The sequence below is a fragment of the Phacochoerus africanus genome, chromosome 14 (assembly GCF_016906955.1).
Source record: "Phacochoerus africanus isolate WHEZ1 chromosome 14, ROS_Pafr_v1, whole genome shotgun sequence".
Taxonomy (NCBI): Eukaryota; Metazoa; Chordata; class Mammalia; order Artiodactyla; family Suidae; genus Phacochoerus; species Phacochoerus africanus.
The window spans coordinates 26947279-27226735 of NC_062557.1; the positions used below are offsets into that span (position 1 = coordinate 26947279).

At 52.2% G+C, this 279457-nt stretch overlaps 7 protein-coding genes and 1 long non-coding RNA gene across 23 annotated transcripts; 6 read left to right on the forward strand and 2 right to left on the reverse strand.

The window, feature by feature from the left end:
* Window positions 1-2421: 2421 nt before the first annotated feature.
* Window positions 2422-12260, forward strand: SPATA20 (spermatogenesis associated 20). 2 transcript variants are annotated; one of them, XM_047758324.1, is made up of 17 exons: window positions 2422-2543; window positions 3195-3313; window positions 3445-3624; window positions 3757-3821; window positions 4022-4176; window positions 4254-4397; window positions 4501-4702; window positions 5092-5222; window positions 5317-5421; window positions 5665-5739; window positions 5840-6049; window positions 6133-6325; window positions 6941-7109; window positions 7768-7979; window positions 10425-10624; window positions 11626-11706; window positions 11899-12260. In XM_047758324.1, the coding sequence occupies exons 2-17, from the start codon at window positions 3237-3239 to the stop codon at window positions 12067-12069; spliced, it is 2370 nt and encodes a 789-aa protein (XP_047614280.1). In that variant the 5' UTR covers window positions 2422-2543; window positions 3195-3236; the 3' UTR covers window positions 12070-12260. The 2 variants fall into 2 exon arrangements, with proteins under 2 accessions (XP_047614280.1, XP_047614279.1); XM_047758323.1 differs by lacking the exon at window positions 3195-3313 and having other exon boundaries at window positions 2431-2543.
* A 5523-nt stretch (window positions 12261-17783) lies between these two features.
* CACNA1G (calcium voltage-gated channel subunit alpha1 G) lies at window positions 17784-85755 on the forward strand. Of its 7 annotated transcripts, XM_047757873.1 has the most exons (38): window positions 17784-18362; window positions 25636-25747; window positions 25953-26086; window positions 26506-26603; window positions 28876-29035; window positions 29529-29829; window positions 29998-30090; window positions 32617-33400; window positions 36046-36422; window positions 50314-50465; window positions 51233-51418; window positions 51520-51634; window positions 51730-51885; window positions 54764-54832; window positions 56375-56459; window positions 56544-56737; window positions 58407-58838; window positions 59710-59810; window positions 60019-60142; window positions 61939-62007; window positions 62152-62336; window positions 63125-63251; window positions 64900-65025; window positions 65883-65972; window positions 66552-66744; window positions 68550-68603; window positions 73891-74042; window positions 74775-74884; window positions 76143-76276; window positions 76581-76651; window positions 76785-76863; window positions 76957-77078; window positions 77428-77781; window positions 78461-78604; window positions 80794-80928; window positions 82904-83081; window positions 83379-83548; window positions 84706-85755. In XM_047757873.1, the coding sequence occupies exons 1-38, from the start codon at window positions 18121-18123 to the stop codon at window positions 85441-85443; spliced, it is 7146 nt and encodes a 2381-aa protein (XP_047613829.1). In that variant the 5' UTR covers window positions 17784-18120; the 3' UTR covers window positions 85444-85755. The 7 variants fall into 7 exon arrangements, with proteins under 7 accessions (XP_047613829.1, XP_047613830.1, XP_047613831.1 ...); XM_047757874.1 differs by lacking the exon at window positions 80794-80928 and having other exon boundaries at window positions 17785-18362; XM_047757875.1 differs by lacking the exons at window positions 68550-68603; window positions 80794-80928 and having other exon boundaries at window positions 17785-18362.
* An 8688-nt stretch (window positions 85756-94443) lies between these two features.
* Window positions 94444-150619, forward strand: ABCC3 (ATP binding cassette subfamily C member 3). Its single transcript, XM_047759273.1, has 31 exons — window positions 94444-94591; window positions 108913-109089; window positions 109712-109837; window positions 110057-110194; window positions 112415-112540; window positions 112746-112807; window positions 113435-113566; window positions 114810-115001; window positions 118647-118824; window positions 118923-119084; window positions 119597-119689; window positions 120881-121084; window positions 121191-121337; window positions 121897-121984; window positions 122630-122696; window positions 122928-123054; window positions 123136-123312; window positions 129823-129990; window positions 130287-130479; window positions 131705-131819; window positions 131984-132131; window positions 132230-132437; window positions 132702-133012; window positions 135256-135455; window positions 135587-135713; window positions 137538-137639; window positions 142614-142760; window positions 142915-143073; window positions 143632-143798; window positions 146488-146682; window positions 149454-150619. The coding sequence occupies exons 1-31, from the start codon at window positions 94547-94549 to the stop codon at window positions 149560-149562; spliced, it is 4590 nt and encodes a 1529-aa protein (XP_047615229.1). The 5' UTR covers window positions 94444-94546; the 3' UTR covers window positions 149563-150619.
* A 953-nt stretch (window positions 150620-151572) lies between these two features.
* Window positions 151573-167416, reverse strand: ANKRD40 (ankyrin repeat domain 40). Of its 2 annotated transcripts, XR_007132014.1 has the most exons (6): window positions 167003-167173; window positions 160872-161020; window positions 159363-159848; window positions 154931-155112; window positions 153756-154044; window positions 151573-153606 (listed from the first exon to the last, which is right to left on the reverse strand). XR_007132014.1 is itself a non-coding variant. In XM_047759274.1 (5 exons), the coding sequence occupies exons 1-5, from the start codon at window positions 167134-167136 to the stop codon at window positions 153898-153900; spliced, it is 1098 nt and encodes a 365-aa protein (XP_047615230.1). In that variant the 5' UTR covers window positions 167137-167416; the 3' UTR covers window positions 151573-153897. The 2 variants fall into 2 exon arrangements, 1 of the variants encoding a protein (XP_047615230.1); XM_047759274.1 differs by having other exon boundaries at window positions 151573-154044; window positions 167003-167416.
* A 10685-nt stretch (window positions 167417-178101) lies between these two features.
* Window positions 178102-205556, forward strand: LUC7L3 (LUC7 like 3 pre-mRNA splicing factor). 7 transcript variants are annotated; one of them, XM_047756925.1, is made up of 12 exons: window positions 178102-178364; window positions 190072-190138; window positions 193053-193092; window positions 194867-195011; window positions 195369-195443; window positions 197115-197219; window positions 198177-198338; window positions 198730-199013; window positions 199543-199703; window positions 203350-203490; window positions 203596-203701; window positions 205061-205556. In XM_047756925.1, the coding sequence occupies exons 1-12, from the start codon at window positions 178266-178268 to the stop codon at window positions 205092-205094; spliced, it is 1419 nt and encodes a 472-aa protein (XP_047612881.1). In that variant the 5' UTR covers window positions 178102-178265; the 3' UTR covers window positions 205095-205556. The 7 variants fall into 7 exon arrangements, with proteins under 7 accessions (XP_047612881.1, XP_047612880.1, XP_047612886.1 ...); XM_047756924.1 differs by having other exon boundaries at window positions 203596-205556; XM_047756927.1 differs by lacking the exon at window positions 203596-203701 and having other exon boundaries at window positions 178103-178364; window positions 203350-203543.
* A 6604-nt stretch (window positions 205557-212160) lies between these two features.
* ANKRD40CL (ANKRD40 C-terminal like) lies at window positions 212161-215586 on the reverse strand. Its single transcript, XM_047756796.1, has 5 exons — window positions 215547-215586; window positions 214811-214907; window positions 214458-214591; window positions 213745-213920; window positions 212161-212330 (listed from the first exon to the last, which is right to left on the reverse strand). The coding sequence occupies exons 1-5, from the start codon at window positions 215584-215586 to the stop codon at window positions 212187-212189; spliced, it is 591 nt and encodes a 196-aa protein (XP_047612752.1). The 3' UTR covers window positions 212161-212186.
* A 49598-nt stretch (window positions 215587-265184) lies between these two features.
* On the forward strand, window positions 265185-272477 carry WFIKKN2 (WAP, follistatin/kazal, immunoglobulin, kunitz and netrin domain containing 2). 2 transcript variants are annotated; one of them, XM_047758436.1, is made up of 2 exons: window positions 265185-265421; window positions 269570-272477. In XM_047758436.1, the coding sequence occupies exon 2, from the start codon at window positions 269639-269641 to the stop codon at window positions 271088-271090; it is 1452 nt and encodes a 483-aa protein (XP_047614392.1). In that variant the 5' UTR covers window positions 265185-265421; window positions 269570-269638; the 3' UTR covers window positions 271091-272477. The 2 variants fall into 2 exon arrangements, with proteins under 2 accessions (XP_047614392.1, XP_047614391.1); XM_047758435.1 differs by lacking the exon at window positions 265185-265421 and adding an exon at window positions 265443-266503.
* Window positions 272478-277247: 4770 nt separating this feature from the next.
* LOC125113940 (uncharacterized) lies at window positions 277248-278772 on the forward strand. Its single transcript, XR_007131637.1, has 3 exons — window positions 277248-277280; window positions 278465-278557; window positions 278702-278772. It is a non-coding gene; the product is annotated as an uncharacterized LOC125113940 (long non-coding RNA).
* The last annotated feature ends 685 nt before the right edge of the window (window positions 278773-279457 follow it).

Below are 279457 nucleotides of genomic sequence, written 5' to 3' on the forward strand. Positions count from 1 at the left end.
CAAAATCAATGTCATCCATTTGAAAGGGTCTTTCCATCCTTCCCCTCACACTTAAGCGCCCACCCTCTCTCTCTGTGTCCCCTCCTTCCCCCGCCCTCCTCGACCCATCCACTCAGCTCCTGCTGTCAGCCTCACCACCTGGAGCACATCTGCCACGTCCACCAATGGCCTTCACGTTTCTGAAGCCACTGGACCTTTTTCGGTCATCTCCCCGTTGGTTTCTCTGGAGTCGGACCCTCCCTCTTGGCAACTGTCCCTCTGCCTCTGGGATGACACCCCCCCTCCCCCGCCTCCTGGTTTTCCCTTGACCCTCTGTCTTTTAGGGTGCACTCCTGACTTCCTCGAGCCCAGGCTTCTTGCTGCAGGTCACCCTGGGCGATCCCTCCTGTGTCCTCACTGTCTCTGCGCTGAATAGTCCTCCCCTCCCCCACCACCCTTCCTCTGCATTCCAGAGCCTTGTCTTCTCCGTGTGTACATCTCAAGGACATCTCAAACCACCATGTCCAAAAAGGACCTCAGGAACCCCCTATCTGAGCCTCTCCCCACACCCCCTCCTCGGCAAATGCCCACCCCCCCATCCAGCACTAGCCCTATTCTGCAAATCACTCTTTTTTTTTTTCTTTTTGTCTTTTACGGCCGCATCTGCAGCATAGGGAGCTTCCCAGGCTAGGGTTGAATCGGAGCTGTAGTCCCCATCCTACGCCAGAGCCACAGCAACGCGGGATCCGAACTGCGTCTGCGACCTACACCACAGCTCACAGCAACGCCAGATCCTTAACCCACTGAGCAAGGCCAGGGATCGAACCTGCAACCTCATGGTTCCTAGTCAAATTTGTTAACCACTGAGCCACGACGAGAACTCCTGCAAATCACTCTTGAAACCCCCTTCCTTACAACGAGTCCTGATGATGTTTCCTCCTCTACAGGTTCACCCCGTCTCTCCATCTCCACCTCTGCCTGGTGCAGAGCCCCCACAGCTCTCCCCTGGCCTCCAAACCCTTCTGCTTCCACTCTTGCTTCTCTCCAGTCTGTTTCTCACCGGCAAGCCGGAGGGACCTTTTCAAAATGCAGGGTCACTCCCCTGCCTATAGCCCTTTTCCACAGCTTCCTGCTCTTAATCAGTAACCAAACTCCTGCTCACAGTCAAGACCTGGCCCCTGCCCTCCTCCTCAACACCCCAACTTCATCTGCTACTCTCTTCTCTGCACTCTCTGTCCTGCCACCAGGCTGGCTTCTGCTGTTCCTCAGCCCTGACTCACTGTGCTGCCACCGGGCCTTTGCACGTCTGTTCCTCCTGCTTCCCCAGCATTTCCCTCAAGCCCTCCCCAGATTCCATCCTCTGGTTCTTCAAAGGCTGCCACACAAATGTGACTTCCTCAGGGAGGCCTTCTTCCCCTGTCTCTCCCGCCAGACCAGGTTCCTTGTGACACCGAGTCATGGCACTTCTCGAAGTAGGTGGTTGTAGCATTCATGAGTATGACTGTCGGATTCACTTCTTCCTCCCTCATCCGACTCTGAGGAACACAAGGGCAGGGGCCTGGCTTTCTCTGTTGACCGCTGTACCTTACAGAGGGCCTGGTAGGTGGTGGGTACTTGGTCAATATTGACTGAATGCAACACGTGAGTTATGCCAAGTATCTAATAGGATGTAAAGTTGGCTCGTCATTATGATTCAGGGAAGGCTTCCTGGAGGAGGTGGGATTTGAGCAGGACGTTGAGGTGGAGAGGCAGAACAAGGGGAAGCTGACTGGACTGGAGCACCTGGACAAGCCACAGCTTTGCCTCTTGCTTCATTTCTCATTTATAAAACAGGCAAGGGAAAAAAAAAAAGTGAACTTGTAGTTTGGAGTTCCCGTTGTGGCTCAGTGGTTAATGAATCCGACTAGGAACCATGAGGTTGTGGGTTCAATCCCTGGCCTTGTTCAGTGGGTTAAGGATGTGGCGTTGCTGTGAGCTGTGGTGTAGGGTGCAGACACGGCTCGGATCCCGTGTTGTTGTGGCTGTGGCGTAGGCTGGCAGCTACGGCTCCAATTAGACCCCTAGCCTGGGAACCTCCATATGCCGTGGGAGCAGCCCAAGAAATGGCAAAAAGACAAAACAAACAAAAACCAAAAAACAAAAAAACAGGCAAGGTTAGACAAAATGACCAGAGGCTCTGGTGTTCCACAGCCCTGGCATCCTCACAGCCCTCCATTTCTCCTCAGGAGGGTTATCCCAGCGCAGGCTGCTGTTTGAGGTCCAGTCCAGGGCGCCCCGTTCTGGGCACAGACCTCCTCCCAAGCCCGGGCTATCCGGCCTGCAGTCCCGTGATCGGCCACCTGGCGGCGCTCGGAGACCAGCCGCGCGGCCCGCTGTTTTGGCGAAGACGCGCCGGCGGCTGAGTCCGTGCCCGGGCCCGCCCCTCGCAGCCTCCATCCCGCTCGCCTTTCCTGTCCGCGGCGTCCCGGCCCACGGCCGTCAGCAGCCATGCTGGGCGCGCGGGCCTGGCGGTGCCGCGGCCTCCTGCTGCCCCGTGCCGGGCCGGGCCTCGTCGCGAGCCTCAGGTACGGGCGGGCGAGGGGTGCCCTTGGGCCAGTGGTCCCACTTTGGTCCCCAGCGCCTGCCCGGCCAACCCCTTCATGCCTGCATTCTCCCCACCCTCAAGCCCTGTCCTGCCACCTGGCCCAGGGCATTAACGCCCTCCTTTCCTCCCCGCCAGCTGCGGGGACTCTGTTCTGACACCACCTCCAGGAAGCCTTCCTTGAACCCTGATGCTGGGCCAAAGGTCTTTGCCCAACAACACCCTGGGCTGGCCTGTCACAGTCCTCATTGCTGCGGGGCTCTGTCATTATTTCGGTCTGCCCCACAGTGCCACCTGCCCAGGCTGAGCCCCCTGAAATCAATTTCTGAGTCTTTGGGGGTCGTGAGGGTCTGGCACAGGACCTGGCCCCCTGGAAGTGCCCCGTTGGTGGATGTTGAGTGAGGAAGTCCTGGGTGTCAATTTTCTTCTGCTTGCCCCTCACCCGGTGCAGTCCCAGACCCAGCAGTGGGCAGCCTTCCTGCCCAGACACACACACCCGGGCATTCCAGAGAGACATGTCCAGCCCGGCCACCTGGGGCGGGGCCCACTTAGGGGGAGAGAATGGAGCCAGAAGGACCGTTCTGCCCATTGTGACCCGCCCTGACCTCACAGCCATCACCCTTCCCACCACCAGGTCTGAGAGTTTGGGGGAGACGAATCTGGCAGGGAGCCCCCAATGAGCCACCTTTCTTCACCCCCCCCAAAACACAAGGGGGAGCACAAAGGCCACGGTCTCCCCCGTGGTTCAGAAAGGTGGGTTGGGCTGGGAGCTGGAGCTTCCAGGAGGGATGCCAGAGGGCAAGGTGGGGTGGGACGGGGCTCTGGGGTAGGTGTAGGGGGAGGTGGGGGGGAACCTCTGAGCCTGACCCACCTGCTCCTGCCAGGGGTAGCTCCCCCCGGGACAAGGACCGCAGCGTGACAGTCAGCAGTTCAGTGCCCATGCCTGCCGGAGGGAAAGGGAGCAGGACCAACTGCTCCCAGTCCACGCCCCAGAAGACCCCCAACCGCCTGATCAATGAGAAGTCACCGTATCTCTTGCAGCATGCCTACAACCCTGTGGACTGGTGAGTCCCTCTCCTGAGGCCTCCCGGGGCAGCTGGACCCTCAGCCCCTCCTATTCCGTGCCCGCCCCTCCCTCCCCCCGCCCCCCACCCCGGCCCAGGCTAGTGAGTGATGTCCCACCCTGTCGGGCCCAGGTACCCCTGGGGACAGGAAGCCTTTGACAAGGCCAGGAAAGAAAACAAGCCAATTTTCCTTTCAGGTACTGTACCCCCCTTCCCTGCGATGGGCGGTGGGAAGTAGTGATGGATGGGGGGTAGGGGAAGGGTCTTCTGGGCCTGGGGGCCTCCCAGGAAACTAGAGGTCAGGGTGTCTTCAGCCCAGCCGGGGGGGGGGCCCTTGGCTGGCCCCCCTGTGCCCATCACTGGCCCCCCTCCCCCGCCCCCCATGGCCCCATTCCAGTGGGATACTCCACCTGCCACTGGTGCCACATGATGGAGGAGGAGTCCTTCCAGAATGAGGAGATTGGCCGCCTGCTCAGTGAGGACTTTGTCAGCGTGAAGGTGGACCGGGAGGAGCGGCCAGATGTGGACAAGGTGTACATGACCTTCGTGCAGGTGCGTGGTCTTCCCCTGGAGGGGGGTGGCCCGGGCCCACGGTGCCGCCCCCCTCACTCTTGCCCTCTCTCTGCCAGGCCACCAGCAGTGGTGGGGGCTGGCCCATGAGTGTGTGGTTGACTCCCAACCTACAGCCCTTTGTGGGGGGCACCTATTTCCCCCCTGAGGATGGCTTGACCCGAGTCGGCTTCCGCACCGTGTTGTTGAGGATTCGGGAGCAGGTGGGCACGGCGGAGTGGGGGTGGGGGTGATGATCGGGGGGGGAGGGAGCCAGGGGTCCCCACCTGGTGCTGACCTCCAGGTGTGCCTTCCACCCTCCCGCAGTGGAAACAGAACAAGAAAACCCTGCTGGAAAACAGCCAGCGTGTCACCACAGCTCTGCTGGCCCGGTCGGAGATCAGCATGGGTGACCGCCAGCTGCCACCCTCCGCTGCCACCATGAACAGCCGCTGCTTTCAACAGCTGGACGAGGGCTATGATGAGGAGTATGGCGGCTTCGCCGAGGCCCCCAAGTTCCCCACGCCGGGTCAGTGCCCCTCGCCCTGCGCCCAACGCCAGCCCCGGCCTGGGCTTTCGAGGCCCACCCAAGTCCGTGCTCTCCCGACCCCTGTCTTGGTTGTTAACCTCACATTCTCCTGCCTGGCCTGGGACCTCCTGAGCCCCAGCCTGGGTGTCGGTAGCTATCGGAGTGAAGACCTGACTTTGGTCTTAGCAGGGATCCTCTGATGCTGACATAGATAACAGTCCTCTGTCCTCTGGGTGGACTGGTCAGGGACCTGCGGACCCTCCGCCTGTCCAGAAAGACTGCCTGTTGAGCAAACCCCTAGCGGCAGCCCGGCCACAGGCCCCATCGCCCTGCTCGCTGCCCCAGGCTCTCCATGCTCTCACCCGCGTGCTCTCTCTGGGCGTCCGCAGTGATCCTGAGCTTCCTGTTCTCCTACTGGCTCAGCCATCGGCTCACGCAGGATGGCTCTCGGGCCCAGCAGATGGCTTTGCACACCCTGAAGATGATGGCCAACGGGGGCATCCGAGACCACGTGGGACAGGTGATGGCATGAGGCATTTCCTGGAGAAGGGCAGCTGGGGGCGGGGGGGACGCGGTGGGGATGGGCCTCCAGCCTCACGTCCCTCCTGGCACAGGGCTTCCACCGCTACTCCACGGACCGCCAGTGGCACGTCCCCCACTTTGAGAAGATGCTGTATGACCAGGCACAGCTCACGGTGGCCTATTCACAGGCCTTCCAGGTGACCCCCTGACCGCAGCCCAGAGCAGAGACCCCTAGCTGGTCCCCTCACTCCTGACTGCTGCTTCCAGGGCCTTCCTGGTGACATGTGGGCCCCCCGCCCCCGCTTTAGGTCCCCCCTGGCCTTCGTTCTCATGTCAAGTACCCAGGCGCCCTCCCCACCCCCTTGGAGAATGCTGACTGCCCCCTGTACCTAGGCCACCCCCAGGGACCTCTGTTTACAACCTCCTTCCTCCCCCCTCAGATCTCTGGTGACGAGTTCTACTCCGATGTCGCCAAAGGCATTCTGCAGTATGTGGCCCGGAACCTGAGTCACCGGGTGTGTGTCCACTGAGGCAGGCGGGCCTGCCTGGCTGCGGGAGGGTTTGGGGCCTCCCCTCCTCCAAAGGCTGGGGCAGCCAACTCTCGCCTCCCCACAGTCTGGAGGCTTCTACAGTGCCGAGGACGCGGACTCGCCTCCGGAGCGGGGCATGCGGCCCAAAGAGGGGGCCTTCTACTTGTGGACGGTCAAAGAGGTCCAGCAGCTCCTCCCGGAGCACGTGCCAGGTGCCACTGAGCCCCTGACCTCAGGTCAGCTCCTCATGAAGCACTATGGGCTCACGGAGGCTGGCAACATCAGCCCAAGCCAGGTGAGGCCTGCTGGTGGCCGTGGGAGGGCTCCTGAAGCCCGAGGGCCGCTGGGACGCTCTCAGACAAGGGCTGTTTTCTTCAGGACCCCAAGGGGGAGCTGCAGGGCCAGAATGTGCTGACTGTTCGCTATTCGCTGGAGCTGACTGCCGCCCGCTTTGGCCTGGACGTGGAGGCTGTACAGACCCTACTCAATACGGGCCTCGAAAAGCTCTTCCAGGCCCGGAAACATCGGCCGAAGCCGCACCTGGACAGCAAGATGCTGGCCGCCTGGAACGGTGAGGTGGCTGTGTCCGAAACCTGAGAGAATCACCCTTCACAAGGGCCCCTCTGTATAACAAGCACCTGCTAAATCGGTGTTTTGTGGGTGTGTGTCTTTTTAGGGCTGCACCTGCAGCATATGGAGGTTCCCAGGTTAGGGGTAAAATTGGAGCTGCAGCTGCCGGCCTGCGCCACAGCCACAGCAACGTGGGATCTGAGCCAAGACTGCAATCCACACCACAGCTCACGGCCATGAAATGCCGGATCCTTAACCCCACTGAGCAAGGCCAGGGATCGAACCCGTGTTCTCATGGATACTAGTTGGGTTTGTTCCCGCCGCGCCACAGCAGGAACTCTGCCCTTGCTAAATCTTAACTCTTTCTTTGTCAGGTTTATTGTCCATTCATTTACAAATGAGCAAACTGGAGCTTAGAGAGTTAAAGTGGTCCACCCAAGGTCAAGCACAAGGGCAGGAGCCCAGCCCCGCCTGGTGCTGGGGCTCAAACTTTTGCCCAGTCACCCTGTTGCTCCAGAGAGGTGTCAGGGCTTGTGAGCTTGGGGTGGATCCCCCAAGGGAGGGGGATCTAGAGGGCCTGGGCTGGCCTCTCACCGTGGGTGTCTCCTCTCTCAAGGACTGATGGTGTCTGGCTTTGCCGTGACTGGGGCTGTCCTGGGCCAGGAGAGGCTGATCAACTATGCCATCAATGGTGCCAAGTTCCTGAAGCGACACATGTTTGATGTGGCCAGCGGCCGCCTGATGCGGACCTGCTATGCAGGCTCTGGGGGGACAGTGGAGCACAGGTGGGGGTTGCTGGTGGAGCACAGATCGGGGTGGGAGGGAATGGGACACTGGTAGGGGGCCAGTGGAGCTCTTATGGGGGATGGTTGGAACATAGGTGGGAGGCTGGTGGAGCATCGGTGGGGAGACTGGTGGAGCACAGGTGGGGAGATGGTTGGAGCACAGATAAGGTGGAGTACAGAGAGGGGGACAGTGGGACACAGATGGGGGATGGTTGGAGCACAGGTGGGGGGATGGTGGTGCACAGATGGGGGGCCAGTGGAGCACAGGTGGGGGGACTGGTGGAACACAGGTGGGGGGCTGATGGAGCACAGGTGGGGGGATGGTGGAGCTCAGGTGGGGGGATGGTTGAAGCACAGTTCGGGGGCTGGTGGAGCATAGGTGGGAGGCCGGGCTGCCCAGGCAGGCTTGCCTCCTTGGGCATCCCAGGTCTTGCTCTGCCCTTCTCCTCCCCTCGGGGTAGGCACTAGTCCTGGCTGTGCTTCCCCCCCCACCCCCCACCGCTGGGAGCCCTTAACCTCCCTGGGACCATTGCTCATCCTGGAAATGGGCTAACAGGACCTCACCCCAATTCTAAACAAAAGCATGTGCAAAGGGGGCCTCCTCTGGGGAAACCCCCCTCTCCCTGGCCTGTCCCCTCCCCAACGCCTGTCCCCTCAGCAACCCGCCCTGCTGGGGCTTCTTGGAGGATTACACCTTCGTGGTGCGGGGCCTGCTGGACTTGTACGAAGCCTCACAGGAGAGCGCGTGGCTCGAGTGGGCTCTGCGGCTGCAGGACACGCAGGACAGGCTCTTCTGGGACTCCCGGGGCGGCGGCTACTTCTGCAGTGAGGCTGAGCTGGGGGCTGGCCTGCCCCTGCGTCTGAAGGACGGTCAGTGAGGGTGTGGAGCTGGCCGGGGCTCCTGGACCCCAACTGGGGCTTGGTTTTCCCTGGGGGAGGCGTTAAGCACAGTGTGATGGGTGGGGACCAACCCCTCCTGGGCTCGCATCTCCACCACTCATTAACTGGGTGGCTTTGGGCCGGTCTCATATTTCACAGACCACTTTGTTAATATGCAAAATGGAGCCAATGTTGGCATGTCCTTACATGGATGACTTAAAGAATAATGTAGCTATTCTCCGAATGTGCTTAGTGGCAGTAACTAGCATGCCTGGGTACACTGAACAGGGCCGATTTCATGCCGACCCTCATAAAACTTACCCTGTGGTAGGGGAGACAACTTAGAGGCAGTAACATTTAAAGCAAAAATGCACACATAAACGCATAGTTAAAATTGTGGGTGCCATGGTGATGTAGAAGCTGCCACCGTGTGCTCCGTGTCTGACTTTTCTTTTCTTTTCTTTTTTTTTTTTTTGCCTTTTCTAGGGCTGCACCCGCGGCACATGGAGGCTCCCAGGATAGGGGTCTAATCCGAGCTATAGCTACCAACCTCCACCAGAGCCACAGCAACACGGGATCCGAGCCGTGTCTGTAACCTACACCACAGCTCACGGCAACGCCTGATCCTTAACCCACTGAGCAAGGCCAGGGATCGAACTCACAACCTCATGGTTCCTAGTTGGATTCTTTAACCTCTGAGCTGCGACAGGAACTCCTGTGTCTACTTTTCTTAGTGGCATTTAGCATCACCTAATGCCTCTGGTCTGTTTAATGGCCTCTGCCCTCATTCGAATGTAAGCACCTTTTTTTTTTTTTTGTCTTTTTGCCATTTCTTGGGCCGCTCCCACGGCACATGGAGGTTCCCAGGCTAGGGGTCGAATCGGAGCTGTAGCTGCCAGCCTACACCACAGCCACAGCAACGCAGGATCGTTAACCCACTGAGCAAGGTCAGGGATCGAACCCGAAACCTCACGGTTCCTAGTCGGATTCTTAACCACTGTGCCACGATGGGAACTCCGAGTGTAAGCACCTTTGGGGCAGGACTTTGTCACTGCTGTATCTCCAGGATCTTAGCATGGGCCTCGTACATAATTAGATGCTCGATGACAGGTTAGCTGACCAACTGAGGGCCCTGATTGAGCAAGGGTGTGGCCCAGCTCAGCAGGAGAATCGGATTAAACTGTGCAGGTGTCATTTAACCAAGGGCTGGAGGGCAAAATGGGGCTGTGCGGTCAAGGAGGAGCAGGAGAGGGATTTCACGTGGCAGGAATAGCCCGTGAGGGGCTCCGAGGGGGCAGCCTGTGCCCTGGAGGATGGTCTCGGGGGTGGTGATGGTGGGGGGGACAGAGACCAGTGTATCGGGGAAGGTGCCCAGTTGGCACTGGATCCCTGCAGTCTTCTAGGTGTGGCAAGTCTGGCGACGGCTTTTAAATAGATTGTGATCCGTTCTGGTTTTGGTTCAAGAATGTCACTCTGACTGATGGTGGAGAAGGGGTGGGGGCGGGGGAAACAGGGTGGACAGTTAGGAGGCTGTTAGCGGCATTCTGGCAGGTGGTGGCGAAGGCCCAGACTAGTGCGAGATGGGAGAGGTGGTCAGGTTGGATCTGTTCTGGCCTCAGACCCTGTAGGTTTGTGGATAGATTAGAAGTGGGAGGTGAGGGAGTTCCCTGGTGGCATGGGGGTTAAGGACCTGGCGTTGTCACTGCTGTGGCTCAGGTTGCTGCTGTGGCATGTGTTCAGTCCCTGGCCCTGGAACATCTTCATGCCTTGGGTGCAGCAAAACAAAAACAAAAACAAAAACAAAAACAAAAACAAACAAACAAAAAAACCAAACCTGGCAAAGCATTTAAAAAAAAAAAGAAGAAGAAGAAGAAATTCTTGTCATGGTACAGTGGAAAATAATCCAACTAGGAACCATGAGGTTGTGGGTTTGGTCCCTGGTCTTGTTCAGTGGGTTAAGGATCCAGCATTGCCGTGAGCTGTGGTGTAGGTTGCAGACATGGCTCGGATCTGGCATTGCTGTGGCTGTGGCGTAGGCTGGCTTCTACAGCTCTGATTAGACCCCTAGCCTGGGAACCTCCATATGCCGTGGGTGCGGCCCTAAAAAAGCAAAAAAAAAAAAAAAAGTGGGAGGTGAGAGAGAAGGGAGGGAGGGACAGCTGAGTGGCTGGATGGAGTTGCCAGCAGGGAGGGGGAGGGGGAGCCTGAGGACCAAGAGCTCAGCCTGGGGCAAGGGGAGTTAAGAACGCAAGTGGTAGTGAAAAGGGTCGGTAACTGCCAGAGCTGGCATCACCCTCCAAGACCTGGGGCCAGAGCCGGTGGGTCTGCCAGCTCTTCTCCACCCCATCCTCCAGCTGCCCTGGCCACAGTCCTGGAGCAGGGTCCTGGGACCCAGGGACCCTCCCTCTCAGCCTTTGCCCTCCCCACCCCCTGCAGACCAGGACGGTGCAGAGCCCAGCGCCAACTCCGTGTCAGCCCACAACCTGCTTCGGCTGCACGGTTTCACGGGTCACAAGGACTGGATGGACAAGTGCGTGTGCCTGTTGACCGCCTTCTCGGAGCGCATGCGTCGGGTCCCAGTGGCATTGCCGGAGATGGTCCGCGCCCTCTCAGCCCACCAGCAGACCCTCAAGCAGGTGGGAGGCAGGGAGGGCCCTCGGGCTGGGACCCCGGGTGGGAGGAGAGCTGGGGCCGCCCCAGGGAATGGAGAGCATGGAGTGGGACTCCTGGGGCTGTTCCTGGAGCTCCGCTCTGTGAGTGTGTGCACAGGTGTCTCGGTGGGAATGTCTGGAAGGCTGCTTTTGTGCAGGTGGAGGAGTCTGTGAGTGTGTGTGTGTGAGATAGGCTTGGGGCACGGGCAGGTGCCTGTGCAGGTGCCTAGGCCTGGGGCTCTCAGAGTAGGGGGCGCTACTTTATGGGTCCCTGTGGTTTGTGAAGTGCTTCTCTGTGTGTCTCTGTGGATCACTGTAGTTGGGTTGGCAGTGTCGTGTGTGCAAGAATATACTGGACTGCAGGTGTGTCCCTCCGAATGTTATTGCTGTGCGTGTGCATCTGGATGTGTACAATCCTGGATGTGTATGACTCTGTGCCTGCCCTTCTGAGTGTGTGCTGGTGTGAGTGCTCACCAGTATGTGATTGCCTCTCTGCAATGGTATGTCCCCTGTTCTGGTCTCTGTTTGCGTGTGTGTGTGTGTGTGTGTGTATCTGCCTCTCTGTGGGCATCTGCTATGTGCATCTGTGACAACTCTGTCTGTATGTACAGCTCTGTCTCCCTATATATGGGTCTCCAGATATTTGTGTGTCTTGCAGTGTACCAAGTCCTGCGTGTGTGCGTGCTGGCGTTGCTTGTTGCCCACGTGTGCATGTCCTGGTGTTTGTATGGCTACCACTATGTGTGATACTTCCACTTTGTATATTCTCAGGCATGCGTGTGTGTGTGTATGGTGTGTGTACATGTTTTCACCTGCTGAGCAGTGAATCTGATGCAGCCTCTTGGCAGCTGGTCTGGGGGATGCTGAGCTGAGTCCCTATTTCTTCTTTAGGCATATAGAGTGGGTGGCAGGATGGGGAAGCCCTGGTAGGTCCAGGTCCAGCCCCTCTGCGCCTGTCACTGGAGTGGCCTTTCTGTTCTGGGCAGATTGTCATCTGTGGAGACCCCCAGGCCAAGGACACCAAGGCTCTGCTGCAGTGTGTCCACTCCATCTACATCCCTAACAAGGTTTGGTCTGTGAACCCGGCCCCACCCTCTGCCTGCCCTGCCCAGGCCCCCTCCCCTCCTTGGCTCCCCAATATCTCCAGCTCCTCCGAAGGTCTGGGGAGATGGAACCTGCCAGTGGCCCCTGGCGGTGTCCAAGCGCCGCCCCCCACCCCTCCCTGCCCCGTGACCCGCTCTACTCTGCCGCTCTCCCAGGTGCTGATTCTGGCAGATGGGGACCCCTCGAGCTTCTTGTCCCGCCAGCTGCCCTTCCTGGGTACCCTGAGGCGGCTAGAAGACCGGGCCACCGCCTACGTGTGCGAGAATCAAGCCTGCTCCATGCCCATCACGGAGCCCTGTGAACTGCGGAAACTGCTGCATCAGTGACTGCCTCCCCCACCTCAGGCTGGGGCAGAAGGCGGAGCTTCCCAATCGACCAGAGACTCAGGCCCTGCAGGGTCCTGCAGAGCCTGCGGCCATCCCAGGGCACCCTGTCACCAGGTGACCTCGGCTATCCTTGATGCCCCCCCATGGGCACCCACTCACCCTGGAATAAACCTAACAGCGTCCCGCGGTAATCTTGAGGCCCCGGCCTTGCTTGTGAGAGAGGGGCCTCGGGCTCCAGCACGGGAATCAGCAGCCCAGGGCCCCTTTTTCTCAGAGCCCCTGGCCGACCTCTCTGCCTTCAAAGGTCACCAGGCTGACTCTGACCCCGTTCATGGTCCTAGCAACCTGGGTGAAGCTGAGGTCAGGGGACCAGTAATGACCCCTGGGGGTGGAGGGATCAGAGTGTGGACCTGAGCAGGAGGGGAAAGGCCAATCCTTGCCCTCAGGCAGAGTTAGGAAAGGGGCCTGCCCTCCCTTCCCCTTGTCTTCTCCAATTTTAAGCTGGGAAAGAGGCTGGGGGATCTTCATGTGAGCTTTTATTTTTCATGAAAGGGTGACATTTGTATATGCTCTGGTTCATTATGAGAGCTGCTGTTTATCAGGACCAAGGATATTTCTATCCAGCTCCAAGCTTCCCTGCGGGAGGTCATTCTGTCCATCCCCCTGCTTTCACAGAAGCCAGTCCAGGGAGAGCGTTCTTTCTCAGTTGGAGCATCTGTTGGGTTGGAAATCCTTCTCCAAACCTGAATCCTTCCTGCTTCAGGGAAAGCCTCTGCCTTCCTGTGACCTCTTCCTGTTCCCTCAAAATTGGCAGGTGCTCAACAAGCCCCGTCCTTGGTACCTGCATCTTCATGGGCCCTGGAACCCCCATCTAGCTTCTGCTGGGTGAGGGAACAGGGAAGCTTGCTTTGGGAAGGACACGTGTAGGGGAATGGGGCTGCCCCCTAACTGTGGGCCCTTCAGGGGTCTGCTGAGCCTAAGTACCCTTGTAGCCTTCCAGCCAAGCAGTGCCGAGAACCAGAGGAGGCTGCTAGAGATGAGATCTGAATGGGGCCACTGCTTGTGGAGATGTCAGCCCTGGGGAGGGATGGGGCTGGAAGGAGCTAGGAGACTGGACTGAGTCACTCCAAGCTCTGTTTGGGACCACGGCCACCCTCTGCACACTGTCACCTACAGCCACACATGGTCCCTGGGACCCAGGTCAGCTTTGTCTGGGCAGCTCGGCCCATGGTGCAAGCCACCAGCCCATCTGGAGAGGGTTAGGGCTCCAGACAACAAGGTCAGCTGGCCCCTTCTGGCCTTGCCAGGAAGTTTGAGGCGTGGGCAAGCAGCACCCTGTCTGGGGGACAGTGAGGAGAGAGGGTGGAGCATGGTAAAGCACAGGAGGCCTTTTTGGCAACCCCAGCCCTGGCCTTGGGAAGGTCTAGGCAGTTAGCAAAGCCCTCTTCCCTCTGTCGTCCCATGGAGCCTCATGAATGAGGTTGCAAGGTGGGTACTTTGGCCCCATACGGATAGATGTTCAAGGCCCAGAGAGGGTAAGAGCCTGGCCTGAAACCACTCAGCACATCTCATTCTTTCTGGGGTCTTTGGCACACACTAAAGACCCTTAAGGCTTCCTCTTCCCCCAGGAGATCCAGGCACTGCTGTGAAGGACAGTGCCTTTGGTGTTTTGTGCCCCTCCACCCAGGCTTCTGCTCTGTGCCTCCTCTTTCCCTTCCCTTGCTCTCAGACATGCACTTGACAATGATATTTGTTAAACGGATTCAGAGGAACTTGTTAGGGCCTTAAAGCATCAGTTCTCCTGGGAGCGCTTTCATTTTCTAAAGAGGGCAAGGCTGAGCACAAGTCTTGTTCACATGGGGGGTTTTAAGGCCTCAGCCTCTCTTCCCCTTTGCTGGTCCCTCTTGGGTATGCTCCTTGCTCTGCTGGCAGGACTGTGCTGGAGGAGCTGTGGGCCAAGACCATTAGAAACAGAGCATCTAGTTTGGGCAGTCACTTAAATAATTTCACCTCTTGGAGCCTCTGTTGCCTTACCTAAAAAATCCTACCCACAGAGTTCCCGTCGTGGTGCAGTGGTTAACGAATCCGGCTAGGAACCATGAGGTTTCGGGTTCGGTCCCTACCCTTGCTCAGTGGGTTAACGATCCGGTGTTGCCGTGAGCTGTGGTGTAGTTTGCAGACGCGGCTCGGATCCCGCGTTGCTGTGGCTCTGGCGTAGGCTGGTGGCTACAGCTCCGATTCAACCCCTAGCCTGGGAACCTCCATATGCCACGGGAGCGGCCCAAGAAATAGCAACAACAACAGCAATAACAACAACAACAAAAAGACAAAAAAAAAAAAATCCCACCCAGCCACCCAGATCCCACCCAGCCACCAACTCCCAGGGCTGCAAAGTGACTAAATGGGACAATGTAGCATTGCTGAGCAGAGAGCATCACCTATGAAAAGATTCTCTTGGTTCCTGAGGGAGCCATCCAGGCTATAAAAGGAAGATGGCTGGAGGGGGCTGGAGGGGCTGGTTGAACAGGGCCTTGGAAGGAGATCCCAAACCAGAGCAGATCTTAGACAACAGTTAGGCAACTGCGACCCCGAGAAAGGAATTTCTTTTCCCTCTCATTCCCCCTCTCTGCTTAGGGTATTCATTCATCTAACAAAGATTTTTTAAGCACCTGCTGTGTGCCAAACTGGTGAGCAAGATGGACATAGCCCCTGCTACCAGAGAACTTAGAGCCTAGAGGGGGAGACAGCCACTTCATTACTACAAATACAGACTTATCCCAGACTGGGCCAAGTGCTCGGAGGTTATGGACACTGGCCTGACCCAGTACTGTGTCCTCAGCACCTTGGCATTAGTTGGCACTGTAATACTTGCTAAAAGAAGGCCACCTAGTGGAGGTGATGTGAGAGCTGAGGCTTAGAGGGTGGGAGTTAGGGTTAGGGTTAGGGCCTCCTGGCTTCCTGGCTTCCTTTGCCTTCTTCACGGGTCCCGCCTTCCTCCTCACCTCCCCCACTCAGCCCAACAGTCAGCATCTCCAGCAGGGATGTCAGAGTCCTCTGGTGTCCCACACAGGGGTCGGGAGGCCTCAGGTGGGCCCAAGCCCAGGAATGGTTTGTCCAGCTGGTGCATGCATCTGCGCCCCTTTCTAGGTAAATTCTAGGACTGCGTTCAGCTCGGGGTGGCCTGGAAAATGGATGAAGGTGTGGGGCCTGCTGACCGACCATCAGGAAACCTGACCCGGCTGGTTAAGCTCCTCTGTCCTCATTTCCCCCTCTGCTAAGAGGGGATGATTATAGCGTCAGTACCTCGGGTGATAGCCCTGGTGCTGCTTGATCCTGTCTGGGAAGGGCCGGCAGACTAGGCAGACTGCGTAGCAGCTAGAGGGAAGGTGTCAGACACGGGGAGCCAACCACAAATAGGTCCTTCTCCCAGAGGACCACTGAGAGTTCAAGACTCTGGTGCGGGCACACGTAGAATGAGAGCAGAGACTCCCTCCAGGAGGGAAAGACACTTAAGGGATAGGCTTATTAGCATGAAATGCAAATAAGCCTGGCCTCATTTGCACAACTCAGTGCCTTGTGCAGGGATTCGGCGAAAGGGCAACCTGGGAGGCGTCTGCGCAGCAGCAAACTCTGCCCTCTCCAACTGCACTCCCCGCAACCCTCCCGGGACGGAGCTGAGACAGCCCCTCCCCGCTACCACCAACCTCACTCAGCGGGAGGCTTGGGTGATGCAGCCTTGGGAGAGTGCAAAACGCCGGGGAGTCTTGGTAGGGGGGCGGGTGCAGGAGGTCATCGGGTCCATCCGTTTGCCTCTCCGCAGTAGCGGTAAGCGAGCGGAGAGGGAATAGACTGACCTGCTTGGCTCCGTCGTGTCTGTCTCCCGAATAGGTGGGGAAATGCTTCCAGACGGCTTAATCCTTGAGGCCCTCCCGACCCTGCTTCACCCCAGCGCCCAGAACCCGGTTCCCGGGTATCTACATCCTTTAGGGGAAGCGCTGGCTGTGAGAGGGAGCTGGAGCCGACTGAGCTCCGCGACTTTAAGGAGAGGCTGGGCGAGGGCCGGGGTCTGCACCTGGGTGTGCGCGCGCGCGTAGCTGCAGACCCTCGTGGACCTGCTCCCGGGAGCGTGGAGGTCTGCGAGGAGAGTAGCCCAGCGAAGCTCCTGTCCTGCAGAAGTCCCGGCAGGCGTGAGTCCAGCTTACCCAGGGCGTCTGGAGACCACCCCTGCCCTGTGCCCTGGCCAGCCGCTGGCTCCCTCTGACTTGGTTCCGGTTTCTTCGCTTCAGTAGCCATATCGGAACTCGAGAGGGAGAAACTGAGGCACGGAATGGGGTCTTGGCAAAACTGTGCAGGTTCAGAGTCGGCAAAGCCCAGCTCTATGCTTCTACCGATTCCCACACACTGGAGGCCCCCACAGGTCCCTTCGCGGGAGCCTCTCTCTGCTCCGCAGCTGTTCTTGGAGATCCCAGCTCTTGGTCCGACGTGACCTGCCTGGGGCTACGTGTTCAAGCACGAAGGTCCCTAGTGAAGTTCTGGAATTTCAACGTGAGGTCAGCGGGTTAGGGTTAGAAGATTAGGATCAAAGTTGCAGAAGGAACCTGGGAGGAGCACCAACAAACCCAAAATGTTGGTGGAGGCCACGCCCAGACCTTGCCTGTCCCAGCCTTTCCTTGGCTCCTCCCGTTTCCCTAGGACGAGCCCCCTCCCTCCAGGCTGAAGTCCTAGGCCCGGGACTTCACGCTCCGCTCTCCCCTTCCTCAGTCCCGCTCCCAGGCTCAACCCCTGGGTGGGCGATTAATCAGTGGAGACCCAGGATTTCGCTCAAGGACCCTGGTCACATCCCTCATCGGGCCGAGTGCCTCCCTTCAGCTCTAGGCCCTCCCAGAGCTGGGCCCGCCCTCCGGCTGCCGTCCAGTTCGGGGTGGGGGACAAAGGATGCCCGGGGGCCGGCGACGCTATCCCAGGACCCCAAGCCAAATACTCTTGATTCCCTGGGGCTCCCTCCAGAGGAGTCCCGGAGCCCCCAGCGGCCAATAGGAAAGTGGGTTCGGTCTTGGTAGCCGTCTAATTGGCTCCTGCCTTCAGGGGCAAGGGGAGGGGAGAGGGGCGGGTACCGGGCTTTGGGGTGGGAACCGGATTCCAGCTGTGGCTCTCTCCCTCTGCGCCCCCGCCCGCACTGCCACTGCGACCGGCCAATGAGAGTGCAGCTCGGGGCCGGCGGCGCGCGGCGATTGGCTACGAGGTTGGCTGGGGAGAGGCGGGGCCGAGGCTTGAAGTTGGAGTGAGGGATCCAGCTGTGGTGTGCGCCGGGCTCCTCGCCGCCGCTTTCGCTTGCTCGCTCCGCGTCTCGGCCGGAGGAGGAGGCAGTGGCGCCGGCGACAGCAACGGCAGCGGCAGCCACCGCGGCGGCTGCGGCGGCGGCATCTCCGCCTCCACCCCCGCCCGGGACGGCCCCACCACCACCTCCCCGCCCCTCCTGGACCCGGAGCCAGCAGCCGAGCGGAGGAAGGAGCCGCCCCCCACCCCCTCCAAACCCACCCCCAAAGAGATTCCTCCTCCCCTCCCCCGCCGCCGTTGGCGCGGAGCCGGGACGATGCTGACCCCTTAGATCCTGCTCCAGCTGCGCCGCGGGAAGAGGGGGCGCCCCTCCCCGGAGGCCCCCCCCCCGCCCTCCGCCCCGCTTCTCTCTCCCCTTCTTGGGGCCGCTTCGCGGAAGGTGGCGCCGAATCTGGCGACCGGAGCCTGGGCGCGAAGCGAAGAAGCCGGAACAAAGTGAGGGGGAGCCGGCCGGCTGGCCCGGGGGGCCCCGGAGGCCCTGGGGAAGCGGGACTCGCGCCGGGCGGGGCTTCCCTGCGACCCGGCGCCCCGCGGGCAGCATGCCCCTGCGGGCAGGGGGAGCTGGGCTGAATTGGCCCTCTCGGGGGCTCAGCCTACGCCCTAGAGCCCCCCAGATGTGCCCCCTCCGGGGCCCCCCGGTTGCGTGAGGACACCTCCTCTGAGGGGCGCCGCTCGCCCCTCTCAAGACCTCCCGGGGCCCCGGCTGGCCAGAGGATGGACGAGGAGGAGGATGGAGCGGGCACCGAGGAGTCAGGACAGCCCCGGAGCTTCATGCGGCTCAACGACCTGTCGAGAGCCGGGGGCCGGCCGGGGCCAGGGTCGGCGGAAAAGGACCCGGGCAGCGCGGACTCCGAGGCGGAGGGGCTGCCATACCCTGCACTGGCCCCGGTGGTTTTCTTCTACTTGAGCCAGGACAGCCGCCCGCGGAGCTGGTGTCTCCGCACGGTCTGTAACCCATATCCTCTGGGGCACCATGGCCGGGCTGGGGGGTCCGCAGGGGGGCGGGCCGGGTGAGTCGGAGAAGTGAGCCTGGAAGGTGGGCAGATGAGATGGGGGCTGCTAGGGAGGGGAGGGGGTGTCAGAGTGGGAGCACAGACGCGAGCAGGTTTGGCTGATCCCCCAGGCGAGCCCCACCTCGGCACACACACCTCAGTCTTCCTTGGGTGGGGGGGGATCCAGGCCAGGAAAAGAGAGGAGACGTGCCCCGCTGGTTTGCAGCTGGATGCTCTCCAGATGTGGGCAGGGGAGGGTCTTCATCCTCCAGATGTGGGAAGCTTCGGGAGCCTGGGAGCTCTACTCCACCCGCCGCTGGTTAGCGAGCTGGGTTTGGTTTCCGAGTTTGGGGGGTGGGGTGGGAGGAAGCTGCGGGGACGGGGACGGGGGAGGGGGGACCGCAATCTCCTGGGTTTCCCTCCTGCCCCCGCTCCAAAGTTTGCGGTGGATTCTAGGGTCTGATCCCCGCCCCCACCTGGTCCTTGAGGCTGACGTTTTTACTGACCCAGAGGGAGATGTCGGGGGGCGGAGACCAGGTCCTAACCCCCACCCCCCCCACCCCGCGGGTTGGAGGCACAACAAGGAGATTCCGGCGGCGGCTGATGTCAGGGGTGCAGAATGAGAACAAGATGTGGTGGAGGGAAGCTGTCTGCCCCCAGAGCCAGAGTCGAGACCCTTTCAGTGGGAGCCCAGTGCTCAGAGTGCTTCCCTTCTCCCCAATTCTTTATTCAATGTGAGGTGCTTAATGTTGGGTTAGGGAGTTTCGTGCTAATTTTTTTCTTGTGGAGGGAAAGACGGTGGCAAGAGCTTTGGCACACCGGGGATGGGATTAAGCCAGTCCACCTTACCTGTCCCCTTTCGATAGGCGTGCTCCCGCCTGATCACGCAGCAGGTATGGGAGACCGCAGCCCTTCCAAGAAAGTACTTGGGTACCGGGAGTCTGTGAGCGGGTTCACTAAGGAAGGCTCCAGTCCACCATCCCATGTCTACTCCTTGGATTGGGTTTGTGGACTGCAAGCCCCACATTCCAGGGAGATAGATTTAATACTCCCCCCCCCCCCTCCTCTGCCCAGTCTGGAATGGTGTGAGAGACCCCAGCCCCCTCATCCCAACAGCCTTTCCCCCTTAGTCCCTAGCACAAAGCACCGCCTGACTGATGCTGGGCTCCCGGGCGGGTCCCGCCACTGCCACCGCTGGAAGGAAAGGAGTGGCAGTGCGGTGCCATCCTAGGTCTTGACAGCTTCCTCTGACTCTTTCTCAGAGGCTCTTTTGGACCCAGGGTGGGAAATGTCAGGTCTCCCACATAACCCCTGAGAGCCCAATCTGGACTCTGCTTTGGGGAAGGGGGGGAAGCTTGATGCCGCCCTCATTCTGCAGCTCTGCTGCCTCTAGTGCGCAAAGCAGGGATGTGAGCTTGGGTCCCCCCCAACCCCCATCCTCCTCACCCGGTGGGTCTTTAGGAAGCTCCCCTCATCACACCCTCTCCCCATCCTCTGCCCCATTCTTTTTCTCTGAGCTGCAGTAAGGGGGGGGGGCTGCCTCAGAGGTCTGTGGACCTGCTGAACAGGCATATCTTGGGTCTCCCATCCTGGTAGAAATGGGGAGCAAATGTCTCTGAAAAGAAGAGGCTCAGGGCATCCCCTCTCTCCACGCCTAATCACCTACCCTCTCCATGAGTGGGAAAAAGCACCAGCTCCATCCTCTTCTTTTCAGGAGGCTGGTGGGGGAGGGGTGTAGAGAAATCTTCTCTCCTCTTTCCCTCCAAAAAAACCCCCCAATCTCTTGACTAGGACTTGTCCACCTGCCCTGTCTTCAGGTGCTTCAGTGGATAGTCTGGGGTCAGTGTCCTTCCTTGAGGGGTTCTGGGAGGGGGCAAGTGGAGAGCAAGGGAAGGAGGGGAGCGAGATGGAGGCCCAGCCGCTCATCTTGGGGGTGGGGGAGCAGGCCTCCTTCTAGGGTGGTGGGAGGCTGGGGTGTGGAGCCTCAGCTTGCCTAGGTCTGGAGAAGCCGCTAAGCCTGGATTGGCTGGGGGTGGGTGGGGACCAATTTCTTGGTGAAGGGGCTGCCTAAGTAAGATGTGCTCCCACCACTCCCAGCAGACCCACGTATCAAGGGCAACCTGGGTTTTCACTGCCAGAGGGGCTCCAGACAGACTCTTGGGCCTCAGTCTCTCCCTTCCTTTCTCTCTTTTTGGTATCCAAGGCTTCCCTTGGCTCCACAAGATTCCTCTAGACACCGCTGGGCCTGCGGCACCTCCCCTTGACTAACTGAAGCTAATAAGGCTCTTGACAGTCTTCTCAGCCCCATTTCTTAGCCTCTTTAAGAGACTGTGTTTCCTAGAGAGGGGCTCTAGACCCAGGTAGGAAGTGGTGTGTGTGTGTGTGTGTGTGTGTGTGTGTGTGTTTTGGGGAGGGAAGGAGAGCTGCAAAAGAAGGGAGAGACTCAGAAGTGCATATGCTTTGGTCCTGGGGAGACCAGGGGCTCCCAGAAAGGCTCCCCCACCTCGCAGGTTCTAGGGGAGGGAGTGTGTTGGCCTCTCCAGTGTGTGTTTCCTCAAGTGGGAGGGAGTGCATCCCCCCCCCCCCCCCCCCCCCCGGGAAGGAGATCCTAAGCATTCCCTCTCCGGCTGTTGTGTCACATCTGGAAGTTTGTGTAGGAGTTTCTCCAAGCTCAGAGCCCAGCACAGCTTTTTCTCATTTGGAAATCACAGGCTGGCATTTGGGATGCCGAGAGGGGGAGTGGGAAGGGGGCCAGAGGGGGAGAAGGGAGCCTGCCAGGAGGGGGGGGGGGTGGGAGGAGAAGGGAGGCCTGAGCAGCAGGAGCCCTAATGGCTTCCAGAAGTAAGTGCGAGCGCCGGCGTCCTTGTCGTCGTCGTGCGTCTGGAGGGGAGGGGGCGCCAAGGATTTCTGGAGTTTTCCTTGCCACTGGCCCGTGTCCCGAGTTTCCCTGCTTCTCTTACCTAGGGATAAGTCTCCATTTTGGTCCTTAGAGGAAGTGGAGGGCGGGGAGGTGTTCTTCCTGTCTCTTTACCAATTCCCTCCTCTCATTTTCAAACCCCAGGCTCTCCAGAGGGGGTTCTGGGGGGTAAGAGCCCAGCTGAAGAGGGCCGGAGCCCCCCCCCCCAAACCCCAGGCAGTCTTTCCGTCCCAGGCCCATCTTCTTTCTGGGTCACACACACACACACAGTCTGCTCCACTGAACTGTTGGGGGACTCCCTGTCACCCACAGTGCCAGTTGGAGCCATTCCTGGGATTACCCCAGTGCACAGCCCCCCTTCACCCCACACTTGCTCCCGCCCCAGCGCTCACCCCGCCCTGCCTGCCTCAGCCAGGATGGCGACAGACACAACTGCTCACACACGCAGACACACACACACACACACACACACACAGGGTCACAGACGTTTGAATCAGATTTCTGGCCTATTTCCCCTCCCAAAGATTCCAGCAGGCCGGCTCTCTTGTGTCTCTGTGTCTCACGTCTCTGTCTCTGGGTGGGGCTGGCTGCCTTCCTTTGGGTTGCAGTGTTCAGTTCAGCTGGAAACCTCTCTCCCCACACACCCACATGCTGGAGCAGGCGGAGGGCAGGCCACCGGGAAATAGGTTTGTGGGAGTCAGGGGCTCACTGGGGGAATCCCCCTTTCAGCCTCCTTAGCAGGAGCCCTGCTCCCGAGGCCCTAGAGCTCAGCCCCCCTCCCCCGCCCCCACGCCGGGGGGGATGCTGGATCCCAGAGACACCCATCTCTCATCTCTCCGAGAGTCTGGTGAATGAGACACCCCACCTTCCCAAAGAAGACTAGGAGCCCAGGATTCCTGGGTCCAGGCCCGTGTCCTCTCCAGCGCTTCTTGGCCTCAGATTTGTAGGCTCCTAGTAGGGAAGGGGGCAGCTGGGGCCTGCTTCTCTTCGCAGTCATGCCCCTGAGCCCCTGAAGGTGGTACAGCCTCCTCCCTCCTCTTTCTACCTTCCTCTCCCTTGTAGCCGCTCGACTAAGCAAGGGCTCTAGATAAAGCCCCACGGAGAGGATTCAGTTGTGCAGATAACATGCTCTAGTTCTCTCTCCTGGAGGGAGGTGAGGAGGAGGGATGGAAGTGGGGCTCCTCACCCTGGCGTTTTCTTTTTCTCTGCTTTTGATGGTGGGATGCGGGGAGAAGAAAGATCCTCTCCCCTCTCCTACCCACCTCCCGCTTTGGGATCCACTCCAGCCCTGACAGTCACCATAGCAACAGTAGACATGTGACCGCACAGGTCTCTCATAGTCACTATGGCAACCAGTGTCCCCCATTCCCTGGGTTGCCATGGGGATTTGTCACATGGTTCCCCCCCCAACCTGATAACCTGTGGGTCTCCCCGCTTCCCCTTCCCTGCATGAGGACGAGAAAGACAGCAGCCTGGATAAGGGAAGTTCGTGTGTGTGTGTGTTGGGGGGGGGGCCTTTAATTACCATGGCAACAAATCCACACCACCTGGTGACACATCCTCCTGTTGTTATGGCAACAGAAGAACATCACACGGTGACATACGGCCATATTCCCAAGGAAGTGAGCCCTACCCCAAGAGAGGTGAAAGACCTCCCTGCTTCCATTAATTATTCCTCGATTCAGATTGTCTCACATTTTCCTGTGCCTTGATGTTTTTCCCTGTCCACTTCTGTTTACCTGTAAGGAAAGCGGAGGAGTGAGAGCAGGCAGGATGTACCTGGGAGTAAAGTGAATTGCCAAGGGGGCTCTTGAGAAGGTGCTTCTGTGGTTAAGAACTGGAGGGAGGGTTATTTGGAGGCAGCTTCTGACTGCAAGGGGCTCCAGTGTGAGCATGTATAAGGTGGGGACAGAAGGCGGGACGGCTTCTTTACAGTGTCACTTCTCCCCCTCCCCGCCCCCCCCTCCCCCGTTATCATCAATTCATTACTATTGAAGCAAACAAAGTAGAGAAGCACGAATGGGGAGATTGATCGGGCTTCTAGGGAGGGAGATCAATGGATGGATTGATTAAGTCATTCATTCATTCATCCTTCCCATATACCGATCATCGGCTACCTGCTAGGCACTACCTTAGCTCTGTAGGGGTTTCGATGTATAATGTCCCCGCCTCAGGGAGGGGGGATGAGACGAGGGCACAGACGACATGGTGGAATCACTGCCATTAGAAGTGTCCCCAGACATGTGTCCTGGGAGCCCCTCGTCCCAGGAGAACTACCCATCTCCCCTCATGTAGAGACATCTGTTCACATGGGCCCCTTCCAGAACCCTCTTCCCAGTGGAGGAGAGGTGGGGAGTAGCTGGGGGAAAGCAGTTCCCGAGGGTATTTGTGTCCTTCCCTTTCTGGAAGACGGTCCCAAGGGAGCTCCTTCCCTGCCCCCTTTTCCCAGGGTGACCCCTGGCTGACCCCCATTCTGGGGTGATCCACTGGGCTCCAGCTCCACTCAGGAAAACAGCTCCATGGAAACAGGGCACTCTTCTTTTTTTTTCCCCCTCTCTTTTTAGGGCCTCACCTGCAGCATATGGAGGTTCCCAGGCTAGGGGTTGAATGAGAGCTGCAGCTGCCAGCCTACACCACAGCCACAGCCACACCAGGTCCGAGCCGCATCTGTGTCCTACACTGCAGCTCACAGCAACGCCGGATCCTTAACCCACTGAGCGAGGCCAGGGATCGAACCTGCATCCTCATGGATATCAGTCTGATGCGTTACTGCTGAGCCATGACGGGAACTCCAGGGCACTCTTTTTATTTCCCGCTTCCACCTACCTACCCCCCAAAAGCTAGAATCTTCTTATTCCTGTGAAGATGTGGGGTTAGGGACATTGCAGTGTCTTGGGAAGTTTGGGTACCTGTCCGTGGCAGGGGTGTGAGTCTGAGGGAAAAGGGCCTGGGTGGCCGGAGTGGGTGGAGGGGATCGAGTGTGGGCTCCCAGGAAGGGGATGTGTTCTGAGGTTCAGGACAGAGATGGGGTGTGGCTGAGACCAGCCTCCAAGAAAGTCCTTGGGTCCCTGGCCAAAGCCTTCTCCTCCAGAAGTGAAGTTAGGACAGGAAGCCTCCATCTCCAGGCCCTTGCACCGAGTCTGGCTCATGCTGGCATGACATCCTCCCCCACTTTGTCCCCAAGGCTCCTGTTTCTAGCCTCTTTGCTCTTCCCCACCTCTTCATGTTCTTGAGAAACAAGGATGCTTGGGCACTTATCTGTGAGTCTGGTGCCCAGAACCTTCTAATGTCCGGAGGCCATTGTGCACGTTCTCCTGTTGGTGGGCCAGAAGTGAACCCCTTAAAATGAAATACACTATGTAGAGAAAGACTCAGGGTTTTGAAAGACCCCCTCTCTCTCCTTTGCTGCAAAACAAGAGTCTGTTTGAGTGGTCTGGGGCTTTGCGGGAAGCCGTAAGAAGGTGTGAAGGTGACACGCTCCTGCCAGCTCTGCACAGGCTGAGAGCTTTCATCCAGAACCGGGCCTGGTGTGTCCTCATTATTGAAACGTGTGCATGTATTGGAGGCCGTCTGAGGGCTTCGAGAGGCCGGGGGCTGGTGGTGAAGAAGCAGCCTGAGGCTCCAGATCTGTGGTGCTCATCTGCCTCGGCCTGTCTGTCTGCTGCCAGTGTGGTCGTGACAGTCCCTTCCCTGCGGCCTGAGCAGCGATGGAAGCTGCTCTCAGAAGCTCAGAAACCTCAGTCTTATCCGGGCCTCTGCTGTGACCTTCAGCACATGATGTTGGCTGTCTGGGCCTCAGTTTCCTTGGGTTCTGGGCAAGAAGATCCAGCCCATGATGCTTCACGAGGCTGTTGTGCGCATCAAGTGTGGCGTGCCAGGCAAGTGCTTGGTAAACTGTAAGGCAGGCGGAATCCGCCTTTAGGTTTGTGTCACACATTCACATACATTTTCTCATTTGCTTCTCACATCTTCCCTGTGAGGTAGGGAGACGAGGATTCAGAGGCAGCAGCAAACTCTTGGTGCCTGGCATTTCCACAGGCACGATCGATTTTCTCCCCCAAATGGCTTGTGCAAACAGTCAGGGTATTTGTGGCTTTTCCTCGTTTACTGAGGAGGAAGCTGGGGCCAGGGAGGTGAGATGATGGAGGTGGGGCTGAGCCTGTGGGCCAGGGTGATATGCATGCGGGGGACCAGGGCCCTCTCGGCGCCCCTGGCTGCCCCTCAGATGGAGTGGGGAGGTCAAGCGGTGGGAGGCGCAGGGCGTGGGGGCCCCCAGCGCAGCTCCAGCCTGGCCCAGCTGTGTCCTTGACCGCCTGGTACCTGGTTTGAGCGCATCAGCATGTTGGTCATCCTTCTCAACTGTGTGACCCTGGGCATGTTCCGGCCGTGTGAAGACATTGCCTGTGACTCCCAGCGCTGCCGGATCCTGCAGGTGAGCGTGCGTGCGTGCGTGCGTGTGTGCGTGCATGTGTGTGTGTGTGTGTGTGTGTTGGGGGAAGGGGGAAGCTCCGGATCTTTATAACCCAGCCTCCTCCACAAGACGCCCTGAGCCCATGGTGGCGGTGGTGGGGGAGTGAGGGGTGCCCCCCCCCAGCCCACCATTTCTCAGTTTCAGCATCCTCCCTTCCCTTCCGCAGGCCTTCGATGACTTCATCTTTGCCTTCTTCGCCGTGGAGATGGTGGTAAAGATGGTGGCCTTGGGCATCTTTGGGAAGAAGTGTTACCTGGGAGACACTTGGAATCGGCTGGACTTTTTCATCGTCATTGCAGGGTGAGGGCCTGGGCTTGGAGAGGGAACGCGATGGGGGAGATCCGTCCCTTCCCCGGGGCCGGAGTCCGTGGCCCCAGCCCCCACCCCCAGCCCACTTAGAGAGCTGCTTTCTTCCTGCCTGTCCACTAAGGGTCTGGGGCTGTCCCGTCAGTAGTGCTCCAGCCTGTACTTCTCTGAATTCACGGCCCCTCCAGCCACACCTCCCGCTGTTTGTTCTCCGATAAGGCGGCTGTCCTTGGTTTGGGGGTGGCCTTGCCCCCAGATAGAGAGCTGGCTTTTCAGGGTCCCTTGGTAGAGGGGGAGGAGCTGGGCCTTGTGCTGCCCCACTGCAGCAGGATTCCTTATGGACCTCTCTTGACCCCCCCCCCCCCACGGCGGCCTCAGACTCAAAGGGCCTCCCTTTGGGCCCCTCCCTGCAGGATGCTGGAGTATTCGCTGGACCTGCAGAACGTCAGCTTCTCAGCTGTCAGGACAGTCCGTGTGCTGCGACCGCTCAGGGCCATTAACCGGGTGCCCAGTGAGTGATCCCTCGGCCCTTGGCCCCTGGATGGAGAGCCCCAAGAGGACATATGGAAATCTCAGACCCCACCCCTACCTCCTGGCCACTCTCAGGCCTCATCAAGGCCTGGCATACGGAGGCAGACCCCATCAGAGGAGGGCTCAGTGGGGAACTGGGTCCCTGGAGCCAAATGGACCCCCACACCCTCACCACTCCTTTTAGCCTGATTTTCGGTCAGAGTCTCAGACGACCCCTTTCCTGCAGCTAGACTACTGCCCCCTCCAGTGAGGTGGGAGGGAGCAAGGGTGGAGAGGCTGGCAGGCCAGGAGGAGAGGGTGCCAAGCGGGATGGCCTTTTCTAGCCAGAACCGCCTCTCACGCAGTCTGATTCTCCTCGGTGAGCCCACACTGGCCACACCGAGCATGACTTCTCTCAAGACAAAGAACACGCCATGCCTCATCCTCCCGCCTGTGCCTCCTTCCTCTTCCCACTGCCTTCTAAGCCGCTGCAGCAACCGACGCCCGGGACCATTATCTAAATTAAACCGCTTTGGTTTCCAAGCCAGCCAGGCTTTGGCAGCTCCAGCTCCCCCTACATCCTTGCCTCCCCCCCGCCCTGCCGCCACCTTGCTCAGGACCCCTTGAAACTCCCCAACCTACACAAGCTGCTGATGGTCTCTGCTGAGGTCCCAGGAGTGGAGTTGGGGGCGTTGTGATTTTGAGGCTCTGTGTCTGATGTAGCAGTAGCTCCCTTGGCTGTATATGCTGTGTGTGTGTGTGTGTGTGTGTGTGTGTGTGTGTGCGCGCGCAGAGCTGCTCAGTGTGTCGTTGGGGTATGTTGGTGTTAACGGGAGCTCCAGATGAGGGGCGTGCCTCCCCCCCTCTCCCGCCCCAGGTGATGGCTGGCAGATTTATAAGCCTCCAACTACCGCTGTAATTCCCTTAATGCAAACCCTGAGGAACTGATCTCAGTTGGAGCACGGAGGAGCTGAAGGGGGCTGGGGCTGGGGGAGGGAAAGGGACTGAGTGAGAAGACGGGGCTGGCAGGGCTGCTGCAGTCACCAAGGAGGATTAATTAGCAGCTGCTTAGAAGCCTTTTTCCCTGGAGAAGGGCAGGGGGCCATGAGTGGCACTTTGGGGTGGAAACTAGTCACCAGGGGTCTTGACAGGGGCTTGGTGGCCTGGGGGCTGGTTTAGATGTCCTAGATCTGGAGTGGAGCAGGAGGGCAGCATCTCTTTTTTTTTTTTTTGTCTTTTTGCTATTTCTTGGGCCACTCCTGCGGCATATGGAGGTTCCCAGGCTAGGAGCCCAATCGGAGCTGTAGCTGCCAGCCTACGCCAGAGCCACAGCAATGTGGGATCCGAGCCGTGTCTGCAACCTACACCACAGCTCCCGGCAACGCTGGATCGTCAACCCACTGAGCAAGGGCAGGGACCGAACCCGCAACCTCATGGTTCCTAGTCGGATTCGTTAACCACTGCGCCACGACGGGAACTCCCAGCATCTCTAAGTGTATCTTAGGGGCAGGGTTGTGGTGGCTTTCCCCGTGGAAGGGGTTTTTCACTGAAAGCCACCTGAAAAAAACAGCCTGTATCTCCTCAGGTCCTGATGGGAGGATCTGGACCAAGCAGAGACTAGACTCAGGGAGGGGGCTCCGAACCCCAGTGAAACACAGGGCATAGGGCTTGGCTCTCAAAGGGAAATTCCTGCCCACTAATGGCTCTGCTGGAGTTCTCTGCCTCCGTTTCCCCAATGACTTTGGCGGCTCTAACTTAGAAAGGTCAGATGACCACGTCTGGTGGGAAAAGGGAGTAGGAGGGGAGTGTGTGTGTGGTGTGTGTGTGCACGCACATGGAATGGGATTCAGCAGCAGAGAGCCCGGTTTAAGTCCTGGCACCCACGCTTAGCAGCTCTGCGATGCTGGACCAGTCAGGGCAGTTCTCTGAGCCTCCATCCTCATCTGTAACTTGGGGGTGATGTCCACACCAGGATGATGATGGGAGAGTGCGGTGGGATGCGGTGCTGAAGGGTGCTTTGGGAACCGTGGCGTGTCTACCCATCCTTGGCTGTGTGGGCAGGCCAAGGGGGATAGCAGGCAGGGGTTAGGGACTGTGAGGGCTGCCTGCAGAGTTCGAGGTGTCTGTTGGTTTCCCTCTCGCTTGAGTCGGGCTGTCTCAGCCTCAGAAGCCCCAGCGGGCCCCCTCTGGGAGTGCTGCCAGGCCCGTGGCAGCCAGCCTAGCCCGGCCAGCCTGGCGGCCCCAGCGTGGCTTCTGCACCCCCCCCCCCACAGGCATGCGCATCCTCGTCACGCTGCTGCTGGACACTCTCCCCATGCTGGGCAACGTCCTACTGCTGTGCTTCTTCGTCTTCTTCATCTTCGGCATCGTTGGCGTCCAGCTGTGGGCAGGGCTGCTTCGTAACCGATGCTTCCTGCCCGAGAATTTCAGCCTGTGAGTGGTGCATGGGCCCAGAGATGACCTGGAAGTGGTCGTGAGGCTGGGACCTGTCTCAGTCCCTGTCGCTAGTGACATTATCTGTCCTCAGATTGGTGACAGGTCTGGTACTCACACTTGGCGACACACTGGGGGGTCACCTGGGGCGTTTAAAGAATTCCTGGAACCTGGGTCCCCACCCCCCTACAGATTCTGATTTCATTGGTGTGGGCTTCAGCCTGGGTGGGGGGACTTTGCAAAGCTCCTCAGGGAGCCTCAAGTGCAACCATGTTGGGAACCACTGCTCTAGGATGTAGCCCTCCCACATCCCGACTCTGGAGTCTCTCCCTCAGTCCGAATGCTCCCGGCACCCCCATCTGCACCCCCAAATCCCTGTCCCTGCCTAGCACTGATCCTGCCCCTCAGTGCATTCACGCGGCTCTCCCTTCCTGGGGCCCAATCCCCAAGAACCCTGATCCCAGCCTCATCCCTGTCCGTCCCCCTGCCACAGCCCCCTGAGTGTGGACCTGGAGCGCTACTACCAGACAGAGAACGAGGACGAAAACCCCTTCATCTGCTCCCAGCCGCGTGAGAACGGCATGCGCTCCTGCAGGAGTGTGCCCACGCTGCGCGGGGACGGGGGTGGTGGCCCGCCCTGCGGCCTGGACTACGAGGCCTACAACAGCTCCAGCAACACCACCTGCGTCAACTGGAACCAGTACTACACCAACTGCTCTGCGGGGGAGCACAACCCTTTCAAGGGCGCCATCAACTTCGACAACATCGGCTATGCCTGGATCGCCATCTTCCAGGTGGGGTGGCGTGCGCACCGGGAGAGTCCCCAGAATGCAAGCGCCAGGACACGGTCCAGGCTTGGAGCTGTTGTTCTCAGGGTTGGGATGGGGTCAGGGGCCTCTGGACGAGATGGTAGGAGGCTTTAGGGAGCCCAGAGACAGCCTGCCCCTCTGTACCCTCCCCAGGTCATCACGCTGGAGGGCTGGGTCGACATCATGTACTTTGTGATGGATGCTCACTCCTTCTACAACTTCATCTACTTCATCCTCCTCATCATCGTGAGTGACGCCTCCGGCCCCTGTGGGGATGAGGGATCCTGGGAAAACGGGTGGAGGGAGTCCAGAGACGGGGAGGCTTGCCCCGTCTGAAGTGTGAGCTCTCGGGGCAAGTGCTATAGAGACACAGGCAGAGGACACCTGTCATGAGATGTCAGGAAGACAGCCAAGGCCAAGGCCTATCATTTGCTGCCACTTATAACTGTGGGCAATGCATTCCCCAAGAGGCCCTCCGCCCCATCCTGGGCATCTGCTGCTTCATCAGGAAAACGGGCGCTCCTCAACCCAGGGTGATGTTGCCTTTCCCAGAAGGCATTCAGAAATGGCAAAAGGTGGTCCTGTTATTGGCTTTTGGCTGAGGGGCAGGGGGAAGGTAATAGACACCCCCAAATGACAGTCCTACAAAGAATCGTGGCACCCCAAATTCCTACCATTCAGTGTTGAGAAGCACGGCGTGATCGCTTGTTCCTTTCAGTTCAGAAGTTTCAAGACTTTATAAGGACAGAAGACGGGGGCGAAGGTAGCAACATGCCCTAGTTTGAATTACTACCATTCATGATGAAGAGTTTAATTGCTACTACTTGTGGCTAATATTTATTGAGCACTTACTATGTGCCAGTCCTTTCTCATAAGCAGCCATCCTCTCTCTGAGCACTCTATGTGCTGGGGCATTTAATCCTCACCCAGATCCTGTCATCATCTCCATTTTACAGATGAGCAAACTGACATTTCCTCATTTGTCTGACCCCCACCCCTGTGCTTTGCCTGTGCTGTGGATTAATCTCGCTGGGCTGAGTGTCGCCGGCTGAAGTGTGCCTTAACATCCGCTGCCTGCTTAATCCTTAGAACCCCCTGCGAGGTGGCGGGTGTAGGGACAGTGGCCTCTTCTCCTAAACAAGAACCCTGAGGTTTAGAGGCTTGGTCGCTGGGCTAAGTAAGCGACTGGAGCCGAGAATTCAATCCCAGGCTATGGACTCCAAATCCGGCTCCTTTCCATGTCACCAAGAGGACAGTGACAGAGCCAAACAGGATATTGAGAGAAAGAGATTAAGATCTACTCAAGACTTAGGACATATTCGGGGGTTCCTGTTGGGGCTCAGTGGAAACGAATCCGACTAGGAACCATGAGGTTGTGGGTTCAATCCCTGACCTCGCTCAGTGGGTTAAGGATCCGGCAATGCCGTGAGCTGTCGTGTAGGTCACAGACGCTGCTCCGATCTGGCGTTGCTGTGGCTCTGGCATAGGCTGGAGGCTATAGCTCTGATTCGACCCCTAGCCTGGGAACCTCCATATGCTGTGGGTGTGGCCCTAAAAAGACAAAAAAGACACATACACACAAAAAAGACTTAGGACAGGCTCCAGCGTGAGGTGGAGACAGAATAAAAACCTCTTTGTGAGTGAGAGGGGTCTTGGAGAGAAAACAGCCCCCTGCCCCCCTTGCTCCTGCACCACTCCCCTCCCCCACCCCGTAACCTTCCTGTCTGCCCACCCCCCAACACCCCCATCACTTGGGTGGCAAGGCCAGCACAGCAGGAGGAGTGGAAGCAGAAGCTTGATCTTTTCACCATTCGGCTCTCCTTGGGCTTAGGGGGTGGGAAGGAAGCAGACAGCGAGGTAAGGGCCCTAGTTTCTATCCTCCCACACGCCACGAAAAATCTTTCCAAACAGCCCTTTGGAGTCACACTAGTGAAGCTAATTATCATAATTACTAGGACACAATCTAGAAAAAAAAAATCTGCTTTGTCACCATAAATATTCATTACCTTTCATTCTGGATTGTTGTCCAAGCCGTTGCCCTCCCAGAGTCTTGGGGAAACTGAGGCACGGAGGTGGAGGTGGGGGGAGTGGGGCCACGTCAGAGTGACAGCCTGGCCGGTCCTGAGGGTTCAGGGGTCAGCCTATCATCCAGCTGGGGGAGGGGAGAGGTGTGGGGGGGAAAGGGATACAGGCAAGGCCACTGGTCATGAGGATACTGAAGCCCCAGTGTTAAGCGGCTCGCTCAAGGTCACATAGCTAGGCTTAGGACTGGAAGCAAGAGTTTTGTGAACAATGTTTCTGCCAGGATTTTAGAAGAAGCTCAATCCCATGTGAAAACCCCACGTCCCCAAGAGAGCATTCCTTTCCACAGCCTTCCCTACTCCTGATGGGAATTGCGGAGGGATGCTCAGAATCCAGGAGGATGGGTGTGTTTAGGGGCAGGCAGTTTGGGAGAGAGCCTTGCAGGATAGCCTCACGATCAAGAGCCATGCTTTGGAACTCCATAGAGGCTGGTTCCGAGTCTTAGCTTCATCTATGGATTAGCTGAATGATCGCGGGAAATTTCCTCCACCTCTTGAGCCCCTCCTCCCTTGTCGATGGAGACAGTAAAAGCGTCACCTCTTCAGGCTTCATGAATATAAAACAGGATGACGCTTGGGCAGTTATTGAAGCCCGGCACCTGGCACATGGGAACTGCTTGGTCCTCGGCCCCTGGCACTGAGATTCCCTTTCCTTCAGGCTGTCTCCTCTTTCTGTCCCCACCCCCCACAGGTGGGCTCCTTCTTCATGATCAACCTGTGCCTGGTGGTGATCGCCACGCAGTTTTCAGAGACGAAGCAGCGGGAAAGCCAGCTGATGCGAGAGCAGCGTGTGCGATTCCTTTCCAATGCCAGCACCCTGGCCAGCTTCTCCGAGCCAGGCAGCTGCTACGAGGAGCTGCTTAAGTACCTCGTGTACATCCTCCGTAAAGCAGCCCGAAGGCTGGCCCAGGTCTCCCGGGCAGTGGGCGTGCGGGCCGGGCTGCTGAGCAGCCCAGCACCCCGAGGGGGCCAGGAGCCCCAGCCTAGCAGCAGCTGCTCCCGCTCCCACCGCCGTCCATCTGTCCACCACCTGGTGCACCATCACCACCACCATCACCACCACTACCACCTGGGCAACGGGACGCTGCGGGCCCCCCGGGCCAACCCGCAGATCCAGGACAGGGATGCTAATGGGTCCCGCCGGCTCATGCTGCCGCCACCCTCAACCCCCGCCCTCTCCAGGGGCTCACCAGGGGGGGCAGAGTCTGTGCACAGCTTCTACCATGCTGACTGCCACTTGGAGCCAGTCTGCCGCCAGGCGCCCCCTCCCAGGTCACCATCTGAGGCATCGGGCAGGACTGCGGGCAGTGGGAAGGTGTACCCCACCGTGCACACCAGCCCTCCACCGGAGATGCTGAAAGAGAAGGCACTAATGGAGGTGGCCCCCACCTCTGGACCCCCCACCCTCACCAGCTTCAACATCCCGCCTGGGCCCTACAGCTCTATGCACAAGCTGCTGGAGACACAGAGCACAGGTGAGAAAACAGGGTCACCTGGGACCTGGGTAATGTCCCGTCCCGGGAGGGACTAGGGGCTCTGGAGTCAGAAGGACAGGGCTTGGATTCCCATCCTGTCACTCTCGGCCTTAGGACCGTCCACCAGTCATGTTGCTTCTTAGAGTCCTAATTCTCTCATCTGTGAAACTGGGAATCAGAATTCCCACACTGGAATAATAACAATGGCCATCGTGTAATGAGTACTTATTGTGTGCTCTGCTCTGTGCTCTCTGTAGTAATATAGCCGTGTTGATGGATTGCTGTGCGCCTGTCACAGGCTTTGCAGGCAAAACCCCATTGGATCCTCTCATCAGTTTAAGTGCTCATCTTTCTTATTGTCCCCACTTTACTGATGAGAAAAAGGAGGCTTGGAGAGGTTTTGTGACTTGTCCATGGCCGTGCCACTAGTGATGGGTGGAGTCAGGGCCCTTTGACTCTGAGGCCCACGCTCCTTGGTCCTTGTTGCAAGGTTCAGAAGGAAAACGGTCTATGACTCTGTGCAGCATTGTGTCCCACGCTAAGGGGGCTCTTTTTTTTTTTTTCAAGTTTTTTTTAGTCTTTCGCCTTTTCTAGGGCTTCACCTGCAGCATATGGAGGTTTCCAGGCTAGCGGTTGAATCGGAGTTGTAGCCACCGGCCTACGCCAGAGACACAGCAATGCAGGATCTTAGCTGCATACAGCAATGCAGGATCTGAGCTGCATCTGCAACCTACACCACAGCTCACGGCAATGCCAGATCCTTAACCCACTGAGCAAGGCCAGGGATGGAACCCACAACCTCATGGTTCCTAGTTGGATTCGTTAACCACGGAGCCATGAGGGGAACTCCAAGTTTTTCTTTTTTTTTCTTTCTTTTTTTTTAGGGCCACACCTGAGGCATATGGAGGTTCCCAGGCTAGGAATCAAATCAGAGCTACGGCTGCTGGCCTGTGCCATAGCCACAGCCACAGCCACAGCAATGCAGGATCTGAGCCGAGTTTGCGACCATGCATACATCACAGCTCACGGCAACGCAAGATCCCCAACCCAGTCGCAACCTCATGTTTCCTAGTTGGATTGGGTTCCACTGTGCCACGTCAGGAACTCCTAAGGGGACTCTTGTAAACATGAGTTTCACTCTGTCCCCATAGGGAGAATGGGGCTTGGCGCAGCAAGTCCTCGGGGGCTACGAGGCTGATGGGTGGAAGACACTCGCACCTGTGGGCTCCCCCAGTCGGGCAGGGGTGGTGCACCCTCCTCCACACACAGACTCACTGTCGCTGATGCCCTGGGCCTGTGTTTCAGGAAGGATGTGGCACGTGGGAGAAGTGGGATATCTGTGGGATATTGTGTGGGAATGTGGGCTGGGACAGGAAGTTGCCGTCACAGGACGGACGGTGGGAGGGGTTCTCGTGCCAGCTCTTCCACCACCTTGCCATGGGGCGCCAGCCAACTGCATGCACGCATGGTTCCGTTTCCTTCTGTGTAACAGGCAGGGCTGGGACCATCTTAGAAGATGTCAGTGCTGCTCACTGACACCCTCCTGTGTGCATCCGGAAGGAAAGCCTTGGATGCCTCCAAGGGGCCGGGCCCAGAGCAGGGTGTCTTCACATCCATGCTTTCCTTGGGTGGGATCTGAGGTTCCTTTCAGCTCTCACAGTCTATGGACAAAGCTGGATTTTTTTTTTTGTCTTTTTGCCATTTCTTGGGCCGCTCCCGCGGCATATGGAGGTCCCCAGGCTAGGGGTCGAATCGGAGCTGTAGCCACTGGCCTATGCCAGAGCCACAGCAACGTGGGATCCGAGCCGCGTCTGCAACCTACACCACAGCTCACAGCAACGCCGGATCGTTAAGCCACTGAGCAAGGCCAGGGATTGAACCCGCAACCTCATGGTTCCTAGTCGGATTCGTTAACCACTGAGCCATGATGGGAGCTCCTCAAAGCTGGATTTAAATGGGCTTTGATGTCTCGGAATAGGTCACTGTGTGTGTGCTCATGCGCAGTTGGATGTGTGTGTGCCTGTCTGCATGTATGTGTCTGGTGTTCACTGTGCCTGTGTACACACGTGTCTCAGCTGTGTAGGTACATGCCCATGCACATGAGGTAGTGCTCGTGTCCTGCACCCACGTGTGCATGTGCCTGGCATGGGTCTGCCATGTATGTGTGACTCACAAATAGTAGGTATATAAATACAGTACACTTGTGTATGTGAGTATGTGTCTAGTGCACTGGGCGTGTGTCTGGTATGAGAATGTACACGGCTACACGTTTGTGGGTGTGTGTCTTAAGGATCCTTTGGAAGATGCTACTCAGAGCAGTGTTGATGCAGGGCTGGTTTCCCTGGGAAGGAAAGATGGCCCTTCTAGGACATAGGAGCTGCCCGGGACCTCAGAGGACCTCAAGGCCACCTGTCTGGACCCCAAAACCAGCAATGACTGTTAGTGGGATGCTACTGGCACTTGGGGATATTCTGTTGCTCAGGATGGTCCATCTTGCAGGTCATTCAGCACCCTGCCCACCAAATGCCCAGCACTCCATCACTGAAAGCACCCCAAACTTCCCCCTCATTTTATACCCACTCCGAGGGACGGGCTGCCCCCAATAGGAAACTTTGGAGCCTCTAACCTCTACCTTCCTGTCCCAGGCACCTGCCAAAGCTCTTGCAAGATCTCCAGCCCTTGCTTGAAGGCAGACAGTGGAGCCTGTGGCCCAGACAGCTGTCCCTACTGTGCCCGGGCTGGGGCAGGGGAGGCAGAGCTCGCCGGCCACGATATGCCTGACTCAGACAGCGAGGCGGTTTATGAGTTCACACAGGATGCCCAGCATGGCGACCTCCGGGACCCCCACAGTCGGCGTCGGCAGAGCCTGGGGCTGGACGGGGAGCCCAACTCTGTGCTGGCCTTCTGGAGGCTGATCTGTGACACCTTCCGAAAGATTGTGGACAGCAAGTACTTTGGTAGGGGAATCATGATCGCCATCCTGGTCAACACGCTCAGCATGGGCATCGAGTACCACGAGCAGGTAAGGTCACGGGCAAGGACCTGGTCCCTGGGGCCGGGACCCTCTGCCTTCCTCCCCTCCCGCCCCACGTTCTGTTCAGCCCCCTGCCCCTAGCCTGCACCGCGCCACGGGGAGGAGGACCAGAGGGTGATGCGCCAACACGTGGGGGCTCTTTGGAGAGTGAAATGTCACTCTGTCTCTCTGAGTGTGGAGGTTGCTCAGGGCAGGGGCGGGGTCTGAACTGGATGCTGTGTTATCTGGGAAGGCTTCTGAGAGGAGGCGGGCTTTAAAAGAAGTACACGAGTGGCAGGCATCAGATGGGGGCAAGGCCTCTGCGGAGGGACAATCGCAAGTCACAAACGGAGGATGGGCTGCCCCCCCCCCCCATTCACCGGACTCAGTAATTAGGGGTGTGATTGACTGGAGGCAGGAGGGGGCTGGGCAGGTAGGGATGCGGAGTGGAGGGCTGGAGCCTGCACCTGGGTAGGGGAGGGAGGAAGGCCATCTGCTCGTGGCCTCTGTTCTGGGAGCCGTGCTGCTGCTGCTGCGAGCCGAGCGAGCGGGGAGGGCTGTGCTGGTGGAGAAGAGCTCCCAGCATGGTGAGGGGACTTGAAACCATTGCGTTTGAGGAATCGTTCTAAGAACCGGGCTGTTTAGTCAGGAGAAGAGGAGGCTCAGCAGGGACAGGCGAGCTGTCTTCAAATATTTGAAGGGCTGTCATGTGGAAGAGGGAGCAGGCTTGTTTTATGGGCCGGTGGCTGCGAGCAATGGGATCCGGGATGCGGGGGAGGAGGCGGTTTCCTCTCTCAGAGCCGCGCAAGGACAGAAGGGGCGGCCTGGGGAATCCCACTGCCCCCCCCCCCATAGTGACTGGAGATGGGAGCAGGCACCATGGGGGCCTCACAACTGGCGATGGCTTCACCCCCATAGGGCTCCTTCCAGAAGGCAGTCTTTCCCCCCAGTGGAGCCTTCCAGGTCACCCCCTTGGCGGGGTTCTTTGGGAAAGAACGGAGGCCAGCAGGCAGGTGTTGCCGTTCAGAGGCCCTTCTGTGCTCTTCCTTCTTTTTTTTTTCTGGTTTTTTTTTGTTTTTTTTGGTCTTTTTGCTTTTTCTAGGGCCGCTTCCGCGGCATATGGAGGTTCCCAGGCTAGGGGTCGAATCGGAGCCGTAGCCACCGGCCTACGCCAGGGCCACAGCAACGCGGGATCCGAGCCGCATCTGCAACCTACACCACAGCTCACGGCAACACCGGATCCTTAACCCACTGAGCAAGTGCAGGGGTCGAACCCGCAACCTCATGGTTCCTAGTCGGATTCGTTAACCACTGCGCCATGACGGGAACTCCTGTGCTCTTCTTTCCTGAGTTTAGTCGCTGCCCTGGGGCTCGGGGAGGGGTCAGGGCTGTCAGAATCCGACCTTCCCTGGTGTGGACCGAGGCTGCGCACTGTGACAACCCGTTCCCAACCCGCCCCCAACCCGCCCCTGCCCCGCCCACGCCCCTGTTAGCCCCGCCCCCCACCCCCGCCCCCATCAGTCTACGCCTGTGTAAGAGCCAGAGGTGTGAAGGGGGCGCATGCTCACGTGATGTGGAAAGGGGCGGGGCCTGAGCTCCAATGGGCGAGCCCACCGGGGTGGGGGGTGCCGGCGTTGGGGGAAGGAGGAAGAAGGGGATCTGGATCGAGGCTGGCGATACTAGGTTCAAGCTGTGGCTGGAGCAAACATGAGATGTCCACTTTTCAGGGGGCTCCGAAGCCCCTTACTGTCCACCCCACTCAGCACTCAGCTCCTGCCCCCACTACCCTGTCCGGCCAAGTGCACCCCAGGCCCAGCCCCTCCCTCCCCACCATCACACCATGTTGATGCCCCTTGCTCCTGCCTCAGTGACCTGCATCCAGCTGGCTACACCCTGTTCCCTTCCTTTGGAGGTGAGGTGGAGGCAGAGCGGCAGTGTCAGCAGGTGGGGCGAATGGCACTTTGGTGGGTGTGTTGTGTCTGGGCGCGTAGTAGGCCGTAGGTGTGTCTGCTCAGTCACCCTCCTGGGGAGAGGTGCTACACTCTGCCTGGCTGGCGGCGGAAGCATTTCCTGTCGCAGGGACCCAGGTGGTAGCATCTCCTAATCTGCCATTCCCCGGCTCCCAAGCCTGAACCTGAACCTTCTCCCCCTTATCCCAGTTCCGGCTTTCATCATGTGCCCCTCTGCCAGGGGGGCAGCTCTTCAGCTGCTGGTGGAGACTTTGCACCAGAAAGAAGCTGAGTCACAGAGAGGGAGGGCAGATGAAGCTGCAGTGAGAGGGCTTTCAGTTAGCCATCAAACAGGACAACCCCTTGGGGAAAAGTAAAAACAGTTCAGTCAGGGGTGCCTGCAGCATCTTATCCAAGAGTCTGAGGAAAGCAGGGGTCAGCGCCCCAAGCCCTCAGCACTAGGGGGTCCCCACTCAGTGGCGGCACGGGGTCTGCTCCAGGGAGGAGTTTGTTCCAATACTTGGCCACTGAGGGCCCCACAGGGGTGAGTGGGAGTCCTCAGCAGGCTAGGCAGCTAGATGACTGACTGCTGCTGCCTGGCAGGCTCAGGGACTGGGGTGGTAGGAAATCCCAGAGGCAGCCATGGCCCTGTGCTTGCAGGCACTGCGGCATGAACGTCCTGCCATCTGGGTCCTGGAACCTGAGCAGGCTGCGGGAGGGCCGGGAAGGGAGTGAGGAGATCTGGAAAGTCAGAGACGGAGGGGGGGGTATGGAGACACAGAGGGAGACAGAGAAAAGGAGAGACAGAGACAGCGATAAAGGGAGATACGGGCACAGAGAGCAAGGTGGAGACCCAGAGGGAGAGAGAGAAAAGGAAGGCAGAGACACAAAGATAAGAGGGTCAGAGATGCAGACACAAGAGATGGAGACTCCTGGGGAGGAGATGCAGAGGTTTAGGGCTGACAGAGACCCATGCAGGGAAAGAGCCCCAAACAGACAAAGACCCAGATGCAAACAAGGACAGACGGAGCAGGGATGAGGAGACAGAGGCTCAGAGGGAGCCTCAGATGAAGGAGAGAGGAGGAGCCGGTTGAGCCAGGGAGCCCAGAGAGACAGCGAGGAAGTGTGTCCGCAGATCCTGACAGAGGCTCATGGTTTCCCTCCAGTGCCCGTGATGAGGGGCCATTGATCCTAGTATTAATCAGAGAGGGGAACACTGGAGAGGGTGTTGCTGTGCTTCCCTAGAGGAGAAGCCCAGCTCTCTTTCCAGCCCAGTTTGCTGCTGCCCTTTCCAGCCCTGTGCTCTGCCACTGTCACTGACCCTCCCCATCATTTGGCTTTCCTGCCAGGGACAGTGGTACCCCTTCTGCCCCTCTCCACCAGCCTCTTGACAGAGGAAGCATCCATTTTGTCATATCCTAACCCACCCAAGGTGGGCCCCATGCTATCCACACTCTCTCCCTTTCCCCACCCTTAACCCACCAGCTGGCAGAGAAGTGACAGGGTTGGTTTGTTCAGAGAGACTGGTGAGGTAGACAAGGATGCAGGACTCTGTGGAGGGAGCAAGAATGACACGATGAGTTCCCGTCATGACTCAGAGGGTTAAGAACCTGACTAGTATCCATGAGGATGCAGGTTCGATCCCTGGCCTTGCTTGGTGAGTTAAGGATCTGGTGCTGCATCAGACTGTGGCGTAGGTCACAGATGTGGCTTGGATCGGGCGTTGCTCTGCTTCTACCCTAGCCTGGGAACTTCCATATGCTGCTGGTGCAGCCCTAAAAAGAAAAAAAGAAAAAAGAATGTGACATGAGGTCGAAGGTGTGATCTGATGGAGGGCGGGCAACTGTGTCCCATCCACTAGGGGGCGGTATGGGGAACAAGGAACCTGTGAACTATCCATCCATCCATCCATCCATCCATTCATTTCACACACATTTTCTCTGCATCAGAATTGGGCCTAAGCAGAGGCATGCTGATAAATGTTTAACAACCAGCCCTTTACAAAGAAAAGATGTCCTCGAGTTCCCTGGTGGCACAGCTGGTTAAGGATCTTGCATTGTCACTGCTGTGGCTTGGTTTTGATCCCTGGCCTGGGAACTTCTGCATGCCACTGGAAAGTGTTTTTTACAGCCAAAAAGAAAAAAGAAAAAAAGTCCTGATTTGTGGTGTTTGTAGTGTCTGCCAATTTCCATGGTGTAAATGCTCCCACTATGGCTATTTGCAAGCTACCAATATGACGTCACTGCACATGGAGTTGGGAAGACAAGGGCACAACAAGATGCTCTGGCACACTTTGGGGCTGGGGCACTTTGTCCTTCCTCTCAACACCTCACCAAGTAAACAGTCACACATTCTTTTTTTTTTTTTTGCCATTTCTTGGGCCGCTCCCGTGGCATATGGAGGTTCCCAGGCTAGGAGTTGAATCGGAGCTGTAGCCACCAGTCTATGCCAGAGCCACAGCAACACGGGATCTGAACCGCGTCTGCAACCTATACTGCAGCTCACGGCAACGCCGGATCCTTAACCCACTGAGCAAGGCCAGGGATCGAACCCGCAACCTCATGGTTCCTAGTCGGATTCGTTAACCACTGCGCCACGACGGGAACTCCCAGACATTCTTGATGTAGTACACGCTTGGAAAGGATGCACACAGGAGCCCGTGACCCAGACTCTGTTAAGGATTCAGGGAGGACTTCCGTAGGACATGACTTCAGAGCTGAGTTTGAAAAAAAGAGTAAGATATGGCCAGTGAAGGGTGGAGGGAAAGGCACAGCATGGGGAGGGCCAGAGGCACCAGATACCAAAATGGGGAGATTTCTAAGATGTTCAGAAGGAATGGGGCGCTGGTTGGAGGCTGGGATGGGCAAGTAACAAGAGGTGAGTGGAAAAAAACTCAGAGCCAGGCCCTGAGAGATCTAAGAAGGAGTTTGGATTTTATCCTGAAGGTGGTATGTTCCCAACAAAGGTTTTAAGCAAGTCTATGATATGTGTAGTTTTGTGCTCTATCAAAAAAGTCATCGAGGAGTTCCCATCGTGGCACAGTGGAAACAAATCTGACTAGGAACCATGAGGTTGTAGGTTCCACCCCTGGCCTCACTCAGTGGGTTAAGGATCCGGTGTTGCCATGAACTGTGGTGTAGGTCACAGACGTGGCTCGGATCTCGAGTGACTGTGGCTGTGGCTGTGGTGTAGGCTGGCAGGTGTAGCTCCGATTGTACCCCTAGCCTGGGAACCTCCATATGCTGTGGGTGCGGCCCTAAAATGCCAAAAAAAAAAAAGAGGAGGGGAATCAATCAGGAGGCAGAGAGTCAAGCAGAGGGCTACTGCAGTAGTTCGGGCCATTTATACATCTCTCCCTGGAGATGGACACAAGAGGGCTGGAGAGAACTAGCAGGTGGCTGAATCTGTAGAACTCAAACACCATTTGGATATTTTCAGGGAGGAGACCACAAGCATGACACCCACGTTTCTGCCTGGGGTGGGAGCACTGGGGCTCGTGCAGATTTGGGCCGGAGGGTGTTGGCAGACACGGTGCCTGTGGGACATCCAGCGTCTTGTAGGAACTCGGAAGAGAGGCTGTCTCCTGGAACCTGTCCCTGCCTGGGCATGTGTGGGGGCAAGGCCCCTCTGGGGGAGGGGAGGGTACGGGGTGGGGTGGGGAGGGCGTCTTAATCACAGGAGCTTCCTAATCATTCCCTTCTTGGTTCTGGGTTGCTGAGGGCAGGGGCCAACCTCATATTCTAGAGGCGGGACAAGAGCGTGTATACGGTGGTGGGGAGTGGTCTCCCGGGCTGCAGAAAAGAGACAGGGAGGGTCCAGAATAGACCACCTTTCTGGCCAGGAAAGGACAGGGCAGGTGATGAGTCTGCTCGTTTCTCAGACTCCGGGCCCATCCTGTCACTCTAGATACATGTCCAGGGAGGGTTTCTATTTATAAGCGAGTGAGGTCAGCTGTTCAAGGCAGGGAAAGCTGGGGGTGGGGTGGGGTGGGGGAGAGTCCAGATGTGGTTAGTCTTAACTTTGAGGGCATTCATTGGCTCCTTTTGGATTTTGCTGAAAGCTGGGACCCTCTCCCCAGAAAACGGATACTTGCATGGATACCCCACGTGGTCTTCCAAGACAGGGGTTTACAGAACCTATCCGGTTCCTTGATCTCCAGGCAGACGGGCCCTGGCTGAGGAGCTGGGGCTGGGGGCTGAGCAAGATTTGGGGGAACCATCTTTTTACAGGTGCACTGGCCCCAGACTTTTAAAGCTTCTCTAGATGTGTGTGTGGGGGGTGCTGTTTTGGAGACAGCTAGTTAAATGGGTGCTCCCCTTCCTGCAGACATTCTCTGGCTCTGGCTCCCCGAGTTCAGCAAATGGGGAACACCCGCTCTGCACAGCACCTGAGGGTAGAATAATAGGACAGGGGTGGGGGCAGTGCCAGGAGCACCCAAGAAACTTCAGTTCCAGCAGAAAAGTCATCCTGCTTCATGGGTGATTATGCCAAATGCCCTCAAGGAGATTTCTGAGGACAGAGGAGAGATGCTCACGCCCAGATGAGGGCCTTTGGAGGACTTCTTGAAGGAGGTGGCTTTTAAGAGTGGCCTTGAAAAATAAGTGGGGATTGGCTCCTGGGGCCAAGAGCAGAGAGGCCTGCTGGACGGATTGGGGTGACTTCCAGCAGCCTGGCCTGGGAATGCACAGGGAGACATGGGCTACTCCGGAGGACAGCGGTGCTGCGCCCCCCACCCCACCCCTGCTCAGAGTTGTCTGAGAAGGATTGATATGGGTCCAGCAGCACCGTTGAAGCCGGAGCTTCCAGGAGGTAGGGGCTGTGTTGGGGGAGGGACCCGGAGGCTATTTCTGTCGTCAGATCAGAGGTGATAAGGGCCCCAATTATGGTGGGAGGGTAGAATGGGTGGGTGGGGGCACAGCAATTCCGTTGCCAGGGTTTGTGGGCTGCTGGAGGGATGAAGGGCAAGCATGGATCCTAGGTAACTCCTAGGTTCCAAGACAGCATCCTGCAGAGGGATGGAGCCTGAAGGTCGGGAAAGGCGCAGGTTTGGAGAGGAGGGGAGAGGCTTTGTCTTGGACGTGCCACATTTGAGCTGGCCGTGGGCCACCCTGGGAAGGCTATCAGGCAGGTTGGCTCTCTGGGTGAGGCGCCAAGGCTTGGAGGGAGATTGATTTGTGTCGTCTACACCCCAGTGACAGCTGGGGAGGTGGGAGTGCGGGAGATGGAGGAGCAGGGAGCCAAGGGGAGGAAGGGCTCCGACTGACCTCTGAGGAGTGTTGGCCTGAGAGGAGGAAGGCAGCCGGAGGGACGCCCTAGGAGGGCAGGAGGTGGCCACCACAGGGTCAGGGAAGTGAAGGGAGGTGGCCATCTGGCAGGAGAGGCTGGCGGCAGGCTCAGGTACTGCCCTGGCGTCCACTCAGAGGAGAGCCAGGAAGAGGGTCCTTGGAGAGAGCTGGAGTGATGGGGTCCAGGGGTGAACAGACCTGGATTCATGTGAAAGTTTCTGCTTTTAGGCAGGGAAGGGATATTGGAGAAGCGAGGAAAACCAGGATGACTGATGGAATGAAATGGAGCCCAACGGCACCTGGGGGCTGGTGACGAAACGGAAGTGCAGGTGGAGGAGGGGCTGGCATCCTTGCAGGAGGGGAGAGAGATGAGAGGTTGCAGGACGCAGAGCTGTTTGGGGTGTGGAAGCCAAGCCCCATGAAGCAGGCGGGAGTGGGGATGGCGACCAAGGCGAGGGAGAGGTTTGAGGCAGCTCCTGGGGGTGAGAAATGGAGACCCAGCCGTGGGGGGCAATGCATACAGGCACAGAGCAGCCCTGGGCCCCAGCAGGGTATTCCCATGTCCAGTCAGCACAGGTTTGTGACTCTGGCGATGCTCAGCAATTCAACAGCCGCAGCAGAGATGCAGAGGGGGCGGGGACTTACCTGGGCTGGAGTTGGACCTTTAAATGGTCCACCTGCTGAGCGAAGAGTTTATGCAAGCGGGTCATGGGCAGGGGCCGATGCTCTGAAATGTTAAGTCCCAGAAGCTTTGGGGTGACTGTCTCCAAGCCGAGTGAGCACTGTGGTTGCCCTGCGCCTACTTAGTTCTGTGTTCCTCGGGGTGGTTCTGGGGAGCTGGCAGGAGGCTATGGGGATGGGCTGAAGCCACCCCTCATTAAGAGGCACTGGTGGGCAGGAGGGGCTAGAAAAACGTCTGCTGAGAGAGGCCAAGTTCCAAGCTGGAGTGATTCCGGGGGGGTGAGAAGAGCAAGGTCGTGATCTCTATGAGCCTGTGGGGTCTCCTGGAAACCTCCTGCTGCTCAGGTGTCCCCTGACCTCCCACACCTCCTTGGAGGAGGAGGTGGAGGCGGAGGGAGGTCCCCACTGACCCAGTGACCCTCATCTCATCACTGTGGCCCATCTGGACAATCTGTCTCTCTTTTTTTTGGCCATGTGCATGGCATGTGGAAGTTCCTGGGCTAGGGGTCCAACCCGAGCCACATCAGGGACACTAAATCCTTAACCACTAGGCCTCCAGGGAATTCTCTGAACCACCTCTTTTGCATGTGTGGGAACACCTGGCAGGACTGTCAAAAGCAGATGTGAGGTGAGCTGAGGAGTCCGAATTGGGGAGCCGAGATTTTAGGGTCAGTGGAACGGGCGGCAGCTGAGGAGGTGGAGGTTAAGAGTGGCCCGTGGCAGGGCCGCGGTGACTCAACGCAGGGCTCCCCTCAGCTCTGGCCTGGTTTATTCCTGCCTCGCGCCTTCCCTGCAAAAGGCACATCCCCATCCGCCAGAGCCGGCTCACAGGCCTCCTGCCTGGACCGCTGCAGTATCCCCTAATTGGTCTCTGTCTCTTCGTCTCTCCAGGCCATCCACACGCTGCCACCACTGCAGCGGATTAATCTTCTTAATACCCCACTTTGCACATCTCTCCCCTCCCCCCAGAAGCCTCAATGGCAGCATCGTGGGCAGAGGCAAGTCCAGCCTGAGCCGCGGAGGCGGAGTCAAAGCCCATCTGCCTGGGCCCCGCCCACCCGGCAGCCTTGCTCCCCGGCGGCCCCTCCCACCCTCTGACCAGGCAGACACTTGATTCCTGGTCCTGGCGTATGCCCTGCACATTCCTCCCTCTGCTCCTTTGCTCACACTGCCCCAGCCCGGGGTGCCTCCCGCCACCTCCTCCCCACTGGCCCACTGACCTCAGCTGGTTCGAGCTCCTGGGCCCCTCCTGGTGTCTGCCCCCACGTGGTGTTCAGCCGCGGCTCTGCAGGCACTCTGCCCTGCCACGTGTGATGACTGTTGCCACTGTCAGTGCCCACGGGGCCACCTGAGCAGGAAGCTGCCCTGGGCGTTTTCACAGGCTTTAACTCTTGGGTTCTGTAGAGCAGCCTGGCCACAGGGTGATGTTACCCTGTGTAATAGAAGAGGCCCCTGGGACTCAGCAAGGTTCAGAGACTTGCCTGAGGTCACCCAGGCAGAAGGTCTCCCAGTGGGCACGCCTCCTTCCTTCAGATTCAGCCTCACCTCTTAGCAGTGTTGGGTGCACTGTGGGTACTTTAAGGGTCAGTGGATGGAGGTACCCAGTCCTAGGGCTGGCAGTCGGGAGCAGCTTACCTGGAGCCCCATCACGCCAAGGTGACAGGCTGAGAGGGCAGGGGAGGCATTGGGAAATGGGACCTGGGAGATTTACAGTTGGCATCAGCGCAAAGAAGAGCCGGGGCCTCTGGGGGGGTGATGCTCAGGCTGCCTGGCCTCCACTCACAGAAGCCCCCACTGGGCCTTGCCATCTGTGAACAGGAGGGAGGTTGCAACCTAGACTTGAGAAGGGACTTCCTGGCCGCCAAGGGGAGGCCGGTACCTGACCAACAGGCTTGTGTGCGTCTGCTGTCTGCGTGTGTGGCAGGGGCGGCAGTGTGGCGAGACGTGGAGGAAAGTGCAGATGGACCTTGCTCTGCACTTTGCGAAGCCAGCGGGGTGGCCCCATCAAGTCACCACACCTCGGAGCCTCCGTTTCCTTGGCCATCAAGGAGGCTCATCTCCCTCTCTTGTTTGGTTGTGAGCAGGGAGGCAGTGAAACCCTGGGAGGAAGGTATTAGCAGTGCAGTGCCCATGGAGGGCACTAGCAGAAGTTGGCTCCCTCCCTGTCCCTTTGTGGCCGCTGAGGCCGTGATCACAGCTCTGGTCCCTGGGGCAACCGTGTTGCTAAGATTGTGTCTCTGTGTCCTTGTCCTGCGTTTGCAGAACATTCCCAGCCTCCGATTTAGTAACTTGGACAGACCTGGCTGTCTGGAGGAAGAGAGCTTTTTTCCCATGGATCATGGGGGACACTGGGGCCCTGGAAGGGACTAGGCACTGGCCCTAAGTGTGTGCAGTGAGGAGAAAGAGGGCAGGCTCGGGGGAGAGTGCCAGGCCCTTCTTTCTACCGGCTCCTCTGAGTGTGTGTGTCTGTGTGTGTCTGTGAGCGCTCAGGTACAAAGTGTTCCAAGCCCCTTATTGGTAACATCAGGAAATGGTGAGAACACCCCTCCTCCACCCGGTATCGTTGTACTGTAAGGATTCACTGATTAAGAAAACACAATACTGGAGTTCCCGTCATGGCTCAGTGGTCTTGCACCCCAATGGGAACTCCTCAACCTCACTCTTTATTTGTGCATGTACGGTCATGTGAAATATACTTTTCTACACCTTAGAAGGCCCATTACGTATTCAGTCCATCTGCATGCGTGTTTGCATTCACAGGCCTCTAGCTGTCACTCGGGTTGGGTTCAGATCTTGACTGCCTAGCATTATCGGAGTCAGAGTAAGATGGGATTGGGGAGTTCCCGTCGTGGTGCAGCGGAAACAAATCCGCCTAGGAAGCATGAGGTTGCGGGTTCAATCCCTGGCCTTGCTCAGTAGGTTAAGGATCTGGCATTGCTTTGAGCTGTGGTGTGGGTCGCAGATGCGTCTCGGATCTTGCGTTGCTGTGGCTGGAGACCCCTAGCCTGGGAACCTCCACATGCTGTAGTGAGGCCCTAAAAAGACAAAAAGACCAAAAAAAAAAAAAAAGATGGGATTGGGTCCCACTTCCTGGCTCTCCCTTGAGATGCACAGTGACCCTGGGAACCCACAGAGCATCACACCAGTGTAGTCTGTGCTCACCATCTTTATCCAGTCCGAGGATGGACAACTGGACAGATGGCAGTGTGACAGGGAGGAAGGTTCGTTGACCATGACTTTCTGGCAGACTGGACTTGGAAGCAGAGGGTGGGAGATCCACTTAGCCAGGAGGGGTCTGAGCCTGGAGTTTATCTGTCCTGACCGTGGCCCTTTCCCCACCACTTGTGCTGAGCTCCCGCTGGAGGGACGAGAGGTCCTATCTCTCTGTGACCCCACTTGCTAGGTCTGGTGGCAGTGCCCCCACTGACCGTCTGGGGAGCAGAGTCTTAACTGCTGGAGCAATGGGCTTCTTGCCACACAGGCCCCCACCACAGTCCCCCGCTCTTTGGGCAGCTGGCTCTTGGCCCTGCCTGCTGACCCTGGCTCTGCTCCTCAGACCTGCCTTTGGAAAGAATCCACGCATGGGCTGAGAGTGTCTTGCCTTCTAAGTAGCCGTTGACCCCCAAATACCCCTCACCTGCCAGTCAGAAGGCCCTTCCTTCCAAATCTCCCCCCTCCCCACCTGGGTTGGCCGCACAGATTGGGGCCATTAGGATGCATTTGGCAGTGCCCAGGGCCTGGCTCCATGCTTGGGTGACCTACCTGGGCAGCCGGCCAGAGGAGGCAGCTGGGTAAACAGGGGGAGGTGTCTGGTGGACCGAGGGCTTCATCTGGTGTTTTAATTCCAACGTCTTGAGTAGCTACTCTGGCCCTCGGGCTCCTCGGGGGTCAAGAGACCTCATCAGGTGGGCAGTGGGCTCCACCGAACCTGTCCAACCTCACTCCGCAGCTGTAGCCCGCAGCCTGGGGGGCCCCTCCCTTTCCCCCAGACACAGCTCCCTCCCTGTGCTCCACCCTGCGATGCCGTCCCCTCCTCTGCCTGGAAAGATCCCGCTCAGAGAGCAAGGGCTGCCTTCCCGCTAAGGCTTTCCCAGTGTGTTCCTCCTGTACCTTCTCTCCCCGGAACTCCTGCATTGACTGTGTGCATAATTTATTTTGGCACCAAAGTGTGAGGCCTCTTGTGGTTCTTCAGCTGGTGTGTGTGTAACTTGTTTCCAGATAGACTCTGAGGTCCCAGGAGGCAGGGAGCATAGCTGGCCTGTGTTTGCGTGTCTGATGAGTTGCACAGTACCTGCCAGGGTGTACAGTACCTGGGAGATTGTACAGTAGCTCGTGGGTTATATAATACCTGGGAGACTGTACAGTAGCTTGTGAGTTGTACAGTAGCTTGTGGGTTGTACAGTACCTGGGTTGTACAGTAGATGCTTAATATTGAAAGAGGGAGGATGGTGGGAGCTGCGACTGCCCTGGAATAGCAGATGAGGTGAGTTTGTCATTGGTTCTGATGACCTCTCTTGGATGTCTTTGGTCTCAATCTCAGACCCTGGGCAGGAGCATAAAAGAAATTACCTCCAGGGTTTCACTTTTTTTTTTTGTCTTTTTAGGCCCACATCCAAGGCATATGGAAGTTCCCAGGCTAAGGGTCGAACTGGAGCTGCAGGTGCTGCCTACACCACAGCCACAGCAACATAGGATCCGAGTCGTGTCTGCGACCCACACCACAGCTCATGGCAACGCTGGATCTTGAACCCACTGAGCAAGGCCAGGGGTCGAACCCTCATCCTCATGGATACTAGTCGGGTTTGTTAACCACTGAGCCATGACAGGAACTCCTCCAGTGTTTTACATTTGACCAGAGAGGTTGAGGATCTTGCCGAAGGTGGCACAGTGAGTTGACAGGCTAGGCTGAGAATTAAACCAGGTATCCTGGTCCCAGGTAGCAGCTTCAAGTGCCACCTCATCTGTGACAACCCTTCTTGGGGTCTCCCTTCTGTTCATCAGTGTGCTTGTGTGTGCATGCATGCATGTGTGTTCTTGTGTTTGGGTACCCATGTGAGTTGTGTGTGTGTATATGCAGCATGTGCTTGTCTGGAAGGAAGCAACGTAGCCAACAGTTGTCCAAGAGAATTTTGCCAAGTCCACAGAGTAATTGTAGAGCACGTGTGACTTTGCATGTGGCTGTATGACCGGGTATGCGTGTGAGGCCTTAGCAATCACCCTCTTGTGTCAGCCAACATAAGTGTGCTGCTGACCTGGGCCTGCCAAGCTGACATAGCAGCATGGGACAGGATGGGTCTCGGAGCACCCGCTAGGGGATGGATAGAACCCAAGTACAGGCCTCCATGGAGCCTGTGACGCCAGGATCTGAGATTCAGAGCTGGAAATGGCCAGAGGTGGCGGGCTCTGTGCAGTGGCGTATGGTGGCCACCCCCTGGGTGCATTTTCTCATGGACCTTTTGGGGGAGGGTGCTCTGCCTTAGCCCGAGCATTTGGCTCCACTCCTACCCTCTCCCCAGCACCTCTCCATCCCTGACTCCCCTCTCCTGATCCTGAGCTCCACCCCCTACTCCCCTCAGCTCGGATCCTGCGTTGCTGTGGCTGTGCTGTAGGCCAGCAGCTATAGCTCCAATTTGACCCCTAGCCCGGGAACCTCCAATATGCCTTGGATGTGGCCCTAAAAAGACAAAAATAAAATAAGATAAAATAAAACACTGGAGGTAATTTCTTTTATGCTCCTGCCCAGGGTCTGAGATTGAGACCAAAGACACATCCGAGAGAGGTCATCAGAACCAATGACAAACTCACCTCATCTGCTATTCCAGGGCAGTCGGCACCTCCCACCGCTCCACCCCCGACTCCCCTCCTCCCCCGCCCCCAGCTAGCTGTTCCTGCTCCTCCTCTCCCTGTGGCCTGGGTGTGCGGGAGACCTGGGGTGAGGGGCTCAGGGACAAGCCTCGGCCGCTTCATGCCCCGCCTGTCCTCCAGCCCGAGGAGCTCACCAACGCCCTGGAAATCAGCAACATCGTCTTTACCAGCCTCTTTGCCCTGGAGATGCTGCTGAAGCTGCTCGTGTACGGTCCCTTCGGCTACATCAAGAACCCCTACAACATCTTTGACGGCGTCATCGTTGTCATCAGGTGTGACTGCCCCTCCACTGTCTCTTGCCTGAGGCGCCACACAGCCTGTTCCTCTGGGGGTGGAGGGATCTGGAGTCTGGCCCCACTGACCCACAGGACCCCCCACTCCCTGAGCTTGGGTCTCCCCGTAGGCCCCCCTCCGGCTCTTCTCCCTCTGCCTAGGCCCTACCTTGCTCATGCAGAACATGGCTTCACTTATGCTTTGGCTGAGCGCCTCTGAAATCTCCACTCCCATTTCCACTCCTCCTTGCTGACCCCACACAGGCCTGGGGAGCTGGCTTTTGGAGAGGAGCGGGAGGAGGCGTAAGGCCCAGCCAGCTGTCCCCTGCTTGCAAAGATTGCTTGGAGATGGTCGTGAACGGCTGGCAACTTGCTTTAGGGTTTCCAAGACCTGGGGTAAGGGCTCCCACGCCCCCACCCAACCCCCCAGGCCCTGGGCCAGGAGAACTGCTTTATTGCTCTTTGCAATTGGCTTTTGATTTCATTCAAGGAGAACAAAGCAAACATTCCACAACTTGATTCTGTTGCATTGGCCGATTTGAGGGGGACGACTGGCCTGGAGGAGGGCTGGGGTTGACATCTCTCAAAACAAACCCTCGCTTCTTGAGCTCCTGCTTGGAGGCCTAAGGGTCCCTCAGGGCCCCACCTTCTCTGGGCTGCCAGACCAGACCCTCAGGAGCTGCTGGGCCGTCCCAGAGGGCGGGCTGGGAGAAGGCTGAGCCTGCAGCCGGCTCAGGCTCCCGTTCGGGTCCCCTTGCCCCTTGCAGTGTGTGGGAGATCGTGGGCCAGCAGGGGGGCGGCCTGTCGGTGCTACGGACCTTCCGCCTGATGCGGGTGCTGAAGCTGGTGCGCTTCCTGCCGGCGCTGCAGCGGCAGCTCGTGGTGCTCATGAAAACCATGGACAACGTGGCTACCTTCTGCATGCTGCTCATGCTCTTCATCTTCATCTTCAGGTGAGGGCAGGTGCGGCCTCCGTGCCAGCGGGGCGTGGGCTCGAGGGGCGGGCTGGCCGGGGCCTTGACCCCGCCCCCTCGGGTGGCTCCTGTGTCCTCAGCATCCTGGGTATGCATCTCTTCGGCTGCAAGTTTGCATCCGAGCGGGACGGGGACACGCTGCCGGACCGGAAGAATTTTGACTCCCTGCTCTGGGCCATCGTCACTGTCTTTCAGGTGCCAGGGTCGCAGGGCAGTGTGGGCGGGGCGGGGGGGTGGTGGTAGGCGGTGTGTTCCAGCTGGAGGCCCTGGCTCCCATCCTCTGCCAGCAGATCCTGACCCAGGAGGACTGGAACAAGGTGCTCTACAATGGAATGGCCTCCACGTCGTCCTGGGCTGCCCTCTATTTCATTGCCCTCATGACCTTTGGCAACTACGTGCTCTTCAACCTGCTCGTCGCCATTCTGGTGGAGGGCTTCCAGGCGGAGGTAACCCCCTGCCCGCAGCAGTCTGCTCCTGGGAGAAATCGGCCTCCTGGCTGGAGCTGGGATATCCTGGAAGGTTCTGTAGGATGCTCCCTTCAGACAATGTGGGGTGGGGGCAGGGGTGGGGGACTAGAGGCGGGAGGTTCTGGGTCTCAGGCAGCCCCTCAGTGCTGAGGAGACACAGTCGGTGATTGTGGAGAGGTCCCTGGATCCTGAGTGAGCTGCTGAATGGGTCTCCCCCTCAAAGTCGGCTAGACTCTTCCCCAGAGAGCCGGACGAGATGGGTGTCACAGGGTGCCCTTGGACCCCTGAGCCTAGGTGCGCCTGGGGACATCTGGAGGGGACCCATCTGAGCCGGGGGTGGGGAAGCTTGCATGCAAGTTATCTGAGCTTTGGCTGAGCTGGCGAGGATGCCACCGGCGCCTGGGCAGGGCTGAGCTGCCCGGGGTTGAGAAATGAGCCCAATTAGCTGCGGGCATGGCAGGGCTGAGCGTCCTATTTCCAGCCCAGGCTCCATCATCTCCATCACAGGCAGCGTCATCAATTAATATTGATTTACACTGATCCTGCCCTTGCCCTGCCAGGACACAGCCTCTGCCTGAAGGGCTGCACCCCGCTCTGCTCTCTCAGCTCTGCCTCTCTTCCAACCTGAGCCCCGGGCCCAGCCCAACGTCCCAGCACCTAGCGCAGGGCAGGTCGACTCAACCTAGAAATGCTCCAGGTTAGGCATGGAGAAGCTCTTGGTCCAGTTCTCTCCGGGTGACCCGGATGGAAACTCCCGCTGCGGCCTGGTCTATAAATACCCAGCACACGGTGGAAAAACAAAAATCTATTTTCCGACTCTTTCCCAGCCTTGCTAGGGAGGGCTGTTCCCCGTGGGCCGGGCTGGGCTGGTGGGTGCGGGTGCATCTGTCCCACACCTGCCTCCCCCCATTGTAAACTCTGTAGCTACCCATCATCGCATCTCCTCCCAGCTGGGTGGCGGCGAAGGCAGCTGGTCAGGGAGGCAGGCCCTGCCTTTGATGCTGGCTAGGCCTCTTGATGGAAGGGAGGGACATGTTACCCTCCCAGGGATGGGACATTTATGTGGGGCTTCCCTGGGGTCTGAAGGGTTAAGGGGTGCCACCACGCTCCCACAAGATCCAAGATCTCTAGGGAGCCCCCCCCCCCCATTTGGCCGCTGCTCATGGCCCGTGGGAGGAAGAGCTGAGTGGGACCAGGGGTCCTTCAGCCCTTTCCAGACCACAGCCTATTCTGACAGCTAAGAGTCCCTCAAAATTCCCATGGAATTCAGTGGCAATGGAAAACACCCCAAGCCTATTCCCCTCCCCACCAGCCGGCTCGGCAGTCTGGGAGGGGCCCATTGCACAGCCCCCTCCCCATCAATGGTCCTTCTGGCTGTTAAACTGAGAGCCGCTGAGCCAGCCTGGTTGCTAGGCAGCGGCAAAGTCTGCGTGTGGGAATGGAGAGCAGCCTGGCCCCTGGACCTGGCCTGGTCACTCTGTCCCCGCTAGAGGCTCGTGGCTGCCCCAACACGAGGGGTTGGCCATTACCTGGGACCATACCCTCCTTTCCCTTCAGAGTATAAGGGCCTCGAAGAGGGTCTCACTCAGGGCGTGATGCTTTGGGTCCAGGAGGGGGTGGGGAAAGAATTTGAGAATCTGCCCCTCTCTGTGGGGCTGGGCAGTGGCATGGTCCTGCCATGCCCGTGTGAGGAGCTGGACCAGCTGCTCACTGTCCTGCCAACGCCTGGGACAATGCGGAGGTTGGTCACTCAATGCCAGTGACCTGAACACCCCCAGAGGCCTCTGCCCTCAACTGTAAAGAGTTCCAGGGGGTACATGTGTAGCTCTGAGGGAACCCTGCAATCTGGCCCACATGGGGAACGGGCAGGCTGGCTTTTGCTGTTGTGATGACCTGTTTTGCTCCAAACCAAGCAACCTACCTCCGTAGACGCAGTGGCCGCTCCTCTTTTGTTGAGCGTCACCAGCAGGAGGCCTCAAAGGTGGCCCCCCGCGGGCCTTGCCATCCTTCCAGGAGTCCCAGGGGACTGGGCCAGCTCAGCTGTTGATGTCCTTACTCGCGGGGGGTGAGGGGGGGCAGCGCCCTGAATCCCTGTATATTTATCATCTGCACACTTAATTAAATGAACAGGCAGCCGGCCCTGTGTGAGGCCATTAATTGATATCAAACAACATCGTCGCCGTCATCCCAGTGTTACTTGTCACATCCCATCCCGGTAGGGAGCATTCTGATTCGGCGGGCATGGGTAGGAGTTAGGAGGCTGTGCTTGCTCCTGGCCTTTTGTCTCCTCTAACTTCCACCCACTCCTCCTTCCCACTCTCCCTGCCCGTTCCCCAAGCCCGCTGCTTCAGAGCCAGTGGGAGGTGAGCTGGAGACTCAGGTCCAAGGCCCAGAGGCACCTCTTCTTCTCTTTATGATTTGGGGCGGTTTTCATAACTCTCTGAGCCTCAGGTGCTTCCTCTAAGCACTAGCGGTCCCTCCTTCCCACCCGGGGAGGAGGTGTGCCAGTGTTAATGAAGCAGTTTAGGGATGCCTGGCCTGCCCCCCAGTGAATGGTAGCTGTTATTAGAATCACTGGGGTGGGGGTGGGGGGCGGGGGCTCCATCACCTGCCCTGCCCTCGATCCCCATGTCCGTGGCCTCTGCCCTCACCCTTCGGATTCATTCTGGCCCCGGGGCCTGTGGTTGAATTTTGGAAGGCCGTTCCATCCCCTTTCTTGCCCTCTCCCACCCCGTGTCTCATGTCCCCCACCTTGGGTTTGCACCCCTCCTTTTCTTCCTCCTCTCTCGACATTGCTGATGTTTGAAAGCCTGGCGCCTGTGACAGTGCCCGTCCCCGCCTCCCCCTCTCCCTGTAGGAAATCAGCAAACGGGAAGATGCGAGTGGACAGTTAAGCTGTATTCAGCTGCCTGTCGACTCCCAGGGGGTAGGTATGCGCTCCTGAGTCGGCATGCCCCCCACCCCCGCCCCATCCCCGCGACCCCCCCGACTCCGCCTCCGTGTCTGTGCTTGTGTTCCCGCTCAGCTGCTGTGCAACCTGTGGTGGCCGTGGTGGTTCTTGGTGTCGTGAGGTTTGCTTGGATTTTAAGTCCCTTCCCCCCTGAGGATATCGAAGGGAGGGCCCCCTTGCCTCTGCCCTGTTCTCCTGCAAAGGGCGCCAATCCGTCCCGCCAGACCGGTGGATGGGCCGGAGAAGGAAGGGACTTAGAATCCTCTGTGTGCACGTGTGTGGCACGCCGCGTGTGCGTGCCTACGCCGTGGTCCCCGAGGACCTGAGTCATCGGGCCTCAGTGAAGTCGGGATCTGTGGCCGCAGACCGTGCTCCCCCGTTTCTCTCCCCTCCTCCTTGCCTTGAGCCCCCGATGGAGACCCCACAAAGCTGCCTCAGCTCAGAACAAGTCTGGGGTGCGGGTGCCTCTTGCCAGAATGGACCAGAATTCATTTATTTATTTTTTTCATTTTTAAAAGTCCATGGATGTAGAGTATTGTGTAGGATGTACCAGAATGTTAAATCAACTTTCTGAGTCTCTGGCCCCTTGACCACCTAGGAGGCCTGGCAGGTCTTCTGGGGCGCGTTCCTCCTCTGGCCCCCGGCCCCCGGCCCCGAGCCTGTGCCCTGCTGTTTCCTGTACTGGCACCAGAATTGGGGGCAAAGCCAGGATTCTCCTGGGACCCCACGGTGCTGCGCATCCCCAGCAGCCCCCTGGAGATCCCACTTGATAATTAAAGGCCTCGTTAGGGAAGTAAACTGAGTTAATGAAAACGATCCCCCGAGATGCCAATTACGCAATATTTATGTCCTTATCAAAAGTAGCAATCAAGTATTTCTTAATAACTTCTTAAGGAGAAGTGTGTCATTACTGGGAAACCTACTGACCTGCTCAGGAGGAAGGAAAAAACTGTCCCAGAGATGGAGAGAGGGACAAATGGGGCCGGGGAGGAGGCGGGGGCCTGGGGAAGACGGAGGGAAGAAGAAAAGGGTCGGAAGTGGCTTCCTTGGGCTCAGCTGCTCTGTCTGCGGTCCTTCCATTTCGCTCTGGAGATCTCAGGTCTGAGGCTCAGGGCAGGGCCGCCTTGGAGGGAAAGCAGAGGGCACAAGTGGCCTTTGGAACGGAGGCCCTAGTGACCACTTCACTCAGGTCCCCAGCTCCCCCTGGCCTGTGCCACCCACCCTGCCCGCCCAGCTGTCCCCTTTCCCCTCAGCCCTTCTTGGAACCCGTCCCAGCCAGGCTGGTTGGGCTGTGGGTTCTGGGGATAGCCGTGGCCTTCTCTGAGGTGGCAGAGACCCTGGGGAGCCCTGGGCCCAAGCCTGGGTGGTCTGGCCTGCGCCAGTGCATGCCTCGTGCCGTGGTTGCTGGTTCCTGTGGCCTCTATGTGGTGTGTGCGTGTGAAGTCAGGGAGACCTCCACCCCCTCCTCCTACCCCTGCCCGGCCAGGACCCTAACGGCCTGCTGCTCCCCCACCTCAGGGAGACGCCACCAAGTCCGAGTCGGAGCCTGATTTCTTCTCGCCCAGCCTGGATGGCAATGGGGACAGGAAGAAGCGTTTGGCCTGTGAGTATCTCTCCTGGGGGTGTGGCCCCTGGCTCCAGGCCAACCTCGAGTGGACTCAGCGTGCCTCCCTCTGTCCCCCTGTAGTGGTGTCTCTGGGAGAGCACCCAGAGCTACGGAGGAGCCTGTTGCCACCTCTCATCATCCACACGGCCGCCACGCCCATGTCGCTGCCCAAGAGCTCCAGCACTGGCCTGGCAGAGGTGCTGGGCCCTGCCTCCCGCCGCACCAGCAGCAGCGGGTCGGCCGAGCCAGGGGCGCCCCACGAGATGAAGTCACCGGTAGGGGGTGCATGTGGGTGCTGGACAGTGGGAGATGTACAGACGTCAGGAGGGAAGAGAGGTGGAAAGGGGGGGCCCAAGGGGACAGTCCCTGAGTCATGGGTTGGACAAGGCCTGGGGGGCAGTGGCAGCAGTGGGGGGGGGAGGTTCCGTAGGGCTGGTGATGCAGGCAGTGTAGGAGGGCAGAAGTGTAAGGTTTGGGAGTTCCCATTGTGCCTCAGCAGGTTATGAACTCGACTAGTACCCATGAGGTTGTGGGTTCAATCCCTGGCTTCGCTCAGTGAGTTAAGGATCCAGCGTTGCTGTGAGCTGTGGTGTAGGTCGCAGACACAGCTCAGATCCCACACTGCTGTGGGTGTGGCATAGGCTGGCAGCTGCAGCTCTGATTCAACCCCTAGCCTGGAAATTTCCATATGCTGCAGGTGTGGCCCTAAAAAGCAAAAAAAAAAAAAAAAAAAAAAAAAACGAAAAGAAAAGAAAAAGAAGAAGAGGTGCAGGGTTCTAATCCTGCTTCTTTTGTTCCCTAATTGATCTTGGGTGCCACTCAATCTCAGAGTGTCCTCTGTAAAATGAGAGGTCCCTACCTCCTTACTGCCTCATCATAATAATGTTGAGGAATTCCTGTCGTGGTGCAGTGGTTAACGAATCTGACTAGGAACCATGAGGTTGTGGGTTCGATCCCTGGCCTTGCTCAGTGGGTTAAGGATCTGGCATTGCCGTGAGCCGTGGTGTAGGTCGCTGATGTGGTTTGGATCCCATGTTGCTGTGACTGTGGTGTAGGCCGGTGGCTACAGCTCCAATTGGACCCCTAGTCTGGGAACCTCCATATGCTGCAGGAAGCGGCCCTAGAAAAGGCAAAAAGACAAAAAATAAAATAAAATAAAATAATATGGAACCCCATCTATTTACTGATTCTGTGCTAGACACTCTTCTAGACATTGATTATCAGTAGTCTAAATGCATGTGATCTTGGAACTCCTGTTGTGGCTCAGCAGGTTAAGAACCCAACATTGTCTCTGTGAGGATGCTGGTTCAATCCCTAGTTCAATCCCGGGCCTCGCTCAGTGGGTTCAGGATCCAGTGGTGTGACAAGCTGTAGCATAGATTGCAGATGCGGGGCTTGGATCCCATGTTGCTGTGGCTGTGGCGTAGGCTGGCAGGTGCAACTCTGATTCAGCCTCTAGCCCGGAAACTTCCATAGGCTGCAGGTGCCGCTATGGAAAAAAAAAAAAATCAAAAACAAAAAGCCAACAAAATGCATGTGATCCTCACAGCAACCCTCTGGTAGGTACCAGTGTTCTCCTCGTTTTACAGATGGGGACCTGTGTCTCAGATTGCCAGAGCCATCTGTGGGAAGCTCTGTGGGTGACAGAGTCAGTATTTTAGTCCAGGAGGTTGGTGTCGGCCCATGTTCTCACTGTCATTTTATACTGCTTCTCAACTCAATGCGGAGTCATAATCTCTTTTACAGATGAGGCGCTGAGGCACAGAGAGGTTTAGTGACTTGCCCCAGGTCACACAGTTGATGTGAATCCATGCATCCAGGTCCAAGGCTCCTGCTCTTACCCCCATATCTGATGTGATGCCAGGGAGGCTCCGAGGAGCCGGGATGCAGGTGAGGGCCATGAGGTCATGGCTGAGACCACTCTCTCCTCTGTTCACCCCTCAGCCGAGCACCCGAAGCTCCCCGCACAGTCCCTGGAGTGCAGCGAGCAGCTGGACTAGCAGGCGCTCCAGCCGGAACAGCCTGGGCCGCGCCCCCAGCCTGAAGCGGAGGAGCCCGAGTGGGGAGCGGAGGTCCCTGTTGTCAGGCGAGGGCCAGGAGAGCCAGGATGAGGAGGAGAGCTCGGAGGAGGAGCGCACCAGCCCAGCGGGCAGTGACCGTCGCCATGGGGGCTCCCTGGAGCGGGAAGCTAAGAGCTCCTTTGACCTACCGGACACACTGCAGGTGCCGGGGCTGCACCGCACAGCCAGTGGCCGCAGCTCAGCCTCTGAGCACCAGGACTGCAATGGCAAGTCAGCCCCGGGACGCCTGATCCGGGCCCTGCACCCTGACGACCCCCCGCTGGATGGGGATGATGGCGATGACGAGGGCAACTTGGTGAGGCCCCTGGGGGCAAGTGACGTCGCACCCCTGACGTTGAGGCGAGGGAGCCATGCCTGAGCTGGTGCAGGGCTGGACGACCCCCTCCCAGTTCTGTGGCATTCAAGGAGTTACCATCGCACCCAAGGGATCCCTGAAGCCAAGCTCCCAACAGGCCCTTTACTCCCTCCGCCCACCCTGCTGAGCCCCAGATCCTTGTCACGCCTGGGGCTGCGGCTCTGTGTCCTTGGTGGATAAGAATGGCTTCGGGCAGATGTGTATGAATCTTTCATGGCCCTCCCCCTGTGACTCAGAAAGACCCATCACTCATCTCTCCAAACTGATGCCCTCCTCTGTCCCCCTCTCTCAGCTCGACCTCATCCCAAGCCTTGAGTTTACACCTGTTTTCACCCCTTCACCTCCCCCCCGCCCAGCCCCCTCAGCACCACCTTTAACCCTGGGGATGAGGCTCAGGGACCCAGGACCTCAGGGTTCTCAGCACATGCGAAGGGGCCAGTGTCCCCTCATCCCAGGTGTATCTTTGAACAGGCAGCTGTGATGGGGACAATGTTTGATAACTGATGTGGTTTCCAAGCCCAGAGGGACGGGGAGGAGGGAAGGCAAGCAGGGGGGCTGGAGGCAGAGATGGGAAGAGAGAAGAGGGGGGGGCAGGTGGAGAAGGGAAGGCTGTGAGAGGGGCTGAGGGGAGTTTCAGGGAGATGGGGAGGTGGTTTGGGGAATACAAGAAGGGAAGCCGGGCAGAGGGCTGGACCAGAGTGGAGAGAGTGGACTAGGCGTGAGCGCCGTGGAGATGCTGAGAGGGAGAGAGGGGTCAATCAGGAACATGGTGGCCTGGCCCCTGCTCACACCCTGGGCCATCCTCCTACAGAGCAGAGGGGAACGGATGAGAGCATGGGTCCGAGCCCGTCTCCCTGCCTGCTGCCTAGAGCGAGACTCTTGGTCTGCCTACATCTTCCCTCCTCAGTCAAGGTCAGCAGGGGTCCCTGACCTGCACCCCGACCTCTCCTTCTCACGGGAAATTTTCCTGGGACTCCATCCCAGGGATGCTAGACATGTCCCCTGACGTGGGGGTGGGCGACAGCGGGGCCTCGGGCCCAGGACGGGTAGGGGCTGGGCAGTGCCTCTAACGCCACCCGGCCTTACCTCCCACTCAGCCTTTGCCTCTGCCCTGCAACAGGTTCCGCCTCCTGTGTCACCGAATCATCACCCACAAGATGTTCGACCATGTGGTCCTTGTCATCATCTTCCTTAACTGCATCACCATCGCCATGGAGCGCCCCAAGATCGACCCCCACAGTGCTGTGAGTCACCAGGGCTGACACAGGGGCTGCCGAGCGCCTGCTTGGTGCCCAGCCCCCACCTCGGGTTAGCGGGTCAGCACCCATGGAGCAAGCCAGGCGAGCAAGGAGGCCCAGAGAGACACAGAGGCAGGGAGTCCGAATCTCCTTGACTCTGACCCTTGCAGCTGGCGCCCCAGGGTGCCTCCTGTGTCCCTCTCCTGCCTCTGTTTCCCTTCTGCGACACAGCAGCCCAGTTGGGGTGTCGCTTCTCTCCTGGAAACGTGAGCTCTGTCACACCCGGCTGTTTGCAGCTGGCCCGTGTGCTTGAGGCCTGGGCGTGAGTCAGCGAGTGACACGGTGATGGGAACAGTGGGACTGGCTCTTGGCCGGGCTGAGTAGCAAAGGGTCTCTGTCTTACTGGGACCTGTGCATTGATGGGGAGGCATCCTACCCCAGCTTGTCCCATGGGTGATGCTGAGTGGAGGAGGGAAGCTGCCCTTTGCTCCTCTTGGTCCTGCCAGGGCACAGACAAGTAGGATTTCAGGGGCATTCAGAAGAGTGTTGGGCACTTCTGCTTGGCTGTGAACCTGCCTGTCCTCAGAAGGAGAGGAGGGGCCATGGGCCTTAGTATCTGGACATCCTCCCCCCGGGGCCCGACCTCTTCAGGGTGGGCCCAGCTGGTCCTGGGAGCTGTCTCTCCCCAGCCTGGCATCACAGTCCCTCTCCCCGACAGTGATCCGGGTCCTAGAAGGGTGGGTGGGGGCTCTGTTGCCCCTCGTGGCATCTTGCACCCCTTGCGTGGAGCTGTCCCTGCCCTCTCACACCGTTGCTCAGATTTCAACGTTGCTGGCACTTCTGCTTTCCATTAGGGTGGGCTCCAGCCAGGCCAGTGGGGTGGGGGTGAGGGTGGGGGGTTGGGGGAGCCCAGGGAATGGAGGGACCAGCTTGGGACTAGGTGAGAACACAGCACTGGGGACCCCCACCCCCAGGGGCCTGTGTCACCCTGGTCCCCTCCTCTGCCTCCTGCCCAGGTCCCTGCCTCTGAGCTCACTGTGGCCCCGGTCTCTCCCTCATCTTCCCACTCTGCCCCTCCATCTCTGGCTCTGTCACGTGTGTGCCTCTCCCTCTCCCCTCTCTCTGCCTCTCACTCCCTCTGACACTCACGCTTTGCCTGCTGCCTCTCCAGCTCTCTCCACCCCTCTCTTGGCCACCCAGCGATGGCATCAGCCCACAGATTATCAGGGGATCGGGTCGCCTTCTTTCCTGGCCCGCCTCACCCTCTGCCTGGCATAAATACGGTGCCCAGGGACGCACAGCCTGTACTCAGGCCCCCAGCTTGGCCTGCGGCTCCGTTTCTGGGGCACACAGCAGGAAAGCCCGTGCGTGGAGCAGAGAGGAGAGCAGGATGGGGGCATCAAGGGATGGAGCTAACTCCTGCTCCAGTTTCAAGAAAGGCATCGGCGAATAGGGCCTGAGAGGTGGAGCTCAGAGGGCAGCACTGTAGTGGGGATCTCTTTTCCCTCCAGGCCCCTCTGGGAGGTGGGGGCAGTTCTGTTCAGTAGGTCTGTTCACAGAGCTGCAAGTGAGTCAGGAGCGGACACCAGCCATGTGCGCGTGTGTGTGCGTGTGCGCATGCGTGTGTGTGCCTGGGAGAGAAGCAGGGCGTGCAGAGCGGAGAGGAGATTGTCTGTTGGGGAAAGGGGGGGGGGGTCGTGCTGAGTCAAATGTCAGAGGCAGTTCCTGGCTTCTGTGTGCAGAGCAGACCTGGCCCAAGAAGAGGGTCCCCGTGGGCAACACCCGTCTGCTCTCACTTACAGGAACGCATCTTCCTGACCCTCTCCAATTACGTCTTCACCGCCGTCTTTCTGGCCGAGATGACAGTGAAGGTGATGGCTGGGGGGGGGTGGCGTTGGTTTGGAGCCATCGGGCTTCCAGTGCGGGGATGGAGGGGAGAAGATGGGCCGCAAAGGGAAGGTAGGGCTGGGGACTGCAGGAAGCCGACAGTGCTGGTGACACGCGGGCATCCCCAGGTAGTGGCGCTGGGCTGGTGCTTCGGGGAGCAGGCCTACCTGCGCAGCAGCTGGAACGTGCTGGACGGGCTACTCGTGCTCATTTCCATCATCGACATCCTGGTGTCCATGGTCTCGGACAGCGGCACCAAGATCCTGGGCATGCTGCGGGTGCTGCGACTCCTGCGGACCCTGCGCCCGCTCAGGTGCCCCCAGTAGCCAGCACCCCACCTGCCCCTGCTTCCTGCCTGGGACGCCCACAGGGAACCCTGTCTCCGGCTCCAGGAGTTACTTCTCATTTAGTTTAACTATAGCCCCCAGTAGTCTCCCTCCACCAGCACCCCTGCTTGGTGACCACCCCCTCATCACGTGACATACTCCTGCAGAGCACAAGACAAGGGCCCTCATAGCCTTCAGCCGCAGCTCTCCCTTGGGTGGTACCCTCAGGGGGAACTCTTGATCCCCCGTGGGAAGGGACAGAGTCTTGTTTCCCCCTTCCCCCCTCTTTACCAGCCCCGTCCCCCGGGGACGACCCCCCAAGTAACACCTCTAGCAGGGGATCTGCCCTTTGAGGAAACCCTCCCCCGTAAGGCAATCAGCCTGCCCCCTGCCCTAGAGTCAGAAATTCCCTTGAGCCTGGGACGTGGGTGGGACTGACACTGACTAGTGAAGTTTCCCTGGCTGTGAGAACCCGCCTCCCCACCCCTTCCCTCCCTGCCTGCCCTCACAACACACTGCATCCCTGGGTTGAGTCACCATTCCGACCCCATCACTTAATACTCTGACATCCTGGAAGTGGCGATGGAGGTGTGAGGGCGGGGGCGGTGGGGGGGTGTCTGCCTGATGCGCCCAGACTGTCAACCTCCTCCCTCCACTAGAGCCCAGGATGGGGACCAGGGAGCCAAGGTGGGAGGGGGTGGCAAGCAGGGCGAGGGGCAAGGGAGTGTCTGCACCGGGAACCCCTCTTACCCCGGCGCCCTCCCTCCCTTCCCAGGGTGATCAGCCGGGCACAGGGACTGAAGCTGGTGGTGGAAACGTTGATGTCCTCGCTGAAGCCCATTGGCAACATTGTGGTCATCTGTTGTGCCTTCTTCATCATTTTTGGCATCCTGGGGGTGCAGGTTTGTGGGGGTCTGGGAACAGCTGTCAGCAGAAGCCTGAGGAGTGGCTTTTCTCTTGGCCCCTGGATGCTGCCATCTTTTTCCCAGAAAGGAATGCATAGGAGTGCTTCTCTGGAAACCCAGGGCCTCAAGCCTCTTTGCCTCCTGGGCGTTTTGCAGAAAACTGGGAGTCTAGAAGAGGCCCCAAAAGGGAGAGGGCCTCTGAGGGGCTTCTGCTGGTGCTGTTCTGCCCCTTTGCGCACCGTGCACTGCGCTCCAAGCCCAGACCCTGGCCCTGGCCCACGGTCTGCTCGGGGATCCCCTCCCTCCCTTCCCTGCTGGAGCCCGTGGGCTGCAGGCCAGACCTGGGAATCCAGGACCCAGACAGCTGGGCCAGGTTAGCAGCGAGCTGGCAGGCAAGCAGGCAGGCAGGCGGGTGCAGACCCCAGACGAGGCAGGAAGTGGGGGCTGCTGGGGAAACTTGGCCTCTGGCCCAGGGAGGGAACTTGGCTTTGGAGGAAAAAGAAAGGGAGCTGCCTGCAGGATTCAGCAGGCGCCTCCAGGAGCCAGGGGAGCCCCTCTACCCTGGGCTTCCAGAGCACCCCCGGCCCGTGCTCCAGATGTCTCAGACTGCTGGCTGTGGGGCCGGCAGGGTGGCCAGCCCCACCCTCTCCCTTCTTTTGGCTTCCTGGGGGTATCCACTCTGCCCTGGGGAGGGAGCTATTCTTGGGTTTCCTCGAATTCTCTCCAGAGGCCAGGCTAGCTGTCCAAGGCTGTGCGGTGCCTCTTAGCACACCCAGGGCCCCTGCCCTTCTCTTACTTCCCGGCCTCCTTAGGCCTCCTGCCCCTCAAATCCCTTCCCCACAGTCATTGCCTGGTCTGCTCTAAAATGAGGGTGAGCTTTCTGATCAGAAAGACCTGGGTTCCAGCCCCTTTTCTGCCCGCTTCTGGTTGTATGACCTTAGTGAGTAAGTCTACCTCTCTGAGTCTCAGTTTTCCTCATCTGTTAAGTGGGGTCCATAATACCAAGTCTCCCCCCCCCATTAAACCAGATCCCTCGGACCTCCCCAGAGTGTCTGAGTCAGCGGGTCTGGGGTGGCCCTGAGAATTTATATTTCTAGCACATTCCCAGCTGATGCCAATGCTGCTGGTCCAGGGACACTATTGGAGAAACTCTGGCCTCCCCCTTGGTAGAAAATGAATGACGGGAGCTCCTATCGTGAGAAGGATGAGGATGAGGATGCGAGTTCGATCCCTGGCCTCGCTCAGTGGGTTAAGGATCCAGTGTTGCTGTGAGCTGTGTTGTAGGTCGAAGACATGGCTCGGATCCTGAATCGCTGTGGCTGTAGTGTAGGCCGGCCGCTACAGCTCCGATTGGCCCCCTAGCCTGGGAACCTCCATATGCCATGAGTGTGGCCCTAAAAAAAAGGACAAAAAACCAAAATGAATGACTGTTTCCCCTCCCACCCTCTCCCAGTGCTCTGCTCCAAGGAGCTCAGAGGAAGGGGTGCCTGTAGGGGAGGTGCCCCCCATCAGCGTTTCCCTCACTTGACCGAGCACCTGGTCCTCACCCAGGGTGTGCTGGGATCGCTTAGGCCCCCGGGGGCTGGGCTGGGCTCCCTGTGCTTACAGCTCACTCCTCTCTGTCTCCGGGTCTGTGTGTGTTCAGCTCTTCAAAGGGAAGTTCTTCGTGTGCCAGGGCGAGGACACCAGAAACATCACTAACAAGTCCGACTGTGCTGAGGCCAGTTACCGGTGGGTCCGGCACAAGTACAACTTTGACAACCTTGGCCAGGTGAGCCCCCGGCTCCGAGGTGGAGGTGGGCGTGGTGGCCGGAGTCTGGAGAAGATGCAAGTCCAGGCTGAATGATGCGTGCGGGGCAACTGGCTTGCGGGTCTAGTGAATGGGTCCTAAGGGTACCTACTTGGCAGGGGGCAGCGAGGATGCAGTGAGATGACGTGTCTCTTTGCTTCGCCTGGTACCAGGAAACAGCCGTATTGTCAAGACGGTTCTTTTTCTCACTCCACATTCACAGAAACGGAGATGGAGGGAGTTCCCGTCATGGCGCAGTGGTTAACGAATCCGACTAGGAACCATGAGGTTGCGGGTTCGGTCCCTGCCCTTGCTCAGTGGGTTAACGATCCGGTGTTGCCGTGAGCTGTGGTGTAGGTTGCAGACGCGGCTCGGATCCCACGTTGCTGTGGCTCTGGTGTAGGCTGGCGGCTACAGCTCCGATTCGACCCCTAGCCTGGGAACCTCCATATGCCGTGGCAGCGGCCCAAGAGATAGCAAAAAAGACAAAAAAAAAAAAAAGAAAAGAAATAGAGATGATGGAGGAAAATGAAAGATACCACTCAGTTTTGCTGCCTTGTTTCCCTGCCCCACCCAGGTTTGGGTTTCTGGATTTCCAAGACCCCGGGGTCCCTTGCTCTACCTGCTGGCGGTCACCTCCCACAGCTCCTCTGGCCTCATCGCGGCTGTGGAGCCTTAGGACAGAGCGCCCTCCTGGGGCCTGGCGTGTGACGCCAGCCTCGCCTCTGAAGGCCTAGGTCCCTGAGCCACTGCCAGGGGACGCTCTGGGAGGGGAGGTGGTAAGTGGCTTGGCCACACATCCTGAGTTTCAAATGGCCCTTTGGTCCCCTTGTCCCCAGGCCCTAATGTCCCTGTTCGTGCTAGCCTCTAAGGATGGCTGGGTGGATATCATGTATGACGGACTGGATGCTGTCGGCGTGGACCAGCAGGTAGGGCTGAAGCGGGCAGGATCCATCTGTGGGCTCAGGTCACTCACCGTGGGCCACCTCTAGCGGTGACAGGGACAGGCACTGGACAGAAAGGCAGCAGGGCAGGTTCCAAGACGGCATCCGAGAGGCATCACCTCCTAAGGGCCGAGGCTGTCACGGGGTGGCCTGAGGGCCCATCTGGGCATGTTTCATTGGCTTGCAACATATTGCAATTCTTTTGAATTAGTGGTACACAATAAAAACTTGACACATTTCACATGCACATCCAGACTGGGGCCTGTTCGGGAGAAGACCAAAGATCTGGGAACCCTGGGCTCACGTTTCCTGAGGGGCAGCGGTCCGCTAAAGCCAAGATGCAGACGCTCCTTTTGGCGAGAACGTCCACTCTCTGCTTTGCCACAGTCCTCGCCCCTCCCTACTGCCTAACACCACGCCCGCATCATTCGCTCTATACCATCTGCTGGGTCTGTGCCACTGAGTGTGTGGGCCCTGTCTTAAGGAACCCCGGGCGGTGGGGCAGTCCCTGTGACAGGTACCCTCGGGCTGATGTCTCCCCCTGTCCTTCCTACTCCCCGCCAGCCCATCATGAACCACAACCCCTGGATGCTGCTGTACTTCATCTCGTTCCTGCTCATTGTGGCCTTCTTTGTCCTGAACATGTTTGTGGGCGTGGTGGTGGAGAATTTCCACAAGTGTCGGCAGCACCAGGAAGAGGAGGAGGCCCGGCGGCGGGAGGAGAAGCGTCTCCGGAGATTGGAGAAAAAGAGAAGGAGTAAGGAGAAGCAGATGGCTGGTCGGTAGTCTTTCCACATCTCTCTGAGTCGTGCTTGACCTTGGCCTTGAGACCATAGTGGGCCAGGGGCTGGGGCGGGGGGCTGGGAGAAGAGGCTCCCACCCCCTTCCCCACCTCCTCCCCCCTGGAGAGCATGTCAGCCTTTAGAGCCTGCATGAAGCAGCCCCGTCCAGCCCTCGGGGCGGGGGGCAGGGGAGCTACCCCCGCCCCCCGTGGGGCTCCCGGTCTCAGCATCGTGCTCCCCAGATGATGCCACGTGGTAGCTGATGCACGGCCCCTCCCAGCTCAACTCAGAGAGGGGCCTCTTGAGATGAAAATCCTGCTGCTTTGCCCCCCTGCCAGTGTCCAGGGACCCTGGGCTTAGCCCAGGTGCCAGCCTGGCCTGCCCCAGGGCTGGCCAGCAAGCATCTTCAACCTGTGGCTGCCCAGCGTCTGTAGCTGCTGGGCAAGGCCTCTGCAGAACCTACAGATGGACCGTGGCCTGAGCAAATCTCAGACCCCCTTTCCTCCCTTTCTCCAGCAGAACTCTCTGGCTTCGAGACTGTTATGTTTTTTTGGCCAAGCAGTTACAACACAAAAACCAAAAACCTCTCCCAGCTCAGGGAAGGTCTGAGGTCACAAGAACCCTAAGCTCATGACACTCCGGCCTTAGACCTTTCAGCCCCTTACCGGCGATCAACATCTTTTGTCATTGCACCCCACCCCCCCACCCCCCGTCCCCATCCCTCCTCATGCTCTGACACCAGGGGTGGGCTGAGACTAAGCAAAAGACACCCAGATTCCAGGGAGGACACCCACCCGGGCTGATAGGCGTGCGGGTCCCGTTGTTTCCCTGTGCGTCTCCAGGTGTGTCTGCCCTTGGCTCCCATCCCCGTCTTCTGGGCTCCTGCCTGTCTGTCTGGTGCTCGACAGTCTGTGTGACTCTCTCTCAGTCACTGCCCACGTCTCTCTAAGTGACTTATGTGTGGGTTTCTCTGAGCCTTTGTGTGTCTGTCTCTGTTTGGTCTGCGGGTTTCCCCTCCTCTCTCCACCCTTTCATAAACCGCCTTCCTTACGCCGATGATAAGAGGTGCACGGTGCTCTGAGTTTTCCCTTTGGGTTGTTGAAATGTGAGTACTCCCCAGCGGGTCGGGGGCTGCCATGTGCCCCGCAGCCCTGGCTCTATCTCCTGTTCCCTGTGAGGGCACCTGGAGCAAGGGGAGGGGTGTGGGGGCATGTGGGGTGGCTGAGGGCGGGACAGAGCTCCTGCTCCTGTGAGAGGGGGTGCTGCTCCAAGCCAGTGGTGCGGGATCCCTGGCCCCTGGGCAGCCGCTCTGGGGTGGGGGTCCCGTCTTGGCTCCCAGTGGATGGCTGAGGCTGAGCAGGTGCACTGCCCCCAGCAACCATACTCCCACCCCTGCTCCGCCTGCCCCTCCTTGCAGTCTGCCTTCCCGGCAGGACACCTGCAGATGGAACTCTTTGTTGGCAGGAGGCCCTTGTGGCCCTGCCTGACCAGCTGGCTCCCCTTCTGGGGTCTGCAGCCATCTCGGGTGCTGCTGAGGCCGCAGTGCCGGTAGGAGTGGCCCTCTGTTCTGATCACAGGCTTCCTGCCCCTCCCCAAGCCTCCGACTCCCTGCCCCCCTGTGACCCTGACAAGCCCCACTGCTCAGCTTCCTCAAGGACCCCCCCGCCACCCTATTATAGGCAGAGTGAGGGGCGGAGCCCAGGAGGAGCCAGCTGCTGAGGGGGCCCTGCCCAGCCCACCTGGTCTGGCCAGTGACCAATGTCATGTTTCGTTCTTTTAGATCTAATGCTGGACGATGTAATTGCTTCCGGCAGCTCCGCCAGCGCGGCGCCAGGTACTGCGTCTGGGGTTATGGGTTCCAGAGTGTGGGCCTGGGTGGGTCAGGCCTCACCTGCCTCCAGGCCCCCCTCATGCGTGCGGGCCGTCCTCTTTGCTCCCTCTCCATGGCTCACTGGTTCTGTCCCCTCAGGGTGAGGGTCCCTGGATGCCGGGCTCCTTGGCATCCTCTAGGCCTGTGCTAGTTGGACAGGAGGTGAGGGCCTTAGCCCCCCTGCTCCATCCGACTACCCTGGATGGACCCTCCTTGTCTGGCCAGGCTTCCAGGGCCCAAGCCCCCAGCACCCCCTGCCCCTGCCTCTTCCCACTCCTGCCCTCTTCCCGGGTCACACCCTTCGGTGATTAGAGCTGCAAATCTCTCCTGTCTCCTTGTGTCTGAAGGGGAGACTTTGATCCAGGCGAGCAGGATGAGACGAGCAGAGAGGGAAAGGATTTGTTTTAAAAATGTAACAGTGAATAATTGAACAGACTCATTAATAGTCAAGTAATCGCGGTGGCCACGTCATCGCGACAAACAGCAGGAATTGGGAATCAAAGGCCTGAGTTGGCCACAAGCTTCTCCCCCCAAAAGATTTGGAGGTGACTTGGGTCATTCTTTTCAAGAGCCATGTCACTGGGATGGCTGTCCTGGTTCTGCCTGCCCTCCCCTGGTCCTCCGGCCCCTGCTCTCCCAACACGGCCCCCAGACAGAGGTTCAGAGGTTTGGAGAATCTGTGACCCGATGATGGGGCCATGTTACACCCTCTGATGTCTCCACCCGGTGGTTCCCAACCCATTAATCCCGAAGGGCTCCCCTCATCTTCTCCTCCAACAGACCCCACATTTTTAAAAGACTGTCTTTGAAGTCGAGAGCACTTCAATTGAGACTTTGTGTCACCGTTTTTACTAATCAAAGGCACATCTAATTGCTAATCAGAGCTTCTGAGCGGCAGAAGGTTTCACACTGAATGACAGCAAAGAAAGACCATTTTGCCATTAAATTAGTCTGTGGGGTCTTAGCACAGGCATATGTATGATTTCTTTTAAGCTTTTAGAAATATTGAGGCGTTCCTGTCTTGGCGCAACGGAAATGAAGCTGACTAGGAACCATGAGGTTGTGGGTTTGACCCCTGGCCTTGCTCAGTGGGTTAAGGATCCGGCATTGCCGTGAGCTGTGGTGTAGGTTTGCAGACGCGGCTCAGATCTGGCCTTGCTGTGGCTGTGGTGTAGGCCGGTGGCTATAGCTCCGATTCAACCCCGAGCCTGGGAACCTCCATGTGCTGCGGGTGCGGCCCTAAAAAAGACAAAAAGAAAAGAAAAGAAAAAAACAGAAATATTGAAAAGAACGGAAGGACCCCCACGTGGCTGCCTTCTCGGGCTGCTGAGGACATGGGACTCCAGGCTGGGAACCACAGGCCGTATTCTTCTCTGCTCTTCCACATCCCCCAGGAGCCAGACCCCAGCAGATGCTACCTGTGGGTCCTGGGCTACCTGGGCTGCTATTTATTTGACAGGTCATCCCTGAGGCCCTGGGTGGGTCGATGTCTCCCATCCCCATGGTGCTGAGCTATGATGTTTGGCCTTGATGGGGAGCGCTGGAGGCTCCACCTGCTTTGTGTCAGGGTGGTCCCAGTCCCGCGTCTCATGTAGGCTGTACTGTGCATTCCTGATGTGTTAGGGAATGGGGGGGGGGGGGCCGCGCTTTTCCCTTATGGGTTCGCCTGCTTTTTAGGCTGTGAAAGTCCACATACACACTCACACCAACATACCACCCTGGCATGGGGCCGGCCCACAGAGCCTTCCCTGCAAGGATCCACACATGCCGATTCTCACGGCCCCCAGACCATCTCCTGACACACCCACTTAATGCCAAACACTCTCAGGACTCTCACTCTGCCCCCCCACCCCACCCCCAGGGACATTCTGCCATGTTCCTGTTGGCACAGGCAGCAATGTTCACTGGTTATAATAGTGTCTTACTTTCCGAGTAAGTGATGAAGACTCAGAGACCCCAAACTAGGGCTCAGATCACCCCTATCCCTCTTTCCCAAACCCCATGTGCTGTGCAGCCAATACCAGAGCTTTTCAAACTTCACTGCGCCTAAGAACCACTCAGAGGACATATCAAATTTCCCGGAGTTCCCTGGTGACCTAGCAGTTAAGGATCCGGCGTTGTCACTGCTGTGGCTCAGGTCACTGCGGTCGTGCAGATTCAGTCCCTGGCCTGGGAATTTCTACCTGCCATGGGTACAGCCAAAAAAAAAAATCAACACGCAAATTCCTGAGTCCCACCTTAGAAATTCTCACGGAGTGGTCCAGGGTGGGATCTGAGCATCTGCATCTCCAATCAGCTCACAGGGGTGGTGAGGCTGGCACAGTGGTCTACCCAGCAGTGCGATGGGGATGTAGTCACATCCACTCGTCCGAGCTGCTGGAATCCGGGGCTGCACATGCACCATACTGCCCCTTAGCACCACTCCCACCCTGTGCTGCCCCCCGCAGGAGTGGAGCAACCAGACCAGGGAAAGGCAGAAGGGAAGAGTCCTTGATCATCAGGGGAATGGGCCTGACCAGACACCTGGTCCGGCCCAGTTTCCAGGTGGAGGGAGAGTTGGGGCTGCCGGGGAACAGCTCAGCCCCAAGTGATCACTCAGCCTCCAGCACCAGCTTCCCTCCCCTCGGCCACCGGTGGCCTCTGTCTCCACTTATCTGCTCTCCTTCCACTGAGACCCACTGATCAGCCCTGGCTACAGCAGCTGAAGGTGTGGCCTCTGTCGTGGGGGCCTGTGTCCCTGGGAGTGACCCCTGCCTTCCTCCTACTCCCGCCATTCCTGTGCAAACCCTCTGCCTTGGGCTCCCAGCCATCCCCACTAACTGCCTGTAGCTCTCACCCACAGCCTCGCACCCCCCCCTGCACCTCTGCTCTGCTCCTGCCCCATCTGGGGGCTGGGCAGTCCTGGGGGTGCCCTTCTCCCCACTGTCTGACTCTGGGATTTTCTCTGCCCAAGGCAGCTCATACTGGTGGGAGGCAAAGTGGTGGGGGCTAGGGCTGCCAACGTGCCCGTGACTGCTGGTCGTAGCCCCTCCTGGGTCATAGCTGGAGCTCTCAGAGTAGCAGATTCACCCAGGCTCCTCCCAGGGGGTCTCACTTTCTTCTCTGAGCTCAGATGTTTGCCGGTAGAACTGAGGTCCCAGGAGCAACAAGGGGGTGGCATCACCCAGAGCCCAACATCGAAAGCCTTTGGGCAAACGCTAAACCCACCCGGCAGCTGGTGAGGGACTCGGGCGGGGAGTTCAGGCAGTCTTGGCACCTGCTGGTCTGGGATCGGGGCGAGGGTAGAGGGACATTTGTTCAGACCTCAAGGGCCTGGGACCGGTCGCTATGAACGGATGCCCTGCCTGAGTCGTCCCACCCTCTGGGCCTCTTGGAGGAGGGTCGCTGGCTGAATCCCCGGCCACCGGCTCCTCTGACTCCTAGAGCAAGGCTGGGAGGTGGCGGCGGTGGCAGCTCCCTGTGGCCTGGGGCTGCCTACACAGTCAGACTGGGGTGACGGGGGAGGTGGGGGAGACTCATCCCAACCTCTCCTCTGCATTGTCTCAGCTAATAATGGGGCTAATAAGGAGCCGCTTCTTCTAACCGAATTGTATTCAAACATTTTAGTTAATTCTCCATTCATATTTTAGCATAATGGGATCGGGTGCGCTCGGCACTTATGGAGATTAATGCAGAGAAAGAGTTCCGGCTGCTAAGGCAACGCTGGGCGACTAGCGCCCTCTGGTTCTTGCGGGTACTCAAGGAAGGAAGCAAGAGGCCAGCTCACCCGGTCCACCCTCCAAGATCGCATCGCCGTGTGGATGACCCGTGGCGTCACGTTGTCCCCGGTCCCTGGCCTCTCCACCCCTGTCCTCCTGGGGGCCGGGAGGGCCGCCACAGAGTCACGGTTGGCTGGCCCGTCTCTGGAAACAAAAATATGGCCTAAGGCACCCTTTGGTGCCCCAGAACCCCGGGGACTTTGTGTCACTTGGTTATCCAGACCTCAGGGCTGATGCTGGAGCGTGGCATCTGGTGAGGCTGAACGTAGAGCTTCTTGGGTACTCTTCTTCCTTCGGCCTTTGGTGGGGGCCCACCCCAGGCCGCTCCCTGCCTCAGTTTACCTCTCTGTTAAACGATCCTGCATGGGAGAGGAGAGTTAGAGCCGAGCTGGCCTGAGCCCAAAGCTTCCTGCCGCCCCTGGCATGGGCCTCAGAGGCTGCAGCCCTGGCTGGCTGGCTTCCGCCCTAGACTTCCTGAGGGGGAAGAGCTGTCTGGGACCTGAGGCTACCCCAAGCCTCCCCGTGGGGAGCCTCTTCTTTCTTTGTGGCTGCTGGGGGCCCAATCTGTCAAGCACCTCGGATGACATGTATCCCCAACTTGGCCTGGCCTTTCCTCACACCCGGAGGAGGGGCCCCCTGAAATCGTCTGCTCCCAGATTCGTTCTGCCTGCATAGTAGGTCAACCTTCTGTCACTGTGATTTTCATAACAAAGTGGTTCACTAATTACAAGAGAAATATGCCTCTGACAGATCTCAGACAGTGCTTCCAGCCCAGACTGCAGGTGAAGCTGCCCTGGCCCCGGAGCAGGCTGGGCACTGCCTCATTAGAAACTGGGTGAGTCCTCCTGGCGGGGCTGGTGCAGAGCCCTGCGGCCTCCCCTCTGCCCTCCCCCACACGAGGGTTCAGGAGGCCCAGGCCCTGCCCACCCCCCGGAGGCCCTCTGAGCCGGTCAGTGCAGCCAGCCAAGAAGATGTCCAATTTCCAATCTCCGGTTTTATCTCCAAATCCCAGCTCTGTGTAATCTTTGCTCCCCGCCAGAGGCTGAGCTCGGTGAGGGAGCAAGAACCTTCCCCTCTCCATTGATGGAGCTTCCGCTGAGCCCAATGAGACCTGTTGTTTTCATCTATTGATCTGGCCTCGCTGCAGAGCACCGGGTCGAGGGTGTCACCGAGGGGCTGGTGGATTTGGGAGGCTGCCTCGGGGAGGGCACTCACCTGGCGTCTAATGTGGGTGGGGAGCTCTGCATGTCCTGACCCCCTCTGCAACCAACTGCAGCCAGTAGAACAAATGCTTGGAGGGGAGACACCAAGAGAGCTGCCCCCCTCCCCGAAAGGGCGGCGTGCGGAGGGCGAGGATGCTGATGACGCTGGAATGTTTCAGCTCTGGCAGTAGAGGCTGGCGGCTGGGGGGTGGGGGTGGGGGGAATGTGGGTGGAGGAGCACAGGGGCAGGGCCCAATGGCTGCTGTGTTCCCCCACTGCCCGCCCCCCCAGAAGCCCAGTGCAAACCCTACTACTCGGACTACCCCCGCTTCCGGCTCCTCGTCCACCACCTGTGTACCAGCCACTACCTGGATCTCTTCATCACCGGTGTCATTGGGCTGAACGTGGTCACCATGGCCATGGAGCACTACCAGCAGCCCCAGGTAGGAGCAGGTGACCGGCCATCTGGTCCCACCTCCAGCCACGAGGCGAACCCGACCTGAGCCGGGACCCCTCAGGAGAGCGCTGGGCAACCCTACAGGGCGTCCACCTCTGGAGGTGGGTCTTCTCTTGGTTTTACAGGTGAGAACACTGAGGCTCAGAGAGGTTAGCTGACTTGACCAAGGTCACACAGCTAGGAAGTGGAGGACCTGGTTTCTTCACCCAGCAGATATTCATGGAGTGCCTACTCTGTGTTGGGCTCTGGACCTTTGAGGGTAAAAGAGGGCAGACTGTCGCCTGCCCTTCTGGAGTTTAGATTCTAGTGAACGTCCAGTTGCAAACCTCAACCTGTGATCTTGCCACTCACCAAGTCAGCCTCCGTCGGCTGCTCTTCAAGCCTCAGTTTTTCCATCTGTAAAATGGGGACATTGAATTGGTAATGTGAAAGGCCCCTTCCAGTTCTAGCATTCTGTGCCTTCTAGCACATTGTCTCGTGATCTCACCATCTCCAAAAGAGAGAGATCCTTTAACACGAAGTCTGGATCCTGCATGTAAATGAGAACCCAACAGTATCCTAGAGTGGTGGCCACGTGTCACCCATCACGGCGGGCGCAGGGAGGAAAAGTCCCCATAGACTCTCCCTGTGTCTCCCAAATCTGGGAGGTGTCGCGAGGGGTCAGGGCAGGCATCGGCCCTAGGGCTTAAGGACTGCATCTTGCCCCCGTCCCTGCCAGATCCTGGATGAGGCTCTGAAGATCTGCAACTACATCTTCACTGTCATCTTTGTCTTGGAGTCAGTTTTCAAACTGGTGGCCTTTGGCTTCCGACGGTTCTTCCAAGACAGGTAACAGAGAGGGGAAGGGGAGCCAAGGAGCGGGAGAAACGGCATGTCTCCTGGGAGTTCCCGGAATGATCTAGGGCCTGAAGATCTTTCTTGAGTCCCAAGGTTCAGCTTCTGAGACCCACCCAGGGCTGATGGTGGGGTGGGGGCTGGGGGCGTATCCAGGACCTGGGAAATGGGAGGGGAGGAAGGGATCTTGGCCAGACAGGGCCTGGGGACACTGACAGCTGGAAAGCAGTAAGGCCTAGCCTGGAGCCAGACTGCCTGGACCAGATTTGAATCCTAGCTCCACCACTTAGAAGCTGACAATCCTGGGTAAGTTACTTAATCTCTCTGTGCCTCAGTTTCCTCATCCATAAAATGGGAAATAGGCGTTCTCATTGTGGCGCAGCGGAAACAGATCTGACTAGGAACCATGATGATGCAAGTTCTATCCCTGGCCTCGCTCAGTGGGTTAAGGATCTGGTGTTGCCGTGAGCTGTGTAGGTCACAGATGCGGCTCGAATGCTGCATTGCTGTGGTTCTAGCATAGGCCAGCAGCTATGGCTCCGATGAGACCTCTAGCCTGGGAACCTCCATGTGCCGCGGGTGTGACCCTAAAAAAAAAAAAAAAAAAAAAGAGGGAAATAACTGTATTTACATCATAGAGTTGTGAAGACTGTGAGTTCCTACCTGAAAAGTCTTTCAAATAGTGCTGGGCACAGAGAAAATACCACGTGAGTGCCCGATTGAAAAGCAAATAAATAAAAACAAAAAGCCGAGGCCCTTGAGCTAAAGTCCTAGCCCCACGTGTGCTCCCCCGCTGGTTGTGTGAACATAGATAAGCCACACCTTCTCTGGAGGATGGGAAGGCTGGACTGGCTGACCTCCACCGTCTTTTCTTTTTTCTTTTTCTTTCTTTTTTTTTTTTTGTCTTTTTGCCATTTCTTGGGCTGCTCCCATGGCATATGGAGGTTCCCAGGCTAGGGGTCGAATCAGAGCCGTAGCCGCTGGCCTACGCCACAGCCACAGCAACATGGGATCCGAGCCGCGTCTGCGACCTACACCACAGCTCACGGCCACGCCGGATCCTTAACCCACTGAGCAAGGCCAGGGATCGAACCCGCAACCTCATGGTTCCTAGGCGGATTCGTTAACCACTGCGCCACGACGGGAACTCCTCCACCCTCTTTTCTGTGGCTGAGGACGTGCCACTTGTGTTGTCACAGCTGCCCCCTCCTCTGCCGTGCCCCCCTCAGGGAGCTGTGTCCTGGGCTTTCAGGTGGAACCAGCTGGACCTGGCCATTGTGCTGCTGTCCATCATGGGCATCACGCTGGAGGAGATCGAGGTCAACGCCTCCCTGCCCATCAACCCCACCATCATCCGCATCATGAGGGTGCTGCGTATTGCCCGAGGTCAGTGCCTGGCTGCCTGCCTACCCCAGCCACCCTCCGAGGGGGACCTGCCCCCGGGGAGAGAGCAGGGGTCAGCTCTGCCTGGCTAGGGACCAGGTGGGTGTGGATTCCCGTGGGCCTTTCTTCCAGCCTCTGCCAAAGGGGAAGGCTGGGGGCTGGGCCTGGGGAGGGGGTGAAGCCACTGCAGCCTGGCTGGCTGGGGCTGGCCATCCCACCAGCCCCAGCCCCGGCTCTGGCCCCGCTCCACCTGCTGTGTGACCCGGGACCCAGAGGGGCCAGCTCACGACATTGTCCTGTTCTGCAGTGCTAAAGCTGCTGAAGATGGCTGTGGGCATGCGGGCGCTGCTGGACACAGTGATGCAGGCCCTGCCCCAGGTAGCTGGGAGGCGAGGGTGGGTGGGAAGGGTCCTCTCGGGGAGGAGAGGGTGCTCTCCCCAGGGGCGGGGGCTCAGGGAAGCTGGCCAGGAGATCCAGTGGCACCTTTTCCATTTCTTTTCCTCTTTTCCAGGTGGGGAACCTGGGACTTCTCTTCATGTTGTTGTTTTTCATCTTTGCAGCTCTGGGCGTGGAGCTCTTTGGAGACCTGGGTGAGTTGGGGTAGGGAGGGCGGAGGAGCCAGGGCTGCAGACCCAGGGGCCCTGGACTAACTCGGGCCCCTCTCCCCTTCCCTCCTCCTCCAGAGTGTGACGAGACACACCCCTGCGAGGGCCTGGGCCGGCATGCCACCTTCCGGAACTTTGGCATGGCTTTCTTAACCCTCTTCCGAGTATCCACAGGTGACAACTGGAATGGCATCATGAAGGTGAGAGCCCACGGTGGCGGCGGCAAGGTCCCTCCCAGGGCTGGCTCGGTCCCAAAGGAGACAGCCCCCCCCACCGCCCGACCCCCGTCTTGGCTCAGGACAAGTTGCATGTGAATCAAAGCATGTGACCGTCCCTCCCCCATACTGGAACACTCTGGAACTCCTCCCCCCCCCCCCCCGCCCCCGACATGCTCTTCTGCCCCCAGGACACTGTAACGCCCTCCTCTTGCCATTCCTTCTCCCGCTGCCAAGCCCCATGGCCCCGGTTGGCCCGATTTCCCGATTTCCCCGGGCCGGCTCTGTCTGTCCCCTGCCCTCCCGGCCTCACCCCTCTAACCCGCCTCCCCAGGACACCCTCCGGGACTGCGACCAGGAGTCCACCTGCTACAACACTGTCATCTCCCCGATCTACTTCGTGTCCTTCGTGCTGACAGCCCAGTTTGTGCTGGTCAACGTGGTGATTGCTGTGCTGATGAAGCACCTGGAGGAGAGCAACAAGGAGGCCAAGGAGGAGGCCGAGCTGGAGGCTGAGCTGGAGCTGGAGATGAAGACCCTCAGCCCCCAGCCCCCCTCACCGCTGGGCAGCCCCTTCCTCTGGCCTGGGGTCGACGGTCCCGACAGCCCCGGCAGCCCCAAGCCTGGGGCCCCGGAGGCCGCGGCCCGTGCTGGAGCAGCCTCCCACTTCTCCCTGGAGCACCCCATGGTAAGCAACCCTCCCCACACACACCCCCTCGAGAGGGTGTGGGATGGAGACGGGTGGCATGGGTGCTCAGTGGTGGGTCACATACAGGGAGCGGGCAGCAAGCAGGCCTCAGGTCTCCTGAATCGTTCTGACCCTCCTGCCTGGATGCAGAGGAGCGAGCAGGCCCCTGCCTGTCCCCAGAGACGGCTGCCCACACTCGAGGCATGGGGCCAACAAGCCGCTGGCACGTCCGTCCCAGTGCCTCCAGCCTGGCCTGGACGCGCCTTTCCTGGCTCTTAGGTTCAAGGCTGTTTTCTGTTTCCTTCCTGTTTCTTTCTTACCCTTGCCCGATGTTGCCAAACCCCTTTCCTTCCCTGCCCTTCCACCTGCCTAATTCCATCTCTTGGTCCTTGGCCCCGATCTTCTTTTTCCTCCTCCCTCTCCCCCTGTGGGCTCTTCTCATCTTCCGTCTCCCACGTTTCCTTCCTCTGCCCACACCTCCCTTCCCCATCTTCCCCATCCGCTCTCGTTCTCTGTGTCTTTGTTGTTCTGTGGGTGTGGGGGGGGGCACACACGCGTGTGACCTCTTTCTCTCTCTGTGCCTCTTCTCGATCCCCTGCCACGGCACGTCCCCGTCACTGCTCCCCTGACCCCTGCTCCCCTGACTCTCTGGCTCCCCTTATGGGCGCGTCCTCCCCAGGACGGACAGCTGTTTGACACCATATCCCTGATGATCCAGGGCTCCCTGGACGGGGAGCTGAAGCTGATGGACGAGCTGGCAGGCCCAGGGGGCCAGCCCTCTGCCTTCCCTCCCGCCCGCAGCCCGGGCGGCTCCGACCCACAGGTTACTGTGTCCCCGTGCTGTGCCCCTTCTCCTGACTGTGCTGGGCTGTGCCATGCTGTGCCATGCTTCTGGGGAAGCGGGGGTGTTTCCTGCCCACTGGGTATCTGGGGAAAGAACAGCCTCGGGGCCTCAGTGGTGCTTTGGGCTTGGCAGGAGGCAGCCGGGGGTTCTTCTGACTGAGATCAACCTCAGGAACTCGGAGCTGGAAGATAAGGATGCTGAAGTTGCCCTTCCGAGGGAGGCTAGATGGAGGGGGGGGGGGTTGGAGAGGGCAACTGCGAGCAAGAACCTGGAAGGTAAAAGGAGGATGGAGCTGAAGATGGTTGTCAGTGGACCTTAGGGGTTCAGGACGTGAGATGCCAGATCCAGGGGAGAGGGGCTTTGGGGGAGAGTGCAGGTGGCCAGGACACCCACTGAGGGACACATCTTAGGCCACGGGCTGCTTCTTCTCCATGTCCAAGGCCCTCTCCCCAGTCCTCTGTTTGGTGGCTTTTTTAAGCTATGGAACCCACTGGGCATTGACAAGTGCTGTCAGTAGCCGGTGGCTTCTGACCTGGTCCTGAGAGGGGATGCGAGGCTTCCAGCTGGGAGGGGCTTCTGAGGACTTGGATCTGCAGTAGGACTTGGCTCCTCCCCAAGCTCTGCCCCTTCCACAGCATCTCAGCTAGGTCCTCTGCTTTCTGGCATCCTCTTCCTTCTACCCTTGGCACCTGTCTGGCTGCCTTTGATGCCCTCCACCTGGAGGTGCACCCCACCAACATGTCCCCTAGGTCAGGGACTGCAAGAAAGCCCAGGGTTGGAGTTCCTGTCGTGGCATAGCGGAAACGAATCTGACTAGGAACCACAGGGTTGCAAGTTCAATCCCTGGCCTTGCTCAGTGGGTTAAGGATCCGGCGTTGCCATGAGCTGTGCTGTAGGTTGCAGACTTGGCTCGGATCTGTCATTGCTGTGGCTGAGGTGTAGGCCAGCAGCTACAGCTCCGATTACACCCCTAGCGTGAGAACCTCCACAGGTGCTGCCCTAAAAAGACAACAACAACAACAAAGCCCAGGGTGGAAGCACAGAGACAGGTGTCAGCTGGAGGTAGAAAGCCTAGCATTCTGTGGGCCCTGATGGCTGCTGGGGCAGGCAAGCAGGCTCCCGGCCCCTGGGACACCTGTAGCCTGATGCAAAGAAATGGACAGTGATCCTCAAATCGGAAGGAACCTTGCCTCTGTGGTTCCTGACCCCTTGTCGGGATTCAGTCTCAGATAGGCTATGAGGATCTGAACCCGGCAATGACCTTAGAATGGTCAGTGCAGAGCGCGTCCCTTCCCGAGGCCTCCCATCCTGAAGGAAGCTCATGGGGAAAGGTGCTGGGGGAGGAGAGCATGTGTTCAGAAGGTGACCTGGCAGCCAGCTCATCTGGGAGGCGTGGCCCCACTCTCCCCCAGGGTCCTGCAGGCATAGAAGCCTGCCTGCCGATCCCAGGTGAGCCAGCCAGATGGTGCGGTGGCCCACCAGAATGTAGCCAATTCAGGCCAGCGGGAGGAGAGCCTCTCCCAGAACCTCAGCAGGAGAGGACAGGCGGGGGAGGACCTGGGAGGGGAGACGCCTGAATCTGGGGGCAGGCCAAGTCCTGCCAGGCTTTTTTGCAAGCAGAAAGAATAGGCAGAAAGCACTTGTCAGGTTGGCAGCTTTGTCCCCAGCGCCCCCCACGCTGCTCTGTCTGTGCTGGGAGCAGAGAGGCGCTTTGCTGGCCTTTCTTCATTTTTTTTTTTTTTTCCTGGTATCTTCTTTCTGAGAGTCAGAAACCCTGTCCGCTCCCTGCTCCCTCCCTGGGTGGTGGTAGTGTGGGAGGGGCTGTAAGATTCCTGGGGCATCTTTAGAATGTGTTTCTGTGTCTCCTCGCTTTGTCACTGTTTGCTCTGGCTCTTTGGTGCCTGCGCAGCCTCCCTGATCAGAGCAGGGGTTTGGAGTGGGGGGGAGGGGAGGCGCTCTCAGTTTTCTTGGCAAAGGGGTGGGGAGAGAGAAGGGGGGCCTTTTTTCCTTATGCTTGGTAAACGGGGAAGAGGAGCTCTGTGTGATGTGTGCGCGTGTGCGTGTCTGTGTGTGTGCGTGCACGTGTGCGTGTGTGTGTGTGTGCACGCACACTCGAGAGTGTGCCCTGTCCTGGTTTCTTATGCCTGATCATCTCTCTCCCTGTCTAGATCCCTCTAGCTGAGATGGAGGCTCTGTCTCTGACGTCAGAGGTTGTGTCTGAACCGCCCTGCTCTCTAGCTCTGACGGATGACTCTTTGCCTGATGACACTCACACACTCTTACTTAGTGCCCTGGAGAGCAATGTACATACACACAGCCCCTCACTGCTCCGCCAGCCTCTCCAGGGGCTGGGCTGGCTGCAGGGCTCCAGATCCCTCTCCTCCTCTCGCTCTGCCACCGGGTCCCACCCAGAGGCGCCTTAGTGCCCCAGGCTTTGCTCGGTCTTTCGGGTCCCCCCACGGGGGACAATGAAATTCGATCAGATGAAATGGGGGCCTTGCCCAGAAGAGCCCAGGGGCGGCAGTTGTGAAAGGGTTAATCCAGACACCCAGGAGTGACAGAGCTCAAAAACAGAGGTGTCATGGGAGTTCCCATCGTGGCTCAGTGGTGAATGAATCCGACCAGGAACCATGAGGTTGCGGGTTTGATTCCTGGCCTCGCTCAGTGGGTCAAGGATCCGGCGTGGCCGTGAGCTGTGGTGTGTAGGTCACAGATGTGGCTTGGATCCCACATTGCTGTGGCTGTGGTGTAGGCCGGCGGCTACAGCTCCAATTAGACCCCTAATCTGGGAACCTCCATATGCCGTGGGCGTGGCCCTGGAAAAGACCGAAAAAACAAAACAAAACAAAAAGAAACAAAACCCACAGAGGTGTCATCCGATTGCAGCACAGCTGACCAAAGGGCCTGTCTGGATGCAGAGTCAGTCTCTGTATTTGGAGCCCTGTGCAAGCCAGCCCTCCCCCTCTCAGCAACCCCCCCCAACATGAGCCATTCACCACCACATACTGGGTGAGAGCCACATCTCTGCTGCCACTACCATGCCCTTCTCCACCTGGGGGCCGTCCCTGTCTCCCTTGTCACTGTCCCTATGTGTCCCCACATCCTGGGGGGCTTCTTTGTGTTCTGAAAGCTTCTCCCCCCCTTGCCCAGCTCCCTGTCCCCATCTGACTGTGAGCAGCCCCTTCCTCCCTGCCTTCCTCCTCCTTTGGGGACATAAGAAGGGACAGGGCTCTGCTAGGGCAGGGCCTTGACCATAGGCTAGGGGTTCCTGGGGCGCTTGGAGTGGCTGGCAGAAGTGGAGCCTGGGACTGAGCCAGGAAGCGTAAGGATCCAGACCATTTTCCGACACAGCCACACTCAGGCTTGCTGGGGCTACTTAACTGGCTGGATCTTTGTGGAGGCAGGACCCCACAGCCTCTTTGAGAACCAGGAACAGACTGAGTGATGGAGAAATCTCTCAGGAACAAACCTTGTCTCCCTCCAGCTGGGGTCAATGGCTGTGTTACTGCCTTCCTTTGAAATACATTCAAAGAACATACTCCCATCCCCAGTCTGTCCACTAAAGGAGGACCCCCCCCCACCCCACCTGCCAGAATCACTGTGTAATTAATTAAAGGGGGGCAGGGAGGAGACAGGTAGGTGAGCCAGCTATGACATCCCCTCAGTGTTCCTCTGTCATTCAACTCCTATCAACCCAGCCCTTGTCTAGGGCTGGGTGCTGGGGCCACCTTAAGGAACTAGATGGCGACACAGCCTCTGTTCTGCAGGCAGTTTGGGGCTGCCTCTTCTGACCCTGATCTTTGGGAAGGTCCTCCCCCACTTCCCAATCCCCCCTCAGCCCCAGCACAGCAATTGGGATGGGGGAGCTGCTTTTAGCTTTCACCTCTCCACTGGACAGCTTCCGAGCCTCGCCAGGGGCCCTTGACAATGAGCTCTTGGGCCGCCTGCAGGGCTGGGGGCTGGGGGCTGGGGGCTGCTCTCCTCCTTTGGACACCCCCTCGCTCCTCTGCCATCCCCCCTGGGACATGCCAAGGTCATGCCGTATGAATGGTTTTCTAGGGGGCGGGGTATCCTCCCACCCCCTTCCTCCCTCTGTATGGAGGGCTCATCCGTGTGTCTGTCCCTTCTCCCTGACCACACTCATCCCATCGCCACCTGGTCCAGGGAGGGGCTGGGGGGCCGGGGCGGGGGGAGGCGCTTCTGGTTTCTGTGGCCAGACTCGGCCTCAGTTACCCAATCGGGGTGCTCCCTCTCCCTCCCACCTCCCTCCTGTTGCAGATGGAGTCCCACCCTGAGGAGGTGCCCATCCTTTTGGGACCAGATCTGCTGACTGTGCGAAAGGCTGGGGTCAGCCGGACACACTCTCTGCCCAACGACAGCTACATGTGCCGGGATGGGAGCACTGCCGAGGGGTCCCTGGGACACAGGGGCTGGGGGCTCCCCAAAGCTCAGTCAGGTACCAAGGCTGGAGGCAGGTCGGCTCGGCTTAAGCTGGGAGATCCCATCCTTGCCTAAGCTCCGCCCTGCCCTTGGGAAGTGGGGATGCCGAGGGGGCCAAGGGAGTCTCTCCTACCTCTGGGGAGCCCCCAGCCTGAGAGGGGTGGCTTTTGATCCAGAGTGGGGGTGGGGTGTGAGGCTAGAGGCCCCGACAGGGGTGGGGCTCGTGGAGAGAGTGGACGAGAGGGACTCGGGGGGACTCGGGACTCGGCACACTGACCCGCCAGTTCTCTCACCCCTCCCTCTCTCCTCGCAGGCTCCATCCTGTCCGTTCACTCCCAGCCAGCAGACACCAGCTACATCCTGCAGCTTCCCAAAGATGCCCCCCTTCTGCTCCAGCCCCATGGTGCCCCCACCTGGGTCACCATCCCCAAACTGCCCCCGCCCGGCCGTTCCCCTTTGGCTCAGAGGCCCCTCAGGCGCCAGGTGAGCAGGGGTAGAGGGTGGGTGTGGGCCGGGGCTGGGAACCCTAGGCTCTTGGTGATGGGTTTTGCATTCTCTCGTCAAATGTTTGTGTGCCAGTGATGTGCCAGACTGAGTTCTAGGTACCAAGGACACAGTTCTGGGCAAAGCAGAAGTGGCCTGTGCCCTTTGAGAATCTGCACCCCCTTGCTTATTTCACAGAGGAGGCCCAGAGACCTGAGGGGGCCATGCTTGCCCAGGGATGCATGTCAAGTTGGAGGTAGAACCCAGGTGGCTGGACTCGCTGTCCAAGGCCCAAAGCTGCCTCCCGAGCCTCTGTACTTCTAGACCTAGCTGAGAGGCATGAGGCACATTTTAGGTGGTCTCCCCTTTTGGCCAGGCCCAGGGCCCCCCTTCCAGAGTCCACACTTGGGGGGCACAGAGCAGAGGCTCCTGTAGCCAGGTGAGGCTCGTCTGCACCCCCCCCCCCCCAACCTCCGCCACTGTGCCCAGGCCACTGCCCGTGCTGTGTGTGCCTCCGGTGCCGGGATGGCCACATCAGAAACTGCTCCATCCAGCACATCTGGGGAGCCGGCACAGCCCTCATCCATTCAGAAAATATTCACGGAGCCGCCCCTATGTGTCAGTCACTGGGGACATGAACAAATGAGACAGCCCCTGCCGTCTGGAGCTCATGGTGTAATAGTGGAGACCTACACCCATCGGGCCATTGTGGCGACAGTGTGCAGGGTGCACGTGTGTGTGTGCAGCAGGGTGCCCAGGAGGAAAGAGTCAGGCCCTAAATCACGGAGCCCATAAAGTCAAGGGGTGCCTGCCATTCAGAGAGGGTATTTAAGGACACAGAAATAGCCTGGGTCGAGGCTGGGAGGCGGGCAGAAGCCAGCTGGGGAGCAGAGCTGGCCCAGTGCCTTCTTGGATGGCAGGGGTTGGGAGCTGTACGGAGCGGTTCCTGCCGGCCTGGGGGTGGGCGTAGGGGCACCGTGGATGATAGCGGTCAGACGGCATGTGGTTCCCCATCTCCCAACAAGAGCAGAACCTGCTACCTCTGCTTAGGGTGGTCCTACAGCTCCATGGAGGGGGAGGAGGGGCTGCCAAGTGGGACAGTTCACTGGGGAGAGGAAGCCCCGCTGAGCCCTCCCCCGCTTCCCCGACCCATCCAGGCAGCAATAAGGACGGATTCCCTGGACGTGCAGGGCCTGGGCAGCAGGGAAGACCTGCTGTCGGAGGTGAAAGGGCCCGCCCCGCCGCCGCTGGCCCGGGCCTCCTCCTTCTGGGGCCGCCCCAGCCCCCAGGCGCCACCGCACTCCCGCAGCCAGAGCAAGATCTTGAAGCACATGCCCCCGGCAGCACCCTGCCCAGGCCCAGAACCTGCCCGGGATGAGGGCCCACCAGACACCAGAAGCAGCTTAGAGCTGGACACGGAGCTGAGCTGGATTTCAGGAGACCTCCTGCCGGTGGGCGGCCAGGAAGAAGCCCCATCCCCGAGGGACCTGAAGAAATGTTACAGCGTGGAGGCCCAGAGCTGCCCCCGACGGCCTCCATCCTGGCTGGATGAACAGAGGAGGCATTCCATCGCTGTCAGCTGCCTGGACAGTGGCTCCCAACCCCGCCTGGGTCCCGGCCCCTCTAGCCTCGGGGGTCAGCCTCTTGGGGGACCTGGGAGCCGGCCCAAGAAGAAACTCAGCCCGCCCAGTATCTCCATAGACCCCCCAGAGAGCCAGGGCCCTCGGCCCCCACCCAGCCCTGGCGTCTGCCTCCGGCGGAGGGCTCCATCCAGCGACTCCAAGGATCCCTCGGCCTCCGGCCCTCCCGACAGCATGGCTGCCTCGCCCTCCCCAAAGAAAGACGTGCTGAGTCTCTCTGGTTTATCCTCTGACCCAGCAGACCTGGACCCCTGAGTCCTGCCCCCGCCCCCCCACTCACCTTCTCCACTGGGTGCCAAATCCTAGCTCCTCCTCCTGGGCTCTATTCCTGAAAAACGTTCCATATGGACACCAAGGAGGCCCTCCCCCTGCCTCAGTGGCGCTGGGCACCTGCAAGCAGAATTTCTGGAGCGTTAGAAGCAGCAGCCCTGGCCACCCTGGCTCCAGGCAGAGGGAGAGAGGCCCAGGGAAGCTGAGGTTCCCGACACCAGGAGCTGTTGGGAGAAAGCAATACGTTTGTGCAGAATCTCTATGTATATTCTATTTTATTAAATTAATTGAATCTAGTATTTGCGGGATGTACAGCATTTTGTGACTGAAGAGACTTGTTTCCTTCTGCTTTTATGTGTCTCAGAATATTTTTGAGGCGAAGGCGTCTGTCTCTTGGCTATTTTAACCTAACTAGTCTAGTTATATTCCCTCTTCTTGCAAAGCACAAGCTGGGACCGGAGAGTGCATTACAGCCCTGGCGGGGGCCTGTCTTCAGTGGAGAGCAAGAACCATTTTGGAAACTGCAATGTAACTTATTTTCTCCTTTAACCTCGTCATCCTTTTCTGTAGGAAAAAAAAAAAAAGAGAGAGAGAAAGAGAGAAAAAGAAAAAAAAGATTTTACAAATGAAATGGAACCTTTTTATATATACATACATACATATCTATATCTATAATAAAGTAATTTTCCAAAATAAAAAGTTAATCCCGGTCCAGAGTAAAAGCAAAAAGGGACAGAGTTAGGTGTTTCCAGATGGCACTGGAGAGAGATTCCTGGAGATGGGGAGTGGGTGGTGGGGAGGGGAGGGGTGGGAGCTGCCTCTGTGCATGTGTATGCGTGTTTACACGTGCCCATGGTGGGAGGAAGCGGGGAAATGCTACACCCCTCCCTCCCAGGGGCAAGAGAAGCCCCTCTGCTGGGTGGGCAGCCTGGACCAGTGGGGTTTACTCCTGCTTCTCTCTAAGCTTTATCGCTTCCTTTCCGCCAGGCAGCTCTGTGAATGTGCGTAATTCCAGATTAACTCTTATTTCTGCTGACAGCTATCAGCCGCCCATTGAAAGCTGGAAATTGGCATAATGAAGCTGTTTTGGATAATGGGGCTGACTGAGGCTGGGGGAGGGACCTCAGCTGCCGCAATGAGGATGCTTGGGGTGTGGGGGGGAGCCCGTGTAACTGGGTTTTCCTTTGTCAGGCTGCAGCCCCATAACCTGAGCGGTCAGGGCTTCAGCCTGCCTCCTTGGGGGAGGACCCCTGGGACATGGTGGGGTGCTGCTCCATCGGGGCCGGCAATGAGATTAAGCTGTGCGCACCGAGTGAGCGGCTCCCTCCTGAGATGGAGGGGGGCCGGGCTGGGACCTCCCGGTGGAGTTGGCAGGGTCGGGTGGCCAGGCTGCTGAGTGGGGAGCTGGCCCCCTAGGGGGTGATGAATGAGCGCTGTCAAGGTGTTTACAAAGTCGGCTGCTGCCTGCCCAGTGGGAGCCTGCAGAAGAGGGAGGGGGCGAAGACAGCCAAGGAGGCAGCGGGAAGGAGGGGAGAGGAGGAGGGGCGGGTGCCTTGGCCCAGAGCCTCCTTTCTGGTGCTACCACTTTTGTCTGAAACTCCATTGCCAAGACACGATGCCATGGTCATTAACCGCAGGCTCTGTGGGTCTGTCCCTGCCAGCCACCCCAATCCCACTCCCTTGACATTCCTGCCCCCTTACCCCCAGTACCTTCAAACCCCAGCACTCTTTTCTTTTTTTTTTTTTTTTTTTCGTCTTTTGTCCTTTTAGGGCGGCGCCGAGGCATATGGAGGTTCCCAGGCTAGGGGTCGAATCGGAGCTGTAGCCGCTGGCCTACGCCAAAGCCACGGCAACACCAGATCCAAGCCCTGTCTGCGACCTACACCGCAGCTCACAGCAACGCTGATCCTTATCCCACTGAGCAAGGCCAGGGATTGAACCCGCAACCTCACAGTTCCTAGTCGGATTCGTTTCTGCTGCGCCACAACGGGAACTCCCAAACCCCAGGACTCTTGAAACCTCAGTGACAGTTGGGGCTCAGCAGTCCTCACTGAGAGCCTCTGTCTGATCCTGGGTTTCTGGAGAGGTGGTGGGGTAGCTGCTCGATGGTTGAACCTGGAGGCTTTGTCCAATTCAGTATTTTCTAAGCTGATGAAAGTTTTTCTAATTGCTCTTTTGGACAGAAATGATACCACTCCTTGAAGCAAACATCTAGTTTTATCCTCTTAGGGTGTGCATTAGCGTGAAGCTTTTTTCTTCTGGCCTCCTTGGGTGGGAAGAAGGGAGTGCATGTAGGAACTGCCTTTTTATTAAAAAAAAAAAAAAAAGCAAAGCTGCACAAAATTCATAGAGTTTTGTCCCCTGGGTCTGCAGATTAAGCTTTTATATTTTGGTAGCACTTCATAGCTATCTATTCCCTAAGGAGGGTAGATTTGCAGAAGATGCTCTGGGGTCTTTTCTTCCTCTAGTGGTTAGAAAATTCTGGGTCAAGGTGAATCCAGAGGCCGGGCAGCTACCCCCTCCCCTCCATCCCAGGTTTCCTACCCACCCCCTGCCCCCAGGACCCCCTCAGAGTGAGAGTGGATATATGTGGGTAGAGGATTGTGGCCTCGCCCCCAACAATGTAAAATCTGGTGGGTTTTTTTTGTTTTTGTTTGTTTGTTTGTTTGTTTGCTTGCTTTGTAGGGCCCAACCCATGGCACACGAGCGTTCCCACACTAGGGGTTGAATGGGAGCTGCAGCTGACAGCCTATACCCCAGCCACAGCAACGCGGGGGGCACGGGATCCGAGCCATGTCTGGAACCCACATCACAACTCACGGCCAGGCTGGATCCCTGACCCACTGAGCGAGGCCAGGGATCGAACCCTCATCCTTATAGATACCAGTAGGATTCATTTCCGCTACGCCACAATGGGAATCCAAAATCTTTATCAGTGACGGAAACTCTCTGTCTCATTAAAAGGGTTTTGAAGTGGAAATCATGACGCTGCTGAATCTTATTAACCGTAGTAATAATAACAGGATGAGAACCTCATGATGTTTGATTAGATGGTTATTTGATACATTGGGGTGGGGAGCGGAGGAGTCTGGAGGAGTCTGGAGGGAAGAGGGGCTGGTGGAGGCAGCCGGTCTGCCATTAGGACCCCAGACTGGGTTGGAACTGGCCGGGAGCTTCAGGGATGGGGGAGCTTTTGGAGGTAAGAATGTTTACCCTGGTGCTTCTGCTCTCAGCTGTCTCCTTACAGGTTCAGAGGAAATCATGTTAACAGCTGCAGGCCCCCACCTCGGGCTTGGCTGCTTTGGCTTCCTCTACCTTAAGACTCCAAGAAAAGGTCTCTCTGGGGGCGGGGAGGACTAGGAAGAGGAGCAAGCATAGCTGGTGCTAAAAACAAATCTGAGGCTCATCTGCAGTCTCTCGCTGACTTCTCACAACACCCTAGCACAGGAGGTACTATTGCCCTCGTTGTCCCATGAGGCAATGTGTTCAGAAAGGTTAAGTGACCTGCCCGAGATCACACAGCCAGGAAAGGGCAGAATCAGAATTTCACCTTTGGTCAGGACAACATCCAGACAATTGGCTTCACATCATCCAAGCCTCTTTCCCGTTGTGGAAGGAAAGGGACACGGCGTGAGGCGTCCTGATCACAAAATGACTTGCCAGGGAGGACTTTTCCAAAGCCATCACATTTGCGTTCATGGAAATGTACCCATGAGCTCCCAGTTTGGTGCACTCAGAGGCTTAGAGGAGCCCACAGCCCCCCACCTGGTGTGGAGAGAGGCTCGGCCACAAGAGAAGCTGTCCCTCAGCTTCAGGTGCTTGGCCAAGGGCTGACTAAGGCTGACGCTGTAATTACCCAGTTTCCCAGGCACCACCTCTCGGTAACGCAACGCCGCCCTTGAACCTCAAAGCACCTGCTCTCCTCCTCCTTCCATCCCCTGCCTTGTCACTTCCTGCCCTTTCCTCTGCCCCACCCAGACCTCTCCCACTCTGCAAACACTTTTACCTCCATCCCCACCCCTAATCCTCAGCCATCACAGCTCTGTGACCTCCTCTCACCTTTCCTATGGGGGGTTGGGGGGGAAGGGCTGGCCACACAGTGCAGTGGGGGCATCAGACACCAGGTGGCAGCACAAGACACCTTCACTTGGTACCACCCAGGTGCCCCTTCTGTAGGGGTACCTAGCCAGGGAGAGGATACCGACACTGTTGGATACCTATCGATGGATGCTCTGTGTCGCCCCCAAAGGAGGAAAGTGTCTTGCAGAGCCCAGTAAAGGACTTCTCTGGAATCCCAGCCATCAGAGGGCTGAGTCCATGGTGCCCAGTCCACCGTCAGTGGACCCAGGAAAATCTAGGACAGTGGTTTCCAGAAGGGAAATTAACCCTCAAAAGAGATTTTAGGAAGTTCCTGTGGCACAGAGGGTGAAGGATCTGGCATGGGTGCAACGGTGGCCCAGGCTACAACTTTGTCTCTGGTTGGATCGCTGGCCCAGAAACTTCATGGTTGCGGCCAAAAATTAAGAGAGACTTTAGCTGTGGCCTGGCACCCTGCTCTGAGGACACAGCAAGGCTGGTCAAGGAGGTGGTGGCTCCAGCGAATGCCCATGAGGGAATTCTGCTAAGAACTGTGACTTAGCCTTGGTTCAGGGGCGGAAGCCGCTGACCGTGGCTCGTGGAGCTAATTAATTCTTCTTGCTTTGAAAACTCCTGAAGCGGGCACAGCAGCCAGTGCTCGCATGCCTGCCAAATCAGATCTAAGTGCAGATTAGGGGTGGAGGGGCAGACGTGTAAAAGCCAGTGGGGCCAGTGCAGATCCCCCATTGCATGGGGGTCCGGAGGAAAGGTATCATGCTCCACTGCATGGGAATAGAGAGCTGGAGCTTGAGATCTGGAAGCGGGTCTGGGGGGGGCTCCAGGCCTTCAAAGAGCCACAAGGGCTAAAAGGAACCAGGCAGTGAGTGGAAGGGAGAACTCACAGCCTTTGCTGTTCCTTGCCCTTCCCCCGTCTTATCCGTTTCCACCTGACTCCCTTCCTTTGCAGGGTTTCCCGTCCCTGGGCCTCCCCGACCCCCACTTGCTCTGCTTTCTTCTCCCTGCTGTCTTTCTGCTTGAAGCTGTACCTTGAAATTATCTTATCTCTGCATCTTTCTGCCAGGGTTCCCCTGGGATGCTCACTGGCAGGCTTGGAGGCGGGGAGAGGGATGGAGCACACACTGTCCATCCTGCCTGGGGCTGCAGTCTGTTGCAGAGAGAGGATGGGATTAGGGCCATTAAAGCTGGGAGAGGTCCGGACCCTCTCCCTGCAGCCCAACACACAGGTCTTTATGGCTCCTCTCAGGAGCCTCCAGCTGAAAACATCTTGGTTCTGAAAACTCAAAAGCAGAGTGGGGGAGTTCCCGTCGTGGTGCAGCGGTTAACGAATCCGCCTAGGAACCATGAGGTTCGATCCCTGCCCTTGCTCAGTGGGTTAACGATCCGGCGTTGCCATGAGCTGTGGTGTAGGTTGCAGACGCGGCTCGGATCCCGCGTTGCTGTGGCTCTGGGGTAGGCAGGTGGCTACAGCTCTGATTCGACCCCTAGCCTGGGAACCTCCATATGCCGCAGGAGCGGCCCAAGAAATAAAAAAAAGATTAAAAAAAAAAAGCAGAGTGGACAGTATCCACTGCTGGGACTGTACCTAATGCTACAGTGGCCTTGCTACATATGATCTCTTCTAAGGACACTGGATGCTGGTTTAGTCAGTCAACAAACATTTCCTAAAGACCAGGAGTTCCCATGGTGGCGCAGCAGAAACAAATCTGACTAGGAACCATGAGGTTTCGGTTTCGATCCCTGGCCTTGCTCAGTGGACTAAAGATCTGGCATCGCCAGGAGCTGTGGTGTAGTTCGCAGATGCAGCTCGGATCTGATATTGCTGTGGCTGTAGTGTAGGCTGGCAGCTGTAGCTCTGATTCAACCCCTAGCCTGGGAAACTCCATATACCATGGATGCAGCCCTGAAAAACAAAAAACAAACAAACAAAATTTCTGAAAACCAACTTTGCCAGGCACTGTCTTGGGTGCTGAGGGTACAGGGATAAACAAGACTACCCTTAAGATGGTCCTGAGTTCTGCTGCAGTGCAGTGGGTTACGAATCCAACTTCGGCAGCTTGGGTTGCTGGCAGCGTCATGGGTTCGATCCCCAAACTGGGATCCCCGGCAGTGGGTTAAAGGATCCAGTGTTGCTGCAGCTGCGGCTCAGATTCAGTCCCTGACCCAGGAAAGTCCACATGTTGTAGGTGCAGCCAAGATGGTCCCTGTCCTTAAGATGTGCACATTTTGGGGGGATGCTATGCAAGACAACGAATGATACAGTACAAGGAGAGCGGGCTGCGAAAAGAAGGGTCCTTAGCCCAGGATTGGGATGGGAGGGGTTCGGTGAAGTCTTGCTTGGCGGGGAGGTGCTTGAGTGAAATCTTTAAGGAGGACTAGAGTTAGCCAGGTGCAGAAAGGGAGATGAGTCACAGGGGGAAGGCACGACAAGCAATCTTGATGGTGGGGGTGGGGCATGAGTGCAACAACTAAGGATGCAGGAAATGCTCCCCCACCCCCACCCCGCAGAGGATGCATGGAAGTAGCCCAGTATTCAGAAGACATGGAGCACATCCTGCCTCTGCCAGAAGTCGCCCTGGGGCTTCATTTTCCTTGGTCTTGCAAGAACAACCAAAACCCTAATATCCTAGGAATACTGTAGTTATTATTCAAGGCTGGTGGGAAAGGGGCCACATTCCATGAGGGGCCAGGAAGAGTGCTCCCAGTGCATGCTTCCGGGGACAGTGGAGGAGGTGAAGATTGCCAGGGGTCCCATCATGATCTCCAACTCGGAGGCTCCCACCCAGTGCTGCAGGCCCAATGCTGAACAAGGCTGGGGCCAAAGGGGATGGTGCTGCAGCCCCAGGGCTGAAGACAGAACCCAAGAGTCCTGGCCCCAAACTTAGAGAAAAGCTGGGTGGAGGAGTCCCAGCGGCTCACCATCGAAGCCTAGATCATCAGAACAGGAAGAGAGCTTAGATGGTGCCGTGCCAAAATGCTCAAGAAACAGTCCCAGACACATCCAGGGGTGTGTCGCACAGTATACGAAAGGCTCTGCTGGAGGCGTGAGGGGGGATTGGAAGGGACTCAGTCGATCCCTGCCCTGGGGGACCCTTCAGACTGGCAGGGAAGACAGAACTTTCACAACTAAATATAACCCAATGCACACTGTGACAAGGCTGTGAAAGCTCTGTAGAGCCTGTCTCAGAGACAGAGGGGGGCTGGAAAGTGGGGCTGGGGAAGGGGGGCAGACAAAGGGCTGAGAGCACTTGCCCAGGGATGGGGGAGAGGCCCCCAGTCCTACTGCCTGGGGAGGGGGAGCCTTGACCACCTGGCTCCCATCCCAGACCTCATGCTGGCTCAGATCTGTATTCTGATAGCCCTTGGCAGAAGAGATTTCCTGCCTGCCCAGAGGTGGCTGCTGCTGCTGTGCTTTTTTTTTTTTCTTTTTTAGGGCCTCACCTGCAGCATATGGAGGTTCCCAGGCTAGGGGTCAAATCGAAGCTACAGCTTCCAGCCTACGCCACAGCCACAGCAACCAGATCCGAGCTGCGTCTGTGACCTACACCACAGCTCACGGCAACGCCAGATCCTCAACCTACTAAGCGAGGCCAGGGATCGAACCCGCAACCTCATGGTTCCTAGTCAGATTCATTTCTGCTGTGCCACGATGGCATCTCCTGCTGTGCTATCTTGCTGGCAGCCACCTACATCTGCTGCTGAGCCGCCAAGGAAAAAACACCTTCTCTTGGGGATCGGTGCCCCGGAAAGCATCACCTGGGCAGACCCTACAGACAGGGACAAAGTTGGATGGCATGGGCAGGGGAGAGATGGGCTGGAGGAAGAGCTGCTGGGGGAATGGAAGATTCTTTCTCAACCCCAAGAGGGGTAGCGAACTGGCTTCTGGGATCCCATTAGGGAAGAGAGGATGACAGAAAGAGTGAGAGATGGAGGCGGGGAGGGATCCCAGCATGGCCAAGCCGGGGCCAAAGCAGGGGAAGGAGGCCATTGACCCCAAACCCATTTCACAGATTGGAAATGTGGAGACTCAGGCTTAGGAGGAGTGTGTTGATGTGGGGCTTTTCTTGGGGCCTCACCTGCCCCTCCGCCACCCTAACCAGGCAGAAGCAGAGGAAGCTACTACGTGTTGGGTGCCTACCAAGTGTGCCAGAGATATGCTTGACGCTTAGCATAGCTTTCCCGTTTCATCCTCAGAGTAACCCTGTGATATAGGTACTGTGATTATCCTTGTTTTGCAGAAGTGAAAGTGGAAGCACCGAGGCTGCTGAAGCAGCAGGCTCAAGACCAGGGAGGGACGGAAATGTGGCCAGGCGGCAATTTAAGAGGATCATGGGAAGCCACTGTTTGGATAGTGCTGGGATCCCCTCCCACCCCTCTCTCCTTTGGCAAGCGCGCGCACACACAGACACACACACACACACACAGACACACACACACACACACACACATTGTGTGTTGGTGTCTGTCATTTCCTGGACAACCTGTGGGGAAGAGATAGCCTCTGGGTTGTCAGGGCACACAAGCTCTTCCCATTTCACAGATGAGGAGACTGACCTCCAGAGATGAACGTAAGCTTATCAAGCGTTTATTCACGGAAGGAAGGAGTCTCGCGCTGTCCCTCTTCATGTCCCCTGACTCCTGGGAGGGGGGCCCTCCCTCCCCACCGCAGACGTCTTCCCTGGGAGAGCCGCGTGTGCCCCTTGGGCAGACCCTGCTCCCGCTCGATCTGCCTCCGTATCTGGAGGGGTACCTCTCCCGCGAGGCCCAGCGGTCCCCGGAAGGGGTGGTCCTTGTGTCCAGGGCCCCCACCGAGCTGCAGTTTTAGGGAGGTGCTACCGCAATTCGACCCAAAGAGCCTGGAGGTGGGGCTGGGAAGGGCGGGCCCGGGGGCGGAGCGCGGGGCAGAGGCGGCTCTGGGCGGCTGCTGGGTCTGTCCCGGGTTGGAAGGCCACCGTTTTCATTCTCGCCGTCCTCGTCGCCGAGCCCCGGCGCCATGGACGCTCTTTGCGGCTCCGGGGAGTTCAGCTCCAAGTTCTGGGTAAGGAGGTGTCCCGGGACCAAGAGGGAGCACCAGCGAACCCTTAGCCCGGGGAGTGGCAATGCGATGCCGGGAGCGGGTCTCGAGGCGTCGCCCAGTGCCGGTTCCCTCGTGGTCGGGGAAATCTGCATCGGGTTTCCCCAGCCACATGGGCGAGCCTGGGAAAGCCAGGTGCTAGGCTTCTTGTTGGCACGGTGGGTGGCAGCTCGGAATCAGAAGGTGCCCACACTTGCCACCTCACCCATATCCCTCTCTGGGACTGACTGCAGGCTGCAGAAGGGGCATTTCCCGGTTACTAGATCCTGTTGATCCTTCAGCACTGGCCCCCTGGACCAGTGGATGCCCATCCCCACACCTGTTCAACCAGGTGCTTTGGGAGGCGGGGCCTACTGGGCTTCCCCCTTCTTCAAGGGTTCCTGCCTTCTTGGAAAGGGTTCCTGCTCCGGGCAGAGCCACCAGAGACTGGCTGATCCTCACCGCCCCAGCCTCAGGAGGGAGAGGCAGACCTCACTCTGGAGGCAGGCCCTTACAGGTGCAAGATATCAGGATTTCCTGGTCCAACCCTCCCCTTTTATAGATGGAGAAAGGCCCAGAGAGAGGAAGAGACTTGCTCAAAGCCAGTTAGAGGAAAACAGGGCTGGGATAGCAAAGTGGGCCTTCTGCTCATATGCCGGACCCTTTTCTAAGACATCAGGCTGCTTTTCAGGCTGCTGACTCCAGACCCTCAGCATAGTTCAGGTGCTCTCTGTGTAGAAAGCCCAAGAGCTTCCTTACAGCTTTCAAAACCTCTTCACAGGCAGCTCCCTTGATCATCATCGCAGCTCTGGGAGGCAAGTAGTGGTGTGTCTCTGTTTCACGGATGCGTTTAGACTCGAGGGGCTTGTCAGTGGTCCTATGGGAGCTGCCCAGCATAGGCTGCTCTCAAATCCAGGGCCTCTGAATCCCAATCCCTAAATCATTTCCCCATTTCAGGTATTTGTATGTATGTGCCTGGGGAGGGGGAGGTTGCGTGCATGCGTGTGTGAGTGTGTGTGTGCACGCGCATGCGCACACCCACTGAGTGTTATTCATGAGTGAGTGCTTGTGTAGATGTGTGTGTGCATGTGTGTATGTAAGTGTGAGCGTATAGTCAGACACCCCGCTCTCAGGTTGTGTTTGGGCTGGACTGAAGGGCTTAAATGGATGTCTGAAATTTTGGGCAATAGAATACCATTTAACTAAATGGTTAGAGTAAAATTAACCTCTTAGTAACCCAGAAAGAGAGCCATGGAGATCACTACATGGTTGATCAGAGATGATGCAACTTCTCTGCTGCTGCCCTTATTGCCACAGGAACCCCATCTGTCATCCAGCCTGGCCTGGTCACTTGTTTCCAGAGTCCAAAGGTTGCCCCGTTGGCTCATGAGTAGACTTTTTCTCATTGTCACTTGAGCCTGGCTGTTGCGGCCGGGGCAACGTTGGGGTGTCCGAGGTGGCCAGGGAGAAGACTTGTAAATCAAGGGGGCAGATGTGACCATGCCTCAAGTTCAAGGATTCCCTGTTCCTGAGTGTGTAGTTAACCTTGAGAACTTAGGATTGCCCAGAAACAGGCTTTGAGGGACCAGAAGTCTGGGAACTCAAGGCTCCTTTCTTGATCCCATGATAGGGTTTCTCTACCCTTCCATGATACTGTGGAATCCAAGAATGTCAGAGCTTGGGGGCTTGGGGTAGCTGGCCCAGCCCCTCATTAAAGAGCTGGGAAAACTGAAAAAATGAACTTGTCAAGGTCACGCAACAATCAGCTACAGAGTGCTCGACTTGGAATCTGAGATATGGTTTCAACTTTGTCATTCCCTGACTGTGTACTTTTGGGCTTCTGGGACTCTCTTATGCCTGAATTTCTTGTTCCTGAGACACGTGTATCTTCTCTGAGAACCTCGGAGTCCATGGGAGTCAGGTCATCTATATGTGAGGTTCAAGGGGATGCATCAAGTGACAAGGACACTAACCTCTCCTCTTCCTGACCCCCGTGTCTTAGCACTTTCCATCTTCTTCCTCTTTTTTTTTTTTTTTTTTTTTTTAGGGCCGCACCTGTGGCATGTGGAGGTTCCCAGGCTAGGGGTCGAATCGGAGCTGTAGCCACAGCCACAGCCACAGTAATGCCAGATCCAAACCACGTCTGTGACCTACACCACAGCTCATGGCAACGCCGGATCCTTCACCTACTGAACAAGGCCAGGGATCGAACCCGCAACCTCATAGTTCCTAGTCGGATTTGTTAACCACTGAGCCACGATGGGAACTCCAACAATTTCCGTCTTCTGCATTAACTTCTTGGCTCCTGAAAGCTATCCCAGGCTGTACCCCCAAGTAGCTGGTGACTGGGGGTGGTACAGGACAAGGCAGGAAGTTCCCTAGCTCATCCTCTGAGGGTTTGTAGAGCTGAGAAAAGGGGGGAACGGGGTCTGAGGCCCAGAGGCTGCTGCTATTACCTCAGCCCTAGCTCAGTTACCCAGAAGGCCTGAAGTTCAGGGTTATTCACGGATGCTGAACTAGTTTGCTTCTCATTTTCTTTTCTTTTCTTTTTTTTTTTCTTTTTTGCCATTTCTTGGGCCGCTCTCGCAGCATATGGAGGTTCCCAGGCTAGGGGTCGAATCGGAGCTGTAGCCACCGGCCTACGCCAGAGCCACAGCAGCGCGGGATCCGAGCCGCATCTGCAACCTATACCACAGCTCACGGCAACGCCGGATCCTTAACCCACTGAGCAAGGCCAGGGATCGAACCTGCAACCTCATGGTTCCTAGTCGGATTCGTTAACTATTGCGCCACGACGGCAACTCCTGCTTCTCATTTTCATTGTATGTTTTTCAGGTATACTTGTCCCTGAATCTTTTATCTTAGGAGCCTGTGGGTGACCCACAATGTTGGAAGTAGTGCAGGGCAGCCAGGAAGTACCTAAGCCAGGAGTGAACAGGTGGGGGCGGGAGGCGGGGAGACATGGTTCAGGCCTCTCGGGGCCGCTTGATCATTCTATCCAGCCTTTTCACTAGCTTATCCTCACAGCCTCAGTTTTTCTACCTATGAAATGGGGAAGTCACCCACCTCCTAACCACCTCACAAAGCTGTTGTGGAAGTCAAATAAAGTAGGGAATGTAAAAAAAAAAAAAAGGAATGTGAATCAATTTGTGAACTTAAGTTGATTTAATTTTTTTGTATGGAAGTTCCCGGGCTAGGGGTTGAATTGGAGCTCTCGCTTCTGGCCTACATACAGCATAGCAACGCGGGATCTGAGCCGCATCTTTGACCTACACCACAGCTCACAGCAACGCCGGATCCTTAACCCACTGAGCGAGGCCAGGATTGGACCTGCATTCTCATGGATACTAGTTGGGTTCTTAACCCACTGAGCCACAAGGGGAACTCCATTAAACCAATTTAAATTTAAAATGCTCTGTTGGTGACAAGTCAAAATATTCCTGGGAAGAGTAATAAAGAGAGAGATGAGGTTAGAAGGAGGTATTAGATTTGGAAAGACCTGCAAGAAAGGGGCTCAGGGCCATTGGTCAAGGGCTCCCATCTCACCTGTTTGCTGGGGAATTTGTGGCTAAATCCATCCACCTCAGCCCCAGATAAATGTGAGGGTAGGAGCCTCGAGGGAACCCATGACCTCCTGGACATGTGTACACACACTTTGCACTCACACACACTGTGCATTTACACACACTGTGCACTTACGCACACCATGCACTCACACGCACCATGTACTGACACACACACACTGTGCATTTACACACACCATGCACTTAGATACACTGTGCACTCATACACACTGTGCACTCACATACTGTGCACTCACACACACCGTGCACTTGCACACACTGCGCACTCACACACACCATGCATTTACACACACCGTGCACTCACACACACCATGCACTTACACACACCATGCATTTACACATACTCTGCCACTCACACACATTGTGCGCTGGGTGAGTGATCCATCCTTTCTTTGATGTCTCTCTTAGCTCTACCCATTTTGGAGGGATTACCAACATCTCTGATCATGCGCAGAAGTTTCACGGAAATAAATTCCAAGAGAATGGCCTGTGACTAAACGGCCCAGAGATCACAGAGCTAAAAACAAAGGAGGTGGAGGTGTCCCTTTGCTGCCCCAGGTTGCCCCCTACCTGGATGATGACTCTGTTCTGAGCAGCAGAGACAGGGGCATATCCAGGTGGTGAAGGGAGTGCACAGAGAAAGAGCCTGGGGACTGTTGGCCCTCAGGAGGTCCTGACCTGTTTGCAGAATTGACTTTGATCTAATGGCTCCAGGGAGTTCCTGGGAGGCTGGTGTGGACTTAGAAGTCCAAAGGTCCTGACCAAGAGAGCTGTCCAAAGATGGCACTGATGGCCTGGGAAACAGTGAGCTCCTCATTGCTGACGGGTTCAGGCACAGGGGGTAGTGGCCGCTTGGTGGAGATGTTGGAGAGAGGAAGGAGATGGGGTCCTGCCCTGAAATTCTGTGACCAACTTGGAAGAGGGAAGGTGTGGCCAATGGGAGATTCACCAGCTCTTTCTCTGAGATTTCTAGACCTCTCTTTGCTGGTTCTGTCCCCACTTTTATTTTATTTTATTTTTTGTCTTTTTGCTTTTTCTAGGGCCACTCATGCGGCATATGGAGGTTCCCAGGTTAGGGGTCGAATCGGAGCTGTAGCCACCGGCCTACACCAGAGCCACAGCAGCGTGGGATCCGAGCCGCGTCTGCAACCTACACCACAGCTCACGGCAACGGCGGATCCTTAACCCGCTGAGCAAGGCCAGGGATCGAACCCGCAACCTCATGGTTCCTAGGCGGATTCGTTAACCACTGAGCCACGACGGGAACTCCTCTGTCCCTATTTTAGACATGGCGTTTACCGAGTAGCAGCCCTTGGGGGAGCGCTATGGGTCTCCCACTAGCCAGGCACCAGCACTTTCACTGTCCCCTGGCTCTTTACCCACCTGGGTCTCTCTGTTTACTCCCTGGGTCTCTTGCTCTGTTCCAGCTAGTGCCATTCTGTTACTTGCTGTGTGACTTTGGGCGAATTAATCACCCTCTCTGGGTTTCAGCTGGGCCTAAGTCGCCTCTGGGGCCGCCTTCAGGTCTAGTTGCTCAGTGCTGATTCTGAGGGGCTGAGCCTTGGACTCGGGGTGAAGCTATGACTAAGGCCCTAGGGACTTTAGGGCTCCTGGGTATCAGGGTCTCCTCCATCGCGCCCTGCCACCAGGTCACTGCACAGCCTGAATTGGTGGCCACCATCACATGAGGAACAAGTGAGGCTCTGATTTCAGTGTACTTTGACTCTCAAATAAAGATGGTGACCCCCAAATCTCTGGGGAAACTGGTAGAGGTGGGGCCTCTGCCATTAGGCAGGTGGGTAGGTGGCAGATACCCTCTCAGTCTGCTGAACACCAATCCCCCCTCCCCCCACCCCACCAGGAACACAGTCCTCCCTGCCAGGGCTTTGCCCCCTGAATTCCTTTTCTCCATCCCATCTGGGGCAGCTAAAGCTAGACCACTTTGAGCCTCCGAGCCGCTGGCTTCTCTTAGAAAGATTTGTTTCCTTGTGACCCCAGGCTGACTTCTCAGCTGCGCTGCTCCCCCACTGCCCTGGACCCGGTCTGGAGGGCCGGAGACTTAGGGAAGGAAATGAGTCAAGGAAGTGGCATTTGGGAGGGAACTTTGCCAAGCCCGCCTTCTGGTCCCCTGACCCGGAAATGGTCTTGGAGCCTGGAGCCTGGGTCAGAGTTCCTAGCGGGAGGCAGAATCAGAGTACCTGGGGTTGTGTCCACCCCTTCCTGGTGTGGGTGTCCCAGGGCAACAGGTGGAACAGGATTCCTGAGGGGGGGGGTGAGCTTGGATGTGCTTCCCCTCCCCCACCTGCAGCGGCTCCTCCTTCAGGAGGGGGTGCTGGGCTGGGAGAGTGAGGGGGGCTAACAGGGGCTAATCCTTGGATTGGATTTCTCCTTCCAACTGGATATTCAGGTTTCTAGTCCAGTGGCTCCCAGAATGCCAGCTAGTCTGTTACCCTGTCACGGCAGCCCCTTCCCCCATCAGCTCTGTGACATTAACCATAGCAAGGAGGTGATTTCAGAGTAGGCTGCAGGGCTGAAAGGAGATTTTTTTTTTTTTTTTGGTCTTTTTGCTTTTTCTGGGGCTGCTCCTGTGGCATATGGGGGTTCCCAGGCTAGGGGTCTAATCAGAGCTGTAGCTGCCGGCCTGCTCCAGAGCCACAGCAACTCGGGATCCGAGCTGTGTCTGCAGCCTACACCACAGCTCACAGAAACGCCAGATCCTTAACCCACTGAGCGAGGCCAGGGATCAAACCCGCAACCTCATGGTTCCTAGTCGGATTCGTTAACCACTGAATCACGATGGGAACTCCCTGAAAGGAGATTTTTAACGTTTTGGGGGTTCTGTCCTCAAGGTGGGTTGTCCTGTTGGAGCCCTACAAGGTGTAGAGGAAGTGCAGTAGAACCGAGTCTGGAACTCAGAAGTGGCACGGCCAGGGTTCGAGTCCCAGCGTCGGCCGCTGTGCCCTGGGGTTGGTCACTTTCCGGCCACGGGTCTCCACTGTTTCGAGCATTCAGTGATAATCTTGGAACACCGTGGTGCTCAAATAACCAAAGCTGTGGCTGGCTGGCCGAAGGCCCCTTTTGGAAGCGGACGATGGGCCGGCCAGGCTGTGAGCCCTCGTTTCGGGCTCCCACCCCGAGGCCCTTCTGAAGGCTGCCGTCTCAGCCACAGTGGGTCAGCAGTGTGAGTGGGCCCTTTGCCGTTTCTGCACCTCCATGTCTGCTGAGATAAATGAATTCGTCAGTTGATCCCTGCAGGGTTAAGGAAGTCATTAATCTTCTCATGTCAGAGGCTATCAGCAAGCCTGGGGCCCCTGGGACCTGGGAAGTCCCTGACAGAACTGGGGCCGAGGGCTCTGGGAATCCTTATTCCCCCCTGCCCCCTGCTGGGGTCTGCCGAGATTTCGGCCTTGGTGCCCATGAAGGGGCCCCCTCGGTGGCGTCTGGGTGCCAGACCGTCTCGCCCCATTGAACTGTTTAATTGTGTGGTTAACGTCGTTGCTGCTGCTGTGGAAACTTTGTGAGTGACAGTCCGGGGGGCGGGGGGTGGGCCCAGCTCCCAGGTGGTGCTCTTCAGAATGGGAACTGGGGGCTGGTGGTTTGAGAAGGGGTCACCCATCCTGCCCCTGTGGGATTGAAGAGTGCCAGGGGGTCCAGGAAATGACCTTCACCAACCCTGTCCTCGATGCTTAGCTTGGTCTGCGTCTGCGATCCCCTCTGGTGCCTTGGTGCCCAGGGGAACTCATACTGAGCTGCTGGGCACATGGCCGCAGAAGTGGGCTTTCGCGGGCACTTTTCATTTATTTGTTCATATTCTTTCTTCTGTTCGACAAATGCACGGGAGGGCCTTCGCTCTGCCAGGCCCTGTTCTAGGCCGTGGGAAATACACTGGTCAGCAGAGCTAACAAACCGGGGGAGCTCCCATCGTGGCTCAGTGGTTAACGAACCTGACCAGGATCCATGAGGACGTGGGTTCAATCCCTGGCCGTGCTCATTGGGTTAAGGATCTGGCGTTGCCGTGAGCTGTGGTGTAGGTTGCAGACGAGGCTCAGATCTGGCATTGCTGTGGCTGTGGTGTAGGCCAGCAGCTGTAGCTCTGATTTGATCCCTAGCCTGGGAACTTACATATACCTTGGGGATGGCCCCCAAAAGAAAGAAAGAAAGCAAGAAAAAGTGAGCCGAGCACAAGTTTGCAGGTGAGGAGGGTGTTGGGCACAGCACCACTGCCTTGAGGCAGGTGCAGATCTGATATACGGGGACCACACAGAGGCCAGGAGGCAAGTGGAGTGAGAGGACGGAGTGGGGGACCTGAGGTCAGAGTGCAGGGAAGCAGATAAGGAGGGTCCTGAGGGCCCCTTGGAGACTTGGGCTTTTTTTTTTTATTATTACTCAAATGAATTTATCACGTCTGTAGTTGTATAATGATCATAACAATCTGATTTCACAGGATCTCCATCCCACAACCCAAGCACATCCCCCCACCCCCGAAACTGTCTCCTCCGGAGACCATAGGTTTTTCAATGTCTGTGAGTCAGCATCTGTTCTGCAAAGAAGTTCAGTCTGTCCTTTTTTCAGGTTCCACATGTCCGTGAAAGCATTTGATGTCTCATTGTATGGCTGACTTCACTTAGCATAATAATTCCTAGGTCCATCCATGTTGCTAAAAATGCCGGTATTTCGTTCCTTTTAATGGCTGAGTAATAGTCCATTGTGTATATGTACCACATCTTGATCCACTCCTCTGTTGATGGACATTTAGGTTGTTTCCTTGTTTTGGCTATTGCAAATAGTACTGAAATGACCATTGGAGTACATGTGTCTTTGCGAGTTTTCTCTGGATATATGCCCAAGTCTTGGGCTTTTACTCTGTGTGAAATGGGGAGCCCTTGGCAGGTTTTAACCAGAGGAGTGACATGGGGTCAGCATGACTTAGGTTTCTCCCAGACTTGCCCCTGGCTACTGGGCTGGAAAAGACAGCTCGGCAAGTGGCCAGAGTACAAGCAGAGAGACCGGGGGGGGGGGGGGGGGGCAATAGCCACAGTCCAGGTGAAAGAGAAGCCATCAGATTCTGGCTCTATCAGGGACATCCAGACAAAGATGCCTTTTTATAGATAAAAACAGTCAAATATAGCACTTACCTGTAGTTCAGCCTCATAATCTCAAAGGAGAGTGAACAGGATTTGCTGAAAGGTTGGGTGTGGGGTGTGAGAGAAAGAGTCAAAGATGATGGCAAAGATTCTGGCCTTCGAGAAGGAAAGAGCTGCCAGCCGTCCAGTGGGCAGGCTTGGGAGAGGGACTGGGCAGGAGTTCCGTTCTGGACATGTTGTGTAGGACATGTTGTGTAGGACATGTTGTGTAGGACATGTCCCATCAGTGTCCTAGCAAGTAGGCTGAGATAAACAGTCTAGGAACACAGGCTTGGATGGGTACCCGTGACTTCTGGGTGGAACTCTGCCCAGCTGAGATACGCATATCGGAAGGAAAGGAGCCCAGGCCGGATCTCCCTGTGGGTCAAAGCTGTCTCTGGTCCTCACCTCCCCAAGATCTCTTGATTGTTGCCACAGTGCAAGTTGTTTGTGAAACCCAAACAAGGTCCCAGCAGCCTCTGCTGGGTCACCTGCTTTGAGGGTTGCCTTGTGTTTTTGTCTTTTTTGGTTTTTTAGGGCGGCCCCTACAGCATATGGAGGTTCCCAGGCTAGGGGTCAAATTGGAGCTGTAGCCGCCGGCCTACGCCACAGCCACAGCAACACCAGATCTGAACTACATCTGCCACCTACGCCACAGCTCATGGTAACACCGGATCCTTAACCCACTGCATAAGACCAGGGATCGAACCCACGTCCTCATGGATGCTAGTCAGATTCGTTTCCACTGAGCTATGACTGGAACTCCTAGTGTTGCCTTGTTTGAGCCAAGGTGCTTTGCTGTTCATCCTGCTCCTGCGGCGAGCTGGCTGGGTTGCTGTCATTACTCCGACGACTCACGTGCGGAAATGGGGGTTCAGAGAGATGAAGACAGTCACCCTTAGTTCCATGGCTCCGAAGTGGCAGCCCACCTTGAGTCCCCTGCATAAGGGTTTGGTTCTCCTCGTGGCCACTCCCTGGCTGCCTCCAAGAGCCACGCCAGTGCAAGTGCAGATTCCGTGTTGTGCCTTTGAACTCAGGCTCCCGTCCCCCAGCACACACGCTCCCTTGTCTGGCAGATATGTCTAGACCATATCTGCACTGCTCCTCATGCCTGGCTGTGTGCTGGGAGTTAGAGGGTGTGGGGCAGAGAGGAGATGAGTAAGATTAGGGGCCAACGTCTATCCTGAAGGCGCAGTTGCTATAAGAGAGAAGACGTGGTCACATGTGCAGGTCCAAGCAGCGCGGGGTCGGAGAAACCCCAGGTTGGAGTTAACGAGGCCTGGTGGCCCTCCCAGCTCCTGACAGCCAGGTGTCCTTGGACTTGTTGCTGGAACAGATGGAGCCTGATTTTTCTTTTGCAAACCGTGCCTCAAACTGTTCCTCTTCTCTTCTTTTGGAAATTGTTCTGAAAAAATAACAGATAATGACCAGTGCTGTAATAACATACTACTGAAACCTAAGTGGCCTTTAGTCATTTACCTGGCTGCCAAGACCATACAGGATAAAGCAAGGAAAAGCCCCACTGGAGGCTGGGGTGCCTCAGAAATGCTTTCTGTAGGAGCTGAGACTCAGGTGAGGCCCAGAAAGCTGAGCAGTTCACTCCAGGCTCAAAGACCAGATGGTCTGAGTTGGGGGAGGCCTTGGGCCAGCTAAGTGGTTGGGATTAACAGGTTGCAAAGCTTTTTTTTTTTTTTTTTTGGTCTTTTTAGGGCCACACCTGCAGCATATGGAAGTCCCCAGGCTCGGGGTCGAATCGGAGCCACACCAGAGCAATACGGGATCCAAGCCATGTCTGCGACCTACACCACAGCTCCTCACAACGCCAGATCCTTAACCCACTGGGTGCGGCCAGGGATCGAACCTGCGTCCTCATGGATGCTAGTCGGGTTCTTTAACCACTGAGCCACAACGGGAACTCCAGGTTGCAAAGCTTAAAGCAACCAGTGGAGTTAACCAACCTTGCCAGTGGAATGGATAAGTACCTGTGTTTGTTCACACAATGGACCACAAGCAGAAGTTCAGAGGGGAAACCGCCACTCACATTCAATACCAAGGGTGACACTCCAGATGCAGTGTTAAGTGAAGAAGCCAGATGTGAAAGGTCCAGGCTGTGTGATTTCCTTTACAGGAAGGTCCCACACAGGTAAAACCGCTTGTTGTCAGAAGTTAGGACAGTGTTCCCCTGGGATGAGGAGTGGCTTGGTGGGGGCGCAAGATGCACTTTGGGGGCCAGCGATGTCCTGTGTCTTGATTTGGGTTCTAGTCACACAGGCGTGGTCAGCGTGTGACAATTCACGGAGGTGTACACTTAAGCTGTGTGCCCTTTCTGTAAGTACATGAGGCTTGGAGAAGAAAAAAACTTTTTTGGCCAGGCCTCTGGCATGCAGAAGTACCCAGGCCAGAGATTAAGCCCATGCCATAGCAGTAACCCGAGCCACAGCAGTGACAAGGCCAGGTCCTTAACCCACTGAGCCACCAGGGAACTCCAGACATGTTTTAAAGAAGAAAACAATGCGGGCTAGGGCATCTGCCTCCCCTCCCCCTGGAGAGCCCGAGTAGGCCTATGGTATCACCCCACTCTGTGATCCTTGACCCAGTACCCAACCTGGGTTGGCGTGCCAGGTGCTTAGCAAGAGTTTGCATGTCCTTAGCTGACATTCTTGAGCAACTCCTGGATACAGGGTTCTAAAATACAGATGTGCGTGGCACAGCCTATACCCCCAGGGTTTGAGTGAAATGCCCCAACACAGCATGTACCCGGACTTCCTGCTGCCGGGGGCAGGGATAGGGCTTGCCCAGGTGTGCCTCGCCTTCTTCCCAGCTCACAGCAGGCCCTGGCCAGGGCGTCATCAAGTGGAAGACTGATGCTCCGGAAGGTGGCTCTCGCATTAGGTGTTGACTTCCAAATGGGAAGGGAGAGGTGGATCCTGAGCCAGGTCCCCCACACTTCCTTGGAGTTATTGGGATTTTTTTGACAAGAAGATGAACGAGGGACCAGGCTGAGCAAAGACCTAAGAGTGAGACTTTCACATCAGATTTAGGGTGAAATGAGTTTTGGCAGTAGGGGAAGGGCGCAGTGGAGGGAGATGGTACACTTGGCCTTGGCCGTAGGAGCAGCAGGAGCCGCTGCAGGTTTGCGGGCAGAAGACAAGGCAGGCAACGCTGTATTTCGGGAATCTTTTGGCCATGGGCAGGCACATTGGAGGCAGAGGGCCGACCCGGATGGCATTAAAGTGTGAGGGTAGGCGTAGGCTGAGGAAGAGGAGGCAGGGTGTGCAGACCACTCCATGAAAGATTTTATAAAAAAAGAAGTCAGGCAATAGATACTTTAATAGTTTAGATAGATGACAGAAAGGTAATGCAAGGCCAGCTGTAGGATTTGAATGCCATGCTTGGATTTTGTCTTCTAGGCAGTAGGAAGCCACCGAAGGTTTAGAGGACGGGTCTAAATTATTCTTTTTTTTTTTTTTTTGTCTTTTTGCTATTTCTTGGGCCACTCCTGTGGCATATGGAGGTTCCCAGGCTAGGGGTCACATCGGAGCTGTAGCCACCGGCCTACGCCAGAGTCACAGCAACGCGGGATCCGAGCCGCGTCTGCAACCTACACCACAGCTCACGGCAACACCAGGTCATTAACCCACTGAGCAAGCGCAGGGACCGAACCCACAACCTCATGATTCCTAGTCGGATTCGTTAACCACTGTGCCATGACGGGAACTCCTAAATTATTCTTTTATTTATTCGTTTACTCAACAAACAATTTACTTAAGCAAGTTTTGTTTGTTTGTTTGGTTTGGTTTTTTTGTCTTTTTAGAGCCCCACCCCTGGCATATGGAAGTTCCCAGGCTAGGAGTCAAGTTGGAGCTGCAGCTGCCGGCCTACACCACAGCTGCAGCAACTACAGCCACAGCCATGCTAGATCCAAGCTGAACCTCTGACCTATGCTGAACCTTGTGCCAACACTGGATCCTTAACCCACTGGGTGAGACCAGGGATCGAACTTGCATCCTCAGAGGCGTTATGTCACGTTCTTAACCACTGAGCCACAACGGGAACTCTGCCTCCATTTTATGTTATTGTTTTTGGTCTTTTTTTTTTTTTTAAGGACCGCACCCATGGCATATGGAAGTTCCCAGGCTAGGGTTGGAATTGGCGCTATAGCTGCTGGCTTACACCACAGCCACAGCAACGCCAGATCCAAGCTACATCTGCGACCTACACCACAGCTCATGGCAATGCTGGATCCTTAACCCACTGAGCGAGGCCAGGGATCAAACCCGAATCCTCATGGATAGTAGTTGGGCTCATTACCAATGAGCCACAATAGGAACTCCTATCCATCTCCATTTTATTTTTATTGTATTTTATTTTATTTTTTTGTCTTTTTGCCTTTTCTAGGGCCGCTCCCTCGGCATATAGAGACTCTCAGGCTAGGGGTCCAATCAGAACTGTAGCCGCCAGCCTACACCAGAGCCACAGCAACTTGGGATCCGAGCCGCGTCTGCAACCTACACCACAGCTCACGGCAACGTCGGATCCTTAACCCACTGAGCAAGTGCAGGGATCGAACCCGCAACCTCATGGTTCCCAGTTGGATTCGTTAACCACTGCACCACGACGGGAACTCCTCTGTCTCCATTTTAAAGGAGAGGCAACAAAAGCTCAGAGAACTCCCTATCCCTTCCCTGGGAGGGGCTTAGAAAGAAAGTGAGCTCTTCAACCATGTGCATATATGCTTTGATAAAATAAAAAATTATAGGAGTTCTCTTTATGGCACAGCGGAAATGACTCCAACTAGGTACCACGAGGTTGTGGGTTCGATCCCTGGCCTCGCCCAGTGGGTTAAGGATCTGGCGTGGCTGTGAGCTGTGGTGTAGGTTGCAGACGTGGCTCGGATCCTGTGTTGCTGTGGCTGTGGCGTAGGCCGGCAGCTGTAGCTCTGAGTTGACCCCTAGCCTGGGAATCTCCATGTGCTTCGAATGCGGCCCTAAAAAGCAAATAATAATAATAATAATTTTTTTAAAAATTAGGGAGTTCTCTCGAGGTCTAGTGGGTAGGACGGAGTTCTTTCACGGCTGCGGGCCCAGGTTCGATCCCCTCGTCCAGGAACTGAGATCCCACATCACGCCTCTGCATGGAGAGGCCGAATAAATATGTATAATTAATTTAGGAAAAAAGAGTGGAAATCTGGAATGACAGAAATGACATCCGTGGTGCCGGGGAAGGATGGGCTGCAGAGGGGCACAAAGGAACTCGTGAAATGATGGAATCCTCCATATCTTTTTTGTGGCAGCAGTTTTACAGGTGTGGACAACCGATACTCATTGGACTGTGTACTTTAAATGGCTGCAGCTTATTGTACTCAAATTATACCTCAATTAGAGAGACAGAGAAAATGCGAGGAAACGGGGCGCCCGCGGCCTCCTGGGAACGCTCACACTCAGAACCACACCTGCTGGTTTGCACACTTCGCCTCTCGTGGTCACACACATTCCGACCCCCCAGGGAGCCTGGAGCTGCTCTCTGGCCCAGCCGCCTCCTGGGATCATGAGCCCAGTTCTTCAGGAAGCTGTCACTGAATTGTCCCCTCTGTCCTCAGGACTCCAACCTGTCCTTGCACACAGACAACCCGGATTTGACTCCCTGCTTCCAGAACTCCCTGCTGGCCTGGGCCCCCTGCGTGTACCTGTGGGCCGCCCTGCCCTGCTACCTCTTCTACCTGCGGCGCCACCAGCAAGGCTACATCGTCCTCTCCCACCTCTCCAGGCTCAAAACGGTCAGGGGCTCAGGGCTGTTCTGCGGGTGGGACCAGGACATGGAGGGTCTTCTATTTTTTTTTTTTTTTTTTTTTTAGTGCCGTACCTGAGGCATATGGAAGTTCCTGGGCTAGGGGTCGAATCATAGTTACAGCTGCCAGCCTCCACCACAGCCACAGCAACGCCAGATCCAAGCTGCATCTGCAACCTACACCACAGCTCACGGCAATGCTGGATCCTTAACCCACTGAGTGAGGCCAGGGATCGAACCTGCGTCCTCATGGATACCAGTTGGGTTTGTTACTGCTGAGCCACAAAGGGAACTCCGGAGGTTCTCCTTTCAATGAGTCACTCCTCCCCCCGCCCCCCTCAGTGGCTGGACTGAGTTTCCCAGCCTCACCCGCCATGTGATCGGGGCCATGGCAGCCTGCCAGCCCTGTGAAATAGTCTCTGCCTGGGGAAGTTTCATCAGGTTCTCCAGCAATGCTCCCCCTACCCTGGCGAAGTTTCCAGCCAGCACCCAGCCTGGCTCCTGGGGACAAGCCTGGGCAGGCCTAGTGGTTTCAGGAGCAAAAGTCCCTCCCCAGGGGGGCACATCCCCATCGTAGGGGATAGAGACTCCAACATGTGCCCCGTCTACAGGCCTTGGGCGTCCTGCTGTGGTGCGTCTCCTGGACTGATCTCTTCTACTCCTTCCATGGCCTGCTGCACGGCTGGGCCCCTGCCCCCATCTTCTTTGTCACCCCCTTGGTGGTGGGGGTCACCATGGTTGGTGTGAGACCGGGGAATCTGGGTGGGGGAGGATCTCCAAAGGGTTGTGGGACGGGGATGGGGGAACCATGGGCTCTGGGGAGAAGGCTGGGCTCCTTAGGGGTGGGAGGAGGCTGGGGGTAACCCCCAAACCCTCTGGCCTCGTGGGATGGGGAGAAACAGGGGCAGGTCCAGATGTGCGTGCTCCAGACCAGCCTCTCTGCCCTCCCTGCACAGCTGCTGGCCACCCTGTTGATCCAATACGAGCGGCTACGGGGGGTGCGGTCCTCGGGAATCCTCATCATCTTCTGGTTCCTGTGCGTGATCTGTGGAATCATCCCCTTCCGTTCCAAGATCCTTTCAGCTGTGGCCCAGGTGAGTGCCGGCGAGGAAACAGCCAGGTCCAGCGCTGTCTAGGGATTGACCCCAGGACTCGAGTCACTCCTGGGGCCCAGGCTCCTCCTCGCCCCCCTTCTCTGGCTCCCAGGACCTCCTTTGCCGTTCAGTCCTTTGTGTGTCGTCCCCTACTTGTTGCATCTCTGCTGGGAAGCAGACGGGGGAGCAGCGTGAGGAGCCGTGTAACCCGGGAGATGCTGCAAGATGCAGCCATTGTCGGATGCTCGTGGGAACGCTGCCACCGCCACCAAGTGCAGGGTCTGTGCAACGAGTGCGAGTGTGCAGACCCGAACAGTTCTGGCTTCCCTGGAATCCCGTTAGTCTGTTCTCCCCTTTTCCCCCACCTCCCTCAGTTCCTGGCCTTCCTCTTCATTTGCAATGGTGGGCAGGGGGTGATGAGGTGGCGGTAGGAACGCTGGCCGTCAGTCTAGTGTTTTTCCATTTCTCTGTCTCAAGAGGAGGCAGGCAAGTGTATTCATAAGCACGCGCAGGCTCAGGCTGGAGACAATCCACTTAATATTTCTGTGATCTTGGGTGAAACCTTTAGCCATTTGGAGCCTTATTTCTCAACTGCAAACTGGGCATCAAGATTTCCTAGAGACAAAAAAAAAAAAAAAAGGAGTTCCCGTCGTGGTGCAGTGGTTAACGAATCCGACTAGGAACCATGAGGTTGCAGTTTCGGTCCCTGCGCTTGCTCAGTGAGTCAACGATCGGCGTTGCCGTGAGCTGTGGTGTAGGTCGCAGACGCGGCTCGGATCCCGCGTTGCTGTGGCTCTGGCGTAGGCCGGAGACTACAGCTCCAATTGGACCCCTAGCCTGGGAACCTCCATATGCCGCGGGAGCAGCCCAAGAAATAGCAAAAAGACAAAAAAAAAAAAATTTCCTAGGAGGATTTCCCATCGTGGCCCTGCAGTAATGAACCTGACTAGTATCCATGAAGATGCAGGTTCAATCCCTGGTCTCACTCAATGGGTTAAGGATCCCGTGTTGTCATGAGCTGTGGTATAGGTCACAGGTGCGGCTCAGAGCTGGCATTGCTATGGCTGTGACTGTGGTGAAGGCCAGTGGCTACAGCTCCAATTTAACCTCTAGCCTAGGAACCTCCAGATGCCTTGGGAGCAGCCCTGGAAAAAAAAAAAAAAAAGATTTCCTAGGAGTTCCTGCTGTGTTGCAGTGGGTTAAGAATGTGACTGCAGGGAGTTCCCATTGTGGCACAGCGGAAACGAATCCAACTAGGAACCATGAGGTTGCAGATTCAGTCCTTGGCCTCACTCAGTGGGTTAAGGATCCAGTGTTGCTGTGAGCTGTGGTGTAGGTTGCAGACTCGGCTCGGATCCGGAGTTGTGGCTGTGGTGTAGGCTGGCAGCTGAGGCTCCAATTAGACCCCTAGCCTGGAAACATTCATACATTCATATGCCTCCTCCTCCCCCTTCCCCTCCCCCTACTGAAGCCCTAGAAAGACAAAAAGGCCAAAAAAAAAAAGAATCTGACTGCAGCTGCTCCTGCAATGGCTTGGATCACTTCAGAGGCTGGGGTTCGATCCCCAGTTCAGTGCAGTGAGTGAAAGGATCTGGTGTTTGCTGAAGCTGTGGCTCCAAGTGAATCCCTCGCCAGAGAACTTCCATATGCTGTGGATGGAGCCATTAAGAAACAGGAAGGTGGAGTTCCCGTCATGGCTCAGTGGTTAAAGAATCCGACTGGGAACGTTGCTGTTGCAGGTTCAATCCCTGGCCTCACTCAGTGGGTTAAGATCCAGCGTTGCCATGAGCCTCGGTGTAGGTTACAGACGCGGCTCAGATCCTGCGTTGCTGTGGCTGTGGTGTAGACTGGTGGCGACAGCTCTGATGAGAGCCCTCGCCTGGGAACCTCCATATGCTGCGGGTGTAGCCCCGAAAAAGACAAAAAAAAAAAAAGGAAGGAAGGGAGAAAGGTAGTTTTCCTACCTGACGGGGAGTGTTAGAACAGGTGACGTGGGTGAGGTGCTTGGCACAATGCCTGGAGCAGGGCAAGCCCCATAGGGCAGGGGCCCCCTTACCACCCTTCCCCTCTCTCAGAACCCTCTGGGCAGGAGACCCAGGGGCCCCTCAGGTGCTGACTCCTCCCAAGAGGGGCCGGATGCCCCAAAGGACTCCTCGGAGCAGGGACTGCGGGCCTGGGGCTCCCCAAGCCCTGATTCCGCTCCCCATTCCTCCCCCCCAGGGCAGGATCTCAGACCCCTTCCGCTTCTCCACCTTCTACATCTATTTTGCCCTGGTGCTCTCCGCCCTCATCCTCTCCTGCTTCAGGGAGAAGCCACCGTTTTTCTCCCCCAAGAATGTCGACCCGGTGAGTTTGAATGGAGATGGGGGGCGGGGGTGGTTCCACAGCCCACGCTCAGCCCCGCCCTTACCAGCGGCCCCCATCCCTTCCAGTCCCTTCCATCTTCATGTCGTCGGCACAGTGTGCAGACGGGGGCTTGGAGCGGGAAGGGATGAGGCGCCCTCCTTCTGCTCTGCCTTAATGTCCCCTGTCCCGTTCTTGCACCTTCTAGAACCCCTGCCCAGAGGCCGGAGCTGGCTTCCTCTCCCGCCTAACTTTCTGGTGGTTTACAAAGTGAGTTGGCTCTTCCACGAGCCTGGGCCTGGGGGATGGGGGAGGGGTGGATGGTTGGGGGATGAGAGGGAGGAAGGGGAGCCGTCCAGAAGTTCAGGGGCCTGGGGAGCTGTGAACCCCTGCGGGCATGGCCCAGTTCTAATCCCAGGCCACAGACCAGACCTGCGTCTGGCAGGCTGTGGGGACAGGCTCTGGGTCCTCGAGGGAGACCACGACTAATTCCTAGCTCTTAGGTCAGTGATAAGCTTGCAGCTGTCATTTCCTTGGCATCTGCTAGAGCAGCTAGAGCAGGAGAATTGTGTCTGTGACCCGGGGGGACAGCTCATTAACTGCACTGCACTGAAGAGGCTCCTGGGGCTGGGGCTCCATCCAGTGGCACTTGGCACTGCCCAGGGCCCCAGCCACCATCCTGAAGGCCCAGGGGTCAGTGGGGCATCTGGGAAGGAGAGCGAAGGGGCCAAAAAGTAGGAACTAAGGTGAGAGGAAGTGCCCTCCATCCTGCTTACTGTGGGAATAAAGAAGACCCTTCCCTTGACCACAGCTCCCTAGGGATACCCTCCTCTCTGGGGCCCCTGGTCCCCAGGCTGCCAAGCTCTGACCCTGTGTGGTGCTGTCTGCCCGCTCCAGATTAGCCATCCTCGGCTACAGGCGGCCCCTGGAGGAGCGCGACCTCTGGGCCCTGAACAAGGAGGACTGCTCCCAGATGGTGGTGCAGAGGCTGCTGGAGGAGTGGAAGAAGCAGCAGGAGCAGGCAGCGCAGTGAGCGCCCCCTCCCCTGGTCCCCGCGCCCCTCCACTCCAGCCCCTTCACACAGCCCAGGTCTCCTGCAGGGGAGCCTGGGAGACCTGGGAGCTCGCATGGATGGGGGTGGGGAGAAGAGCAGGTGCAGGGGGTCCTGGGGTGGGAAGCTCAGGCCTGGGTGGCACCAGCTCTTCCAGCTCTACCGATGCGGGAGAATGGCTGACACTGTTGCCGTCCCTGTCCCCGTCCCCGTCCCCGAGCATGTAGGTTAACTCAGTCCATCTCCCGCAGCCCTACGGTGCAGGTTCCATTGTCTTCATATTACAGATAAGGACACTGAGGCACAGAGGTTTGATGATGTGCCCAAGGTCCCCGAGTAGGTGGTGGCAAAGCCAGAATCCATGCCCAGCTGTCTGGCCCCACCACACTCACCCTGGCACCGCCCTGCCTGACTTTGAAGGGTAGATTCCAGGGACTTCTCTCAAGAGGGAAAGGGGCCACGTGATGAAGATTGAAGCCAGCCCTCCCTCTCAATCCTGTCTCCTCTTGCCTGGAGGTAGAGGCTAGAGGAGAGGACCCTCTGGCTGAGGGGCCTTCCCGCTGGCAGCCTCCTGCCCAGGACCCAGGAGCCTGTCTCTGGAGGGCTACCCAGCCAGAAGAGCTGGGTGCCGAGTTCTCCTTCCCCACCCACTGCCCTTCCAGGACCGAGCCCCCTTCCCTTCCACCCACATCCGGAGGTCCAGAAATCTGGTGCTGGTTCAGCCCGAGCCCCTGATTGCCGACTGACTGTGGCGGAGTCAAAGACTTGGGCTTGGTCAGCAAGCAGTGTCTTGGAGTCTCTGGAAGGCCTAATGCCCCCCCCATCTTCCTGCTGCACCCCTGCCCTGTCCCTCCATGCCACCTCCACCCCCTCCCTGCTCAGGTCCCAGTGACTAGACCACTAGCCAGCCCTGCCTGTGACTCCCATCCCATCAGCATCCTCCCCGGAGCCAGCCCTGGGTTGGGGGGATGGGACAAGGAGAGCCCCAGAGGCTGGGAACTGCTGGGTGTATAGGCCTTGGGGAGCAGTTAAGGCGCTTCTTCCTATGCTCCCTAGGACCTGAAGACAGAGTTGCTTGGGGATTCTCAGTTGGAAGGTCACGTGGTCCATCCCCCCCCAACTTGCTCCTGCTCCTACCTGCTCCTCGCTACCCCCCATGGCCCTTGATTCATGGGACTCACGTGCTCATTTCTACCCACTGCTCCTTCCTCCCCGGACCAGACACCAGGCTGCAGAGGCTTCTGGGAAAAGACCGTCCAGTGAGGGTGAGGTGCTGCTGGGGAAGCGGCCCCGGACCCGGGAGCCCTCCTTCCTGCGGGCCCTGATGGCCACCTTCGCCTCCAGCTTCCTTCTCAGCATGTGCCTCAAGCTGATCCAGGACCTGCTGTCCTTTGTCAACCCACAGCTGCTCAGGTCTCTGCACGCTGCCTGTCGCACAGCCTTCCTCAAGGCAGGGGGCCGGCCAGCTGGCCTCAGCACACCATGTAGGGAGACCAGGACCCAAGGGGCTATCCCCACTTTTCTCTGTGACCTTTAGCAAGGGGCAGAGCCTCTGCACCTCAGTGTCCCCATGCATATCCAACTTGTATTTATTGGGTGTGCATGCCAGGCACCTTGGTATATGTGTTGGCAAACATTCTGTCTTTAAATCCTCTCAACGAGCCTACAGAGAGGTGCCCCTCTTCCCATTTTGCAAATGAACAGGGAGTTCCTGTCGTGGCTCAGTGGTAGCAAACCCGACTAGTATCTTATGAGGATTCAGGTTCAATCCCTGGCCTCGCTCTGTGGGTTAAGAATCTGGTGTTGCTGTGAGCTGCGGTGTAGGTTGTAGATGTGGCTCGGATCCCACGATGCTGTGGCTGCGGTGTAGGCCGACAGCTGCAGCTCCGATTTGACCCCTAGCCTGGGAGCTTCTGTGTGCCACAGGTGTGGACCTAAAAAGCCAAAAAAAAAAAAAAAGGCAAATACAAATGAATAAGCAGAAAACACAACAAAAATGAGAAAGTAGGAACTCACAGAAGTGAAGTGACTTGGCCAAGGGCACAGAGCTAGTAAGGATGGGTTGGAATGCAGGGCTCTCCAGATAATAGGATCTGTCATCTGTCACACGAATGGCTTGGACAAAAAGGAGCTCTCAAACGGGGCGGGGGGGGGTGGGAGGAGAGAAGAGCTGCCTGGCTTCTGCGCCCTCTGTCCTTTGCCCCTCCGTTCATGCATTTGTTCATTCAACAGACATGGATATGATACTGGGGATACAGATACATAGAGAAAAATAAGGTGTGGTCTTAAAGTCTTATGGGAAAAACAAGCATGTCAACCTGTTAGCGCACAGCACAGGTGGAGGTGAACATAGGTGTCTGGAAAATTCCCAGAGGGACAAGGCAGCCAGCCCGGGAAAGGGCAGGGTACATTTGCCAGCCAGGAAGTGTATCAAGTGAGGAAGGACTGGCAATTAGCTAATTAGCTGAGTGAAGAAGGAGGGGAAAGTGCATTCCAGGCAAAATCAAGAAGGCTTGAAACAGCATGACTCAGGTATTCCAGGTACTTCTGAATGTTAGCGGGAGGGTGATCAGAGGGAGGGACAGAAGCACAAAAGGAAAGAGGGAGAGCCAAAGAGATCCTTGAAGAGACCTGAAGCGAGGGAGGGGTTTCCGGTTTGCATTTGGGAAGGATCCCCTGCCAATAGTGTGGGGATGTAAGGCAGGGTGGCAGGGTGAAAGTGGGCCAACCAGGTCCAAGGAAAATCCAGGCCAGCAATGAGATAAGATTCAGTAGCTATGAGTGTTTATGCCAGGGAGAGGGCAGGGCCAAAGGTGAGCAGGGCAGAGGATGACGGAGTGTTTGCTGAGATGGTGACCTCACTGGGAAGAGAGACCTGGGCCCTGGGCAAAGTGGTGGGTTGCATCTGGGCCATGTCGGGCTGAGGGATTGGTGGCCCTCAAGGGGACATTCCCAGCAGCCAGAGATCGCATTTTCAGAGCTGTTGTGTGGATGCCCGAAGTCCCCTCTCTGTGGCTGACTCTCCCAGAGAGCCCGTGCTGAGGCCCCAGACAGAGCCCTAGGGAATTCTGAAAGGTAAAAGTGAGCAGAAGACAAGCTCAGAGGGGCCAGAGTTGGAAAAGAACCCAGATCGTGGAGCAGGGAATCAGAGAAACTTCCAGGGGAACGCATGGCCTCCAATGAAGCCAGGTGACCAGCCAAGTAGAGCCTGATAAAGGCAGCATGATACTTGTTGGTACTTTGCCAAGAACAGAGCTGGATGGAGGAGAAGGGCCTGAGAACAGGGTGTCTGCAGTGGAGAAGGGGCCAGTGAAGGTCTAGAAATTTCCTATAGAGGGTTTTAGTTGCCTAGGGTAACAGAGTACCACAAACAGGGTGGCTGAAAATAGCAAAAATGTATTCTTTCACTGTTCTGGAAGTCAAGGTTCTGAAATCAAGGTGTCCGTGGGTCAGTTCCTTCTAGAGGTTCTGAGAATCTGCTCCTGCCACCCAGCTTCTGGTGGTGCTGGAAGTTGTTGGCATTCCTAGGCTTGGAAACACCTCACTCCAATCTCTGCTTCCATCTTTGCATGTGTGTGTGTCTGTGTGGTGTCTGTGTGTGTGTTTGCATCTGCATGTCTCTGTGTGTTAATCTCCCTCTCTTTTCTCTTATAAAGACATCAATCACTGGCATTCCCTGGTGGTCTAGTGGTTAAGGATCTGGCATTGTCTCCGCTGAGGCTCGGTTCACTGCTCTGGCGCTCTTGCAATCTTTGGTCCAGGAATTTCTGCATGCCACAGGTGTGACCAAAAATAAAAGGGTGGAACTGAGTTCGCACTGTGGCTCAGCGGGTTAGGAGTCTGACTAGTATCCATGAGGATGTGGATTCTATCCCTGACCCTGCTCATTGCGTTAAAGGATCCAGCGTTACCGTGAGCCGTGGTGTAGGTTGCAGACGAGGCGGATCTGGCATTGCTATAGCTGTGGTGTAGGCCAGCAGCTGCAGCTCCAATTTGACCCCTAGCCCAGGAACTTCCGTAGGCCATAGGTGTGCCCCTAAATTAAAAAAAAAAAAAAAAAGGCATCAGTCATGGGATTATGGTCCGCCCTACTCCAATATGACCTTGTCTTAACTTGATTATATCTGCAATGACCCTGTTTCCAAATAGATCACATTCACAGGTACCAGGGGTTAGGACTTGAGCATAGCTTTGGAGCGTTACACCCAAGCCATGGCAGAAGACACCTGGTCATAACTATGGGGGTAGCTCCATGGGACCTTAGGGGAGTTTGGCCCAATGCAGAAGAGACTTAGTCATGTCGCTAAGCCAAGGTAGAGAGCAGCCAGTGGAGAGGTAGATGCTGCAGATTAGGAGAAAGGGGGCCGATGATGGAGTGTGTGGGTGATCCAGGGCTCAGGTTCTGGCAGTGAAAATAGGAGGGACGCCTCATCTCCTGCAGCAGGACAGAAGGAAGAGGGCCGGTGTTTGCAGGGAAGTCTGTACTTGACAGGGAGTTCTCAGTGGAAGACTTACGTGGGCAACTGCTGAGGGAGGTGAAGCGTGAAGACAGGTCAGAAGGGAAGAGGGGAGGAAGACGGGAAGAGCAGGTGGATTAGGGCACCAGAGAAGGTCACTGGGCAGCCCTGGGGGCAGCTGATATTGAAGAGGACGGATTTGGGGGGCAAGCATCTGTGTGGTCATGCGGTGGAATTCAGAGCCCTCAGCAGCCCAGGAAAAGGTGCAGGAAAGTCCAAAAAATGGGCATGTGGCATTTCTTCCTGCCACATGGTCCAAGGAGGCAAGAAAGGCAGGCTGGTGAAGCTGGTGGCAAGAGAGTGATAAAGGGGCGGGGGCAGGGGGGGCATGGAAGATAGGAAAGGAGGTGGCGGCGGAGGGAAGCAAGGATGGCGGGTTAGGGTCTTGAGGCAGCTCTGGGCTCAGTCCCCTTCGTCTGAGTGGGGGGTGTGGAGGGCCAGAAGCCCCCACCCAAGAGGTTTCAGAGGCAGGGCGGAGTGGAGGCTGCAGAGAAAGGGGAGGCAGCCTCCCCACCTTCATGCCTCTCTCTTCCCCTTGCAGCATCCTGATCAGATTCATTTCGAACCCCGCGGCCCCCACCTGGTGGGGCTTCCTGGTGGCCGGGCTGATGTTCGTGTGCTCCGTGATGCAGACGCTGATCTTACACCAGTATTACCACTGCATTTTTGTGATGGGGTTGAGGTTCCGCACGGGGATCATAGGTGTCATCTACAGGAAGGTCAGCTGGAGCGGGGCTTGGGGGACTGGGAGGCCAGCCCCCAGGGAGCTTTGGAGAGACTTCTGGGCCCGGTTCATCACCCTGCTGTCCACCTGCAGGCTCTGGTCATCACCAATTCCGTCAAACGTGAGTCCACCGTGGGAGAAATTGTCAACCTCATGTCAGTGGATGCCCAGCGCTTCATGGACGTTGTCCCCTTCCTCAACCTGCTGTGGTCAGCACCCATGCAGATCATCCTGGCAATGTACTTCCTCTGGCAGGTGACTCCTGAACTCTGACCTCTGCCCTCTTCCTCTGATCTTGACCTCTCTTCAGATGGGACAAGAGAGGGTTGTTCTGGTCAGCAGAGGAATAGGAGCCAGGGCTGCGAGGATGCTGGTGTCTGCAGTTAAATCTCTCCAGCTTGTGTGATTGTCCTTCTTGCGGAACCCAGGGACCCAGGGGAGGGACGAGGGGACTTGGAGGCGAAGTGGGTGTGACTCTGGCTGTCATTGTCTGCCTGTGTGTATTTGCCTTCCTTTGCATCCGGACATCCTTGTCTGGTTGCCTGTTTGTCCCCATCTGTTGTCTCATCTGACGCCTGGCTGTTCTTGCAAATGTTTTTGTCATTTTGGCTTTAACCGTATGCCTGCCTTTTGCTGTCTGTCTGTTTGGCTGACACCATCTTTTGCTCCGCGCCCATCCGCACATTGCAGTTCAACAAGCCTCTGTCTGTTGGGTTCTGTCTGTACACTCTGGTTATCTGGCTAATCCACTCACCATGCCTCTTCAGAACCTGGGTCCCTCCGTCCTGGCAGGAGTCGCTCTCATGATCTTGCTGATCCCGCTCAATGGAGTGGTGGCCATGAAGATGCGTATGTTCCAGGTGGGTGCTGGTGGACTGTGCTGCTCCTGCCTGGAGCCCTGGCCAGGCGCCTGGGGGAGGGTAGTCCCCAGCCTGGGGCTTCTCAACTACTTGCTTCTCGCACCCAGAGGTTCTCAACTACTTGCTTCCTGCAACCAGCCACTTTCACACACCTTAGCTCGCTCTAGCCTCACACCCCTGAGAGGGTTTTAGAAACACTCTTGTTTTGCCGCTGAGGATCCAAGACCCAGAGAGACGATAGCAAATCCAGAATCGGACAGAGCTGGGGTTGAAATTATATGTCTTCTGGTCTAACGAGAGTTACTCCACCACACTGTGCTGGAGTGTAAACAGCCAGTCATTCGCTTCCATAAATGAAATTTGCAAAACATTGATGGAAGTGTACCTGGAATAAATGACAAATTCCCATCAGGCCCCTGCTCACCTCTCAAGCCCTCACCCCCAGGGACATGGTCAAGTTTCAGCCAGTAGGTCCTTTCTTTGCAGATCACCAGGTTCCGCATGCCTCTGGGCTACCGCACAGACTGTTCCCCAGAATGCGCCTCACCCTTCTTTGCTTGCCCCGTTCACCTCCCAGCATGAACTCTGAGTTCCCAGTCGTCCCAACCCCATCATTCTCCCATAGAATCCTGTTACTCCCATCAGAGGACACATGATAAAATTTATTAAGCATTTATTCAGGTAATTGTCTCCTCCTTATCCGCCTCCCCCATCAGACTGTCATCTTCATGGCTGCCCTGCATCTAACACGTGGCCTGGCACACAGCAGGCACTTGATAAATCGGGGCTGAATGAATGTATTGATTGGCATGCCACACCCTGGGGTAGGGACTGGGGAACAAAGAGAAATAAGGGGTCTGTACGGTCAGGCTCCCAGCTGAGCATACATGCACAGGGTCCCCCTATGAGGAGGTGCTTTAGAAACCCAGGGAAGGGGCAGGGGATGTTGCCTGGGAAGGTCAGTGATGGGACCCTGAAGATGGAGCTGGCTTTTCCCCATCAGAGAAGAGGAGGGGGGCGCTGGGCATTCCAGCTGGGGAGTAGCTCAGGCCAGGACGGGGGATGGAGAAGAAATGGTGAGCATTGGAAACGGAACTGCTGTGCTCTGTGTGCGTGCGGGGAAGATGGGAGCCCCCGTGGGTAGAGGTCTGAGCAAGGGCACGGGGTGTGCCCTTTCCACACGCTTCATAGGTCGAGCAAATGAAGTTCAAGGACTCCCGCATCAAGCTGATGAGCGAGATCCTGGGTGGCATCAAGGTGCTGAAGTTGTATGCCTGGGAGCCCAGCTTCCTGAAGCAGGTGGAGGGCATCCGGCAGAATGAGCTCAAGCTGATGCGCCAGGTCGCCTACCTCCACGCCATATCCACCTTCATCTGGGTCTGCACCCCCTTCCTGGTGAGGCTCCCCTGCCTGGGCTGGCATCCTGCCTCCCACCTGGCCAGCCCGGGGCCTCTGGGACCCGGCAGACTCCACCCTGACCCCGGACGCCACCCCTTCCCAGGTTACCCTGATCACCCTCGGGGTGTATGTGTCTGTGGACGAGAACAACGTGCTGGATGCCGAGAAGGCCTTCGTGTCCGTGTCCCTGTTCAATATCTTAAAGATTCCGCTCAACATGCTGCCCCAGTTAATCAGCAACCTGGCCCAGGTAACCCTGCTGGGACTAAGGCTTCTTCTGTAGTCCGGGCAGGTGGATGGGGTCACATAGGGCCAGGGGGTCAACATGGAGAGTTCCTGGAATCAGGGGAGGGCCATTTGGAATTATCAAGAATTGTCCTGGAGTTCCCTGGGGACTCAGCTGGGTAAGGATCCAACATTGTCGCTGCTGTGGCTCACGTTGCTGCTGTGGCGTGGGTTTGATCTCTGGCCCAGAAACGTCTGCATGCTGTGAGTGTAGCCCCCCCCCAAAAAAAAGGATTATTCCAAGTTGAAGGAGGTCATTAGAGTCAAGGGTCATGTAGAGTCAGAGAAAGTCAGGTAGAGTCCCTGGGAACCCAAGTTCTGGAGACAGCCTCCTCTTACCAGCCGGGACCCTATCTTTGGCAGCGGGAACCAGCCAAGACTCAGTCATGGGAGGGACCCCAGCCCCAGCCTTTGGACTCTGAGGGGGCCCAGCCTCACCCAGAAAGTTGGGGACCAGCAAGGGTAGGAGGATGCAGGTGTAGGCGAAGCACACCCAGGGCTGACTCGCACCCTCCTGCATGCAGACCAGTGTGTCTCTGAAGCGGATCCAGCATTTCCTGAGTCAAGATGAACTTGACCCCCAATGTGTGGAAAGAAAGACCATCACCCCAGGTCTAGACAGCCTGTCCCTGGGCTGCCCTTGCCCTGGCCCCTGCTCCAGAAAATCCTCTATTCCAGGCTTTCCACTTCTTTCTTTTCCTTTTTTTTTTTTTGTCTTTTTTGTCTTTTCTGGGGCTGCACTCATGGCATATGGAGGTTCCCAGGCTAGGGGTCTCATCAGAGCCGTAGCCGCCAGCCTACACCACAGCCACAGCAACGCCAGCAGATCTGGTGTCTGCGACCTACACCACAGCTCATGGCAACACCAGATCCTTAACCCACTGAGCAAGGCCAGCGATGGAACCTACAACCTCATGGTTCCTAGGCGGATTCGTTAACCACTGCGCCACGACGGGAACACCTCCACTTTTTTCATGTGACCCCCTTTTCTTCATCCTCTTTCCCCATCTGCTCTTCCTCTGTGCCCATCTTCTTCCTCATCTGGCTCTCTGTGCTCCTCTCCACATCCCTCCCCCTGGCCTCCCCCTGCTCCTCCCCCAGGACTTCCTGCCCCTTCCCACTCTCAGTCCCCCAAGCTTCCCTGCTCTCCCCCTGGGGGGCCCCTTCCCCTAGGGCTCCCCTCAATTCTCCCCCACCCGAGGATCCTCTCCCCCTTGCCCCAGGCCCCCCTAGCCCTATACTCCTTGGTCCTTGCAGGCTATGCCATCACCGTAAACAATGGCACCTTCACCTGGGCCCAGGACATGCCACCTGCCCTGCACAGGTATCATTTTCTCCTTCCCTTCTCAGCTGCCTAAAGTGGGCTGAAGGTCAGATGCAAAGCAGAACCCAGCCCCACTCTCACCCTCCAGTCTTTGGCCTGGGAAGCAGGAAGAGCCTCGGCTTGGCCAGGGTAGTGTCTGAAAGGGAGGAGGGCTTGGGTCTCCAGATGGAAAACCGGGGACCAAAACTCTGATTCCTACTCTGACTGGGCTCCTGGTCTCCTTGCCCTCAGCCTAGATATTCAAGTGCCAAAAGGGGCCCTAGTGGCTGTGGTGGGGCCTGTGGGCTGTGGGAAGTCCTCCTTGGTGTCTGCCTTGCTGGGAGAGATGGAGAAGCTGGAAGGCAAGGTGTATATGAAGGTGAGAGGGGCAGGGACTCCCGGGAAGGGAAGCTTGGCCAGGCCTTGGGCAAACCCCGAAGTAACCTTCTCCTTCATTCAGGGCTCTGTAGCCTACGTGCCCCAGCAGGCGTGGATCCAGAACTGCACTCTTCAGGAAAACGTGCTGTTTGGCAAAGCCCTAGATCCCAAGCGGTACCAGCAGGCTCTGGAAGCCTGTGCCCTGCTAGCTGACCTGGAGGTGCTGCCTGGCGGGGACCAGACAGAGATTGGAGAGAAGGTACAGGCGCCTCTCTTATCTCCTGGGGCGTTAGCACATACAACTGCCCACCTCAGCCCAGCCCAGGTCCATATATATGTACAGTCAGTCAGTCAGTCAGTCAGTCAAGTAATATCATGTCCAGCTCTGCTCTCGGCACTGGCAAAATTCATTCACGATTCATTACTGGGGGAGACTAACTTGGGAACAAGCAGGGGCTGTAGAATGCCCTGGGGGCCAAGTTGAAGACCTGTACAGGATACAGGGAGGGCAGCGATGCTGGGGAGTCTGCATAAGGAAAAGCACTGCTTTTGAGCTGAATCATAACAGCGCAGAAGCCCTCATCATTCATCCATTCATTCATCAGGTTTTATGACATACCTTTTATATGCCAGGCAATATTACACAATAGTAAAAACATGCAGGAGTTCCCGTCGTGGCTCAGGGGTTAATGAACCTGACTAGCATCCATGAGGACAAAGCTTTGATCCCTGGCCTCGCTCAGTGAGTTAAGGATCTGGCATTGCTGTGAGCTGTGGTGTAGGTGGCAGACTTGGCTCGGATCCCATGTTGCTGTGTCTGTGGTGTAGGCTGGCAGCTGTAGCTCCGATTCGACCCCTAGCCTGGAAACCTCCATAGGTCACCGGTGTGGCCCTAAAATACAAAACAAACAAACAAACTAACAAAATCCAACAAAAATCTCTGCCTTCATATGGCTACATTCTTGTAAGGGAAAAATATATTAGAAAAAATATATTAGATAAATACTCGGGAAAGAATGAAACAGGGAAGGGATTTAAGAATATGTGCAGGGAGTTCCCTTCATGGCTCAGCAGTTCATGAATCTGACTAGGATCCATGAGTATGCGGGTTCGATCTCCGGCCTTGCTCCGTGGGTTAAAGATCCGTGTTGCCGTGAGCTGTGGTGTAGGTCACAGATGAGGCTTGGAAATCCTAGTTGCTGTGTCTGTGCCATAGGCCTGTAGCTGTAGCTCTGATTCAACTTCTAGCCTGGCTCAGTGGTTAATGAACTTCCTCCTTCCATGTGCCACAGGTGCAGCCCTAAAAAAAAAAAAAAAAAAAAGATTACATTCAGGCAGACCCTCCTTGCCTGTCCGCTTGCATCTCTCACAAGAGTCCTATCCTAATAAATCTATTTTTTAGGAGTTCCTGTCATGGCTCAATGGTTAACGAATCTGACTAAGAACCATGAGGTTGTGGGTTCGATCCCTGGCCTTGCTCAGTGGGTTAAGGATCCGGCGTTGCCATGCGCTGTGGTGTAGTTTGCAGACATGGCTTGGATCCCGAGTTGCTATGACTCTGGCATAGCTGTAGGCCAGCAGCTACACCTCTGATTCAACCCCTAGCCTGGGAACCTCCATATGGCATGGAAGCAGCCCAAGAAATGGCAAAAAGACAAAAAAAAATCTATTTTTTGGAAGAAAAAAAAGAATATGTGCAGGGTTGTATTATTAGGATGCTTTAGAAAGGCCTCACAGAGAACCAGGGACCTGAACAAAATGCGAGAGTGGTGCATATCTGGGGACATGAAAGCAGAGAGAGCTGTAAGTGCAAAGGCCCTGAGGCAGGCGTGTGATTGGGGTGCTCACCGACCAGCAGGAACAGAGTGGCTGAAGCAGAATGAACAGGGGTGAGGAGGAGGAGTAGACAAGGTCACTGAGGTGGGCGGGCAGCCAGGCCAGGTAGGGTTTTGCAGGCAACTGTGATGGCTGTGGCTTTTACCAAGAGTGATGGAAAAGCTTTGAAGTTGTGAGCTGAGGGATGGTGGGTGGATGGCATTCCTTGCAAGTTGGCATGACTGGAGGTTAGCAAAGGATGGGGAAGATACAGGGTAAGGCAGAGCCTTGAAGATTTCAATTTTGACCTTTACCCTAAAAACCATGAGACAGGAGTTCCCGTCGTGGTACAGCGCTTAACGAACCCGACTAGTATCCATGAGGACATGGGTTCGATCCCTGCCTCACTCAGTGGGTTAAGGATCCAGCGTTGCCATGAGCTGTGGTATAGGTCGCAGACAGGGCTTGGATCTGGCGTTGCTGTGGCTGTGGTGTAGGCCGGCAGTTGTAGGTCTAATTTGATGCCTAGCCTGGGAAACTTTATATGCTGTGAGTGCAGCCCTAAAAAGAGAAAAAAAGAGAGAGAGAGAGACGTAAGTGAAAGTTTTTGTTTTTTATTAATTTATTAATTTTTTTGGTCTTTGTAGGGCCACACCTATGGCATGTGTGATCCCCAGGCTAGGGGCCGAATTGGAGCTGCAGCTGCCGGCCTACACCACAGCCACAGCAATGCCAGATCTGAGCCCCATTTGCAACCTACACCATGGATCCCTAACCCACTGAGCAAGGCCAGGGATGGAACCCATGTCCTCATGGATGCTGGTCCGATTCATTTCTGCTGAGTCACGGAGGGAACTCCTAATTTATTAATTTTTCATTGTTGAAATTTATACATAACATAAAACTTAATCGTTTTAAGTATATAGATAAGTAGTGTTTGTACATTCACATTGTTGTAAAAACCAGTCTCCAAGAACTCTAAATACTGTACCCACTAAACATCAGTCAGATCCCCCATCCCTGTTCCACCCTAGGTTCTGGCAACTACCATTCCACTTCTTAGCCCTATGAATCTGACCACCTAAGTACTTCATATAAATGAAATCATATAGTATCTGGGGAGTTTTTTTGGGTGTGACTGTCTTTTCACTTAGCACAAGAGCCTCAAGGCTTGTCCCCTTTGCAGCCGATGTCAGAATTTCTTTCCTTTTTTATGGCTGAATAATGCTGCATTATATGTATATACCATATTTTGTTTCTCCACTCACCTGTCAATGGATATTTGGTTTGCTTCCACATTTTAGCTATCGTGAATATACTGCTCCAAACATAGGTGTACAAAGATCTTTTCAAGACTTTATCTTCAGAGTTCCCTGGTGGCTTAAGAGGTTGAGAACCAGACTAGTGGAGTTCCCGTTGTGGCTCAGTGGTTAACGAATCCGACTAGGAACTATGAGGTTTCGGGTTTGATCCCTGGCCTTGATCAGTGGGTTAAGGATCTGGCGTTGCCATGAGCTGTGGTGTAGGTTGCAGATGCAGCTCAGATCCCACGTTGCTGTGGGTCTGGTGTAGGCCTGGTGGCTACAGCTCCGATTAGACCCCTAGCCTGGGAACCTCCACATGCTGCAGGAGCAGCCCAAGAAATGGCAAAAAGACGGAAAAAAATGAGGATGTAGGTTCAACCCGTGGCCTTGCTCAGTGGCTTAGGAATCTGGTGTTGCTGTGAGCTGTGGTGTAGGTTGAAGATGCAGCTCAGATCTGGCATTGCTGTGGCTGTGGTGAAGGCTGGAAGCTGAAGCTCTGATTCAGCCCCTAGCCTGGGAACTTCCATATGCCTCAGGTGCAAAGGTAAAAAGAAAAAAAAGAAAAAAAAAGAGTTTTATAGTTTCAGCTTTTTTTTTTTTTTTTTTTTTTTTTTTGAGGGGAGGAGGTAGGGAGGCACATACTTGCAGCATATGGAAGTTCCCAGGCTAGGAGTAGAATCAGAGCTGCAGCTGCTGGCCACAGCCCAGGCACAGCAATGCCAGATCTAAGCCACATCTGTGACCTATACCACAACTCAGAGCAATGCTGGATCCTTAGCCCACTGAGCAGGACCAGGGATCAAACCCACATCCTCATGGATACCAGTAGGGTTTGTAACCCACTGAGCTACCATAGGAATTCCAGTTTCAGCTCTTTTTTTACTATTAAAGATTTCAGTGTGTATTCCTCAAAACAGACATCTTCTTACATAACTATAGTTGAGTTTTCAAAATTAAAAAATTTACCATTGGCATTCCCATCCAGTGGGTTAAGGATCCGGCATTGCTGTGGCTGTGGTGTAGGCCAGCAGCTACAGCTTCTACTCGACCCCCAGCCTAGGAACTTCCATATGCCACAGATGTGGCCCCAAAAAGACCAAAAAAAAAAAAATCTGCCATTAATACTGTATTATTATCTAATTCACGTATTCAAATGTCATCATTTGTCCCAGTAATTTTTTTTTTTTTGTCTTTTTGCCTTTTCTAGGGCCACTTCCCATGGCATATGGAGGTTCCCAGGCTAGGGGTCTAATCGGAGCTGTAGCCACCGGCCTACACCAGAGCCACAGCAACGCGACATCCGAGCCGCGTCTGCATCCTACAGAACAGCTCACAACAATGCCGGATCCTTAACCCACTGAGCAAGGCCAGGGATCAAACCCACAACCTTATGGTTCCTAGTCGGATTCGTTAACCACTGCGCCACAACGGGAACTCCTGTCCCAGTAATGTATTTTTTAGCTATTTTTTTTCCTGGTCTAGGATTCATTCCAAGATCATGAGTTGCATCTAGTTGTCGTATCTCTCTCTCTCTTTTTTTTTTTTTTTTGGTATTTTCTAGGGCCGCACCCGTGGCATATGGAGGTTCCCAGGCTAGGGGTCTAATCAGAGCTGTAGCTGCCAACCTACGCCAGAGCCACAGCAACTCGGGATCCGAGCCATGTCTGCAACCTACGCCACAGCTCACGGCAATGCCAGATCCTTAACCCACTGAGCAAGGCCAGGGATCAAACCTGCAACCTCATGGTTCCTAGGCGGATTTGTTAACCACTGAGCCACGACGGGAACTCCTAGTTGTCACATCTCTTTATTCTCTATCAATCTGAATAATTCCTCCACCTTGTCCTTTAGAACAAAAGAGTGCAGGCTAGTTATTTTGTGGAATGTTTCCCAACTTGACTATGATCAGATTCAGAATCTATTTGGAGCAATACCAAAGAAGTCATATTGTGTCCTTCTTGGTACGTCATATCAGAAGGCACATGGTATCAGTTCATGCCTTATTGACATTAACCTTGATCCTCTTGGCTGAGGTGTTGTCTTTCATTGATGATTTCTTTCCTGAGTCATTGTTTACTCAGGTGCTTGCCAAATTGTGATTTTGTAACTCCGTGCCATCTGTGGTTATTGGTTGGAATTCTCCTCTAAGAACGGGCTTTCCCCTCCTCCCCCCTTTTTACTTAATTTCTTTAGATCATTATGGGCCCATGGCTTCCGATTTGATTCAATGGGTCGTAATCTATTACCATCATTTTTTCACCCTGATGTTCAACTTGTCAATGAAGAATTTTAAGAAGGGACAGGAATTGCATTTGGAAAAGCGGCCCTGGCTGCAGTGTGGAGGGGCCCAAAGGCACAGGAACCAGCAAAAAGGCTCTTGTGGTGGTCTGGGAAAGTGATGCGGCCCTGAGCCTGGCAGTGGGGATGGGAAATTTTTATTTTATTTTATTTTATTTTAGTTATTTATTTATTGCTTTTTAGGGCTGCACCTGCAGCATATGGAGGTTCCCGGGCTAGGGGTCCAATCAGAGCTCCAGCGGCCAGCCTACACCACAGCCACAGCAACGCGGGATCGAGCCGCATCAGCAACCTACACCGCAGCTCACGGCAACACTAGATCCATGGAGTGAGGCCAGAGATCGAACCCGCAACCTCCTGGTTCCTATTCTGATTCGTTTCTGCTGAGCCACGACGGGGAACCCTGAAAATTTCAAATAGGAGTCCTAGCTTATAGGAAACTAGAGCAGACCTATGATGCTTCTCCTCCCCTCTCTCCTGCACCCACACTGACCTTGCACACACAAACCTAATTTAGTGCCCAGCGCATAGTGGCACTGAAGAAAGACTGGTTGGTTGAATGTAGGCATATTCATATGCCCCAGTCACTACAGCTGCCATGTCCTGCTTCTTGCCACTCAGCAGTTCCAGCTGCACCCCACACTTATTCCCCCCACCGGGGGTCAGTTTCTCAGGGTACCCCCCCCCCAAAGACCTGGGTCTGTTCCAGAGGGAATGAGGAAAGCTGATGGTAGGAAGGCAGGCTACCCCTCTGGCGTCTGCCCTCTGGGCCCAGCCCGGCTGCCCTGTGCCTCAGTTTCTCCGTAACAGGTTTAAGGAGCCATCTTACATCCCCTGTGGCATCTGAATGATGTCGGGATTGGTGAATTCTGGAGATGATGCTGGATGTCCATCCTTGCTTCTGCCCATAATAGTTTCAGGAGCTTGGACCATGTCATTAACATCTTGGGCTCAAATTTCTTCACCTAGAAGGTAGAGCTAATGACACCTCCTTGGAACAACGGACATGAGGACCAAGTGGGCTAATTACTGTGAATATCATCTGTGAACCATGGGCAATGGGAGACCAAAAGGTCTCATCTCCTGCGGCTTTCCAGCCTCCCAGAGTTTGAAGGTGGCAGGCCGGGAAAGCGGCTGGGCAGGGAGCAGAGACTCCCACCCCGGCAGGTCTCGAAGAGCCACCACCCCTTTGTCCGTGGCCTGAGAGCTTCCCACAGACAGGACCAGGCATATTGAATGTGAATTTAGAGGTCTGCCTTGTCGAATGACAACAGACAGGGCCCTTGTCCAACCCTTACGATGGCCTGATTCCCTTCCGTATACACACCTCTCAACCTCCCTCCTCCATCCAGGGGATTAATCTGTCCGGGGGCCAGCGCCAGCGGGTCAGTCTGGCCCGAGCCGTCTACAGCGATGCTGACATTTTTTTGCTGGATGATCCACTGTCAGCCGTGGACGCCCACGTGGCCAAGCACATCTTTGACCAGGTCATCGGGCCGGAAGGTGTGCTGGCGGGAAAGGTGAGGCCTCCCAGAGGCTAAGGGGGCTGGGGAAGGTCTGAAGCCCTGGGAGGCCAAGGGGTTTGGGCGAGGCCTGGCAGTACGGCGGGCCTGAGGAGCGGGAGCACGGGCTGGGCAGTGAGGGAAGCCAGGGGTGGGTACTGAGCCGATGGCAGTGGGTGTGGGGCGAGTCCCTGATGTGCCTGCCCCTGCCCCCTGGCACCCAGGCATCTCCTACTTGCTCCACGGCCCTGTGCTGTGCTGTGGGATGGGGTGCTGAAGGCAGGGAGAATGATAGCTTGCTGCCTGCTCCCCAGACCCGGGTGCTGGTGACGCATGGTATCAGCTTCCTGCCCCAGACAGACTTCATCATAGTGCTAGCGGACGGACAGGTGTCTGAGGTGGGCACCTACACAGCTCTGCTGCAGCGCGATGGCTCTTTTGCCAACTTCCTCCGAAACTATGCACCTGATGACACCAAAGATCATCAAGAGGCCGACAGCAGGACAGGTATCCACCTGCCCCCGGCCTCCGTAGCCCCACGCCCTCCCAGCATGTCCCCTGTCCTGGGGTCTCTGAGCTTCTCTGGACGGGCCCAGCGTTGCACAAGGAGGTTCTAGGGAACTGGGACCGTCTGTGTGACCATCAGACATCTCTAGGCGGGAAAGTGACCTGGATGGAGGCAAGGCCCCTCCTGCTCCTCTTCCCTCAGTCTTCTTCCTGTGTCAACAGGGCCTAAGGGCCCCGGCTCAGCTTGGACGGCAAGGCTCTTTCACAGATGAATGGTTTCGTAAACAAATGCTTGGAAAAGTCATGTATCGACAAATATTTATGGAGCACTCACTATGTCTAGGCACTACTCCAGGCACCGAGACAGCAATAAACAAACAGAAAAATCCCTGGCCTCATGGAGCCTGTCGAAACCCCATGGCTCCCCAACCCCACACTCCCAGGTCGGTGCACAGCCCTTCTGCAAGGCTTTCTTGCCCCTTTGCTGTATATGCCGCTAACATGTCTGCAGCATTGTCTTAGGACTACGCCCCTTGCAAGCCCTTGACACACATCCATTCCTTTAATCCTCACAATGACATGATGAAGTCGGTCCTATTATTATCCCCATTTTACATGCCTGCCTAAAGTCATGCAGTGAGGAAGTGGGATTTAAGTTCAGCCAGTCTGACTCTGGAGCCCAGGCTCCTACCCTTGTATTCGAATCCCCGTCTACACAGTCCCTGATGGAAAGCTTTTCTTCCTCTCTGGCCTAAGTCTTTCTTGCCGCCCCTTTTTTTTTTTCCAACACAAAATTATTTATTTATTTATTTGGTCTTTTTGCCATTTTCTTGGGCCGCTCCTATGGCATATGGAGGTTCCCAGGCTAGGGGTCGAATCGGAGCTGTAGCCACCAGCCTACGCCAGAGCCACAGCAACGCAGGATCCGAGCCTCGTCTGTGACCTACACCACAGCTCATGGCAACGCCGGATCCTTAACCCACTGAGCAAGGCCAGGGATCGCACCTGCAACCTCATGGTTCCTAGTCGGATTCGTTAACCACTGAGCCACAACGGGAACTCCAAAATTAGTCATTTATTTTTATGTCGTTGTTCTGTTTGCCCTCTCGGTGCCTCTCATCTCCCTTGCCTGTCCACTCAGGCGCCTTCATTGGAGTAGGACTGGGAGACACCAGGGCCTTGCAGGGGGCATGAGCCAACCTCTCCTTTTGCCTCCCTGCTGCAGCCCTGGAGGGCAAAGAGGATGAGGAGGTGCTGCTGATTGAAGACACACTCAGCAATCACACAGACCTGACGGATAATGAGCCGATTACCTACGAGGTCCAGAAGCAGTTTATGAGGTGAGCTCCCGAAAGCGTCCAGCCCCCCGGGACACGGAGTCAGGGCTCCCAAGCCTCTGATACACCCCGGGGCCTCTGGCTGCAGCCTGAACCTCCTCCTAGGGCTCTGTCCTGTGGGTGGGCTGGAGGCCTCCTCTTCTGAGCCTGACCAGCTGCCTCCACAGACAGCTGAGTGTCATGTCCTCGGAAGGAGAGGGTCAGGGTCGGCCCGTGCCCCGGAGGCGCGTGGGTGCAGCAGAAAAGGTGGTCCAGGAAGCAGAGGCCAAGCCGAGCCGGGTGCTGACCCAGGAGGAGAAGGCAGAGACAGGCACTGTGAGTAGGGTGGATGAGGAGGGCCGGAGAGGGTAGGCAGGCCCCTGGCATTCCTGGGGCTCACGGGAGTCCTCTGTCCCGCCACGGTGGCCACACAGGTGAAGATGAGTGTGTACTGGGATTACGCCAAGGCCGTGGGGCTCTGTACCACCCTGTTCATCTGTCTGCTGTATGGGGGTCAAAGTGCGGCTGCCATCGGGGCCAATGTGTGGCTCAGCGCCTGGACCGATGAGGCTGCGATGAACGGCCAGCAAAACAACACCTCCCACAGGCTGGGTGTCTACGCTGCCTTGGGACTTCTGCAAGGTGAGCCCGCGGAGATGCCTAGAAGGGGCTCCTGCTGCCCCTTCCTTACCTCTGGGTTGCTGGGTCTCCCAAACCATACCCTTGCCTCTGAATCTTCCTCCACCTCACAGCCCCCATGTCTCCCTTCTGCACCCTCGCCGTCTACCTGCCTCTGAGCCTGCCTGGTTCCTGGGGGCTCTCCTCCATCTTGGAACCTGCCCCCCCACCCCGGCTCGCCTGCTGCCTGGCCCAGGTGGACGAGCGCCCCTCTGCCTCCTCCATCAGGGCTCCTGGTGATGCTATCAGCCATCACGATGGCCGTGGGCGGTGTCCAGGCTGCGCGCTTGCTTCACCAGGCGCTGCTGCACAACAAGATGCACTCCCCGCAGTCCTTCTTCGATACGACGCCCTCGGGTCGCATCCTCAACCGCTTCTCCAAGGACATCTACGTCATCGATGAGGTTCTGGCTCCCACCATCCTCATGCTGCTGAATTCCTTCTTCAACTCCATCTCCACCCTCGTGGTCATCGTGGCCAGCACGCCGGTCTTTGCTGTGGTCGTCGTGCCCCTGGCTGTCCTCTACCTCTTTGTGCAGGTGTGCCTTGAACGGGTGGGCGTGGCTTTGGGAGCGTGGATGTCATCTGGGGCAGGCTCTTGTGGGCGACCAGGGGCAGGACGTAGGGAAGTCAGACCCACAGCGTCACTTCTGGATTTGGCTCAGTAATCAGTTACGTTACCGCTTTGAAACGCATTTTCACCACCTTCGAAATAGAATCATAGAATCTACTTCACTGGGCTGTCGCTGGGATGAAATGAAATCCTTGTAAATTGTGACTGGCCCTGGAATTCCTTCCTGCTGGCTATTTTTAATTTTAATTTTAATTTATTTTACTTCTTTATTTTGGCTGCACCCATTGTGTGTGGGAATTGGCATCACAACTATAACCAGTGACAATGCCCGCTGGCTATTTTGTCATAAAATATTGTCAACAGTTTGAGATACATTATCCTCCCCTTCCCTTTAGACATATCTAAACGTAGGTGTGTATATGTTTTTAACAGAGAAGCGTCAATAACATTCAGATACAGCTAGCTAGAAAAGGCACTTGTGGGAGTTCCCGTTGTGGCTCAGTGGGTTGAAAATCTGACTAGTATCCATGAGAATGCAGGTTTGATCCCTGGCCTTGCTCAGTGGGTTTAGGATCCAGCATTGCTGTGAGCTGTGGTGTAGGTCGCAGATGCGGCTTGGATCTGGCATTGCTGTGGCTGTGGCGTAGGCTGGCAGCTCTAGCTCCGATTTGACCCTTAGCCTGGGAATTTCCATACGCTGTGGGTGCAGCCCTTAAAAAAAAATAGTCTTTTGTATTGCCGAGCCCCTATCCTGCCCTTAATTAATCAGTTGATGAAGGTAATGCACAGGTACCGGAGGCTCAGATCCTGTGTGTAAGGACCGTGGACTAGGCTGCACTTGATGCTGGGACAGGGGACTCTCAGATGCACATCATTCATAGCCCTGGCCATCCTGAGGCCCTCAGGGTAGAGAATGGAAACTGGAGGCAGAACTGTGTTTTTGCGGGGCTGCAGTTTAAACAACCAGGGGGTGGGATGAGAAGAGGCTCTTTAAGGAGACGAATACGAATATGTGGAGACCTGTTGGTTGTCACAAATGGATAGGACTCGTGGATAGAGAACTCTCAGGCCCCCAGTGGCCCCGTGCCAGGGCTGAGGAACTCTGATCTCCACGCTCCAAGTTTCTAGCGGGTGAGGATCCACTAACCAGGTCTTGAGGTTAAAGCAGAAACAGGCTGAAGGAAAGCTCTCCATAAATGATGAACGCAACCTTGTTCCTGGCTCTTCTTTCTGCTTCTTGACCTGCTCACCTTCTGTCCTCTGAATCCAGTGCAGGCGCTTTAGGTCCCCCGCCATCTTGGCTCAGTGGTTAACGAATCTGACTAGGACCCATGCGTTTGTGGATTTGATCCCTTGGCTCACTTAGTGGGTTAAGGATTCGGCGCTGCCGTGAGCTATGGTATGGGTCACAGACGTGGCTCGGATCCCACGTTGCTGTGGCTGTGGTGTAGGCCAGAGGCTACAGCTCCGATTGGATCCCTAGCCTTGGAATCTCCATATGCCGCGGAAGTGGCCCTAGAGAAGACAAAAAAAAAGAAGAATAGGAAATTATCCTATTTTTGCAAATTTTGCAAAATTTTTTTTGTCTCTTGTCTTTTTAGGGCCACACTCATGGCATATGGAGGTTCCCAGGCTAGGGGTCACATCGGAGCTGTAGCCACCAGCCTATGCCACAGCCACAACAACACCAGATCTGAGCCACGTCTGTGACCTACACCACAGCTCACGGCAACACCGGATCCTTAACCCACTGAGTGAGGCCAGGGATCGAACCCGCCAGCTCTTTTTTCCTAGTCAGATTCGTTTCTGCTGTGCCACGACAGGAATTCCCAAATTTTGCAAAATTTTGTCTGCGTGAATACATTTGATAGCGCCCCGAATTGGAGATAAGCATAGTCACTGACTTAGGAGGCAAAGCAAAATCAAGGCCATAATCCAAGCCCAGAGATGAGGGGGTCAGGAGCTGGGAGAGAATCAGGAAAGGCTTCATGGATGAAGGGGCCTGGAAGAGTGAGCAGAGCTGACCAGAGAGAAAGGGTGGGATGAGGTCATGCAACCACATCGGGACCCCAAGTCTGAGGTTCTTTGGGTGTGGGGAGGGAGCAAGGGACTGAGACTGACTGGGAGGTGACTTCGATGGGTCCAGAGGGCATACAGGACTGGGGCTCCGCAGTCCTGACCCCGAGCTCTTCCTCCATCCTCTGTCAGCGCTTCTATGTGGCCACGTCACGGCAACTGAAGAGGCTGGAATCTGTCAGCCGCTCGCCCATTTACTCCCACTTTTCGGAGACGGTGACTGGCTCTAGCGTCATCCGGGCGTATGGCCGCAGCCAGGACTTTGAGGCCATCAATAACATTAAGGTAGACACCAACCAGAGGAGCTGCTACCCCTACATCGCCTCCAACAGGTCAGAAGCCCCTCCCGCAGCCCCTGCTCCTCCAATTCTCACCAGCATCTCTAGGGAGAGATGCTCTTCCTTCTCCCTAAACAGCCCGCCTCTTGCATCTGCCCCACTTCTGCCTTGCCCCATCCCCATAGGTGGCTGGGGATCCGAGTGGAGTTCGTGGGCAACTGCGTTGTGCTCTTTGCTGCTGTCTTCGCTGTGACTGGGAGAAACAGCTTGAGCCCGGGGCTGGTGGGCCTGTCTGTGTCCTATGCCCTACAGGTATGCAGAGGTCCAGGCCCCGGGACAGGGCTACCACCAGGGCAGAGGCCACACAGGTGTCACAAGCATCTCCTGAGCACCTCGCTTTGCCCAGTATGGGGAGCTGCCACAGGTTCTGCTCCCTGGGGTTGTGAGCTCCCGGTAAAACATGGAGAATAGCTCCCACCAGCCAGGGATAACACTGCAGGGTGCACGGATCTCAGCGGAGGAAGGAGCAAAATGTTACAAGAGCACAGAGGAGGTCTCTACCTCCAAGTGTGAGAGAAACTGTCATGGAGCTTGGCCCCCAAAGACAAATAGAATTGCCCTGCCCGGACACCTGATCTAGAGGTCAACCCTGTCAGGGGTCCTGAGGTAGGGAATCCTGGGTCCCCAGGGATCCTGGGTCCTGGGGAACTGAGACAAATACACCTCGTATCACCTGCCTGTGGAGAAAGTACATGAGGGTGACCGGAGCCTGGGCTGCAGCCAGGTCACCCTGATATCAGCCCGTATTGTCAAAGAATTAAATAACTGCAAATGGAGTTTGTGCGAAGCAGGTCATATTTGCAGGGCCTCAGGTGACTCAAGTCTTAAATATTTTGGTAAACAAAGAACAATCCAAACAGATCAATTTTCTCAAACTTTAATGTGCGTATGAATCACCTGGAGATCTTCATTTTTTTTTTTTTTTTGTATTCTTAGAGCCGCACCGGTGGCATATGGAGGTTCCCAGGCTAGGGGTCGAATCTGAGCTATAGCTTCCAGCCTACACCACAGCAGTGTGGGATCTGAGCCACGTCCGAGACCTATATCACCACTCACGGCAATGCCAGATCCTTAACCCACTGAGCAAGGCCAGAGATCAAACCCGCATCCTCATTGGGTACTAGTCGGGTTCGTTAACCTGTAGCCACGAAGAGAACTCAGAATGTGGATTCTGATCTTAACATGTGGATTTTGATACAGTAGGTCTGGGATGGGGCTCTGGCTTCTGCGTGACTATTAAGACTCCTTGATCTTGAATTGTGGTCCAGGGACCAACATCATCTATGAGCTTGTTAGAAATGCGGAATCTGGAGTTCCTGCTGTGGCACTGAATCTGACTGCCCCAGCCTGGCTCCTTACAGAGGTGCACGTTCAATCCCCAGCCTGGTGCACTGGGTTAAAGGATAGAGCCTTGCAGCCGCTGTGACTTGGATTCAATTCCTGGGCTGGGAACTTTCATATTGCCACAGGTGAAGTCATAAAAAAAAGAAAGAAAGAGGAGTTCCCGTTGTGACTCAGCAGAAATGAACCTGAGTAGTATTCATGAGGGTTCAGGCTCAGTCCTTGGCCTTGCTTTGTGAGTCAGGGATCTGGCATTGCAGTGAACTGTGGTGTAGGTCGCAGACGCTGATAGGATCCCGCATTGCTTGGCTGTGGCAAAGGCCAGCAGCTATAGCTCTGTTTTGACCCCGAGGCTGGGAAATGCCATGTGCCATGGTGAGGCCCGAAAAAGCAAAAAAGAAAGAGAAAAAGAAAGAAAGAGAAAATGCAGATCTCACTTTGCACCACAGACCTACTGAATCAAAAGCTTCATTTTCACAAGTTTCCCTGGAACATTTTTCTTGCGCATATTAGAGTCGGAGAACCACTGGGCTGAGCGGCCCTTTGTTAAGTCTGCATTGTCCCCGCCTGAGGTACAGGTGTGATTTGCGCTTTGGTGGCACACCTCTGGCTTTGCCCAAGCCCACCTGGGTCACGGATGGGAGAGGAACATAATCAAGGAGGCTGAACTCCTCCCAAAGCCATTTCAGGGGGAGGGGCCCCCACCCCACTTATGACCCAGGCCCTTTTGGCTAGGTGACTTTGGCTCTCAACTGGATGATCCGAACGATATCAGACTTGGAATCTAACATTGTGGCCGTGGAAAGAGTCAAGGAGTACTCTAAGACAGAGACCGAGGTGAGTCATGGGTGAGCCTGGAGCACGGCAGTCGAGAATAGCTGGGAGGGATGCTTGGGGGCCCTGCCATGCGTGTGCCCCCAGACCAGCTGTTCAGGTGGCTCTTCGTTCATTCATTCAACAAGAAGCCCATGTGAGGAGCTGCAGAGGATCCAGACTGAGCATGACAGGGTCTGCCCTCCATGCGGTGCCATCTAGAGCTCCTTCTTGGTCACTGCACTTTCTTGTCCCTGGGACCCTGAATCCCATGACCTGCCTCTGTCCCTCTGTCCATGAGTTCATCTAGCCTGGATGCCATGCTCCACCAGTGCCAGTGCTCTCTCTCAGTCATCCTCACCCCAGTTGAGCCCGCCTGTCTACCTTCCATCACCTAAAACGTTGCTGGAAAAAAATCATTGATTTTACTCCAAGTTAATTTTTTTATTTATTCTTTTTAGGGCCACACCAATGGCATATGGAGGTTTGCAGGCTAGGGGTCAAATCAGAGCTACAGCTGCCGGCCTATGCCATAGCCACAGCAATGCCAGATCCAAGCCACGTCTTCAACCTACACCACAGCTCGAGGCAATGCCAGATCCTCAACCCACTGAGCAAGGCCAGGGATCGAACCTACAACCTCATGGTTCCTAGTCGGATTCGTTTCCGCTGAGCCATGATGGGAATTCCTGATTTTACTCCAAGTTTATGACCACACGCCACTGCTGGGTATTCCTACTTTGCTTCTCCAAGAAGCATATGTTCCACTTTCAGAAAATTCTGTTTTGGAGTTCCTGTTGTGGCTCAGTTGGTTAAGAATCCGACTAGTATCCGTAAGGATGCGGATTTGATCCCTGGCCTCACTCAGTGGGTTAAGGATTGCTGTGGCTATGGGCATAGGCTGGCACCCCTAGCCTGGGAACTTCCATGTGCCATGAGTGTAGACCCCACCCCCCCCAAAAAAAGAAATTTCTGTTTTGAACATTCTCTTTTATTAAACCTCAGCATCCCCTTCTCCCTGTGCTCAGCCACAGACCTTGCCTAACCCTTCAATGAGAAAATAGGTTATAGGAGTTTCCCATTGTGGCGCAGTGGAAATGAATCTGACTAGGAACCATGAGGTTGCGGGTTCGATCCCTGGCCTCGATCAGTGGGTTAGGGATCTGGTGTTGCCATGAGCTGTGGTGTAGTTCGCAGGCAAGGCTGGTATCTGGTGTTGCTGTGGCTGTGGTGTGGGCTGGCAGCTGTAGCTCCAATTTGACCCCTAGCCTGGGAACCTCCATATGCCATTGATGTGGCCCTAAAAAGCACAAAAAAAAAAAGAAGAAGAAGAAAAAAGAAAGTAGGTTATAAAATGTGAACTTCCCTTGACTTTCTTGCTTCCAGACTCTCAAACCTGTGTCCCTTTCACCTTCTTCCTTTTTCTTTTAACAGGTAGTGTCCCTCCCTGTTTCAAAGTCCACTCCCTCCACCTCTACGAGTGGCTGCCCAAGGGCTTCACTTCCTGCATTACACCTTCCACCTGCTACCTCATCCATCTTGCTCCCTCCATATGCAAGAATATGCTTCCATTCTAGACACACAAACCAACCCTCCCTTTCCCCTGCATCCTGTGTCGCCTTTCTCTGCTCTCATTTGTCATGAAACTGGCTTTGAAATATAGCCTCCACAGGCTCTCCTCCAGCAGCAGGCATATGGCAGCTGTGGCATGGGTTCCGTCCCCACCCCTGCCTCATCACCCTTTAGCTTGTCTGCCGCCTGCAGTCTGGTTTCTGGCCCCATCACTCCACTGAATCCACTCACCAGTGACCTGCCTGGTTCCAGACCAAGGGTCACTTTATTTTATTTATTTGTCTTTTTTATCTTTTCTAGGGCCGCACCCGCGGCATACAGAGATTCTCAGGCTAGGGGTCCAATCAGAACTATAGCCGCCAGCCTACACCAGAGCCACAGCAACGCGGGATCCGAACCGCATCTGTGACCTACACCACAGCTCACGGCCATGCCGGATCCTTAACCCACTGTGCGAGGCCAGGCATCGAACCTGCAACCTCATGGTTCCTAGTCAGATTCATTCACCACTGAGCCACGATGGGAACTCCCCAAGGGGCACTTTAATTCATCGAATTCAACCTCTCAGCAACATTCAGACAAAACAACCCCTTGCTCCTTTTTGGAGGGCACTCCTTCACGGCTTCTGTGCTCCAAGCTCTTGCCCTGTCTGTCCCCACTGAGCCCCAACTCCACCTGTTCTTCCCAGCCTGGCCTCTCCTGCCCCAGGAGATCCCCTGTCATCCCCTCCCCTCCATCCTCTGGGATCTTCAAATTCTTCCTCTTAATGCCTAGTGTTCCCATTGCCCCCTCTATACCCATGATCCGGTCTCCACACCTCAAAAATTCTGCCCCCAACCTTGTTGTCCATTCTTTGCACACTCAAGAGAGTGGTCTCTATTGGCTGCTTTGCTTTTTGACTGCTGACAGTCTGACTCCCCCATCTCAAAACAAGGGTATGTCGGAGCTCTCTTGGGGTGCACCAGGTTAAGGATCTGGTGTTGTCACTGCAAGGGGCTTGGGTGGCTGCCATGGCATGGGTTCCCTCCCTGGCACAGGAACTTCCACATGCTGAGGGTGAGGCCCAAACAAAAACAAAAACAAAACAAGGGTGTGTGACCTGGGTGTGATCACACACGTCCCCATTCTTAGAAGGCTTAGAAGGGCCTCACACTGGTTTGATGCTCTGTGGTCACCACCTGGATATTTCTAAATTACTTTTTTTTTGTCTTTTTTTGGGCCGCACCCATGGCATATGGAGGTTCCCAGGCTAGGGGTCACATCGGAGCTGTAGCCACCAGCCACAGCCACAGCCACAGCCACAGCAACACAGGATCCGAGCCAAATCTTTGACCTACACCACAGCTCACGGCAACGCCGGATCCTTAACCCACTGAGTGGACCAGGGATCGAACCTGCGTCCACATGGATCCTAGTCAGATTCATTTCAGCTGAGCCACAATGGGAATTCCCTAAATAACTTTTGAATAACGTGTTCATTTTGCGCTGGGACTCCCAAACTATGTAGTCAGTCCGGTCTCAAAGCCACCATCATCTTATGTCCAATTTAGTTTCACAGCCTCGTAACTTGTCTCCTTAGTTCATCCTCCACTCTTCCTCCCCCACATAGCAGCCAGAGAGATCCTTTAAAAACACACCAAGTCACGCTATTCTTCTGTGCATGGCCCTACGTCTCACTCAGGGTAAAAATATAACGTCCTTAAAATGGCCTGCAAAGTCCTACACGATGGGGCCATCCACTCCGTGTCTCCTACCTCTTGCCTTTGTCATGTGCTCCAGAACACACGTGCAGTTATTGGTTCTTGCTCTTCCCTCTGCCTGGCATGCCCTTCCCCCAGATATCTGCTTGGCTTGTTCCCTCGCTTCTTTCAGGTATTTATTTTATTTTATTTTTGCCTTTTCTAGGGCCGCTCCTGTGACCTATGGAGGTTCCCAGGCTAGGGGTTGAATCAGAGCTGTAGCCGTCGGTCTATACCACAGCCACAGCAATGCGGGATCCGAGCCGCATCTGCGACCTACACCACAGCTCATGGCAATGCTGGATCCTTAACCCACTGAGCAAGGGCAGGGACCGAACCCGCAACCTCATGGTTCCTAGTCGGATTCGTTAACCACTGAACCACAACGGGAACTCCATCACTTCCTTCAGGTCTTTCTTTAAATATCACCTCCTCCAGGAAGCCTGCTCTGACCACCCTGTTCAGAACAGCAACACCAGGCACTTCTCCACCCTCATCACCATCTGACATCATGGAGATTCGCTTATTTGTCAATTATATGCCGCCCTAGACTAAAATGGAAGCCTCATGTAGATGAGGGCTTTGTCTGGTTCACCATCGTGGCCCCATAACCTGTCACGGAATCATAAAGAATGGTGAAAGGGGGGAGTTCCTGTCGTGGCGCAGTGGTTAACGAATCCGACTAGGAACCATGAGGGTGTGAGTTCGATCCCTGGCCTTGCTCAGTGGGTTAAGGATCTGGCGTTGCTGTGAGTTGTGGTGTAGGTCACAGACATGGCTCGGATCCCGCGTTGCTGTGGTTCTGGCGTAGGCCGGCAGCTACAGCTCCGATTCGACCCCTAGCTTGGGAACCTCCATATGCCGAGGAAGCGGCCCTAGAAAAGGCAAAAAGACGAAAAAAAAAAAAAAGAATGGTGAAAGGGGGAGCAAGACCAGGCAGGTGGAGTGCGGGGGTTCAAGGGGAATGGGGAGGGCACAGCTCTTTGAGGGATAACGTCAGAAGGATAAAGATAAATAAATAAATACAAACAAACCTGGGCTTTCCCATTGTGGTTCAGCGGTTAACAAATCTAACTAGCATCCATGAGGATGCAGGTTCGATCCCTGGCCTCGCCCAGTGGGTTAAGGATCTGGCGTTGTGCTGTGAGCTGTCGTGTAGGTCGCAGTCGTGGCTGGGATCCTGGTGTTGCTGTGGCTGTGGCGTAGGTCAACAGCTACAGCTCTGATTGGACCCCTAGCCTGGGAACCTCGACATGCCGAGGGTGCAGTCCTAAAAAGCCAAAAAAGAAAAAGAAAAAAGAAGGATAAAGAGTCCTTGAGGGAGTTTCCGTTGTGACTCAGCGGGTTAGGGACCTGATGTCTCTGTTAGGATGCGGGTTGGATCCCTGACCTCACTCAGTGGGTTACAGATCCAGGGTTGCCGTGGCCGTGGTGTAGGCCGGCAGCTATAGCTCTGATCTGACCCCTGGCCTGGGGACTTCCATATGCCATGGTGTGGCCATGAAGAGGAAAAAAAAATAGTCATTGAGCCACAAGGTTGGGCCATAGGAACACCAGGGGCGCCCCCACCCCACACCCTGACCTTGGTAGGTGAGGACCTAGTGCAAGAGGGACACTGAAAGTGGGGATGGGGGTGCTGGGGAAAAGGTACCCTCTGATGCAGAAGCTGTCTTCCTCTGGCGGCCAGGCCCCCTGGGTGGTGGAGGGCAGCCGCCCACCAGCAGGCTGGCCCCCGCGTGGCGAGGTGGAGTTCCGGAATTACTCTGTGCGCTACCGGCCGGGCCTGGAGCTGGTGCTGAAGAACCTGAGTCTTCAAGTGCACGGCGGTGAGAAGGTGCGTGGGGTTGGGTTTGTGCCTGGGGAGCATGAGCCTGTGAGCACCCAGCCTGGACATCGGTCGGCTCGGCCTCCCAGGGGAGTCCTGGAGACGACCGGCCCTGCTGACCACCCCCCAGCCTCCCCCCTGATGGCACCCCCACCCCCTCCAGGTGGGCATCGTGGGCCGCACTGGGGCTGGCAAATCGTCCATGACCCTCTGCCTGTTCCGCATCCTGGAAGCTGCGGAGGGTGAAATCCGCATCGACGGCCTCAACGTGGCTGACATCGGGCTCCACGACCTGCGTTCCCAGCTGACCATCATCCCCCAGGTGCAAGCCCAGTGTGGACTACCCCTGTCCTGTAGCTTGAGGTTCAAGACTGGGACCTCTACCTGGGAGGCTGGAGAGCAGGACAGCAGGAGCAGAGCCACAGAGCGTCCGCCTGTTGTGGGTCTGAAAGAGTCACATGTCCCCGACCTGATGAGACCTTGCCCTCTGACCCCCTGGGCCGGCAGAACCACAGGCCCCTCCAAGCGCCCTGTCCCCCGAGGCGCTCTATGCTGGCCTCCTTGTTCCATAGCTCTGACTTACGTTTCACTTTTTCCAGCTCCTCTAGGGTATTTTTTTTTTTTTTTTCTGCCAACTGGGCACTTTGGAGTCAGATTAGCGGCTCAGGTTTCTACCTTCATGGAGGACTTTGCGATTGGCAAAGTGGAGGTTTATCACTTCCCTGCAGGCGTTTTTCTCTCTCCCTGGCCATTGCCTCCCTCCTGGAGGGCTGAGGACCGTAGGAATGCCATCCATCCCTTTCTTGTTTCCTGGCCTCGGGGCTCATGGCTCCTTGTGGGGCCTGAGCTGCCTCCCCCTGAGGCCTTGCTTTGTCCCCAGGAACCCATCCTGTTCTCGGGGACCCTGCGTATGAACCTGGACCCCTTTGGCACCTACTCGGAGGAAGACATGTGGCGGGCCTTGGAGCTGTCCCACCTGCACTCCTTTGTGAGCTCCCAACCGGCAGGCCTGGAATTCCAGTGCTCCGAGGGTGGGGAGAATCTCAGGTAACTACCGGGTGAGGGTGGCTCAAGAATAGCACTCTGCTGGGCTAGAGGATGTAGCATCAAAGGACACAGAATCCTGCCCTCCCGACTCCAGCCCCTCCTTGCCCTCCCGCTTCCATCTCAGCTGGCATGAACTCAAGGGATTTTTTTTTTGTGGGGGGGTGTCTTTTTTAGGGCCACACCCACAGCATATGGAGGTTCCCAGGCTAGGGGTCCAATCAGAGCTACAGCTGCTGTCCTGTATGCCACAGCCACAGCAACACCAGATCTGAGCCGCGTCTGTGACCTACACCACAGCTCACGGCAACACCAGACCCTTAACCAACTGAGCAAGGCCAGGGATCGAACCCACAACCTCATGGTTCCTAGTCGGATTTGTTTCCGCTGCGCCACGACAGGAACTCCTCAGGGGGATTTTTTTTATATTGAGTGTATTCTGTGTGCCCAGTACTGTGCACACTAACTCTTTCTTTACACAAGCCCCAGAGATAGTCCACGGTCCCACTTCACAGATGCAGATACTGAGGCAGGACCAAAGTCACATAGATGGGAGATTTCAACCAGGTCTGGGAGATTCCAAAACTCTCTTCGGTCCTCTCTTGTGAGGTGGTCAGTACTGTGCTTGGCCTGAGGAGGGGGGTGTGGACTGAACCTGTGGAAAAGATAAGCAGAAACCTACTGTGCTTTGGAGAAATCTTATATATTTCCTGAGGTGGATGCAATCTTGTCTGTGGTTTAGAACTGAGCAAAGTAAGCACTTTAGGCCTTTCTTTGCTTCATTACGGCCCCAGATTTTATGTCCCCAGTCCCTGGGCCATGTATCAGGGAGGGCCAGAGTCACTTCTTCCTGAGTCTAAAGGCTTGAGATACTTATACCTGTATTAGCTGTGTGATTTGGGGCAAGTTGCTTAACCTCTCTGTGCCTTCTCTTCCTTCACTCTCAAATGGTGATAATAACATTCCCATAACTTTTAGGACCATGTTGCCCAATAGGGACATAATGTGAGTCACGTGTGTAATTAAAATTTTCCTAATAGCCACGTTAACAAAAGAAACAGATGAAATAAAATTTAATCGTTTCTTTTATTTAGCTCCATATATCTAAAATATTATCTTTTCCACATATCATTGATATAAAATTTTACGAATATCTTACTTTTTTCCTATTAAGTTTGAAATTGCGTGTGTATTTTCACACTTACAGCACACCTCAATTCAGACTCGCCACCTTTCAAGTGGTCAGCAGCCACTTGTGGCCAGTGGCTATCATTTGGACAGAGCAGTCTCAGGGTCACTGTGATAAAGTGGAAAGCCCTTAGCCTGGATACACTCCTGAGAAATTCAGCCCTTCTTATTATTCCGCTCAGTCCCTACCCGTGGACTCTCTCCAGACCTCAAAAACAAAAACAAAAACCTGTACATTTGCTCAGCCCTTAATAATGTTCAAGGCACACTGGCCTCCACTATCGCCTTTCATCTTTACTGCAGTCCGAAATGAGGCTCCAAAGGATAAAGTTATTTGCCCAAAGCTTCTCAGCTAGCAAGGGGTGGGGCAAGGACTCAGGGAAGTGGGGGGTTTTGCCCCGAACCTTTCCTTGCTGCATCATAGACACTGGCGGGACGCCCCTGCCTCCCCAGGCAGCCCTGTAAGACGGAATGTGCACTTACGCAGCCCCGTTGTGGTGGCTGATGGACACGCCTAGGCTTCCGGACCCTGTGCCCCATAGCTGGGTTTTGGTCCCTTCTCCTATCCCTGTTTGCCGTCAGCGGTTCCCCCAGAGCAACCCCTCCATCCCCGCAGATACCAGGACCCGAGACAGGGATCCACCCCCCTCCTCCCTCACTGTGCTTGTAGCCACTTTAAATCTAACCTGTGTCCTGTGCCAGTCCCACCATAAATCAGCCCTGAGTTCTATCTGGCGGCTCGTTCTGCTGCCAAAACCTTTATTAGTTGCGGGAATGGGCCAGGGAGAGAGAGCCTGGCCTTCGCTGGCTGCAGTGACTCACCCCTTAGGGAAGGGCCAAGGTATTTGTCCTTGGGTGTGGGGGTGCTGCCGCCTCTGTGGTTGGGAACACAGCCTCACTTTGTTCTCAAGCTCTGGCTTCCAAGGCAGGAAGTTAAAGGTATGCAGCCCGCCCCTCCTCCACCTGCCTAGTGACCAGACACTGAAGACTCCCTCAGGTCCTCCTCTGCCCTGTCCCTTCCTTGTTCCCACAACAGAGCCCTGGCCTATATTCCCCATGGGGGTGGGAGATGACTGCATTGTGTGATATTAGGCTCAGCAAGATAGCAGGAGGCACGGAAATATCCAGGAAGAGTCATTTACGTGCGTTCTTACTAAGGTGTAAATGACTAATTGAAGCAGAGAAACATAGTGACACTAGTTGAGGAGCGATGACGGGGAAGAAGGCACAGAAGGAGGAGGCCAGGGGTGCCAGAGACAGACTGGGGATTTCACAATGTTGTTACGTACTGGCTCTGCCCCCAAGGCCCCTCATTATCCCTGTGATGTCCAGACCTCAACTCTGGGTTCCAGGAGTCCTGGGCTAAGGCAGAAATGGGAGAAGTCAGACCGAGAGCCAGCCCTGGGCCACTGGGAAGGAGTGGAGACAGAAACAATCGGGGAGTGAGGCCTGGGGGCAGGTTGGGGGCACCTAGCTGGAGATGCCTTACCTTCCCCATTCCCAGCGTGGGCCAGCGGCAGCTCGTGTGCCTGGCCAGAGCCCTGCTTCGTAAGAGCCGCATCCTGGTTTTAGATGAGGCCACAGCCGCCATCGACCTGGAGACGGACGACCTCATCCAGGCCACCATCCGCACCCAGTTCGAGGCCTGCACGGTGCTGACCATTGCGCATCGGCTCAACACCATCATGGACTACACCAGGTGGGGCATGGGAACCACCCGGGGGGGACCTGGTGGGGTGGCCCGGGCCATAGAGAGGTGGCAGGCAGATGAAGGACATCTGGTTGGGTGGATATGGGACCATTTGTGGGATGGTCTAGGGTATGGGGGGAGTGCAGAACAGAAGGGGTTAGCTGGGCACCGGGGGCACAGTGATGTTTTCTGAAACCCAAGGGACACTTTGGTGTTACCAACATGTGGGGGGCCATGCTGGGGCTCCCTAGACAGTCCACTTTCTCCCAGCCTCTTATTAATGCTATGAGGTGAGGGGATCCAGATCCATTGGGCCGAATCCCATCCCCACCCTGTGAGGTGGGTGTACAGACTACAAAGCCACTGAGGAAAGGAAAGGTCCCTGCCGTGATGGGACCCTGATGGCACCATGTGGAGCAGATGTTTTGTGGTGGAAAAACTGAGGAGTCTCAGGCCCAGCTCTGCTGCTGACTGGTTTGTGACCTTGGGCCGTTTGCAGAACCTTCATGAACTTCTCTCTCTCTCTGTTGGGGTTGTTGAAAGGAGTCAATGAAATCAAGCGTTTAAAGTGCAGGTGGGGGAGTTCCCATCGTGGTGACAAGGAAACAAATCCGACTAGTATCCATGAGGATGCGGGTTTGATCCCTGGCCTTGCTCAGTGGGTTAAAGATCTGGGTGTTGCCATGAGCTGTGGTGTAGATTGCAGATGCGGCTCAGATCCCGCAGGGCTGTAGGCTGTAGGCTGTAGGCCAGCAGCTGTAGCTCCGGTTGAACCCCTAGCCTGGGAACCAACATATGCTGGAGGTGCAGCCCTAAAAAGCAAACAAACAAACAAAAAAACCACAGAGAAATTAAAAAAAAAAAATAAAGTACAGGCAGTCCTAGGAAATATTCATTTCCTCCCTAGCCGCTCACTGTGATTCTCCCTAGAACCAGCTTCTGAAAGGATTAGGGGAGGAGCCTTGCTCTTGGAATCTTATGACTTCCTTGGGGAGGCAGCCCATTCAGCCAAAAGGAAAGAACGTGACCTCTTCCTTCATCGCGCTCAATGTCAAGGTGTGGGGCAGGAGGACAAGAGGAGGGGCTGGGTGACTCCAAAGCCTGACGGAAGTAAGCTGGTGCTGGCCTGCCAGGCTGGCCCCCTTAGAGACATGAGAGCTCAGAGTGAGGAGGAGGCAGGAGGCCAAAACAAATTTATGGCGGAATATGCAGTATAAACAAGCCCTCATTGACAAAACACCTGCAGGGCGTGGGGAGGTGGGGAGGTGGGGAGGATACATGGACAAGGCAATGAATGGGCCAGACCTTATCCCGCTGACAGAGGTGTCCCCACACAGCTCCCAGGGGCTTGGGAACCAAGCTGACAATGCCTGATGCTATTGCCTGTCTGTCCCATCCCTGCCACCCCCCAGCTCTCCACTCTCATCCAAGACCACACCCCCCGCCCCAGGGCTGGGAGAATGGGGGGCAGGACAGGCAGAAGGGCTAGGCCCCGGGTCCAGACAAGGGAAAGGGGGAGACTGAGAGGATCTCTCCCCAGGCCTAACAGGAAATGGTTTTCACCAGCAGCCCTGAAGACTGAAAACTCAAATGGCCCTTGGGGGCTGGGAATTCATTCATTCTAGCAGGGCAGGCAGAAATGAATCAAATGATCATGCTGCTGAATGTGTAATTAGAGCCTGTAGGACCGAAGCAGGGATCCATGTGTGGAGGCCAGAGGAAGCCAACCCACACAGGGCAGCCAGGACACTTTCTCTCTGAAGGACTGGGAAGCACCAGCCAGACTCAAAAGGATGAGTAAAAGCTGGGGAGCAGGAGAGGAGAAAGAGTAGGAAGGGAACTGAAAATTTCAGGAAAAGGCTATAGCACATGCAAAGGCCCTGAGGTAGGAGGGCACGTGAGGCTGGTGTAGAAAGGGCGAAGGGGCAGTAGAACCAAGAGGAGGGGGAGAAAGACACAGGCCTCACTCTGCTGCTCTTTGAGGACCACGGGAAAGCATCTAGTTCTCACCCTAAGGGCATGAGAAGCACTGAAAGGAGAGGAGCAGTCTCCTGGGCTGCAATGGGCAGTGCCCAGGCAGTGATCTGCACAGACACACCTCTTCCCGGGAGATGTTTCCAGGAGCCCCGTGGGTAGGGAAACAGTGCGTGCAGTCCAGCCCCTCCCAGCATCTCCCAGGGTTGGGGCAGCCCTTTCTGGGCACACCCTGGGAGGCAGCCTTTCAGCCCTGTACCAGGTGTACCCTGTGTTTAGTTGGCAAGCGATTCTAATCCCAGCCCCAGGTTTGGCTTGGGGGGTGGGGGAGGGGGGCGGGAGTGGGGGGTAGATACACCCACCAGCAGCAGGCGGATTTGCAGCCAAAGTCCCAGATTCGAGCATCAGGCCTCACTGCAGCCCAGTTTCCCGCCGAGTGCCTTTGTACGTTGGCACAAAGCAGATGGAAGCACACAGGCCCGTGGCTCCCTGTGCACAGTCCTGTAACCCTGGTGAGGGGAAGGGCTCATTAGGGAAGGTTTTTGGAGCCCCAACCAGCAGAGATGAATAGGACCTTGTGTTTGATCCCAGAAACCGCCTCATCTGCCAGGACGGCAAACAGAGTGGCTAAAATAACCAGCCTTGCAAGCGTGCACATGTGGCGTAGCACTGTGTTGGGTGGATTGACTGAAGTGGGAGGGTTGGCGTGTCGCTGAGGGGCCTGAGTAGTACCCAGAAGGGCAGGGTTGGACCAGGAAGCCAGATCCGGGCCGATGGAGACCTGATCGCTTCTTTCTTTTGGCTAGGGTCCTCGTCCTGGACAAAGGGACTATAGCTGAGTTTGATTCTCCAGCCAACCTCATTGCAGCCAGAGGCATCTTCTACGGGATGGCCAGAGATGCTGGACTTGCCTAAAATATACTCCTTGGATTTCTTCTTGGACATTCCCGGTTTTCATCAGGAAAGGACACCAAATCTATCCATAAAATGGACTTGATGGCAAATGTTGTGGGGCGGTTGTTAGGTTTTTGCCCCTGTAAAGTGCCTTACAGGATAATCAGGCTACATGCTTCAGATGAGGAAGTGCAGGCCAAGAGGTGAATGACATGCCCCAAGGTCATAGCTAATTTGAGGCAGAGCCCAGACTAGTCCCTGGGTCTCCTGACTCCTAATCTGAGGTTATTTCCACACTGTACTGTTTTCAGTGGTTTCATGGGATGACCTCCCTATCCCCAAGCTTTTTTATATTTTCAACTCTGAGGATTTTTTTTTTTTTTTAATAAAGCTTCTTCCTCCTGCAACAGAGGCTGCCAGGTCAGGCTGTCCCTAGGAACTGAGTCCAGTACTCTGGGGTGCTGGCCTGGATCTATTAAAAATGGAGCACTGATGAAATAAAGCTATGTGTCAACAATACACATGCCCCAACACAGCTTTTTTCTGTTCACAAGGTCTGGGGTTAGGACCTTTAGAGGAGGCAGGGAGGAAGGAGGGAGAGGCAGAGATAGACTTCATACACATTTACATGGCTGGAATTATCTGAAAACCTCAGACCTGAGAGTTTTGGCTGGAAATATTGTCTTCACAGCCAAAATCCACTGGATAATTGCCAGTAGTTCCTGCTCTGCTGTGCAGATACTGTAAAAAGGTGAGAAGTAAAGCCTCTGCAATCTGACCTGAGGCCTCTTGAGAAAGCTGCTGTGAACACCTCCACATTTATGTCAACCCTCAATTGCTCCACCCGCTTCTTTAGGGGATGAGAAGGGCAAGGAGCTTATTTCCTTGCTCCTTTAGGGGTCTATTCCAGACAGGTCCCCATAACCCGCGAGGTCTCCAAATCCTTCATCCTCCTCACTCTGGCTGAAGCTGAATATGGGAGCCCAGAGGAGCCCAGAGGCTGCCCCCTGACCTGACAGTTCCAGGCTGGTAAATGAGAGGAGGGGATGAATTAAATTTGCTTTTTTGAGCAAGCCAATGACGTGTTTATTCTTCCGCAGGTGAGAATATATCTGGCACAAGGCCTTCTATTTGGAAAGGATCTCTTTGTTAATCTTTACCAAGTTTTCTGGTCATCTCTGACTCTCATTTCTTGGCCCTTTATTCTTGGTATGATGTGATTGGTTGTGGGTGATGGTTTGTTTTTTTGCCTCCACCCTAAATAGTTTAAAGTAGATGTGGAGATGGCTCCTTTGATCTGGTTTTGCCATATGTCCTGGGCCAGCCTGTGCTGCAGGACTATTTGTTAAAGGTTAATCACATTTTTTTTGGCAGGTTGTTTCTGCCCAGGATGTTTATGAGTGTATGGAAGACTTCCATCCTTGTGATAAAGCAAGTATGAAAGCACAAATGCCCAAATTATTCTGCCTCTCCTTGGTGCTAAGAAAAGGTCTCGGCTATGATCCCTGATTTATTACACCAATTTGGCATGACGTCTGCTTTGTGAGGCTCTAGCTGCCCTAAACCAACAGAAATGCAGATTCATTCGGCATCATTCTCAGCTGAAGATCTGAAGCTGGGAGGCTGTATTTCCTCTCCTGTCTTGGGAGTTTGCCTCTGAGCTCCTGGAGGCCCTGACAGGTGCCGACAGCCCAAAGGAGAGGCTCAGTTGTGTGAAGTAAATAGGATAATCAAGAAAGGTGGTTAATAGAGGATGACCTCCATCTAGCTGGCTCAGCTACTACGGGAAAATAAAGCTGACTGCTGGGAACTGAGACGAAAGACACTGCACAAAATATCTGTCTCCAGGTGCCACTGACAGGCGTGAGCACCACCACAGCAGCAGGATGCAGGAGGCTCGGGTGGGGACTGGTCCCTTCGAGTCCTCCTCCAGCGGGTTTTGTCCCTGGAACTGTCCAACAATTTGAACCCCGTATGATTAGAAGTACAGTGTGCTGTTTAGGAGGCCAGTGTGAAAGAATATGGGCTTGGTCGGTTAATATTTAATTTTAATAATACTTATTATCCTTCAACCGTCAGCGATGCACAAAGAGAAAAATCTTCAGTTAATGTTTACACACAGTGTGAACACATGCTTTAAATATGCAGTGGAGGAGGAGGGGTGAATTCACAGTTAACAAAGCTAAAAAAAAAAAATCCTTGTTATAAATTACACAAACCATATAAAAATATTTCTCTGAATGCATAGATTAAGACCTTAAGCTCACCTACCAGCAACTGTGCAGTCTAATTCCACTGCCTTACTCAAGAGTCAGCTGACCACAGAGGACCTTAAAAGGGAGGAGAGAGGGCAGGGCAGGCCCATCTCTCACTTGTGACTCCTCCTCGGCCCAGGTTCCAGGCCTGGGAAATGCCCTGGAGCTGCTCCTCTGTTAGGCCACCTCCCAGCCAGGGGCCTCCACAGCTTCTGAGAATCCCTAATTGATCTGGATGGCTGGAAGTGTACTAACCCCAGGGGTTGAGACAGAAATTAATACTGAATTCATGTATTCCAGGATAAAACTAGCCTTAATTGTATCAGTAAATTGCAACTTTTTTTTTTCTTTTTCCAAAGATAAGGGAAAAAAGGTTAGCATGTCTAGACAAACCAGCTCCTGACTGGTTGAAACACAAGGGAAGTTTCTTCTTCAAAGCACTTCAGAGAAAGGGAGTAATAAGTAACCTTTACGCTGCCAGGCCAAGGCTGCACGAGGGTGAGTAACTCACCATCAGTAATTGGTGTAATACAATTAAGTCACCGAGCTGAGTGACTCCACGCGGTGAAGCTGGCCTTGAAAACACCTCAACCTCAGCTCACCATTTAGGCAGCAGCAGGAGGCCATTATCTTAGCACAGTATTCTCTTGCACTGACAACTGCTGCATGCCCTCGCTCAATTGCAGTGTTCCAATAAAATTAACACAGTTAGGAAGTTAAGTTTCTTTGGAAACTATAGGCACTATGGGGAGAAAACTTCTTAAGACAGCAGGGACGCCCTTCAGCAGCTGGCTTCAAACCCCTGCTCTCCTGTTGGTCTGAGTGTGCTCGGTCTTATTTCTAAAGTTAAGCTGTTTATTTTCAACAAGACAGTGGCTCTTCTTCTCCACATTAATGACACTGAAGGAAAGGAAAAGAATCCTTAAATGCGTTCTTTTAAAAAATTCTCATGCCATGCTCAAGAGTTGGATCAGGTGTTTGTTTCCAGAACAAAGCCTGGCAGACGCTCAACTGACTTTGTCAAGTGGGTTGGTGGTGGTCGTGGGGGATCCCTAAGATCAAACAACCTGTTTACAAAAGCAACAGATTTCAGAGTTGTGTAAAAATCCTAATAATCTCAAAATAAGCTTTATCTTTGATACAAAAATAAAGATGCTACCTCCTTTAGTGCAGTTTCCCACAGTCACCTTTAAAATAGCCACAGATTCAGTCTGGAAAATTGCTTTTCCTTTCTAGTGGAAAATGAAAGTGGAGAACATGGACTGGCAATGTTTGTGCTCGTCTCTTTCGGTGCAATTAAACACAGACGCAGAGAAGACAGGAACCGCTTCGATTAGGGAAAAAAAAAAAAAAACAAACAAACCAGAAAAACGTTGCTCTTTTAGAAAGCATCAGAGAGCCCTCTAGTGACCACGAAAGGGAGGTGATGCAGAGATGACGGCAATGGCAGGCTAGAGACAGAAGCAGTCGTGAGTGTGGACAAAGGAAAGGTGGGGGGGGGAGGGGAAGCTCTTTTGGTTAACAGCATATTTACAAGTAGGTAACTGTTATTCTTAAATACTTTTAACCTGAGTAACATTTATAAATATGTTATGTGAAACCTCACAGCCACAAGTCACACCACAATACCCGAGCCCAGGACCTCGCCGACCCCAGGTTTCCTCTCTAGACAGTTCACGTTTCAGGAGAGTCGGGAACATGCAGCACTTCGAGAAGCGCGTCCTGGCCCTTCAGGTGCACTGTCAACAGGCCCGGCTGGAAGGAGGCTCTGCTCTCTCTCCGCGTCTGCTCAGACAGCTCTCTCAACATTCTGCGCATAAAACACACTGGATAGAGAACCAACGGTTTCTGCCTCTCCAGGCCACTTCTCAGCTGTTCACAGCTTCAAGCGATAGGTTTATTGTGCACCAAGAGACTTGGAAGAGTGGCACCGCTGCTTGGGGGTCAGGGGCTTCCTACCTTGGCAGAACGATGTTAGTGTATACTATGCCGTGGCACCAGGGGCCCTCCCGGGCATCCAAGGCATGTAGATCAATGGCTTGTCCTTGGCCCAGAGGTGATGCACACTCACAATACTCAGTGATTAAAAGTCCCTGCTGCATTAGTAAGTCAGTTTGGAAGCTCTCCTGTTATAGCAAGGCCTGTCAGTCAGTGTGGATGCAGCATTTCTGAACAGAAAGTTATTTTCACTTATCATGAGAACCAGTTCCAGCTCTTGGAAATCTTGGAGTCGAGCAACATCTTTGTCCTAAAATGAAAACAGGGTAAACAGATTAAGAGAAGCCACCTGTCTCTCTAGGGCTGCTGGGCTGTGTCGATACCAGGGATAGTGCGGGCAAGTCTCCAGGAGCGGGAAATGGGTTGGAATGGGAGATGCCCTTAAGAGCAGTTGCTGCAAGACGAGCACACCTCGGAGGCAGAGACAGTGCAGGGATGTTTTCCTCAGGTGCCCCGAGCAGCCAGAAGCCCGATGTTCAGGGAACCCAGAGATGCTGGGAGGACCACACTTGTACATACGTAGATTTGCCCTCTGATTCAGCCTGGTTCTCACATTATAAAACACAAGACACATTGGCTCTTACACTAAAGTAATCCTTACAGATCACTAGAGAAACAACCAAAAATAGGTACATGTGAATGGTAATTTGGGGGAGTTCCTGCTGTGGCTCAGCGGAAACGAATCCAACTAGGAACCATGAGGTTGCAGGTTTGATCCCTGGCCTTGCTCACTGGGTTAAGGATCCGGCGTTGCTGTGGGCTGTGGTGTAGGTCACAGACGAGGTTCGGTCTGGCATTGCTGTGGCTGTGGTGTAGGCTGGCAGCTATAGTTCCAATTAGGAACCTCCATAGGCCGAGGGTGCGGCTCTAAAAAGCAGGAAAAAAACAAAAAACAAACAAACAAAAAAAAAGAATGGCAATTTGGAACATTCTCTCTGGAATCCTATAACTTTCAGAAATGCCAATGTCTCTGTCGGCGCAAGAGAGGAGAGAAAGCTCAGTGATTACATTTGGAAAGCCACCCCTTGCTTCATTTCTCTTTTCTTCCTATTTCTTCAACTGTGACTCATATAACCAAGGAAGAAGCTGGGTATTTTCCAAATGGAAAAAGCAGCCACCTAACAGACTTCTCTTACCTTTCTTACCAGAGTGTTGGGTAACTTCCTGATCTTCTCAACTTGGTCGGGATTAACACCCAGCTCACAGCAACTCACTCTGAGCAATTCCTGGTAGGTGAGCTCCTGTCGGTCCAGTTCAATTTCAATGAAATCATTTTCTCGAAGAGATGGGTTCTGAATCCTCACCTTGAGCACCAGCTCTAGAAAAAAAGGGGGAGAAACGCTAATGAGTGATTCTGACACAGTCGGCTGGTGTAATTTTAGATCTTTTTCCAGAGGATAGTTACCCTTAATCACACCCTGTCCTGAAGGCCTGTGGCACCCAATAAGAAAACCAAGTAGAGGGTTCCTGTCGTGGCTCAGTGGTAACAAACCTCACTAGTATCCGTGAGGGCACAGGTTCAATCCCTGGCCTCGATCAGTGGGTTAAGGATCTGTCGTTGCTGTGAGCTATGGTGTCGGTTGTAGACAGGTTCGGATCCTGGTGTGGCTGTGGCTGTGGGGTAAGCCAGCAACGACAGCTACAGTTTGACCCCTAGCCTGGGGACGTCCATATACCATGGGAGTGGCCCTAAAAAGACAAAAAGAAAAAGAAGAACCATCAGGAAGGTTTGCTCAGGCCCAGTTCTGGCTCTGCTGATGCAGTTGCCTCCACTGTCCTCCCTATATCTGAGTGTGGTTCACAGAGTGAAAGCGGGGGAGGGGGTGGATGGACAGACAACCATTCCAGCTGTACCAAAGGATAATTTACTTCTGCTGCTGGCGCTAAGCAGGTGAAGGCTTGAGAATGGGTTTGAGTATGAGTAGAAGAAGGGAAAGAGAAGAGAAAAAAAGGTACGGGCAAAATAGGGTACAAGATACTCTATAAGTATTAACTCTACGAAGATTTAACAATTGTGGATCTAAAGCTATTTATGACATATGAAAATCCTTGCAATAAATACAGTAAAAGAGCAAAAAGATAAACTACTCATAAATATCAAAGTCTTAGGGGGTAGGGCCTTTTTTTTTTTTTTTGTCTTTTTGATATTTCTTTGGGCTACTCCCGTGGCATATGGAGATTCCCAGGCTAGGGGTCGAATTGGAGCTGTAGCTGCCGGCCTACACCACAGCCACAGCAACTCGGGATCCAACCCGCATCTGCAACCTACACCACAGCTCACAGCAATGCCAGATCCTTAACCCACTGAACAGGGGCAGGGATCGAACCCGAAACCTCATGGTTCCTAGTCGGATTCGTTAACCGCTGCGCCACGACAGGAACTCCTGCATTCGGCCTTTTTTCATGTTCTCCAGCTATGCTATATTCTTTATCATAGTAAATTTTGTCCTAATCTCTGAGATTTTTATCATCTGTCAGCAGGTTTTGCCCACTGAAAATCCATGTGGTGAGAGTGTGCTCAGCATACTTTGGTACTAGCTGTAGTCTTCCTCCTAGAATCCAGAATTGCTCTTCACTAGTCAATTCTCTCACCATGCCTATCAATTAAGAAATGTTTCCTGGAGTTCCCGTCGTGGTGCAGTGGTTAACGAATCCGACTAGGAACCATGAGGTTGCGGGTTCGATCCCTGCCCTTGCTCAGTGGGTTAAGGATCCGGCGTTGCCATGCGCTGTGGTGTAGGTCACAGACGTGGCTCGGATCCCACGTTGCTGTGGCTCTGGTGTAGGCCGGAAGCTACAGCTCCGATTCGACCCCTAGCCTGGGAACCTCCATGTGCCCCAGGGGCGGCCCAAGAAATGGCAAGAAGACAAAAAAAAAAAAAAATACTAAAAAAGAAATGTTTCCTATGACCCACAGTCAGTCATCATTGCCACGGCCTTCGCAGTGGTAATGATGGTGGTTCCCATTAATCTTTTAAAAAAATAAGTATACTTTCAAAAATCAAACTTCAATAATAGTTTCATTTGAGTATAATTCATATATCATAAAACCCACCCTCTAACATATACCAGTGGTTTAGGACATTATGACAATCCAACTGTAGGACACTTTCATCACCCCCAAAAGAAACCCCAGTAGCAGTCTCCATTGGTCTTTGAGGCTTTCTTTTTTGTCCCTCAACAAACTGTACCCAATAAATCTTGTACCTATCAGGCCCAAGACCTTAAATCAGCCATGGCATTCCTTCAGTGATCCCTAGACATGGAGATGGCATGCATGCATGGATGTATGTATGCATGTATATATTTTTGCCTTTTTAGGGCCACAGCCACAGCCACAGCATATGGAGGTTCCCAGGCTAGGGGTCGAATCGGAGCTGTAGCCGCTGGCCTACCTACACCAGCTCAACAGCAACACAAGATCTGAGCCGTGTCTGTGACCTACACCACAGCTCATGGCAATGCTGGATCCTTAACCCACCGAGCGACGTCAGGGATCGAACCTGTGTCCTCATGGATGCTAGTCAGATTTGGTAACCACTGAGCCACAACAGGAACCGGAGATGGTATTTAGAAACCACAATTAGGGCACTGGTGCTGCCCACATCTTTTTTTTAAACTTCACTAATCCTCTCAAGTGAGCCTGCAACACAATATCCAGGAAGCATACGTTCATTTTCTACTTTTCATCTATAATATCAATGGAGAGTTTGTTGCTTTTGTCATAAATTGAGGGAGCTGCTTTCAATTCTATTTTTTGTAATCTTTGAAGCCTGAATTGGCTGCAGTACGAATGGGTATATCCCAGCTCTATCATGTACTAAATGTGTGATTCTCTAAGTTTCTCCATTTCTAAAATGTATATGTATAAATGTACACTAATAATAGCCAGCTTATAAGTTTGTTGTGACAAATGAGAACTCAGAATGCATTGAAGTTATGTTTCTAGGCACATATATATTTAGTTTATATCTTCCTAGTGAATCTTTCCTTTATCATTCAATTGCTCTTTGTTTCCTTGCTTTTTTCTTTCTTTCCTAACTCTGTCCTCTGAGGGAGCCTAGGAGAAATGATACATGAGCAGCAATGAGCACACCTAGTATTTACATTCTGGTTTCTGAATACCATTCTCTACCCAAAAGAACCAGGGCTCCTGGAAGAAATGGTGGATTCCAAGGCTGGGGCAGAGAAAGGAGCCTGAAACATCTTCCTGTACCACAAAGTAAGGAAGTACTCTGAGAATGATGGACATGTCCGAGAGACACAGAACTAGGTTCAAGGGACTCCATCTGGATAAATCTGGCCTAATTTGAACATCAAAATAATGATATTAATGGATTATAACCCAATGAATAAAATAAGGATCTATAAGTTCATATTTATACAATGGAGAAAGGAAAGCCCTTCTTTATAGTAGAATAAATAATAATAAACAGAGAGTTTGGCGGGTGGGAGGATGTGCTTGGGCTGTGGGATGGAAATCCTGTGAAATCTTCGATTGTTACGATCATTATACAACTACAGACATGATAAATTCATTTTAGTAATAAAAAAATAAAAATTAAAAAACAAAAACAAAAACAAAATAATAATAATAAACAGAGAAAAATGATAGGAAATCGTTTTCTACAAAATAACTGGACTAGACTTTTTTTTTTTCTCTTTCCTTTTTAGGGCCACACCTTTGGCTTACGGAAGTTCCCAGGCCAGGGGTTGAATTGGAGCTGTGGCCAGCCTACACCACAGCCACAGCAATGCCAGATCCAACTGTAGGCCTGCTACCTACACTGCAGCTCATGGCAATGCTGGATCCCTTAACCCACTGAGCAAGGCCAGGGAAAACCTGCATCCTCATGGTTCATGACTGTTGAGCCATAATGGGAACCCCTGGCCTGGACTCTTTAGAAATCTGAGGTCCAGGAGTTCCTGCCAAGAAGCAGTAGGTTAAGAATCTGAATGCAGTGGCTTGAGCCAATGCAGAGGTGTGAGTTTGATCCCCAGTCCAATGATGAAGCCGTGGCTCTGATTCAATCCCTGGTCCAGGAGCTTCCATGTGCCGTGGATGTGGCCATTTAATAAATAAATAAATGGATCTGAGGTCCAAAATAAGAGCTAAAGGCTGAAAAAATGCTCCAGATCAAAAGAGACCCTAACAACATGATAAGCAAATGCAGTGGGTGATCCTGGGCAGCGGGCAGGAGTGGAGGGAGTGAAGACAGCTACGAAGGGCACTGCTGAGACAGATGACGAAATATGGACTACAGGATTGGAAAATAGTGTTATATCAAGGTTATCGTTCCTAAATGTAATCATTGTACTGTGATTATGTGAGAGACTATTCCTGTTCTTAGGAAATACGTACTTAAGTACTCCAGGGCAAAAGGGCGAATGGTAACTTATGAATCTGAATTGAGAGTTCCTTATACTAGTCTTGCAACTTTTCTGTAAGTTTGTAATTATACTTAAAATAAATAAATCCCACCCCTACTCCTGAGAAACCCAGGAAGTCAAGCCCTAGACCTCTGGACACCATCTGCCCTGTTGCAGAGGCTGCTGAGGAAAGGTTACCTTGCATATTAAATGGAAATGCTCCAGTGAAGAAAAATGGCTGGAATGCTGGCGCTGGTCCTGCATATGCCCCATTTTGAGGCTCCAGAGACACCGGTGGCTTGGACGGGACAGAAGAGAACAAGGAACGACTCTGACTCACTGGTGGCTGACAGACAGGACCTGGCTTTGTGCTTTCTGGTGTTCTGAGTATGGCAGAGGGGGCAGACACATCCCCATTCTGAACCAGTGCCAGTGAGGTGTGGTCCCGTGGAAAGGCCCCAAGCAGGGGAGGTTCCCCAGTGGGCAGCAATGGAGGTGAGCCATCCACAGGGGGTGATGCAGGAGGTGTGGAGGGGCCCCCATTCTGCAGCTGAGCTGAATCCTCTGCCGCAGGGGTGTAGATAAAAGGGAAGGCTGGGTTGGCCAAATAGTTGGGAACAAAGGGCAGTTCTGACTCCTTCTTCAGCTGGGGGAGGTTGTCGCTATCATCATCATCTTCTTCCACTTAAAAAGAAGAAAAGAGAACATTTATATAGCTTTTTAAAAATTACCAAGTAGGAGTTCCCTTCGTGACTCAGGGATAACGAGCCCGACTAGTGCCCATGAGGCCACGAGTTCAATCTCTGGCCTTGCTCAGTGGGTTAAGGATCCAGCATTGCCATGAGCTGTGGTATAGCTTGCAGACTCGGCTCGGACCCTGCATTGCTATGGCTGTGGTGTAGGCCGGCAGCTGTAGCTCTGATTTGACCCCTAGCCTGGGAACTTCCATATGCCGAGGGTGTAGCCCTAAAAAGATAAATAAATAAACAAGTAAATAAATAAAAATTATCAAGTAAAGGGTAACTTGTGAAAGCTAGTGTCCTTTTGTGTATGATAAATATTTTGGTCAGTGCTTACTGCAGGTTCATCATTATCATTTTTATCACCTTAAAGTGTACAGATTAAAAAAACAAAATTTGGGAGTTCCTTTGTCATGCAGCAGGTTAAGGACCTGGCATTGTCACTACAGTGGCTCAGATCACTGCCATGGCTCATGCTCCATCCCCAGCTCTAGAACTTCCACATGCCAAGGAAAAAAACAAAAAAACAAAAAACAAAACCACGAAAAACTTTAGAATGCCTACCTTCCCAGAAACAACAAGGAACTATTATCTTGGCACAGTAAGTACTATCTTGCTTTTAGAAATTGACTGGTTGGAGTTCCCATTGTGGCTCAGTGGAAATGAACCTGACTAGAATCCATGAGGACACAGGTTCAGTCCCTGGCCTTGCTCAGTGGGTTAAGGATCAGGCATTGCCATCAGCTGTGGTGTAGGTCGCAGATGAGGTGGATCTGGCGTTGCTGTGGCTGTGGTTGTGGTGTAGGCCAGCAGCTCCAGCTCCAGTTCGACCCTAGCCTCGGAAACTCCATATGCCACGGGTGCAGCCCTAAAAGTACAAAAAAAAAAAAAAAAAGGAGTGTAGCCAATAATGCCATGTCTTAAATTAGTTTGACAGAATCAAAGTTGCCTCAAAACACAGACTCACCTCCCATAATCTTCCTGATTTCCCTCCTCGATGTTAATTGGACTGGCATTTCTCCCTTTGTGGTAAGAATCTCTTTGTCAGCTCCTGATTTTAACAAGTAAGAGACCACTTGACCATGATTGCGTTTACATGCCCAGTGTAAACAGGTCCTGTCCCAAAGGAAAAAAAAAGTGATTGTTAAAAGAGCACAGGTTATTTGGGATTTCAAATTCTACACGCTGATAAACAAATATATACAAGCCTGTTAAGAATCCAACTAGAACCAGAAAATCAGACCAGTAATCTTAACTTCTCTTTTCAAAAGCAGATGATCAAAATATTTAATATGCTTAAAAGCTACTTTTAAATTTCATTTCTGGCCCTTGGGAAAAGATAATTTATCCTAGGAGCTTTAATTTCAATGGCTTCCACAAGGCTGGCTGCCTGGCTGGTTGGCTGGATAACTCTAATGACATTGCTGGGTATCAACTCTGTCAATGTCGCTCATTAGATTATCCCAGTTCTCTTTATTTATTTATTTATTTATTTATTTGCTTTTTAGGGCTGCACTTGCGGCATATGGAGGTTCCCGGGCTAGGGGGTCTAATCGGAGCTACAGCTGACAACCTACACCACAGTCACAACAACGCCAGATCCAAGCCACATCTATGACCTACACCACAGCTCACGGCAATGCTGGATCCTTAACCCACTAAGCAAGGTCAGGAATTGAACCTGCAGCCTCGTGGTGCCTAGTGGGATTTGTTTCCACTGAGCCACGACAGGAACTCCAACCAGTTCTCTTTAGAATGTATTTTCACCAACAGTTCCTGTTGTGGCTCAGTGGAAATGAACCCGGCTGGTATCCATGAGGATGCAGATTTGATCCCTGACCCTGCTCAGTGGGTTAAGGATCCAGCGTTGCCGTGAGCTGTGGTGTAGGTCACAGATGAGGCTTGGATCCTGAGTTGCTGTGGCTGTGCTGCAGGCAGGCAGCTGCAGCTCTGACTTGACCCCTAGCTTGCAAACTTCCATATGCTGCAGGTGAGACCCTAAAAAGACAAATAAAATAACCATCTCTCATCTGCAGCTTACTCTGCCACTAAAATTACTACAGCAGATTCCTGACTCTCAGTTACTCTTTCCCTATTCACTTTTCTTTCCTTCACATGCATACACAAAGGATTTCCAGGAGTTCCTGCTATGGTGCAGTGGGTTAAGGATCCAGTGTTGTCTCTGAGGCAGTGCAGGTTCCATTCCTGGCCTGAGAACCTCTATATGCTGCTGGTTGGGCCAAAAAAGGAAAAAAAAAATCACTTCTCTAGTTCTCTCCGGAAGCCTACAAACCTATCCTCATCTGCTTAAACACAAGGCATTGCACACATATTTTAATTTCTAAAGCACTTAATAAATGTATAGCAACAGCAAAATTTCTGAGAACTCTTCTAAAGTATTCAACTCATTTAAGTAGAATTACTTAATATTATACATATAGGAAGAGATTTTGCACGGTCTGCAGGGCCATTATTTTTATACTGCATAGAAATATAATTAGCACGCTGGCCAAAACTCCATCTTAATAGAAATAAAAGGATTCAGAACTACTAAATTCATCCCCAGTTGCCAAAATGGAATGACGTTATGGAAGGAAAATACCTTTTCCCCTCTGGTTTGGATTTTCCACATTCACCAACTCTCTAATTGAACTGTGATAAATATCTTCAGAGCTTATAGACAAAAATAAATAGGTAAGGATAGAATGTATGTTCAATAGTGAGGGTTAGGTAGCTAGCCTGAGAAATATAACTATCTAGAAAGTTCATCTGGTTCCAGGGAAAAGCTGATTTGTCCAGGGTACTTTAATATTTATGACTTACAGAAAGCCAGCTTGCCTGGCTGTCTGGAAGCAACTCCACTGATGTTCCAGAGTGACATTCCACACTGTTATTTATTAGAATTAGATTATCCAGGTGCCTTTAAAGAGTACTCTATGATGAAAAGAATGCCAATTTGGGGAAAATAAGGCAACAGTCTTGAGATGGACTTCCACACTATAGGCTCCATGAAGATAAGAAGGTATCCGCTTGGACGTACAAGTACTTAAATCATCCTTGTTGAGTGAGTGAACCAAGGACTCGGTGGACATTGCTTGGAGTGGAAGGATCCCACACATCCTTGATTCTGGGCAAACTGCAGCTGAGAGTGTGTTTGTGTGTGGATGGCTCTATAAGTTTGAAAAATGAATAATTATAATGACGAGCGGGCACTCAAAAATGAATGGAGCATGATGAGAAAAATATGTTCCCTTTTGGAAATCAAGCGCTTACTTGCTAGTAGTAAATCACTTGTTCATGACAAGCTTGAGAGTGAAGGAAGTAATATACTGCCAGTGGATCTGAGACTCTTTGGGACAAACCAACTAGCTAAAGCATTGCCATGTAAAGTCGGGTTAAGTTAACACAGCACATCCCCCACAGCCAACCCTGAGTGATCATCATTTACAGTCCAGACTTGTGGCTCTGGTCAGCCATAACTCACAGGCATTATAGCCAGGCCGTATTTCAGCTTCTTCATGAGCTATTACACTTGTTGCTTAAAGCCAAGGGTACGCATGACACTTGAATTACAACTGATGTGGGAGCTGTAGCTTTGAACATCAACTCTTTAAGTTTTAAATTTGTAGTCAGAATATCCTATCAGTACTAGGAAGTATTTCAGACCAGAGGCAATGGGCATCATTCATTTGTGCAGAAAGGGTGGTTACAGAGCAACTAAGAATTGAAAGCAGTAACCATTCTGCTTTTCTATGCTACGGACTAAGGTTTTTGAAGGTAACCTTTATATTCCATTACCCAGCACACTGCTTAATAAAAAAAATAATAGTTAACACAGATATAATGCTTTATACACTCGACATTGTTCTGAAAGCTTTAGATATACTAATTTATTTAATTCTCTAAACAACCCATGAGTTAAACAACCCCATTTTACTGATGAGGAAACCCAGGTAACCAGCAAATAAGAAAAACAAACAGTATGATACCTGGCAATTAAGTGTTGTTAGGACAACAAAGCAAGGAAAGGGATCCGGGAATGCCAGTTAGGGGAGGGCATGGTATGCATTGAGGGCCAAGGAAAGACTCACCAACAGGGACATTTAAGCTAAGACCTGAAGGAGGTGAGGGAGCAAAAGCATTTTAAATGAAGGGAAGAGAAAATATAAAGGCCTTGAACCAACCTGATGCCTGGTGTTTTCAGGAAAAGCAAGGAGACCAGAGAAGCAGAATGAAGGGAGCAAGAGGGTAAATCCAGAGATGAGGCATAGAGGTAAAGGAGGATGGGGGGCAAGGAGTAGAAACTGTAGCACCCTGTGGGCTTTTAGTCAGAGTGAGATGGGAGCCATTAAAGAGTTCTGAGCAGAGTAAAAGGATCTGATTTTTTTTTTTTTTTTTGCCATTTCTTGGGCCGCTCCCGAAGCATATGGAGGTTCCCAGGCTAGGGGGTCTAATCAGAGCTGTAGACGCCAGCCTATCCCAGAGCCACAGCAAAGCGGGATCCAAGCCGCGTCTGCAACCTACACCACAGCTCACGGCAACACTGGATCCTTAACCCACTGAGCAAGGCCAGGGATCGAACCCGCAACCTTATGGTTTCTAGTCGGATTTGTTAACCACTGAGGAACTCCCTGAGTTATGTTTTAAGTCAGGATCCTCCTGGCTGCTGTGTTAAGAAAAGATATAGGGTAGAAGGGTAGAAGCAAGGAGTCTAGTTAGGAGGCTACTGCCTTAATCCAAGTGACAGAACCATGGTGGCTTTGCACCAGAGGTGTAGTGGTGGAGTTAGTGAGAAGCGGTCAGATTCCAACTATATCCTGAAGGTGGAGCTGGTGGTATTAGCAGCTTGATTGAATGTGGGATGTGAGGGAAAGACAGGAGGCACTAAAAGTTCTGGCCTGTGCACTCAGATGCTGAGAGGAGAACTCAGGAGCAGGCTGGGGCAGTTAGGGGTATGAGAGAGACCAGGAACTGAACCTTGGACATGTCGAATTTGAAGTCCTATTAGACATCTTCCTCAATTAAATCTATGAAAGCCAGGGAGTTCCTGCTGTGGCGAAGCGGAAATGAATCCGACTAGGAACCATGAGGTTGCGGATTTGATCCCTGGCCTCGCTCAGTGGGTTAAGGATCCGGCGTTGCCGGGAGCTGTGGTGTAGGTCACAGACACTGCTCGGATCTGGCATTACTGTGGCTGTGGCGTAGGCTAGCCGCTACAGCTCTGATTTGACCCCTAGCCTGGGAACCTCCATAGGCCGCAGGTTTCGGCCCTAAAAAAACAAACAAAAAAAAAACAAACGAAAGCAGGGTTTGTTGTTCCCTGGTGGCTCAGCAGGTTAAATATCTGGCGTTGTCACTGCTGTGGCTCTGGTTACAGCTGTGGTGCACGTTCAACCCCTGGCTCAGGAAATTCCACCTACCGTGGCAGGTGCAGTCAAATAAAGGAGGGTGGTTGGAGTCAGATTCTGGATTTGTTTCCCAGCTCCATTAGTTACTATAAATTCTGTGACCTTGGGGAAATGACTTAATCGTTCTGAGCCTTAGTTTCCTCATTTGCAAATTGGAGAGAATAACAATAGCTATATCCTTGAGTAGATGTGAATGAAATAAAGCACGTGGAATCTGTGCTACAGAGCAAGCCGAATAAATGTTAGCTAGGTATATCTTGCCTCATCTTCTTAAATGTTGACAATACTCTTCTGAAGTAACTGGAAAATGAAGTGATGTGAGCAAGATTGTATTGTTAAGCAGGAATGGAGAAGATCCTGCAGGAAAGCAGGCTGGTTCTTCTACACAACACTGCCTCCCAGTGCCAAAACAATGAAGACAGCTCATGAACCACAGAGCAATGCTAGAAATGGCACACACAGAAAAGCAAGCTAGTTTGCAAACACTTTTAAACAAAACAAAAAGGCAGTTTCTACTGTCTCCTGGCTTTCCGGACAGACACCCAGGCTATTTTCTTTAGGGTAGGGAGGGAGGTTAGGTAGGCTTTGTGAGGAAGTTAGGAAATGGTGATTCTGGTCCTGGCTATTTTGTTAAAATTGTTGTGTGACCTAGGGCAAGTTATTCTCTGGGGTTGAACCCATCTCCCACGTACCTTTTGGTCTTAAAATGTATGATTCCCCTTTAAAAAATAAAACATTTGTGGAGTTCCCTGGTGGTTCATCAGGTTAAGGACCTGATGTTGTCACTGCTCTGGTTACTGCTGTGGCGCAGTTCCATCTCTGCCCTGGGAACTTCCGAATGCTGCAGGGGCAGCCAGAAATAAATAGATAGATAGATAGGTAGATAACATTTGCAAACTCACTTTAACTCTCAGCTAGCAAAATAGGCTGGTTAAGCATTACCTGGACCAAGTAAAAAAATTAAAATTTAGATGTTAAGAGAGCAGAATAATACCACATTCTGTAACTTAATACTAAACATTTCACCACCAGCACATCTTAAACTGAGACTTCTTATTAGTTGGGAAGAACTCCATGGCAGGCAGGCATCTAAAGTCTTGGATAAAGTCTCATATTTGAAACTGTTGTTAAGAAAACAAAACAAAAACACTCTATAGAATAAATGAATGAGTCTTCCTGCAACAGGCAGCTGGAGGTAGCAGCAAATCACTGCTGTAGTGAGAGGGGAAGCACACGAAGAATACAAGTGATTTTTTTTCCCTAGTCTTGGGAAAAGAAATTATGTTAGTTTATAAGATTCATATTTGCTCAGTTGTTTTATGCTTTTTGCTCTGCACAGATGTGTTCTTCAGGAAAACTGAGGATTCAAACTGGGGTGAGCTCCATCTTAGGGTGAGAATTCGCAGCCTGCGCCGTTCCAGCCACGTTTTGGGGCAGGGGGTGGGGGGGAACGGCGGGGCGCCAGGGTTCGGGTGGGCGCTGCCGGGGCAGGACCACGTGGGCCGGGACTTGGGCACGACGCGCCGAAGACTACCCGAAGCAGGGGGACCAGGGCTGGCCTCCAGGGCGCACAGCCTCGGAGGCCCGGAGCGCCCGGCCACGCCTAAGCGGGCGTCTGGGGCAGCGCTAGGCCGAGGTCGCGTCCCGGGCTGTCAGCGCTGACCCTAGGCCTCCCCCGCTCCCCACTTACCAGCCGTTGACCTCATTTTGGGAGTTCACATCCACCCCGCTCTCCACCAGTTTCTGCACCTCCCGAATGTCCCCCAAGGCCGCGGCCTCCCGCAGCCTCTCCTGCTGTTCCTTCTGCTCTAGCAGAGCGCTCATCTTCCCTCGGCCCCAGGCCCCCGCCCCGCCCCGGCCGGTCAGCGTCGCCGCCGCGGCGGCCCGCTCCCCGCCATGGGGAGACCGCGCGGAGTTCGCCCGCCCCGCTCGCGCCGCCTCCCGCGCCCGACCCGGGCCTCGGCTCCCTCCCGCGGGCCGCCCGCCGTTGCCCTGCTGTTCCCGGCCCGCGGGCCCAAGCCTCCTCCCGGCCGCGCCTCCCGCAGGCCGGCTCCGGGGGAACTTATTCAGAGTGACAACCGTGACCCAGATATTTTCCGTTCCTACCCTCGGCCCCGGCTCCCGCGCGGGCCGGCGCTTTATGTAACCGCTGCACGGTATTATCTGCGGTGATTCACCGACTATTTTTAGAACTCCCCACCAAGCAGCTCGGAGGGAGGAGGACAGACACAAGTAAAGCGAAGAACTCTTATTTGAGAGCCAGAAAGCCTTCTCCTCTGGCGCAGGCTGTTTACCGGGCATCAGAAATAACTGGTGTGTTTGGCTCTTTTTCCTTATCTGAGCCAACTCTTGCCCAGCAGGATGGGAAAATGAGGTGAAATCGATCCTACTATTATACACCCATTATTGCGGAAATAGACTACACGGTTTTTTCTTCCTTTGACAGTGCTTGGGACCTTTTATTTCGATTTTTTCTTTCTTTTTTTTTTTTTTTTTTGTCTTTTCTAGGGCCACTCCCACGGCATATGGAGGTTCTCAGACTAGGGGTCGAATCAGAGCTTTAGCCACCGGCCTACGCCAGAGCCACAGCAACTTGGGATCCGAGCCGCGTCTGCAGCCTACACCACAGCTCACGACAACGCCGGATCATCGACCCACTAAGCAAGGCCAGGGATCGAACCCGCAACCTCATGATTCCTAGTCGGATTCGCTAACCACTGAGCCACGACGGGAACTCCTATTTCGATTATTTCAATTGCTGTTGTTTTACATCTCATTTTAGACAGATTTCTTCTAACGTGGCTTTCAGGAAAAAAAATAGATTGTGCGCAAGGCCTATACATTGTAATTTATTACTGCGTATAATCACAATTAATTACCCTTCGCAAAAGCCATGTAAGGAAAAAAAGAAAAGAAGAACACCAAAGAGGCTTTGGAGTTATCCTCCTCCCTGATAATCCGGAGCTGGCCAGAGCCACGGTGCAAGTATAGACAGCATTTTACCTGACTCTTTGCCTAATCAATTTAATGAGGCTCAGAGCCTGGGCTGGCACTGCTTTACTACCCAGCAGGAGAAAAAAAAAGGACGGCTTTGCTGAGCCCAGGTGCCTGGGAGAGATCTTCCAATGTGGCACAGGATGGAAGCTTGCAGATGGGGTCTGGAGGATTAAGGAAATAAACCTGGGGTGGAAAGGAGGAAGGACTGAAAACAGAGAGGAGACGAAATAGGAAGTGACACATTTAGGCATGGAGTTTTCAATTCCCTCCCTTGGGGGCAGCCCAGGGTTTGCACAGCAGGCATTTTTCTTGCTACTGTTTAAGAAAAACCATTATTATTTGTTTATTATGATAGTCGTTCACACAGTACATAGTGCACCCCAGGTAGTGCTGAATATAAACCGCCTGAGCCCTGAAATCGACCGTATGGTAAATTGGAACTCTGCTTGAGCTGACATTTTTTATTTGCTCCCAATTTAAATTTTAATTCTCAATTCCAGCATCATATTCCATCGGAAGCTGACGTGCATAGTGCTGGAACTGGGTCTTTTAGCACAATTTGAGTGACATGGGAGTAGATAGTGGCCTCTTTGTGAAAAAGCAGTTCAAAAACACGGGTAGTTGGAGTTCCCGTCCTGGCTCAGTGGTTAACAAATCCGACTAGGAACTGAGGTTGCAGGTTCGATCCCTGGCCTTGCTCAGTGGGTTAAGGATCCGGCGTTGCCGTGAGCTGTGGTGTAGGTCACAGACGTGGCTCAGATCCCGCGTTGCTGTGGCTCTGGCGTAGGCCTGACCACTACAGCTCTGATTCCACCCCTAGCCTGGGAACCTCCATATGCCGCGGAAGCGGCCCTAGAAAAGGCAAAAAGACAAAAAATAAAATAAAAAATAAAAAAATAAAATGAAACCCTACTGCCTCTTGTATAGTCTCAGATGAGTTACTTAACACTTCTTTTCCTCAAATTCTGCATCTGCAAAATACGGATGATAATAATAGCACCTACAGTGCAGGATTGTTCTGTGGATTGAATGACTATGTATAAAGTTTGGATGTTGCAAACACTCTGTGGTATATAACAACAAGGTTAAGTTCAGGAAGAGCACCTGATAGAACGGGAGGCTAAGTCGTGTCCAGGAAACAAAGACAACACCTGAGTTTCTGGCTGGGTAGATAATGATGTCATTTCCTGAGATTTTGGGTCAAAGAATAAAGAGCTTTGGGATCTATTGAATCAGTTGAATTAAGTTTTCTGAGAACCTTTAATTATTATTAATATCAACATTTACCTATTGCCAGGCTCTACGCTAAGTGCTGTACATCAATTGTCTCATTTAATTCTCACAACAACCCTGTTAGAACCACCATTGTTATCTGAGGCACAGAGAGGTCAGTAACTTGCCCAGCACCATGCAGTTTAGTGATGGAGCAAGGCTTTGAACTCAAGAAGTTTGACTCCAAAGCCCGTGCTTTCTTTCCAGATTTTCATTTCAGCGGAGATGCCCAGTAAACAGGTGTGCATATGGGGAGTTCCCTGGTGGCCTAGTGGTTAAGGACTCAGCATTGTCCCTGTTGTCACATACGGGTATGACGTTTAAAAAGGAGTTCTGGGGAGTTCCCTTCATGGCTCAGTAGTGAACAAACCCGACCTGGAACCATGAGGATGCGGGTTCGATCCCTGGCCTTGGTCAGTGGGTTAAGGATCCGGCGTTGCCGTGAGTTGTGGTATAGTTCGCAGATGTGGCTTGGATTCCACATTGCTGTGGCTATGGCGTAGACTGGCCTAGCCTGGGACCCCTAGCCTGGGAACTTCCACATGCCACCGGTGTGGCCCTAAAAAGCAAAAAATTAAAATTAAAAAAAAAATGCTCTGGGCCTTAGCGGCATCTTCTGAGAAGGCTCTGTGCCATGAGAGTGAAGTGGAGGAAGAAATGAATGTGCAGGCTGAAGAGCAAACAAAGAAAGATGAGGCAGAGGTCCAAGTAAACAAGCCACCAGAGCAGAAGCAGGGACAGCCCAGAGGCCAGGGACGTTGCCACAGTTTGTTGGACTGCATGCCTTCTGTTTAGAACTTGCCTCAATGGATCTAGAACGACTTTTCTTTTTTCTTTTTTTCTTATTTTGCTTTTTTTAGGGCTGCATCCATGGCACATGGAGCTTCCCAGGCTAGGGGTCGAATCGGAGCTGTAGCCACCGGCCTACGCCAGAGCCACAGCAATGCCAGATCCAAGCCCCATCTGCGACCTACATCACAGTTCACAGCAATGCCAGATCTTTAACCCACTAAGTGAGGCCAGGGATCGAACCTGCAACCTCATGGTTCCTAGTTGGATTCGTTTCCACTGTGCCACAACAGGAACTCCTAGAACAACTTTTCACCATTCTGATCGCCTTGACCACATTGAGACCCACCTTGCTCATATCAAAACCATCACCTTTGGGTTTTTGGCCTTTAATCTCTGACTTTCTGGACTATTTCTGTTCTCAGTTGTGGCTGAATGTAACACGTGTACAATAAATTATCTGTTGTTGGAGTTCCCGTCGTGGCGCAGTGGTTAATGAACCCGACTAGGAACCATGAGGTTGCAGGTTCGGTCCCTGCCCTTGCTCAGTGGGTTAAAGATCTGGCATTGCTGTGAGCTGTGGTGTAGGTTGCAGACGTGGCTTGGATCCCGCGTTGCTCTGGCTCTGGCGTAGGCCAGTGGCTACAGCTCCGATTCGACCGACCCCTAGCCTGGGAACCTCCATATGCTGCGGGAGCGGCCCAAGAAATGGCAAAAAGACAAAAAAATAAATAAATAAATAAAAAATAAATAAATAATCTATTGTCCTAGCTGGAAAAAAATAAATAAATAAATAAAAAGGAATTCTGAGCTGGCGATTTGGATTTGGCCATCAACAGCAAAAGGAGCTAGCTGAAATCATGGGAATGGAAGAGACGGCCCCAAGAGACCGTGTTGAGTGTTGAAAGAAGATAGCCAAAGACCCCAAAAGAGCACCGGTCATTTTCATAGTGGACAGAAAAGGGAAATGCCTCAAATGAGACTGAAGAGGAGCAACTGGAATAGCAGAAAGAAAAGCGAAGACGTGCAGAGGTGTTTGCTGAAAAGAGGGTAATCCACAGGGTCAAATGCTGCAGACAGGGCAAGACAGGACTGAAAGGTGAGAGTGGATTTAACCACAGGAGGTTGCTGGTCACCTTGGAGAGGGAAGTTGTAAAGGAGTGGTGGAGATCGGTCAGGGGGAAGTTCCCAGGCCAGGGATCCAAACCGCATCACAACCATGATCTGAGCCACATCAGTGACAGCCCTGGATCTTTAACCTGCTATGCCATCAGGGACATCCTATTTTTTTATTCTTAAAAATTTATTTAACAGACGTTTATTCCTTTAGTTGAACCACCCCTCCACGCAAAATATATGGTTTTAGGAGTTCCCGTCGTGGCTCAGTGGAAACGAATCTGCCTAGCATCCATGAGGAGGCAGGTTCCATCCCTGGCCTCCCTCAGTGGGTTAAGGATCCAGCATTGTCGTGAGCTGTGATGTAGGTCAAAGATGTGGCTTGCACAGTCATCAAAACAGTGTGGTACTGGTATCAAAACAGACAGACAGACCAATGGAACAGAATAGAGAATCCGGAAATAAACCCTGACACCTATGGTCAATTAATCTTTGACAAGGGAGGCAAGAACATAAAATGGGAAAAAGAAAGTCTTTTCAGCAAGCATTGCTGGGAAACCTGGACAGCTGCATGCAAAGCAATGAAACTAGAACACACCCTCACACCATGCACAAAAATAAACTCCAAATGGCTGAAAGACTTAAATATATGACAGGACACCATCAAACTCCTAGAAGAAAACATAGGCAAAACACTCTCTGACATCAACATCATGAATATTTTCTCAGGTCAGTCTCCCAAAGCAATAGAAATTAGAGCAAAAATAAACCCATGGGACCTCATCAAACTGAAAAGCTTTTGCACAGCAAAGGAAACCCAAAAGAAAACAAAAAGACAACTTACAGAATGGGAGAAAATAGTTTCAAATGATGCAACCGACAAGGGCTTGATGTCTAGAATATATAAATAACTTATACAACCCAACAGCAAAAAAGCCAATCAGTCAATGGAAAAATGGGCAAAAGACCTGAATAGACATTTCTCCAAAGAAGATATACAGATGGCCAACAAACACATGAAAAAATGCTCAACATCGCTGGTTATAAGAGAAATGCAAATCAAAACTACCATGAGATATCACCTCACACCAGTCAGAATGGCCATCATTAATAAATCCACAAATAACAAGTGCTGGAGGGGGTGTGGAGAAAAGGGAACCCTCCTACACTGTTGGTGGGAATGTAAACTGGTACAGCCACTATGGAGAACAGTTTGGAGATACCTTAGAAATCTATACATAGAACTTCCATATGACCCCGCAATCCCACTCTTGGGCATCTATCCGGACAAAACTCTACTTAAAAGAGACACGTGCACCCGCATGTTCATTGCAGCACTATTCACAATAGCCAGGACATGGAAACAACCCAAATGTCCATCGACAGAGGATTGGATTCGGAAAATGTGGTATATATATACACAATGGAATACTACTCAGCCATAAAAAGGAATGACATAATGCCATTTGCAGCAACATGGATGGAGCTAGAGAATCTCATACTGAGTGAAATGAGCCAGAAAGACAAAGACAAATACCATATGATATCACTTATAACTGGAATCTAATATCCAGCACAAGTGAACATCTCCTCAGAAAAGAAAATCATGGACTTGGAGAAGAGACTTGTGGCTGCCTGATGGGAGGGGGAGGGAGTGGGAGGGATCGGGAGCTTGGGCTTATCAGACACAACTTAGAATAGATTTACAAGGAGATCCTACTGAATAGCATTGAGAATTTTGTCTAGATACTCATGCTGCAACAGAAGAAAGGCTGGGGGAAAAAATGTAATTGTAATGTATACATGTAAGGATAACCTGACCCCCTTGCTGTACAGTGGGAAAATAAAAAAAAAAAAAAAAAAGATGCGGCTTGGATCTGACATTGCTGTGGCTGTGGCATAGGCCAGCGGCTAGAGCTCCAATTCGACCCCTAGCCTGGGAACCTCCATATGCCGTGGGTGTGGCCCTAAAGAGACCAAATATATACACACACAGGTTTTAAGAGTGTTTTTTTGTTTGTTTTTTTTTTGGTTTGGTTTTGGTTTTGGTAGACAGGAATTTAGGTCTCAAGAGGTTTTATGAGCCTGCCACTTGTTTTCTGGAAAACATTTAAGTGAACCTTTTAAAAGACCTAAAGAGAGAATAAGAGAAAAATTAATTCAAGGAAACCAGCAATTAGATTTCAAAATTAAACAAACTATTACATCAGCAAAGCCAGAATTGGAAAGAGGTGGGGCAATTCCTCTTCCATATTTCCTACACACTAAATTCGCCTTGAGAAACAAAGCCTTCCCGTAGTCTTACTGGAAGATGGGAAGCAAATAGAAGGGGGTGGTGTGCTGAACGTGGGCATAATTATGTGGCTTGGCAAGTTTGTTGAATGATAAGGATATTGAGCATAGTTAGAGCAGGAATGAGGAAAATGACTGAGTTAAATCGGAAACCATGAACTTGTATTGACAGCAACTCTATGACTTTTGCTCAGGAGCTTTATGGGAATGGTTAAAGTGGGTTTACCCAAGATGACTTTTAATACTTACTAGACTGAGAAATATTACCTTTTTTTTTTTTTAAAACAAGTGGCCGCACCTGCGGCATATGGAGGTTCCTGAGCCAGGGGTCAAGCCACGGCCACTGTAGAAGCAACACTGAGTAGGGTGAGTAGTTATGCTGTGAGCTGAATGGGAAGTCCTGATATTACTTTTATTTTTATTGAAAAAAAATTTTTTTTGTCTTTTTAGGGCTGCACCCGTGGCATATGGAGGTTCCCAGGCTAGGGGTCAAATTGGAGCTGTGGCTGCTGGCCATAACCACAGCAACTTGGGATCTGAGCCGAGTCTGCAACCTACACCACAGCTCGTGACAATGCCGGATCCTTAACCCACTGAGCAGAACCAGGGATTGAGCCCGAAACCTCATGGATACTAGTTGGGTTTGTTACGTTACCACTGAGCCATGACGGGAACTCCCTGTAAGAGCCCATTTTGGCTTACCTTTGCGATAAACCAACAGCTGCCACCAGGCATATGGAAAGGGAGGAATTTTCATTTTATTTTATTTATTTAGTCCTTTTAGGCACATGGAGGTTCCCAGACTAGGGGTCGAATTGGAGCTGTAGCTGCCGGCCTATGCCACTGCCATAACGACGTGGGATCCAAGCCCTGTTTGTAACCATTACAGCTCATGGCAATGCAGATCCTTAACTCACTGAGCAGGGCCAGGGATCAAACCCACGTCCTCATGGATACTAGTGGGTTCATTACCACTGAGCCACAATGGGAACTCGAGGAACTTTCATTTTAAAGGAAAAGACTGACGTCTGTAGAATCGTGTGACCAACCTCAAAATCTGTAAAATAAAATGGTGTCACAAAGAAGAAAATGATCAGTTGCGTGTGGCAGATGGAGAATAGGGGTCTAGGTTGGCTTTACAGAGCTGGTGATGCCTGGACTGTGAGCTGAGAAATATGGGTAGATGTTCCTGGGGTGAGGAAAGAGCATTCTGTGTCTGGAGCAGTGGACCTTGGTGTGATGTGGTGGGAAGCAGGGGTGTGCTGGCTGTGGGGAAGCAGTTGCAAAAAGCTGGAAAAGTGAGTCAGATCACAGGTGACCTTGTGGTGTTTATCTATTTTGGGTCATGCTCTTGGCATGCAGAAGTTCCCGGGCTAGGGATTGAACCAGCACCACAGCAGCCACAATGCTGGATCCTTAACCTGCTGAGCCACCAGGGAACTCCCATGGGTGACCTTGTGGTGTTTAAATTTTAGATGGGGAAGCATTGAAAGGTTTTGAGCAGGGAAGAGACACAAACAGATTTACATATAGAAAGATGACCAAGGCAGCAGAGCAGATGGAGGATATGGAGGCCACACTGAAGGCTGGGAAGCAGTTAGAAGACCATAGTCCTGTGACTTCCTTTCTACATTAGCTCAGCAGAGCTGCCATAACAAAGTACTACAGATTCAGGGCTTAAACAACAGAAGTTTATTTTCTCACAGTTCTGGAGGCTCATAGTCCAGGATCAGGGTGTCAGCAGGTTTGGTTTCTCCTGAAGCCTCTGTCCTTGGCTTGTGGGTGGCCGCCTTGCCTTCTCACTATGTCCTCACTTGGCCTTTCCTCTGTGTGTGCCTACCTGATGTCTCTTTGTGTGTCCAGATTTCTTCTTCTTCTTCTTTTTTTTTTTTTGGTCTTTTTTTGTCATTTCTTGGGCCGCTCCTGCGGCATATGGAGGTTCCCAGGCTAGGCATCGAAAAGGAGCTGGAGCTGCTGGCCTACGCTATAGCCACAGCTACTCGGGATCGGAGCCCTGTCTGTGACCTACACCACAGCTCACGGCAATGCCGGATCCTTAACCCACTGAGCAAGGCCAGTGATCGAACCTGCAACCTCATGGTTCCTAGTCGGATTCGTTAACCACTGCGCCACCACGGGAACTCCAGATTTCCTCTTCTTATAAGGATACCAGTCAGTTTGTATTGGGATCCATTTTAACTTCATCATCCCTTTAAAGGCTCTACCTCCAAATATAATTACATTGTGAGGTACTAATGGGGGTTCTGAGAATTTGAACATACGAATTTGCGTGTGTTTGTGTGGGGGGGAACAACACAATTCAGTCTGTAACACTTTGCTTTAGTAACGTATATAGGGAATGGGGTTTGGAAATCACTGACTGATAGTTGTTTTCCATCTACTCATCAGAAAATAACCCACTCAGATAATCTATAAAAGTTGTCTGTAGACTGGACATTGTGATTTGTTAATAATGACTACTTTTATTTCTGAATCCCTGATGCCCAGTAGAGAGTCTGAAACAAATGATGCTGGCACTGGTTGAATTAATGAAAAAGATAAATTAATAAAATCATTATCTGCAGTGGTAATACACATTGCACTGTGGCTGCCCTTTAGAGTCTGGGAAAAAGAGAGCTATAGGCTAAGACTTGCCCAATGTGTGACTGGGTAGGAACTTTTGCCGCTGAATTTTCCTTTTATTTTATTTCAAGGTTATTGTTACATTTTTGTCTTCCATAGATCAGGAGCTTTCTGAGAACTAAGTCTTATACATCTATCTGTATTCCTGGCCACTAATCCAGTTCCTGGCAAAGTATGAGTACCATTAAAGTCTGTGGAAGAAATGAGAGAATTAGATTAAAAAGTTTTAGTGAGCAGAAGCTGTTAACTTTGCACTCAAGTTTCATAAGGTTTTTTTTTTTTTTTTCATTTTTGGTGGTTGTGGCAGTGGTGAAACTTCAGAAAATGCTTAATTGAGGAGTTCCTTTGTGGTTCAGTGGGTTAGGGATCTGGTGTTGTCACTGCTGTGGCTCTGGTTGTTGCGGGCATGGCTAAAAAAAAAAAAAAAGCTTAATTGAGAAAACAACAGCCATCAGTTAAAAACTCCCTCATCATCACTGCTATTTCTACAAACTGATTTGTATCTTTTTCTTTTCTCTCTTTTTTTGGGGGTCTTTTTAGAGCCACACCTGCAGCACATGTAAGTTCTGGGCTAGGGGTCAAATGGGAGCTGCAGCTGCTGGCCTACGCCACAGCCACATGCCACAGTCACAGCAAAGCCAGATCCCAGTGGCATCTATGACCTATGCCACACCTCAAAGCAATGTCATATCCTTAATCCAGTGAGCAAGGCCAGGGACCCAACTTGCATCCTCATGGATATTAGTTAGGTTCTTAACCCTCTGAACCACAACAGGTATTCTTATATATATTTCTTCTTTTTTTTTGGTCTTTTTAGGGCCACACTGGCGGCATAGGGAGGTTCCCAGGCTAGGGGTCTAATTGGAGCTGTAGCTGCTGGCCTACACCACAGCCACGGCAACACCAGGTCCAATCCGCATCTGCGGCCTACACCACAGCTCATGGCAACGCCGGATCCATAACCCACTGAGTGAGGCAACCTCATGGTTCCTAGTCAGATCCGTTTTTCCGCTGCACCACGACGGGAACTCCTATATTTATTTCCTTAGTGACTGCCTCCCTTACTAATCCTCAAGGTCTGTGTGCCTCAAAGGTTTAGAGCTTTGCTTCAAGAACTTACCTGGCACATGTAAGTACTCTGATATTTATTAAATAAATAATTTAGTAATTAAAAAAAAAATTCCAGACTGGGAGGCATACTCCTCTTGACCTTGTAGTCAAGCCTTATCTCTTCCTGCCTTTATTTCCTAGCCTTGTGAATCAGGGAATGGGAATGGGAGGACCAAGCCAGAGAGAAGAGGTGGCAAGCACAGAGACTAGGAGAAGGCAATCAGAACTCGTTATGAATGCTGTTCTTTGGGTTTCCTCCACTGGAAGATGGCACTGAGTGGTACAGAGGGATGCAATGCCCTTTTCTCCATTTCGGAGCGGTGTCGAAGCTTCAAAACGTAGGCTTCTATTCCTCTAAAAGAACTCGAGAAGACCTAAGCTTGGGCAGCGAGGACGCACGACCTAACACGTTAGGAAGCCTTTGGTTTCGCTTGGCGAGGGATGGGGAGGTGCTACTGGGCAGGGGCGGAGTCCTGGACTCTGTAGGCTCCGCCCCCGGGCCGGTGGAGGCGGCTGGTCCTCACCTCCCAGGCCTGGGCGTGTCCCGGCGGGCGCACGCGCGCGCACGGCATGCTGGGAAGGCACCCGCGCGGCGGCCATTTTGTCTTGTCGGCTCCTGTTTAGAGGAGGCTTTGAGGCCTGTGAGCGGGCCCGAGGGGGTTGGCGACTGTGTCGCCGGCGTTTTCTTTGGAGGGTGCCAGGGCTGGTGGGAGCAGCCCCTCGAGGAAAGCACCATGATTTCGGCTGCGCAGTTGTTGGATGAATTAATGGGCCGGGACCGAAACCTCGCCCCGGATGAGAAGCGCAGCAACGTGCGGTGGGACCACGAGAGCGTAAGTCCCGCGGGCCTTGGGCCTGTGCCCGGGCGCCGTGGGGGAGGGGAGCGGCGCGGGCTGGGGCCTTCCCCGGGCTGAGGTGCGATTTGGGGCCCGGGCCGCCCCGGGGTCAAGTGTCTGACCCCCGTGGCGGGAGGGAGCCGGGAGGATAGCCCAGAGGGAGGAGTCGGCCTGGATCCTCGGATGTGTGGTGATTTGTTTTTCGTTGTTGTTTTACTATCAAGGAAGTCGAAAAAGACCCTTGGCAGAATCGAAAAGCACTTTAATGAGGCAGGGAAACGCGGCAAAGGAAGGAGTATTTGATTACGTTTAGAGGCTCCGGAGTTTTCACTCACTATGAAATAGAGAAAAGGGCAAGTTCTTCCGTTATTTGGGTTGAGCGTCAGATTTAGACTGAAATTTCTGGCCAGGATTAGTGATAAAAATCGTGGCAGTGTAGTATTTCAGTAATGGTTCAATTTCGCTCGACGCTTAAGAGGAAGTAAAATTTTAAGACATCATAATTTCGTAGGGTTCACCGTGATTTACAAATATTTTTGCATAGCAGTACGTTCCAGTAAAGCCATTCAGTAAATGGTTAGTTGTCAGAGCTTTTTTCTTCACATGAAACTCATTTGCTCCTTTTAACCCTTTAAAGATAAATGATTATAAACCCAGTTTCATAAATGAGGCTTGAGAGGCTGATCCAAGGTGTCCTGGCAAGTTGTTTAGCGAAAAAAAAAAAAAAAAAATCTTTGTAGTCTTCACTTTCCAGTGCTGTAAACCTGCTGTCAAGCAAATGCCGTAGGGGTATTTCTGGTGTTTTGAATATGGTGTGTAACGTTTATTTCAGGTCTTAGCAGAAAAATAGATGAAGAATTTAATTCTGCATGTGGTTATAATCTCACACATGGTAATTTAAAGGCAGTTGCTAATCAGAATATGAAGGAATAGTTAATAGCCTTTTTAAAAATTGCATATTTTAAACAGGCTTTGGTCAGAGTGAAATTTCTCTTTTGCAATGCTGGAAAACAAGTTGGTGCTAGAGAAGTCCTTTCAGTATCTTAAAAAATAAGCGTTTGAAGTTTTTGTGGGGTGATGCTTGAAGTGTTAACGGTAGGAATCATTGTATGGGTTAAATTCACTCATCAGTCACTGACCTCAGGAGAGGTGAAGCTTTTTAAACTTTTTTTTTTTTGACATTTGGGTTTTTCCCTAAATTGTCAAAATAAAAATAGAGTAACTTTGTTGCTTGCCTTGACTCTTTCTAGCCATTTCCTTGTGACACGTAACTTTTTTAACCAATGAAATCAGTAATATTTCCATCTAAGCTTAGCCAAAAAAAAAAAAGAAAAGAAAAAACCATTACAGTTTGCTTGATGTGCAAATAGGACATTTATCTATTTTGAGTTAAAGAGAGAAAATTGGTTTTGATTGCCTGCTCTTCAACTGGAGCAGCCTATGCCTGTGCCTAATTGGTTTTGAATAAGTGTTGTGAAGAAACTGTTTTTCCTGATAGTATTTTATTGCCATATTGCATTATATGTGATGGGTTTGTAACATTAGCAATGAAACTCCCAGAAAAGCAACTTAAGTTTTATGCAATTTCAGTTACAGTTAATCTGCTTTACTCTTGGTTTTAGTGCTTGTCACTGATTTAAACTTTCAGTGCTTTGCCAAACTATTTTATGCCATTTTATGCCTTTGATGACAGATCGCACTTCATTCTAGATTCAGGGATTTGAAAAAGTTAATTGCTGGTGTTTCAGCTTCCTGTTTCTAAGAAAAGGTTGAAGTAGACCAGGAACAAAGCACATGGCTCTTCTGAATAAATTGGAATTACTATAGAGTTTTATAGGTGGGTAAGCTCGAGGCGTCACTTCCGGATCATTTGCTAATGTTGTTGGCTGTTAGTGCTACAATCCTGGAGGAATGGACAACCCCAGAATATGACTGGAAGGGTTTCACCATCCCTGTAACCTGATACTCAAACTATTTTTGCATTCCTACTTTATCTGGAAGTTTTTCTTTGCCACCCTTGCACTAGCTGGGAAAAGTCATTTCACCTGGGTGGGGTCCTTTTGTTTAATGATGAATGGAAACTTCACCTTAGTGTTAAAAGCAGTTCCTAGATGTCTGTATCTGACTGATCTGTGGAATTTGTTTTAAATACAGATTTCTGTACTTCACGGCCACCCAATGCTCCCCTCCCCCATTCTGATTCCTTGGGTCTAGTGGAAGGCCCCCCAAATCTACACTTTTTTAAAATGGCATCTTTTGAATTCTAAAGCTTGTGAGCTACTCCTTCCTGCCTCATTTCCTAAGCATTGGGTTTTTAATTGTGTGCAAGAAGCAGCACTTGGGGGAAGCTCATTTTTAAGTGAAGGATGCGTCGGTGATGCAAATTACCTTTCATTTATTTGTTAAGATATAAGTGTATGTAACTGCTATCAGGGAAAGTGGTTTGCTTTACAGGCATTTCCGACTTTTGTAGATTAACTTTGAATCTGAGAGAAAGTAGTTTTCAGGTAAAGTCAAATCAGCTTTAATACTATTATTCCAAGGATTCATTGGCACACCCTCTTTTTTTTTTAATATTTTTACATTTCCTTGAGATTATTAGTATTTTTTCTCTGCTATGTTAATCCTAAACAAGCTAATAAGGAGTGTGAATACCTTTCAGTTAGTGGCTGCAAGGGAAGATTTCAGTGTTTGACAGAAGGCCTTAGTAACCTCTGATCATTTGAAGAGTTGAGGTTGTAGAGAATTGTAAACTTCTGATCTGAAGTTTTTATTTTTATATATAGCGGGAACTTTGTAGTTCAATTGAGGGTTTTATATTATAGATTTCAACCACAAAGTGAAATTGCATAACTGTTGGCTTAATTCTAATAACATATAAATGAGATGTCTTTCTTCAGTTACCAAATTCAGTATGTCCTCTTGTCATTGAAGTTTAATAATTTATGAAGGGAATTGAATGCTAGCAAATATTGTCATTGACACTGAAAGTTGTTTAGAAAAGAAAAAACAGTTAAGGTTTTCTGTACATATTTTTACTTGTGAACTTTGTTGTTAACATCTAAAAAAGGGATTCACAATCTAGGAAGGAAATTGGAAACAAAAATTAGTAATTATAGTGCATGATGTCTACAAGTATTTTACTAGATAGTTGTAGTTCATAGTCAACCCCCAATTTTTTTTTTTCCCCCTCTCAGAAATGTAAACATTGCCCTGTGGACTAGAGGTTATGGATCTGACATTGTCAACTGCTGTGGCTCAGGTTCAATCTGATCCCTGGCCTGGGAACTTCTGCATGCCATGGCCAACCCCCCCCCCCCCAAAAAAAACAACAAAACAAAACCAATGAGTTTGAAAAAAAAAAAAATTACTTCTGGAAATTGTCAGCAGTGTGTCTATATGTTGTGTCAGTAACTGCTGTGTGTTTTTTTCCCCCTTTTTCTCTAAAACACGTGCAGAAGTGAATAGTACACTGAACTCTGCCTGTACCCCTGCCCATACCGAACAAAACAACGTCATCAACACTTGGCCAATATTATTTCCTCTGTATCGCTTATCTTTCATTATTCGAAGCAGTTCTATCATTTCAGTCTAAAACACATCATTACCTACCTCTAAAATGTAAGGATTTAAAAAATACACGGAGTTCCCATCGTGGCTCAGTGGTTAACGAATTTCGACTAGGAACCATGAGGTTGTGGGTTCGATCCCTCGCCTTGCTCCAAGGGTTAAGGATCCAGCGTTGCCATGAGCTGTGGTGTAGGTCACAGACGCAGCTTGGATCCCGCGTTGCTGTGGCTCTGGCGTAGGCTGGTGGCTACAGCTCCGATTCGACCCCTAGCCTGGGAACCTCCATATGCCGCAGGAGCAGCCCAAGAAAATGGCAAAAAGACCCCCCCCCAAAAAAAAAAACCCCCACAATATTATCATGCCAGGAATATTAAGGTATTAATATTGATTTCTTAATCATTATTAAAAAATAAAATAAAATTTTAAAAAATATTGATTTCTTCACAAGGGAAGAAAGTAGCTTAAATTAGTGTACAGGACTTCATAGTTTAATGAAATATGTTTAATTTTCTCAGCATTTCTTATAAGTTGGGGGAAATTCCTGTAATTATTTTAACAAAAATGGATCACTCTTATGGTAGTTACAACAAAATATTACGGATATAGCACTTGGCCTGAGAGAACCATTATTTGGTGACAGATATGAAGGAGTAATGCCCTTTTGTTATTAGCACAGTGGGGGGAAAGTATAGGGTCTAGAAAAGCACGTCTGAGAGAGGCACTTAATCCAGACTGGGGTACTTGGGGAAGATCTCTTAAAGTGGCTTTTCAATACTGGGACCTAAAGGATTAGTAGGAATTAGTCTGAGGGAGAGAAGACAAATGTTACTGGGGCTGGAGACCGTCTTGGGCCTGAGAATTTTTAAATAACTGAAGTCCTTGATTGTTTTTTGTTGGGAGAGGGGGCATGTGGATAGATGGGCAGGAAACTTGTTTTGAATGTTTTTTATAAGCCTTGTTAAAAGTTGGGACTAAATAACAGTAAATAACTGAAGGCTGCTTATCAGGAGAGAGGTGTTTACTATCTGGCTGCTGTGGAAAACTGATTAAAAGGAGAGTGAGGAGTTCCTGTTGGCTCAGCGGTAACGAACCTGACTAGCATCCATGAGGATGCTGGCCGGTTCCACCCCTCGCCTCAGTGGGTTGAGGATCCAGCCTTGCCGTGAGAGCTGTGGTGTAGACTGGCAGCTGTGGTTTGGATCTGACCTCTAGCCTGGGAACTTCCATATGCTGCATGTGTGGCCCTGAAAAGCAAAAAAAGGAGAGTGAACATGACTGATTACTATATTAGGAATTGGTGTTACTGATTTATGTTCCCTCTGATTTAGAATTATTAAATTGATTTTTTACAAAAGTAAACTTGCTTTATTATAAAAGATTAAAACTTCTATAGGCTAGTGAAAGGACAGTGAAAGTCTGTCCTTGCCTCCCCTTCCCATCACCAAATCTCCCCTGAAAGCCTTAAAAATTGGTTTGTATGTTTCCAGATTTTTTCCTAAAATTTACAGACCTGCATGTATAAGTATAAGTTGTTCTATAGTAGTTGAGTGTAAGTTCTATGTTAGTTCATATGTAAGTTAATATATACTTAACTTTAACTTAGAGTGTGGAATCTTTCCTTGTAGGTACATGTAAATCTGTCTTCATCTAACTTTCCTGGTGGATATGTAGATTATGTTAAATTCTTTTACCATTACCAACCAAGCTGCAGTGAACATTCTAGTACATATAGCTGAGTCACTAAGTCACATGCACAGTTTACATTTTGATGGGTGCTGCCAAATTGTGCTCAACTCTCGTAATGTTTGGAGCATTCATTTTTCCCAGCACTGTATTTAATATCAGATATTTTAATTTTTGACAGTTTGACTTTAATGTGATGGAAACTAGAAATTAAAATTTTTGGAGTTCCTGTTGTGGCTCAGGGGGAACAAATCTGATTAGCATCCATGAGGGTGCACGTTTGATCCCTGGCCTCTCTTGGTGGGTTAAGGATCCGGTGGTGTAGGCTGTGGCTGTGGTGTAGGCTGGTGGCTACAGCTTCTAGTCAACCCCTAGCCTGGAAACCTCCATATGCCATATGCCGCAGGTGCAGCCCTAAAAAGACAAAAAAGGCAAAAAAAATTTTTTTTTCCTAGCTAGAGCCCTAAGATTAATTGTATTTCTGCGTTTTCTTAACTGGTAGTGAAAAGTTTGCTCTTAAGGTTGAACTCTTCTGGTCATTGGCATCACCTTATTTATCAAAAGAATAATCATAATTATGAGAATTCTGCCCCTTCCCCCCAGCTGTCCCCATGTTTTCTTCCCCACCTTTGGTTATCAGATTTTTAGGTCCAAGATGGACATTTAGTTAAGACCTGCTGAATTAAAGAATGTGTTAATATTTTTATATATCCTCAGTCCCTGTGAAGGGTTAAAAGAAGCAGTCTAGGAGTTCATAATGGCTCAGTGGTTAATGAATCTGACTAGCATCTGTGAGGATTCGGGTTCGATCCCTCTCGCTCAGTGAGTTAAGGATCCGTTGCTGTGAGCTGTGGTGTAGGCTGGCAGCTGCAGCTCCGATTGGACCCCTAGCCTGGGAACCTCCATATGCTGTAGGTGTGGCCCCAAAAAGACAAAAAAAAAAAAAAAGATTTTAAAAAAGCAGCAGCAGCAGTCTAGAAGCAGTCTGTGTAGCTAGAGTTTATTGGGTTGAGTAACTTTTTTTTTTTTTTTTGGGGGGGGCAATGCTTGTGGCATATGGAAGTTCCTGGGGCCAGGGATTGAGCCTGAGCCAAAGCAAAGCAGTAGTCAGAGTCACAGCAGTGACAATGCCAGATCTTTAATCTGCTGCACCACAAGGGAACTCCCCAGTAACAAATGTTTTGATGTACCATTACAACAGTATCTTAAGGAGAGTTGAAGAGTGGAAAGAGCACACAGAACACAGAATTAGGAAAATAGATTTTAATCTGGATTCTTTTAGTAGCTAGATGCCTTGAGGGGGCGTCATGTGGCTGATCTAAGTTTCTCATCTCAGATGGGGTGATTGGACTAAATTATAATTAGATCTGCAGGCATGTTGAGAAGGTAATGGGTGATGTTTTAAAAATCAGACTAATTTGCCCATTTCTTCAATTTAATAAACATATAGGTTTTTTTCTCTTTTTTTTATTGGTCACATCTGTGGCATATGGAAGTTCCTGGGCTAGGGATTGAATCCATATTGCAGCTCTGGCAACTCTGGATCCTTTTAACCCATTGCACTGGGCCAGAGATCAGACCCTTGCCTCTGTATCGACCCAAGCTGCTGCAGTCAGATTCTTAACCCACTGTACCACAGTGTGAACTCCTATAAACATATAGTTTAAATTTTATAATCCCACTATGAAATACTTATTGTTTCCCTTTTTTTTTTTTGTATTGAGGACATCAAGACAGAGTTACAATCTACGGTTTTTCATAGTGGCAGCCAAGATTCAAACTGCACCAAGTAGCCTCTCCAAGCATACCTGTTTCCACTTGCCTATTTCATACTCTTTTCATGGTTCCTTATGCCTAGACTGTCTTTCAGCTTTTCCACTTCTGAACTTAACCAATTCAAGCTTCACCATCTGACATTCATTCCTAAGTTCCTTTGTGTGTCTAGTGATGTGTGTACATTTTTTTAGGTTTTTATTTTTTCTATTATAGTTGATTTACATTGTTCTGTCAATTTCTGCTGTACAGTAAAGGGACCCAGTCATACACATATATACCCAAACACTTACACACATTCTTTTTCTCACATTCTCCATCATGTTCCATCACAAGTGACAGCAGGATCCCATTGCTTATCCACTATGTTTTAATACACTCTATTTTTCTTTTTTGTCTTTTTAGGGCTGCATCTGCGGCATATGGAAGTTCCCAAGCTAGGGGTCAAACTGGAGCTGTAGCTGCCGGCCTATACCACAGCCACAGCAACTAGGGATCTGAGCCAGGTCTGCGACCTATACAACTCATTGCAGCACCGAATCATTAACACACTGATTGAGGCTAGGGATTGAACTCTCATCCTCATGGATACTAGTTGCGTTCATTAACCGCTGAGCCACAACAGGAACTCCCTCCTTCATTTTGCTGTAATGGTGAACAGTATTAATCTTATATTTACTATGAAAACTTACATACATACATAAAAGTAAAATGCATAGCAATAATAAAGTTTCATACAGTGAGGGTAGAATGCTAAGTTTAGTTTTTAAATTATATAACTATGATTTGTAGCTTTAAATAATGGTAGAATGTTGGTAATAATCGTAAATATATTTTATGTATCTATTACAGTTGTAGGGAATTTGTTAATTTTTGGACCCTCGGAAACAGGGTTAGTAATTTGAAAGATAATTAACATTCCCTCTTTGTCTCTGTTCTCCTTCCCCCAAATGAAAGAGATTCTTTTTTTTTTTTTTTTTTTTAAAGGCCTACACCGGTGGCATATGCAAGTTCCCAGACTAGGGTTTGACTTGGAGCTGTAGGTTGGCCTATGTCACAGCCAAGGCAATGCAGGGTCCAAGCTGCATCTGCAACCCATGCCACAGCTTGAGGCAATGCAGGATCTTTAATTCAGTGATCAAGGTCAAGGATCAAACCTACATCCTTGTGGATACTGTTGGGTTCTTAACTTGCTGAGTCACAACGGGAACTCCCAAGAGCTCTTTTTTTTTAAATTTGCTTTTTAGGGCTACACCCGCGGCACATGGAGGTTCCCAGGCTGGGGGTCCAGTTGGAGCTACAGCTGCAGGCCTACGCCCCAGGAACATCAAGATACCAGCTGTAGCTGCAACCTGTACCACAGCCCATGGCAACACCGGATCCTTAACCCACTGAGCAAGGCCAGGGATGGAACCTGCAACCTCATGGTTCTTAGTTGGATTCGTTTCTGCTGCGCCACGACGGGAACTCCTTTAGCATATTTATTTTATGGGTGATAGTCTGTACCCTTTTTTTTTGTCTTTTTTTTTTGCCATTTCTTGGGCCGCTCCCGCGGCATATGGAGGTTCCCAGGCTAGGGGTCGAATCGGAGCTGTAGCTGCCAGCCTATGCCAGACCCACAGCAACGCAGGATCCGAGCCATATCTGCAACCTACACCACAGCTCACGGCAACGCCGGATCGTTAACCCACTGAGCAAGGGCAGGGACCGAACCCACAACCTCATGGTTCCTAGTCGGATTCATTAACCACTGCGCCATGACGGGAACTCCTAGTCTGTACCTTTTAATCCTCTTCCCCTATTTTGCCCCTCACTCTTCCTTTTCCCCACTCTAACCACTAGTTCTCTATATCAGTTTGTTGTTGTTGCTGTGTTTTGTTTTTTTTTTAACTTTATTTTTTGATTCCACATATAGGTGATATCATACATGTCTTTTTCCGGCTATTTCACTAAACATAATCCCTTCCAAGTCCATCCATGTTGTTGCAAATGATTAAATTTCACTTCCCCTTGTGGCCCAGTGGGTTAGGAACCTGACATAGTGTCCAGGAGAATGCAAGTTCAATCCCTGGTCTTGCTCAGTGTGTTAAGGATCCTGCATTGCCGCACTTTGCGGCATAGGTTGCACATGTGGGTAGGATCTGGCATTGCTGTGGCTGTGGCATAGGCTGGGCGGCAGCAGCTCCAATTTTACCCTAGCCTGGGAACTATATGCTGCAGGTGCAGCCATAAAAAGAAAAAAATTTAAAAGAAATCTCATTCTTTTAAATTTTTTTGTGTGTTCCATTTTGTGTATATACACCACATTTTTGTTATTCATCTGTCGTTGATGGATAGTTGGGATGCCTCCATATCATGGCTGTTATAAATAATGCTACCTTGAACATTAGGGTGCATGTATCTTTCCTTTTTTTTTTTTTTTCTCTTTTCATTTTCTGGCTGCCCTGCAGCATATGGAGCTCCCAGGCCAGGGATCAGGTCTGAGCCACAGCCATGACCTAAGGGGTAGCTGGAGTAACATCAGATCCTTAATCCACTGTGCCAGGCCGGGTATTGAACCTGTATCCCAGAGCTCCTAAGATGCTGCAGATCCTGTCAGGCCACAGTGGGAGCTCCTTTTTAAAAATTTTTTTTTCATTACTATTACCTGCAGCATGCAGAAATTCTGGGGCCAGGGATCAAACCTGAGCCACAGTAGTAGTGACAATGCCAGAACCTTAACCTGTAAGTCACTACAGAACTCTCTCTCTCTCTTTTTTTTTTTTTTTTTGCTTTTTAGGGTCCCCAGGGCATATGGAAGTTCCCAAGCTAGGGGTTGAGTTGGAGCTACAGCTGCCAGCCTGTACCACAGCCACGGCAACTTGGGATCTGAGCTGCATCTGCAACCTACACCAGAGCTCATGGCAGCGCCCAATCCCCAACCCACCGAGTGAGGTCAAGGGCAATATTTTGTCTGTGTACCCTAAGCCCAGCTTTTCTGATGATTTATTTTTTAAAATGACCACATAAATATCACGTCAAGTATTTTGAACTGAGAACTGAGTGGAAAATGCGTATGTATTTTATTTTATTTTTTATTTTTTTTCCTCTTTTTTTTATTACTGAAATGAATTTATCACATCTGAAGTTGTATAATGATCACAACAATCTAATTTCACAGGATTTCCATACCACAGCCCAAACACATCCCCCCATCCCCCAATACGTATGTATTTTAGCACTAGCTCTGCTAATGATTTGACTAGTATCCTTATGGATACTAGTCGGGTTCATTTCCGCTGATCCACCATGGAACCCCTTGCTTATATCTTTTTGAATTAGTGTTTTCTTTGGCTATACACCCAGAAGTGGAATTGCTGGATCATACAGTAGTTCTGTTTTTAGTTTTTTGAGGAACTTGCATTCTGTTTTTCAGAGAGGCTGCACCAGTTTACATTCCCACCAGTAGTGTAGGGGGACCCCGTTTTTCCCCATTCTTGCCAATATTTGTTATTTTTGGTCATAAAGTGCCTTTTAAAGAACTAATTTATTTGTAGGAATGATGTTTATGTTGCAGTATAATCTTTAAAATCAAGTATTAGAAGAATTTATAAAGAAAAGAAAGTGGTACGAAGATACTATGATGTATGGCTACATGTAACAGGATAATGTTGACATAAAACTAAATTTGTGGTGTAAACATGGTATTCGAATATGATTGTTCTTTATGACCTTAGTTTTTCTAGACAGTTTATGAAACCACATTGCTTCAAATAAGTGTGAAGCAATTGACCTTTGAAGGAAAAAACAATCTATTTCAGATTTAACATCTATCTAAGTGTCTCACAAAAACCTGTCATTTGTCTTTCTTTCATATGTCATAGTGCGCTGATAATTTACCCAATATCAAGGATTATATGAAGGGAGATATTTTGCTTAACAGGTTTTGGTTTTGCAGTGTTACAAGATTAAAATATAGGATAGCGCAGTCTCAGAATATATCTAAAGGAGTTAAAACAAAAGTACTAATGGGGAAGTCAGTTTTGTTTTAATAGTTCTTCCTTATACCATCAAAGTCACTCAGTGAAATGCTGGCATGCGTGAAAATATCCAGTACGTTTTAGGGCCTGTTACGGGATCACTGAGTGAAAATACTGAATCAGATTGTGCTTTAAATGAGTGTTATTTGGCATTTAGATAGTGGTTTCCAAATCCTAGGCTGTAAATTGGTTCTGGTCTTTTTGGGGGGTGGGAGAGTGCAGTCTGGGACATGTGGAAGTTCTTGGGCTAGGGAACCTGGGTCATAGCAATAACCAGAGCCACAGCAGTGACAACTCCAGATACTTACCCTGGGAACTTCAGTTATGGTCTTTAACAAAGTTAGAACAATAAAAAATGACATTTATTCTGGTTGTCTTTCCAATATTTGTTGTTGCTGGGAGGTGGAGTGGTGGTTTCTGTTATCATAATAGAAATAGAAAATGCTGGTAACTGTCAGTCCTGCACTTCTTGTACTGGAATGCAGGCATCTGAAAGGCATTAATTTACCTAACTAAATGGTTTAACAAATGAAATTATTGTACTTGGTTGAAAGATGAAGATCACGAAATGAGAAAATAGTTATTTGCACCCTTTTCTGGTATAGTTTTAAAACTGAGCAATTTCAAAAAGTTAAATTACTTTTGTTTTTCTTTATTAGGTTTGTAAATATTATCTTTGTGGGTTTTGTCCTGCGGAATTATTCACAAACACTCGTTCTGATCTTGGTAAGTGAATTTTCTGTGTAACCTTTATCAAATTTATGATTAAAGAAAAACTGGTGCTTTATAATTTTGAAAAGAAATTTTCTCTTAAAGGGTTGTTGATAAAGTAATTTCTTTCCTGGTTTAGATTTTGAATGTATTAATAAATGCCAGTCTGATTAAACATGGCGGCTTAATTGAATATACATATCTATTTCCACTCCCTCCTGAAACTCCTCCACTAAAACGAAAATTTAAAACCAAAAAAGGTGTTAACGGAAGAGGAGATAACATTAGAGATGTCAACAAATTTTTGGAAGATGACAAGTGGATGGAAGAATAGAAGAGAAATCTGTACCTTAAAAGCCTGCAGACGGGGATATTAAACAGAAGCAAGAGTTTGATCAGCAGAACCCTGGACAGGCTCAGGATTTGGAGGCACCAGGTACCATAGAAGGCAGAATTGAATCATGGGGCTGAAAATAAGAGATTAGTCTAGTTTAGGGTTTTTCAACCTTGACATCTAACAGTTTGACCTGGAAAATTCCGTGTTTTATAGGGGGCTGTCCTGTGCATTGTAGGATGTTTTGTAGCATCCTTGGCCTCTACCCATTAGATGCCAGTAACATCTCCCATTTGTGACAGCCATAAATGTCTTCAGGCATTGACAAATATCCCTTGGGGGCCAAATTTCCCCCTCTTGAGAACCGCTAGTCTAGGTGATCAGATTCTTAAGACCTGTGCATCTAGTGATTCTATGTTTCCCGCCCCTACAGCCCAGGAGACCAGGAGGTTGTTTCTGAAGAAATCGGGCTAAAGAGACTAATTCATTGGAACAAAATGCAAAAACCAAAACCAAAAAACAAAACCCCAAAACCTGAGTGATTATTTTCTTCTCCCAGGGATGGTACTTAACTTGTATCATTCTAGATACATAGAAGAGAAATTAATTCATTAAGCGCAATGCTTGCCTTAAAGCATCAGAAACACGGTAGGGCTGGATGTATCTAGATACTGGGATTATGGATACAGGACAGGGCAGTAATGAATAAAAATGAGACTGTAAGCGAGATTAAATGAGTCTATATTCTTAATAGTGAGGTTTTCCCATTCCCTTCCTCTGCCCTGTTCCTAGAAGGATACAGCCAGATGTTTTTCCCCAGGCAGAAGAGAAGAGGATTCTTTAGAGAAAGTGAACAGTTCCAGAGAAGTGATTTACAGGTACTGACCCTTGGGGAAAGTCTTGTTGCTTGATTTTCCTGTGGTAAAGCCCATTAGTTGACAAGCCTTGCCTGTGCACACCAACTTTGAGTCAGTTTTTGGAAATGTTTTGCCAGCCAAGGAATACCAGTCAGACATTTTGAAGAAAACGTTCAACACAAAAGATTAACCAAAACCAACAGAAGGAAAGAATTTAGTGAAACATATAGTGGATGATGGGGGAAAACAGAAGAAAAAAATGTTAACGCCATAACTAAATTTAGTATCCTCAGAGAAATAAGATATTAGGAGGAATAGGATGTATAAAAAGGGAAGGTTTGAAGAACTAAAAAGAACTCTTGGAAATTAGAACTAGAGAAATCAAATCAGTGGAAAGTTTTTTGAGGATAAAATAAAGGAAATTTATGGAATATTGGGAAAAAATTAAAATTTGAAGAAGTTATCAGTCCATTGCTGATAGCTAATTAAGAATGCTAGATAGAGAAAATGGGAGGAAATTTTAAAATTGTATTACTGAAAGACTTGACTTTTTAGCTTGAGTGTGTCCTTTAAGAGCTCAGCAAAGCAAATGAAAAAAATTCATACCAAGGCACACCATTTGTGAAATTTCAGAACATCATGGGTGGGGGTGAGGCACATAGGATTATCCATCAGAATGGCCTCAGATTTGTCAATAACAACACTGGACGCTTGAAGACACTGGAGAAACACCCTCAGGATTCTGAATGAAATTTTTTTTTTAATCTAGGTTAGCCACATAGCCAAAGAGCAAACATGAGGGTGAGAAAAACATTTTCAGACATGCACGGTCTCAACAAATATATCTACCTCGAACCTTTTCTCTGGAAACTCCAACACATGGGCATAAACCAAGAAGGAGAAAAATAAGAGATCCAGTAAATTGCATCCAATACAGACCAGAAAAGGAATTTCTAAGGATGACAACTCTATTAGTGGACTTAGATAATAAGCAGGTTGGAAAGCTCATGGAAGAAAATGAAGCTGATGTATTTTGGATCTTGAGGGAAATTAGTATTGAGACAGTTCTTGTGGCAGAGTTAGAGAGTTTGAAATGAGTTTGGTTATATAGAAACATAGAAAAGACTAAACAGATAAAAAATTGCAGTAAAAGTATAAAGTGTATCAAAAGTGTCATAATGCATCATAATGCATAATGTTTGGCTCAGCAGTTAAGAGGACTTGCATAGTTAATAAACACTGAGTGTTTATTTAACCTAAAATTTTGATGCCCAAGACAAAGTCAAATAAGCATAGAATTTAGAGATAGGGAGGTGGATTCCAGAAGATATAGCTTAAAGGATTAAAATTGGTTGCCTTTTGGAGTTGGTAAGGGGTAGGACTAGCAACTTCGTGTACAGAGACTCAGAGTTAATAAGATGTCATTGATGGTTCAGACCAGTGGTCTGCCCTTATCCCAGTTTTCCTGTATCAGTAAGGAACAATTCTCTTGTTTCTCCTGTTCCTCTTTTTTCTTTACTTATGTAGTAGTTTTGCATTATACTAATCTTGAAGACAAGGAGAACAGTTTTCATGTGCTTACTTGGGCACATGCTTCATGGTTCAATTGAATCAATTTAGGTGTCTACAGACTACTGAGTGATTGAATGGATCTTATCTCCTAAAAAGAGCTTTTTGTTTTGGCAAGAGAAAAGTTAACCTCAACAATAATATACACTTATATCTCTCATTCTTTCAGGGCCGTGTGAAAAAATTCATGATGAAAATCTACGAAAACAGTAAGTTACCTTTGTTCTGGTCATCCCTCTCTTCTTCCCAGTCATTATTTGTTTGAAGGGGACAAAGACTGAAGTAATTGGAATTTATGCAAAATGATTGTCATTATTTGGGGGTGGTAGAAAGCTTTTTATGATATCTTAAGAGTACATATTATATGCCAAGCATAAGCCTAAATAAGCTTTCTTTCTATATCACTTTTTCTTTTTTTGGCCACACCCATGGCATGTGACAATTCCCTGGTCAGGGATTGAACTTGTGCCACAGCAGTGACCTGAGCCACTGCAGTGAAAATGTCAGATACTTAATCTGCTGAGTCACACAGGGACTGCTCTGTATCACATTTGTCAAAAATATTATTGAAGTATAGATGATTTACAATGTCATAAATGATTTATCAAGAGAGGTTGAACTATGGGAGTTCCCATTGTGGCTCAGTGGTAATGAACCCAACTAGAATCCATGAGGACGAGAGTTCAGTCCCTGGCCTTGCTCAGTGGGTTAAGGATCCGGTATGCTGCAGTGTGGGTCACAGATTCGACTTGGGTCCCACATTGCTGTGGCTGTGGTGTAGGCTGGCAGCAACAGCTCTGACTTGACCCCTAGCTTGGGAACTTCCATAATGCTGTGGGTGCTGCCCTTAAGAAAAGTAAAGTGTCATATTTTAAATTCCACATATAAGTGATATCATACGGTATTTGTCTTTATCTGACGAAACTTAGTATCCATCTGGTAATCCACTGGTGTTCACTAGGTCCATCCGTGTTACTGCAAGTGGCATTTTTCTTCTTTCTAATGGCTGAGTAATATGTGTGCGTGTGTGTGTGTGTGTGTACAGCCATGGTTTTGTCTGGGTATATACCCAGGATTGTAATTGCTGGATCTTAGGGCAGTTCTATTTTTAGTTTTTAAAGGAAGCTCCATACTGTTTCTTGGCACGGTGTGGCTGTACCAGTTCACATTCCCACCAGCAGTGTAAAAGGGTTCCCTTTTTTTTTTGTTGTTGTTGTTGTTGTTGTTGCTATTTCTTGGGCCGCTCCTGCGGCATATGGAGGTTCCCAGGCTAGGGGTCGAATCGGAGCTGTAGCCACCGGCCTACGCCAGAGCCACAGCAACACGGGATCCGAGCCACGTCTGTGACCTTCACCACAGCTCACGGCAACGCCGGATCGTTAACCCACTGAGCAAGGGCAGGGACCGAACCCGCAACCTCATGGTTCCTAGTTGGATTCGTTAACCACTGCGCCACGACGGGAACTCCCGGTTCCCTTTTTTTTAAAACCTTCTCCAGCACTCACTCTTTGTAATCTTTATAATGACAGCCATTCTCACTAGCATGAGGTGGTACCTCATTGTAGTTTTGATTTGTATTTCTCTAATAATTAGTGATGATGAGCATCTTTTCATGTGCCTCTTGGCCATCTGTATGTCTTTGTTGGAGAAATTTCTATTTAGGTCTTCTGCCCAAAGCATCTGTTTTTTAACAGCTCCAATTTGTAAATGAGACTTGTCCTTGGGCCAGGGACACAGGTCCAGTGTAGTGTTTAAGCATCTGGATTTTCCTGAATGTAAAATGTATACTCTGAACCAAATATACTACTAAATACTGCCTTCCTCTACCAGGATGAGAGAGAACTATAAATTCACTTCTTATAACCTGGTTTACTCTTTAGCCTAAATGCAGTAATCCGTGAGTTTAGTTAAGATGGAATATGAGAGTTGTAATGGATGAAGATTTCTTAAAAAGTAAAAGCTTGTTTTTTTCATTTTTATTAGGTATGAGAAGAGTTCTCGTTTTATGAAGGTTGGCTATGAGAGAGATTTTTTGCGATACTTACAGAGTTTACTTGCAGAAGTAGAGCGTAGAATTAGACGAGGCCATGCTCGTTTGGCATTATCTCAAAACCAGCAGTCTTCTGGGGTGAGTATGAAATTAATTTACAGTCTTTGTAGTGTCCTTGTCCTTTGGAAACCCAGAGATCTCCCTAGTATTGAAACTTGTGTTCAAGTTCATTGATTATTTTGTGTTCTTTTCTGACATAAAACTTAAAAGATGTTTTCTTCAGTCTTTATTAGTAAATGTGCTAATCATAGGGTTTTTCCTCTTAAGTAACTGACAAAATATGCAGCTGATTAACAGAAAATGAGATAATCGTATTACTACCCCTGAAATCCAGCATTTTAATTATTAAATACAAATACTAGGTGTGGTGTGTGAGGAGTTTGGATGTTTATTTTTGTATTTTAGTTGTTGACAAGATTCTATTGTCTTCATTAGGCAGCTGGCCCAACAGGCAAAAATGAAGAAAAAATTCAGGTTCTAACAGATAAAATTGATGTACTCCTGCAGCAGGTGAGAATTGCGTGGTATTTTGGGAGGTGGGGGCCATACTTAAGGCACACCGAAGTTCCTGGACCAGGGATTGAACCTATGCCATGCCACAGCCTGAGCCACAGCACTGACAATGCTGGATCCTTTACCCACTGAGCCACTGGGAACTGTGAGAATTGTGTGTATAATGTCAGAAAATACTTGGAGTAAACTCTTAACTGGAGAAAATATAAGGATGGCAAATAAATACAAGTAAAGGTGCTCAATGTCATTAGTCATTAGGAAAATACAGATTAAAACTACAGTGAGATGCTTATTATTCACCTATTAGAATTGAATAGGTTGGTCATATTAAGTGTTACTGACGCTCTCCATATACCATGATTCGGCCCTAAAAAGCAAAAAAAAAAAAAAAAAAAGTTAAAGGAATGCACCATGAGCCATTCCACTGCTAGATATTTACCCAAGGGAAATGAAAGCATATGTTTACACAAAGAGTTGTATACCAGTGTTCAGAGTGGGTTTATTCATAATAGGCGAGTGAAAGAAAAGAAGGAAAACAGAAAAAGAAAAAAAAAAAAACCCTGGAAATAACTCTCAGATGTCTGTCAGTAGGTTAACAGATAAATTGTGATTATATAGTGTGATACTGGAATTAACGATGTGTAACAATATGGATGAATATGAAGTTTTTTAAGTGGCTAGATTTCCCCCAAAAGTAATAAAAAGTACATGGTTCTGTTTATATAAAATTCTAGAAAATGCAAATGAATCTACAGTGACAGAAAGCAGATCAGTGGTTGCTTTGGGAGGAAATACTGCAGAGGAGTGGGAGGAAGTCTTTTAGGGTGATGGATATGTTTATTATCTAGATGGTGGTAGTGGGTGTCAAACCTTATGAAATTGTGCACCTGAGAAATTTGCTGTTTATTTTTGGTCAAATGTACGTAATTAATGATTAAAAAAAAAAAGAAAATCAGGAGTTCCCATCATGGCTCAGTAGAAACAAATCCGACTAGTATCCATGAGGATGTGGGTTCGATCCCTGGCCTCAGTGGGTTAAGGATCCAGCATTGCCACGAGCTGTGGTGTAGCTTGCAGACATGGATTGGATCCTGCACTGCTGTGGCTTTGGTGTAGGCCAGCAGCTGCAGCTCCAATTTGACGCCTAGCCAGGGTACTTCCATGTGCCGTGGGTGTGGCCCTAAAAAGCAAAAAAATACTTATATAAAAAATTTAGGAGTTCTCATGGCTCAGTGGTTAACGAATCCAACTGAGAATCATGAGGTTGCAGGTTCGATCCCTGGCCTTGCTCAGTGGGTTAAGGATCCGGCGTTGCCATGAGCTGTGGTGTAGGTTGCAGATGTGGCTCGGATCCTGTGTTGCTGTGGCTCTGGCGTAGGCTGGTGGCTACAGCTCTGATGAGACTCCTAGCCTGGGAACCTCCATATGTCACGGGAGTGGCCCTAGAAAAGGCAAAAAGACCAAAAAAAAAAATTTTTTTTATATTAGATAAATTTTTAAAAAAAAATCAGAAGGTTAAATTAAACCCATAGAGTCTTAACTAAACAAAACCAAACAAAAAGACGCCCAAACAACCATTAAATGCTAGTGAAACTTGGGGGTAAAAAGAAAAGTACTTGGATGATTTGGTTCCAAGACACCCTGATTGCTTTTTTTTGTTCCCCTTAGATTGAAGAATTAGGATCTGAAGGAAAAGTAGAAGAAGCCCAGGGAATGATGAAATTGGTAGAACAGTTAAAAGAAGAGAGAGAATTGCTTAGGTCCACAACTTCGGTGAGTAGCAACCTCATTTTGATTAACCCAGGCTGTTCATTGAGAATTACTAGGATGTGTTCTATTGGAGAACAATTTTTCTAATGTCCTAATTTGAGAGTCAGCAGTCTTAAAGGGCCATATAGTAAATATTTTAGGTTTGTAGGTCACAAGATTTGTAATATAAAAGCTCTGCCTTTGTATTATGAAAGCAACTTCAGACAATACATATAGCAAATGGGTTTGGCTTTGTTCCAATAAAACTTTACAAAAACTGGCTTCTAGCTGCTGGCTTGCCTTAGATCCGTTAAGTATTCATTTGGGCCTGCTTTTTATTTCCTTATTTGTTACAACAAATTACTCAGGTTGTATTTACCTTAGTTCAAAATTGATATACTCTTAAAAATACCTCTTACTTTCTTAACTTTCAAATAGGGAGTATAATATATCTAATTGAATATTATATTCAATTGTTGTAGATATTGATGGTAGAATATAACTGTTTATTGGTTCCCAAATATTGAAAGGATGTGTTCATGGTACATTCAGTGAGTTTAGTTCCTTAATGATTGTGAGAAACATTTTTAGTATGGAGCTCACACTTTTGACCTGTTGAACCAAGCAAGAAATGAGTTCAGACTAAGGAAGCTTTCTGAAAGCGCCGAATCCTAGCCACTAGACCACCAGGGACCTAGGAAGCTTTCTGAAATGTAGTTTAACTTGATTTCAGTGTGGTGTGGGTAATTCAAGGGTTATAGTTGAGGGATGGGGTCTCAATACTCCTGGGTGATATGGCAGGCTGATTGGTGTTGTCATATTTCTCTTCTCTAAAAGTTGGCCAGTTGCTGCTGAATATTACGGCTCTGAGGAAATGGAAATTAGCAATGCACAAAATTGAAATCTAAGTGTTAAGTATTTTTTTGAAAATTTGTTCTCTCTTCCTCAGATATTCTTATAATAACTGATTTATCATTTCAGACAATTGAAAGTTTTGCTGCCCAAGAAAAACAGATGGAAGTTTGTGAAGTATGTGGAGCCTTTTTGATAGTGGGAGATGCCCAGTCCCGGGTAGATGACCACTTGATGGGAAAACAGCACATGGGCTATGCCAAAATTAAAGCTACTGTAGAAGAATTAAAAGTAAGTTTCTTACAAACACATTTTAGCTAGGGCTAGTAGTATATTTTAGCATGGTTAGAAGTTGATCACTTATAACAAAACTCTTGATATTTTTGCTGATGTATGTTATTTAAAGCAGTGATAAATCCCCGTACTATTTTTTCTGCTTATCACATTAGTAAAGCACTTTATTTACTCTACTCTTTAGTGCCAGGAATTTGGGGAAAAGAACATTCCTGAGGGATTAGTCAAATGATAGCTTGTGTATGCGCATGGTGTTGCGATTTCTCCATTTCACCCTTAGGGCATCAACTTCCATAAACTGGTCTGCACATGCTTCATATTAGGTAACCATTGTTCGGCAGTGTCTTTAGGGTTATTTTTCTTTAAAAATTGAACTTGATTTCCTTAGGAAAAGTTAAGAAAAAGAACCGAAGAACCTGATCGTGATGAGCGTTTGAAAAAGGAGAAGCAAGAACGAGAAGAAAGAGAAAAAGAAAGGGAGAGAGAAAGGGAAGAAAGAGAGAGGAAAAGACGAAGAGAAGAAGAAGAAAGAGAAAAAGAAAGGGCTCGAGACAGAGAAAGAAGAAAGAGGAGTCGATCACGGAGTCGGCACTCAAGCCGAACTTCGGACCGAAGATGCAGCAGGTCTCGGGACCATAAAAGATCACGAAGTAGAGAAAGAAGGCGAAGCAGGTATATAGGACACATGAGGGGATGCTGAGCATATAGCAAGTGTACAGTAAAAAGTAGTAATTACAGTGATAATTCCTTGCTACTTGGGATGCTCTTAAGTATTGTTAAGCACTAGGATGAATTATGAGAGTTGAAATCAGTGAATGAGTCTGTCTTTGAGGTGGCTTCATTGCCATTTCCCATGAGTCAGTCTAAGGAGGTTTGATGCAGTCTTACTAGAAAGTCAGCGTACCGGGTGGTCTCTCAAGTGCTTCTCTTTAAGAGACGAGTCTCCTCGATTCTAAGAAGACATTTAAATTATTCGTTATTTTGGATAGGATTACCTTACCTATTTGAAAAATTGACGTTAGGATTATCAGTTCTTAAGATTTCTAATGTAAGTATGTTTTAATAATAGATCTATTAATTTGCTTTTAAGGATGTTTTGGTTAGTCTTATTATTTAATAAACAGTATGTAATTCTTCAAAGGTTTTTTTCTCACTGTAGTATCAGCTGAAGTTGCTTTCCTTTTGTTTTAAATTATTTAAGAAGTAGAGATCGGCGAAGAAGCAGAAGCCATGACAGATCAGAAAGAAAGCATAGGTCCCGTAGTCGGGATCGAAGAAGATCAAAAAGCCGAGATCGGAAGTCATATAAGCACAGGAGCAAAAGTCGGGACAGAGAACAAGAAAGAAAATCCAAGGAGAAAGGTTAGTTTTAATGAGAATTTAATTCATTAAGAGACTTCTTACTTTGTTGTCTCCCCACCCACTCACCTTTCTTTCTTTGGATGAAGGCAGAGTTCCACTTCAAGCTGTACTCATTTTCACTTAAAATGAACACCATTCATTAGGAGACAAGTATTATTTTCCCGTTCCTACTCTGATTTGTGAGAATGACAGTTGACCTGGTGTTTTCTTAGCATATGTTAAAACCACGTCCTTCAATTGAAAACTTTAAGGCTTATTATCTAGATTCTTCCAAGTATTGCATTACCTTTCAGGGTTTTAGGCTATGGCATTCTTGGTTATTGGCAACATTGGGTTTTTTTGTTTGGTTTTGATTTTTTTCTTTTTACTCGATGCAGTGTTCCATAATATGTCTTGTAGAGTAAATGTACATTATCTCATTGGTCCTCATGTATAGCATTCATTTAACTTAGTACTTCTAAATTTGCAGAAGTTGAATGCGTTACATGTGACTTAACATGTGTTTTATTGAAACAACATGTTCTTTCCCCTCTACTTTTTCTTTTGTTTTTCTGTGGCATTCCACTGTGCCCTCTTACTGGAATTTTTCATTTTGTCTTTGGCATGTTTTCACAAGGATATTCTCATCTTTTGACTTAGCCTTCATTGAGTAATTCTTTTAATCATCAGGATCCCCTTTCTGTGTTTTCTTCAGATTTTTGAGCATCTATCATTTTATATTGACCAGGCTATTCTGCTTTGCATGATTTTCAGGAATGAGAGAAAGGGCTTGTTTCTAATTTTCTTGCCTTTGCTTGTTGCATCTTGTCCTGCCTAACTGTGTCCATGTTTGGTCACCAACAATATATGTGCGCCTCTTTGAGTTTATTATTAGACTTGTATGTGATATTCACTATTTTCTTTTATGGAACTAGCCTGTGGTTTTTGTGGGGTATAACAGTGAGAAAACTAGCAGCACAAACAGTGGCCTTGATGGGTCTTCTGCTTTTATTTTTCCTCAAATAAGTGCACCTTCTCTTTTAAAAGTATTGGCTTTTTCTACAACATGGAGCAAATGTTATTAAAAAGTAGGAAACAAGGATGATTTTTTTTTTTTTAAACTTAGCGTCATGAGCTTTAGTATTTGCCATTTAAATTTAGAAATTTTGTGATTCAAAAGGCAGCTGATAGGAGTTCCCGTCGTGGTTCAGTGGTTAACGAATTCGACTAGGAACCATGAGGTTGCGGGTTTGATCCCTGGCCTTGCTCAGCGGGTTAAGGATCCAGCGTTGCCATGAGCTGTGGTGTAGGTCGCAGATGTGGCTTGGATCCTGCGTTGCTATGGCTCTGGCATAGGCCAGGGGCTACAGCTCCGATTCGACCCCTAGCTTGGGAACCTCCGTATGCCCGCAGGAGCGGCCCAAGAAATGGCAAAAAGACAAAAACAAAACAAACAAACAAACCAAAAGGCAGCTGATATAAGAGTTAACTGACTAATAATAGTTGTGAGAAGGCTTCACCCATTGTTTTTGCAAGACTTTCTGTATGATGTATTTGGGGGATGAGGGTCAATTCTGAAGAGCCAGATATGGATGTCAGAGATGAAGTCATTCACTTCTCCTTGAGAACTAAAGCTCTTTGCTATAGCATCATTCGTGTCCCTTGAAATAGTTGGATTGATTGTCAGGGACAAAAGCTAGTAGCTAGCCTTCATAATTATCTGGGATCAGAGTTGAGCAATAAATGGCACTGGCCTGACACAAAAGCAGATATGTTTGTGTCATTTCTGAAGAGAGCATTAAAGATAAGTTGAATTGCTTAGCCGTGATCCTAATTGTAATGATAACATCATGGAATATAATCAAACTTTTGTTTAAGTAAAATAAGCTGCATTGTGTTCAGATTATGAACAAACAGGGATTTTCCTGGTGAGATGTGGAGGAAGGAGTGAAGACTTGATTCAGAGAAAACTCTGCATCTGGTCCATCTTGGGTATGCCATTATACTTTTTTTTTTAACTTTGAGGTCTCTTTTAGAGGTGACGTGATTTATTGGCTTTTGAAAATACCATGTGGCCATGCCCACTTGGGCACTCCAGTATAAATAACTGAAGGCCTGGACTTTGAGTCAGATATGAGCATAGCAAGCAATTGATTATGGCAGTGATTATGGCTCACTACTTCATGTGCTGTGATGAAAGCACTTTATCTGAGTCCACAAACGAAAAGTGGTTTCTTACACAAATCTATGGTGGTTTCTTACCACCAACCAATTTAGGGTGCTCTCTTTGTGAAGAGAGGTTCCTTTTTTAATACATAGCCCTAAAATCCACCACACTTTGTGGATGTCCTTAGGACTATTAAGATCTACCATATTTATATAGGGCAGAAGATAAGATTATTGGACTGACTACTAGTCCTCTACGGGGCAACAAGACGACTCTTCCTCATTGAAGCTACCTGTGCACCGGAGAAGCCCATAAGGCACAAAGGGAGGACTTTCCCACAAGGTCAGTTAGAGCACACTATACTGGCACAGTTCTCATAAGTGGACAGACAGACATGAAGCAAGTCCTGCAATCAGCTACGTGGACATTGCTTTGTGCATTATACAAGTGTTATGGACTAAATATGCTCCTTCATATAAGATCTTCAATTCTTAAGGTTCTTTGAATGAGTGCCCCCCACCCCCATATCATATTTTGTTTTCATTACACATCTCTCGCCCAGTTATTTGATGTTGTGTCTTAACAATTTGGTCTAGAATCTGTAAAGGGTTCTGCTTCTCTTAATGTCTGTCTTATGAACTGCTCTGCTAGACTAGCTATTCTTAACTTAGTTTTAGGTGAAAAATAATAAAGTTTGCTGTTTGCTTTAACATTTTCTTTTAGAAATCTTTTCTTAGGCAATACTTGGGACTGAAAAGGCTAGAACATACTTGCTCCATGTATCACTTTTTGCCTCTAGTATGATGTTTCACCATTCCAAAGAAAAAAGAAGGAAAAGTTGACGTTTTTTTCATTCTTAATGTACAGCTGAGTTGAATTTTAATTTCTCCTTTTGGAAAAACAATTCCGAGATGACATATATGTTACTTTCCTTAGCAAAGTGCAACAGTTCAGGACTTAGAATGGGATTGAGACCCACTTTTGTTGGGCTTGTCCCTCTTGGGTATTCAGACATGTATAGGTATAAGTCATCTTTTACATTTAAAAATACATAGTTGGAGAAACATGCCTATTAAATGTTCAACTTTTTTCACCTTTTGCGGATACTATTTTTACTTTAACTTCATGTGAACACAATTTTTTTAATACTATCTTTCATACCTTTCCCATTGCCTTTTGATGTTCTTCACCCCAAATGAAATTTATTTACATTTTAGATTCTTCAGTGATTTGGTGTTGCCTGTACTTAGTAGCTTCTTACCAGTTTGAGAGAACTTGTCCATTATTTTGTCTTTTGCTTTCTCTAATTACCTGTCCCACGCTCTTTTTCCTTTATAAATGACAAATTTTATCCCTTTGATAAATTCGTCTGACTATGTTACTTGCAGTCTGTGGGAGATGATTGTCTTTTCATCTCTCAATTGTTTTCACTTTTCAACGTGTCATTTGTGTATTGTATTTTACTTTAAAATCCATGATCAATGTCTTCTTTTATGGCAGAAAAGAGGGGATCTGATGATAAAAAAAGTAGTGTGAAGTCCAGTAGTCGAGAAAAACAGAGTGAAGACACAAACACTGAATCAAAGGAAAGTGATTCTAAGAATGAGGTCAATGGGACCAGTGAAGACATTAAATCTGAAGGTGACACTCAGTCCAATTAAAACTGATCTGATAAGACCTCAGATCAGACAGAGGTAAGTGTATTGTTTCTCACTTTGATTAGGGCTTTTTGTTACTGTTTGACAGTGCAGCGTAAGTATGCACAGATGAAGATGGAACTAAGCCGAGTAAGAAGACATACAAAAGCATCTTCTGAAGGAAAAGACAGTGTAGTCCTGCAAAACATTTTGAGGTACATTGTTTTGTCTCAGCTATTTTGTAGCAGACTCGTGCCCCCATTAGTGTGCCTCTTTGGAAATTACTGCCCACATTTGTAATATAGTCGCCATTGAAAAGTTAATTATCCTTTTTTTAGGGATTTTGCTGTCATTTCTTTTTTTTCTTTTTTTTTAATAAAAAGGTTGAACTGTTTTTTTTTTTTTTTTTTTCTTTTTCTTTTTGGTATTAAGTCCATCTTGTGTTGGTACATTGGCAGAGACATATGCTTTAAAAACTTAAATATTTCTGAGGCACATGTTGGACTACGTTGTTTTAATTAAACTGCTAGTATTTCTTTGTCAAGGATGTTTCTAGTTTTTTGCTTTATTGCCTTGCATTCTAATGCAGTTTGTTCTGTAACTCGAGAGCCAGTAGCATTGGATTGATGGAAGTGTAGGGTTTATGAATTATTGCAGCTGACTACCATACCTCACACAGCGTTGGTGTTGTGAGCGGCCCATGAAAAGCCAAATTAAAAATCAAGGATTCAGTCAAACTAAGCAGGTACTCATGCCAGGTACTCCTTTCTCTACCCACATCCATGTTTGAATGCTATTGCCTGTGATCTTTACGCTTAACTGTTGTGTATCTTTTTTGTTCTTTACAAGAAGCACAGAGGGGTTTTTTTGTGTATTGCGTGAAAACTTGTAATCAAATGTTAACAGAATGGAATTTTTTTTCAACTGTGTGTAGGGATGCAGTGGTGCCCAGAATTAGATATCTTTAAAGAATTTTAAATACAATAAACACTTCATATTATTCGCCTTGTTACATTCAATGCAATTCTCAAGTCTTTAAGAGGTATGTGTTTATTAATATTTCCTACTGTGTAGGAGAATTTGCAGTCGGCCATAGGTGTATAGGAATAATCACTGGCTGATATTTAAAGCAGCAGTGAATAGCAAGGACAGACACCTTCCAACTGTGAAATACAAAGAACTGATGAGCCATATAGAATGAATTTGGGTTTTTAAAGAACTATTAAAGGTCAGGTTTTATAGGAGTTCTTAAAACCTATAAACTGTTCATTCTTTGGGCTAGTGGCATGGGATTAAATATTCCTAATGAAAGGAAGTACCAATTAGTTGATTTGTTGGTGGCATTCCTTTTCTAGGACAGCAATGTAGTTATATTTGTGTGAGCCATTCACACATAGGCAGGCATACACAGGCACATGGCTTTAAGACCACACTGATGCCTTGATAATTTAAAAGAATACGAACATTCCATATACATATATGAATTAGCAGTTAGTGACTGGGCCACTTAGTCATAAAAATTTGCCTTTTACATGTTGTCTAATTATCATTTTTCCCCAAATTTTGCATTGTAGGACTACCGTTGGAAGATTTTTGGAAGAAAACTGAAAACGGCATAAAGTGAAGATCGACATTAAAATGAGGTGAAAGAAAACAATAGTGGCATAGAAAAAGTATAAAGCTCAGTTAGTTTGTTTGTTTTTTTAATTAAAAATTAATTCAGGACTGATGTGACCTACCACATTTCAGAACATGTATTAGTAGCATATATATGCCACTGAAAACTTAGGTCCTGTATCATATTTTTTCTTTAAGACTTTTTAAGAAATATTACCTAAATATGTGGCTTGCTCAGTGTTTAATTGCAAGTTTTCATTCTTGGACTTTGAAAACAAGATTAGTATTTGTGTGAATCAGACTAAGTGGGATTCCATTTTTACAACTCTGCTATACCTAGCCTTTGGATTTAGAAGTGAAAATAAAGTATCTCTGACTTTCTGTTACAAATTTGTCTCTGTCATTGAAAAGTTTTAGTATTAATCTTTTTCTAATAAAGTTATTGACTCTGAACTAGTCCCTTGTTTTAAATATGAGATACACTGTTACTAAAGGTGTTGGTGTACAGTTTTATCTGATTTATTGTTTAAAACTAATTTTTTTATCAAATTTCCACAGATTAAATGTTTTAAATAATAATGGTGCTTCAATATTGGGTGGTTATGAATACATTTGAATTTTGCTTTTAATAATGAAGATACACTATGAACTAGAATATATTTTTACATCCCTGAGAGATTTCCTTAGTAGTGAAAAATTCAAAACATCCTTCTGATAAATGCAGTCATCCTCTAGCTATGAAATAATGATGTTAGAAGAGCACTCGAGACCTTTTAAATAGTTTTTGGTCTTAATATCCTGTATCAAGATTTTTTTAACTTGATCCTTAGATTATAAATGTATTTATTTCTGTGCATGGGTTGTGTAGTACATAAAGATTAAAAAAAAAAACAAACTGATGCTTAAGGTGGTTGGTGGGATGGAGATAACAGCAAATTTGGCAGCACATTTCTGTCTATAGTCAGCTTGCTGACTGTATAAAAGTATTACCTCCCATCTACATGTATCATAGCAGTTCTTTGAGATTTATAACTTTCAAATATTACCATCAGTTTATAGCTAGAGAAACTTGAGAGTTAGTGCATTAAAGGACTTAATGGCTCCGTGTGGATGGAGAGCTGGCACAGGAAATCTTGGTCTCTGTCTCATGGTCCCAGTGCCTCACTGTGCCACTGTATTCATTTTAATAGGCATAAGAATAGGCTGCCGCATTTATTTAAAATACCTACCACCAAGCTTTGGGAAATAATGAAGCTGCCACTTCAGAGGCTTTGTATGTGATAATGTTATGGAGACTTCACTCCTGGCTTACCTAGCTAATCCTGGAGCAATAGATGGATAGTTTGTCAGAGTTGATTTCACGTGAGGATTAATGTGAAATGAATAAAGAATCTAACACGAAGTCAGCCACTTCCCAGATACTGCTTTGTATAAGTTTGAAAAGATTATGGCTGTAGGAATAAAGGACTTAAAAGTGATAGTTCACCATATTCTTTTACTAAGTATTAAGAAAAATCAGGAAGCAGAAGAAATTTACTTAAGTATTAAGGTACTTAGCCATTAAGGTATTAGATCATGGAGAATATTAAAATGCCAGGTTTGTTCTGCCTCATGGAGAATCAGTAAGTTTTTTAAATGAAATACAGTAAGTTTATGAAGTCTGTCATCTTCATATGTGCAGACACTTAGATCTGTTGATCATTATTGAAGTTAATGTAGGGTTTGAGGGGGAAGCCTAGCCTCTTGAGGTGTCCGTGACTAAAGTCTGGCCTTAATGATGGAGATAGAGAAATTGGGTGACACCCGACATCTGAAATTTATCAGGTTCAAAAGGAAATGATTCTTACTAACCAAATTTATTAAAATCCAATATAGAGGCCATGTGCTAATATGCTAATAATGTACATTTCTTTCAAGCAGACCGAAAGGTTGTCAGTTGCTTAATGTGTGTTTTCTCTTTGAAAAGCCTTTAAGGGAAGTCAGTTTTTATTACTCAAAAGATGACTTGATAAGATTGAAATCAGAGCAACCAGGGTTTTTTTTAAAACCTTATTTTGGAAGATTTAAGACCAAAAAAGTGGGACAGTGTAATTAACTTTTATTAAAGCTCATCACCGGTAAGACTCAGCAGCTATTCTTTGTGTCTGTGTGTCCCTGTCCCTTGTTATTGTCAAGCAAGTCATCTTTTATAAATATTTCTTCATGTCTCACGAAAAGATAAGAACCTAACAGTTTATTAAGATAAGAACTTAAACAACAGTTCATTGGATGGACTTTTAGATGAACTTTTAATTGGTTAACTGTAGTACTGGTCTGGTAGCTTACTTTCTCTTGTGCCTCTCAGGGGGACCTGGTTGAGTCTGCTGTTCTGGTATCTGCCCTTCTGCAGTGCAGAGACACTGCATCATCACTCTTTTGGTTAAGACGTTTTTCCTTCAAACTGATACCTTAATTTTTCAATTTGGATTAAAACACGTTTCTTGCCTTCTTGAGCTAATCATATTGCCCAGCTTAGAGATGTTTTCCCTCCTTTACTTAGAGCATTACCCGCCTGCAGGTGATCTTTCTGGTCTCTTCAATACAGTTAGTGTCATAGAGGATAACCAGTGCTATTTCTGAGGTCTGAGAATGCTTTGACCACATGTGGGCTGAGTTCAACCACGTGTTTAAAAGTTTCTAGAGATGTTAAAACAGAGGAATTTAGGGTGAGAATTTTTTGAGCTTGTGTCCATTCTCTGCTGTTAAAAAATGCATTGTAGATGAGGTTTGTGAGTGTTTTTAAATATGATTCTAAATGTGCATGAAACAAGAAAAAACACTTAAGAACTTACTGTAATATATTTTCTGTGGGGTGGGACTTTATTCAGGGTTGTGTTCAAGTGTGAGTTTGGACTGATTTTTAGTTGTTAATGAGAGAACTCCAGGTGACTGCCTTTTAAGAATTTTGTGTTAACAATTTTAATGCTTGTACATGGTTCGAACAGACAACAAAAGTGTTAGTGATCTATGTCTCCCTTCTATTCCTGTCCCTCTTTGTCCTGCCCAGGGGCTACTAGTGTTAGGAATTATTTTTCCAAGTGTTTTTTTGTGGGGAGGTGGGGGGTGGGTGTAAGTATTGATGTATGAATTTGTGTATGAATCTTTTAAAATATATGATAGTACACCATTATGTTCTGATCTTGCTGTTTTCACTCAGTATATTTAGAAACATTTGAGACAATAGGAGATAGCAATTTTAAGTTTAAACATATAGTATTCGAAAGTACATTTCGGAAGTAAATGTATTTTTCATTACTGTATTAGATTTTTTAAATTTCCTGATTTGAAAATGCAGATTGACAGTTTCGTAGTTTATCTATTTTTTTCCTCTCACCCATCCCCAGTCAGTTGTCAACAGCTTTAAGAAGCTTTGGAAAACATTTGGGCATATTGTGCCATGTCTTCTCTTGTGGCTGTTCCACCTCTTTATACTTAACCTTAGAGAAACTCTTACGTATATGTGCCAGGAGATGGATATAAAGATGTCATGACAGCATTGTTTGAAATAGGAAGAAAAGGAGACAGAAACAAACTGGAAAGACTTCAAATGCCTAACAGGTCCACTGGATTTATATTGTGGAATCTTCCTACAGTGGAACTCCACAGAAGTCAGACTGAACTACAGCTACACATGTGAACACGGATGAATCTCAGTGGTCAAAAAAGCAAGTTGCAAAAGAATACATCCGCTATAGTTCCTTTTCTGTAAAGGTCAAAACCAGGCTGTTAAATACATGGTAAATGAAAAGCAAGGAAGTGATTCACAGTGCAGTGCATTGGAGGGGGGTGGATCACGGAGGGCAAGGAGCACCCTTCAGAGGAACTGGTGATTGCTGAAGCTGGGTGGGTGGTTTCTCTTTTAAACTGTATGTGTATGTGCTCTTGTATGTATGATATTTCTTAATAAAATTTAAATTTTAAAAAATGGGAAAAGGTCTTGGTGTAGGTAGTAAGTAGTAAAATAGGTAAATGTATTTCATGAAATTAATCTTAGATGGGTAACAGATTAAAGGGTACTGGTTCTTGAGTGCCAGATTTAAGGGTCTTAATTGTGGTTTTTAAAGCTAGAAATGAGACCTAAGTGTATGTTTTCTTTGTGATATCTTTTTATGTTGATATAATTTTCATTTGGGTGTCAGCCAGGGAGTTGCTGTTGGTAAGTAGCTTCCAAGGAAGCTTTTCTCTCAGATTTATGCCATCTGGAATAAATCTGGGAGGGAAATTGCTAGAGTGAGAAGAGCCATTCTCCTGACCCATGGTCAGTGTGTCCTTCCCTTTGTTCAAGTTAGATTGTCTTTTTAGGGTGCCTTTTTGTCCTTGTTCTATTCTTTTTTTTTTTTTTTTTTTTTTTTTGCACCCACGGCATATGGAGGTTTCCAGGCCAGGGGTCAAACAGGGGTCAAATTGGAGCTGTAGCTGCTGGCCTATGCCAGAGCCCAGTCGCGTCTGCGACCTGCACCACAGCTCATGGCAACACCGGATCCTTAACCTGCTGAGTGAGGCCAGGGGTCGAACCTATGTCCTCATGGATGCTAGTCAGATTCGTTTCCGCTGAGCCTCGACGGGAGTTCCTCCTTGTTCTACTCTTAATAGGGGTACCATGAAGTGTTTAAAAATATTTGCTCCTTGAGGGGGAAGTGGTTTGAAGGTGCATAAAATTCATGTAGCTAAAGGCCCTGTATCAGCAGTGGCCCTCTTAACCCATGCAACCACGTGTTTGAGGTGAGACCTAATCCTCATGGTGTAATCTTAGCTATGGGTTTATTCAGCACATTAGGTGCTGGTAAGTGCTAGGTGCTATTGGATAGATACATCAGTGTACAGAATGGGGACAGCTCCCACCCCTGGTGCACTGAGTCTGCTCCCCTGATCGTGACTCCCTCAGGCCTGTGAGCTGTGTATATGGAAGGACTTCTAATGCCGTGAGTCACTCCATTCTAGGTGAACATATGAACAACAGAGTTCTAGATCATTTTGTGTTTTAGCCTAAATATGTTCTGGAACTCTTGAGGGTAGCAATCTGATAACTGATAGATTTCAACAACTTAAAAATAGAAAATGACATAAAAATCTTTGAGGGGAAATGCGCCTTACTCAGTAATTAGTTTTTCGAATCTATGCATGAAGGAGTTCCCGTCATGGTGCAGCGGAAATGAATCTGACTAGAAACCGTAAGGTTTCGGGTTCAATCCCTGCCCTCGCTCAGTGGGTTAAGGATCTGGCGTTGCCATGAACTGTGGTGTAGGTCACAGTTGCGGCTGGGATCTGGGGTTGCTGTGGCTGTGGCCGGCAGCTGTAGCTCTGATTAGAGCCCTAGCCTGGGAACCTCCATATGCTGTGGGTGCAGCCCTAAAAAAAAAAAAAAAAATCTATGAAGTACATAATAAAAACTATTCTTGAAACTTGGTATTAATTTATAGCCTTAAAACTTCTGTCGGTTATAGAAAATAAGTATGTTATTGGTGTAGGCCATATTGGAATGAGGATGGGTATTAAGTTTGCTTATCACCTTTGTGGTATTTAAATTACTACCCTGGATTTTATTGTACTGCACCTGTGCAGCTTCTGCTATTAGTGTAAGCTTTCCTCCCAAAAGTAATTTTTTTCAAATATATTCTGTGTCACTTAAAAAGCTAAAATCTCACTTTTCCGCAAATGATAATTTGGGGCCATTAATCAATTGAACCCCTGCCTAAATTTATCCTTTTAAAAAACAAAATCGAGGAGTTCCCTTGTGGCACAGTGGGTTAAGGATCTGGTGTTGTCACTGCAGTGGTGCTGGTTTGATCCCTGGCCTGATAACTTTCACGTGCCATGGGTGCAGCCGGAAAAATAACTTTTAAAATTAAAGCAATTGAAAATACCTTAGGGAGGTGGTACTTGGAGACTGACCTCCAAACATCCCTATCACAGTCCTAGCAATGGACTTGGCTTTCCTTTGGGGCCATGCTATCTTAAAAATGTGGCTTAGGTACCAGGCTTCAGTGCTCAGGTCCTCCTATGATAATCCTGTGGATATTAAGTAAAATACAGGTCCAGGGTTCGTATTCACTCATTTCATGAATGAAATAGTATATACTTCTGTACCTGCACTAATCAACATTTCCCTACTCATTAGGCAAAAGGGTGAGAGAAGTGTTGATCTGATGCCCCCCGGGCCCCTTCACCCTTCATCGAAGCTGTGAGCTGTTGAGAATTTGGAGATGGGGAACAGTGCCCTATTTCATTCCTCTTCTGGAAAAGACTTGCCCAGGGAGTCTGTGTTACTTATTCCTCTGTTCTGTAAGGATTAGAGATGATTTTACATGGTGTGAAAAGAAGTGACAATGTGGTGTCTGTTAATAAGTGTTGGTATATGGAGTCAGGCATGAGTGCTCCTAAGGTACAACCAGTTATTAACTAGAAGGTGGTGAGTTGACCCAGAAGGATTCCAGGTAGACTGGTAGAGAAGAATGTAGCATGGGATCTAATCACAGCCCATCTTGGAGCTAGTTGTTAGGCTATCAGCCTTTTTTTCTTCTTCTTCACCTGTTTGGTAGAGTTCAATGCTTTGGGCTGTGCCTTGGCTTTTCTGCAAGTTGTATGTTTAGCCTCAAAGGTGTTACTCAAGTTGTGTAAGTCTTGTTCTTTTATAGGTAAGTTAAAATGGTGTAAAAAGGAAGTAATGGTACAAAATGCTTTTAGAAACAGCTTTGAACCAGTGTGCCAAGTGGGTCCTGACCTTCATAGTTCCATCAGCTTCACCCTGCCCTTAATGGAGTTCATGTGAACAGATCCTGGCAGTTTGTCCTGACTGAATCTCTGGAGTGCATAGGATTGGGGTACAACTTTATAAACAAGCTTGTTGGTAAGTATCGTACTTAGGAGTTTTAATAGTTCTATTCGGCAAGAACTTTGAGGTCCTCTTCTCCCAGCCCAGAGTAGTTGGAGACAAGGAAATGTAGTAATTTCTGAAGTACACACATGAGGTTAGCAAACTGATACATGCATCCAGGCTTCATTATTTACAAAATAATTGATTCCAGTTTTTATTTCTCAGGTTTCTTAGTATGTCAGTTTTGCAGCATTGCTGTTGCAGCAGGGCTTCTCTATAAGGGATGGTGTGTATTCTATTGGTTCAGAGCTTCCATTTTTCCTTAAAATGAGTTCTACTTCCTGAGAGTCCCGTAGTCTTAGAATGTCTTTGTCCTTAATGTGGAAAACAAAATATACAATGATTCATAAGAACTCGTGAAGTTAAGATGAAAAGGCTTAATAATGTTGGCCAAGCATTGTTTTCAAACACTGTCTATCCATGGTAAAATAAGTTAGCAGCTGAGAATTCTTTTTTCTAGGCTTTGTTCCCTCCCAGTCCATGTTGCAGGTTTCCAAGGGGAATAAAAGTCCAAATTTGATACTGCCCAAGGAGAAACTTTAGGGCAGGGCATTTATGTATGTATGTATGTCTTTCTGCCTTTTCTAGGGCCTCTCCCTCCCTAGGGCAGGGCATTTAAAAAAAACTAGGAAGTATGTTCATTCCACACCACTTATATTTGAAAAAGAATATACTATTAGCCAAGTCAGATGTAAGAAAGTTGCATTAGGAGTTCCCGTTATGGTGCAGTGGTTAATGAATCCGACTAGGAGCCATGAGGTTGTGGGTTCTATCCCTGCCTTTGCTCAGTGGGTTAAGGATCCGGCGTTGCCGTGAGCTGTGGTGTAGGTCGCAGACACGGCTCGGATCCTGCATTGCTGTGGCTCTGGCGGAGGCCGGCAGCTACAGCTCCGATTCAACCCCTAGCCTGGGAACCTTCATATGCTGCAGGAGTGGCCCAAGAAATGGCAAAAAGAAAAAAAAAATAAATAAAATATATAAATAGCAAGTTGCTTTTTTAAAAAAAAAATGCCCCCCAAATGAGACTCTTCCTCTGAAATTAAAAAGAGATTTGTATTTTAAATCTGTAAAATATATTAAAATCCTCAAAATTTTGTTTCCTGAGATTGCAGTGGCTGACTTGCTAAGCAGATAAGAGTGGATTTGTGTTTTCTGTTTTGGGGACCAGTTTTGCCGAAGTTGGAGGCCGGCCATATGTAGTAAGCTAGGGTCTTAAATTTGAGTATTAGCTGTAATTCAGACTATTTAAAAGTGTTCGTGGAGTTCCCCTCGTGGCTCAGTGGTTAACAAATCCAACTAGGAACCATGAGGTTGCGGGTTCGATCCCTGGCCTCGGTAAGTGGGTTAAGAATCTGGTGTTGCCATGAGCTGTGGTGTAGGTTGAAAATGTGGCTTGGATCTGGCATTGCTCTAGCATGGGCCAGTGGCTCTAGCTCCAATTAGACCCCTAGCCTGGGAACCTCCATAGGCCGAGGGTGTGGCCCTAGAAAAGACAAAGAGACCCCCCCCCCCCCAAAAAAAAAGTGTTGATGAATTAGGTAGGCAAATTTGTAAAAGCAACAGATAGAAAATTACCTAGCTACCATGCTGGGTTATCATGCAGCCAGAATTTCTAATGTCTTGGATTTTGTCTTCATGTTAGAAATACAAAAGCTAGTGGTAGGTTTCACAGAATATAATTTTACCCACCTGGAGCCCAATCTATATTTAGAACCTTGTAAACGCTACCTTTCTGAGCAGTGTGTTTGGTAGCTTTCTGATCTTCTCTACTTGCTCTGGGTTAATCCCCAGTTCACAGCAGCTCACTTTTAGTAGATTTTGGTAACTCAACTTTTGTCTGTCCAGTTCAACTTCAATGAAGTCATTTTCTTTGTGGCTCTGAATTCTGACTTTAAGCACCAGCTCTGGATCACCTACAAATTTATTCATAAAAGAAACAAAACATTCATTTTTAAAGCCTTTCAACACTGTCAACTATAGTAGCATAGATAATCCACAGTAGATCTGGAGCTTTTATAGGCATATATAAACTTTTAATTATCTGAGGCTTGGACTGCTGGGCAAGCTCTGGTATGTATGTATGCCCCCATATACCCACCAAAAGGTAGTTTGAAGCCAGGCTACAATTTGAAATAGGCAGTACATAGGCGTTGTCTACCTTGTTGGCCATTTGGAAACCTTCAAGGAAATTTGTAACCCTGGGGCTCTATATCCTTAAGAAGCCATTGTTGCAGAGAGGTGCAGGTCATTCTGTTGATTCCTACTGCAACCCCTGGGACTTCAAGATGAGAGAGAGGCTCTGAGAAATAGGATAATTCTGCCATCTTTCAGGACAGTAGCATTGAGCGAATCTTAAGGCTTAACTGTGTCCTAAGAAGGAGCAGTATTGACTGAAGGTAGAGGAAACTGAATGGTAAATGAGGCTTTGCAATATGCTTCACCTGGGCAGTTGTCATCAGATTTGGCATTATCTGGATCATCAGCTGGCAACTGTGGTTTTGAACCTTCTTGTTTATATTCATCTGAGAAAGAATTGAGAAACAGCAGCATCTCAGCATTTAGTTCTCTGCCAGATCTGCCAGTTAGACAAGGGACAAAAGAGCCCCATCTCCATTTCTGCTCTGCAGCTCCTCCTCTCATGGGAAAAAAGTTACGAAAAGGGCAGTAATTACCTTCAGACTTGAAGAGTAATTTTCCCTCATCACTGCTTAAGTCATGAAAAGGAACTGAGACTATTTTTAAGTGGTATGTAATCTGAGAAAAATATTTATAATCTGTGTGCTTAAGTTTTTACTTCAATAGGCTTTGAAGGCTGAGGGCTTTGTGCTTCCACTTCTGTAGCAAGAGTTCTGCCGATAGAAGAGTCCCTTTATGAGGAGACCTTCTCTCACCTAGAGGGAAGGGGAAGGAGGAAGCTTACCACGTGCCAGGCCTCTGACATACTCAGAATATCCTTCCAAACCTCCTCTCCACCTGGCACTGTGCTTGGCCTACCACGTGTAAAAGCATTTTATTCTCTGGTGAATCTGTCAGGTTAAGATGGCCCCTGGGTGGACAAGGTCTCTTACAGAGGTCGGAAATGATGTCCTTTGAAGTCAGGCAGATTGAGATCTGAATTTTTCTCACCACTATTTAGTAGCCGTGACAGCTTTGACAAGTTACTTAACCTCTCTGAGCCTGTTTTCTGATCTGGAAAATGGGATTGATTTCTACCTCACAAGGTTGTAAGAAGCAAATGAGATCGTGCACTGAAAGTATAACCACTCCTATGGCGCAGGTGCGGCCACTTTAAAAAAAAACGAAGAAGAAAAAAGAAAGTCTAACCACTCCTGGCACATCCTGAGCACCAGTATTGGCTGGCTGCTCTTAGAACTATTGATACTTGCCTCCCCCTGAAAAGACCCTTGGCCGGCTTCCTCTGCTGTAGACTACACCACTGGCAGAGTGGGGGAGGGCACCCCACCCCTCCCGTCCTCTGGCCCCTCCCCTCTCCTTGAGGATCCTGTTGGAGACAGGATTTAAAGACTCACTTGTAGGCTTCTCCCTCCTGTCCTGTTGAGGTTCCGCCATGGATCAGCTCTGCGGTCTCTCACATCAGCAGCCCCTCTCACACTGATGCCTGAGCTCCCTCCCAATCAGATAAAAGCACCTTCTAAAGCCTCAGTGCATCTGTCTGTGATGAAACAATAATCCATTCTTGCCAATGGCTGGTGGGATAGGGCAAGGGTTGGCGTATTTTACAGACAGGCAAACTAAGGCTCGGGTGTGTTGTATGATGTGCACAGGATGGCGCAAATGGAGAAAGGGACTGAGATTCAAGGCTTCTTCCCCAGGCTGTGTCCACCTGGAAGCCGTGCAGGTCAATAGTGCCCACCCGAGGGCCTCTGGGAGGGGAGGCTTCGGAGGCACAGCTCTCCTTGGAAAAGGTTAGCAGCTACTACCTCAAAGGATAAGAAAAGCTAAACACTTAGTATCTTTGATTAAACAGGCTCTCTTCCCCAGTTTTTTCTCCCTTTTCTCCCAGTCCCTTCCTCCACAGTTGTGAGTGGCAAGAAAACAAGAACAGGAGTTCCCGTTCACTCCTTGGCCTTGCTTAGTGGGTTAAGGATCCGGCGTTGCTGCAGGTCACAGGGGCGGCTCAGATTCAGCGTTGCTGTGGCTGTGCCTACAGCTACAATTTGACCCCAGCCCAGGGACTCCACAGGTGTGGCCCTAAAAAGAAAAATTACAAAAAAAAAAAAAGAAAGCAAGAACATCCTGGTTCATACCTGGGGACGCTCCACCTTGGCGAGGATCCTGAATTCCTGACCCCTAATGTCAAGATGGAGGAGGCAGGGGCTGGAGCAAGGGCTTCAGTGAGGTCTGGGTGGGGCTGGGCAAAGTGCTGGGCAGGGCTGCTGCCTCAAAGGGCTGCAGGTAGGAACTCACATGTTCGGGGTGACTCTCCCATTTCATTTAACTCTCTAATGTCAGAAGAGAGGGCGTCAGGTGGGCCTCAGCATCATGAAGTTAGAGGGAGCTTCGGAGACCAGAGGCCATAGGTTCTCAAACTTAAATGTGCATTGAAATCACCTGCCAAGCCTTTAAAACTGTGGGTGTCTGGATCCTACCCTCTGATGAATCCTATTTAATTGATCTTTGGTGCTGTCTGGGCCCTGGAATTTTTAAAAGGTCCCTTGCTGATTTTAATGTGTGGCCAAAGTTGAGAATCATGGATTTGGCCAAACTGCTTAAGGTGCAAGTGGGGAAACGGAGGCCCAAGACAGGGAAATACTCCCCCATGGTCACGGGGACAGCTGGGCACAGGCCTGGGGCTAGATCTGGGGCACCTGGTGCCAGCCTGATGCTGCCTCCCGAGCACACCTGGTGGCCTCTGCTCCGGCTGCACAGAGAGGAGGAAAAGCAGGGATCCACCTGGCCTGACCTCCTAAGGGAGGGGAAGAAAATGCCCTTTGGCCAGCCTGGCTGCCAGAGTGTCAGCACCCTGTGCCCCTCGCCTGAGTGGACGTGGACTTGAGGACAGAAGTACTGGAGAGGAAAGTGCCTGTGCTTTGATGGCGCCTATTCTGTTTCCAGGTTGCTGCCTGCTTTGCCCATTAACTAGTCCACTCCCCATTCACCAGTTCACTCATTCTCATGTTCACTCAACAATACTTACAGCAGTGGGGGGGACACTCTTTTCTTTAAATTTATTTTTTTTACTTTTTAAATAAAAGTATTACATGCTCTAGTATAAACAGTTTAATGGTGTTGGAGTTCCTGTCTTGGCACAGCAGAAACATATCTGACTAGTAACCATGAGGTTGCGGGTCTGATCCCTGGCCTTGCTCAGTGGCTTAAGGATCCAGCGTTGCCGTGAGCTGTGGTGAGGTGCCCAGGCTAGCGGTCACATCAGAGCTGCAGCTGCCTGCCTACACCACAGTCACAGCAACGCAGGATCTGAGCCAGATCTGGGACTTACCCCTCAGCTTGTGGCAACGCTGTATCCTTAACCCACTGAGCGGGGCCAGGGATAGAACTCACATCCTCAGGGATGCCAGTCGGGTTCTCAACCTGCTGAGCCACAATGGGAAGTCCCCAAGCGAGTAATTTTGTTATTTGTCCCTCATTTGGTTGGTTTGATGTTTCCTTGTAATCAGCATCAGATTATGTGTTTTGCAGGAATAGAATGGAAGTGCTGTGTCTTTCTTAGTGCATTAAAATGGGAGGCACATCTTGGTTTGTCCCACCTTATGCTTCAGTGAATTTAATCACTTGTGAAAGGAGATATCTGCCAGCTTTTCCTTTGTACAGTGTCTTTTTCCCTTTGTAGTTAATATATAGCTTATGGGGAGATACTGTGAAAGCATACAGATACTCTATTCCTCTTCTTTAGTTTTCAGAATCCACTGAAGACTTCGAGTTGCATCAGTTGCTACCGTGATGATTGCAAAATGGTGATGCTCTGATTCCATTATTCTTCCTACATTAATTTGTTAGTCTACTGTAAGCACTTCCCTTCTCATTCATTCATTTATTATCAGTATGGGCTCCTGGATTCTGAATTATAACCCATTATTACCATTATTTATGTTGATGCTCACATTATCCCAACTTTGTGCAGTATCTTCTTACAGCTCTTTCCCATATCCTGTAATCCTGTCCATATCCATAATTTTATGAGCACTTTCTCACTTCCTGGCACATCAAGATATTCTGGGCTCAACTTGTGCTTCCCCCTGCCCCAGCCCTGGAAACAGTCTTTTCTCTAGGGAGCCAGGTTCCTCTCAGTGGGGAACAGGTATACTCAATTCTCTGAGGATGCTGAGAAGAACCCTTCTAGGCCCTTTTAGTGGATATAACTAGGAAACACATGCACACATGTACACATGTCTATAGATATTTCTATGTATATAGGTTTAAGACCACACATTCATACTGAGACTTCCAATTCCATTTCAAAACCAAAGGGCTTGCCCTAGCTTTCTCCAATTCCATTTTGCAGTTCTCTTCTCCAACCGTGGGAAATCTGTCTCCTAACATCTTTAATATATTTATCCACTTGCTCAGTCTGACAATATACAAGTTCCAGAATTGCTTATTTGAAATACAGTTAGGTTGATTGTGTTTGCATTTTATTTTATTATTTGTTTATTTGTTTATTTATTTTTGCAATTTCTTGGGCCACTCCCACGGCACATGGAGTTTCCCAGGCTAGGGGTCTAATCGGAGTTGTAGCGACCGGCCTACACCAGAGCCACAGCAACGCGGGATCCGAGCCGCGTCTGCAATCTACACCACAGCTCACGGCAATGCTGGATCCTTAACCCACTGAGCAAGGCCAGGGATCCAACCTGCAACCTCATGGTTCCTAGTCGGATTTGTTAACCACTGAGCCACGACGGGAACTCCTGTGTTTGCATTTTAGCACTTTAGGCTTCTTTCTAATCCTTATTGATAATTTTTTGAGTATATAAAACACTAATATGGGAGTTCTCGTTGTGGCTCAGTGGTTAACGAATACGACTAGGAACCACGAGGTTGCGGGCTGGATCCCTGGCCTCACTCAGTGGGTTAAAGATCCAGCATTGCCGTGAGCTGTGGTGTAGGTTACAGACACGGCTTGGATCCTGCTTTGCTGTGGCGCTGGCATAGGCCGGCAGCTACAGCTCCAATTAGACCCCTAGCCTTGGGAACCTCCATATATATGCTGCAGGAAGCAGCCCTAGAAAAGGCAAATAAATAAATAAATAAACACTAATATGATCTTAAGAGCCAAAATTTTACAAGAAATTATATTTAAAGATGAATGAGGAGTTCCCATCCGTGGCTCAGCAGAAACAAATCTGACTGGTATCCCTGAGGACACAAGTTCGATCCCTGGCCTTGCTCAGTGGGTTAAAGATCTGGCGGTGCCAGGAGCTGTGGTGCCGGGAGCTGTGGTGTCAGTCACAGACAAGGCTCAGCTCTGGTGTTGCTGTGGCTGTGGCTGTGGTGTAGGCTGATGGCTACAGCTCTGATTTGACCCCTAGCCTGGGAACCTCCACATGCTGTAGGTGCAGCCCTGAAAAAGACAAAAAACAAGTAAATAAATAAATAAAGATGAGTGATTTGACATTTCCATGCACTTCCACGCCTTCCCCTGTGCTCACATTTTTTTTTTTTTTGGTCTGTTTAGGGCTGTACCCATGGCATAGGAAGTTCCCAGACTAAGGGTTGTATCAGAGCTACAGCTGCCAGCCTACACCATAGCTCAAGGCAATGCTGGATCCTTAACCCACTGAGCAAGGACAGGGATCAAACCTGCATCCTCATGGATACTAGTCAGATTCGTTTCTGCTTCATTCTTTACGGGCCTGTTGGGTGCAGTCAGTAGAGCACAGTTATTGGTTATCTTTGTTTGGACTTGTTCAAGAATATATAATGAACAACCTTGAAGTCAGAGATAGCATCTCTCTCCAGAGAAAAGGGCAGCTTTCTTTACTTCCAGAATAACAAAGATAATGTCTCCTTTTGGGATAAAGTTCAGGCAGATCTACTGCCCATTATAAAAGATGCTGGTTCCCTAAACTTGGGAACCTCCTCTGTAAGCTTTTTTTTGGGGCCCATACCTGGGACATGAGGAAGTTCCAGGGCCAGGGATCGAACCTGTGCCACAGCAGTGACCTGAGCCACAGCAGTGACAACCCTGGATCCTTAACTTGTTGGGCAACCAGGGAACCCCTGTGAGCTCTTTTATTATTAAAAAAATTATTTGCACCTATTACTTTGAAAAAAAGAAAAAAATATTTTTAGTGGCTAAGGAAAGTGGTCCAGAAGGCAGCCTCGTGGAGCCTCCTACACACACACACCTGTGTGATATGGAGCAGACAGCTGAGAGCTCCTGGTACCCCCAAAAGGCTCAGGGGTATCATGCCTCCACTGGGCCTGAATAGACCTGAGGTTGCAATGAAAAACGAGACTGAAACCACCAGACTGTTTCTGTGATTAACAATCCAGGGACCGGGCAAAAATAACTTGGCTGCTGGCTTTAGGAAATACTTGCTCCTGGTAAATAAGACTGTGAACCCTCTAAATAGTACTTGGCCCTTGGCAGACCCTCAGACTGGCCTCTACAATTGGAGACCAAGCTGAAGATTCAATCTGGCTTTATAAACAAGAAGGCATCTGGGAAGGGAGGGCTGGGGGCAGGGGTGGCTAGGAGGTTTACTTGTGAGTTCAGGGTCATAGGCACTTGGCTTAACTCTCTGAGCCTCGGTTTCTTCATCTATACAATAGGCGATAATAGGATTTCATCTGTTCTGCAAGGATACAATATACACAAACATGTTTTTAAATTAGAGCTTTGTAGTTGTTTTTGGTCATTGCTGGATGGAATCCTGGTGGCCTTAGAGAAGTCAATTCAGACAAAGGCATAGAGTGACCACCAGGGGGCAGGAGGTGACGGGGGTGGGGGGGCTCCATTTCTTCAGGGACAGTTCTTTTTTCTTTTTGCTTTTTAGGGTCACACCCACGACGGCATATGGAGGTTCCCAGGCTAGGGGTCCTATCAGAGCTTCAGCTGCCAGCCTACACCACAGCCACAGCCTCATCAGATTGGAGCCTCATCTGTGACCTAGACCACAGCTCATGGTTAATGCCAGATCCCTAACCCACTGAGCGAGGCCAGGGATCGAACCCAAAACCTCATGGCTCCTAGTCGGATTTGTTTCTGCTGCGCCACGATGGGAACTTCTCTTCAAGGACAGTTCTGACCAAAGGCTCTTCACCCACTAACCCCACTTTCCCTCAGCTGTTTTGTTTGCTTCTTGCAGGAGGGGAGCACTATTGTAGCTAGAAATAAATTTCTTTGGTCTTGGAATCAGCAAGAAGGCTCCCTTGAGAAGGATGCTGACCTGTTGGCTATTCACTACCTTGTCGTGTGAACGACAAGGGTGGGTGGAAGAGCAGAGTCCCAGGGCGGTTGACAAGATGGGGATTTGAATTTAGGATGAAGGGAACACAGGGCTGTTCAAGAGCTTGTTGGGATGGTGGCTTATCAGGGTGCCACCACACCCCAGGGTTCAAGCAGCCAGGATCACTGTGAGGCTTCTGCCTATGGCATTCATGCTTCTTTGGTTTCGCTCAGGCTGTGGGTATCTTTCTCACACCAGGAGATGCAGGCGCACAGATGGCTGAGAAGAGCTGGGGCTGAGAGTCCCCTCACCCGACCGGCCTACCTGCTGTTTGGTGCTGTGGGATTCTCCCTGCCCTGACCCATTTCTTTCCATCTGTATCTATGTGCTGGGTGGTGTGGTATCTGTTGTTTTTTACTTACTAAGTAATATAATGCTTCTGGTTAAAATTAAAAAATCAAAACCTCAAAAGCCTGAAAAATAGAAAATTCCATTTGCCTGGGCACTTCCCACAAAGGCAGGGACTGCTTCTGCTTCGTTCTCTGATGTGTGCCCAGAACAGACCAATGCCTGGCACCTCAGGGTACCCAACGTTTGCTGAATGAATGAAAGGATTACGAGTGAATGAGCAGTTTGGTATGAATTTTCCAATATTTTTCCTGTGTGTACACAGCATAAATATATTTAGGGCAAAAACAGGATCCTGGTATAAATGTGGTTCTGAACTTTCTTTTTTGTTGTCTTTTTAGGGCCATACCTGTGGCATATGGAATTGGAGGGGTTGGATTGTAGCTGTAGCCTCAACTTGGGATCCAAGCCTTGTCTGTGACCTACATACACCACAGCTCACAGCAGCACTGGATCTTTTAACCCACTGAGCAAGGCCAGGGATCGACCCCAGTCCTCATGGATGCTAATTAGGTAAGTTACCACTGAGCCACAACAGGAAATCCTTTCTTTCTCTTTTTTTAAGGCTGCATCTGCGGCATATGGAGGTGCCTTGGGCTAGGGATCCAATCGGAGCTACACCTGAGGCCTATGCCACAGCCACAGCAACACCATATCTGAGCCGAATCTGTGACTTATGCTTCAGCTTGTGGCAACTCTGGATCTTTAACTCACTGAGTGAGGCCAGGGATTGAACTCGCATCCTCATGGAGACAATGTCAGGTCCTTAACCCGCTGAGCTGCGACGGGAACTCCCTGGACTTCTTTCTAATTGAACAATTCATTGTGGGTGTTTCTTCATGTTACTTTATACCAGGGATTCAGAGTTCCCGTCGTGGCTCAGAGATACACAGGCAAACCCAAAGAAAACCAAGGTCATGACCTGAAGATCAGAGCTGAAGTCCAAGGCATGAAGCCGATCTATCATGCTGCAGAGCTGAGGCAGATAAAACGCACACCCAACATAAAAACATAGGGGAGTTCCTGTTGTGGCTCAACGATTAATGAATCGGACTTGTATCCATGAGAACGAAGGTTTGATCCCTGGCATTGCTCAGTGGGTTAAGGATCTGGTGTTGCCGTGAGCTGTAGAGTAGATCGCAGATGCGGCTTGGATCCCGAGTTGCTGTGGCTGTGGTGTAGGTTGGCAGCTGTAGCTCCAATTTGACCCCTAGCCTGGGAACCTCCATATGTCGTGGGAGTGGCCCCAGAAAAGGCCAAAAAAAAAAAAAAAAAAAGGGAGCCCTGTTACATTGTTAGTAGGATTGTAAAACGGTGCAGCTACTTTGGAGAACTGTTTGGCAGTTCTTCAAAATGTTGAACATAGTTATGCTATGACCTGGCAATTGTAGTCCTATATACATTCAAGAGAAATGCCGCGGGTATGGCCCTAAAAAGCAACAAACAAACAAACAAACAAAAAACCCAAAATAAAAAAACCCCGTAGGTCTCTCTGTCTGTTTCTAAAGCATACACCATTGTTTTCAGCGTGTATCTTGTAAGCATACATATGGTCAGTGCTCAGCCAAGGTTCCTTCCTTCCTCCACTCTGTCCTCACATAATGCCCTTCCTCAGACCACGCCTCCCTGGAGCGGCCACTGCTGTCACAGGGCTGAACTTTAGACCCCACTGAACGCCCTTAGTCCTCGCTCAGCCGGGTCTCAGAGCTTGGCTGGCCCTCCCCCCTCCTCCCCTCCAGGGCCATTTGTGGGACCGGTTGGAGCCACCGAGTTGCCATTCCCCTCACGTCCACCAGAGGCCGCCCCATGCCTGCCTGAGTTTCCCCCGAGAGCTTGTCTTTTAATTAATCTCGTCCCTCCCAGTCCTTCCATCTCTTCCAACACCACCTTCGGGTTTAAAGCCCCAGTCAGCATTCGGGGTTCCCCAAAGAGCCCATCCTAGCAGTCACTGTGATTTAAGCTGTCCTGTTGGAAATCAGCTCAATGCAATCAATAGCTCAGTGTTGAAGTGTCCTTATCTGTAAAATGGGAATAATTTCCCACCTCTCTCAGAAATAATGTGTATAGTGTTTAGCATGGAGCTTGACACACAGTAGGTACGAATAAAAGCAAATCATTTTAGGAGTTCCCGCTATGGCACAGTGGGTTCAGAATTCAACTGCAGCAGCTTGGGTTGCTGCAGAGGTGGGGGTTCGATCCCTGGCCCAGCGCAGTGGGTTAAAGGATGTGGCATTGCTGCAGCTGTGGCTTGGATTCATTCCCTGGCCTGGGAACTTCCATATGCCATGGGTGTGGACATAAAAGGAAAAAGAAAGTCACTCTACTGAGGCTTCAAGGTCCTACTCAAGTCTATTGCATAGCTCTCCCTAAAGCTCTCCAGGCGTCTATTCTTTGCTCTCTTGGGCAAGGACTCTGGAGGGATTCCTTGGATTGGGACCCCTCTGTAGCCAGTTCAAGCTTCCAAGTCCACACAGTCAGAGGTGTGAACGTTTTTATTTTCCATCACTGACTTTAATTTTCATCTCAGTTTTCCACGTTGCATGGTGTGGAAGCATTTCCTCAAAGAGTTGAGGGTTTCTTCAAGTCAGTTCTGTTTCTGCCTCCCTTTCTCTCTGGGCTTCCAGCTAGTGCTGTCGGTAGGGAGATGGCTTCTGATCTTGGTCACTCATTTTCTCTGCTGGCATCTGTGAAGGTGGCCCCACTGGCCATCATCTGCCACACACCTGCCAGCATTCACCAAGAAGGCCCTGGTCCATCCAGCCTCTTTTGTCACTGTGTCACTCTTTTTTTCTTTTTTCTTTTCATAGGGCTGCACTTGTGGCATATGGAGGTCCCCAGGCTAGGGGTCTAATCGGAGCTGTAGCTGCCGGCCTACACCACAGCCATAACAAAGCCACATCCGAGCCGTGTCTGCGACCTACACCACAGCTCACAGCAACGCCAAATCCCCAGTCCCCTGAGTGAGGCCAGGGATCAAATCTGCAACCTCATGGTTCCTAGTTGGATTTGTTTCCACTGTGCCATGATGGGAACTCCTGTCGAGTCATTTGTAACCCTCAGCCTCTTCTGGCCCCAGGACCTTCTCCCAGCCACTTCTGTGGGAAACGTGGGAGAGGGGGCTGTCTCCGTCACTCTCTGGCCAGACAAGCCACACCGTCAGGTCTCTCCATGGAAATGTGTGTGGGGTGCCCTGAGAGGGTTTATCACCATGCCCTCACCCAGGGAGCCAGCCCCCTCCCTTCCTCCCTGAGCTCTGTGTGGGAAGAAAGTGCTCTTTCATGGGATTTTTATGGAGGCAAGGGCCTCAGTATTTGAGCTTTAGCTCCTTTTGCTTCTCTCTGCTTCTTTTGGAACAGAGCTACCCGGGGGACACCCTCGCTGCCATCTGCACTGGCGCAGGCTGGTATGACATACTAGGAAAGAAGCCTGGATGATGTTTCCAAGTAGCAGCCAGCCACACCTTTACCCTTTTGGGCTGGGTTCTGTGAGCACAGGCTGACGCACAGGCTGCAGCACTCCAGGCGTGTTCCGTGCTCTGGGTGGTGTGTAGGGTGGAGCCAAGGCTAAGGGCTGACCGAGGGTTTCTGAGGGTGGTTACTCAGCCCCTTTGGCCAGGAGACAAGCCAGCATTCCTGGGGGCAAAGAACAGGAACAACTCTAGTTACCTACAGCCTGAAAGGAATGTTCCGGAAGGATGATGGGTGGCTATAGCATCACAAACTAGGCTGGAGAACCGGGCTTAACAATTGGGCAGGAACCCGGAAGGCTGGGAGGTAGAACAAAGCCGAACAAGTGAGGATGGGCCGGTCGCTGACATCGTGGTCACCACTGCCCCTGGGTGCTGGTTTCTGGGCCCCCAACATCGGAGCAGAAACACCTGCATGGTCCCAGCTTCTCTGTGACCTTCAGTCAATGCCCAGTCCTAGGTAGCTGGATGTGCTCAGGCTGAGCAGCCAAGCTCTCTCTGCAGGGATCTGGGAGAGGGAGTTTGGCCCCACTGGGCTTCCATAGGGGAACCCTGCCTCCTGCCCGTCTAGGGATCTGCCCTCCCAACCCTGGGTTTGGATGCTAAGCAACCAAAAACAACAAACGCCATACATCTCTTTTCTTTCCCCAGTTGTGCGTTTGCCAAGAGGCAGTTTCCAACCTGCCTCACATAGGCGGTCTGATACCCGGAGTGCTGCTGGTTTCCACCCCTCGGAGAGGTTGCCAAATATGGTTAAGTCATGTAAACAGACTAAGTGCTTCTAGATTGTTCTTACCTGGGGCTTCTCACTGTGGCTAGCGTAGTGGCTAACATTTGTTGAACCACGTCCCAGGCACTGAGCTAAGTGCTTTATGTTAATGATTTCATGGGATCTCAGTTACCGCCATCCTTCCGAGGGGGAAGGTTTAGTAGATTTCCTACATCCGCATGGGTTTAAACAGGAGGAATCAAGGCGTGAATGCAGGCAGCTTGTCTCTGGAGCTTGGCTAAGAAAGGGCCCTGCTTTTCATAATCCAGCAGAGACAGGCATTAACCCAGGGAACACAGGATTACAATGAGCCCCGGAAAGCGGGAGACAGGGCAGGGGGGGAGAAGAAAGAGCCTCCCAGCCCATCATCCATGGGGTGGGTGGGGGCCCCAAAAGGTCTCTATGAAGGGCTTTTCAGCTGTGACCCAATGACAAGGGTTCCCAGGCAAAGCCAGCGAAAAGTGGTGACAGCAAGTGGCAATGGCTTGAGGCAGGGGAGAAATGCGTGTGTTTGAGGAATGAAAAAGGGGCTAGTACAGCGGCAGGGAGAGGGCGGGGCGGGGTGGGGGGCCCTCCGGGCAGCATGCCAAGGCCTCAGGCGGGGTCTCGTTGCTGTCTTCGGCTCAGAACTCCTTCCTGCTCGCATGGGCTCACCCCCACCTCCGTCCTTATGCAAATCCTCCAGCTCTAAGCACTCCCCACACCCACCCACTCAGAATCCCACCTCATCTCCCCTGCTCTGCAGCGGCCGCCCCTGGTCTCTTTACTGCCACGTCCCCCAGCCCTCATCTCCCTCATCTCCCTGCTTCTGCCACATGCCTGTATCTTTTCTCACCAGCAGTACAACGATCACACCCGCCTCTGCTCATTTCACGTAGAGGAAAGGCCCCCCCTGTCTCACTGGGGTCTGCAAAGTCCTTGGTGCTCCTGTGGCCTCCCTGGGGACTGTCCCTCCCTCCCTGGGCTGCCCTGCCCTCTCTCGAGCACACCGGGCAAGGTCCTGCCTTCGGGCCTTGGCATTAGCTGTGCCCTCAGCCCAGCCCAGAATGTTCTCTGCACACATATCTGTGGGGCTCTCATCATCCGGCCGGCTTGCCCGGGCATGTTCTTGTGATAAAGCAAAGGGCAAGAGCAGAAACACGCAGCCCTCAACACACCCCGTCTAACAGCCGACTGGATCAAAGTCCCGGGACTGGAGTTCCTGTCATGGCGCAGTGGAAACGAATCTGACGAGGAACCATGAGGTTGCAGGCTCGATCCCTGGCCTCGCTCAGTGGGTTAAGGATCAGGAGTTGCCATGAGCTGTGGTGTAGGTCGCAGACACGGCTCGGATCCCATGTTGCTGTGGCTGTAGGCCAGCAGCTACAGCTCCGATTCGACCCCTAGCCTGGGAACCTCCATATGCTGCGGGGGCGGCCCTAAAAATAAATAAATAATTAAATAAATAGATAAATAAATAAATAAATAAATAAATAAAAGCAAAGTCCCAGGACTGAGTCTAGAGGGTCACACTCGAGGAGGCAGGGAGGGCTAAGGACCAGGGCCCTCCTGTGCTTGAGCGAGACCCCTTGATCTGAGCTCCGAATCCCCCACCTCCGGCCCTGCATAGGAACCCACCTCCTCCCATCACCGTTTTGTTCTATTCAACAAATATATATATATTTTTTGTCTTTTTAGGGCCACTCCCGTGGCATATGGAGGTTCCCAGGCTAGGGGTTGAATCGGAGCTCTAGCCACCGGCCTACACCACAGCAACGCCAGATCTGAGCCCCGTCTGCAACCTACACCACAGCTCACGGCAACGCCAGATCTTTAACCCACTGAGCGAGGCCAGGGATCGAACCTGCAACCTCATGGTTTTGTTTCTGCTGAGCCACGATGGGACCTCCCTAATTCAACAAATATTTATTGAACATTTGCAATTCAGTAAGCCCTGTTCTAACACCGGGGACACAGCGACATGTAAAGTGACAAAGTCCTTGTCCTTTGGGGGCTTACAATGTGGAGGCCAGGACATAGAATAAACACAGAGTAAGGTGCACTTTGAGGACTGGGAGGCCCCATCTGAGGCTTAGCAGCCAGGGAAGTCCTTGCTGTTGAACTGAGATGAACCCTAATGGGGGAAAGAGTGAGCCAGTGAGTATGGGAGGAAGAAGTTTCCAGGGCAGCAGGTGCAGAGGCTCTACGGCAGGAGGTGCTGGGTCGCCCGGGCCCTGGAATTGAGGAAGGAGGTGAACTCATGGCGTGGCGATGACCGATGACCCAGGCCACAGTGGCCCTCTGTGGGTCTGATGAGCAGCTTGGACTCTGCTTCAGGTGTGAAGGGAGCCGTCAGAGGGCTGAATTACATTTTCAGAAGGGAGCCCCGGAGGGGATGGGGAGGCTGTTCCGCTTGTCAGGGAGACAGTTGGTAGTAGCAAGGGGGCCAGAGTCAGCATGCACCTTGGAGTTGGTTGCAACAGAGGTGGCAGGTGCACTGGAAGAAGGAGAGGCAGCAGTCAAGGAGATACTTTGATCTGAACCAGTGGGTAAATGGAGCTGCTTTGGCCTTAGATGAGGACTTCCAGGTAGGGGGTCAGTTTTATTTTATTTTACTTATTTATTTTTTTAGGGCCACACCCATGGCCTATGGAAGGTCCCAGGCTAGAGATGAATCAGAGCTGCAGCTGCCAGCCTACACCACAACCACAACGCCAGATCTGAGCCACGTCTGCGATCCACACCATAACTCACGGCAATGCTGGATCCTAAATCCTCTGAGTGGGGCCAGGTATTGAACCCACATCCTCATGGACACTAGTCGGATTCTTAACCTTCTGCACCACAATGGGAACTCCCAAGTAGGGGCTCAGTGTTTTATTTTATTTTATTTTGTCTTTTTAGGGCTGCACCCAAGGCATATGAGGTTCCCAGGCTAGGAGTTCAATCAGCTGTAGCCACTGGCTTACACCACAGCCACAGGAATGTAGGATCTGAGCCGCATCTGTGACCTACACCACAGCTCACGGCAACACTGGAACCTTAACCCACTGAGCGCGGCCAGGGATCGAACCCCCATCCTCATGAATGCTAGTCAGGTTCATTAACCACTGAGCCATGACGGGAACTCCGGGGCTCTGTTTTAGACACCAAATATCCTCTGGGAGGGGATGGTCTTTGGAACCGGGACAGAGTGACTGAGGGAGGTGTGAGGTCTTGGCGGCCCCCACTTTGTACCGTGTGAGGGAAGCAAGAGGCCATTAAACGGTCACCAAGGATAAGCCAGGCACTTTTCTGGATGCTGGGAAAATAGCAGAGAGGAGAGACAATGTCGCCACCCTGATTTGGTACCTTGCTTCTGCTAGAGGAGACAGGCAGTGAATAAATAATACACACGAGGGAGTTCCTGCTGTGGTGGAGCGGAAACGAATCTGACTAGTATCCATGAGGATGCAGGTTTGATCCCTGGACTTGATCGGTGCGTTGGGGATCTGGTGTTGCCGTGAGCTGTGGTGTAGGTCACAGATACACTCGGATCCTACGTTGCTGTGGCTGTGGCTGTGGCCTAGGCCAGCAGCTACAGCTCCGACTGGACCCCTAGCCTGGAAACTTCCATATGTTGCAGGTGCTACCCTATAAGGCAACCTCCCCCCCAAAACACAAAAAAACAAAACACATGAAAGATGAACTTGCTTCAGAGGAAAGTTCATGCTACAGGGAAGCTCTGGGCAGTGATGGAAAGTGACTGGGGAACCACATTTGGGCAGGAGGTCACCAAGGCAGCCGCAAGGACCAAATCCAGACTCCCCAGGAGGACCCCAGCCCCACTTGACTTCTCTTTGACCCCCAAAGAGGCTGCCATGCCATGAGGAGGGGACCCATGAGGAGTGGACCCAGTAATCCTCAGGGGCCTTTTGAGAAGGGCTTTGCCCTCCTGAGGCAGGTGGGTGGCCTCTGTGGCAAAATCCTGGTTCTCAGGTTCTGGGAATCAAGAATCTCCAACAGCAGCCAGGTAGACCTGGGGAGGCCCCCTGGGGGGAGAGACCCCGGGAGAGGCGCGTGACTGTGTCTGGCTGAGCAACACCGCTCAGCCCGCCACAAGATTCTTCTCTGTGAGTGTGGAAAGGGGGCTGCTCCCTCGGCACTGGTTTGAGAGTTTCTGCTATGCAAAGAATTTTCTTTGTGCTTCCTGGAGCTTTATCCTGCAAAATATGGGAGAGTAGAGCACCGAATCTCTGAAGGCTCATAAACCATAGTTCCCATTGCAGCCCTGCCATTGCAGTCCTGCCATCGCAGAGACGGGGGACCTCAGGTGGTGTCTGTGTCCTTCTGGGACAGCAGGGAGCTCACACAGGGGAGAATTTAGGCTGCCTGGGTTTTGAAGAAGCTGACTCTGACAATTGTAAGCAAGCTTCAGGGGTGGTTGGGGTCCTTGCAAGAAGTTAGGAGGCTTATATGAGAGCTGAGAGCCCTGGCAGAGTACAGGGAAGGGCGGGTAAGATTTGGCAGCCAGACATTCTCAGGCTCATGGAGAGCGTGGATGTGGGGCTGAGGGACTGGGAGGGTCACGGCCGATCCTGAGGTTTCTGGTTGCAAAGTTTGACTGAATGATGAACTATTTACAAACCACGGAAGACGAGAGAGACTTGGAAAAAATAAAATAAAAGAGGATCAGGTTCTGTTTGAGAAGTCTGGCATGCTGTTAGAAATTCGGATCTGGGAGTTCCCGTCGTGGTGCAGCGGAAATGAATCCAATGAGGAACCGTGAGGTTGCGGGTTCGATCCCTGGCCTCGCTCAGTGGGTTAAGGATCCGGTGTTGCTGTGAGCTGTGGTGTAAGTTGCAGATGCAGCTCGGATCCTGAGTGGCTGTGGCTGTGGTGTAGGCTTGGCAGCTACAGCTCTAATTTGACCCTTAGCCTCCATATGCCACGGGTGGGGCCCTAAAAGGACAAAAAGACAAAAAAAAAAAAAAAGAAAAGAAAGAAAGAAAGAAAAGAAAAAAATACAGATCTGAAGTTTAGGAAAGAAATTGGCCTCATAAATGCTGAGTTCGAGGCTCCCAGGGCCCTGCCCCTTTCCCTGGCTTTTGGGGGCCACATTGAGAACGCACTTCTTGTCTCCCTCCCAGCTGGAGGCCATGAACTTGTGGCCAGGCTCTGGCTGGCGGAATGTGAGTGAAGAATGATGCCACTTCCGGCCTGGCCCGTGCATCATGGTCACCAGTCCCCCCCCCATAGAAGTTGGCAGACTTTCTCTAAAGGGCCAGGTGGTAACTGTTTTAGGTTTTGTAAGCCATACAATCTCTACTGCAACCATTCAACCCTGCCCTTTAAATTTTCTTTTTTAATTTTATTTGTATTTTTTCCTTTTAGGGCTGCACCTGCAACATATGGAAGTTCCCAGGCTAGGGGTTGAATTGGAGCTACAGCGGCACGTCTACACCACAGCCACAGCAATATGTGACCCAAGCCACATCTATGACCTACACCGCAGCTTGTGGCACCTCAGAATCCTTAACTCACTGAGCGAGGCCAGGGATGGAACCTGAATCCTCGTGGATACTAGTTGGTTTCATTTCTTTCTTTCTTTTTTTTTTTTTGGTCTTTTTTTTTGCCTTTTCTAGGGCCACTTCCCATGGCATATGGAGGTTCCCAGGCTAGGGGTCTAATCGGAGCTGTAGCCGCGGCCTACACTGGAGCCACAGCAACGTGGGATCTGAGACACATCTGTGACCTACATATAGCTCATGGCAACGCTGGATCCTTAACCCACTGAGCGAGGCCAGGGATTGAACCTGCAACTTCATGGTTCCTAGTCAGATCCGTTAACCACTGGGCCACGACGGGAACTCCACTAGTGGGTCTCTTAACCTGCTGAGGGACAATGGTAACTTCCCCCACTCTGCCCTTGTAGAAGGAGAACAGCTGTAGTGATATGTAAATGAATGGGCCAGACTGCGTTTTCCTAAAACTTCGTCTACAAAAACCAGCCCAACCTGCTCTGCTCTCTTCTATGTGCTGCCTGGGCTCTCATGTTCAGGTCTCCCTCAGAAGCCATATATCCAGAATGTCACAGCCTCAGCCTGTCTAAGCCCCTGAATGACTGCAAGAAACAGAGGTTCCTAGTTCTTCATTCCCTCTCCTGCCTTTCATATAAGTGGAAAAAAAAAAAAAAAGTATAGGGAGTTTCCATTGTGGATCAGTGGAAACGAATCCCACTAGGAACCACGAGGTTGCAGGTTGGATTCCTGGCCTTGTTCAGTGGGTTAAGGATCTGGTGTTGCCGTGCGCTGTGGTGTAGGTGCAGAAGTGGCTTGGATCTGGCATAAGCTGGCAGCTGTAGCTCCAGTTCAACCCCTAGCCTGAGACTGCCATATGCCACAGATGAGGCCCTAAAAAGCAAAAAAAAAAAAAAAAAAAAAAGAAGAAGTTAGTGTTACTTTAAGATAGAAAATTGTGGCGTTCTCTTCGTGGCGCAGTGGTTAACAAATCTGACTAGGAACCATGAGGTTGCAGGTTCAATACCTGCCCTTGCTCAATGGGTTAAGGATCTGGCATGGCCGTGAGCTGTGGTGTAGGTCGCAGACGAGGCTTAGATCCCGCGTTGCTATGGCTCTGGCGTAGGCCAGTGGCTACAGCTCTGATTCGACCCCTAGCCTGGGAACCTCCCCATGCCGCGGGAGTGGCCCTGGAAAAGGCAAAAAGACAAAAAAAAAAAGATAGAAAATTGTACCAGGAGTGGGGTTTTACCATAATGAAAATCTAAAATGTATGGCACTGGTATGTGGTCGGGGGTAGGTGGTGCAGAAAGCTGGAGACCCATGCTTACGCCATGGCCAAACATTTGCTAGGACAGTTTCTTGGCATGAGGAGGCCAGCTGTCCTCTGAGCCTGCATCCTCTGGGAAGTGGTACCAAAACAGATTGTCCTAGGGAGCCTTGGTTGTTGCAGGCTGTATGAAGCAAGGTTTTAGAAGAAGTAGATGGGCCCAGGCAAGAAGTGGCTGATTTGCAAGCAAAACTAAAATGAAATAGAAAGAATCCAGAAATCTGGGGCCTTGGTTGGGAAAGTTGACTGCCTCTAGGCTCAGAAGCGAAGAAAATCCTATTCCACAACTCTGTGAGCAGAAGAGGTCTGTTCAGCCTCTGCCTGTGCCAGGTCAGAGGATGGGGGTGTCCTTTCTCCCGGCCCCAGAGCCTCCGTCTCCCTTGGTACATTTGGGGAAAAGGCCTGAGGGCATCGGCCAAAAATCAGTCTGGAGAACTGTGTTTCAAAATGAATTTCGCATGTGGTCACTGGCACCTGAAATTGACTGGAAGCAGAGACTCAAAGAGCCTTTCAGTTTCTGAGGGATCTGTACCGTCCAGTAAAAAAAAGGTCTGTGACCCTTTGGGCTTTAAAACCACCTTCAGTTCCCCGAACTGTTACCAGTAGGAACTGCAGGCTGCAGAAGAGAAGCCGTGACCAGAGAGGACCCTTCCCCAACACCCAGGCCAAATGTGGTGCTGGAGCAGAGCGGCAGGAAGAGCTCCTGGAGTGGAGACAGGAGCTGCAGGGAGACGGGGCAGAATTTCCTGGCAGCACAATCCCAGCGCCTGCCCAGCCAGATGGCCTCCTGCTCTGCATCTTCCTTTTCCCTCCTGGTTGAGGTTTGAGCTGTGGATATCCTGTCTGGAGTGTGTGTGTGTGTGTGTGTGTGTGTGTGTGTGTGTGTGTGTGTGTGTGTGTGTGTGTGTGTGTGTGTGTGTTGGGGGTGTGGGGGCGGTGAAGAACATACATTTTTTTTCTTTTTTTTGGCTACACCCTCGGCATATGAAGTTTCCCGGGCCAGGGATCAAACCCTTGCCACAGCAGCAATCCCCCACCTGCTGCACCACAAGGGAAACCCTTGTTTTTTTAGCTCATTGGTTCCCAGATCACCAGGAACCACACTGGACCTGAAGAGAGACCCTCGTATCTCTGCGGGTGGGCGGGTGGTGTGGGGATCCCAGCCTGTGGCTGAGGCCCCGGGAGGCACTGAGAGCCCAGGGCTCAGTCTCTTGCGGGTGAGAGTGTGTTCCACGTGGGAGAGGAAGCCTGAAATGGTGCTTCAATGACCAGAGGGGCAGCCTGTGCAGGGCTCACCCCATCTAGACCCTCTGCTGCCAGCTGTACCCCTAGACCCCATCTCCCTGCTTCTCTGCAGTTAGGCATGGCCATGGGCTGTGTCACTGACTGAATGTTTTAGGCCCCCTGCCCAAATTCTTATGTGGAGATTTTTTTTCTTGTTTTTTTAGGGCCACACCTGCAGTGTAGGGAGGTTATCAGGCTAGGAGTTTAATCGGAGCTGCCGCTGCTGGCCTGCACCTTGGCCACAGCAATGCGGGATCCAAGTCACCTCTGTAAACTACACCACAGCTCACGGCAACGCTGGATCCTTAACCCACTGAGCAAGGCCAGGGATTGAACCTGCATCCTCATGGGTGCTCGTCAGATTCATTTCTGCTGAGCCACGACAGGAACTCCTTACGTGGAGATGGTGTCAGGAAGTGGGGCCTTTGGGAGGTGATTGGGTGGTGAGAGTGGAGCCCTCCTGAAGGGGAGAGGCTGTGGGGAGCTCTCCCATCCCTCTCCCAAGTGAGGACACTGCAGGAAGAGCAGTGAGCCAGGTATTGGGCTTTTTTTTTGCTTTTTAGAGTTACACACGTGGCATATGGAGGTTCCCAGGCTAGGGGTCCAATTGGAGCTGTAGCCGCTGGCCTACACCTGAGCCACAGCAACGTGGGATCCGAGCCACGTCTGTGACCTACACCACAGCTCACGGCAATGCCGGATCCTCAGCCCACTGAGCAAGGCCAGGGATCCAACCCGCAACCTCATGGTTCCTAGTCCAATTCATTAACCACTGAGCCATGATAGGATCTCCAGGAATTGGGCTCTTGATCTTGGACTTGCCAGCGTCCAGCACTGTGTGAAATCAATGCTGTTGTCCATAAGCCACCCAGTCTGTGGTATTTGGTCACAGTAGACCAAGTGGACAAGACAGGCGGAGTTCTGGCCAATGAAAGGTGAGTGGAGGTGACATCTCTGTCTGTCATAAAAACCCAAGAAACCGTCCACACCATTCTCCATGTCCTCTCAGGCCCCCGGCTGGATGTAGATGCCCAAGGCCACCGTGGAAACCACATAGTAAAGAAGGGGCATTGTTGTACAACTACAGGTGTGATAAATTCATTTGAGTAATTAAAAAAAAAGTAATAAAAAAAAATAAAAGAAGGGGCTGATCCCTTGGCGACTTTGGTGACACGTGCCAGCTGGATTTTATTTTATTTGTATTTTATTTTTTATTTGTTTTAGGCCATACTCATGGCATGCAGAAGTTCCTGGGCCAGGGATTGAACTTGTGCCACAGCAGTAACCAGAGCCACAGAGGTGACAATGCCAGATCCTTAACCCACTGAGCCACCAGAGAACTCTCCCAGCTGGATGTTATATCAAGAAAGATTTTACTATGGCATTAAGGCACTGAAACCTTGGGCTTGTGTGTCAGAGTGGAAGCAGTAGGGGCAGGGGTGCCAGTGCGGGGATGGGGGGGCACGAGGCAGGGCCCTGGGGAACACTGTCCCTCGAAGGGCAGGTGAAGGCGAGGTGGCAGCAAAGGAGGCTGAGAGGGAGGTGAAGGGGGAATGAAGGTAACAGGGCTTCTAGATGAAAAGGACTGTGGTGGATAGAGAAGGAACTTGCTGAGGAGTTCCCGTCGTGGCGCAGTGGTTAACAAATCTGACTAGGAACCATGAGGTTGTGGGTTCAGTCCCTGGCCTCGCTCAGTGGGTTAAGGATCGGTGTTGCCGTGAGCTGTGGTGTAGGTCGCAGACTCGGCTCAGATCCCGTGTTGCTGTGGCTGTGGCATAGGCCGGTGGCTACAGCTCTGATTCGACCCCTAGCCTGGGAACCTCCACATGCCACGGGAGCGGTCCTAGAAAAGGCAAAAGACAGAAAAAAAAAAAAGAAGAAGAAGAAGGAACCTGCTGAGACAGGTTTGCAAACAACCCTTGGGTCAGGCATGGGTACAAGCATGACCCTGCTTAAGTCCTAGTGTGGGACACTGGTCACCACAGTGCCACACAGTAAAAGGAGCTCACAGCAAGCTGCAAGCAGGTGGGAGCCCTGGGAGGATGCTCGGCCCAAAGTGGGAACAGTGAGGGGCTCTAGGTGAGGGACTTATGCTGGGGTCTTGATTTCTTGGTGTTACAGTTCTGGGGAGAACCAGACAAAAACTAAGGCCCCTCTCCTCAGAGCAACGCACGTAGCAGGCACATACCATGTAGCCCCAGGCTTGGGGCTTCTGTAGATCTGACTCAGCCCAGGAGCTGGAGGAAAGAACCCCTGGTCACCTCGATTAACTTCCTCCCCAGCCCTGCGGGGATCTGTACGTTGGCTCATCATTAAAAAAAAAAAAAAATTATTGGGAGTTCCCGTTGTGGTTCAGTGAAAACGAACCCGACTACTATCCATGAAGATGCAGGTTCCATCCCTGGCCTTGCTTCATGGGTTAAGGATCTGGTGTTGCCTTGAGCTGTGATATAGGTGGCACACATGGTTTGGATCTGGCGTTGCTGTGGCTGTGATGTAGGTTGGCAGCTGCAGCTCCGATTTGACCCCTAGCCCGGGATATTCCATATTCCACAGGTACGGCCCTAAAAGAACAAATTAATTAAGACATTATTGAAGTCTAGTTGATTTACAGTGTGGGTTAGTTTCTGGTGTACAGCAAAGTGACTCACATATATATTCTTTTTCATGTTCTTTTCCATTATGGTTTATCACGGAATATTGAATATATTTCCCTGTGCTATACAGAAGGACCTGGTTGCTTATCCATTCTACATGTAATAGTTTGCATCTGCTAAATCCAAACCCCCAATCCAGCCCTCCCCCAGCCGCTAGCAACCACAAGTCTGTCTCCATGTCTGTGAGTCTGCTTTTGTTTTGTAGATAGATTCATTTGCATCATATGTTTAGATTCTATATATGAGTGATCTCATGATATATGTAATTTTCTTTATTTTTTCTTCATTTTATTTTTTAAATTACTCATTGAATTTTATTACATGTGTAGCTGTACAACAATCATCACAACCAAATTTTATAGCATTTCCTTCCCAAACCCTCCGTGCATCCCCCCACCCCCCAAACTATCTCCTTTGGAAACCATACATTTTTCAAAGTCAGTGTCTGTTCTGCAAAGAAGTTCATTGTGTCCTTTTTTTAGATTCCACGTGTAAGTGATAGCATTTGATGTTGGTGTCTCATTGTCTGACTGATTTCACTTGGCATGATCATTTCTAGGTCCATCCATGTTGCTGCAAATGCCATTATTTCTTTCCTTTTAATGGCTGAGTAATATTCCATTGTGAATATGTACCACATCTTCTTGATCCACTCCTCCGGTGATGGACATTTAGGTTGTTTCCATGTCTTGGCTATTGCATATAGTGCTGCAATGAACATTGGAGTACACGTGTCTTTTCGAGTCATGGTTTTCTCTGATAGATGCCCAGCAGTGGTCATGTGATATTTTTGTTTCTCTTTCTGACTTACTTTGCTTAGTATGATATTCATTATTGTTGCTGCAAATGGCATTCATCCATGCCAAATTCATCCATGTTGCTACAAATGGCATTACTTCATTCTTTTTTATGGCTGTGTAATATTTCATTTGTATCTATATCACATCTCCCTTATCAGGGATCTGTACATCACAAGGAGGGAACAGAGACACCAGATGGAACAGGCTCAGAGTCACGCAGCTGGAAGTGGTAGTGCCTGGATTGAAAACAAGCCTGTCCGATTCTTCTCCTGTCCTCTTTGCATGATACCTGGGGCCTCTTCAGCTGTCCAGAGGCAGTGCTAACACAGAAGACACCTGGAGTGAACGCAGGAGAAAAACCCAAGGTCTGGAGACGGGCCAGGCCTCACTCAAGAGTGGCACAGATGCTGGAGCCTGGCTGCATCAGAAGTCCATGGGGGACAGCCAGCTCCATCACCTGGAGGTTCGAGAAGATCCTGCACCTGCTGTGCGCATTGCTGACTGCCTCCTCTCCCTGAGTGAGGAGAGGTCGCAGGCCCGGGCTCTGATGGGCTCCCCTCTGCCCAGCAAATCCATCCCTCAGGCTTTGCTCCTGCCAGCCTACAAGAGAAAAAGTGGGGACAGGAAAGGATGTGACAGAGGTTCCAAAATCACTGTAAGGAATTGGAGACGTTTCAGCACTCCTGAATGATGTCGCTCCCTTGTGAGCGGTTGATGGGCGACAGTGCTTGTTCATCCCAGGACAGGAGCAGTGACGTCAGGAGGCTGGGCCATTCACGGAGAGGGTGCGTGTCTGGTTTGGCGGGGTCGGTAGGGTCAAGGATCCTGGGAGAGAATAGACGATGGCATCTTATGAGGGTCCACTGCTCTCAGAGTGGCAGCAGAGCCCTAGGGGCAGTGAGTGCAGGTGGGGGCTTGTATGAAAATCTTCGCCAAGGTCACCTGAGGGCTCTCAGTCTTGGGTCAGGGTCAAGGGTCCTAGGTGCTAGACGGGGTCCTACCTCAAGGGTGGGGAGCTCAGAATACCGGAGGGTAATTTAGAACTGCCCCCTGGTGAGCGAGCCCTGAGGAGGCAGCCTTCCCCTGCTGGTGGAGTGGGTAGCCTGTCTCCCTTGGAGCCACCTTCCTGGAGGCTGCCAGGGTGGTTCTGGAACTCGGGGGCATGGACACCACACACAGGCGACCTCACATCCGGGACAATCACGAGGATTGCTAAGTCTCTTCATCTGGGCGCCTGGCCAGACTGTGTTCCCAGCTTCCCTTGCCGTTAGAGAGACCATGTGACTGAGTCTAGACCATAAAATGGGACCATTTTTCCAAGTCTGTTATGACTATAAAAAACTTCCTGGAGTTGCCATCATGGCACAGCAGAAACGAATCTGATTAGGAGCCATGAGGTTGCAGGTTCGATCCCTGGCCTTGCTCAGTGGGTTAAGGATCTGGCATTGCCATGAGCTGTGGTGTAGGTCACAGATGAGGCTCGGATCCCAAGTTGCTGTGGCTCTGGTATAACAGTCTGGTGGCTAGAGCTCAGATTCGACCCCTAGCCTGGGAACCTCCATATGCTGTTGGTGCAGCCCTGAAAAACCAGAAACAACACCCCCCCCCAAAAAAAAACCCCAAAAAGTATACTGGGAGGAGTTTGCTGGTGGCCTAGCATTTAAGCATCTGGCTGGCTGGTGGTGCTGGTTACAGCTGTGGCGCATGCTCAGTCCCTAGCCTGGGAACTTCCACTTGACATATGTATCCCCCCCCAAAAAAAAAAAACCATACTGGGAGCCTCACAAAAGTGATGTGGCCTCAGCCCCTCCCCCGTCCACTTGACACTAGTGCACCAATGACCATTGCTGGGTGTCCACAGCTCCTCCTGCCACGTCTGCTTTGCCCAGCCAGTGAGGACAGTGAAGAGCCATCCCCGGGCTCTTTCCAACCACAAAAGTCACCTGCCCTCTTGCCCTCTCTCTCCAGCTCCCCTCGCCCACCACATACCCTCACCCACCATGCACTTGCCTCACCAGCCCCAGCTCTGTCAGCCCCCTGGGTGGGGCCGGGGACCTAGAAAGTTACAGAGGAAACTCTTGCACACTCAGAGTGAGAAGGTCTGCCTTGGGTATTCGAGATGTCCACACCTCGGGGCCTCCAAAATATTCTCACTCCCCGAGGGGCTGTCCAGGGGGGACAAGAGCCTGTGGGACATCTGTGAGAGGTGTTCCTGGCTGGGGGGCACTCACTGCTGTCTCGGGGTGGGGTGGCGAGACTCGCAATGTTCTTTCTGTACACGGGGGCCCCCTTCCCAGCCAAGTGAACTTGGCCGTTTCCAAGAGGGGTCCCAATCTACGTGTGAGGGTGAGGTAAGCACGGCTGGGTCAATGCACCCCCACGCTCATGCCCCTGCAGGAGCCAAAGGCATCTGGAGCCACAGCTACAGGCTGCGGAAAAAGACGGAAGATGAGAGCTCTCAGAGCAATTGAGTGTCAAGTTCTAGTAGGAATTGAGAAAGCTGGAAGGTGAGCTGAGGCTGGTGGTTCAGAATGGAAGCTGAAAATGCCAGGCTCTCCAGAGGCCTGTTTTTAAAATTTTTTATTGAATTTTAATTAATTAATTAATTAATTTATGGCTGTTGCACCTGCAGCATAGGGAAGTTCCCAGGCCAGGGGTCGCGTTGGAGCTGCAGTTGCTGGTTCTACATTGCAGCTGTGGCAATACCAGGTCCTTAATCCACTGAGCAAAGCCAGGAATCAAAGCCATATCCTCATGGACACAGTATTGGGTTCTTAACTCATGGAACCACAATGAGAATGCCTTATTTTTAAATTTTTTTGTCTTTTTGCCTTTTCTAGGTCTGCTCCCATGGCATATGGAGGTTCCCAGGCTAGGGGTCAAATCGGAGCTGTAGCCACAAACCTATGCCAGAGCCACAGCAACGCGGGATCCAAGCTGCATCTGCGACCTACACCACAGCCCACAGCAACGCCAGATCCTTAACCCACTGAGCAAGGCCAGGGATCGAACCCGCAACCTCATGGTTCCTAGTCGGATTTGTTAACCACTGAGCCACAACGGGAACTCCAAGAGAACGCCTTATTTTTATTTTTGGCTGTGGTGTGCAGTGGCTTGATGTGAGATTTCAATTCCCAGACCAGGGATTGAACCCGGGCTGCAGGGGTGAAAGTGCTGAATCCTACCCAGGAAACTCCCTACAGGGGCCTGTAGATGAGCCGTGCTTGCCATACAGCTTCCCAATCCCCGGGCGTGGCAGGGAGGCGTGGAGGACGCTGCACTTCTGATGAGCACCTTAGGACATTCTAGTATACGTGTGTATATGTGTGTATAGGCATGTCTGTGTATTTAGGCACATGTGTTTGTGTTATTATTATTTTTTGTCTTGTCTTTTTTGTTTTTTTTGCCATTTCTTGGGCCGCTCCCGCAGCATATGGAGGTTCCCAGGTTAGGGGTCTAATTGGAGCTGTAGCCCCCGTCCTACGCCAGAGCCACAGCAACTCGGAATCGGAGCCACGTCTGCAACCTACACCACAGCTCACAGCAACGCTGGATCCTTAACCCACTGAGCAAGGCCAGGGACCGAACCCGCAACCTCGTGGTTCCTAGTCGGATTCGTTAACCACTGAGCCACGACGGGAACTCCTGTGTGTTTGTGTTTAAGTGCGTCTGAGTATGTGTTTTCCCAGGACTCGGGGGAGCTGCTGACGGGCTGGAAAGTGGAGGGAGGGAGTGATTGGGGAGCGTGGACGATTCCCTCCTGGGGACTCGGTGCTGTGATTCCAGGAGACGGACTGACCCGCACCCATGCGGTGTTGCACAGCTCAGCAGCCGCGCACACATCAGCTGTCCCGCAGCTCCAGGTAATCAGGTGGGCACTTTGGGGCTCACTTCCAAACCCTTCTAAGGAAGGGGCCGTGGTGGCCCAGCAAAGGAGCGCCAGCACAGTGCCCGCGATCCAGTCCTGGCCTCTGGGATCTTCTTTGTCCTTGGTTCCTGTGGTCCTGGGCTTCTCACAGACCTTCCTCTCTCCTCCTGGCTGGTCACACTGAGCGCAGGGCAGACACTCAGCTTCCTGGCAGTGACCTTACGATCCAGATTCCCTATCACTGAGCTTCTGCCGCCCTGAGGTTGCTCTTCCTAACCCATCTGGTGGCCTCCGGCTCCAGACCCTGCCAAAGCTGCCAGTGACCTGGGTGGGGGGCTTCTCTCTGCACCCCCACAGGAGGGCTGTGTGGACCACATTGACTTTCAGTGGCACAAGAACAGCTTTCTAGTCCAGTGACCATGAGCTGGGTCTTGCCAGTGGGCAGGTAGCTGTCAGCTCCAAGTTAATCCCCCTCCCAGCCCCCACTCGCAGCAGCAGCAGCATATGCTTAACCCTTTTCATGCCAAAGTTGGCGATGGAGTTCCCGTCGTGACTCAGCGGTTAACGAATCCGACTAGGAACCATGAGGTTGCGGGTTCGGTCCCTGCCCTTGCTCAGTGGGTTAAGGATCTGGCGTTGCCATGGGCTGTGGTGTAGGTGGCAGACACGGCTCAGGTTTCACATTGCTGGGGCCATGGTGTAGGACGGTGGCTACAGCTCCGATTAGACCCCTAGCCTGGGAACCTCCATATGCCATGAGAGCGGCCCAAGAAATGGCAAAAAAAGACAAAACAGAGAAACAAACAAAAAAACAAAGTTGGCGACTCCCTTCTGTGGAGTTTCACAATGGCTTCCCCACCCACTTGGAGTCGAAGATCAGGGGGCAGCTGTGATGCTAAAACCAGAGTGGGGGTGGGGGGGCTTTGAATAGCAATGAGGACCAGTCACTGCTCCAAGATGTGAAGCGCCAGCAGGGATCTGAAGGCTATGATGGGAGTGACGGAGCAAAGGGGACCAGAAACCATCAGCGGCATGTGACTCAGTGAGGGCCTGGCTCAGGAAGGGATGTTGAGCAGGGAGCCTGGCGGGAGGGCAGGTCCAGGGCTGATAAGTTAAAAGCCCTTTGCCAGACGCCTGCTCCAGGACACAGGTCGGTGCCTTGTCTCCTCTGTCCACCCTCCTTGCCTGGCTCCCCTGGAATCCCAAGACAGACTCTGTAGGCAGGCATTAGGCCATCAGAAGCAGAAGCAGAGTGATGCAACTTCTTTATCTCTATTTGTTTTTAGGGCCACACCCGTGGTATATGGAAGTTCCCAGGCCAGGGGTCGAATTGGAGCTCTAGCTGCCAGCCTATACCACGGCCACAGCAAATGCAGGACCTGAGCTGCCTCTGTGACCTACACCACAGCTCTCAGCAATGCCAGAGCCTTAACCCATTGAGCAAGGCTAGGGATCGAACCTGTATCCTCATGGATACTAGTTGGTGCCGTTAACCACTGAGCCTCGATGGAAACTCCCTTCTTTAATTTTTGTATGTATGTATGTTTGCATGGTTTTTTTTGGCCACACCTACAGCATGTAAAAGTTCCCCGGGCCAGGGATCAAACCTGCGTCATTGCAGCAACCCAGGCCCCTAAAGTGACGACGCCAGATCTTTAACCCGCTGTGTCACAAGAGAACGCCTATTTACTACTATTATTATTTTGTCCACTCACACAGCATGTGGATGTTCCTGGGCCAGGGATTGAATCTGAGCAAGCCACAGCAGCAACAACGCTGGATCCTTAACCTGCTGCACCACCAGGGAACACCTTCTCGTCTCCTTTTAAAAACAAAAAACACCCCCACGCTGACCCCCAAGTCTCTTCATGTTTCCCTGGCCTGCTCACCGGGCCTAACCCATCATCTGGCCAGAGACCCAGCCAGCGGGATTGCTTGGGAACAATGAACATTCATGCCCATGGGCTTGGCAGGCCTGGCCTTCCTGAGGATCCTGGCTGCTTCCCTGGCGAGCAGGGTGAACCGAATTGGGATCCCGCCAGCAGGAAGAAGTAGGGGACGGAGGCATTGGTCAGGCAACGGCATCTGCCGGGAAAAGAGGCGGCCTGGGCATTTGGGAACAATGCAGTGGCGCCAAAGAAGGACACCTCGAAGCTGAGGCAGACCTCATTCACTTGGCATCGCTTTGACCCCAGCTGACCTTGACCTCAGGGCACAGGCTATGTTCATCATTCTGTCCTGGGTCAGTCCCTGGATAGTGGGCCATTTCCGTCCTCACTAAGTGCCCCCGTGGACATGGTTCTGCGTGAGCTTTCTGGAAGGATGGCCATGACCTCTGGAAGGCAGGAGGCCAAGCTGTGTGGACCCTGCGGTGGCTGAAGTTTGGGGGAAATTAGAGCGTGGAAGCCAGGGTGCAGAAGAGGGGTGGAAGGGAGGCAGCCAAGGGGAGGGGTGCCTCTCAGGGGTGTGGGTCCCAGGGATTGCAGGGAGGGGCATGGATGTCCCCGCATCTTGCTCAGAGCATCTCTTCCATTTGACCTTGAGTTGTAGCCTTTATAAGAAACTGATGAGAGTAAGGAAATGGTTTTCCTGAGTTCTGTGAGCTGTTCTAGAAAGGTGTGGAACCTGAAGAGAGCGTCGTGGGAAGCCCCTACATTTGTAGCTGGTTGGTCAGAAGTCCTGGCGGCCTGAGACTTGTGACTGGCATCGGAAGTGGGGGACGTCTTGGGGGACCAGACAGGAATGTGTGGTGCTAATTCCAGGTACTTGGTGTCAGAATGGAATTAAGTTGCAGGACACTCAGCCGGTGTTGGGAAATTGGCTGGCATGGGGGAAAGAACCCTCGCATTTGTGTCCAGAATGTTCTGTGGGTAGAAACAGAGCTCAGTCAAGGGTGACTGGGAGGCACGGAGGTGCTTCTGGCTTCAGAGGGCTCTGGGTGCTGACCTGGTTGGGAGAAGCAGACCAGTTCCTGGGCTCAACTCCCATGCCTTTTTTGGTTTTGTTTTGTCTTTTTTTTTTTTTTTTTTTTTTTGCCATTCTTAGACCCCTCCCACGGCATATGGAGGTTCCCAGGCTAGGGGTCGAATCGGAGCTGTAGCCACCGGCCTACACCGCAGCCACACAACTCGGGATCCGAGCCTCGTCTGCAGCCTACACCACAGCTCACGGCAACGCCGGATCCTTAACCCACTGAGCAAGGCCAGGGATCAAACCCGCAACCTTATGGTTCCTGGTCGGATTCGTTAACCACTGAGCCACGACGGGAACTCCTCAACTCCCATGGCTTTGAGCTGACCACTGGTGCCCAGTCCACAGGGGGCCTCACAGAACAAGAAAGTGTCCAACTCAACCCTATCTGTTCCATTTTACTTTTTTTTTTTTTTTGGCTTTTTAGGCCTGAACCCATTGCATATGGAGGTTCCCAGGCAGGGGGTCGAATTGGAGCTGTAGCTGCAGGCCTACGCCACAGCCACAGCAACACAGGATCCGAGCCATGTCTGTGACCTACACCACAGCTCATGGCAACGCGAGGTCCTTAACTCAGTGAGGAGGCTGGGAATTGAACCTGGGTCCTCTTGGGTACTAGTCAGATTCGTTTCCACTGAGCCACGATGGGAACTCCCTTTTACTTTTTTTAATGGTAGTAAAATACACATAACATAAAATTTACTTTTTTTTTTTTTTCCTTTTTTGGCTGCCCTGTGGCATATGGAATTCCTGGGCCAGGGATCAGATCTGAGCTGTAGCTTCAGCAACGCCAGAAAGGGCCGGGGCTTGAACCTGAGTCCTGACGCTAGAGAGATACTGCCGATCCTGCTGCACTACAGCAGGAACTCCTAAAATTTACCACTTTAACCTATTTATTATTTATTTACTTCTGTCTTTTTAGGGCCGCACCTGCGGCATATGGAGGTTCCCAGTCTAGGGGTCGAATTGGAGCTACGGCTGCCGGCCTACACCACAGCCAAAGCAACGAAGGATCTGAGCTGCATCTGTGATCTACACCTTAGCTCACGGCATGCCAGATCCTTAACTCACCAATCAAGGCCGGGATCAAACCCAAAAAAACTCATGGTTGCGAGTTGGATTCGTTTCTGCTGTGCCACAACGGGAACTCCATTTTAAAGTATACAATTCAGGAGTTCCCATCAAGGCTTGGTGGTTAACAAATCCGATTAGGAACCATGAGGTTGTGGGTTCGATCCCTGGCCTCCCTCAGTGGGCTAAGGATCTGGCATCGCTGTGGCTGTGGTGTAGGCCGGCAGCACAGCTCTGATTAGATCCTGGGCACTTCCATATGCTGTGGGTACGGCCCTAGAAAAGACAAAATAAATAAATAAATAAAAATAAAGTATACAATTCAGTGACATTTCATATATTCATGCTGTCAGGCAACTGTCTTGATTATCTAATTGCAGGACAATTTCATCACCCCAAAGGCAATTTCACACCCATTAGCTGTCGCTCTCCAGTGCTGCCAGCAGTCTACTTTTTTGTCTCTATGCATTTGTCTGTTCTGGACTTTCATATGAACAGAATCTTGCAATGCTGTGTCTGGTTTCTTTCTACTTAGCATAACGTTTTCAAGATCCATTCACGTTATGCATAGATCGATATGCCATGATCTTTTATGCCTGAATAATAATATTTCATTGCATGGACAGACCACATTTTCATACCTTTTTTTTTTTTTTTTTATGGTCATACCTGCAGTATATGAAAGTTCCCAGGCTAGGGGTTGCATCGGAGCTGCAGCTGCAGGCCTATGCCACAACAACAGCAACATCAGATCGGAGCCACATCTGCAACCTACTTACTTAGCAGCTTGCAGCAATACCAGATCCCCAACCCACTGATCAAGGCCAGGGATTGAACCCACATCCTAACAGACACTCTGTCCGGTTCTTAACTCACTGAGCCACAATGGGAACTCCCATATCTGTTCTTGAAGGAACAGGCAGGGAGAAGAATTTCCACAGCAGGGTAGTTGTATGCTGGGGGTGGGGGTGCATGACTGTCTTTGCAGGGCTTTGGGGTTGGGGGCGGAGGGCTGCCGACAGCCGGGGTGGGGATGCATGACTGTCTTTGCAGGGCTTTGGGGTTGGGGGCGGAGGGCTGCCGACAGCCACAGGTCCTTATGGGGGAGGCTACTCGTTGCCCAGAGCCCCCACATACTCCATGACTCAGATGGCTTCTTCAAACCTCCCAGGGGGGACAGGAGGACTCCTTATCCTGCAGGGGAGGCTTCCAGATTGGTGAGGCCGTGTCTGCAGCATCACTTCTATGCCCACCTGGGGCTTCCCCACCCTAGCAAGGGGCTCTAGCATAAGTCTGGCTCCAGATAGTTTTGTTCTTCCTGGGTTACTTGTGAGTTTCCTGGCTTCATCCCCGCCCCCCTTCAGTTTACTTCCCAAATATTTGAGTGAAGGAAACTTTGCTCTTGGGGGATGTCACACAGTGAAGTATGTGGAAAGCCAGGCTCCTGGGGAGTTCCCTTTGTGGCTCCATGGAAACAAATCTGACTCATATCCATGAGGTTGTGGGTTCGATCCCTGGCCTTGCTCAGTGAGGTAAGAATCCAACCTTGCCGTGAGCTCTGGTGTAGGTCGCAGATGCGGCTCGGATCTGATGTTGGCGTTGCTGTGGCTGTGGTTATAGGCCAGTGGCTACAGCTCCTGATTCAACTCCTAGCCTGGGAACCTGCCTTGGCCACCAGGGCAGCCCTAAAAACCAAAAAAAAAAAAAAAAAAAAAAGCCGGGTTCCTAATCCCAGTGAGGTCGGGACGGGTTTCACCAGCCCTCCAGTGATTCCTATGTGTCCCAGGCTCCAATTCTCTGCAAGACTCTCCTCAAGTTCATGCTCAGAGGAGGAGCATATGCTTTCTGCAGACGGTACAGGTCTTCCTTCCAGTTATTCTTTCTTTCTTTCTTTCTTTCTTTCTTTCTTTCTTTCTTTCTTTCTTTCTTTCTTTCTTTCTTTCTTTCTTTCTTTCTTTCTTTCTTTCTTTCTTTCTTTCTTTCTTTCTTTCTTTCTTTCTTTCTTTTTGCCTTTTGCCTTTTCCAGGGCTGCTGCCATGGCACATGGCACATGGGGTCTAATCGGAGCTGTAGCCACCAGCCTACACCACAGCTCACGGCAATGCTGGATCCCGAACCCACTGAGCGAGGCCAGGAATCAAACCCACAACTTCATGGTTTGTAGTCAAATCGTTAACCACTGAGCCACGACGGGAACTCCCAGTTATTGTTTCTAAGCTGAGTGGCTCCTCCTCATGAATCTATTCAGGAGAACCAACCAGAATGGTGGCTTATTCTGTAAAATTTCACTGAATAAGTCAACAAAACCTTACCCTATGCTAGATACCATGGGGGCATGGGAGATGCAGTGACTAAGACATGGTTCCTGCCCTCAAAGTCCTTCGATTCTGGTTGAAGAGACATCTGGTCACATCCCAGTGTGATGAATGAGACGGCAGGACTAGTTCCCAGGTCAGGGCATCAGGAAGCAGGAAGCAGTAACTCGTTTATGCTTTTGTTGTTTGTTTTTTTTAAGCGAGAAAGAGAGAAGCTGAGAACTTAAATCATCATGATTTGATCATAAGCATTTTAGCATTCTAGATTTTCTTCATTCATGATTCAAGAGATAAAAATTATAAACCTGGGAGTTCCGTTGTGGTGCAGTGGTTAACGAATCCGACTAGGAACCATGAGGTTGCGGGTTCGGTCCCTGCCCTTGCTCAGTGGGTTGACGATCCAGCCTTGCCGTGAGCTGCGGTGTAGGTCACAGACGCGGCTCGGATCCCGCGTTGCTGTGGCTCTGGCATAGGCTGGAGGCTACGGCTCCGATTCGACCCCTAGCCTGGGAACCTCCATATGCCGAGGGAGCGGCCCAAAGAAATAGAAAAAAGACACACACACAAAATAATAAAATAGTAATAATAATAATAAACCTGGGCGTTCCTGTCATGGCTCAGCAGTGATGAAACCGACTAGTATCCATGAGAACACGGGTTCGAACCCTGGCCTTGCTCAGTGGGTTAAGGATCTGGCATTGCGTGAGCTGTGATGTAGGTGGCAGACAGGGCTTGGATCTGCGGTACAGGCCGGCAGCTACGGCTCTGATTCAACCCTTAGCCTGGGAACTTCCACATGCCGTGGGTGTGGCCCTAAAAAGACACAACAATAAAAAAAAGAGTAAAAAGAATAAAGCTATGTTAGGATATTGCTATTTAGGATTTCCTTAGACCCAAAGGAAAATGTCTTCCCTCGTGAGTCCATTATGGAAATGTGTGTGCAGATGATATGCAGATAAAAGGAAGAACTGTATGACTTTAGCGTTACAACAAGTGTGTTGGGCTCTGGGATGGCTTCTGCAAAAGCTGAGAAAAACCTGCCGAATCAATTTCCGGTGCATGATGAAGTCTGGCTAGTTGCCTTTGGGGAGGCCTGGTATTTCTGGATGTCTCCGAGTCTGTAGGTAGGGCTTTGAAGGCTACTGCTACGCAGCTGGTCTGGAAGTCCTGGGCGCGAGAGAGGTCACCTAGGGCTACAGCTTGAAACCCCGGCTGCACCTTCAGAATCACCTGGGAGCTTTTAAAGCTACCACATCTGGCCCCACTCTAGCGACAGACTTCATTAGGCGGCACTCAGGTGCCGGTTCCTTTTAAAATCTCCCCAGGTGACCGTAATGTGTCGCCAGTGATGAAAACCCCTGGCTGTGGGGGGGAGGAGGCAGCCTCGACACCGCCTGGAGCACGAAGGCTGGAGAAGGGAGATGGAGGAGATGCCACCAGGGAAGGGGGTGGAAAGCAGGACAGGTCCTCACCCAGGAGCAGCGGTCCATGGGTCACATGCTGCAGAGATGGCAGGACGCACGTTTGGGCGTGCCAGTGGTTTAACCGCGGGTCTGTTCGCAGTGACAAGTGGGAAGCTGGAGCAGAGGGTGCATAAGAGCGAGAGGTGAGCCGGGACTCAGAAGGAGCAAGAATGGATACAGAGAATGCAGACTAACATTGGAGGTGAGTGTTGTCCACGGAGGTGGGGCGTGGGTGGATGGAATGATTTGAGGATGCGTTGAGGATGGGCGAGCCTTGAGTGGGTCCAGATGCTAATGGAGATGACAGGAGTCAGGAGGAGGTGGTGGGGGTTTGGAGGAGACAAAGCGTCACTGATGGTGGCAAGTTCCTGAGAAGGTGCAAGGGAGAGAGGCTGGGGACCCGACACACCGGGGTCGTTGAAACAGGATGGAAGATGGAGAGAGGTCTAGGCGAGGGGAGGGGACGCATCTCCCCTGGTGCCTCCAGGAAGGCGTATTCCCCAGTAGTTTACTCATAGACGGGGCTCCAAGGCCTTTGGTCCACTTCCTGTCTCCTATGAAAGCTGTCTACCTCTTTCTCTTTCTTTCTTTTTTATTTTTGTCTTTTTTTTTTTTTCATCTTTTCTAGGTCCGCTCCTGTGGCATATGAAGGTTCCCAGGCTAGGGGTCTCATTGGAGCCATAGCCACCGGCCTACGCCAGAGTCACAGCAACGTGGGATCCAAGCTGCATCTGCAACCTACACCACAGCTCACAGCAACGCCGGATCCTTAACCCACTGAGCAAGGCCAGGGATCCAACCCGCAACCTCATGGTTCCTGGTCGGATTCGTTAACCACTGTGCCACGACGGGAACTCCTACCTCTTTCTCTTTCTCCTCTCTTCTCCACATGGCAACCAGACCTGGAGCCTCCGTCCCAGCAGTGGGTGAGCTGGCAGAGGCCTGGCTGTCCTCTCTTCCTGCCCACCTTCTCCACGGGTGGCTGGGCGTTGGGTCCGTCAGCCAGCTTTGACCCCACAGCCTGAGCCCTGGGGAGGGAAGCTGGGAGGTGACACCCTGGGGCTCCTGGCCTGAGCCCTCGTCTCAGTCAGGGTCTGTTTTACCCGAGAGTGTGTTTTGGCTCAGGCACAAAGCCCCAAAACTAAGACTGATGAGTGTGCGGGTCCTGCTGGCCTTTGTCTTTGTGTGTTTCCACTCCCTCTTTGGGAAAACTTTTTTTTGGAGGGAGGGATTAGTCATAGAGTTCAGGCTTTGAACCCTCACCACAACACCCTAATACCCTCTGCCCTCCGTGACGTCATCTTCACCTCTCATGATCTTTATGTACCTGAGGCTACCCTGGGCAGCAGGCAGGTTCAAGGTCTTTGCCTGTGTGTTGAAACCTGAAGGTATGGAGAGTTGGCCCCTTTGAGTAGGTGTCTCCTGCGCCCCCTCTCCATCTCCCTGCTTACTCCCACTTATTCCAGGTGCTTCCCTGGAGTTGGGAATAGCACTTCCCTGCCCTCAGCCACAATGCCCGCCCACCATGCTCAACATGAGAGCAGCACCTGCCCCTGGACCACTCAGGGGCAGGAAGTCCTTCTGGTGGATTTCTGACAAATGGGCTGGGTGCATTTTTCTGCCCCTGCTCAGCATCCAGCTCTGTCCCCAGCCATCCTGCCGTGAAGTGGGCAGTAGCGTGCCCCACTCATCTCCTTCACACTCCTAGGAGAGATCCGAATACTGATGCCATGTGTTTTCAACCAGCTGCTGGTGGGGCCTCACCAAGGGCTCTCCTGCCGTCTGCTCTCCCCTTAGCTGCAGACTGGGTTTGTTTTGTATGTTTGTTTTCTCAAATCCCCCCCCAACACCTGCCCCAAACAGAATCTTAAGTGCAAAGGAAACATGTTTTTATTTTTATTTTAAATTGTATTTATCATTTTGCTTTTTCTAGGGCCGCACTTGCGGCATATGGATGTCCCAGTCTAGCGGGTGAATCGGAGCTGCAGCTGCCGGCCTACACTGCAGCCACAGCAACACGGGATCTGTGCCCCATCTGCAACCTATACCACAGCCACAGCAATGCCAGATCCAAGCCACATCTGGGACCTACGTCACAGCTCACAGCAATGCCAGATCCTTAACCCACTGGGTGAGACCAAGGATGGAACCCACATCCTCATGGATACTAATTGGGTTCCTAACCTGCTGAGCCACAAGGGGAACTCCTGGAAATATATTTATAAGTGGAAGGCAAAATCCAGGCCTCCTTCCTGGAGGTGGTGTAGGTGTGGGGCAGAGACTCTCCCCTCTGAGTCAAGTCCCTCTTGGAGCTGCGTGGACTTGTTCCTCCCCAGCCCCCTTGTTGTCTGGCAGCTCCTGATGTCCCATGCTGCCTCCCACCTCACACACAGCCTTTGCCAGTGTTATTCCCTCCTTGCCCAGCTACATGATTCATTCCTTAGGGCTCCGCCTCTGGAAGGCTTTCGACATTGGGCAGGGCTCCTGACTCCCACTGCTCTTCCCTGGAATCTGAGCCAGCCAGATCTTCAGAGTCCATCCCAGCTGACGTCCCACCCTTCACACGTGGAGAAAATGGACCAGAAGGGGAAGGTGGCCTGGCCCCATTGCCCGCTATCAAGCACTCTGTATTTCCTCCAAGCACCCTCCGTCATCTGTCATGTATATTCATTTGTGTATCTGCCTGGTAACTGTAACCTACATCAAAATTCCAACTCCATGGAAATGGAGGCCACAACTGTCTTATCTTCCACGATCTCCCCAGTTCAAAGTATAGCACAGGATGCCCAATAGTTCCTTAAAAATGTTTGCTGAGGAAGTTCCCTTGTGGTGCAGCAGGCTAAGGATCTAGCATTGCTCTAGCTGTGACACAGGTCACAACTGAGGCGCGGGTTCCACCCCTGGCCTGAGAACTTCCACATGCTATGGGTGGGCCCCCAAAAAAAGTTTGCTGAGGAAAAAAAAACAAAAAACCAATCACCTTCTGCTTTGGGTCTGTTGGCCTCGGGTCTGGGGATGGTGCTCTCCTCCAAGGCCCCTCTAATGACATTGCTGTAGGCACAGACCCACTGTCCCATCTCAGAGTCTACAGGGCACTCTGGCAGCATCCTTGTTTCTGACTCCTGACTTGTCAGGAGCTGAGCAAATGACACTGGCTTCCATCCTGTTCCTACACGCCTATTCCAGTTATAAACTGCTCTTAAAACTACCACCAAAGTGGGAGTTCCCATCGTGGCTCAGTGGTTAACAAACCTGACTAGTATCCTGACTAGTATCCATGATTTGATGTGGATTTGATCTCTGGCCTCGCTCAGTGGGTTAAGGATCTGGCATTGCTGTGAGCTGTGGTGTAGGTGGCAGACATGGCTATGATCTGGCAGTGCTGTGGCTGTGCTGTAGGCCGGCTCTGCAGCTCTGATTCAACCCCTAGCCTTGGGAAAGCCCATATGCTGTGGGTGTGGCCCTAAAAAGACAAAAAATAAAAAAATAAAAAAATTTTCACCAAAGTTAGTGGCTTCAAACCTTTTACTTCCCATGGTTCTGTATCTCAGGAGTTTGGGCAAGGCTCAGCAGGGATGTTCTTCTGTCCCATGCAGCATTGTCTGGGATATTCACTCAAATGTATCCAGCTGGTGGCTGGGCTGGGCTGGAAGGTCCAAGAAAAGGCATTTGCAAGACGGGTACCGTGCAGCTTCTCCATGTATCCATGTTTCTCTCCAAGTGGTTAGCGTCTATTTAATTTCAAATTCCAAATGTTCCTTGATGGATAAAGGAAAGTGATCGATGTGCGTATAATAGCTTTGTGTCCTGCAGCCTTGAGCCCTCTGATAGAGACCATGGAAGCCCTCAGATCCCTGGCCTTTTGTTCTTCCCAGCCTTCCCCAGTGATCTTCGACTTTCAGAACGCGCCATCCTATGTAGAAGGGGTCACTTTTGTTTCAGTTATGCATACCAATATGTGCACGGCGTCACCCAAGAAGAATGGATTTCTTATTATTTCTTACCACGTGTTGCAGTCAAAACATTTAAAAGCCCCTAGAGTAGGAGTTCCCGTCATGGCTCAGTGGCTCACGAATCCGACTAGGAACCATGGGGTTGCGGGTTCGATCCCTGGTGGGTTAAGGATCCAGCATTGCCCTGAGCTGTGGTGTAGGTCGCAGATGCAGCTTGGACCTGGTATTGCTGTGGCTCTGGCGTAGGCTGGTGGCTACAGCTCCGATTGGATCTCTAGCCTGGGAACCTCCATATGCCGTGGGAGTGGCCCTAGAAAAAGGCAAAAAAAAAAAGAAAAAAAGAAAGCCCCTATAGTAGAGGAGTTTTCTTCCCAAGGATCGCAGGTTAGAGTTGGGCTTCATTCAATTCAGCCCCTTCTTCAGCCCCTGTCTCCCGAAAGCATGTTCAGCGCCATCAGCCCTCTTGCCCTGTGGGGTGGAGCAAGGCTTCTGCTGTTGGGTTCCGTTTTCAACTGCTCTGGCTGCCCAGAGCCTGCTGGGTTCCTTCCCTTTGACACCATCTTGATCGACAGTTTCTGTAAAAGAGTAAAACAACAGGAGTTCCCGTCATGGCACAGTGGTTAACAAGGTTGCGGGTTCGATCCCTGCCCTTGCTCAGTGGGTTAAGGATCCGGGGTTGCCGTGAGCTGTGGTGTAGCTCGCAGATGTGGCTCGGATCCCACGTTGCTGTGGCTGTGGTGTAGGCCAGCAGCTATAGCTCCGATTGGACCCCTAGTCTGGGAACCTCCATATGCCATGCGTGAGAAAAAAAAAGGCAAAAAAAAAAAGAGTAAAACAACAAAGAGAACACACTTGAAGGAAGCAACTAATGGTGTAGTTTAGGAGCAGGTCTTGGTGGCTATGCTAATTAGGCACTGACTGCTGGCCTCCTGGATTGGATAGAAAGAATCTGCAGGTTTGCACCAAGTTGATTAAAACAAGTCCCAGGTGGAGTTCCCGTTGTGGCTCAGTGGTTAACGAATCCGACTAGGAACCATGAGGTTGCCGGTTCGATCCCTGGCCTTGCTCAGTGGGCTGGGGATCCAGTGTTGCCGTGAGCTGTGGTGTAGGTCACAGACGTGGCTTGGATCCCGCATTGCTGTGGTTCTGGCGTAGACCGGTGGCTACAGCTCTGATGAGACCCCTAACCTGGGAACCCCCATATGCCACAGGTGAGGCCCTAAAAAGACAAAAGGCAAAAACAAAAACAAACAAACAAAAAAACCAAGTCCTGGAGTTCCCGTTGTGGCGCAGAGGAAATGAATCAAACTCGGAACCATGAGGTTGTGGGTTTGATCCCTGGCCTTGCTCAGTGGGTTGAGGATCTGGCGTTGCCATGAGCTGTGAGTAGGTTGCAGACGGGGCTCAGATCTGGTGTTGCTGTGGTCGTGGTGTAGGCTGCCCGCTACAGCTCTGCAGGATGAGACCCCTAGCCTGGGAACCTCCATGTGCCACCGGTGCGGCCCTAAAAAGACAAAATAAATAAATAATAATTAATTAAAAAAATAAAACAAGTCCCATTGTTCACTAGGCAGGCAAGTCTTCAGTGAGGTCCGGCAAGTGTCTGGCATCTGAGTCATTCAAACCCCGTGGTTCTTGACCAACCTCACTGAGTGCAGGAAGTTGTGATGAAACCCTACAGTCAGTTTTATTCTCCTTGGCAAGTTTCCTACGTGGAAAAGTTCTCTTTTTCACTTTCTAGAGCAGCTGCTTATTCCTCGTCCTCTTCCTGCTCCTCTCTGCTCCTTCCTGCACTGAAAGAAGGCAGAAGGCAGTCCCTAGGCTGTCAGTCAAACCGTCCATGGAGCCGTCTCTCTGCCGGCCAGTGGTCGTTTCCAGGAACCAGGCAAGAGTCCTCAGCTCCTCATGACCCTCTCCAGCCTGGGCCTGCAAGCAGAGTCCTCCTCCCGCTGTCCTGTGAGTGACCCAGGGCCTGCCTGCATGAGAGGCTCTGCTCCAGGCCTCTGCATGGGCTTCGCACTCTCCTGCCCATTCCCTCTTTTCCACATTGGATACGCGCCACTTTTCGGAGTCCCAGTGGCATCGTTCAGCCCTAAAATTAAATCCAGGAGTTCCCTTTGTGGCTCAGCGGTTAATGAACCCAACTAGGATCCATGAGGTTGTGTGTTCCATCCCTGGCCTCGCTCAGTGGGTTAAGGAGCTGGCGTGGCCATGAACCGTGGTGTAGGTCGCAGGTGGGGCTCAGATCCTGCGTTGCTGTGACTGTGACGTAGGCTGGCAGGTGTAGCTCCCATTCGACCCCTAGCCTGGGAACGTCTATATGCTGCAGCCCTAAAAAGCAAAAAAATAAAAATAAATAAATAAATTCAGTCCAAACTCTACACCACAGTCTATAAGCTTGCTGTGGTCTACACCCTATCTACCTCGGCAGCCCAGCCACTAGCTACTTCTCTCTCTTTTGGGACTCCAGCCACACCAGCCTTGCCATTGATCTGCCTAAGACTTTCCTCTCCTCAGTGAGAGAGACCCTGTGTCTTCTGGTTGACCCATTCCTGCTCTCCTCAGATGCCCTCAGGGCACAGCCATTAAAAAAAAAAAAAAATGGCGTTCCAGGGGTTTGGGCCTTTCCCCCTAATCTGGGTCCAGAATGAAGGAGTGTCTTAGGGAGCAGCCATCCTTGGATATTAAAGCCAAAACCCAAAAATAAGGGGTGGGGGCGAAATTCCCTGGTGGCTTAGGGGGTTAAGGATCCAGCATTGTCACTGCTGTGGCTCAGGTTCAATCCCTGGCCCAGGAACTTCTGCATGCCTGCGGGCAAGGCCAAAAAAAGGGGACAAAGCCACATGCTGAGGGTGACAGAAGAGAAGAGAAAAGAACCAGGGCCCTGAGGAATTAGCCAAGCTGCTTGGAACTTCTTGTTCTGGGAGAAATTGAAAAAAATGAAGCTCCTAATTATTTAAGCCACAGCTGCTCAGAGCTTGTTACATGCTGCCAAATGCACGCCTAATTGACAATCATGCTGACTGCTTATCTGTAGCCCTCAGGATCATTGGACTCCTTCTGCCAAGAAGCCTGTGCCCGTGGCTCTCCCTTCTCCAGCAGCCACGCAGCGACTCCCACCCACAGTCACCTCTTCTGGACTGCTGCCTCAGCTCACTCGCACCAGTGCCAACCGTGACCCTTCCCACACCCGGGCTGCCCGTCCACCCTCAGCCTTCATCACCTGCACTGCTGCTGGTGCCTGGGGCTGTCACCATCTGACTCTGGGTCCCTGGCACAGTAAATGTCGTCTTCACGGGCCAACTGTGTGGTCCAGGCTTGGGCCCCTCACCTCTGGACTGTCCTGCCAGCACTTCCTTTGGTTTTGTCCCGCAGGAGAGTTTCTTGAACATTTTAGGCAGAGGGAATGGCCTGAACAAGATAGAGACAGCAAGGTACCAAGGGTGACCAGCCATTCTGGTTTGCCCAGAACTAAGGAGTTTCCTGGGATGCAGGAGTTTCAGTGCTAAAAGCAGCCTGGCCCCAGGCAAACCAGGGTGGCTGGTCATCTTAATGGGAGGTTTGAACATAAGTCATTCTGTACAGCTGGACAGCTGGAGAAGTGGCACGGGCTCTACTAGTCATTTCATCCTGATCAGCCAGGGCCATTGAAGAGTCTGAGGAGTTCCCATTGTGGCTCAGTGGGTTATACAAACCTGACTAATATCTATGAGGATGTGGTTCCAATCCCTGGCCTTGCTCAGTGGGTTGAGGATCTGGCGTTGCCTGTAGTGTAGGTCACAGACATGGCTTGGATCCCACATTGCTGTGTCTGTGGCATAGGCTGGCACCTACAACTCCAATTTGACCCTTAACCTGGGAACTTCCATATGCCACAGGTGTGACCCTAAAATGTAAAAAAAAAAAAAAAAAAAGAGAGAGAGAGAGAGAGAAAAAGAGATGCCTTTGAGGCAGGTATATAAGCTTCCTAGGGCTGCCATGATAAATTACCACAAACTTGGTGGCCTAAGACAGCAGAAATTTATTGCCTTAGTCCTGGAGGCCTGAAGATCTAAATCAAGGTGTCAGTGGGGCTGCATTCCCTCCAGAGGCTCTAGGGGAGAATTTCTTTCTTGCCTCTTCCAGCTTTTGATGCCTCAGGCATCCCTGGGCCTGTGGCTGCTTCCATCTTTAATGGCCTGCCCCTCTTCTCATTCTTCCTCTGCCTCTCTCTCTCTTTTTTGGCTGCCCTGCAGCATATGAAGTTCCCAGGTCAGGGATCATATCTGAGTCACAGTTGTGACCCATGCCAGGCTAAACCTACTGTGCCGGGCTGGGGATGAAAACTTGGAGTCCCAGGAGTTCCTGTTGTGGCTCAGCCAAAATGAATCTGACCAGCATCCATGAGGATGCAGGTTCTATCCCTGGCCTCATTCAGTGGGTTAAGGATCTGGCATTGCTGTGAGCTGTGGTGTAGGTCGCAGGCCAGTGACTACTCCTCTGATTGGACTCCTAGCCTGGGAACCTCCATATACCATGGGGGGAGCCCTAAAAAAAAATTAATTAAAAAAAAAAGAGAGAGAGAGAGAAAGAGAAGAAACTGCATCCCAGCATGCCCAAGACACCAACTGATCCTGTTGTGCAACAGTGGGGACTCTTCTCCATCTTTTTCTCTCTCTCTCTTTTGCTTTTTAGGGCCACACATGTGGCATATGGAAGTTCTCAGGCTAGGGGTCAAATTGGAGCTATAGCTTCTGGCCTAGGCCATAGCCATAGCAACGCCAGATCCAAGCTGCGTCTGTGACCTACACCCCAGCTCATGACAATGCCACATCCTTATCCTGCTGAGCCAAGGCCAAGAATTGAACCCGTATCCTCATGGACACTGGTCAAGTTCACTAACACTGAGCCACATCGGGGAACTCTGTCTTCTCCTCTCTCGTCTAAGGACACCCATCACTGAATTAGGGCCTCTTGGATAATCCATGATGGTCTCATTTCCAGGTCCTTAACTTAAGCCTCTCTGGCAAGACCCTTTTCCGAAATAAGGTCACATTCGCAGGTTCCAGGCCATAGGACATGGACATATCTTTGGGAGCAGCCACCATTCAACCCACTAGAGCAGGGAAGCAGCATATTCACGTCTGGAATTTGAAACGATCACTCTGGAAGCAGAGAAGAACATTCTTGAAAGAGGGGCTCTTCAGCTATTAAATGGGACGCAGAGGAGGCCTGGGGAGAGGCCGAGGGATGCAGATGTGAAGAGCAGCATGGGAGCTGTGTTGGGTCCCACTGGGCACCTTCCTTCTGTCCCTGTGGCTGCCCACGTTGATGCCCAAGCTTTCTCCAACCCCCCTCCCCCATCCAGGCCTGCCCCTTTCCAGACGCCAGGGTCCTTGTTGCCCAGAGTTGGCTGATGGGCCCAGGGACAGGTGTGCCTCCCTTATCTGAATAAAACTGGTATCTGGAGCTCTGGCTTCCTGTCCTGGGACTAGCTGGACTCTCTCAGGTGTGACTGATGTCACAGTCTGCTTGCTTGATGGGACCATCCATTTGTTCTCCCAATGTACATCCGTTGAGTGCATGCTCTCTGCTGGGGCCAGGGACCAGACACAGCCCCTGGCTGCCAGGAGTTCACCGGCCAGCCTGCGTGATACATGAGGAAAAATCATTTCAATACCATATAAAGTATGCCCAGGTATGTCATAGGCGATCTCAGGATGACTGTATTCATCAAGAACCTCAAATATGGATTTTTTTTTTTTTTGTCTTTTTAAAGCTGCAACCGTGGCATATGGAGGCTCCCAGGCAAGGGGTCATATCGGAGCTGTAGCCCCATCCCACACCACAGCCACAGTAATGCCAGATCCCAGCGTGTCTGCAACCTACACCACAGCTCACTGCAACGCTGTATCCTTAACCCACGGAGCCAGGCCAGGGATTGAACCTGTGTCCTCATGGCGCCTAGTCAGATTTGCTTCTGTTGAGCCACAATGGGAACTCCTCAAATGTGGATTGTTAAAAAATTGAAATATATGGGAGTTCCCGTCGTGGCGCAGTGGTTAACGAATCCGGCTAGGAACCATGAGGTTGCAGGTTCAATCCCTGGCCTTGCTCATTGGGTTAAGGATCCGGCATTGCCATGAGCTGTGGTGTAGGTTGCAGACGTGGCTCAGATCCCATGTTGCTGTGGCTCTGGTGTAGGCCAGTGGGTACAGCTCCGATTCGACCCCTAGCCTGGGAACCTCCATATGCTGTGGGAATGACTCAAGAAAAGGCAAAAAGACCAAAAAATTAAAAAATTAAAAAAAAATGGATCCCAAGTTGGGGGGGGGGATTGAAATATAGTTGATTTACAATATTGTGTTCATTTCAGGTATACTGGTAGACTATATTGTATTAGTTTCAGAAATATATATATGCGTGTATATATGTCCATATATCCTTTTCTTCGATTCTTTTCCATTATAGGTTATGACAAAATATTGAATAGAGTTCTTTGTGCTGTACAGTAAATTCTTGCTATTTTCTATATGTCAGTGTGTCTCTGTTAATCCTTCACTCCTAATTTAGCCCTTTCCCTATCAAATGTGGATATTTTTCTTTGTCTTTTCTTGAGCCCCTCTCGAGGCATATGGAGGTTCCCAGGCTAGGGGTCGAATCAGAGCTGTAGCTGCCGGCCTACTCCACAGCCACAGCAATGCCAGATCCAAGCTGAATCTGCGGCCTGCACCACAGCTCACAGCAACGCTGGATCCTTAACCCACTGAGTGAGGCCAGGGATCGAACCCGCGACCTCATGGTTCCTGGTCAGATTCGTTAACCACTGCGCCACGACGGGAACTCCCAAATGTGGATGTTTTGATGTTATCACCCAAACTAGTTTACCATTTACAGAGGCACAGACATATGTCCTGACAGGGCTGAATGTTTAAACCTTGCCTCAGGTTTTGTATCCCAGTTTTTGTTTTGTTTTGCTCTTTCTTTCTTTCTTTCTTTCTTTCTTTCTTTCTTTCTTTCTTTCTTTCTTTCTTTCTTTCTTTCTTTCTTTCTTTCTTTCTTTCTTTCTTTCTTTCTTTCTTTCTTTCTTTCTTTCTTTCTTTCTTTCTTTCTTTGCATTTTAGGGCTGCATCCATGGCATATGGAGGTTCCCAGGCTAGGGGTCTAATCGGTGCTACAGCCGCCGGCCTACACCACAGCCACAGCAACGCCGGATCCTTAACCCACTGAGCAACCTCATGGTTCCTAATTGGCTTCATTTCCACTGCGCCACGACAGGGACTCCTGTTTTGGTTTTCAATTAAAAAAAAAAATGATACCAGAAAAAAAGAAAAACCCCTGATACCAGGAACCCCCCAAGGTGGCTTGGGCCTCCCTCTGCCTCTGAGGTCAGGAGGGCCTCCTAAAAGGTGCAGCTTCTAAGACAGGTTGGGGAGCAGTTGGCCTGGAGAAGGTGGAACCCGCCAGGGGAAGGGAGCACGTCCCATGGCGAGGAGGACACCCACACGAGGCCAAAGGGAAAGGCCGCGTGAAGCTTTCAAAGGTCTGGAAGAGCAACAGGGCAGCTTCAGAGATTGAGAGAGAGAGAGACGCAAACGATCAGACTGGAGACGTAAACGGAGGCGGAAGCTCACGGTGGTGCAGGCCAAATGCTTGGCCTTGGTCTGGAAGGCGAGGGCGGCCATCTTGAAGCCACAGGTCTTGTAATAATGGTTAGTTGGTCAGGAAAGGCCTGTTTCTTGGTCACTGTACATTTTGTGCTGTCGGAATGGGTGTTCGGGTTGCACTTGGTTCTAGAAGATACGTCTCTCTTGGCTCAGCAGTGTGCCAGTGAGCAGGCAAGAGTCCGAGGCCTCATTTCTGTCCCATCTGAAAGGAGAGAACAGTGGAGGCAGAGGGTGAGCAGAGCTGAGGAGCCAGAGGAAGCGTCTAGGGTTGGGGCGGCCTGAGCGGGAGGGAGGCCATGGCTTCCTGCTGGACCCTCAGACCTTGTCCTCCCCGAGCCGAGAGGAGAGGAGGAACCCGTGCTCCCCTCTCGTCTTCCCTCCCATGTTTGTCTTGGCCGAGAGTGGCTCAAGCACTTTGGAAGCCAGTTGGGTCAAGGCAGAGCTGGAGGAGTCAGGCCGTGGGATCACAGAGGAGGGAGCGGGAAGAGAAGGGGCCTCGGGTGGGGCAGTGGGGCGTTCCTGCCAACTCCTGGCCCGGGGCTCAGCCTCAGCACCATGGAGCCTCCCTGGGAAGTGGCTGAAGTCCTGAGCACCCCAATTCCCACCTGCTCCAGGAAGGCATGCGAGGGCTCACAGGAATCCGGGATTGAGCTGTACTGGAAGATGCGTCTTCTGCTCCTGCAGCATGGCACACAGATCTGTTCAGACACTGGCTCTCAGGCTTCTAGGGACTTGGCCCCACCAGCGGGCCCCCTGGCCCTGGGCAGGAGTGTAAAGGAGGCCTGGCTGGCCCAAAGCCCTGGGCCAGGCGCCGCCGCAGCCAACCCCGTAATTCTCAGATCTTGATTCAATGCTGCCTCCCCCAAGGCCCAGCAAGGACCCCTCCCATGTCCTGCTCTGCACAGATGCTGCCGGGTCACGTGTCCCACAGCTGAAGGCCTCCCCCGTCCGCCTCCACCATCTGCTGAGGCCCCATAATTATTCCAACGCCGGTGCAGTCTCACTCCGAGGGGAGAGTTCAACACAGCCCTGTAATGTAACCCAGGCCCTGGGCTGCTCGGGCAGGGGGTCCCCAGCTGGGTAATGAGCCGCGGGCTTTATTGAACTCCCTGGCTTGGCTCTGACTAATCACCACCGTTAGCCAAGGCAGCTCGGCCTTCTGAGAACCCACCCGGGCACGGTGGCTGAGAACGTCCTTCTCCCCAGCACCCCAGTTCCCAGACCTCAAGTTCTTCCTGCTCCCCAATATGTTTAAATGACAACGATCGGGACAGGGAGGCTCCCAGTGGATTGGCCTCCTCCATCCATCTGAGAGTAAGTGTGGCCACCTCGGGTCCAGGAGCCCAAGCAGGATGGGCCAGAATTTGGGCCCCTTTGCTGGGGTCTCCCCAAGTGGAAGCCAGACCTGAAGCTCCCACCCCTATCCCCTCTCCACCCCATCCCCTCTCCTCAACCCACTGGCTTCCCTCTTACCTCCCCTTCCGGAGGCCTGGGCCCCAGGAGGGAGGGCCTTGGCAGAGGAGGCCGTGCTGTGGGCCAGGCCTTCCCAAGGGGCAGGGTAGGAAACAGGATCCTATTCAGGCTTCAAGACCCAGCCCAGGTCATGTGCTCAACAACCCCCAGACCTTTCTCTCCTCCCTCCTCCCAGCACTCCTAAGGCCCCCCAAGATAGCAGATATCATTCTTATGCTTTCTGCATATTTGTTTTCTGGCTAAGATTGTGCCCTTTCCATGGACAAGGACTGCTGTCTATCTCTGTGTCCCCACAACTTAGCACAGAGTAGGTGCTTTTTAAAAAAGTCAAGTAGGAGTTCCTGTCGTGGCTCAGTGGTTAACGAATCCGACTAAGAACCATGAGGTTGCGGGTTCGATCCCTGACCTTGCTCACTGGGTTCAGGATCCAGCATTGCTGTGAGCTGTGGTGTAGGTTGCAGAAGTGGCTTGGATCCCACGTTGCTGTGGCTTGGGCGTAGGCCAGTGGCTACGGCTCCGATTAGACCCCTAGCCTGGGAACCTCCATATGCCACGGGAGCGGCCCTGGAAGAGGCAAAAAAGACAAAAAAAAAATTAAAAAAAAAATCAAGTAGGGAGACAGGGAGGAGACTCTGCAAGAGGTAAGAGGTTTTGCATGAGGGATGTGGCATCTGAGAGGCTGGCGTAATGTCCCCATGGGTCTCCAGGTGTCTCCGCATTTATGGCTGATGTCTCTGGAGGGGGACGACCCGGCCCACTTAGGAAACAGTGTCAGCTGTGTTGTCCTGTCAAGGCTCTAATCGTTCAGGCGTTGTTCTGCTAACAGTGAACCTGAGGTCAAATGTCACCCCCAGTTCACTGTCCTGGGTGACTTCTGGCCGGCTACGCCTAGAGTAGGCCTTGAACCCATCCTGGAGGGTGTGACGGGTCCATGGCCCCTCCGCCCTCCGACAGCGGTGGGTCTCTTCTGAGATGAGGTCAGGACCCGGGCCTCTTTCAGACCCATCCAGCCCATCTCCATTCCACAGAGGCCCGGGTTGGTGGGGAGAGGCAGCTGAGCCCTCCTCTGGCCCCCGGGAGTTGGTGAGTGTGGGGCTCCCTGCCACCCTCCAGGGAGGAGTGCGAGGGGGACAGAGTCAGTTGGAGCCAGATCCCAGGACCGCGGGAGGGAGGGCCGAGGAGGAGGGGACTTCAAAGCGCTCCCGCAACAGCTTATAAACAAGCTGGGCTGGTGGGGCGGCCAGCGGGGGCCTTTTTGGAGGGGCCGGAAGCTGGCCCGGGGGGTGGTGTGTGTGTGTGTGTGTGAAGAGCCCAGGGCAGGGGTCAGGGAGGGGAGATCCGTGAGCCCCAGGACCCCGGGTAGCCCACTTAGCTGTTCTGTGACTCAATTTCCTCCTGTCCACCCTGAGCTCCCTCTGGGGCTGGCGTGAGGGTCAGTATGACGCAGTGGGTGAAAGCGCTGTGTGGGCGCCAAGCCCTGATCAGATGTTATTTATTATTCTGAGCTGTGTTTTGGTGGGAGACTTGGAAGGGCTGAGAGGGAGAGCGTTGTAGGGCCCCTTCTTCCCCAGTGCTGTTTTGAGAGTTCTCAGCAGAATGGCCAGGAGTGGGGCCCGGCCAGGGAGAGGCCCACGGCTCCCTCCACAGGACAGAGCGGGCGGAGGAACAGGGGGCGGGATGGACGAGCATCTCTGCTTTTCCCACCACCCCCTCCCCCTGCTCTGTGCCCCTCCCCGCTCCCCCCTCAGGGGTCCCAAGCGACTCCCCAGAAATCAACCTCCTCTCCCCGGATACTTGTCCTCCAGCCATGGGGCTGTGACAATTTTTCTAAGTGCTGCTCAGAAATGTGTCACTGTCCATTTCCCTTTGTGCTATCAAAGGAGGCTGCACACCCCGTGTTCATCCAGTGCTGTGCAGAGGCCCGGCTCTGAGCAGCTGGAACACGGGTTTATGAAATTACAGGGAATTCAAAGCAGCCGGCGTCGCCCGCTGTCTGGCTTCATTACTGGGATCGGCCTCGGAGGGAAGTTTATTCCAATAATTTAGGGGATTAGGATCTGACACCCTTCATTAGCTCTTTGACAGAAGCAGAAAAGACAGATCTTGCAGAAGGACCCACACGACAGGAAGGAATTGGCTCAGGCGGGAAGGAGGCAACACACCGCCTGCGAGGAAGAGGCCAAGGCTGCAGGCTGGAGAGAGGGGCGCTGCCCTTTCACAGGCCAACCGGAGGCTGAAGTCTAGCCCCAAGCGGAGAGTGGGCCTGGGCTCAGCACTCAGTGTCCCTGTCTGTGAAATGACTTTATGTTCCTGGACGACAGCAGCTCCCCCAGCCCTTTGCCGTCTGGCCTTGAAAAGGTACCTCTCTCTTCCAGGGAGCTGTCTCCCCACCACCTCTCAACCCCTGGGGATGGAGTGACCAACACAAAGCCACATCCCGCTCACTTTTCTTGGCACTTTGAATATGAGCCATTTCCTGCCACATGGGAGAGAAATCCCCCTCCCGCCCCCACCGGGCAGCTTCTGGCTCTTCGCCTGGCCCCTCGACAAATACAGCCCTTGATGTTGCCCAAATTTTGTATCCGGCCTGTAAAGGCCAGAGCTGGGGCTGCGCCTTGATGGCAGTTTTGACAGCTGGCTGGGGAGGGGTGCTTTGCAAAGGCCCCGCTAGCTGGGGTGCCTGCATTAATCGTAGGGTCGTGTAGCTGTGTGACATGGGGCAAGTGGCTTAGCCTCTCTGTGTGTCTTTTCCTCAAATCTAAAATGAAGGTAGCATTTGTCGTGAGGATGAACTGAGACGATGCACACAGCCTGGCACATGTTTCAACCCCAGGAAATATCAGCAATGCACAGTCCTCCCGCTGCTCCCAAGAGGTGACTTTCTTCTCCGTAGAGTGGGGGCCCCGAGAGCTGACCGGCACTCCCCGAGCGCAGCCTTCGTGGTCGCTAGCGAGGCGGCTCGGCTGCCCAGTGCCGTCCGGAGCCACTGTGACCACGTAGATTCTCTTGGAGCTGCAAGTGTGTCAGTCGAGGAGCGGGAATGTGATACGTCCCGGAGCCGGGGGAGCCGGAGCATATCTGGTATGTGTCTCTGGAATGATTTGGGGAAAATTCATCGAAGTTGGAACTTGAGCCGCAAACGGGCCGGGACAGAGAGATAGGGAGCTGTCCGCGCGCCCCCCACCCAGGGACCTGGTGCCGGGGTGGGAGTCGGCTTACACAGCACAGGCTGCTCAGGCCCGCCCTGGAATGGCCGTGAACTTGTTGTTTTTCCACGTCAGTTGCTCTCAGATGTACTATCAGGCCGGCGATGCTAACCCTGCGGCGGCAGGTCCCTCCTTGTAACAAGCGAGTGTGTGTTCTTCGGAGGTGGCCAAGGGGAGGAGGGGGCCCGCGAGAGGTGGGGGGAAGGGAAGCAAGCCTCTGCGTACAGTGAGCTTGCGTGTCCCGGAGCCAGCTCCCCCCCAAAGCACATGCCATTTCTGGCCCCCGAAGGGGTTAAAGGCCTCCTGGAGTCAAAAACAAGCAGGTGTCCCACCGTGCCAGATACGCCGCCTAAACTGCTTCCAGCTTTTTTTTTCCTCTTCTGCAACAAGTCTGTGATTAGCCACAGGACAGAGAAGCCAGCAGCCTGCCTGTGACAGGCGTCAGGTTAGCTCGCTCCCACTCGGGTGGCGCGCCCAGGACATAAATCCAGGCTCGGGCCCCTGTGCGGCTCCTCTTCCTGCACCCCCCGGAGAGGGAGCTCCCTTTATCTGAGGCCGCACAGTCTGGAGGGCTCCGCTGGCTGGGTGGAGGCAGCCGCAGCCCCAGCAGCAGCGAGGAGGCCTGCTGGGGTGGGCAGGGCAGGTGTCTGCAGCCCCCGAGGAGCAGAAGGCCCTGGGGGCCCTCCCGCCCTGGCCTCGTCTCAGGGGAGGTCTCTGGCTGCCTCAGACCGCACCATGTGGGCCCCGGGGCGCCGCCAGTCCCCCGCTGGGGGCAGGTGGCAGCACTGCTGGGGGCAGGTGGCAGCACTGCTGCTGCTGCTGCTTGGGGTACCCCCGAGAGGCCTGGCACTGCCACCCATCCGGTACTCTCATGCTGGCATCTGCCCAAACGACATGAACCCCAACCTCTGGGTGGACGCCCAGAGCACCTGCAAGCGGGAGTGTGAGACAGACCAGGTGAGTGCGAATCTGGAAGCCTGAGATGGGCCGAGTGGGCTTGTTTGTGAGTGAGAGTGAACGCTGGGTGCTGGGGTTGACTCGGGTCTGTGCAGCAACCGGGGTCCCAGGCCATGGAGATAAATAGGGTGTGATGTCCGTCAAACTTCGAAGGGGCCCGGAAGATGAGGTGGGAGTGGTGTCTGAGTTTTTCAGCGACTGAGAATCCTCGGATTCCTGGTCTCAGGTCTGCCGAGAGCTGCTCTGAGCTAGCTCTGTGCCAGGCACATCAGACAGACTGCTACGACCCATCTGCCCGTCGACAGGTAAGAGTGGAACTCAGGAGGCTGCAGTGAGCAGCACAAGGCTCCATGGCTGGGGGAGAGGGGGAGAGGTGGGGTGGGGTGCCTGGACCCCGTATCTGTCTGACCACAAAGCTTGGGCTTCATCCGATGCCAGGCCACCTCCCCGGGGGTTCAGACCCTGACCCTGAGATCAGACCAGGCTGATGGGCAGGGTGGGCATGAGTGGATCCGAATAGACTCTCTGGGTGTCCCTGGGAGGGAAGTGGCCTAAATTTCCACCTGCCAGAGTCCTCTGTCCTCCCTTCTGCTCTCATCAGAGTTCTTACAGTGCTCAGGGCAGCACTGGTTCTGAAGCCAAGCTCTCCCAGCTCCTGAGCCCAGGGGCTGTTCCCGCCACTTCCCCCGGGTTACCTGGCACCTGCCTGGGCAGAAGTACTTCCTGTCAGTCTGGCAGCTCTGGGGGCTCTGGCTGCACTGGGCATCACCAGGGAACGTGAGAGACCCCAGTGTTCCCTCTGCCAAACGCATGCGTCCTACGGGATGAGGGCTTCCCCTGGAGAGAGTGGCCTCTCCTTCACACTGAGTGCCCAGGGGACAGTCCTCAGGCTTCTCACTGGCAGGGAGCAATGGGGGCACCGCAGGGAAGGGCGATAAGGACCGGGAGGGTGGCAGAGCCTTCCCATCTGGCTGAGGTCGTGCTGTCACCTGGCTACACTGGCTGGGGAGCCTGTTTCCCTGGCACGGGCAGGTCTCATAAATCAGGTGCGGCTTGGGGACAGCGAGACTCTGGCTGATTTTGCGTGTCTTGGGGAGAAAGCGCCTCCGTGGGCTGGGGGTTTAGACAGCCTATGGGTATGTTCTGAGCCCTTCGGCAAAAACTGTGCAAAAGATTCCCTCTGGATTTCCTGTGCCCAGAAATACCCTTCCGGGTGCCCAAGGACCCAGCCTTTCGTGGACTTCTGAGTCCTGAGGGCACTCCCCCGCCAGAGTCCTTAAGGAATTGGAGGATCCTGTTGCCCCCACCCACCCCTGGGTCTCTCTCCCTCAGACCCCAGCTCTGAGATGGGTCCATCCCTGTCCCAGAGGGTCCCCATGTGGCCCAGAAGCCTATGCCAAGCAAGGGCTGCAAAACAAAGTCTCCATTCTGAGCCGAGAGGGGAGAACAGTAAACAAGTCAAGCAGGCGGGCTCCACGCAGCCTTAGCTGATGTGGAATGTCCGGGAAAGTCGGAGCCGCACGAGGCCAGCCCTGGTGGGGAGCAGCTCCCGGAGCCGCGACCAGGGCTCAGGATTAGGGGCACTGCCCGCGCCCCAGCAAAAACACCACGTGAAATCCTTGTTTGTGTCGGCCCCAGAGCATGTTACTAATTTGCAGGAATTAAACTAATGCCTTACGCGGCTCCACAGAGAATCAGAGGGAATTAGAGCCGGGCGAGTTCTCGCTGACGGCCTCGCTGACCTGTGCCACACAAGGGGACCTTCTCCCCTGCCGATTGCCCCATGCCATGTCCCACACGTTGGGCTGGCCACAGTGATGAGGCCTGGCGTTCCTCCGGACTCTGGATGAACCTGGCCCATCCGAGCTGCTGCTCCTGATGTGTAGGTGGACGGCCGCGAACAGTGGTCCCAGTGGTCCGACTTTTCTGCTTGGCATGTGGGTGACACTTTGGCTAGGGTGTCCCCCATGGGAAAGACCAAAAAGCAGGCTCATTTGCTTCAGTCTAGACCTCACGTGGTAACAATACAATGTAGACGTAAAACCCTCTTTCCAGAATCCCATCCACCTGGAGCTCGAAGCCCTTTCCCACCACCTCCCAGCTCTGTGGACGTGACCATTGGGTCTCTTAGGCTCTGCCTTCGCATCTCACCTCGTGGTAGTAGGAAGACCTTCCCTCTTACAGGATGTGGCCTGCTTCTTTGCACACCATTGCTGTGTGACTTTGGGCAAGTTAACTAATCTCTCTGTGCTTCAGTTATCATCGCCTGTGAAGTGAGGATGATGGTTGTGCCCGCCGTGAGCATTAGATAAGTTGATAGATGTTAACCTTTTTTTTTTTGTCTTTTTGCCTTTTCTAGGGCCGCTCCTGCAGCATATGGAAGTTCCCAGGCTAGGGGTCTAATCGGAGCTGTAGCTGCCAACCTACGCCAGAGCCACAGCAACACGGGATCCGAGCCGTGTCTGTGACCTACACCACAGCTCACGGCAATGCCGGATCCTTAACCCACTGGGCGAGGCCAGGGATCGAACCCGCAACCCCATGGTTCCTAGTCGGATTCGTTAACTACTGCGCCACAATGGGAACACCAATGTAAATGTTCTTAGATGGGGGCTGGCAAACTAGGTACTAGGTACTCATAGCTGTTATCATTATTATTATTATCCTTATCATTAAAAAAAAAATTTCTTTTTAGGGCCGCTCACAAGGCATATGGACGTTCCCAGGCTAGGGGTCAAATAGGAGCTGTAGCTGCTGGACTACGCCACAGCCACAGCAACCTGGGATCTGAACCGCATCTGCAACCTACACCACAGCTCGCAGCAATGCCAGATCCCCCACCCAGTGAGCATCGAACCCACATCCTCATGGACACCAGTCGGATTTGTTTCCGAGGCGCCACAACGGGAACGCCAGTCATTGCTATAATAATAATAGCCTGTGCTGCTCCTAGGATGGGAGCCTAGATGAGTTCCCTTCCCCAGAGGCCCTGGGGGAGGGTGGCGAAGCCTGTTCGCTCTCCTCCTCCTTCTCCTCGCTCAGGCCTCTCTCTCCGACTCTCCCCAGGAGTGTGAGACCTATGAGAAGTGCTGTCCCAACGTGTGCGGGACCAAGAGCTGTGTGGCAGCCCGCTACATGGACGTGAAGGGGAAGAAGGGCCCTGTGGGCATGCCCAAGGAGGCCACGTGCGACCACTTCATGTGTCTGCAGCAGGGCTCTGAGTGTGACATCTGGGACGGCCAGCCCGTGTGCAAGTGCAGAGACCGCTGCGAGAAGGAGCCCAGCTTTACCTGCGCCTCCGACGGCCTCACCTACTATAACCGCTGCTACATGGACGCTGAGGCCTGCTCCAAAGGCATCACCCTGGCCGTCGTCACCTGCCGCTATCACTTCACCTGGCCCAACACCAGCCCCCCGCCCCCCGAGACCACTGTGCACCCCACCACGGCTTCCCCGGAGACCCCTGGCCTGGACACGGCGGCCCCGGCGCTGCTCAACCACCCTGCACACCAGTCGGTCACCGTGGGCGAGACCGTGAGCTTCCTCTGTGACGTGGTGGGCCGGCCCCGGCCGGAGATCACTTGGGAGAAGCAGCTGGAGGATCGGGAGAACGTGGTCATGGGGCCCAACCACGTGCGTGGCAACGTGGTGGTCACCAACATCGCCCAGCTGGTCATCTATAACGCCCAGCCTCAGGATGCTGGCATCTACACCTGCACCGCCCGAAACGCCGCCGGCGTCCTGCGTGCTGACTTCCCTCTGTCAGTGGTCAGGGGCGGGCAGGCTTCGGCCACCGCGGAGAGCAGCCTCAACAGCACGGCCTTCCCCGCAGCCGAGTGCCTGAAGCCTCCCGACAGCGAGGATTGCGGCGAGGAGCAGACCCGCTGGCACTTCGATGCCCAGGCCAACAACTGCCTGACCTTCACCTTCGGCCACTGCCACCGCAACCGCAACCACTTTGAGACCTACGAGGCCTGCATGGTGGCCTGCATGCGCGGGCCGCTGGCTGTGTGCAGCCTGCCCGCCCTGCAGGGGCCCTGCAAGGCCTACGCGCCCCGCTGGGCCTACAACAGCCAGACGGGCCAGTGCCAGTCCTTTGTCTACGGCGGCTGCGAGGGCAACGGCAACAACTTTGAGAGTCGCGAGGCCTGCGAGGAGTCCTGCCCCTTCCCCCGGGGGAACCAGCGCTGCCGGGCCTGCAAGCCAAGGCAGAAGCTCGTTACCAGCTTCTGTCGGAGTGACTTCGTCATCTTGGGCCGAGTCTCCGAGCTGACGGAGGAGCCTGACTCGGGTCGCGCCCTGGTGACTGTGGACGAGGTCCTGAAGGATGAGAAGATGGGCCTCAAGTTCCTGGGCCGGGAGCCGCTGGAGGTCACTCTGCTCCACGTGGACTGGACCTGCCCCTGCCCCAACATGACCGTGGGTGAGACGCCGCTCATCATCATGGGCGAGGTGGATGGCGGCATGGCCATGCTGCGGCCCGACAGCTTTGTGGGAGCGTCGAGCACCCGGCGGGTTCGGAAGCTGCGTGAGGTCATGCACAAGAAAACCTGCGACGTCCTCAAGGAGTTCCCGGGCTTGCAGTGAAGCCCTCCACCCCTCCCGGCCCCCCTCCCCAACCCTCATCCATTTTCCCACCCCTGGAGTTCCTCAGTCCACAAACTGGGCAAGGTCAGATTAGACGGTCTTAGGTCTTAGGCCAGTAGGGGAAGATCCATGAATGCATTGGTCTGAGATCCTTACTCTTTGGTTCAATAAAGAGGGGTCTGTGTCTTTTTTAGCGGAGGGGGACAAAGCAGAGGTCAACAGACACCTGCAGGTTATTCCTGATGACCGGTCTGCTCTGGCCTTGTTAGCGTCTCTCTCGGCTGGCCATCTCCCAGCTGCCCTGTCCCCAGCCAGGCTCCCAGCCAGGATGCTAAAGATGGCGGCTGCATGGTGGTCACAGAAATAGTTGGATGAACTGGTTTGCAAAAGGGGTAGGTGGGGATAGAAAGGAGGGCCCAGGAACTGATGGGACAAATTCCTCACAGCACCCCTCCCCCCACCAGAGCTTTATGAGCAGGAACCACTTCATGGTGAGGGTTGTGGGATGGAGAAAGCAGGGAGGCATGGTCCAAGCCAGGGCACAATGGCCCCTGAGTGGAGGCTGCTGGGCAGGTGCCTTTGGGGGGTGGCCAGCCTGTGCTTTGGTCAAGCTGGCCCGGCAGGCAGTCTCTCAGGCCGCAGAATACACGTTTCTCTTGTTTCTCCTCCTTGGCTTTATCGATTGCTTTATTGGTTGATTGATGGATTTGGTTCTGTTCCATCCAACACTTACTGGGCGCCAGGTGCTTGGACCCCAGAGAGATGTAAGTCACTGCCCAGCTCATAGTGACGGAACACAAATGTCCAGGTCCCAGGGCTCCTGCCGAAAGAAGCTGGCTGGCTCTCCCAGTTGCCAAAAAGTCCCATTTAACAGACCGTGTGCGTTCAGCTGCCCTTGGCTTCCTCGGACATAAAGAAGAGAGGAGCCCCCAGATTTGTTTTGGTGGGAAGAGGAACGATGGAAGAGGAAAAGCAGGCGGGGAAGGGGGGGGTGGTGAAGGAATAAGGAAGGAGGGCAGAAGGGAGGCAGGCAGGCTTGGGAAGGAAAAGGAATGTTGCTTGAGGCTCCCATCTGGTGGTGGATTCAGGAACTGCAGGGACCAGGAAGGAGGCGTGAGGTGCGGCCGGGGGAGGGGTAACCTCAGGGGATGTGGCAGCTCTGTTGGTGATTTCTGTTTCTGGAGTTCCTGTGCAGGTCCTGCCGCCCCACCACCTGATAAAGGACTTGGGAAACCCACTGTCAGCTCTTTGTCTACCCCCATTCCCTCCTTAGCCTTTCATTCTGTCCATGCCCCTCCAAAGCTGGAGAAGGTCATTGTGGGAGTTCTCTTTTCTTCCTCAAATGTAGGGGGAAGATACCAATTAAAAGCTCATAGTCTCAACAGTCTTTCTTGTGTGATTCCTTTGGGCTAATGTGTGTGTGGGGGGGCAGAATGGAGGACTGGACAGTATCATTTGCTTTGGTGACCTTGCAGTGGGAAGACTGGCCAACGGAACCATATTTGGGTGATGCTGACATTTGGCCCATCTCTCAGCTCCGTGGCTCCTTGATGTGGTGCTCAGCACAGCTCTGTGGATTAGGCACAGGAGAGCCGGGCCGGAGAGGCTGGGAGACTTAGTCTAGAACACAGAGGCGGGGTGGTGCCAGCCGAGGCTCATGTGTTCTGACATGTATCTCAGTCTCCTGTCCCATCAGAGCAGCACAACGGGCCAGGACACACTCCAGACGGGCCACCCCCCAGCCCCCACCCCCGCTGGCGGGGAGTTGAGGAGTGCAAAGGTGGAGGAGACAGGAGCCTGCAGGGGAGGGTTGTCTGGCTGCGTCTCCCTAGGGGAACCTCTGTGTGAGGCCTGGTCCCGAAGCCCTGGGTGCTCAGAGCACATAGCTTGGTTCCCAGGCTGGGGCAACAGCGCCTTCAGTGCCAGGGGCTCCTGGCTTCTCCCCTCCCCAGAGATGTGTTCAGGAGTCTGCTGCTGGGGCGTGCCCCCAGCTTGTCTGTCCCCCAGGCTGGGAGCTGGCTAAGCATGAGGAACACCTGTCCCCTGTCCCCTTTCCTGGGTCTTCTCAGGCCACAGCCCTGAGGAGGAATCCAGGCCCAGCCCAGCACAGCCTGGCCAGCCTCTCCTTCGAGATAATTCCCTCCAATAAGGAGGGGCCAGGTTGGAGAAGACAAGCTGCTCCCTGAGAGAGGAGGGGCCAGAGGCCTGGGAGCTTCTCAAGTATCCCGGGAAAGAGCATAGACCTTAACAAAGAATGCAGGCCCCGCCCTGTTCAGGTCCAGGAACCGGGGAGAGCTGTCTGGGCTCCTCACCCTCCCTCAAAGGCTTGGGGACATTCTGCTGCACCTGCTTCCAGGCAGAGGTGCTCCTATAAGTAGCACATTGCCTTTGAGCCTGAGGGGTCAAGTGTCTACATGGTCAAGTGTCCACATGCCAGCACCTGCTACCTGACTTCTATTTGCACAGATGTGGGGCTGAGCCGCATGGCTACCTGGTGTAGGTGTGAAGTTGAGGGCTCTGATCTCGGGGCTCCCTCTCATCAGCTCACTGCCCACACACAGCCGCAGACTCCGGGTCCCCATCACCCTCGGTCCCCAGCTCAGCAGGGTAGGAAAGCCTACCTACCTAGGGCTGAATCTGGGCTCTGACACACATCCACGCTTCTCTGAGCCTCAATTTTTTCATCTGTAAGATGGAGCACTTTACAGAGACCTGGGGAGCTCAGAGGGCTACCCTTGGGCCCCCTCTGTACCCTCAGCAGCTCCCTGGGTAAGAACACCCCCCAGAACCTAAAGCCCTCCCCTCGCCCTTCCATCCAAGTCGTGGATTTCACAGGCTTGGTGACCTCACAGCTTCAGACATTGTCTTCTGCTGTTCAGAGTACATCTGAAACTGACCATCCCACGTAGGCTGATCTGGGCTTTGGAAAATACAGGTACTTGGGGATGGGCGATATAGAATCAATTATTCTTTTTTTGGGGGGGGGTGTCTTTTTGCCATTTCTTGGGCCATTCCCACAGCATATGGAGATTCCCAGGCTAGGGGTCTAATCGGAGCTGTAGCCGCAAGCCTACACCAGAGACACAGCAACGTGGGATCCGAGCCACGTCTGCGACTTACAGCACAGCTCACGGCAACACCGGATCCTCACCCACTGAGCAAGGCCAGGGATCGAACCCGCAATCTCATGGTTCCTCGTTGGATTCGTTAACCACTGCGCCACGACGGGAACTCCAGCATCAATTATTCTTATGAACCTGCTATATGGCATGTGCATCCTATCTTTGACACCTAGTCTGTCACCCAGGACTTACACAGCAACGGACTTCCAGGAGGGGTTCAGTGCAGGATGAACTGAATTCCCAGGGCCTGGTTGCCAGGTAACATGGGGCGGGGGGGGGGGGTGGGGGGTGGGGGGTGGGGGGGTGGGGGGGGCACACCACCTAGTCTGGGAGATTTGGCCCCCGGGGGAGGAGGGGGAGTCGAGGATTGAGCCCTCCTTTACGTCCAAGGTCAGACACACCCACTTTCCTGTCTGCACGGGACCCTCCGTCCTCCTCTGTGGGTATCTACTGACCCCCTCCGCATCCTCCTCCCCTTCCAGCCCATTGCTCTGTTTGTCCCTTCAGAGGCCTGTTCTGGTGCCTGCTGTCTCCGCACCAGCCCCGAGGCCTCTGGGGGCAGGACAGCTTGGCTTTTTCCACCCTCTGCCTCCCCCAACACCTCCAGCCTCCTAGGACACTCTGCTCCATTGTCTGGCCAGCTGCTCCATAGTCTGATGTCACCCCCTGGACAGCGGGGCCAGAGAGCAGGGACCATGGGCGGAAGCTGATGAGGGAAGGGGGAGGATAAACAAGCAGCCACATGGCCATGTTTTCAGGCCGAGGAGAACGCCCTGAATTCAACTGCCCCTGCAGTACCATCAACACCGAGTGGGCGCTGGCGACGGGACAGGCACTGGGGGTCGTCTCTTGTCATCTCCATCACCACTGTGGGAGACAGAATGCTATCTTGTGGGTGGGGAAACCGGGACTAGAGGGGATCAGAAAACTCGCCCAAGATCACCCCACCCACCGCTAAGTGCCAGAGCCAAGATATGAACCTTGGTCATCTGACTTCAAGGCTGTCCATGCTCCTGCTATGCCATTTCTCCCAGCATGTCCCCCCACCACACGGCTCTGGGCTGGGCAGTGTGGAATCCTACTGGGACCCCAAATATCTCCAAGAGAGCCTGGCCCCCCTCAGCCACGCGCACCCCACCCCAGCACACTTAGGCTCTTGCGTGTCCCATAGTATTTCTATCACACACATAAGCAGTCATGGCCTAGATTCCTGAGCCTACTCATCCTTCAAGACTCAGCTCCTTGGGGAGCTTCCATGGTCCTCAGGCGGCACAAACCCTCTTCCCCAAGGCTTTGTCTCCCTCTGCACTTGCACGTGTCCCCAGCCAGAGTCACTGCTTAGGAGGTCTGTGGGCCCAGAGCTCCAGAGGGACTCGCTGGACGAATCCCTGGGACCAAGGGCCACGCATGTGGTACCCTGGAAGACACGTGGCTGTGGAGGGGCTCCTGGGGGCCTTCCCTCCTTTTCCCCAGATCCACCGCCTGATATTGGCTACTGCCCCCCGCCTCTTCCCCCCCACCCCCCGCCCCACGGACTCAGTCGCCGTCTCTCTCCTGCTCTGAGAGTGTGTGATTAATAGGGGCAGGATGCAGGGCAGGGTTCCTGGGTCCTATTCTTGGCTGTGGCCTCATTCTGGAATGTGCCCTGAGGTCAAGTGACACGCCTCACTCAAGCTGTGTCAGGAGGAAGAAGAACCATCCAGCTGGCATTGCCCCGAGGGAGTGGGTGGGGCAGGCAGGTGGACAGCCCACCACCCTCTCTGTCCCGCCTCTCTGGCTCCTGAGCCCCTCAGCACTTCTATTTCAGGTTGGGTTGGAGTCTCTGTGTCCGCACCCCACCTTATCCCAGGACGTGGAACTTTCTGGCATCCAGGTCTGCAGCCACCCCCAGCCCCACTCAGAGGAGGGGAGAGCAGGCCTTGTCCCCAGTGCTTCCTGGACTGGACTCTCCAGAGGCGGGACCTCTTCCCGGCACATCTGTTGGGGTGAGGCAGGGTCCTTGGGTGTTTTCTGCCCTTTTCAAGTTGGCGGGATGCTGCTAGAATGGGTCCACGACATGGATTTTCCGTCCTGGTGTGAGGGACACACCCAGTTCTGTCCATGGATGGTGACTTTTTTTTTTTGTCTTTTTGCTATTTCTAGGGCATGTGGAGATTCCCAGGCTAGGAGTCTAATCAGAGCTGTAGCCGCCAGCCTACGCCAGAGCTACAGCAACGTGAGATCTGAGCCGCATCTGCAACCTACACCACAGCTCACGGCAACGCCGGATCCTTAACCCACTGAGCAAGGCGAGGGATCGAACCCACAACCTCATGGTTCCTAGTCAGATTCGCTAACCACTGTGCCACGATGGGAACTCCGGATGGTGACTCTTTTGTCTCTTTTCGGTGTGCAGCCAGGAAGCGGAGACAGGAGCCTCAGCAGGAGAGGAGCCCTATGCCAGAAGGGAAGGTGGACCTAAGTGTGCTAAGGGCTCCGATCGGGGACTTCGCATTCGCTGTGCAGTTTAACCCTCTCCACCCTCTCTCAGCCACATCTTTTACCGTTTCACCACTTGGCAGATCCCACCCTAGGCTACTTATATTCAGGAGGGCTTTGTCCCAGCGAAGTCCTGACCATAGGAGGTGGTCAATAAATAGGTGTCGGAGTTCCTGTCATGGCTCAGCAGAAACGAATCGGACTAGCATCCAGGAGGATGTGGGTTCGACCCCTGGCCTTGCTCAGTGGGTTAAGGATCCGGTGTTGCCGTGAGCTGTGGTGTAGGTTGCAGATGCAGCTCGGATCTGGCGTTGCTGTGGTGTAGGCCCACAGCTACAGCTCCAATTCGACCCGTAGCCTGGAAACCTCCATAGGCTGCGAGTCGTAGCCCTAAAAAGACCAAAAAAAAAAAAAAAAAGTGTGGAATGAATGAATGGCTGATGAAGCAAAGCCCGACAGGCCTTATGGAAGAAGAGATGCCCTCATGGGTATTGCCTGTTTTACAGATGCTGAATCAGAAATTAAACATTGAAAGGAATTTGCCCAAGGTCATAAGGCTAACAAATGGAGGAGCTGGGATTCAAACCCAGGTCTGTCTGACTTCAGGGCCCATACTCTTCCCAGGGTGACATGTGTATTTTAACTATTTCGGCTCAAGGCCAAGGACCCGCAAATAACCACCACTTCCAACTGGTCCCTGACCTCCAGGAGTGCCAATGCCATACAGAAAGCTTATAAAGCTTCACCCTCCAAGAGTTAGTATTGAATTCATATGATTTTAAATCTAGTTCCTCAGTCCCACTAGCTATTGTCCAAGTGCCACATTTCATGTGGTTTATGCTACCATATTGGAAAAGCAGACATAGAATATTTCCATTATCACAGAAAATCCTACTGGATAGCCCGTTACAAAGGATAATCTGTAATTCCTGTTTTCTCCAGCAGAGATCTTGGGGTAGAGGTGGGGGCCCCTGACTCTAAGCTCCTGCCCTGCCCAGGACTCCAGGGATTCCTGTTTGGTTAGGCTGGTCTTGGTCTCCTGGGTCCTCTTGCTAGAAGGGGTTTTGGAATTATTCCACTGACTCTGCACTCTGATCCTGTGGTGCTGAGGTTGACCTCAAAATCCCTTCATCTTTTCTCCCAGAAGGCTTCTGTAAGTCTTGCAATTTTTTTTTCCCCTCCACTCGAGGCATATGGAGCTTCCCAGGCCCGGGGTCGAATTGGAGCTACAGCTGCCAGCCTACGCCACAGCCATAGCAACATGGGATCTGAGCCACATCTGCAACCTACACCACAGCTCACAGGAAACGCTGGATTTTTAACCCACTGAGTAAGACCAGGGATGGAACCCACATCCTCATAGATACTAGTCGAATGCATTTCTGCTGAGCCATGACGGGAACTCCCGCCGTGCATGTTCCTGATGGTCTTTCTTAATGTCCCAGGGTTCCTAAAGAGGTATGCAAATGAGTAGATACACACCAAGCCCTAAGAGTCATGGCTTTCAGGGAAGGATGGGTTTACCAAACCTTTAGCTGGAGGAGGGTTGCTGATAGGAGAGCATGGGGACTATAGGCTAAGTCTTCTCATGACATAGCCCAGTGCCCACAACAACTGTGACAGGACTCCTACCAATGGGCCCATTCTGTACTAGCTCTTCTGATTAAAGGTGTAAGAATTAACTCATTTGTTAGAGTCATTGCTGTTAAAATTGAATTGTATAAGCCTTTAAAAACAAATGGCTTTGGGATCCCTAAATGTCCTTGGTATGCAGGGTGGGGGCCTCCAAGAAAAGGCCAGAATCAGAGAAGAGCAGGGGTCCCAGAGTTAAGCTCTCTAGGCTCCAACACCGGCTCTGCGACTTTGGGTAAGTGAACCTCTTGTGCCTCAGTATCTTCATCTATAAAATGGAACAGTAATGGTACCCAGGGTGCCTCTCCAGTAAGAGTCAGCTCTGGGCCTGGTTGCTCCCGGTGCTGGGGGATGATGGCTCTTGCCTATTCCTGAACAGGCCCCTCCCCCCCGCAACTGCCCTTGGACAGCAGGTAAGAACAGATTCAGTCTCCTTTGCTGACAAATGAAGAGTCCAGGAAAAGGGTAGCCAGAGAGGAGGGAGAGGGAGGGAGAGAGAGCCGCACACTCTGGGGAGTATGGTTAGAAGCAAGCAGAGACATGCAGTGATGGGGGAGGGATGGGGCACCTCTGGGACCTCTGTGGAGGCCCAAAGAGCATCTCTCCACCAATCTTGACTCGAATATCTCCAAGCATGGAGCTGAGTTCTAACTGGCCCCTTATTTCCAGGACCACTCCCGATCTCAAGGCACCAAAAAGGACACCAGAACAAAAGGGGAAGCCGCCTCGGGATCTTGGTGGGACCAATAACTCGGACGCAAAGCAATCCTCTCAATCATCATGACTACCAAGTTCACCCTGTGACCCTAACAAGAGGAAAAGCTGGTATTCACGGATGAGCAGAATGCATCTTCAGCCAGACTCACACAGATGGCAAGCCTCATGAAAGAGGGGTACTCTACCAACTCGATGCCCTGATGGCAGGGTTAATAATTTCCATCACTAATAGCCGACAGCACCTGACGTGTGCTCAACACACACTGTTAAATATTTCCAACCTCGTGGTGTGTATATCATTCGCCTCCGGTTAATACTCTCTCCATTTCAGAGATGATGAAACTGAGGCTCAGAGAGATCGAATCATTGACCCAAGGCCCCTGGCCAAGCGGGAAACCAAGCTTAGGTTGATCTATGT

What these genes read in the sequence shown, in the direction of transcription:
- SPATA20 (XM_047758324.1), top strand. Translation starts at nt 3,237, where the DNA reads ATGAGCCACCTTTCTTCACCCCCCCCAAAACACAAGGGGGAGCACAAA. An exon ending in CAAGCCAATTTTCCTTTCAG is followed by an intron (nt 3,822 to 4,021) that starts GTACTGTACCCC and finishes GCCCCATTCCAG; the next exon opens with TGGGATACTCCACCTGCCAC. An exon ending in ACCAGCAGACCCTCAAGCAG is followed by an intron (nt 10,625 to 11,625) that starts GTGGGAGGCAGG and finishes TGTTCTGGGCAG; the next exon opens with ATTGTCATCTGTGGAGACCC.
- CACNA1G (XM_047757873.1), top strand. Translation starts at nt 18,121, where the DNA reads ATGGACGAGGAGGAGGATGGAGCGGGCACCGAGGAGTCAGGACAGCCC. An exon ending in CTGCCCGAGAATTTCAGCCT is followed by an intron (nt 29,036 to 29,528) that starts GTGAGTGGTGCA and finishes CCCCTGCCACAG; the next exon opens with CCCCCTGAGTGTGGACCTGG. An exon ending in CGGGCGGCTCCGACCCACAG is followed by an intron (nt 78,605 to 80,793) that starts GTTACTGTGTCC and finishes CTCCCTGTCTAG; the next exon opens with ATCCCTCTAGCTGAGATGGA.
- ABCC3 (XM_047759273.1), top strand. Translation starts at nt 94,547, where the DNA reads ATGGACGCTCTTTGCGGCTCCGGGGAGTTCAGCTCCAAGTTCTGG. An exon ending in ACTCTAAGACAGAGACCGAG is followed by an intron (nt 137,640 to 142,613) that starts GTGAGTCATGGG and finishes TCTGGCGGCCAG; the next exon opens with GCCCCCTGGGTGGTGGAGGG. An exon ending in AGCTGACCATCATCCCCCAG is followed by an intron (nt 143,074 to 143,631) that starts GTGCAAGCCCAG and finishes CTTTGTCCCCAG; the next exon opens with GAACCCATCCTGTTCTCGGG.
- ANKRD40 (XM_047759274.1), bottom strand. Translation starts at nt 167,136, where the DNA reads ATGAGCGCTCTGCTAGAGCAGAAGGAACAGCAGGAGAGGCTGCGGGAG. An exon ending in CAAAATGAGGTCAACGGCTG is followed by an intron (nt 161,021 to 167,002) that starts GTAAGTGGGGAG and finishes CCTTTGGGACAG; the next exon opens with GACCTGTTTACACTGGGCAT. An exon ending in AATCAGGAAGATTATGGGAG is followed by an intron (nt 159,849 to 160,871) that starts GTGAGTCTGTGT and finishes CTTCTTTTTAAG; the next exon opens with TGGAAGAAGATGATGATGAT.
- LUC7L3 (XM_047756924.1), top strand. Translation starts at nt 178,266, where the DNA reads ATGATTTCGGCTGCGCAGTTGTTGGATGAATTAATGGGCCGGGACCGA. An exon ending in AAAACCAGCAGTCTTCTGGG is followed by an intron (nt 195,012 to 195,368) that starts GTGAGTATGAAA and finishes TGTCTTCATTAG; the next exon opens with GCAGCTGGCCCAACAGGCAA. An exon ending in AAGAAAATCCAAGGAGAAAG is followed by an intron (nt 199,704 to 203,349) that starts GTTAGTTTTAAT and finishes CTTTTATGGCAG; the next exon opens with AAAAGAGGGGATCTGATGAT.
- ANKRD40CL (XM_047756796.1), bottom strand. Translation starts at nt 215,586, where the DNA reads ATGGCGGAACCTCAACAGGACAGGAGGGAGAAGCCTACAA. An exon ending in CAGGAGGGAGAAGCCTACAA is followed by an intron (nt 214,908 to 215,546) that starts GTGAGTCTTTAA and finishes CCTTCCCTCTAG; the next exon opens with GTGAGAGAAGGTCTCCTCAT. An exon ending in ATCTGATGACAACTGCCCAG is followed by an intron (nt 213,921 to 214,457) that starts GTGAAGCATATT and finishes TAGGTGATCCAG; the next exon opens with AGCTGGTGCTTAAAGTCAGA.
- WFIKKN2 (XM_047758435.1), top strand. Translation starts at nt 266,282, where the DNA reads ATGTGGGCCCCGGGGCGCCGCCAGTCCCCCGCTGGGGGCAGGTGGCAG. An exon ending in GGGAGTGTGAGACAGACCAG is followed by an intron (nt 266,504 to 269,569) that starts GTGAGTGCGAAT and finishes GACTCTCCCCAG; the next exon opens with GAGTGTGAGACCTATGAGAA.